The following is a 249,490-nucleotide window of genomic DNA, read 5'->3' as shown; positions in this document are numbered from 1 at the left end:
ATAGATTGTGGACCGTGGAAGAGCTCTGCCCCTACTGGTAGCTACTTTTAGAGCTCATGAAAATTCTCTATTATAACAATCTCTTGGTTTAGAGCTATAAAGGTGCTTCTAGAGAGGCTAGGAATGTGGAGGGTTTTGGTCTGACCTTGGGAGCATGAACTCTACATCGAGACCCCAGCTAAAGGAAAGGTTTTGCACTTGATGCCGAGGGCAGTTTGACCACTAATATCCTCAATTTTGAATGCGTTCCTCGTTTTGAGGACACATTGGATGAAATTGTCTCTCCCTTGGCCCGGAAGCTGTTTTTCCAGTTCCATTACAAAACACTACCCCTTAAAACGTTTTGTAAAAAATGGAGGAAGGATATAGAGAACGATGATCAATGTCCCACCTGTAATGCAAGTGCTGAGTCCATCATCCACCTCCTATTTTTTTGTCCGATGTATAAATCTCTGAGGGACAAGTGGATCTTTCCACTTTGCAAAATTGTTGGGACCGGACATTACTTGGAGGTGCTTAGATCTCTGAGCACGGACATGAGCAGAGTTGTGGTTTTTGGTTTGTCTAGATATTGGTATGCGCTGTAGTTGAAAAGGTCCAAATGTTTGCCCTGATGGATTCTGTAAAGTGATGGACAAAATCGATATGGACTTTAGATTAAATCCTATTGAAGCAACATATGATCATTCTATCCGTACTATATGACGGCCCACTCGTTTTTCTTATTCTTATTTTATCTTTGTATTTTATCTGTATTTTTTTACCTTTACTTCATATCGATCACTTTTAACTGTATTTCCTACCATGCTATGTGTACTTTTATGATCCTTTGGTCGAAATAAAGTAAATGATGATGATGATGGCATATGGTACATGCATTAGCATTAAGGATTAGGATGATGATTTTGTAAGGGCCAAACGGAAGTACGAGTTTAATGTTAGATAGGTTTTTGGTACACACATCGATTTTGTTGTTTATGCTTTTTAATTTGGTGTGATTTGTTTAATTATTCAGATCAGACTGTGAGATTCCAATACCTGGGAAATCCTTATGAACAGACTATATTGGGTGTCTATTTTTGGTAAAGGTTTTATTTGTGAATAATAACAGAAAACTATAGGTATTAATTCGGACTTATGTTTAGCACTAACTATTCAAATTATAGCTATCTCGGTATAGAATGGGATTCAAGGCCAACCTGGCGTGGTGGATATTAAATATATTTTTTTCTGGAGAACTAATATTAACATTTATCTTTTTTTCTTTTTGTATTTTTGCATTTGCTTCTCAAGGTTGGCACATCAATGTTCTTTATGACTATCTTGCAGACATTCCTTGCTGGTAGGATGACTGCCTAGTTATTGACTTCATTAAATATAAAGCAAGGGCTTGTTGAGTGATTGGGACTGCTTGCAACCAGTATTTAAACGGAGTTGACGACATGCTCCGCTTATCTCGGTCTGTGGGAGATGCCGGAATTCCACGAAGGTTTGTGCACTGGTATGGAAGACTTAGGTCTTATCTTTAGATCTTGGAGTATGATTTCCCATCAGATCTTTACTGTTGTCAGGTATACAAGTGCAGCACTGTTGGACTTTCAGCATTTTACAGACTCCACCCTCTTTTGCCAACAAAACATCTAAAACAAGACTGTTCTGTATCACCATAGTGCTTATCGACACCATCACTCCATCTACAAGCATCAACGATTGAGCTGTGTTTGCTGACAATTTGTCCACAATGGTTGACAACTTTCTAATCCTGATATCATTCAACACCACTCCTAAACTTGGTATCAATGCTCCAAAAACATCTCCTGCAATTTCTTCTGCACTTGCACCTTGCTTTCCTCAAGGATGTGATCCATCTTCCAAATGGTTCAAATCCTCCACATAATAAACCTTGGGAAACACTACTGCCACATAGCATGTACCATACCAATTCAATGGCAATTGCACATAGGCATTTTTCCCACACACAAAATTCAGGTTTGGCACCACTTGTACTGCATCTTGTAAAAACTTCTTCGCTGTAGCCTCAATGGTGAAAGTATGATCACACGCACTCTCTCCCACAAAGACCTTATCCTAATATGTTTGAACTTGTCTCACACACAACTTCCCTCCCTGCTGGAAATCCATAGCTATTGGACCACTACTTCCTTTTGGTTTATGCGCTAACTCTTCTTTGGTCCACTCAACTTTGCCTTCCTTGTTGTAACGATTTCCTGTTAATTGTCTATGCCTATCTTCTACTTGATCTATAAACTTCTTCTCTACATCTGTTAATGAGCATGTTAGGTTGTGACGATGTGCATAAAACCGCCTTGGATGTTCCGTGAAAGCAGGGAGGCCGATTTTATCCGATAAGGTCGTTAAGAAACGTAAGAAGAAAGAAAACGTCTCCAGATTCAATATTCCGGCGTCCTTTTAAAGATTTGAAGATTGAAGCTAAAGACAAGGACCCTAATCTACTAATATTGTGAGAATCAAACTCCCAATGATTCTAAGTGGCCTTTATTCTCCTGTGATAAAGAACATAAATACGGTGGCTTTTGCGGAACAAAGACAAAAACCTGATTATCATTAAGGCAATATAACTAGTGGGCAGAATTTTTTTTACTCGGGAAGGTCATCCTCCTATCAAAACTCTCTCAATTGAAAAGATGAGATTTGAAAAAAACGATTTTTAGTCCTGAAGAAGGTGGAAATATTACTAATAACACCGAAACGCTGCGTCGACTTTTAATCTTTGTGTTTTTTAATGAACTGGATCATTCCCTTATATAACGGCTATAGAGTGTAACCCATTAGGGGAGGTATATAGATATATGGTTTTAATGTGTTTTGCTATGATTTTTTATGATTTGCAATAAATGATTATGTTTTAAGTAATATGTTTCATAAAGAGCCTTTCTAAGTGCAGATATTACACAGTGTTCTTAGTAGATCTTGACAGTGTGGAGAACAACAGTCCTCTTTGTATACTCTTGAGCTATTTTCGATAAGTTTTTAAATAGGGATACTTTGTGTATTTTTCTATCACACGCACTCTCTCCCACAAAGACCTTATCCTAATATGTTTGAACTTGTCTCACACACAACTTCCCTCCCTGCTGGAAATCCATAGCAATTGGACCACTACTCCCTTTTGCTTTATGTGCTAACTCTTCTTTGGTCCACTCAACTTTGCCTTCCTTGTTGTAACGATTTCCTGTTAATTGTCTATGCCTATCTTCTACTTGATCTATAAACTTCTTCTCTACATCTGTTAATGAGCATGTTAGGTTGTGACGATGTGCATAAGCTGTATCTAAAGTTACAGTAGGTATGAAATACTTTCCTACTCTATCTTCCTGCTTGTGATAATCATACTTATTCAAATGCTTATAAGCTGGAACTTCTGAAAGCACTACATCATAGTTTGAAAAAAAAATACTCATAATGACCATTATCATAAAACATACTAAGCAATACCATAAGTCAAAGGGAGATGATGGTGACGAATACCTTCCTCCACAGACGCAGGCAATTGCATACACACATAACAGTCTCTCACGTCCATTGTATTCACATATTCATATAGCAGCTTTGCATATGCATTAAGCGTATAATCACTCCTAGACAAATCTACATGCAACATACGACTAGTTTGATCTAGCATAGCTTTTTCTGATCCTACAATACCCTATTTTGTGCTAGAAGTAGTAGGTGTGGATGTCCATTGTACTCCCACCTCCTCAACTTCTGCACCGAGTGAAATGTTTACAAATACGATAATAACTACTTCTATTACAACTTTCACTCCTACAATGAGTGTACCTATCACACACTTAGACCTACGGTTCGAATTTCCATACTCCATCTTTAGCTTGTTGTTTTAGTTCAGCAAGAGGATACACTAAAAGTCTCTTTCTTCACCTCAAATTGCTGTTCAAACAGTTCAAACACAGTTCGTTGAAGAACTGGAAATTCCTTAACAGTTCGTTTCTTCTGATTTTATTTAACACAGTTCAAAGAGACTTCCCTAGCCCTCTTTCTTCTTCTACGGAAAAACCTACATTTATTTTTCTTCCACTCGGACCTAAGTTATCTTCCTTGTAACATTTATTTACAGTTCACAGTTCACTCACAGTCTCTTATAAGCTCAGAACCAATTTCAATTAGTACATGCTGCAAAATCTCAAGACGAACAGCTGCGATCTCCTGAGCTGGTGGCTGATATCCAAAAGTCGGAAAGGACAATTCCTGAAGGATCAGAGCCCGCACTCTGCTCAATATCGGAGGTCTCAAAACAGTTATTGTCAGCACTCCTTCTATTTCCAGTCCAGGAACTATCAATCCCACATCGATTTTCAGCTTAGGCTCTCTGATGATCACCTTTGAAGACCTCAGAATCCCGGTTACCACTACTCCCGGCATCAGTGACCATATAACTCCACTCTGGGGCAGCATATCTTTGGCAAGGCACTCTTACGTTCCTCGACCTTCTTGGGCCTTCTTGAGCTTGCTTAACTTCACTTAGTTCTGATTCAGATGTCTCCGACACAGGAGCAGGATCCCTCTCAGGAGATAGTCTCAGATCTAGCCTTCTATGTCTCCCAAGCAACGATTCTTCTGCAATATCAGCTTTTCTCCTCTGTCCCCGACCACTTTGCACACCAGTTCCTTCAGCTGAGTCTGACTCCATACCATTCGCAACGTTACCTTCTCCCTCAGAGTCAATACCTGGGTCTTGCGTAACGTGACCCCCCTCAGCTTGTTCTGGTGGACCAACAGCTTCGTCAGCAACCCCCACAGCTTGGCTTGTCCACTCGAGTGGCCTTGCTGCCACAGCTGGACTTTCTTCTATGAGAGGAGCTGTTTTTTCCAGGGGGTCTGCAACTCTACGAGAATGGGAGGCATGAATCCAGTTTGGCAAACCTTCGCACTTCACCGCTGTATTTGTCACCAAAATCCCTTGGTAAGGGCCTCTCCAACGGGCATCAAGGCAACTCTTCCTCATGTGCTTGCGAACTAGCACCCAGTCACCTGGACACAGGTCATGGCAGAGGTCCCTCGAGGTCGGGGCAGTTGCAGCTTCCACCTGGTGAGACACAGAACGGACCATGTCAGCCAGTCCCTTGCAATAGTCAAGGATAAAATCATCTGTGATGTATATCAAGGCTGTGGATGGCACTGCTGGTAACCGCATAGCCCTCTCCATTAGGATTTCATGTGGTGAAAGGCCAGTTCTACTATCGGGGTACTACGAACACTCATCAACACCAGTGGCAATGCATCCCACCATTTCAAAGATGTAGACGAACACACTTTTGCCATCCTCATCTTCAGAGTCCCATTAATCTGTTCCACGATACCAGATGCCTCTGGTCGATAGCTACAATGCAGTCTTTGATCAACCATTGCACTCAATTGCTCCAGACCCCCGCAGACCCTGCCCAACTGGACCACCCTCACCTCTGACGACACCCTCAGGATTTTGAAGAGCATCCACTACTTTTTAGTCCAGTTGATGTAGCCCACGTTTACATTTTAGTTTTCGGTGGTGTAAGTTAGGGCAAGGGAGACAGTTCATTATATTCCTCCTCAGGCATAATATGTATTGATGCACCACTATCAATAAAGAACGGTATTGAACAACCGTTGATTTTTAGTGTGATTTTTGGACAATGTTTAAATAATTCTGCTGTATCGACTTTCCTTGGACCGGTATTTTTTCGCACAGATGGGCAGTTCAACATGCGCATGTTTCTCTGAAGTAAACATCGACATGGCACAACCATCTTCTTAACTTTCACTTGTTGCTGATACTGATAAACTATTGGACGAAGATTTAGATGACGATCAACTTCATTTGGTGTCAATTTGCCTCGTTGATGTGGTCGCTTGGCCTTATGGGCGTACGTCGAATGTCACTTCTGGAACGTTCAGCCAGGCATTTTGTCTTCGCGCCATGGCGCACTTTCTTTTTCCTTCGACTTGCGAACCATTACAAAAAGGTTCTCCTTTCTAAAGCCTTTGCAGATTTGCCCAATTGCTGGACATTTACCTTTGTGTGGAAACAAAAATCCACACCTCAAGCACAACTTCTTTTTCTGTGGAGAAATCACTCTGTATCCCTCTGCCTTGGGCTTTGGTTTACTTTTCACATTCATGACTGACTCGCTCTGGGCACCTCCAGCCTCTATGTCAGCAGCTTGTTGATCAGCAATCCCTGCAGCTCTGGCAGCCATGAAAACTCGCTCGAGGCTATGAGTTTCTCTTAGCATTCCTTGTCTGAACGAGTCTGACATGCATCCGTCAATCACTCTGTGACGTATAGTTTCCTCATCAATAAATTCATTGAACTTATAGTGTTTGATGAGTGTATCCAGTCTCTCAACAGATTTCTTGATGGTCTCACCAGCTTTCTGTCATTTTTTACTGAAGATGTACCTTTCGTCATCTACATTCAGCATTGGATTGAACTTGAGATTCAAAGCTGCTTTGATTTGACTGTATGTCATTTTGTCACCTCGCTGCATTTTCGTTTTGACTTGTATTACACCTTCACCAGCAAGATTCTTAAGGCACTTGATAATCTTATCATTTGCTTCTTCTATCACATGAATGAAATCATCAAATTTCTATATCCAAGAAGTCCACTTGCCCAGGGACATCTTAAGGATTTTGGGGGCCCTGGGCAAACAGATTTTAGGGGACCCTGCACAGAACAGCTTTGAATTTATTATGATCCATTGTCAGCTCTTTCATGGCCTCTTCGGCCAGGTCAATGACAGTGCACGGGGACACTCATCAACATTCTAAATGCATCTAATATTAAGGGATAGTGACGTGTGTTTTCAATATTGTAACACAGCAGCGGCTCACTAATATTACTGCAAATAATCTATGTGACACTCTCCTATTTCTCATATGCGAGGGCCTGTTTTGATCTAATTCTAAAATAAAAATGTTTTATGGCTGTTGCATGAAAAAGAAACACAACTTTTCTCTGCAAAATGTCTGTTATAGACTCTCACACATCACCCACATTAAAAATAAATTAAAGGAAAACGGATATTAAAACAATCTGTTTAAGAATCGTTCCAGGTCATCAGGGCAAGACTCTCTGCAGAACACTGCTGGCTCTACCAGGGTGCCCCTGAAAGGCTGGGGCCCTGGGCCAGAGCCCACTTTGCCCTTGCCTTAAAACGCCCCTGCACTTGCCACCAATATTTAGCTTTTTATCAGTATCAAATGGCAGATGGTGTTTCAAGAAGGTGTAACCATTTACAAGATTGGCTGACACTGAGAGTTGAGTTCTCTCCTACACCATCTGCTGTTCGCTAGGACCTACATCACCCATACCATCTCTAAGGCCCTGTACTGTACTGGCCTCTGGGTCATTTTGGAAAGTCTGTGAAACCTTGACCTCCTGTTTAATCTCCATGGGAGCCCTTTGCTTTCAGGAGACCTTTGGAATTGTTCTGAGACACCACCCGTCAGCTTTGGTGGTGGGCCACTTCGGGTATGGACAACTCTGCAAGCACAACCCTGGTGTTTCCTCTGGGGTGCAGTTTCCCCAGTGCTGTGGCACAATGACTCTCTTTGCTCAGTTCTGGTAAGCAGATGACTTTTCTTGTATTTAAATTGTGTTGCTTGTAAGCATCTCTTTGTACTGCCTGACGCCTGATTGTTCTCTGCATCACAGTGCTTCTGCTCGCAGTGTTATCACTCCATATGATGCATGGCTTTATGTTGCGTAGTAGCGCAGTACCTTTCTTTGTGGCCTTCCCAGCAGGATCTTGACCAAAAATGTGTAAACTGCTCAGTGAAGCTTTCATTATCTTCAAATGCTTTACCCAGACAGGGCTACACTTTGACTGCACATATGCTAAACGTCGGCTCTGAACTTCGACTGAAGCACACGTGGCACGCATGAGCAGTTTGCTGGACCACGTCAAGCTCGCTGGGAGTGCACTGTCTATCTTTGGATTAGTTATCCCCTATCTCGTCACTAGTTGTAGCGTCCTCCCAAGCCCAGGTACGCGCCAATGACAACGCTACACATGGAGCTTAGTATAACACGTCTTCTGCTTATAACTGTGAACTCAGCATTCTAAACCTGCATTCACTTCACTACGCTCTAATGCTTATGCCACAGTTCTATGGAGTCCATCAGGAACCAAAAGGGTTCCATCTTTTACAAACTCACACGACACTGCAAGATGCACCTCGTTTACTATTGCTTAGATCTTCCAGTATAACGGATAGCTGCCATGCCACACTAAATGCCAGAAATCGGGTCACTGGTAACCAAGAAACATCTGGCATTTATTCCTTGCTTAATTACACAACCAACTGTGGGCAAATGGCCCAATCCAGAATCGCCATCATTGCGACATGCTCTTCTTTGTTTGAGCAGCTGGGAACTCATGGAATGTTCATTGTAGTCAACTGCACCAAAGAGACAACAGCACACAGAAAAGGAGCCACGTGTTGGTAGTTTTCCCTTTTTCACCAAAGTATAATGTCCAACAAATATAAGTTCCTCACAATCTGCTGAAAAACTACTCGTGCTTGTGGCGGCATCCACCTTGCGGGAGCGAGCAGCGGCATGGCCACGTTAATTACAAACATATGGCTGCTGCTCGCTCCCGCAAGGTGGATGCCGCCACAAGCACGAGTGCTTGAAAAGTGAAGACCGCCGATCGCGATGCTGCTTGCATGGGGCATCACTGGCCTGAATGCTGATGTAAGCCTCTGCCTGCACTCCCAGGCTAATCTCTTCGGCATCTCCGCAATGAGGAAGCACCCGCCGTTGCTCCCCAGGCGTTACTAATAGTTTTTGCCGTGGTGATTGAATCGTCAAGTGTGCGCTTTGCATGTTGGTAGTGAACTACAATTACCAACATGCATAGCGCACACCATACTGCCTGGAAAACAGCAGGGCCCCATTATTTTACCCTGAAATTGGCGAATCATGGTTTACGCCTTCAAATATTTCTTTTAAGGACTCTCGCGTGTTGCTATTCTTTTCAATTAGCCATGAGTTGTGCGTGATTGCAATGCGCCGCTTGTTGCTGACGCAGACTTTGTTCTCTGCAGGTCGTAACTACAAAAACAAGCATTGGCATAGCCAATAGGTCGTGCCTTTGGGACCTTGTAAGTAAAAAAAACCTGAAGTGTAAGTCTTCACATTTACATTTACTGCATCCTAAATAAGAAGTCAATGTAAACGTGAAGTCTTATACTTCAGTTTTTTTTTTTACATACAAGGTCCCAAAGGCGAGACCTATTGGCTATGCCAATGCTGGTTTCTTCTTTCTATGTGTGCTGCATTCTGCAGCACTCATGGGGAAAAATGCCTCAGGGGATTGTATTTGTGGAGGAAAGTCTGCCTTCCTGCACAAAAATAATCCTGCTTACAATGCAGGCACCCTTGCACCATGGTGCAAGGGTACCTGCATTGGCGCTGGGCAACACATTATGCGCAACGCATGGTAACTGACAGAAATGCAACGTGTAATGTTAAGTACGGCAAATTCCTGCCCTTTCCCAATCACGCAGCGCAGCAAGGTGGCTTGCTGCGCTGTGTGATTTTCTTATAGATATGCCCCAGAATGTGAATATTAGTTTATTAACCACATGCCACAACAGGATTCATTTACAAGCTCTGAAAATGATGGCAGTGGGGCTGGAAGCAGGGGTTCAGGGGATCTGCAGCACCCCCATGTATCTTTGATGCAGTTTAAATTAACAATGAAGAGGCCTTTATTTGTTAGTTCTAAAGTATTCCCTGTGTGTTGAAGTATAAAGTGTCTCATGACATGGTGCTGCTAATAGGGTTTTTTTAAGAACATACTTTATTGTTTTTTGCCAACATCCTGCTCCAAGAGCGATACTATACATGTACATGCGGAGATAAAGCATTGGCATGAATAAACAATGTAGTATTTTGTCACTTAACCATAAACATGCTGCGATGGAAAGACGAATGTCGCGGAGAGTTGACCGTGTCCCTGCATCGCTTCCCTGGTGATCAATCCCTGTCATCAACTTGTTGCAATGAACATACTCTGTGTGTTAGCGTGGAGCAGCACCTCTGAATCTGAGGATGTGGCTGTGATGTAGGTGGAGCCAGGACAGTACCTCTGTAGTCTGCCCAGTGCTGTCTACTGCGTGCATGCTTTTGAGGGCAACCCCGAGCCTTAAGCAGTGCTGCGATTAGTTTTAAGATGGAGAGCTAGAGCAGAGGCCGCCACGGAAGGGGGCCTAAAGGGCCGGCGCCATAACCGACGCTGAGCCGCAGCCCTCCCCCCCCCCCCCCCCCCTCGGACGAAACCAGTTTTTCGTGCTACAGAGCAGGGAGTTCCGGCGCCCCCCTACCACCACATAGTTGCCAGACCCCCCGGCCAATGGGGGCTGAGGCATTATACAAACCCCCCCCAGTGGGGGGGGGCCAAGCAAAGGTGGTCCAGCACCTGGGGGGGGATATAAGCACTGCTCCCCCAGGGATGCTCCTATCTGTTGGGGAGCGGGGGAGCAGCACTGAAAATCGTTGTCCCACCCACCCACACCGAAGAGACAGCTATGTCGCAGTCAGGAGGGACAAGCAGGACGATGGTGAGAAAACTACAGGGATAATGGTTGGTACGGAGGCACACCGAAGGGCGGTGCGCCGGAATAGGGCCACTTACCTTGGGATGCCTTACGGCTGGGTGAGTTGGCCTATGGCCGGTGGCAAGGACCACTCACTCTGGGATGCCTTACGGCTGGGTGAGTTGGCCTACCACAAGGGGGTACCTATTGGAGACGGCGCTCGCTGCCCAGCCCCCGCCGGATGGCAGGGCACAACAAGAATCGGCAAGGTAGCAGGTTGTGGCCTAACTCCGGGACAAAAGCTACACCCCTGGAAGGGCAAAGCCAACCGAACGAAGCAACGACCCTGTATGGCCAAGAGACAATACAAGCCTGCAAATGACCTGTGTAACGAACTGTCAGTCTAATATGCAATGTGTCCAATGTACATATGATTTTTGCAAACACAATGTATAACGAGATGCAAACAAAGCAAGACACAAGATGACAGCTCAGCAATAATGATTTATGGCAGGATGTACAACAGTTGGGATATGTATATGCGGGTATGCATAATAAACTGCGGCCAACAATGACCACCACAAGAGCAAGTCTACGTTGGCTTATTTATGATAAGGAATACAAGTATGGAAAACCGGGAGTGGGGCAAATGCAGGGGTCATGTTTACTACTGCTGCGTCAGATTACATACATGCGGTATTTTGTCATGTTGACTAATGAGCGGTGCCCTTGCTTGGGTACAAGCGAAATTAAAAGACCACTTTATTCCAAAGCCTTTCTCACACATATACAAATAAATACATGTACTTGTTTTACAAAGCAAAATGCACTTGTCTCAAAACATATATCAGCAGCATGGAAGGTACAATCAAGGCACTTAGGCCAGGTGATGTGTGTGGCCTGCACCTCCCTCTAAACATTGTTTAAGCAGTACTTAGTTTGTGGGATGTACATGGCAGTTTCAGGAACAAAACATAAGTAACAACATTGTTTTTAAGGCCCAGAGTTCACAGCTTATTGTACTACCACAATTTGCATATCTGCCCGATACTGAGGAGCCTCCATTCACAAAAGAGGAAACAAACTACAAGGGGAGAAAAGATGCAAAGAGGATGCTCTCACACAAATCGTCGGAGGTGAGCCAATTTTTGCATACAAATGCAAGAGAAATATTAAAGAAATAGTAATAAAGACTGAAAACATCCCAGAAGTTGCTAAAACTAAAATGAAGGGAATGTTTGCATCTTGTTTAAGCAAACATTCTATAAATATTAAAGGTCTTACGTTGGCTACCAACACACAAGTGCGCATGCGCTCTCCTGCCTGCCCACTGTTGTAGTTTAAGAGTGACCACCACACTTAGAGATTTTTACAGTGGCTGCCATCAGTGGCGGCTGCTATGGCATATAAGTGGTGAGGCAGCATGGGGAGGTCAGAGGAGGTGGGGTTGGGTTGGGCAGCGGGGCAGAGGAGGGCAGCGGCGTGGAGGTGGGCAGCACAGGGGGAAATGAATTTAAAAGAATAATGCTTACCTGAATTCTGTAGCATCGATGCTCTTCTGGCCTCTGCTCCTCGACTCCTGGCATGCCACAGGGTCCCCTACACCAATCCAGACACCGCTCCTATGCTGGTATTACCCAGCATGAGAGCAGCACTGTGATTGGTGTGAGCACCCTAGTTATGCGCTCACTAAGGGACTATGACCCTCTGTTTTTTCTCCACCCGGCTGTAAAGCACAGCTCGGGTGGAGAGATCTAAGTGCGCATGACAGTTTGGCCGGCCTTAGACGGCCGGCAAAAACTGTCATGCACACTTGAAGCAGTGCCACCGCTCCTCCTTCTTCCTGCGGCTGTGTCGATGTGCCGGAAAGGACGGCCCGCCCTTGGCTCAGCTGCAGGAATTAAGGGAGGAAAAATAAAATCATATTAACCTTTGTTACTATCATTGTATTCAATTTTCAATGCTCAAAAGCAGTGGGGCGACGCTCCTCCGCCTTAGAGGCGAGCCGCTGCTGGTTGCCATGTTTAATGCGCCCGCTCGGCGAAAAACATTGTAGTGTCTCAGGCTCTACATAGAGCGGAGGAAACGCAAATTTAGCGGATGGAACATCTGCCACGTTTGTGATGGAGTATCTCATCTGCCCTACTCTAAATGAAGGCCTTAGTGTGTGTGCGTTGATGCGCTGTGCTTCTAGTACCCTGGCGTTAATGCCTGTATGTCTGCTGGACTTGGTGGAAATGGGCATCGGTATGTGTGCATGGATGTTGCGACCCTCTGTGCAGGGGCGGAGCTTGGTCAGTAAAATTGAGGGGGTTAGGGGGTGGAGCTTCAGCTTTACCAACAATTATGCTTACACACCTTATTAAAATACATTGTCGGAGAAGCAGGGCATCGTGGAGGTGGGGGCTCAGGGGCAGGGTAAAGGGAGTGGAGTGCGGATTGTTAGGAGTACCTAAAACACAATATTTTTCATACTAACAAGAGTGTGTGTGTGTTTTTGTCTGTGTGTGTGAAATCCAAGAGACCCCTAACCACACCTGACTAAAAGCACCTGTACCCAACTATTCATTACAGAATACATTTTTTAACGGGGGGGGTAACACCACAAGCACCCCCTGCCCGAAGCTACGCCTGTGCCTCTGTGTCTTGCATCCTACAAGCGCCAAGCCTGTTGAATTGCCAGTGCTTGTTGTGCAAAGACAGCCCCTCTGCAGTGCCTCTGCCGCCTTTCAAGCATCCCATCCAGGACCTTGCAGGATGGAACCAGGATGCCAGGGCAGGGCCCCTGCCATGCTGTCCTGTTACATACAGAGGCTGGGCCTGGCACTGCTTCCTGCTCTTTTTAATAACCACAATCTGGCCCCGACGCAGAGAACTGGACCGTGAGGACACAACATACCTGGGAGGACACCACTCACCGCACAGAGACGCCTTTGTTGTGCAGTTCTGCTTGGACTCACAGCTGCTTCCATACACCTAGAGTAAGCAATAATAACCCCGCTGGCACAGCACAGTCTGGGACCGCCAGCTCAGGCGATGCGAAAGCAAACACCATGGATGGAAACTACTGGTTTATTCATTTTAATCTTCGTCTTCAGTTTCAGAAGATACAGAGGCCAGGGTCTATTTTTACATCAATGGCTTTCATTGATCCTCGGGACCGATAGTGATTATTAGGTTTTGTGGCACTGTTTTTAAACTTTCGATTCCTGAAACTGTGTGTTTACAAATCAGACGTGCACACACAGATCACCAGATTTACGATTACTAAACCGTGTTTCCAATCCAGGAAAGTTCATTTTGTACTAGTAAATGGCGGGTTTCTGTATGAGTAAATCCAGTGGCGGCTACTGCAGAACAGGAGTGGTGATCGGTTACTATGTGCACATATGGTGCAAATATTTCTTCCTCCCCCTGATTTGACAGCCCAGCCCCACCCTAACCTGGCTGCGAGTCCACTCTGAAAAATAAAAGGAGAACAACATCGTGATCGAATGAGGAGATGGCGAGATGCTAGTATGTCAGAGGGATTATATCCTATGAGAACAGTTGACGAGAAGGAAGAAAGGAAGGGTACGGAAAGGGTTCCTGAGGCAGAAGTGAAAAGATATGGAGTTAATGATTATGAGGATGAGGTCTTGAATGACATGATTTACAAGAGACCACCTCCATATAGACCAGAACCAGAAGAGAGCACACCAGTTGTTTCTCCGATAAGAGATACATTGCGTATCATTGAGACAGAAATTGTGACACCTGAGTTAAGAAGTGATAATCCTTTCAGGGAAAAAGAGAGAGAGAATCGATGTGGTGACGAGAATACGAGAGAATTAGCCAGAACTACATCGGAGCTGACTGAAAAGATTAGAGAGCTGACAAAGAATATAGAAGCTGTTACGGTGCCTGTAACCATAGGTCCGGTTATGCCTATTTTTGATAAGCAGAGGACGAGTGAAAATGGTTTGGTGGTTCCATATGTTGGGAATAAGATAACAAGTTTGGCTGGTCCCTCAGGAGACTCAGGAAAAAGGACAGAAAGTAGGGATTTGAGACAATCCAGACATGACACATGTAGTGAAGGATTAGAAGTGCAGTCTAATTCGAGATTGGATGCTAGTGATGCTAGTTGTTCAGGGATGCCAATTTTAGAACCACAGAAGAAAGTGGTTCCAGTGAAAAGAACTACTGAAATAACAGCTGAAGATTTGAATGATTGGATGAGAGTCCTTCAAAGGAGGGATAAAGATTCACAGGCAATTGATGTGTCCAGGTTACGCATAGAATTAGAGGAGCTTGTTGCAGGGACAATTCCTACAGACATTCTAAAAAACCATCATGATGGAGAACTATTATTTATGTGCAAAAACATTACCTGGAGAGCTAAAAATACACATGACAGGTTAAGAGCAATAGCAAATGAGCAAGGAGTTGACATTGATAAGGTGAAAGCCTTGCAGAAGTCTTACAGGATGGATTTCACGGACAAAGATATTGAAAATCTGAATAGTGCTGGTAGAACAGGACAGATTAAGGAAATGATTGCATTGTTGCGGAAATGGGGTGATGTAGAAAAGTGGAAGGATAGGTGGTATAAGAAAAGGGAAGAATCAGTGGACAGGACTTATTCAGCATTTCCTGTGAGAGAAAAAGAGAAAACAGTGGATGCTTATCCTATGAGAGAAATACCTGGAGGAGGATATGTACATGTTCCATGGACCAGACAGGATATTTTATCATTTACGAATGATTTCCCTCGACTGAGAGAAAAGCCTGTCGAGTGGTATAGGCAGGTAGACAGGTTTGTGAAATTGTCAAAAGTGCTGTGGATTGACCTGAATAGTCTGTTTGATATAATTGTTCCAGCAGACTTGTGGGCTGAGTGTAAAATAGTTGTAAGTTGGCCTACTGAGGAATATCCAAGAGATCAGAGAACAGGAGCACCAGATCCAGAGGTAATGAGGAAGTATGATCAGGTGATTGTATACCTGAAAAGTAAAGTACCTCCAAAAGAGACAGACTGGGTTAAAATAGATCGAACACATCAGGAAGCAAAAGAATCAGTTCATGCTTTTTATGAGAGGCTGATACTGGCTTTTAAACAATTCAGTGGGGATGAGCACCTGGGTGACAAAGATTTGAGTCATTTTGTATACAGATTTGTGTATGGCCTGAGACCTGAGATTAGTGAGAGAATTCGTGAGCATACAGTGGACTGGCAGAGTAAGAAAATAGATGAGATTCTGAGACATGCAAAGTACTTCAGTGATGAAATTGAAGCAAAACAGAGAAAGCTGAAAGAAAAGGCAATGTGGGCACAAGTGAAGGTTGCGGAAAGACAAGAAGCACAGTTGGTGGAACAGGCAAATAATCCAGGGAATAGGCCCAGATATGCAGGGAAAGGAAAGGGGAATCTTGATGAAGCTAAGAAGAAGTTCCCATGTCACAACTGTGGCCAACTGGGACATTGGAGATCTGAATGTACCAATCCACCATTAGCGAATAATGAGAGTAAAACCTTAAATCAACAGGTCCAGAACGAGGGGAATAATCAACAGCAGCAACAACAGAAGGTTGTGAGACAGCAGAGCCAAGAGCCAAAACCGCCCTTGCCGCAGAATAGAGGGTCACAAAAGTACAATCAGGATTCAGGATTCTACAGCGATGAGCAGGTAAACAAACCAAGACGTTCCAACCAGGTACAACAGTATTTGTTAAAGAATGAAGGGAGTGAGTCTGAAGGTGATTATTGACGGTGCCGAGGAGAGGAGGAAGAGTGCATACTTGGTGCAACTCTAGAAATAGACCAGGCAGGACCATTTGTAGATGGGAAAATAAATGAAGAAAGTGTTACTTTTTTAGGAGACACAGGTGCGACAAGATCAACTGTCAGGTCAGCAGATGTTAGAAATCTTCCTCTCTCGGATGAAGCAATCCAAGTAGTTGGTGTAGCCAATACACAAATCAAGACACGTCTTACTGAGCCAGTAAGGGTAAGAATAGGGAAATTTTCAGACATGCACAGATTCGTGGTCTGTGACACTAGTCCAGTGAACTTGTTAGGCAGGGACCTGCTATGCAAGATGAATTGTACAATTTTTTGTACGCCGGATGGAATAGCTTTTGAAACACCAGATGAGGATGTTTTGTACCGAATGACTCTAGATAATAGAGAAAGTGAGATGGTTGGTACATATGCTGTGTTTGATCCGGAGGATTTGCCTCAAGAGCTGAGAGACACAGTGAAAAGGACAGTTTGGGATTTTACTGGAGAGGATGTGGGATTGATGAATAATGTAGATCCTGTGAAAATTTCAGTGAAAGAGGGAATTACTTATCCTAACATTCCTCAGTACAAAATGACACCAGAAATAATTGAAGGAATAACTCCTATTATTGAGAAAATGATTCAGCAAGGAGTTTTGAGAGAACTACTGAGTAGCCCGTGTAACTCACCGATAATGGGGCTGAAGAAGCCTAATGGGAAGTTCAGAATTGTACAAGATTTGAGAAAAATTAACAAAATTGTGGTGGCATGTTGTCCCATTGTGCCAAATCCGTCAGTGATTTTGTATCAGATTCCACATGATGCTGAGTGGTACACAGTGATTGATTTGTGTCATGCTTTCTTTTCAATTCCATTGCATCATGACAGCCAGCCGATTTTTGCATTTAGGTTTGGCCAGCGTATTTTAGCATGGTGTCGTATCCCACAGGGGTATACAGAGAGTCCTTCGATATTCAATCAGTTATTGAAAAAATCATTGGAGAGTTTGATCATGCCTGAAAACTCAGTACTAGTGCAGTATATTGATGACCTACTTGTGGCATCAAAGACACGTGAAGCTTGTGAAGTAGATACTATAGCTTTACTGAATCATCTGGCAGATGGAGGGTTAAAAGTATCTCCAGCCAAGTTGCAATTTTGCAAGAAAGAGGTGCATTATCTTGGACACAATATTGAAAAGGGTCTGAGAAAGGTGACTGATGACAGGATCAAAATTATCAGGGGAATGAAGGCCCCAAGGACCCAGAGGGAAGTGAGGATGTTTCTGGGGATGGTGGGTTATTGTCGTCAGTGGATTAGTAACTTCTCTCTGATAGCAAGACCACTGATTAAGCTGACAAAGAGTGAGGTAAAAGACCCATTGGAACTAGATGGAGAACAGATGGCAGCATTTGAGGAGCTGAAGAGCAGAATGTGTGAAGCCCCTGCTTTGGGTATGCCAGACTATGAAAAAGAGTTTGAGTTGTACTGCAGTGAGAGAAATGGATGTGCACTTTCAGTGTTAATCCAGAAGCATGGACAACTGAGGAGGCCTATTGCGTACTTCTCATCGACACTTGACCCTGTAGCTGTAGGTTTACCAGGTTGTCTGAAATCTGTAGCTGCGACATGCAGAAGTCTGGAACAGAGTGAGGGAATCATAATGGGATATCCTGTAAGGGTATTCGTACCTCATAATGTGGCAATTCTTTTGACAAGAAGCAGAACTCACTACATGTCACATAGTCGGCTGACTAAATATGAGAAAGTCATTCTGGGAGCATCAAATGTGACTCTTGAGAGATGTGTGAATGTGAATCCAGCGACATTGTTGCCGGATATTGAAAATGTGGCTGTGAAGACAGAAGATGATCACAATTGTTTGGATGTGCTTGACTACTGTACAAAACCGAGACCAGACATAAGAGATCTTCCATTGCTTGAATGTGATCATGTGCTGTTTGTGGATGGATCATGTCTGAGGAATGATGAGGGTGTGCTGAGTGCAGCATATGCAGTGTGCAAGGTTTCAGAAGTTATGGAAGCATCACCATTGAAAGGAGTGAAATCTGCACAAGTTGCTGAATTGGTGGCATTGACAAAAGCTTGCAAAATTGGAGAGAATCTGAGAGTGACTGTGATGACTGATAGTCAGTATGGATTTGGAGTTGTGCATGATTTTGGCCAGCTTTGGCTACAGAGAGGTTTCTTGACGTCGAGTGGGACTCCAATAAAGAATGCTGAAGTGATTGGGAAATTACTTGAGGCGATACAGCTGCCTAAAGAGCTAGCAGTTGTAAAATGTGCTGCTCATGGACAAGGAGATGATTTTGTAACACTTGGAAACCGCTTTGCGAACGACATTGCACAGTATTGTGCGAAAGATAATCACTCGATTAATAGGGAACGAGAAGGGGAAATGTCTTTTTGTTCTGTGATGTTTACTAATGTCCTAGAGACGTGGGATGAAGTGAAACAGTTGCAGGATGAGACAGGAAAAGAAGAAAAGAAAGACTGGATCAAGGCAGGTTGTGCCCCAAGAGAAACAGATCATGTTTGGGTTTATAGAGATGGTAGACCAGTCATGCCTAACTCTATGTTGTCAACAATGGCAAGGATGTATCATGGCCAGGGACATTTGGAAAGGGATGCGATGATCAGGTCTTTTAAACAGACTTGGTACAATGCAAAGTTCAGGACGATTGCAAAGAGCATCTGTCAAAGATGTTTGATTTGCCAGCAATTTAACACTGGGAAAAAGACAGTGGTGAGTCTGGGAACGATAGGCAGAGAAGGTGGTCCTTTTACGAGAATGCAAATTGATTTCATTGAAATGCCACAGGTGAACAGATTGAGGTATGTTCTAGTGGTAGTCTGTTTGTTCTCGAGATGGGTGGAGGCCTATCCGACTAGGAGAAATGATGGAATAACAGTGGCAAAGTTACTGTTAAGAGAGTTGATTCCTAGGTACGGGTTTCCAGTAACGATTGAGTCTGATAGAGGTGGACACTTCTATAATGAGCTCATGAGTTTGATTTGTGAAGCATTGAGCATACAGCAGAAGCTACATTGTGCATACAGGCCAGAGGCTTCTGGCGTTGTGGAGCAGATGAACGGCACAATCAAGAACAGGATTGGTAAGATGTGTTTAGCCACTGGAATGAAATGGCCTGATGTCTTGCCTCTAGTGCTAATGACTATTAGATCTACTCCAGATAGAACCACCGGTTTAAGTCCACATGAGATTTTGATGGGACGTGCAATGAGTCATGCATTTGTGCCTGTCAATAAGTTGATGACAATAACTGATGACATGATTTTGGATTACTGTAAAGGCCTGGCTGACGCAGTTCATTCTGTGTTTCACCAGGTTGGAGAAGACGCTACCACACTTGAGAAGAAGCAAGCTCATGATCTGAGTCCAGGGGACTGGGTGAGGATTAAAGTGCACAGAAGAAGAAATTGCTTGGTTCCAAGGTGGGGAAGGCCAAGACAAGTCATTCTGACTACGACAACTGCAGTGAAGTGTGCTGGTGTGAAAAACTGGGTACATGCAAGTCATACTCTGAGAGTTCCAAACCCAAAAGATGGGACTGGTAAGGAGTATTTTGAAGAGTCAGATTCCAGTGATGATGAAGAAACAGAACCAGTGAGAAGAAATCGAAATTCTGAAAGAGAATCAGAGGAGGCTTCAAGAGAACCATTGAGAGTCTCAGAAGGGAGATCAGATTCTGTAATAGAGCCTGAAGTTTCAAAAAGCAGTGGGAAAAAAAGAAGAGAAAAGAGCAGTTCCACAGAGACTACTCCAGAATCAGAAAAGGAGACTGAAAAACCACTTGAGATTATACCTGAAGAAGCAGGGTCAGAAGAAGATAGAGAGGGACAGATTGCGGAAGATCCCCGAGGAGGTGTAGGGAACATTCTTGATAAGCTAGGTGAAGGGACAAGTAGGCAGCAAGCAGATTGCGTGTCGGAGAACCGAGGAGGGACAGAAATAGGGAAGTCTCAGACAGTGGTGGAAAAGACTGTGGAGCGAAAGAAAACTGCTGAAGAACAAGAGGCATTTGAAACAGAATCAGATGAGAGTGAGAATGAGAAATCAGAGGGTCAAGTTCTGAGAAAGAGAACTTGGATTGGAGAAAGAAATAATAAAGAAACAAGACCAAAAAAAGTTGTGAGAGGAGATCTTTGGCCTAACAACAGAGTAAAGAGGCTGAGATACAGACTGACACGAGCAAATACCTCGAAAGCTGAACAAGTGAATGAGGTGTCGAGTCAGAATTCAGCAAAAGGTGAAAAAAGAAAAGAGTTGAAAGAACCAGAGGACATCAAAAGGATAAGAAAACCTAACCAGAAGTATAGGTCGCCGGAATGGACGTATGTGGCACTGTCTGAAGGTGAAGAGGCAGAAAGTCAAGGACATCCAGAGGAGACCGTACGAGAAGTGGTTGAGGAAGATACAGGTGAAATCCTGAAAGTAATTTTGACTGACATTGGAGAAAAGTCGGATACTGAGGATGATGTTGGAGATCTAATACAATTTGATGTCGACGAAGTTGAAGTAAAGAGTGATGAGTATCCAAATTGAGTGAACAGAAGAAATCACTTGGAGGAAAGTGAAAAGGAGAAAGACTGAAAATTAGTTATTTGAAGTAATCCGGAGTTCTAGAAATTCCAGTAGTGGAGTAGTAGAGGCTAAGTCAAAAGACACGGTCAAAGTAGTAAAATGGCTAACATAGAGAATAACCAAAGTAGATGTGCCTTCTTAAAAAGATGGTGTAGAATGTGCTGCTGCTGTACTGGATTATTAATGCTGCTATGGGGTGTATTAGCTTTATTAGTTACTTTTAGAGTTACAATAGGTACATTTGAGATACATACTGAGAATGTGACTAATGCAGAAAAGAGTTCACAAAAAGTAGTTCCAACTAGAATTAGTAACACTTACATACATAAAGATAGGTCAATTAATGATTTTTCTAGTAATGTTTTTTCGAAATTGTTGTATGAATACGTGAAGACAATGGAAGTTAGGGATTGCTACGTATGTATGCAGTTACCTGCATCCGTTTCAGAGGGTGTTACTTATCACCATTTACCAGCTACGTATGGAATATCTTGTAGTGTGTTGAGTAGTGTTTTTTATTTGTTAGGGAAAATAGATTATAAAATGTCTAACAAAGATAACATTTTTGGGCAATTGCCTATGAACAAAGAGCTGAATACAGCTAAAGAAGCTAACATTTTTGGTGAGATTTTTATTGAAAAAGAAGAATTAACATTAGATTACATTTTTAAGAATAATTTAACTTGCAGTTTGAAAGAAGAGGAGAAAGCTTTCCTAAACATGGTGGAGGAAAGGAGAGTGAGCATGCATGAAAAGGCAGGGAAATATAAAATGAGTGAAACAATTTGGGACATTGAGATGGGGAAAGAATTGAGAAATGGGGCTAGTCCAACTTTAGCTTTAGATGCACCACAGAAGGGTAAGCTATGCATTACAAGAAAGAGATCTCAATATGATACATATTTTGTTGGGACTAGTGAGTGTCATGATACATACTTTGTTGCAACAGGATGGGGTTTCAAGGGAGGAGAGGATCCAGTTTTCCCAGGAGTGTATTATGTTTGTGGGAACAAGGCTTATTACAGGTTGCCTGACCATTGGTATGGCACGTGTTATGTGGGCCTGGTCTTTCCAAAGATCTTTCATATAGATAGAATAGAAGATGTAGAATATATTAATTTACTAACGCGTTTTAAGAGAGAAACGTGGTCTGAAATTGTAGGTGATATTTTTGGAGCTTTAATTCCAGCAGTGGGAATTTCTTTGAATGCATATGGGATTAGGAAACTGTCAACAGTGGTGGATCGCTTATCGACAAATACCGCTGGAGGGTTTCTTTTGGTGAATACGGAGATGATTGCCGTACGTGCCATGTCTATGCAAAATCGACTTGCCCTTGATATTCTATTGGCCAAAGAGGGTGGAGTCTGTGGAATGCTGAAAGTTCAACATTGTTGCACTTACATTCCTGATGAAAGCAAAGACCTGAAGGTCTATATCAAAAATATTACTGATTTGCATGAAGAATTAGTACCACTGGAAGCTGAGAGTATCTGGACTAAAATAGCTAATAAAATAGTTGCTGTTAAGAGTTTTATTACAAAAATAGGTAGTACTATTATAGGTAAGATATTGTTTCCTTTGACTTGTATAATTGTTGCTTTATTGATACTAAGATTGGTGTGTTTGTGTTGTAAAAACAGGGGAGGGAAAAAGAAATTAATCAAAAGAAATATTGAAAAGAGGAATAAGAGGTCAAAAAGAGAACCACAAGAAATAGAATTAGAAGAATTGAGGGAGAGTGTTTACTTGGAAACGAAGAGGGATGATGAAAGGGAGTCTGGTGTGTAGTGTTGTGAAATGATAAAAAAGACATTTTCAATTTCTCCTAAAATGGGCAAAAATTTTTTTTTTTTGGGGGGTTTATTTGGTGATAATATCACCAAAGGGGGGATTGCTGGAGCAGAGTTTTCTGTTGAAAATTTATTGGGTTTTGAAGCTCCAGTTTTGTCTATATGTTGAAAATTAAAAATACTAATTATAATCAGTAATTATTTGTTTCTGTGTGAAAATTCTGACTAATCAACACGAATTAACAAGAGAAATTACACGTGGGAATGCATATATGTTGCTTAATAATAATGTGCATGTTTCATTAAATGAATGTTGCTAAGTGCTGTTTATTTAAAGCACAAAACGCTTTTGAAATAACGTGTACTAATGCTTAAATATGTTGCAGATGGCTAGTTAATTACATAGCCATAAGGGTATTAGTGGGGTTAACACTGTTTAATCATTGCGATGATGTGGTAACGTTGTTTGTGTTTTTTTCAATTAAGATGGTACGTTTTGGCCTAAGAGAAAATGGCTGCTGTTTAAAGCCTGTGCTCGAGTGATCGTATTTTGATGAGAGGGCCTTGCTGAACATGGTCGAGAGTCACCTGACCACAGCCTTCGCCTGGTTTAAAAGTTTTCCGTGAGGACAGCAGCTCTGGGCGTGAGTCCAAGTAACCTTGGAGGACAAGGGAGCCACAATGAACTTTGTGATTACAGTGGTGGTTCCGAGGAAATGTGTACGTGAAAGAAACATTTGCAAAACTCGAGTTTCCTTCTTCCGTCTTTTTATTTTTGTGATTTTTCTGAGCGGAGATTTTTCTAAATGTAGCAATGCTACATCCTTTCCTGCTCGCTCTGCTCAACGGTTCAGCGGATATTCAGAACATTTTATGTTACTTTAATTTGTAAGATTTCCTATAAGTATTGTTAGACTAGAGAGGGTCTAAGGCCACTTCTTCCCAAACCTGCGTTGGTGAGGATCGATGCTGTGAGGACGGCGACTCGGGAGACTTCTACTGAGAGACCTGTCCTGACCCATTTATGACATTTAGCTAGAATAGGTAATTATGAGAATAATGATTTTGCTATTGATTGATTTTTCTTGAACTAATTTTAGATAAAGTATCATTATTTTAAATACAGTGTTGGTGGTTATTTCTTGTTGTTTATTGAGTACTCTATTTTGATTATTGTTGTTTATATCATGACTCAGGACAGAATCAAACTGATCCTATTGACCTCACTGTTGTAGATACAGGGTGTTTAGGAGTTTTCTCTCCGCAGGTTCAGTGCTGATAGAGTAATCGAGCGTATGTTAGTGAAATGGGCCCAAGTGTATGATGAGTGCATGTGCGTGTATCTGTGAAATTACTCTATCCGTGGAAGTAGGGAGAATTTGTATGCCCTGATCTGCACCACTGGTACACTCCTTAGTTTAAGAATGCGGCCTACTTAATCCACTTTTAGCTCCTGCCTACTGACAGCTTTGGCAGTCTGTTGTTGATGACTTGTTGCCACCAATACATTATAATATATACATATATGCATATAGGGGACTTTGAATCAACCCCATGCTCTTAATTGAATGACTGTCTTGCCTAGCTCATTTCCCTGCTTCTTACTCAATGGCTTTCCTCCCTAGTCTTTCTTTTACTGGTCTCAAGGGCATTTCTTCTTTACTGTGTTCAGATTGTTATTTTATGTTATGTTAAGCGTATTTCTATAGCGCACGACTCACCCTGGGGCATCTCGGCGCTTGCTTAGAAATCGTCCCTGAGAACTGGGAATCGGGTCAGCAGCATGAATTAGAACAGAAAGGCTTTTAATTGTTTCCTAAAGGTGCTGTATATGGAGATTTAACGCAAGGCCTTGGGAAGTTTGTTCCAGTATCTTGGAGCAAGGTACGAGAAAGCTTTACCCCATGTGCCGGTACCTGTAGAAGGCCTAGTGTGCTAGATCTAAGATTTCATGACTCATGATTTCATGAGGATTGGATGACTTTGCCCTTCCACTGATTGTATTCACTGAACTTCTTTTTTTCTTTTTCTTCTGGCAGCGAGCATTGATAAGCTTTTTGCTCACTCCCTCTTGTGCTACATTACCTCTTGAATCACTCTCTTGGTGTTGTTTCTCTCCTCCACCTCCCAGCTATCGCATTGCTTCCCAAGTCAAGTGGGCTTTTTTTTAACGTTTTAACCCCCATGCTCCTTTGCTTATATTCCGCCCATACCCTTCACTAATGCCGCCACTCCCATGTTGTTCTCTCGCCCTTCTCTGTTGCATTCTTTTTACATTTTTGGGAGGGGTTTTGGAGTGCTTAGTCGCTGCAATTTTCTGCTGGGCCTTTTCTTCCTTAACAAGCACTTTTGTGCTCATTTTTATTTTTTGGGTAAATGCCTCTAAAAACAGAAAGACACCATCTGACCCTTGGTTCTCAGAGGAACTAAGACTAGAAAAGCAGAATTGCAGAAATTCAGAACGTCATTGGCGCCGAAATTACGACAATACTATGAAAACACGTTATAAAGAAGCACTATCTAAATATAAAAACCTCCTAATCACAGAAAAAAAGTAAATTCTACCTGAATCAAATTGAAACATCTAAGGACTCTATGAAACAACTATTTAAAGTCGTTACTAAACTTTCAGGACCCGATACTAGCCCCTCTATAACCCCTACACAAACTTTCTGTGATGCTCTCAGATTCTTTCAAGATAAAGTCATCCACATTTACTCCAACTTCTCAGCCCTCACCGAAACAAATAAACAATTTATTAAAACCAACATAGATTCTTCTTCAAGCGATCTTTCAACATCACACGCCACTAACCACAACCCCTCCCCCTCCTTCTCAGAATTTAATCAGATCACGACAGAATACATTATCGACCTTATATCCACTTCCAAATCTGGATCCCCGAATGACCCCTGCCCACCTAGCATAATAAAACTTATACCGGAAACCATAGGTCCAGAATTGGCTAACATCTGTAACTCAATGTTTTCAACAGGAATATATCCTTCTATCTGGAAAGAAACCGTTGTCAAACCTTTGCTCAAAAAACACAACCTCAATCCCACAGATACCAAGAACTACAGACCAATTGCAGGTCTTCCTCTCTCCACAAAGATTATCGAAAAAGTGATGAACACTCAGCTAGCCAACTATATAGAGAACAACAATTTCCTGGACGACACCCAATTTGGTTTTGGGAAAGGCCACGGGACAGAAGCAGCTCTCATCAAAACAGCTGACTAAATATGGAGAACTATGGACAAGGGAGGCGCCGCGGTCTTGGTGCTGCTGGATCTTTCAGCAGCATTTGACACGGTCGACCATTCAATTTTAATCGATCGTGTCTCAGCCATAGGTATCAAAGATAAAGCTAAGGCCCTACTAACATCCTTCCTGTCCAACCGTACCCAACATGTAAAACTTGGTAACTACAACTCCCCTTCTTTTTCCCTGCCATGCGGAGTCCCTCAGGGATCCTCATTAAGCCCTACCCTGTTCAACCTATATGTATCAGACCTTGCTAAAATTATCAAGGCACACAATCTGCGGCTCACGTCCTATGCTGGCGATACTCAGATTGTGTTGGAGATCCATGATAATGGCAAGTTAATCGCGGAAAATTTTGAGAAGGGAATGTCTACCATCAGTACCTGGATGGCAAATAATTGTTTAAAGCTGAATTCCAAGAAAACGGAAGTGATGATTTTCAGAAACCTCTCCCCAAGCTGGTCCCCCTCCTGGTGGCCAGAATAACTAGGTCTCCCCCCGGTTCCTGTGACCAAGGTCAGAAACTTAGGAATCTTGTTTGATGACAAACTATCTTTCATCCATCATGTCAATTCGGTCGTCTCATCATCTTTCTTCACTATTAAGATGGTAAAGAAACTTCTACCCTTTCTTCATTCCAACGCAGGCAAAACTCTCATCAGCACTCTCGTTATGTCAAAAATAGATTACTGTAACGGCCTACTTATTAATGCCCAAGAAAGAGTCCTACATAAACTGCAGATGGTACAAAACGCAGCAGCTAGAATTCTCTCGGGCACTCCTAAGTTTAAACCCATTTCAGGAGTAATTCGACAGATACACTGGCTACCCATCAAAAGTAGAACAAAATTCAAGGCCTTGTGCATCGCTTACAAGGCAATGCACAACTCAGGTCCAGAATTTCTCTAAAAAAATATATTCCTTTACAGACCAAACAGAACCTTACGTTCTTCATCAGATTATTTGCTAACTGTCCCCAGAACAAAAAAAGCCACTTGAGGAGACAGAAGATTCACTGTAGCCACTGCCAAGCTCTGGAACACACTCCCTTTACACATCAAAACCACCCCCACCTTGTTGTCCTTCGGCAAACAATTAAAAACATGGCTATTCAGTAAATAACCCTCCTCTCCCTTCTTTTCTCAACTAAGCTGTCCACAGCGCCGAGACACCTTAGGGTATTTGTGCGCTCAATAAATTGCTTAAATAAATAAAATAAATAAATAAATGCACCACTCCAAGATAGGCGTCAACCATTTTGGAGGGGTAAATAAAAAATAAAAAAATGCTGCAGCATCATGCCACATGCAAGCTCAGGCATGGTGATGCCGACACTCATATACCTCATCATGCTGGGCTGCCGCAGTGTCATTTTATATAAGCGCATGCGTGTGATGACTCGTGACCCGTGGACATAACTTTTTTTTACAGATGCTGTTCATTGTCAGTAATCAAGCATTTTTTTTTTTTTTTTTGGCGGATGCGTTACAAAATTGTCAAAAAGCATTAGCAAAGCCAATTGGTCTGGTTTTAAAAGGCAATGCAGATTAGCTTTGCAAATGCTTGTTAATTATTAGACAAGAAAAACAATTAATGATGTCAGGGCGACTGACTCCGGAATCTGGGGATCACAGTTCGATTCCCAGCGCCGGCGGCAGATTAGACCAGCACCATGTGACTCTGGGCAATAGCTTGCTTATTCTTCCTGACGGCCCCCAGCGCCTAGAGACCCTTACGGGTGATTGTTTGCGCTTTAAAAATGTGGATTATTATTATTATTATTACTCAGGTGTGTGAGAGAGCACCTGCATTTTAAACTAAAGGAGACAATACCTGGGCCTATACAGTGTTGAACATGGACAGTATACACCAAAACAAACATGGAGATGTACATTTCTCATGCTTTATGTGCCATGGGTCTCTAGCTTAAGGGCTTATCTACAATGGAGAACGGAGGGCCTTGAGAGGGTATGTGCTTTGGGCTCCCAGGAGTTCGGAGAAAAATGGCAGTGCTTCTAGGAAGTGCATTACAAGTAGGTAAATCTTAAATAAACATGCACTGAATAGGCCAAACTTTGGCTTTTGTGTAGTATAAAGCATGTGCCAAGTTTCGGTAACACATGCACATCAGCAGTTTAAGCTCCCCCAAAACAAATAACAGGTGTGGGGCACTAGGCAGCAGGAGCAGTGCATGCTGCTCTCAAAAGACTGCAAGCACAACACGGGGCAACAGTGCACACACAGGTGGAGCATGTTCAGAATCAAGGCAAGCTTGAGAGAGAGAGAGAGTGTGTGTGTGTATATACAGAGGCGTAGCTAGAGCTTGTGGCTATCCCTCAGGTTGCCGCCCCTGGGGGGGGTGGAGGGGTGCTGAGGAAAAAGGACGGCGAGCACTTGAAAGAGGTCCGAGAGACATGTAGTATCGCCGCTAATAGTTACCTTGATCATGCAAGTTACATGCACATACATGACACGGTCCAAGGCTACACAGTTGAATACACCGGTGACCGGCAGTACAAAGGAGAATACACAGACTGCATGCTCTTTCTGGGGACTCAGACATCCATCAGAGAGCTGCGTGAACGATTACCTGGTAATACCCTCAGCACAATACAAACATGCACATACATGACACTGTTCGGGGATCCATCATCTACAGCTGACATTAAATGACCAAACATCATGGTCCCCCCATTAAAGCAGTGTGGACGTGAACAAACGTGATGTGCTCTGACTTGAGGTACAATAATGCAATGACGAACTCAGAACAGCATGAACTACTGAGGGGAGGTGGGGGCGAGGTGGTACACATATAGCCTGGCCTTAGAACAGAGTCACACCAGTCTCAACAGTCAGACCCACACCATTGCAGCCAGAGAGTTTCTGCCAAACTCCTAGTGCCTACTGCTTGGTGCTGATCTAAGTTGGAGTGTATGCAACAGCTAAGTTCAATTCAAGTCAAGGGAGATTTCTATGATCTGACTATCTTGTCACCAACCTAGCACCAGCCTGCATTAATTGAGAGTCGCACTGGTGGCCCACCACAGCAGCAAGCACTATAGCAACAACAAAGTACGACCCTGCAGGGTTACGGCATCACCATCCACCAAAGCATCCTGGCCTATCAACAGTGCCAGCTTCTTAACTTATGTGTTCTCATTCCTAGAGAATCCCAGGCCCGCCAACTTGACTTACCAGCACCGCCTCATTGCTACGGGACCTCAGCAGTATGGCCTTACACAGAAGGGCCTTATCAGTGTTGAGGTACGCATGATCTTCCTCCACTAATGCCTCATCAGTGCTTTCAGATTCCAGGTAGTATTAGCTTTCCCCAACAATGCATTATCAATGCCACAATAAATGCTTTGCTACTAAAATCTCCACACTGTTGCTTCCCCAACATTTTCAGATTTTACACTCATGACAGTGACATGTCTTCTAAAGAAAGGGATGTTTGTGGGATTACCGATCCATATCATGGTAAATCTCGAAAATGCCTTTATGGTAAAGAAAACCAGAAAATAGCATACTGGGACCCATGTTCATGGATGCTTGTATCCTTTCAGGCGCCAACCATCACGTGTGGTATTGAGGGGTAAAACTGCCACTTGCATAATTTTCAACACGCTTGCCGGGTGGACTTACCTGTCGGCTCCTCTCCTTTCTTTCCTGTCTTCAGACGTTCCAAACAAACTGTGGAGATACCTGTGATGCACTGTAGAAGTTCCTCTCGGGTTGGCTCTGGTCCTCCACTGGGCCCTGGGATGGACCCACAAGCAACCACAACAAACGCGGTACGTCAGGGCGGCAACAATCACAGAGAAATTCAAAGCCTGCTGTCCCAATATAGACCTTTGCGCGCCTCCGTTCGATTGCATGCACCCTGCGAAGGGGAGGGCTCGTTGGCTGGATCTCTGAGCTGAGAGAGCTCATTGGCTGATTGGAGTCTTTCCCCTCTGACCTCGGTCCGGTCGCGCACCACACCACCACCACTACGCCCGATGGTGATGCGTACACTGCAGGAAGCAGTTGCAAACAGGGGCACTTGCACTTCAAACGGGGCCGCGCACGCGGCACTGGTGGCCCATTGCGGCAGCCTTTATAATTTATTTGGGGACACTGACACTACTGTAATGACTGACAGTAGTGTCAGTGAGTATCCCCAAATAAATTATAAAGACCGCTGCAACGGGCCACCAGTGCCGTGCGGCCGCTGCCCCCAAAATAGTGCCGCCGGGGCGGACCGACCCCCCTAGCTACGCCAATGGTAGCATCAGCACAAGCTTTTCCCATCACAGGACAGTACAAATAAAGCAACTGCAGTGCAAGCTTCACTGCCTCACACAACAGGGAAAGGATGGCAGTTGCAAAGCAAGCTTCCCTCTTTCACAGAAGGCAGAAAGTGCAGTCTTCCATTTCCTGCAGAACAGATCGAGCAGCGCAGAGTTGTACAAGCTTTCATCGCCCACAGAACATGTGCACCTAAGGTGTGAGTGGTATGTAGCTTAAAGACAGATCTCTAGAACGAGTGACATACCTGCCAACTCACACAGTGCCACCGTTTAACACACGATATTGGCTAGCATCACACTGTCTCCTGGTGAGGAGCCGATATCACACGTTGGCTGGGAAAACTAGCTGAAAACCACTGTAAATAATGGTTTTCAGCTCGTTTTTGGAGGCTTTGAACTGCCAACATCAATTTAGGAGTGTGAAAAAACCTTTTTTTGGGGTGGGGTGGGGGCTTGGGTGGGTTAAAAATTGCCTTGTAGGTATTTCTCGGCAGGAGCCCCCTTCAAGGCCCTGGCCCCTATTCACACAGTGAGATTGGTTTGCAAGATGGCAGGTATGGAGTGCTTAACTCACTCAGAGGAGTATAGGAGGATGAGTGAGTGAATGTGCGAGTTCTCACGCCATTCTCATTTAGGTGCTCCACGTCAGCATTCTGAAAATCCTGCTGCCATCACTCAGAGACCCAGTGTTTGTTTTAATTCCTTTGTTTTCCATGTATTGAGAAATTGCAGTAACCTGGCAGGGCAGCGTTATTTGCAGCAGCCTCACCACGACGACACAGCCTAAGTATGACGGACACTCAGGTGCCGACCTCTTCAAAAAGGTTTTGAATTGTGCACATCAGGCTCTGTGTAGTCCCATCCTCGGCGCTGCACCTGTACAAAGTGATGAGGCCGGCTAGTGGTCATATGTGTAATAATGACGTATGGCTCTCGTTGTCGCTGTGCCAAGGATGCTTCCCAGTGTGCCTCAGGAGGAGGTGGGAGTGGGGAGTGCAGGATTTCCCTTGAGAAAGAAAGGGCTGAATCAGCCTCGTAGTCAGTGTCATGGGGCCAGGGGCAAGAAAGGGAATGACCCCCTTCCCAAGATGTTTGAATGAAAAAATCCAGGAATAACCATGATGTAGAGGGCTCCTCGGCTCCTCGGGTCTCTGGGCCTCAGGCACTACCTAAAGCTATGCCCCTCGGCTCAATGAGCACGAAAAGGGCATTTTCGAAGACAGCCAATCTGGCGCGATGGATTTAGAGGTGTCCAAAATGTGTCCAGGATGGTTGGATCCATGGCCGTTTTTCTCGAAGTTCCCATAAGACAAGTTTAGCCACAAGTAATCTAAAATAAAATATTTGCATAGCCAGTGGTCATCTGACATGCATCCTGCTCTCCTGGGTCTATGTTGGACACCCTGATAGAGTAAGAAGGGACAAAACGTGGGAGGACCTGCAACTATCTGCTAGCATCGTGTGCATGTCGTGCGGTGCCCCAACCCACCCCACCCATCAGGATGCAGAGCCGCAGCGGAAAGGCACCTGAAATAAAACACAGAAATAGAAAATAAAGCGGTGTATACCAAATATGAACACGCCCCCGTGTTTACATGACACGATGCGGGCAGAGCACATCTCCCTTAACACCCTTGACACCAATCCATGCCGTGTCAGCAGGAGAGCACATCTCCCAGACCCCGCCCTTCACTATAGGGGGTGTCAGAACACATCCATCTTGCTCTCCCTACACCCAGGGCATGCAGCAGTACGGAACACATCTCCCTTGTCCCACCTAAGCCGCATTGCCTGGCGTGTCCACCTCACCCTACTGTACAGCAGTGCCACAACACGCCCCCCCTACATTTCCCTTCACTCTAGTGCCTGCAGTTCCAATCCACACATCCTTCCTTGCTCCCCCTTGACGCCAAATCACGCAGTGCCAAATATGTCCGATCCCCTTTATGACAGCGCGTGCAGTGCCAGGACAGACCGCTGCCTTTCTGCCTTCACCCCCAAGAGACGACGTGAAAAAGAAAACACAGTGCCTTGTCTCCATCCCCCGACACCTGCACTGCAGAATAGCTCTTGTTCTCACTTCCCACAGTGCAGGCAGAGCAAGATCTCACCTCTTATTTTCCCTCTACTGGGGTGGAAGCAGTGCAAGATCACAGGCCCCTGATTCCTGCTTTCCCTTCGGCTGATGTATCCGGTTCTCTGTTTCCTCCCTTGCCCGCCTTCACTCTGGTGCCGTGTGAGGCCTATCACCCTTAGTCACACTTCTCGCGCGCAACGCGCCAGGACGCACTTCTTTTTACTCCCGCGGCCGCCATCGAAGAGACCAATACAAATACTACTACAGCAGCGCGGCCGCGGCCACCCCCAAAAATAGTGCCGCCTGGGGAGGACCGCCCCCCCCTAGCTACGCCACTGTATATATATGTATATATATATATATATAGAGAGAGAGAGAGAGCAAAATGGCACCAGCAGCAGCATTGCAAGTGTGTGTGTATGTGTGTGAGCGTGCATGCATGTTAGTGTGTAGAGCAGTATGGCACTGGCAGCAGCACTGCAAGTGTGTGTGTGTATGTGTGTGAGCGTGCATGCATGTTAGTGTGTAGAGCAGTATGGCACTGGCAGCAGCACTGCAAGTGTGTGTGTGTATGTGTGTGAGCGTGCATGCATGTTAGTGTGTAGAGCAGAATGGCTCCGGCAGCAGCACTGCAAGTGTATGTGTGTGTGTGTTATTGTTAGGTTTAGGATTAGATTATGGGTTAGCACCAGAGTTAGCTTGAGGGTGAATGGTAGGCTTGGGTTTAGGGGTATACTTAATAAATTAATTAATAAATGTTAATGAGGGTCTAATGATGCCGCTATGGTATTATGTGCTAACTGGGCTGTCTGAGACCCTTGATCTACACTTAGGTGTATTTCTGGTGGCTGGCTGTGGTGAGACTCAGTCCCCCAATATTCGGCACGGCGCGGCATGCCGGGCCATTCCTCCTGCTGCCGTAAAGGCGCCTCAGTCGTCCCGCAGCATTGGCAGTGCAAACCGGGCCGTCCGAGACTCAAACCGCAACTATTGCTATACACATTATGTCATGGTGAAATCTATAGAGAAAATGGAATCTTATTTAACATTGGATGTGCCGGTTGTTCACAGAGATTTTTAACATATTTTTGTTTGAACATGGTCCCTCAATTGCTAGCAGGCTGGCATAAGCATCAGATCCTCCATGCACATGTGATGCATTCTCTGCACTAGACACTTAACATATTGTCTTAATTTGCCCTATATGGGCCAATCTGTGGCATAAATATATTCGCCCGTTTCTTGTGCCTCTGAATTTTAATCAAACAGGACCATCTCTTTTATATCTTCAATTTTTAGATAATTTCACTGTTTGCTGGTATTTATCCCAATTTTTATCAGGAATGTATTTTGCTTATGAAGGACACTGAATTTTTTATTGGATTTTATGCTATGGACTGATACTTGTTGTTTTTTATTGTACTTTTTTGATTGCCGATGCTAATAAAAATAAAGTAAACATTGATTGATTGATTGCTATTTTATAAAATTAAGATTTAGTTCAATAGTCAAGTTTAAGGTGAGATTTAGGATGTGTTGGGTATAGGATAACATTTATGGGTTAGCACCAGAGTTAGCTTGAGGGTGAATGGTAGGCTTGGGTTTAGGGGTATACTTAATAAATTAATTAATAAATGTTAATGAGGGTCTAATGATGCCGCTATGGTATTATGTGCTAACTGGGCTGTCTGAGACCCTTGATCTACACTTAGGTGTATTTCTGGTGGCTGGCTGTGGTGAGACTCAGTCCCCCAATATTCGGCACGGCGCGGCATGCCGGGCCATTCCTCCTGCTGCCGTAAAGGCGCCTCAGTCGTCCCGCAGCATTGGCAGTGCAAACCGGGCCGTCCGAGACTCAAACCGCAACTATTGCTATACACATTATGTCATGGTGAAATCTATAGAGAAAATGGAATCTTATTTAACATTGGATGTGCCGGTTGTTCACAGAGATTTTTAACATATTTTTGTTTGAACATGGTCCCTCAATTGCTAGCAGGCTGGCATAAGCATCAGATCCTCCATGCACATGTGATGCATTCTCTGCACTAGACACTTAACATATTGTCTTAATTTGCCCTATATGGGCCAATCTGTGGCATAAATATATTCGCCCGTTTCTTGTGCCTCTGAATTTTAATCAAACAGGACCATCTCTTTTATATCTTCAATTTTTAGATAATTTCACTGTTTGCTGGTATTTATCCCAATTTTTATCAGGAATGTATTTTGCTTATGAAGGACACTGAATTTTTTATTGGATTTTATGCTATGGACTGATACTTGTTGTTTTTTATTGTACTTTTTTGATTGCCGATGCTAATAAAAATAAAGTAAACATTGATTGATTGATTGCTATTTTATAAAATTAAGATTTAGTTCAATAGTCAAGTTTAAGGTGAGATTTAGGATGTGTTGGGTATAGGATAACATTTTAGGGTACCATTTTAGGGTGTAAGATAAAGGTAGTTACTGTATGGGTTAACATAAGTGCTAAACTTAGTGTTAGTGGCTGAGTGAGGGTTTGGACTACATTAACAGTGAAAACTATTTACATTAATTACATATCTTGATGATGTAATGCTAGTTTGACGCAATTGTTTCTATGAATATGGGAAGAACAAGAAAGCCAGGTCACAGTACTCAGGCATTACTGAGCTGTTAGGGTCCCCCATGAAACTGGCAACAAAAGGAATCATGAAAAAGATAGTTTGCAGTGTTAAAACCCTTGCATAGGCTGGTAAGGACAAAACAGGAGTCAAAGGTGGAAGAAAGAGAGTTCCCAAGAAGACCCAGGGTGTCTGCATTCTTGATATATACAAATGTGTACAGTAAATTCTATCCTTAGCGTGTGCCACACTTATTAAATGTATGGATCTCTGTGCACCAAAATGCCAGTGCGAGAGGAAGTGACATAATTACGCCCTTTGACCTTAATAACATCACAAGTAGTGACATCATATGCCCTTTGACCTTGGCTTCTCCCAATAGATCATGCCACATGACCTTAACCCTGCTGACATCGCAATAAGTGACATCACTGAAGTTCCATAATAACTGCATGATAAATATAAACACACTTTACAGACATATCTATTTTAGATATCACATTTTTTAGGGTGATGACATAATCTTTTAACGTTGTGGTGTGTAATGCTAACTTTGAATTGTACCAAGTGAGTGAAGCAAGTGAGCAGGACCTTTTCAAAGAGGGTTTGGGGGTACTGGCCTGGAGAAAGTTTTTTAAAAATGGGGTCGAATAGTGCTTTTTAAAGCAAAACTTTCACATAAAGTTGTTAAAAAGTCATAGGCTCTGAAAAGACACTTCTTGAATATTCAAGTCCTTTCATGGTTTGTCAAGCCAATTAAACTTGACAATTCCCAGAAGGTGACCCCATTTCTACAAAACGTGCTATTGGTGCCCCCCCATGTAAAAAAAAAAGACCTCTATTGTGCCAGGGCCAACATTGTACCATAGATGCCCACTTCTGCCAAATAATTAAATTCAATATACCAGAGCCAGAATATTTCCATTAATGCCATCCATAATTCCATACACCATGGTTGACCCTCATGTCAAATATTACATCGGTGTGTCGGGGCTACCATTTTGTCATTGTTGCCCCCCCCCCCCTCTAATATCCATCCCTCATGACATTAATTGCCTCCAAAGTGCTAGTGTCAGCATTTTGTCACGGGTGTCCCTATGCCAAGAACTTCCTCAGATATGCCAGCTCCAGTATTTGTCCACGGCTGCCATACATGCCAAAGATTACCTCTTGTATGCCAGTAGCGGTACACCAAGAACAGCACCAGTACTAATTACTTCGATGCCAGAACCAGTGTTTCCCTTTATGCCAAGATTGGCCTCCAGTCTGCCAGCATTTTGTCGCAGGTGGGTGCTAAGGATTTGTGAATGAGGAGCTAGTGGTGTGCTGGTTGGGCTCGCATAATAGAACATGCTCTAGAGTAGTGAGCAGTTTTCATCAAAGTGGGGGTCCACGGATGGGGTAAGGGGATCAGGGAGTGGTAGAGGGAAATATTTCGCCACCGGTGAGATTAGACAGGATGAGAGGGTGGCAGGAACATTAACCATACAAGGACAGGGCAAGATTGATGGGAGAGAATTTGCAGTTTTGTTTTCATTTGAATTATTAGAGGCATGATCGAAGCATTGGGTGAAAGAATTGAAGTCAGTTAGAGAAATGCTGGATATCGTTAAGAAGAAGCTAGGAAAGGAGGCGTGGGGAGGCGGGAGGTGGACTCCATGCCAATTGATATTTAAATCCTTTGATAATCTCACCCCTGTGGGTGGTGCCTAAATTACAAAATGATTACAAAGTGATCCATCATCTGATGAGGACAGAAGGTCTGGTAGCAAAAAAGGAACACTGCCCAAAAATAATGTGTGGTCATTTATGTGAACAAAGCAAACACAAGGACATGATGGACGGAGCGCCGAAACTTTTCAAACACTCACACCCAGTCAACAGATCTGGGTTTGATCCATCACCGTTCTTTAGCCCACTCCGCCACCCCAGTTCAGACATGGCCATATGCAAATCAATCTGACCCTGTGCCTCATGGGCCTGACTGATGACGGCTGATTAGCCAGAAACCGGTCCCAGGATGCTTGTTTCCGGTCCAGGGAAGACATGTCTTGGCAGTTCGGGCTGGACTATTCCCATGAGGCACGGGGTCAGACTGATTTGCATATGGCCATGTCTGTCCAAGTGGGGTGGCGGAGTTAGCTAAAGAATGATGATGGATTAAACCCAGATCAGTTGACTGGGGGTGAGTGCTTGCAATGTTCAACACTCCGTCCATCATCCCCTTTGTTTTTGCTTTGGTCATTTATGTGAACATGGACAATGTTGTGGCTCTGGTGAGGCTTTATCGGGAGGAGACAGAGATAGACAAATGCAACAAAGCCAGCTTTTCGACTGCTCCTGTTGCTGTGCTTCCTGAGTATTGACCCCAGAATATAGATGGGACACACTATCGAGGACAAAACATCAAAAAAACATATAAACCGGTAGGTAAGTCTGAATTTTCTATACCTAACTCCACATATATGCATGGACGCGGTACATATATCTTCAAGTTACGCAGATGTGGTATTAGAAAAAGTAAATCTAAACCTCCTTTTATGCACTTACCTTTGATGTTCTGTCCCTCGATCTTCTGTATGTGATATTCTTGTACCACGATATTCTGGGGTAGATATACAGTAGTGCAATTACTCCTGGCACACCCGACAGACTTTCCATTGCTGGGGAAGCAATCGAGGTTTATCTATTGCTGAGAGAAGCGTTATTTAGGGATGTTTGGTGTTGTGTGAACTCTGCGTGGTCAAACACATATGTGCAGTGGGGATTCACAATGTCTTCCAGCACTACCAGGTAATCTACTTAGTGTATTATAATTTTTTTTGCCTGGAAGCATAAGAGAAAAGACAAGTGTGCTAGATTACTATGGGCTCTTGAGTAAGTGATGCACAGGAGGTGACAGAAAGCCAGAGGGGAGCAATCTCTTTCATTACATTTTCAGGACAACAGATGCACCTGGTGTGGACAGCTGCATCACTGATGTCTTGTCTCTGTGCAGTGGCAGAGGTACAGAGTCAAACTGGAATAGGAGAGTGAGGACATAGCAGCTCTGTGCAGTGGTCATTCTAGTGAGCTTTGAGATATTTATATTGGGTTAGAGCCAGTTCCATGGGGGAAGGGGGGCCGAGGGGCATTAGGAGGATCGACTGGGTCAAAAAGGGGAGGACATGGAAGGGAATATGTTGGCATTATGTGTTGAGGTTATAGCCCTGGCAACTATAGCATGGAAACTACTGGTTGGGATACTTTTTTTTTGCCAGAGACCATAGAGGTATGAACAGATAGCTTGGAAATGAGATTTGAAATGTGTGTAGGAAATAACACAAAAGACCCGGTGCAGCACAAGTACTGATAAAACTAGGGAGAAAGTTACAATTTGCTCTTCAGATTGGATGAGGAGTGGGCCAATATATAGTGACACAGGGCACGAGATGTCCTTTTTGAAAAACATCTGATTTCAGTTGAGGAGAAACACTGGTGGAGTGAGATGGCAAAAAGGTATCATGTGGACAACTGATACCAATCCTAAAAAATTGCAGCTGGAGAGGGGGCATCATGATGTGGGATTAGTTTACCTGCAGAGAGTGACTTGGTACAGGATCTGGGGCTCAAAGGGTGTTTGAGGGAAATCATGGCATCTCTGCAAGAGACACAGGCAGCTTGGGCAGAGTTGCTACCCAGGGGAGTGTGGAAGAGTGCCCTCAAAACAGGAGCTATTGGCAGAGCCAGAAAGAAAATGATTAGGATAAATGGATTGTTCTGCAGCAAGGAACCTACTGTGAGAAAACTGCACAGGGACATGAAGCACATACATTTAATAACCTGGGTGTGAGGCAGCTGATGGGTAGTTTACTGTTAGGCAGAAGAGCCAACTTCCTTATTTCCTGGGGGGGGGGGGGGGCTGGGCTCTAGGGCATGACCTTGGACCCATGTACCAGCTGAGCAGTAGTGAAGATGATGCCAGTGGGCTGAAAGAGGAGCATGCCATTGTATCACTATCTAATGCCATGGATGCTTACAATATGTCAAGAATGATGACCTTTGTGCCATTGGCAAGATATCAGAGGTGGACACCAACATTTCATGGATTCCACAGTATGCCAAGATTTAACACCAAAATGCGGTGGCCTGTGTTTATCCAAAGGGCAGACATCTTCACACAGTGGATGGTTCGAACAGGAAAAGATGCATTGATTGTCTGGGTCAGAGTTCCTTCTAGTGTGTGTGTACACCATCATGCTATGGATTGCCCCACTTAGCCAAAAATGACTGCCAATATTCTAGGGCACATGTTTTCCCAATGGGTGGACACTAAAATGCTCTAGGTGCCTCTAAAATGCCAAGAAATGCCACACGTATCCCAGGCCCAGGGTTTTGGCAAAGGCTGCAACAAACAACACAGTAATGGAAGGAATACTTAAATTAGTGGCATTTAGGCAGAATATTGGATACACAAATATTGTGGGACAAAACATCGTATGAAGAAAATCAAGGGCAAAAGTATTGTGAAGGTAAGTTTCTATAGGTAAGCAAAGTACTACTCTATATAATTCCACATCTATGTACCTTGACGATATATATCTTCAAAGTGAATATGTCTCTTTACATCAAGGATTTTACTCCGCGATGCATTCACAACGTGGTCGTTACAACGACCGCATTGTCGCAACGCACTGCCATTACAACGCAAGTCGTTACAACGACTTGCGCTAGATGGCGTGCTGGACTTAGGAATAGTATGATTTACTTTTCCAACTCCAGTGTGTGCAACACTAGGGAAAGTGTTGGAATTTAAGTCATACTATTCCTTATCCTAGAGCGCCATCTAGCGCAAGTCGTTGTAACGACTTGCGTAGTAATGGCTCTGCGTTGTAACAACGTGGTCGTTGTAACGACCGCGTTGTGTTTGCACGCGGTGTAAAACCCGCGATGTAAACGTTGTCTCCCCTTCAAAGTACATGGAAGTGGAATTAAGAATAGTAAATCTAAACGCATCTATTTGCGCTTACCTTCTTGATATTTTGGCTTTTGATATTTTTGGCACGATATTCTGTTCACACAATATTTTCTTTCCGATATTCTGTTAATGATCCTAAATTAGTCTCACCGTCTTCTGGTTGCTACTGCTGCATCCCAGTTCACCCACTATGGAATGGTACACAGATTTCAGTCATATGCAAAATAGTCTGGGTCCTGCTCCCATAAGAACAGTCCAGTTTGCAATACCAGGACAGATCCTATCCAGACAAGAACTCAAGCAAATCCAGACTCGCCCAGTGTTTGGGCAAAGGGTGGGCACAAAAAGGCCATGGAGGTCCCTAGTATGCCAATAAGTAACACCAATATGCTAAGCCCAGCATTTTGCTAAGGAAGCACTCAAATGCCTCTATTGTTCGTAGGGATACCCTTGATATACCAGTACACGCATATTCCCAAAGGGTAGGCACCCAAAATACCAAGTGTACCCATAATATTCTAAGAAGTACCACCAATGTGTCAGGCCTATCATTTTACCAAGGTGCCGGCATGATCATGCATTGAAGCTTCCAGATATAACCGAGAATTGCCATCAATATGCATTGAAGTATACAAAAAAGTGATGGATGGAATGCTTTATTTAATTTCAGCCATTGGTAATTACTCGGGCCGGACCCCAGTCCATCGTTATTTTTGTACACCATGCCACCTCAGTTTTGACACAACCATATGCAAATCATACTTGACTCTGCTCCAATAGAAATAGCCCAGCCCAAAGTGCCAAGGCAGGCCCTCCCTGACCCAGAATACAAGCAGCCCAGGACCCGTTTTCCCCTAGTTAGGACTCATCAGTCAGCTTTAACTTGGTTCCAGTGACACAGTGTGCAAAGGTCCCATTTCTGAGCATACCTGTCCCACTTAGGGAGACACATTAAAGTATACAAAAAAGTGATGGATGGAATGCTCGAATTAATCTCTGCTCCTGGTAATTACTCAGGGCCACATGCCAGTTCCTCTCATTATTTTGCACACCATGCCATCTCAGGTTGGACCCAACCATATGCAAATCATTCTTGACCCTGCTCCAATGGGAATAGTCCAGCCTGAACTGTCAGGTCAGTTCCTTCCTGAACCGGAGTACAAGACACCCGAGACCGGTTTCACCTGGCAATTCAGGGTGTACTGTTCCCAATCAGGGCAAAACCAGTCCTGGGTTGCTTGTGTTCTGGTTCAGAAAGGACGTGGTCTGGCAGTTCGAGGTGGACTGTTTCCAATGGAGCATGGTTAAGACTGATTTGCATATGGCTGGCTCCAAACTAATGTGGCACGGTGGGCGATAAATGATGGACTGGGATGCGTCCCTGAGTGACTGCTAGTGGGTGGGATTAGTTCAAGCATTCCCTCCATCACGTTGTTGCTGTTGCACTTGAAGCCCTAAGTGCGATGAGTATGCCCAGACGTGGCTCCTGTGCTCACTTTGCCAACCCAAGCTACACCTGGCTGATGTGCCCTGATCCTGGGTTTCTTGTGTTCCAGTTCAGGACGGAACTGGCCTGGCAGTTCGGTCTGGACTGTTCCCAATGGAGCAGCTTCAAGACTGATTTGCATATGACTGAGTCCAAACTGAAGTGGTGTGGGGGGAAAATGATGGATTTGGATTGTCAGTGGCTGAGATTAATTCAAGCATTCCATCCATCACCTTCTTGTTGTTGCAGTTGATGCCCTACGTTTGACAGGTATGCCCAGACGTGGCTCCGCTGCTCGCTGTGCACCCGAAAGCAAGCTAAAGCTGGCTGAAATCCCATAATAAGAGTGACACCAGTCCTGTGTTCCTTGTGCTCTTGTTCAGGAGTGACCTGGCCTGGCAGTTCGGGTTGGACTGTTCCCATTGAAGCAGGAAGAAGCTTGATTTGCATAGGGCTAGCTCCAAATTGAGGTGGCATGGTGGGTGAAAAACAATCAATTGGGATCCGGCCGAGCAAACGCCAGTGGTGGAGATTAATTCAAGCATTCCATCAATCGCTTTGCTTTTTGATGCCGTAAGTGTGATGGGTATGCCCAGACATAGGAACCGCGCTCACTGACACTGGAATCAAGCTCTACTTGGCTGAGGAGCCTATACTACGGGCAAAATTGATCCTGGGCTGCATGTGTTCTGGTTCAGAGAGGACCTGGCCTGACTGTTCCCATGAGGAGCAGGGTCAAGACTGATGTGCATATGGCTGGGTCCAAACTGAGGTCGCAAGGTGGGCAAAAAACGACAGACTGGGATGCAGCGAGTGATTGTCAGTGGCACATCAAGCAGTCTTTTAACAGCGCATGGTGTCCATCTTCATTCCACCTTTTCGCCCACTTTTCTGTTGAACAGAAGGGTACAGGCAGAGCTTCAGGTTGTCCAGAAAAAACATGGATTTAACATGTTTGCAGAACATAGCAGCATCTTTTGTTATTTTTAGTAGCAGATCTAAAAAGAGCCTTTCAGATCTCGATTCTGTAAGGGATCTGATAGCAGAACCAGACAATAAAAATAAGTTTCTTGCCCACCAGTCTACTTTTGACTGTGCGACTCCTACTGCAACAAGCATTGGCAAAGCCAATAAATCTGGTGTTGGCTGCCACCTTTTTGGCTTTATCAGTGCTTGTACTTGTTTGTTGCACTTATTGAAAAACTTTATTGTAGTGAGAGTTGCCCTATCCGGTAGCAATTATACTTCATATTCTAGGATAATATAGTCCTGAAATATGCAGCTTTAGAAGGTTGCATAGGTTCTACTCATGTCCCCATGTGCTGTTTAAGTTGTTACCTTGCTCACTTGGCGCTATGCACAGCAGGGCCACTGCCCCTGCCTTAAATGGTTGCACACGATTCTGCCGATGCCACCATCTGGATCACTGGGCGTGCCTTCCTGTGATGACGCTCTTGTGATGTAACAAACATAGCACCACAGTGTCCTCTGTCTTGGTTTGTACTTTGTAGATTAATCCACTAGAACAAACCAAAAACACCTACCACCCTGACCCACTTATATGGTACAAGTGGCCGGGGCGGGGATCGGGTGGAGGAGGGCGAGACATGTTGGGTAGAACTATGACCGGATAGGGAGTGGGGTTACTTTCGTCCCCGAGATCTGTTAATGGGGGGGGCGATGGGCACTCTGCAAGTGTGGGGTGGCGGGCGGTTTTGGGTCCGCGATGCAGGGAAGCAGGGAGGGGGGTTTGTTCTTAAGGTCACGAATTCAGATGTGTTCAATTGGGAGGGAGGGAGGGTGGGGAGTTGCCAGTTGGCATTATGTTGCATTAGTGCAGACCGAGGCGGACTGTTGGGGCGTCATGTTCAGGTGACAGCAGACAAGATTGGGTGTTTCAAAGCTACCATAAAGTATCCTGTAAGTAAGCAACCCTCTACACTGGGGGGGCCTGGGTGTCGTGGGCCTCGGCCGCAAGCCAACCATTTACGATCAGAACCCCATGGCAATGAGGAAAGGGCTTAAGCTAGTCACGTGGAATGTCAACGAGTTGGGAGACAAGATCAAGCGGGGAGTGGTGTCGCAATACATTCATCGCCAGGGTCTGGATGTGGTGCTCCTACAGGAGACCCATCTGCGGGGAAACTCATGTAAGGCCCTGGATCGCAAAGGGTACCGAATGTTAGCACACTCTGGGTTCACATCGGGGTCTAGGGGGGTAGGGATACTCCTACGGAAGAATTGCCCATATGTGCTGCATAAGACCTGGACGGACCAGTTGGGACGATACGTTGCTTGCACAGGTATGTGGGAGGGAATGGTACTTAACGTGGTCTCGGTCTACGCACCTCCTGGCCTTCAACGGGGGACGCCGTCTGACGTAGCCACTTTGCTTTTAAATCTCCCTATGGGCACACTAGTGATGGGGGTGATTTTAATTGGACGATGGATGGACTGATGGACAGATCCCCCCTAGACCGGACTCAGGGGGACGGTCCCCTCTGCGTGACTTTGTGGGAGTCCTGGGCTTAATGGATGTCTGGCGTTGGGCGCATCTTAGTGACACACACTTTACGTTTCAGTCTGGGGTTCATGGGAGTCAATCTAGAATAGATTATTTGTTTACACACGCACAACATATTCATGAGTTTTCAGACGCCCGTTGCCTGGCGCGAGGAATTTCAGACCATTCCCCCGTATTTGCAACCCTGGGTATGGGGCGTCCACCACAATCGGGCACAATAAGGATTCCGCCCTGGACATTGAAGGTCCCTCACATTAGGGACACGTTGAGGATGGACACAAAACACTATTTCGCAGAAAACACTGCTTCAGTCACATCAGCTATAACTCTGTGGGGAGCATTTGGGGCGGTCATCAAGGGCAGAGCACTGTCAGTGATTACGGGATACAGGGCGGAACGAGGTAGAAGAGTAATGGAATTAGAGACTGATATTCTTCGACTCGAGGAGGCGAATTACCGTGATCCGAATGCGGAAACTCAACACTTACTTAACATAAAACGGCACGACTATAAACAGCTGCTGCTGGAGGAGGCAGGAGGTAGAATCCTGGCCAGCCGATATCGCATCTATGAGCAAGGGGAACGCGCTGGAAAATTATTAGCGTGGTTGGAACGGAAAGAGCAGGCATCGCGATGGGTGCGCGCAATCAAGGGGAGAGATGGTACCCTGACGGCCGACCCGCGGGAGATTGCAGAGACGTTCGCTCAGCACTATAAATTAATCTATGAGGCCCCAGCCGCCTCTCAAGCGGCATGGGCGGCAGATCTCTTAGCGACTATTGAGGTGGGGGGGCTGTCCGAGCAAGATGGCTTGGCACTTGAGGCGGAGTTGACGGCTGAGGAAGTACAGAAGGCCATACAGAACGTTCGGTCCGGGAAAGTGGCGGGCCCCAGCGGTCTCCCGATCGAGTTGCTTAAGCCTATGGCCTCTATACTTGCACCTCACCTTCTTAACCTGTACAACGAAAGCCGCGAGCGCGCTATTCTGCTAGATGACATGCGTGAGGCGGCAATAGTAGTTATCCATAAGCCTGGCAAGCCAGCAGGCGAGTGCCAGTCATACAGACCCATCTCTTTGATTGCAATCGAGGCAAAGATATTGGCCAAGTTATTGGCTAATCAACTGCTTCCCTATTTACCGGAATTGATCCACCCGGACCAGTCTGGGTTCATGCCGGGACGTAATACGGCGCTCAACTTGCATAGGGTTAAAGGAGTCATTGGCCGAGTGCAGACCCTAGAGGAGGAGGCGGTGCTACTGGCACTGGACGCACAAATGGCGTTTGACACAGTGGCTTGGGAAGACATGTTTGCTGTCCTAGACCGAATGAACTTCGGCCCTAAATTCCAGGGATGGGTCCGGTTGCTATATTCGCAGCCCAGTGCCCATGTCGTGGTTAATAACTATCAATCTGCCACCTTCCCCCTCGGCCGCGGTACAAGGCAGGGCTGCCCGCTGGCGCCCCTGCAATTCGCCATGGTCCTTGAGCCCCTGGCGGTGTGGATAAGGGGTGACCCAGAGATTAGAGGTCTGAGATGGACGGAACACCACGAAGACCGGATATCGCTGTATGCCGACGATATCTTGCTATATCTAGCTTCTCCGGCCCGCTCATTGCGGCGCGTACTCCATATATTCCATATTTTTGGGGCGCATTCCAGGTATCAAATCAACTGGACTAAATCCCAGATGTATTCTCTGTGGGGTGACCCCCATGTTGCCCCCGAGGCTACGATATTCCGATAGCATCCCAGGGTTTTCTTTACGTGGGGATATTCATCACCACCGATACCACACTCTTTGCTGAAAAGAATCTGCAGGGGGTATTAGGGCGATTTCGAGCAGATGTCGCACATTGGAAATCTCTTCCACTAACATTGTTGGGTCGGGCGTCCTTATATAAAATGCTGGCCCTGCCGCGCTTTCTTTATGCGCTACAGAATACGCCCAACACTGTCCCAAACTCTTATTTCTCTCAGATTGAGATGGTATTGAGAGATTTACTGTGGGACAATAAACCACCCCGCATAGCTACGACAAAGATGACAATGGGGTGGTATGATGGGGGAATTGGATTGCCGGACTTGCGTCTGTACTACCAGGCAACACAATTGGCGGCCATTAACAGCTGGGCGTTTGGGAGGCACGACGATCCGAGTTTCCGAACGGATCACTGGTTGATGGGGACAGGTGGCTATAATAGAGCTCTATATCCCAATCATAAGAAACTGAGACTTACTGGCCCAACTGCGCGCACAGTGGAGGTGTGGCATGAGGTGCAGAAGCGGATGGGTTGGAGGGGCCGCTTGACGGGGGCCACCCCTCTCTGGGAGCCAGAGATTTTGGGAAGACTGAGTACATCGGCGGGATTCGACAAATGGGAACTGATAGGAATCTCCAGGGTAAGCGACCTATGGGCGAAAGGCAAAATGGTAACATTCCAGGAGCTTCAGGCCAGATACAACTTAGCTTCCTCGGAGGGGTTTCGATACCTGCAAATAAGCCACGCCATAGAATCGGCTCGGGCTAAAAATGAGCCCATCCCGGACTCTTCCCCCTTAGAGGACAGGCTCCTGTTAGACCCTATGAACGGAAGGGCCATCTTACTCACATACCGTAAACTAATTAACAATAGGGTGGAACCGATGACGAAACTTAGGAGGGCCTGGGAAAGGGACCTAGAGGACATGGCCGAGGAGGACTGGCAGGAGGCATTATCATCACCAAGGGTGGTGGCTATCCCAATGCGTCTTCGCCTGGTGCAGTTAAAAATCCTACACCGAGTATACTATGACGCAACACTGCTGTTCAAACTGAATAGGCGACCCGACTCACTCTGCCTTCGGCACTGTGCTCAGACAGGTTTGTTCCTGCACATTTTGTGGGAGTGCCCCCATATACAGAGTTATTGGACCAATGTCACTAGGCAAATGGTTAGGGCATGTGGCAAAGCTATACTCCCGACACCCGCGTTGTGCCTTCTTAATGTCTGGGTAGATACGGACCTTACACAAATTGAGCAAGAATGGGTCACATTGGGGTGGTGTCTGGCTAAGAGGAATATCGCCGAAAGGTGGGGAGTTGATAGCCTACCGCAGCTAAAGGATTGGGCCAAGGACATGGATCACGCCATCCTTGTGAAGAAAGCGGTATTCAAAGGTAGGGGATGCCCACGCAAATGGGATCACAAGTGGGGAAAATGGAATCAATATAAGGGTGCTATATGTGTCTCACCGACGATAGAGCTGAGAAGGGAGTGACAGAATGCACAGGTGGGAGGAACACAGAGGCGCACTATGGGGGTAAGTCTAGGGTGGCGCGGGTGATGTGGCGACTCCTGACTCGGTGACACACAGGGGTTTGTAGGCGGGGGCGGCTGGTGACAGATACACCAATGTATTCATAATTGCTGTGTGTTGGAGGTGCATGGAGGGAGGGTGGAAATGGTAGGAACTAACGTAGATACATCGACGATGTAATTGTCTATTGCTGTCTTTGTTTCAAATAAAAAAAAATGTTTAAAAAAAAACACCTACCACCATGAAACGACACAAACACACAGACATTCAACCGCAATTTTTAGACAGAAGCTCCCTCCCACAGCACCGCAACCATGTGCCCTACGGTCAGATAGGAAGTTGCTCGCCAGAGAGCTTGCCACCAGGTACACCACACACAAACATGCAACTGAGCACAGCAGGCATAACGTCTCACACCCCACCCCTGCTCAGGGATGCCCCACAGCCAGGCAGAGAGCATCTCTAAATAACAGAAAAAGTGCACGATTCCCTCCTTCGATATGTGTAAACAATCGATAAACGAAAAGCCTCTGCCACACTAGAGCTACACACCGACAGCCAGGGCCGGCTTTTGGGCGATGCGAGCGGTGCGACTGCACCGGGTGCCAAGGTCAGGGGGGCGCTGGCCGCCACCTACGTCTCTTACTCTTAAAACAGCACTCACTGAGCCTGCCTGCAATGTTAAACGGTTGTCCCCTCTTTCTTTTCTACGATGTATCTTCGTAGAAATGGAAAGAGAGGAAAACCGTGTTACCAAATCAGGAGGCACGCTTTTGTTTTGCCCGCCCATGCGTTGCTCTGCCTGACTGCCTCTAACTAAGTGTTGAACGTTTGATTGGCCTGTAACTGAAACCGTTACCTACATCGCGGGATGCGAGCGGGGGCGGGCCTTGGAAAACTCGCAGATACTCTTCTGGCGGCTAATGTTGCTGGTGGTTGCGCGCGCTCTCCGACAGTCCACGGGATTTTTGGCAGTGGCACAGAGACCGAGCCTCCTCTCTGCAGCAACATAAAGTGAGTTAGGTGACGGTCTACTTTTTTAAAATCAATCAATAATTTAAATGTGCACTGTGCACAAACAATATAGGGTGGTGACCTCCCCTCCTTCTCAGGCCCGGTTTTAGCGACCCAAACATGAGCCTTGGCCCTCGCAGTGAGGGCTTGAAGGCAGGCGCGCAAAGAACACGTCGTGTGTGTCAGCCCAGGCAGAGACAGCTTCCCGGGCGTGCACACACACAACGTTTTAGAGATTATCGCAACTGCACCCGAGTACTTCACAGGTCTTTAAAAGACCATTTTCATGTTAACGAGGATTTGTTTATTTTTTCACCCCTTCATCTCCACATTCCCGGCAATGGCCACAATGTTCTGCTGCGTGGATATTTCTTTTTCTATGCAGCGCAGGAGAAAATAAGTTTGTTTATTCATATTCACCTTTCCTGACTCCTGCAGCTGCTTATCACAGCAGGCTGTGACACAAAGTTTGACTAACGGAGTAGGTAAGAGAATGTGTTACTAAATGTTTTTCTTTTTAAAATATGCGCAGGCCCAGCAGGGCACATACTTCGTGTGTGATGCAGGACAACAAAAAGACAATAAAAGATGCCCAGATAACGCTGGTGATTAATGATCCTGCTGGAGAGCAATCATTTGTCTGTTAGTAGTTTTTAAATGCAGATGAACTGTATTTTATGTGGATGCTCAGTGGGTTACTGCCTTTGTCACAGAGATCCTTTTGTTACTTGCAGTTCAGAAGTTACAATCCAAACATAGGACAGTGACCAATGAACTGTCATCAAAGAGCTGCATACAAACATGAATGGTATAGTTAGAACTTCGCTTTCTTTTTTTGTGACATAGTTAGAACTTCCCCAGTCTTTCATTATTCTAATTTTGCTAAAATGAGTATGTTTGGGCAGATATACATTTTTATCAGTAAAGCTGAACCGACCCCATGGAACACTCTTTAAATCCTAAGGTTGTGTTTCCCCAGACCAAACCCTCTTAAAATATCCGGCCCACCAGCATGGAAGACATGTGATTCATACACCTTATAATCCTCATTTGCTTATGTGGCATTCCCTGTATACTGATTTATATACTTGTATGATTCATTGTCTCTGTATAATGTGTGCGTGGTGTAAAGTACTGACACACACTACACTGATATGAGTAGCGCTATACAACAAATGAAATGCATATGAGAGAGGGGCTACTTAAAGATGAGGGGCTCTGTTGGAGGGTGGCAGTGAGGGAATCCGAGGTAGTAGCTAGTGGAGAGAGAAGTTTTTCTAAGTTAAAGTTAATTAAAACATATTTAAGATCCACAATGAAAGATGAAAGGCTATCATCTTTGGCAATCCTATCCATTGAAAATGATATTGCACAACAACTGGACTTATCCACATCAATATTGGCATTTGCAAAAATGAAAGCCCGTAAAGTTCAATTTTCTTGAAATTTGCAAATTGTTTTTACAAAATTAACAGTTAGAAAATGTTAATAATTACATCAACAAGATGTATACTGTTTTGGGCTATAAAATAAGCTATAGTTGACTGATGGTGTCGTAATATCTGTTCCCCATCTAATCCGTATTTAATTTACATGACATTTGAGCATACATTTTATATATTCTAAAATGTATCCTGTATATATTTAATATGCGGTTGAGAAACCATACAACTCAACACAAATTTTTTTGCTGGGGGGTGCGGGCGCCAACAAAGATTGTCGCACAGGGCGCCACAATCTCTAAAGCCGGCCCTGCCGACAGCTCATTGAACGAGACACTGCCATCCAACCAGAGAAGGGCCACAGCATTACGTGATGGCTCAAAACCCATTCTGCACAGGAAACCCATGAGTCACGCGCTGAGGCACACTCATCCAGCAGCGCCTTGAGACTGGGCGCTATACAAATGCCGCCAACATATTACGTTAAACGACTAGGGAGCGTATAGCAATCGTAATACAAATAAGCACATGCAAGTGCACGCCAACCAGTGCTCTCTGTAATGCACTGATATAAGCTAACAAGCTCCCACAGTCTGGTTTGAACCTCTTTTCTTTGGTGGTAATGTTGACTCTCAAGTCTCGGCCCTGCTGCTGCAGCTGACACATCACCTCTGTGTAGTTTGCTGTTTACATTCCCCGATTCATCCAGGATCTGATGGGAATGTTCAGGTCACCAAGTTAAAGAATAGTTTGGAACTAGGGAGTAATTGACAGTAGAATCGGAATGCTTTGTAAAAGTGTAAATATAGGTCACCGTTTACCTGTTAAGTCAACTAGATTAATTGATTATCCTGAGATTTTGTATCACGGAGTTCATGAGTTCATCGGTGTGTTAATTAACCGAGATGATTGCAGTTAACATAGATAACCGCATGAATTATTTTAAGCAGACCCGTGTCCAAAGAGCACTTACCTGGAGAATGATTCACAAGCAGGTATGAGTGGGAGACGTGAGCCACGGTTGTGGGGGTGCATGAGAAAGGAGAGACAAGCAGAACACACTGCTCAACCGTCATCAGATGCATTATAATCTGGGCCACTGGAATAAAGAAACAGGCGAGGACCAAATTAAATTGTCGGTCCGCAAAATTATGCGGCAAGAAAAGGGGACTGATGCATTGTTACGTGGTACCCATCTGTGGTAGGGATATCTCATTATGATGTCATTCGAAAACAAATTGATGCAAAGGGGCAGGCATGTCAGAAGATTGCGGGGCCCGGGTAAAAGATTTCACGCGAGGCCCCACGCAAACGGAGCACCTGTTTCTAAGGTAAAAAAAAAATACTTAAGGAAAGACAAAGCAGGACAGCTCCCGCATCTGGTGCCATCTGTGGTACAGGGTGAACAACCTTTACAACAAAACTATTACAACGCACTACACTTACTACGAAATTTTTACAACGCAACATCCACTACAACGCATTCCATTACATAGCATGACACTACAACGCATGTTTAAAAACTACCTTTACAACGCATACCATTACAACGCAATCCAACACTTACCCTACTGTTGCACCCCCTGGAGTTAGAATAGTAATTTTTACCCCTATACTATGCGTTGTAATGGTATGCGTTGTAAAGGTAGTATGCGATGTAATGGAATGCGTTGTAAAGGTAGTTTTTAAACATGCGTTGTAGTGTCATGCTATGTAATGGAATGCGTTGTAGTGGATGTTGCGTTGTAAAAAATGCGTTGTAAGTGCATGCGTTGTAAAAGTGTGCGTTGTAACGACATACATCCGTGGTACAGCTGTGTTTGCTGCCTCCTCATCAAGAAACAGGGCAGTTGCAGCATGAGTGTGGAACCCTGAACACAGGGTCTAGGGGCCAATTGCCCGCCCCACCCCCCGGAATCATGCTTCTGCCCCCTGCAGAAGGGATCCCTCTGCCCCTTGTCATCTGTTTTACGGTGTAGATGCAGGCCTCTGGGTGATGCCTACTGCCCCGGTGCAAATAGATGCCACCGACCGCTGAAAACCAGGCCCCATTGTTGTTTATTTACATTTTTAATGAATGGTAATGGGCAGAGTTTTTTTAATGAATGGCAATTTGGCGATCATTAATACGATTCTTACCATAATACTGTCCTCAAGCCGCAGAACATGCCTGTAGTTCCCTCTTGAAACTATGGGGGCAATCAATGAATGAATCAGGATTCATACAGTGCGGCTAATCACCCAATAGGGTATCCAAGTGCTTGCAGCCCCCGGACGTTTATTCGAACAGCCAGGTCTTGCGGGCCATTCGGATGTCCGGAAGTGAGGTGATGCTCCAGAGGTGCATGGGAAGGGCCGTTCCAGGTCTTTGCTGTGATGTGGGAGAAGGAGTGCCCTCCACTTCTGCTTCGGTAGATGCGGGGAGTATGGGCAAGTGAGAGGGAGGCAGATCGTAGGCTTCTCGACGGTTGGTGGAAGTTCAGGCGGTGGTTAATAAATGCGTGTCCTTGGTTGTCCAGAGCCTTTTGTGTGTGGGGCAGCAGCTTGAATTGGCATTTCTTCTGTACGGGGAGCCAGTGGAGTTGCCGGAGTTGAGGTGTGATGTGGGTTTGTCGGGGTACGCTCAGGATGAGTCTGGGTGCAGATCAGAGTGGGGTCTGCACTGTGCCAGTGGTCATCGAGGTCGGTCTCTGGAAGCACCAAATTGGCAATTTAGGGGTCCCTCAAAGAAAGTCAAAACATCAACAATGTATGGAAATTTTTGTGAAGAAAGAAACCAATGGCTGGTTGGGGGTCATCTAACTCGCTTCTTTTTGAGGCTGCAGAAAGGATTAGGAGGCTGGTGAGATGCATTCCTTGGTGCCAAAATGGCAACAGATTCTTTTTGGGGCAATGTTCGCTCATGTCCTAGTTCCCTGGTGCCCTTCCAAGGCATTGAGTTACAGGAGGCTGGAGACTCATCACTGGTGCTATGGAATCCGGTGAACCTATGACGACCAAGGCCGGGGACTGGAGAGGGACTTCATCCATTTAAGCAGGAACTAAAGAGGGAAGGACACTCTACTGTGCTGCATGTAGGAACCTAGGCGCACATGACAGCTGATTTTAATTTACTAATGCCATTATTGTCATGGCAGGGGTGAGGGGGGGGGGGAATAAGTACATGTATAAAAACAATCACTTTTAATAAATTACCCACTCAGTAATCTGATGCACTAGCTTCTTTTGTTTTTCTTAGTCCAGCTTTCAAACATGCCCCCCAGTGGCCGTTAAGTGGTATGTCACAAGGCTGTATGGTTAGCTGGCTTACCCTTAGGATGTGAAAGCTAAGTGCTGGCTTACTCTTAGGATGTGAAAGCTAAATTGCCGGGTCTGGTGGCTCAGTGGTCTAATGCGTCTACAGCAGGGGCCTGTGTTCGACCTCATGGTCACAAGTTCAAATCCCAGTGGGTCCACTCAGCCTTTCATCCATATGAGGTTGATAAAACGAGTAACATTGAGTTGGGTAACAACAAACATCTGTTATTCAGCGCCAAGATACCCGTAGTGGTGAACGTGCGCTTTACACAAATACACGTTATGTTAGTGCTGGCTTACCCGTAGGATGTCATAGCTAAGTGAGGGCTTACCTTTAGGCTGTGATGGCTAATTGCTGGCTTACCCTTATGATGTGAAAGGTAAGTGCTGGCTTACCCTTTGGATGTGAGGGCTAAGTGCTGGCTTACCCTTAGGATGTAAAAGGTAAGTGCTGGCTTACCCTTTGGATGTGAAAGGTAAGTGCTAGCTTACCCTTTAGGCTGTGATGGCTAAGTGCTGGCTTACCCTTAGGATGTAAAAGGTAAGTGCTGGCTTACCCTTTGGATGTGAGGGCTAAGTGCTGGCTTACCCTTTGGATGTGAGGGCTAAGTGCTGGCTTACCCTTAGGATGTAAAAGGTAAGTGCTGGCTTACCCTTTGGATGTGAGGGCTAAGTGAGGGCATACCCAGGTTGTGATGTCTAAGTGCTCAGTTAGACAGTTTGTGTTGCAGTTACACATTCAGATGTCTGGCAGAGCACAAGACCCAAAAGGTATGACCTACTCACAGTGGTGTGGCACAAGCTTCAACACCCAGAGCTTCCCTGACCAACAACCAGGTGATCCCTTGAGGGACATCACTCAGGAGGCCTCCAAGGTACATTTGTTCTGGAAAGAGGCTCAGCACTGGGCGCACATGACAACGTAAGCAGTTGCAGTGTTGGTGGTCTGCAGGGTCCTATTCTCCAGTAATTAAAACCTGGTTCTGCTGCAAAAAGGTTGCTATAGCAACTGCAAAGACACAACGTGTATATAGGAAAAACTCTGTGTGCAAACAAAGAGATGCCCCACTTCCTAAAAAGTGGTGTCTGTACATTTTCCTGTCACTTTGGCAGACAGAATAACAGGAAGTGTGTGGTGAGGCTTGCACGAAACAAAACATGGCAGAGGTGCAGAGAGGTTCCTTGGGTCTCACCTTTTAGGTCTGGCATAATAAATGCTACATGGCAAGATCTCAGGGGAAATAGTAAGAAAAACGCCGCTTATGTGAATTAAGTATGACGTAGCCTGCTGCATTGATGCCTGAAAGCGTATTGGTCTGTGTGTAAGGATGCCTCGATTTCTGTTGGGTTTTATGGCTTTGGTTTCAGTATCTCTAAAGGTTTACCTGTTGCCTGTTCATGGGGCAGCCAATTGGTGGCACGAAAATAATGAAATGCCGCCAGCAATGAAGGATGCGTGACACATGCACCCAAACCGTGTTTGAATGGAGACCGGTGAAGGAAAGGTGATGTCTTTGTGACTAGTGAAATAAATTAGCAATTGCAAATGTGCTATCAACAAATCTTAGCAAAGCCAATTGGTCTGGGCTTAATGTGCATGTGTTAGCACATCAGACAGAGACACACTGGCGGGAGCTTGCAGGAGCAGGCAGGCAGGACTAGTGATTGCATCACTATGTGATGCAAGCACTTGAGTGGAAGGGTACAACCAAACAGCCAATAGCATAAGATGAATGATGAACTCTCTACTGGTCTGAGCCGAGCCATGATTGACTAGTCTCAAGCCAGTGGCTGAAGGGGGCTGTCTTTTGTATGTACATTGTTAGTAACAGAAGTGTTTGAAGCCTGGGCTGTCAAAACCCAGACCTAAAAAGGGCTGGTAATGCACACCTTTCATTTGTAAGGGAGCAGCAAATCCTTGTGTATGACTCATGCAATAGTAGGAACCCTACTGGGACTTCCAAGTGTGCAATTACAGGAGTCACTACATGCCCATTTCAATGCTTTTCAATGTAAAAACTTTAGGCCGACGAGAGACTGGGTTGGTGCTGCTAAGATCTGAACCTAAGACTTCCATATGTGGTACTGTGTCTATTTCTCTATCAAACACACATTAAATGGGTTCGAATTCCTTATTTTTTTCACATTACCTGTGCATTTTCATAGACAACATACTCATTGAATTTCAGTAACTGTCTGGACCTGACTCCAGATTTACATATCCAGACTTTCATTAAAATATTTTTTTAATGTATGCTTTTACTTACTAAAGTCAATAAAATCAATAAAATTGGTTATAAAAAAAAAACATTTTAAAAAACTTGAGGAAAAAGGTTCTTAAGAAGAGTGGTGTCCATGATCATTTTATATACAGGTACGAGTGACCATAAAGAGACAAGAGAACAGTACAGAGGAAATTCCAAATTGCATACATATGTGTATTACTTGTAATACTTGTATAAATCTTCCAAATGCATGCATAGGAATATAAGTGAAATTGAAAAAACATTTTGTTCAGAGGAAGTGGACAGCTAGTCGACTCAGAGGTTATGAAATCAGAGAGAGAGGGAGCAGATGGTTTCTGTGCTGCAGTGTTTAATGATGCCTTTAAAAATATTGTTTGTTTGTGGATTAAACACTTTTTTTAATGTGTACATTTTAACAAGACTTAATATTAGCTGAGTGCACTTAACACTTTATATGTGTGATTGTGTTTGAATAATGGAAAGGCTTTTAATAAAATTGATCAAATAAACTTTTATACACATAATCGAGTACCTGCATAATAATGTTTTATTCATTAAAATGGGTTTGTTGTCAATGATTGATATTCATGGAATTAAGATTAATTTAAAACCCGATGAGTCTGGTCTAAACTTATACCTGTAGTAGATTGTTAGTGTTAGTAGTGCTTGCAGTAGTACTGGAAGTAGTGGTGTTACCATTAGTATAGGAAGTAGCAGTACCAGAGGATGCAGCAGTGGAAGAGGTGTGAGTAATAGACTCTTGTAGAAATGATACTACTACTATTAGTAAGGTTGGCACTTCTTGCCGCAGGACTGTTCCCGTAGTATTCTTGATATTACTAATCACAGGAGTGGAACTGGCCCCCATAGGAGTCATAGGAGTAAACACAGCCATTGTAACAGTTCCAGGGTAAAACTAGCAACAGTATTGTGTGCACTTGTAGTAGCAGTAAGAGTAATGGTACCAGCAGTAGAAATAATGAAAGTAGTTAAGGTCACAATAAAAAATCAAATGCTATTAGGAGTGTTGGAGAGAGTAGCACTAGCAATACCACTTGTTGCTATTAGTAACTTGACCACTTCTTGCAGTAGTAGTGTAGTACAATTACTAGTCATAGGAGATGTAGATATGGCAACAGTAGCAGACATTGGAGTAAAAGTAGTCACTGTAATCCTTCCACTGTGAATCTAGCAATATCGCTTTGTTCACTTGTAGTAGCAGTCAGAGTGATGGTACTTATTTTACTTCATGTTGCCCGAATGCGCTTTGTTTTATTGTCAAGGTTGATGAGATGGGACTTTATGAAACTGACTTGATCCAAAGGTCCTCTAAATGGAATTGTACTTTTTAGACGAGGAGGAGGGAGCCGGTGAAACTGAGTCAACAGGTAGTAGATGAATGTGGAGTCCATGAAGTAACCAATAACTCAAGTGGTTTCCACAGCAGGTGCTTTCCAGCTATTACCAGCCTCAAATCTCAAGGAAAAAACAACAGTATTGTGTTTTGGCCGTAAAACAACAAAGTTCAGCTGGTACCTAGGGACCACTAAACTGGAGACAGTAAAGGAATATAAGTATTTAGGGGTCTGGTTCAAAAAGTCACTAAAATAGGATGTCCATTTGGAATCATCGAGAAGAAGGACTTTCACTTCAGTTAGTGGTCTGACGAAATGTAATAAAGATTATGGGGTGATGTCGGAAAGCCTTTGTAGCCATGATTCCTCCACAATTCTAATACGGAAGTGAACCGCTATATCTAAGCGGTAAAAACAAATGGGATATTGAAGAGGGTAAATGCCTAAAACATTTCCTAGCACTACCTAAATCTTTCATGATCCAGGCACTGAGAATAGAGCCAGAATAGAGCCATTATGTTATGGAACATAATGGCCTGTATGCCACTGATAAGATATTGGAGGCGCCTTAGCTCGGAGGAAGAGCAAAAGATCTCTTTGTGGTGTAAAAAAGGAAATACAGTACAGTGAATTAAAATGGGCCAAGGTGGTTAAGAAAACCTTAGTAAACGTTTGTAGGGAGATGAGAATCAACCTGCGCGTGCAAGACCTACAAATTGAGATTACAAAGAGTGAGCTAAGGACTTTAGGCTGGGAATTATCCCGAGACTACGATAAAAAGTACCTTGAGGAGAAAAAAATCAGTTCACTTCATGTCTGGCCCATGGAAAAAGGAAGTAGGGTACCCATATGTAGACACACTTCCAGATAGCTGCCTGAGAAGAGAAGTGTTAAGGATAAGAATCAGAATTAACCCTGGCTATGCTAATGAAAAGATAAAAACAGCCATGATGGACCATGAGGGGAGTTGTACATGTGGTCTACACACCAAATGCAACAAATTGCATGTGTTGTTGGATTGCCTTAAAGAATTACTGAGAGGAAAAAGTTTTTACGTCCAATATTTCTAAAATATGAGATTAGAAATCAACCCCAAGCTATATCATTTATAACTGAAATGCGGTCTTTAGATATAGCGTGTGGTGCCATAGGGAGGTTTATGTTTGCTGCTAAAAAGATTTACACATGCGTATAGATTTTTCTGTAGAAAAAGAAAGAAGGTATACTTGAGGTATTTTACTGATGTTCATAAACCTTTTATATATTGCATTAATCAATAGATGTTTTTTATTCTTGTATTAACCAATGCAATTTATGGCATTTTCAACTGTTTGTATTACTCACTATAATAATAGTATACATCAATTGGAACATTTTATTTAATGTGGGCATTGTTAGTATTTATTCATCTTTCCTGCACTTTTTTGGTTTTATGAAGACGAAGAAAGTTATTTCTGAATAAGTTAGAGTGACTCACCTGTCCCCCTCACTGCTCACTCTGCAATCTCACTCAAACAAGCCCATCACTAACCATACATTAATTTGTTCAACTCTGCACTTACATCCGATCCGCACCCAAATTCATATGGTCACCTCACTCACCCCTCAGTCAGTCCCCTCACCCTACTCTCACACTGTTGCATCACTCACCGTTCACTCATATGGGCACTCCTGTCACCCACACAGCACAGATGGTTAATGTGCCTGCTACAAAGAACGTGTACCATGCAGATCACAGAAGTGAGTGCGAGTAAACTATGAGTAGCCTTGTAAAAAAATGAAGGGGCGTATTTATAATAACTGACGCATCCCTGCATATCAGCAGGGATGCGCCAGTTATTTTGCGCCCCAGCTCCGCCATCATGGATGCGCCGCATTTATAATGCGGCGCACCATGGGGCAAAAACGGCACAGATGCGTCACGCATCTGTGCCGTAAAAGTGGCGCATTGCTGGAGTTGCGTCGCAAGCGTGACGCAGCTCCAGCAAGGCTCGGGGGTGCCCTATCTGCACAATGCTGCGTCAATCCTTACGCCTGCTTCAAGCAGGCGCAGGGTTTTGACGCAGCATGGGCTCAAAAGTGACTGAGTGAAATCTTGTAGATTTCACTCAGCCACTTTTAGGAGGCGTTCCTGCACCGGAACGCCCCCACCTGCCCTGGAACGCCTACATGTGGCGCAGGGCTTTACAACGTGACGCATCTCCCAGATGCGTCACGTTATAAATACCCCGCACCATGGCGCAGGATTTGCGCCGCTGCTGCGTCACAAAAGTGACGCAACGGCGGCGTAAATGAGGCGCAAGTCAAACATAAATCTGCCCCGAAATATTTATCCGAAAGGGGCTATAGAGAGATGAGGTGCATTGTTGGCGAGTGGTAGTGAGAGAATTCATGAATAAGGAGGAAATGGGGGAGGGGTGCCAAAAAAGACTGCTGCACAGCGCGCGACCATTTTGGGTCTAGTTGCGCACCTGGTAGTAGATGACTGTGAAGTTCATGAAGTAACCAATAGCTCAGGTGGTTTCCGCAGCAGATGCTTTCCAGCTATTACCGGCCTCACATCTCAAGGAAACAAAGAACAATTGCGGCTGTGGGTTGGATGAAACAACCCTCAGCCCTGAAATGAACATGTGGCATCAAACATTCTTATGCCCAATCCCAGCGCCTCCCGCTGCAAAAATAATTTGGTCGCACCCCTCCACCGACATCTCAAAAAAGACATAATGAACCATCCAGCATTGGGGGTACTGCGGACATATTTATGGAACACTGCCAGGTCAGCCGGTACTTTTCACTGAAACGGCTCCCGTCGACTGAGGAGGCAGCTGCTCTACCATTGGGAAAACTGCAATCGCAAAGGTGTAAATATGGCGGCAGAAGAAACAGCTGATGATTGTTGGTGACTGAGGGGAGGTGGGGAGACTGGAGAGCGCTGTGGAGTCAGTGAGACCAAGGATGAATGGGGATGTGGCCAGGGGCGTAGCTACAGGGGGTGCATGGGGTGTCCCCCCCCCCCTAATAAATGTATTTTCCGAACATTTGTTGGGTACATGTGCTTTCAGTCAGGTATGGTGAGGTGAGTGTCGTATTTCACCAGGAATGTTTACACACAGACAAAAACGCTTGCACACTCTCTCTGTTTTGAAAGTCCTCAAAGTATTGGTTATTTTACAAAATATTGTATTGTCTCTCTTAGTGCTCCTACCAATCCGCATTCCTCTCTCCTTCCACTGCTCCATAAGTCCCTCTCATGCACCCTACTTGTGGTATAATGTATTTAAACATTATATGCCAGCCTGATTGTCGGGAAATCTGACGCTCACCCCCCCCCCCCCCCCCCCCCAATCTTACTGACCAAGAGAAGCCCCTGGATGTGGCAGGTGAGAAAGAGAGAGAAATGAACAGGGCAAGCAGCTGAGTGCTGACGCCAAAATTGCACAAAAAAACAGCAAAGAAATATAGTTTTCTGACATCTACAGTGGAAGGATTGCTCAACCAATTAGAAAGCAGGGTGAAATGTTCATTCTCCAGGGGAAGACAAACAGGATAGGCTGGAGAGCCAGTGCATCAGGTGCAGGAAATGGAAAGACACAAGAAAGGTCTTTGATCATGAGCAAGAGGTGACCTGGAACCCACCTATGTATAGGTTAAAATATGAGTTACAATGCTGTCTGTGACAGACAGCTAAAAGAATCCATAGTGAAGACGCAAAAAACTATGCTCGTAGGTGTTTTTATCCTGAAATAAAAGAGACAAGTGAAATTAAAAATATATTTATTTTGAAGTGAGTGCACCAAAATGTCTAGATGACTGGGGGGGAGAGGTAGAGGAAATATATCATCCAATAAATGTTAACAAAAATCGATATTCATGGTGGCCTTTTCTCACTAACCTATAAAACATTTTAAACATGTAAAGGATGTTGATTTTTGCTTCTGATTTCAGAGTCACTTGTGAAGTGGCTGAAGCAACTTGAGTCCTCTGTGCAACCACCTCACATCCTGCCCCACCCTCTCCTCCTTCTGGGCCCCCAGGAAGGGGCGGGGCTCCTTAAAGCTTAAAAGCCACTGCCATTGCTTGACCTGGAAACCTGGAGGGCCAATAAGGAGATATTGTGGCCCCCAAACTCTGGAGTGGCTTTACACTGAACATGAAGCTGTCCTCACCCTCCACCAGCCCAGGAAAGAACTGAGAATGCGTCACTTCCTTCAATCACCGGCGTGTCGCGCCCTCTGCTCGCTCCTGCCCACATGCTATTCATGTATCCAGGCACTCATTCACGCCTGCTCATCCTCTGGCCAACAATACCTCTGCAATTGATTTGATTTTTTACATTTTTTTAAAATACTTTCACATGTTATCTGTATGAATAACAGGGCCTGCAAGCGCCTGGATACCCTATCAGGTGATTAGCTGTGCTTTATAAATCCTGATTGATTGGTTGACTGTTTACACATGCATCGCTGTCATTTTTCAATTGATAAGTACTATACACTGCTGACCCTTTGTGTTATGTTGAGACTTTGCAAATTCTCTTATGTAATATAAAATGCAAACAGTCAGTAAATAAGTTATTGAGCGCTTCAGACTGTGGACAGATCAATCATAGAGAAAAGCCGAGAGAGCAGTGGATGTTACAGCAGTCGGAATAATAACTCTGCCTTTTTATAACATTTCAAACCATTTTAAGCACTGTAAATGACAGGTGTCACTCAATTTAGAGGCATTGACAGCAGGCCTGTAACTTGTAGATCTTTATATCAGCAGCAAGCATTTTACTCACTGAGCCATCCGGTCAGACTGGCGTTAGATGTTTTTTTATGTGGGCGTGTCACGTATGGATTTATATGGTGCACAACTAGATAACAGCAATGGAGTGTTGTACAGAGGTGGGGTTAAAGTGCAGGAGTACAGGGGAGGATCTGAAGAGGGAATATATTTATTTTGGATACATTATCTAAAACAGACAGAAAACAAATGACGTCTCTTCAAGGATTTCACAAATATATATATTTATCGATGCTAACATTTGCAATAGGTCTGGAATTTGAGACCGCTTTAGCTAGACTATTTTTTTTTTAATCTCACAAAATCTACGGACATACTGAAGATTTGAGCCAGAAGTGTTCATCCATTGGTTTGTTGAATTGTCATTCACGTTTTGCTCCGCCCACCACAGCCTACAGCCAGGGATGTGGCTCAGCCCACTTCACCCATTGGCTCTCCTCGCGTGGAGTGATTGCACTGCACTTGTTCACAATGTGCATACAAGCCTTAAAAGTAGTCCCCTTCCCTGAAGAATTTCGCATCACTATATCGAAATGTTGATCCGTGGACGTGGAAGAACATTCTGCAGAGATTTCTGCATCCATCTGATGCATTTTGCAGGGTTAACGGTGTAGGAAGAGAATATAAGATCAGACACTCCAATCTGTATTTTTTATTGCACTGTGTTTGACTGATAATCGTCGTGCCATTGCTGTAAAGCGCTCTGATACCCTCAGGTCTTGCTGGCGCTATACAAAACTCTTAGAATAAAAAGTTAATACATATAATAAAAGACCTCCTCCAGTCCGTTTCAAGGATGCAGCCAGTTCTTTTTCTTCAGTGTGTGCTGGGCATGCACAATGTTCGGTTATTGATGGTTCTTTTGCAGTTGTCGAGATGTAAATTGCCTCTCAGCCTTCTGCATTTTAGAGTGTGAATATCCTCGCCTCTTGCTTCCGCGTCAGAAGTGATGTGATGTGCTGTTCCTGCATGCTGTGGCCATCACACTGGGCAGTACAAGCACTCCCTGCCGTTTCACGCAGCCTGTTCCCTTTCTCAGAAAGATGTCACACCGATGTTGAATGTATTCTGTTTCACACCTGAGAAAACACTCAGCAGAAATGTGAAAATCTGTAGCATGGTTGTCTCTGCAAAACGACCCTATTGGGAGTTATTTTCAAACTCTCGGCATTGATGTGAGAAGCTGGTCTGGTGCTTGATGTGTTTTTGCAGCATGTTTGCCCCACATCCTCGTGACAGGAGTAAGGAGAACAGTTGAAGAGATGACACTTGTGTCTGAGATGTCATGTTGGAAATAAAAAGCTTATTGTTTAATCTTAAATTCCCCACATCTTCTGCCTGTGATTGAGAGCAACCCCGCCATTTAATTTACAGTTTTTGTGTACAACCAGTGCTTAATTTGAGCCAGTGGTTTACGGTGCTCGGCACCAGCACTTAATTGTCAACACCAGTGGTTGTGACAGTCTGCCACAAGGTGGAGCTGTCTGGCTAATTTAGAGATGATCACAACAACAATTAATTATTAATTCAAGATACATAAAAAATTACTATTCCCTGCCGCCCAGCCATTCGTATAGCTTTAGGGGCCTGAAATAGTTCAAATTGTCACACTTGTAGGAGTGTGATGGTTAGTATTGGTGCTGTTACTATCATCAGCAGCATGGCAAGGGCGATGTGTGGTGCAAGCTGCAGTGGCCTCCTGACAAGAGCCCTGGCATTGTTTTTTCAGATTAAGCACTGGCACAACCACACCGAGCCATCCTATGATCCTGGTCATAAAACAGTTATTTATTTTCTTGTTGTACCATATTTTGTTATCTAGCTCAACCTAGTCACTAGGGCAGTAAAGCCACAGACTGATAGTTGCGAGTCTCTGTGCGTGCACGCATGTGAGTGAATGCGTGAATGAGTGTGATCGAGTGTCCAAGTTTGAGACCTGCATGAGGTAACTCCATGCACCAGGCTGCAGTTTCACATCTTTCTTGGAGCTGCATGTTCTGTTTATAATGTACTGGCCACTCTTTGCACCCAAAGCCTGGCTCGATGATTTTCATGTTAGATCTTTTTTGACTAACAGTATTTTTGTGCCATGAGTGATGCCACCCCCATATGCAGCCTGCTTGCTTAGAAGCCACTTTTTTGCTCGCCACGCCATTCCAGTTTGGACCCTGCCATATGCAAATAGTTTTGACCCTGCTCCCCATGTGAAAAGTCCAGCCCAAACTGCTGTTCCCAGGATGCTTGTTTCCGGTCCAGGTAGGACCTGGCCTTGCAGTTCGGGCTGGACTGTTCCCATGGGGCACAGGGTCAAGACTGATTTGCATATGGCTGGGTCCGAGCTGGGGTGGTGTAGTGAGCAAAAAAGCGATGGATTAAACCCAGATCTGTTACTGGGGATGAATGTTTGATTTGTTCAGCATTCCGTCCATCTTTTGTTCTTTCCGCTTTTGTCAGCTTCCAATGAAGCACGTGGTGTCACCCTGTGATGACGTCACCTTCCACTGAGGCATGAAGTATCAGCACCCTGTGATGGCCTTAGCTTCCACTAAGCCGTGGGGGTGGGGGGGGGGGGGGCATCACGCTGTGATGACGTCAGCTTCCACTGAGTCATGGGGTCTCACTCTGTGATGAGGCCAGCTTCCGCTGGCCCAGGGAGCATCAGCTGTGATGACGTCAGCTCCTTCCACCGCGGCATGGCTGCGTTGTTCCCCTCTCTACTGTGATCACAAGCAGTGGTAGAGCCCTTGGGCACTGCCTGCTGCTGGGCTCAGTCAGAGGCGCAGCAGGGACTGGCGAGGCCATGCCGAGGCCGCTAGGCCTGTTTGCTGTGTACACAGAGGCTGGCGCTGGGCCCAGTGAGCAGGATCCGACTGACCGCAGCGGAGCCAGGGCTGAGCAGCGTGGGAGCAGGCTGGCGTTCCGGAAGTGCCTCTCACGCGTCTCATGGCCGAGCCCTGCCTCACCTGTGCTGCTCACATTAAGCAACCTGCGCGATTAATACATTTAAATAAAAACAGAAACAGCATCCTATGTACAAAATAAACATCCTCAAATGTACGCAGTCGACGCACTGTTCTCTTGTAGGTAGGTACTGCACCTGCCGTCTAAATGACACCTCCCACCCTGCCCTCTTGTCCGGATTGGCACCTGATGCACTGATGAGGTCATTCCACGAGGCGAGAACGAATGAATCCGTGCACAAGGAAGAACGCATGCAGAACAGAAGGGATGAAGGAAGGAGTGAGGGCACAGAAGTGCATGAGCAGTGAGCGAGTACAGGAATGAGTGCGTGATTCAAGGGGTGAAAGCGGGAATGCACGAGTGTAAAGAAGTGAATGACTACAGCAGTGAATGAGCGAGTAGAGGACTATCTGAGTGAGTGAGTGTTCATAAGTGCAGCACAGATAGAAGGCACGAGTAAATGACGACAGCAGAGGGAGCCTGCAAAGTGAGGGGGGCTGAAGCAGGCTGTGCTGACAGCAGTGAGTGCGCTAGTGAGCAAGTGTGAAACGAGTTTGTGAAAGTGAACCTTCTGACAGGCTGTTGCCAGATCTATAAATTAAAACTGTATGCAGCAAATCAACCAACAAAGAACTATACATTCAGGGCCGTGTATGACAATGTACAGAGCTCCGCTGCCATTTTGGCTACGTCTGTGCTATAGAAATACCATATACACACATCCAAGGCTAGGGTCAGAGCAGATCAAGTGGAGGAAGGGTCTAGCGGACTCTCTCCGCTAGATCTACAATTACAATATAGGGGCGGGGCATATTCATGCTGAAGGGACCTCTCTATAAGCAGTTCTGAAGCCAGCAGGCTGCACGTGGGAGTTGGTCCCCTATGGCACAAAAACACTCCGAGACAGAAAAGAATCAACACAAAACTCACCCACCCAGGCATTGTGTGGAAAGCGCTGCTATTAGGTCTGGCCTACAGACAACCTTTATAGATCTATTGACAGACTGCCTACAGTGGACAATCCCAATACTTTACCCTGGGCTTCGGGTCAGCTCACTGAATATTATTGGTTGGTTTTCATGTCAACTCCTTTGCTTGCTTCTTAAGAATTGCTTTCCATGCTCTTCATGCTTTGCCCCTCCTCTGGAGCACAGCTTCTTAATCATCCTTTTGATTGGATGACTTGTATCCTCCCACTGCTTGCATTCAGGTAATTCAGCTTTTCTTTTGCTTTTAGCTCTCCATGGGCAGCATGTATTTTCTTGCTCTCTTCCCTTCTCTCCTGTGTGTTGCTTTTACACCACACTCCTATACTCTCCATTTTTCGTTCACATCCCCCAGCTCGTCTGCTGCCTTCCCCTGGTCCATTGCTCATCACCTCACTCCCAGCTGCTCTGTTTCTGCCCCTCCCCTTCTTGCTTGGCACCCCCTGCCATTCCCTTCTTCCCTCCCAGCCACCACTCTCCCATTGCATGCAACCTTAGGAAATTAGTAAAAAAAAAGAATTCAACAGGTGTGGTGTGACACTTGACAAAACACAATTGCTTTGTCACACTACAAAGCACTTGAACGGCAGTGGACGGGGTGTAACATATACTGGGACCTCAGGCACTACACCTTTCCTTCATTTTGGATAGTCTGGCGTCACAGAAGGTGATTTTTTTAATGCACATAAATCCTTTTGTCAGTTGCAGCTTATAAGTTAAAATCCTAATGTAGAACAGTGACCTATTAACTGTCATCAAAAAGCTGCATGTAGACTGCAAGGTATGGGTTAGAAAGTTATGTTTTCTTACCCAGTCTCTGATTATCCTAATGTCGCAAAAAAGGGTCCATTTGGGTGGAAATCAATTCTTATTTATAAAGGCAAACCCCAACCATGGTGTTAAGTTTCAAATTCTGAGTTTGTGCCTCTCCAGATCAAGCACCTTTAAACTATACTGCCTACCGGTATGGATGACATGTGACTCCTACACCTTGTAGTCCTCTGTCTTATGTAACATTTCCTATACACTGATTTACACACGTATGTTTGATTGTCTCTGTGTAATCTGTGCATGATGTAAAGTGCTTTGACACCCTACACTGGCATGAGTGGCGCTATAAAACAAAAGAAATTCATGCGAGAGAGTGGGTATGGAGACTTCAGGGGCACTATTAAAGGGTGGTAGTCCAGGAACCCATAGCAAAGGAGGTCATTGGGGGCGCCAACATACATTGTCGCTCCAGGCACCGCCAGCGCTGAAGCCGGCCCTGACTAGCACACTGACAAATACTCATACACCACAGTGTAGAAAGGAGGTTGAGAGACGGTGCAGAGAGGTACAGCTTTGAAGAAAAGGTTGTTTTATTAAGTTTGTTAACCAGAACTTACTTTCTCCCCTGTTGTAATGGGTTGTAATGCATTTGAGCGAGGCCAGTGCTATATGAAAAGAGCAAAAATAAAAAATTAAATAAAATTAAGTTGTATAACACGTGGCTTAGAAGACCCTCCTAGCACAAGTACCCAAAAGACAGCATTGCTTTATCTGATGCTGCCATCTGGTGGCCATGATTAAATTTACAGCCTAACTTTTACATGAGAACTGAAGAAGAGCATGATGTTTAAAATTGTTCTGCCCGATTAAGCGCATATCAGTTTCAGGTTTTGTGTCAACATTGGCTTGAAAAAGATCCAATTTTTTTGAACGAAAAAATAACTTTCTGTGTTTCTGCCTCTCTCAATTCAGCGACCATAATCAGAATACTGGAATACACACTGGGGCGTGAATTCGTGGATATACTGTTTACGCATACCTGTGATTACACCCTCACTTGGATGGTAAAACACGCTTTCCACTCATACTCACCCAATCCCCTCCCCACCCCCCAACCAACAAAACGCCTTCTTAGACTTTAGCACGGACAGGATCTTCCCAACGTATAACATCCTTCAAAAATGGTTTATTCTCAATTCACTCTAATGGGATCCCCCTATGATGACCAGATTATGAAAACTAAAAAAAACACTTTATTCATAATCAATGGGGAATGGATCACTTGTACCTGTAACCTCGGGTATTCTAACCTTCAGTGCTTAAAAACCCTCATTCACGTAAACAGGTCGTGTGACGGTGTATCTTGATTCTCCGCCTGTATTTATATACAGCATCATCATCGGGTCGCTTTTTGTATGCTTCCTCCACCTGGAGGGAACCACTGGATATTACAGTAGTGATCAGGGATAAGTGCCAAGTGAATTCACTTTGTTTATTCATTGTTTAAATACATGGTTCATAGTACCCCCAGGGGCACCCCGCTTTCCCCCCTCCCCCAAATTAGGTTACCCAATGAAAACACAAGAAACAGTTGTAAGTGGGTAACAAATGCTGCAGGTTTATTACATAATTCCAGTATATGTAATAGGTGGGTTATCTTACGGGCGATCCAAGGGCAGGCGGCCATCTACTTCACCTGCCCGCCTGATGAGCCGGGCAGCACGGGAACGACCCGCAAGTGCTGCCCCCCAAGTGATTCTTTTTTACGATCACGTGCCGTTGAAATTCTACTCACACCCCCCCTCTCGGGGCGGAGCGTCGCATAGCAAGCCCCCGGTTGTTCAGGCCCACAACCGCCCGCAGGCCTAGCGGGGCGCCGACCGGCTTCCGGGACCTCTCTGGAGGCTCCTCGTTTTGGCTCAGGCACCACGTGGTGCCGCGCAGAGGTACCCTTTGTACCGGCCTGCTTCCAGATCGCCCTGTAACTCCGCCTGCAACGAAAAGGAAAACATTACAACGCTCAGAAACCCCCCCCCCCAACCACGCCTACGCCGGGTAAGCGGTAGGAAGGGAAAAGGCGAGGTGGGCGACAAAAGAGGTCGCCAGTGAGGGTGGGGGAAGGCTAAATAGCCTCCCCCTCACACCTGGGCCCGGAAGTGACGCGCATTGCGCGTCACTTCCGGCCCTGACACGGAGGGGGGCACCAGTCTGTGTCCCTGCCCCCCCCCCGAAGGAGGGAGTGGGGAGGGGTGACCGGGGCCCCGGGGCCACTAAGGCGCCGACCGCCGAGTGGCCCCCTGCGGGGGCCGCGGTCAGCGGCATAGTACCCCCAGGGGCACCCCGCTTTCCCCCCTCCCCCAAATTAGGTTACCCAATGAAAACACAAGAAACAGTTGTAAGTGGGTAACAAATGCTGCAGGTTTATTACATAATTCCAGTATATGTAATAGGTGGGTTATCTTACGGGCGATCCAAGGGCAGGCGGCCATCTACTTCACCTGCCCGCCTGATGAGCCGGGCAGCACGGGAACGACCCGCAAGTGCTGCCCCCCAAGTGATTCTTTTTTACGATCACGTGCCGTTGAAATTCTACTCACACCCCCCCTCTCGGGGCGGAGCGTCGCATAGCAAGCCCCCAGTTGTTCAGGCCCACAACCGCCCGCAGGCCTAGCGGGGCGCCGGCCGGCTTCCGGGACCTCTCTGGAGGCTCCTCGTTTTGGCTCAGGCACCACGTGGTGCCGCGCAGAGGTACCCTTTGTACCGGCCTGCTTCCAGATCGCCCTGTAACTCCGCCACAGCCCTGGAGGCGGCTAACCGTCGCAGCCAGGGCCCCCCACCAACCCGCTATAGTCTTACCTGCACCTCTCCTATCTAGGGCTTCCTGCAACTAGCTGGAAGGGAACCATCCCTGCAGACAGAAGAGTTTGACATTCTGCCACCTCATGACAGTTTGACAGTGCTCGCGGGACTCGAACCCTTGTCCTGTGAGACCATTACAACCGTAGGCACAAGACTTATTGAGCTATGGCTCCTGGTTAAAGAAGAGTTTGAAATTTTGCCAACTTATGACACTTTGACAGCGTTTGCGGGACTCGAACCCAAGACTTACCATTGAGCTATAGCTCCTGGTGTTGTAGATGGCCCCATCTAAGCCCCCAAGGCCCGAGACGTTATCCTAATCGGATAGGGTCTGCTGAAATAAAGGACCCATTGGGCCTGGGGAGATGTGCCAAGAACTATTCGCCCCCCAAGCGGGCAGGTTACCCTCTTCACAATTCTGGGCCTGCCCTCTTAGGCTATGAAGGCGAGAAGGGGTTTACTTAACCTTTGGCCAGCCCCTCTGATTGCTAAACCCGGAGCACAGGAGTGCTCCTCGCTGCCAGCGCGTGACCATGGGCAAGGGGCGACTCCTGCCCCTGCCCACCATGCCCTATTCCTTATGGGAATTATGCCCCTACAGATCCCTCAGTGATGTAACCCCCTAGGCATACCAGCTTCGGGAATCTGTCCGGCTTAAACATTGCGTGCTGACAGTAAAGTTCACGCATTGAGGATTGACTAAGTCCTGCTACGCCCTTCCCATCATGCTCCTCAGAAGGAGGGTGGTGGGGGGTGCCCCCCACCACAACCCAGAGCATCCCCAGCGGTGCCAAATTCCTGCTCCGTTGAAGTGGAGATTTAGTGCCCCCTGGGCGTGTCAAATGTACTATTGACATACTGTCCCCTTGCGATTGCCCCGCTGACACCCCAGATACTGGGACAGCAGCACCCATGTTTGCTGGCAGCGCCCCTAGCGCGGTAACGTGTCCGTAAACCCGGATCCCAGTCTCCCGCAGCTGCGGTACGCGACCATTGAATCCGGTGGGGGCTACCCCCAACCGCAATGGTCCTCTAGACATTAAGAAAAGCCCTATTTTACCTGGGCCTATCTCCAAATGATGGTGGTTTCACCCAGCTGTAAGGCCCGCCTATGGAGCCTATTTACTTGTTTTGCTGCTCAGCCCCTTTATGGGTGGCCTCAGAATTAGGACAACGCGCGTGCTCCCAGGGCACGGAGCTCCCAGAAAGCAGATGTCCGATACCCACACGCTGATACTTTCATCTGTTGCTAACTGCCCTACGGCTGGAAGCTTCCCAGGAACCGTAGACTTCGAGGTCCCACCCAAAGTGAACCATCGACTGGCGGGAACCCAGTGGTGGCAGGACCACATGGTACTCCATCCCCGCGTAGCTAACGCTTATTTGTGACGCCGGAGCAGGAGATGCCCCCTTAGTCTCAAGTTCTACCCCTAAAGGGTAACCTCGGGGGCAGACAAGTCTGTGGGAACCAACCGGAAACTTTGGTGCAAATACCGGCCCTATTCTGAATGTTGCGAATGCTGCATGGTCCATAATGCCCTGACGCCATGAGGCTCTACGTAGTGTTCACCAAACTTTTTGAACGACCACACCCTTGCTATATAACAACTATACCACCCACAAGCGCCCTGGCTAAAGCGCGGGTGGAAGGTCCTCACTGAAGCAACCCGAAATCTGTCTTTGGTTGCAGAGGAATGCCCCCCAAAGTACACCTGGACCTATATGGGTCTTTCAGCTACTTCTCCTGCAGGCCTAACTCTTGGTTAAGGTGCCCAGCTCAGTGTGCTGCAGGCTAATCGGCTTAACAATGAACTATCGGTGGGTTTGAGACAGAGGGACACTCCAAGACACCGAAATAACCACGGGTTAAAATCTGCTCGCGAGCGGCGCACCCGCAACCACTTGGTCAATCACGCCGGTAACCTATGTGGTGACCACTTATTCTTTTGCCTCTAAGTCAGTGCGACCCCGTATCCAATGCGATTGGGGCACTGAGCTACACCCATATCTACACCCATCTAGTGGCTCAAACCAGACTTCCTTTAGCATTCGATAATAACTACCATTCTATCTCGGTTGAGTTGCCCTTCGCGACTAGGCACCCACCTGGGTGTCTAGGTTACAGTCATATATGTGTGATCTCCCCAATATCAGTGCCACTATGAGTGACAGTTGAAGGCGGCCCACATAAGCATGTTGGCGGGGCAGAATTGCGGGATTAAGCCTACCTATTTTAGACTGTCGGCAGCAACCCGTGTTTAACTGTTACTAACATGGCAATGACCGTTCTACGTTAGGGTCTATCCCCACTTTGGTGCGCCCTGCCCAAGGACGGATGCACTTGGGAACGCGATGCCGTAAGCAATGGGGGTGGGTGTAAAAACAACAACAACAAACGACCCAAGCCCCCTTTCAGCAAAAGGTTGGAGACGAGGGACACGTGGTCACGTGTGGTCAGGATCGGACAGCGCGACCCTTGCTGTAAATAGCACTTATATCGCCCGAACTCGACCCGAAGGTATGACAGCGCTGTGCATGAGCAACAAATTTACACACCTATTCGGGCACGGGAGTGAGATCATGAGCCGCCATGTCTGTGACCCTCGGGAAACCAGGCATACCAGGTCCAGCAGCTCGCATACATATTCGGGCACGGCGATATTTAATGATTTACCCACCGTCACAACCCCAGCGCGAACTCGCTCCGAGGTATTGGCGCGCAGTTCATGAGCTCCGTATTTACATACATAATCGGGCCCGGGGAGATTAAGTGATCTGCCCGCAGTCACAGCGCGACTCGCCCGACGGTATATGAAGCGCAGTCCATGCGCCCCGTATCTACATACCTATTCGGGCACGGAGTAGGATCATGAGCCGCCAGGATTCGCGACCCTTGGGCGCCCAGGTAGAGCAGGCCCAGCAGCACGCATGCGTATTCGCGACCCTCGGGGGCCCAGGTAGGCCAGGCCCAGCAGCACGGCTGCATATCTGGGCCTGGGGTGATCAGTGATTTGCCCACATCACAACCACAGCGTGAACTCGATCCGAAGGTAATGGCGCGCAGTTCATGGGCACCGCATATACCTACATCCTCGGGCACGAGGATATTAAATTATCAGCCCAGAGTCACAGCGTGACCCGCCCGAAGGTGTATGGAGTGCAGTGCATGAGCCCCGTATTAACATACCTATTCGGGCACGGTGGATTAGTGATTAGCGCAAACCGTAATGGCGCGAAATTATTAGAGCGCCGGACACGAGCACCGGCCAGGTAACCCACTCGGGTGCAGGGGGTGTCGAGATGGCCGGCATCAACTGATGCGCGCGAATGTGTACACGAGCAAATTCTTGTGAATAAAACATGCACTTGCATCATGTGTCTGCATTATAGGAAGCCGGCCAATACATGTTGCATACTTATCTAGCACGTGACCGTACTTACTCCCGAAAACGAAGATGATTGCGTGGAGCGTCCGTTGGCGTTCGGCATCCCGTCAAATAGGCTGCATCCGACCGCAATCCGGCCAGAGCGGAACTGTAAAACAAACCATCGTTAGCAAAGAGTCAACCAAGACCACGAGCGCACGATCCGCCCCACAATTGGCCCCTTTACAAATTGCCACAGTCGCGGGGCGCTTTCGCCGGCTCAGCGTATGGAGCTGAAAGGCCCTTAACGTCAAGCCCCAATTATTCGCGAGGCCAAACAACATGTTCGCGCGAAGCCTTTGTTGATCACGCTGCTGCTGCGCACCCAGCCAACTGAGCCCGGACGCAAGCACCGCACCCCCTGACTCAGTTCATGAGAACGCGCAATTTGGAGCGCTGGACTCAAGCTACCTGCCGCACATGCATGCGCGGGGCACGTCAAAGTTCCTTAAACATTGATGTGCGCCAACGTATTGGAGCGCCGTGTACGAGCGCCGTGCCCCATGACTTGAGGTGGAAGGGGGTGTCGCAATGACCTGGGTCACCTAATGTGCGCGAATATGGGCACGAGCGACATCACGTGAACAATGCATGCACCCGAATCATAAATCCGTCTTATCGGCAGCCCGTGCATATTTACATAATGCCAAACCGACCCGAAGGAATTTGCGTCAGATTCATCCCCGAATCATGCATCTGCCTTACTGCAATCTATGCATCGCTCATCAGCCCGTATGGCATCCCACCAATGCCTATTGCACAATATATAGCGTGAAATCTCCCCACGGTATTGGAACGCCTTACATGAGCATTGTATTCACCTTACACAGAGCACTGGGAGAGCGCTTTACGTGAGCGTCGTATTTACATTACACAAGGCACTGGGGGTTCAATACCGTAATAAACGATCGAATACGAAATTGACCCGAGGTTATCATACAGCTTCAAGCACGCGGTGCCGGGAATGGTTCTACAGTGTTAAGAGCGCTTACTCAGTACGACGTTCAAATTCAAGCATCGGGTGCAGTGTAAAGGAGGGCTGTGTGCCAGTAAATTCTCGCGCGCGAGGGCGCCCCTGCGGTATTATGGAGCGCTGCAGCGTTCACAATACCGCCAAGGCACCAAAGTCCAGCAAGCCTCTTTAAATTTAGGCCCACTGCGACGCGAACGCGCCCCCGAGAAGGTATAGGAGCGAAATCTTGTGAACAATGCAAGCACTGGTATCATGGATCTGCCTACGTAAGCAGCCGGCAATTACACGTTGCATACTTATATAGCGTGAACTCGACCTGAAGGTATTGGAGCGCTTTACATGAGTGCCGTATTTACATTACGCATTCAGGCACGGGGAGATTAAGTGATTTGGCAAGAAACCGAGGAAGTGGACACGACCCCAAATGATCGAACTCTGGTTACCAGCACCAAAATCGGCAGTCCCGCCGAGGCTCATCCCTTCCGCTTTCTACCTGACCTGCTCGTTGAAATCCCATGCTAACTGCACTCCCAAACCAATGAACTCTCCATTGGACGATAGGTGCACCCCTTTGAAAGGCTGCTAAAATTGCTGCAAATTTATATAGCGCGAGCTCGACCCGACGGTATTGGAGCGCTATACACGCGCACCGTATTTACAATAAGCATTTAGCCATGGGGAGCTTAAATGATTTGGCCGGGATCACAGGATGTGGACGCGACCCGAGATGATTGAACCTTGGGTTCCAGCACCAAAATCGGCAGTCTAGCCTAGGCACCCCATCCCTACAACTTCAATTGGTGCGAGTTCACCCGAGGGTAGGAACGCCTTAAACAGCCCCGTAGTTACCTTATCCGTCCAGGCACTGGGAGAATAAGTGATTTGCCTACGAACACAGGGTGTGGACGCGCCTAAGAGGTTCGCAACCTGCAAACCACACCTTTGGCGGCCGCGCGACATCCTCATCGCGGCGTGATAGAGGCGGTATTTGAGCGCTTTACATGAGTGCCCTAATTACATTACCCAACCAGGCACTAGGCGCATAAGTCAACCGATGATATGCCTTTGATCACCGGGCCACGCAGGTGCTCGAATGTCCTAATCACCATCTAAATTTACACATCGGGGCCGTGAATAATTTAAACTCGCGTAAATGCTTGTTTCTTGTTGGGCACGGGGAGATTAAGTGAATTGCCCCGAATCACGGGATGTTTTGCCGACGCCGAGGCTCGAACCTGGTTCCTATTTCCAATGTCGGCAGCTCTGGCCGTTACGCCACAACCTCTTTTTCTCACGCTGATATTGGTGAAAAAGACACCGTTTTAGAGATTAGGGTTTAAAGGATCTACAAAGCAGTGTTCATTATGGTACTTCTTTGTTTGACCTCTCAGATAGCAATGAGTTCATTTACCAGCTGTTGGGCTCGTATTTACATTAACTGGTTAATAGTTGCATCGCTTACTATAAGGAGACCCGTTTTAATCTTTAATTAAAATAATGCTTACAATATGCAATATGAACGTCAGGAGAGCACAAGGTAAAGCCCCCTGTCACTGCGGCCGCCCGGTATCAGAGGACCTGGACAAACAGGCCGAACTAGGCTGGCTCCCTCTCGCATACCTCTGCACGCATACCCGGTAAGCGCTGCCTGCCTCCCGGTTCTGTCGTGCACCACAATCACGCACAGCACGCTCAGCCCCCGTGGACCTCAGGCGAGCAGCCGAATTATGGCCGTGGAGGGAGGGGGGAGCTTGTTTTATGAGGCAGGGTACCCCCAGAACGCCAACCCGTATCCGAGGTTCGAACCCGGTTCCCGAAGCTCCAAGGACGGGCGCAGATCCTCCACCCCCCCCCCCCCGACCAGCCGTGAGCACCAGGTGAGGCAGGGTGTCCGCGCGAAACCGCGCGTTAGCCGACAGCCTCCCAGATCCCACAATGGGCCGTGCAGCCATCCCGTCCACAGCGCATCGTGCGAGGGGTGGGGGGGAGTTACGCGCACGCAACCGGACTTGCCACTCACACCGCATCCCTAACGAGGCCCTGCGCCCTCTTGGCCCAACTTGCGCCCTCCCCGCCCGTGGCCATCCGGGCCACAGGGCCCCGTTAACCTGGTACTGCCCAGGGGCGGGGCCGGGGCGGGAAGGGTAAAGCAAGACTCACCGTAGTGCAAACGCATGATGGCGATGGGGCCCGCGAGGCGATGACGACGGCAACGATCCAGAGACAGCGACCGATCAAAAGGCGAGGTGGGCGACAAAAGAGGTCGCCAGTGAGGGTGGGGGAAGGCTAAATAGCCTCCCCCTCACACCTGGGCCCGGAAGTGACGCGCATTGCGCGTCACTTCCGGCCCTGACACGGAGGAGGGCACCAGTCTGTGTCCCTGCCCCCCCCCGAAGGAGGGAGTGGGGAGGGGTGACCGGGGCCACTAAGGCGCCGACCGCCGAGTGGCCCCCTGCGGGGGCCGCGGTCAGCGGCACATAGTCTGGTAGTCTATCTTCACTATCAACCAACGACTCCGAGACTTAACAGACTGATTGTCATCATTCTCGAACCACCCGGGAACCTGATGGAAGCGCCAGCACAAGTCATGCAGCCGGCTTAATGAGGTTTGGAGAGCCGAAAGAACTCATCGTCATGGCAAGACACGTAATGTATCCGTAACAGACCCTGCTAACCCGCAACCTCTTAATTTTTCAGCGAGGCACGGCGTTACCAGTCTTCACCGAGGAAGTCCTAGTAGGACTTTGTGAGGTAGGCATCCCTTTTCTTAACTTGCGCTACGCTGCTAAATATTTGACTTTACCCACACTTAACGCATGAGCATTGGGAGATTAAGGGGGGAGAGGGGGACAATCCGACACCAAACACTTTATTGTGTGTGAAAAAGGCCGCTTTATTGAAACAGGTGCATATCACAATTTTAACTCCTTGGCCACTGCCTTACAAAACTAACGCCTCGCTATACAATAACCTCCGAACCCCTTGTGTTTTCCCCCCACCCCTACGATCCCCCCATCATTTCCCCCATCCCCCAAAAATACAACATAACATTCCTAACCAACATATAACCCAATCCTACACCATGTAGCCTTTCCCAACTCCCAAACTCCCCTGACCGTAACCCCTACCTGCCTTTAATGCAACTGTAACTATCCAACCTCTAATCTAAACTTATCCAACCTGTCTACCCTTTACCTGTCCCTGGACCCACATTACCAAAACTCTAACAACAAACTCTAGCCAATCCCGGCCAACTGTCAACCACCCCGCTTGCACCTGCTCCAAGCGACAATACATCCAAACGCCCCTATGTACCTGTTCCAACAAATGCTGCCCCAAACCCGCAAAAATGCAACCCCAACACCCCCGGTACCAGGACCCCTAAACCCCCACAAACCATAGGGAGGGAGGGTGGGAAAAACTTTTAAACTAGCGCACCCAGCCACCAGGTCACCAAGTCTAAAACGGCTGGGTTATCGCGCGTTTTACCTATATACCCCTTGGGCTACTGTCCCTGGATTTGGGAACCCTCTTTTGCCCTGACCTCTCTGTGCAGGAGTTTGAGTATCTCCACGTACTCCCCTTTCCAGATCCGTTCCTTCGTTGCCAACATCAAGTGCGCCCCCAAGGGCTTGGTCACTCCCATATATGGTAACCGCTTTATCTTCAATTCCTTACTCTCCAGTTTTGTCTCCTCTGCCTTTGCGTCCCCTGTCCCCTTCTCGCTTGTCCCCTCCTTCTTAGTCTGCCCGCTGTCACCCTGTCCTACGCCGTCTGTGCCCACAGCCACATCTACCACATACGTACCTTTGCACAATCTTTCCCCCACCCCCCCCCCTCCACCCCCGCCCCCCCACACCTCTTGACACCATCCTTGGCCGCCCGAGCAAATGTGCATTACCTGGCGCCAATGTCTCCGTCCGTCGCTCCTCTCGACGTCCAGTCCTGGGGGCCGAGCTGCTTTCCCACCTCGATGTCCGACCCGTGGGCTGCGCCTGGCGTCGTGACACCTGTAAGAAACTAGCCACAACATTACTCGGCCCCCCGTCCCTACCGTCCCCCACCTCACGCAACTCTCCTTCCTCCATACTCTCTTCCTCATAGTCCAATTCCTCCTGTCCTGCACCCCCAGCGCTCCCCGCTGGACATGCCACCTGCTGCTTAGGAAAACAAACAACATTCCTATCGGTGTTCCTCCGTCTCTGCCCCCCGGGGCGCTGTAACCCCGTGGGTGTTGGGGCTGGCGAGCCCGTCTCGGGCCTACTTGTGCCAGCCGCGTCGGGATCCCTTGCAGGTACTGGGCACGCCGCCCGAGGCTCCACCCTCCCTTCTCCTTGGCGTCGCCAGGCCGCTCCCAGCCCTGCCAAGTCCGGTACCCCGCGCTGATCCCGCTGTCGCTCCGCTACCTGCAAGGAAAAGGCATGGTCTGGTGTGCTGGGCCTACCTACTTTCCTCCTGCCATCCCATCCCCGCTTGCCAGCCCCCGGCGCCTCCGCGACCCACGCCTTACCCACCGCGCTCATGTCCGCCACTTCGTCGCCCTCCCCATCGCCGTCGTCCCCGTCGCTCCACTCCCCCTGCCTGCTCCACCCTGCACCTAGTCCGCTCGGTCCCCCCCCGTCCGTGCCACCCCCAACACGCCTCTCCCCCCTCCCTTCCGTCTCCCCCGATCCCAGGCCCCCCCCCCAACCCCTCCGCCCATGACTCAAAAATATCCAGGCCGCCCCAGTCCCTTTCGCTGCCCTCCGACTCGAATAACACTGGGGATGCACCCCCTGCTGTTTCCCCCCCCACGGCCCCCTCTGCCTGCCCCCACCCGTCGTCACCGCGCCCCGCCAAACCCCTGGCCCCTGCTCTCCTTTCCCATGCCCTCGCTTCGCCCCCCCCCCGCCCCTCCCCGGCTCCACCTCGTCCCCCTCGTGGCCTGACGCGAACGCCACCCCAATAAAGGCCGCGCTCCCCTCCTTTACCTGGCTCCCCACCTTCTGACTGGCCTGCCTATCAAAGCCTGCCCTATCCAGGCCCGCGCCGCCCGCCCCCCCCCGCATCTCTCCCCTCCCCCGCTCCGTCGCCTGCAACCACGGGGCTGCGCGCCTCCGCGCTGTGCCGGCCCCAGATATCCCCTCCAACAGTGCTCTCTCCCCGGGGCCTTCCCCAATCCCCTCCCCGACGTCGGATCTCTCTTCCCGCCCCCGCGCGCTCCGCGAGCCTCCCTTCTGTCCTGCCCGGCCCTCCGCCGAGCGTCCCCGCGCTCCCGCCGTCACCGTGGCAACGGCCGCTCCCCGGCTCGAGGAGCGGCCCGCGTACGACCTGGGCCTTGCCTGACAAGCGTCCGGAGCCTTCCCCCGCCGCGCCGCGCGACCCCGCCCCCTCCCCGCCTCCAGCCCCTTCGAGCCCCCCTCCGCTACCCCCGCAGACCCGGAGGCGGCGCTCCTGACATCCACGCCGCCTCGGTCACTCACCGCTCCTCTCCACGGACTCCCGGGTGACTAACAAGCCGCGACGGCGACCGCCACCCCCGCGGACGCGCGCCTCGCCGGGCGCCTCATCCAATTAGCGTCTTGGACCAGCAGGTCCATTCTCCCCGCCTCGCTCAACAAACGAATCGCCTCCAAGACACGAAAGTCCCCTACCGACATGACGTACTTCCACACTTCTCTATCTCTACACCACAAACCGCCAAAAAACTTTTAAACTAGCGCACCCAGCCACCAGGTCACCAAGTCTAAAATGGTGGCTGGGTTATCGCGCGTTTTACCTATATACCCCTTGGGCTACTGTCCCTGGATTTGGGCTACATTTGGGCTATCCCTCAAATGTAGCCCAAAATACTACAAAATGGCCGTTCGGCCACGCCCCCCTCTCCCCCTCCCAACCTGCCCGGGCGGCAGACCTCGCGGTGCTCGGCTGCCCCCCAGGCTCCCATACTGCCACAGCATGATAAATACTCATCGTGGAAGTCCGAGTAGGACACAGTGAGGTAGGCGCTCCCTACTTAACTTACGTTACGCTACTGACTTGACGATATCCACACGTACGTATGAGTATACTGCCACACCTAATACCATACGCATCGTCGAACCACATTAGAACGCGGGCCTCACTCATAATACCAGGACCCCCGCGCACCCGCCCCGCGCCCACCCTCGCTGTGAACATTTGCTAGTGCGATGTAGAACATGACCGGTTCACGCGCGTCTTCCTCTTTTGTTCTAAATACACCCGCCCGTAAAGTGAGCGCTGGGCCCGTCTGTTTGTGCTACTCAACAACTACAGCCAAACAGACCGGAGGACCCACACCAATCGGCAAGATACTTTAGCACACAGGTCATAGCTTATTTAATCCATTGCACACAAGCACCACACGATCGACTTAGAATCTTAGTGCCTCTGCATGTTTATAATTACCATCAAGTGCTTTCCATATCTTTACCATACCTCTCAATCTGTAGGTTTCTACTCTCGCGCTACACAACATAGATATACCATTACGTGCACTAGTTCAGCAATACCACCAGATACTCGGTCCACTTGACAAAAGGTCACATTGTACACCTGTGTGAGAAAAATATGTCACAAATTTAGAACAAAGGTAACTATCTGTAGTGTGTACAGTACTTAAAGAACTGCCATTTTTCTTGTCTGCTTATACCCTTTTAAATGTATGTTCAAGTTGAACAACACAACCATCATCATGAGACTACTTTTAAACTGTTTTTAATTACCATCACTACATTTTTTTGTCTCCATTCTTTTTTCACTGTAGGTACTATTGACCTTACATTCAGAAAATATTCTGATGAAATACCACTAAAGCAGGACATTAAAAATCTCCTACACTTGTTCTAGGTCCTGAAGAAAGCCCCCAGACCCCTTAGGGGCATCCCGTAGGGCTGAAACATGTCGACTACCTCTTTGAGTGCAAAGGACTCATAACAAGGTCCTCCTTGCACTACACTGTTTTTACATTATCCACACACACCGAACTGAATAAAGCTACAGTTTAGGCTGTGTGAGGATCACCCTTTTTAAACCAATTCACATCACGTGAGCACATTCACACTTGGCACTTATCCCTGATCACTACTGTAATATCCAGTGGTTCCCTCCAGGTGGAGGAAGCATACAAAACGAGACCCGATGTTGATGGTGTCACGTATATAAATACAGGCGGAGAATCAAGATAAACCGCCACACGACCGGTTTACATGAATGAGGGGTTTTTAAGCACTGAAGGTTAGAACACTCGAGCCCTGGTTACAGGTACAAGTGATCCCTTGCCCATTGATTATGAATAACTCTAAGGAAGCTGAATGGATCATAGCTCCTTCTACCTCCCCCCACTTGATATAAATAAATAACAAAAGAAACACTCCAGAAATAAAAGTAGGACTAAAGCCTTTAGTCTTACTTCTATATATCTGGCCTGTCCCAGTTTTTGAGTAGCCTTATAAATATATACATACACATACAATAGGATTGTATTCTTATTCTCATTCTCTCTCTCTCACAAAAATAAAGGCTACAGGAATGTTATAGTTAGGAAAGCATTCGTCTTCTGAAGGAATGTAGGGATTTGCACTTGGTCTAGCTCTTTCTAGTTCATAAATATCAGTTCCTTAAATTTTGGCTGTACGGGAGGGCTAGTTAAGATGTTTTAGAATTTTGAGGAAACAGACCCTGTGCATCCTCTTCTGCCTAGGGTGGATCAAATCCCCAAATCTCAATATTCAGAATAAGACGAGGGAGCTCCTCATTTGAAATGTTTTGCCACATATGCACTAGATTTCGCCGGGGAGGAAATACTCGAGGAGCAGAGGACTTGTCCTTATGTTTCCCCAATTTCTTCTTTTGTTTAGTAGCCAATGCAGGAACAAGCAACGGTATGCTCAGACATGGTTCCTGTTCTCACTGTGCCACTGGATTCAAACTAGGCTGGCTGATGAAGGGTGATGCCTTAAAACAGGTCCCAGGATGCTTGTTTCTGGTCCAGGGAGGACTTAGCTTGGCAGTTCGGGCTGTACTGGTCCCATGTGGAGCAGGGTCAAGACTGATTTTCATACGCTGGGTCCAAACTGGGATGTCATGGTGAGCAAAACAAAAGATGGATTTAACCCAGATCTGTGAATGGGGAGTGAATGTTTTAATTGTTCAACATTCTGTCCATCATCTGTTCTTTTTTTCAGAACATTAGGATAGCCAACCATCTCAGAGAGGCAGGCTTCAAGCAGGCCTCAAGCAGCAAGGCAGTCCTCTGGGGGACATGACAGGCCTCAGGCTGCAGTGCAGTCCACAGGTAGCAGCAGGGCAGTCCTTTGGTAGCAGCAGGGCACTCCTCTGGGGAGCAAGGCAGGCCTCAAGCAGTAAACCAGTACTCTGGTGAACAAGCGGTCCATCTTCTGCAGTCGACAGGTCCAGGTGTGTACCTATAAGTCGGTCTGAGGGTCCAATATTTAGAACTGGTGCCAGCCTTTGAAGTGGGGAAACTTCTAGCCTACCCCACAGCTGGTTCTTGAAAGTTCTTTCCTTACTCTGTCAAGGCTCCAAGAAGTCTAGGGTCACAAAAGACTAGTGTTAGGTTTCTTTGTGTGTGCTAGAGGCAGCCCCTATTGAAGTGCAAGTGGGATGGGGAACAGCTCCATCCCACCCAGTCTCTCAGGATGGCCCATTCCTGTCACAGATAAGCCCTTTTGTCTTACTGTATGGGAGAAATACACAAAGCCTATCAGCAGGGTTATGTGATACAGGACACTGGCAGTAGGCACCAAATAGTTAGGTCAAGAAATGCCAACTTTGGCATACCCGTCCTGAGTGGGCCGGGTATGCCCAGACGTGGGTCCCGTGCTCTCCATGCCACTGGAGTCAAACTATCCTGGCTGATGAGAGCAGAAAGCCCAAAACCAGTCCTAGGATGCTTGGTTCCAGTCCAGGAGGACCTGGCCTGGCAGTTCGGGCTGGACTGTTCCCATTGGGCGCAGGGTCAAGGCTGATTTGCAAATGGCTGGGTCCACACTGGAAATGCATAGTGAGCAAAAAAACTATGGATTTAGGCTCAGATCTCTGTACTGGGTTGAATGTATGACATTGTTCTGCATTCTGTCCATTAATTGTTCTTCTCTTTTGATTTTGTAAAAGTGGCATTTTCAGAATTGTGACTTAAAATCTATCTTTACCATTAAAAAAGGTTTAGAATTACAATTTCTTGTGACCAAACATGACTATTCTATCTGATCCCAATTAAACGCTAGCCCTCATTAAATGTAATAAGGTAACTCACTGTTATCCTATGGGAGAGGTAGGCCTTACAGTAGTGACAAATGTATTTAGGAGCTTTTTCACTACCAGGACATATAAAACTTAAAAACACATGTTTACTTTTTAAATACAATGCACCCTGCCTTGTGGGCAGTTTAGGGTCTACCTTAGGGGTGACGTATAGGTATGTTGGAACCAGCACTTTCTGGTTGGCTGAAGGGATTCCTCCACCCAGCCAGAACCTACTGCTCCCATCAAGGGCAGGTGATTAAAACCTGTGCTCACCCTTGAAGCTTGGCACTGAGCAGTTAGTCTTTCCTCAGAGGCAATGTGTAAAGCAAAGTCACAGTAGTCACATGCGATAAATACACTAAGCTTCATAAAAGAGACTTCACACGGGATGTATGTAAATAAAGTATATATTCAACACTATTAGTCAATCATTGTAACATGAACATTATATACTTTTGGAGGACAAAACTCATTTGGGAATATTACTAGCAGTACTAAGCCCACTCATATTGTTATATCAAAAATATGCATAATATAGACAATTCCTAATCTTACATCCCCCCCAATAGAGAGAGAGAGAGCACCCTTATGTGGTGCAACACACTATACTACAGTCCCACGCGGTATTAGAGAACACCCTGGGTCACAACAATGCAAAATATAGATACTACAGTCCCACACGGTATTAGAGAACACCCTGGGTCACAACAATGCAAAATATAGATACTACAGTCCCACACGGTATTAGAGAACACCCTGGGTCACAACAATGCAAAAGATAAGTACGTACATGAAAATAGAACCCTTTTAAGCAGTACCTCGGGCCGGAGCCATACGGGTAAACCTAATGTCAAATATATTGTGTGTGTGGCATGAAATTAACTCATAATGCGGCACCGCCGGCCAGTGTCGTGGAGCAGATCCAGTCACACACACAGGTGCAAGTTCAGCAATGCCACATGAGGTAGAGTGAGGCACTACTATGGGCACACCCCCACCTCGGAGGGTCGCACCCTGTGAATTGGACAAGGCATGCAATCAGCATGCAGTCCACGTGTCGCAGGAGAGAGATGCGGCACGATCAACAAAACAGGCCAAGCTGGTTCCCGCTCACCACCAACTAGACGCTCATGAGTTTCAGGGTCCCTGCAGTACTGGAACCACATGCCTTAGACGCCGGCACAATTTCTGGAACTACCCACTAGACAATCCAGTCTCCAGGCACAAGTCTTAGTTCCACGCTCACCACGCTACCCACTGGGATTCCGTAGCCGATGTGAGCCCTTGAGAGGGCACCACTTTCCAGATGTCACAAGTAGATGGTGTAGGTCCCTCGCAGGAGATCTTGGATGTCCCCGAGATCTCCGGGAGAACAGCAGGCCCACGGATGAGCCTTTGGAGAGCACACTTCACAGCACCACACTTCAGCAGGTCTTCGGCCCAGGCCAGCCACTATTCAGAAAGGACATGCAGTCCCCTTCATGGGCAGTTATCTTCCATGTGCACGACAGAGTCCTCTGTCTATGTGCACCACGCAGTCCGGGTTCTCCAGTGCCACGTTACTGCAAGCATATTTCACCTCTTGCTGGAGTATGGCACCCATAGTTATACTGTTGTGTGTCTCTGAAGTTAGGGGTGGTTCAAGGGGTTTTCGTTTGAACCACAGATGTTTCCCTAAATTGTAGGACTATCTGCCATGGGGCCATGGAATGCAGATCCTAATCTTTAGTGGGGCCATGATTAGGCTCCTATAGGCAAAGTATCCGAACCTCTCTCTCTGGTCTTTCCCATTCAGCCCTCAAATGGAAGAGGTCTGTTCTCTTGGGATGTCCATGGTTTATGGCTGTTGCTCAGAGAATGCACAGATGTGCTCCCCTGGTGTCTACTGGAGCCAAGCACCACAAGACTCTTAGAGCATAGAAATGTCCACATTCAAAACACCCCTTACCACCGGAAAGAGTGTGACATGGCGAATCCATGGTTAGGAATCATCATGAGGCTGCTCCACTGCAGTCTACTATTGCAGCCCGAAGCAATGTCAACCACTGCCCCATGTTAACCTATGGGCAGAGCAAGCCTCACGGGTAGTGAAAACACACAGGTATTCCTCGAGGGACAAAAAATGTTGTGTATGCGATAATTTGTCCCTGTGAAAAAATGTACAATGAAAGAACCAATCCGGAGATTAAACAACAAATTGTGCAACACAAATTTCGTATATAAATGAAAAACGCTTCAGCACCCCCTAGTAAGTCACTTCATCAGACAAGGGCACACAAAAAAAGACTTTAGATGTACGTGCGTAGTGCCATCCAGCCCAATCCTAAAGGAGACGATCCAGAGGCTACGTTGATGAAAAAAAGAAGCATATTTAATTTTAAAATTCAGTACTACCATCCAAGGACTCAATGAAATGTCGGAAGTTAATAAACTAGAACAGCACAAGCCCCTAGGCTAACTATCAGATCCATTAAAAAAATATATGTTCCAGCTCAGTTTCATCACATCAAAACTACAAATACCAGAATGCAATGGGAGGTCTAGATATTGCTTGATTAATCAGTTCTGACAATATTAGCTGAAGAGGACGAGGTGATCCCTTCTTACATTCACCATGGAGCAATGGCGGCCGAGACGAGAACAAGAAATATACGGAACCAAAGTAAGTAGCAGCTGGTTAACATAAAAAAAAAAAAGTGGTACGGGAGCATTTATTATATTCCTGCTCGGACGCTTATAGCGAAAAGCAACGCTATCCCGTCAAAGTTAAACCCGCGGCCCCACATCATTCCGCATCAGAGAAACATGAACTTTTGCCAACAACGGATAAAAGTTACAATGCGTCTGTTTCCAAGATGCGGTCACGGTCTATGAAAGGCGTTTTGTAAAATCCAATCTAATGTCAGTCACAACAGACACTGTCTGTGAGTGTAAAAAGAGATTATGACGGAATGTAGCAAGTTCATTCCAATGCGCTCGATTGAACTGCACTTGACACAACCGTAAGCCTCCCTTGCATCCCATTAGGCTAAATGACAGAATCTTTACATAGGGTACGATACAGTTTCAAACTATCATTTTAAACATGACAAGTTCCAGCATTTCCGTGAATGAATAAATGCATTCTACACAGGGATATGCCTGTAGCCCTTAAATATAAATACCAACTACACATTCAAACAAGCATTGGCATAGCCAATAGGTCTCGCCTTTGGGACCTTATAAGTGTTTAGCCATGAAACACTAGATGATGTTGCACCAAGGATATTGTGCTGGATAACCAAACACTTATAAGGTCCCAAAGGAGAGACCTATTGGCTATGCCAATGCTTGTTATTTTGGTGATACCAACAAACTTTTCGCTTAGGGATATGATGCCCCTCCAAGCTTTCAAAATGATGGCTTGGTTTAGTTTATACACTTGTAATGAGCAAAGCAAATGCTGGAAGGTACACCTTGTTGGCGCAGTGCATTAAAAGTAATCCAGTAATAACCCTTCGGTGATATGCTATATTATAGCTGTGAGCCAGTAACAAGGCCTCGTGTCTTTAAATGAAGTATTGGAACTGCAGTGAGAAGAGTGCAGCCTGGATTGGCGTCTCTCACACACAGTAAACTAGAGTGTTCTACTGATTTCTGAGGAGCTTCCTGCGTGGACCGTATTTTCAGTATATAACACGATTCCGCTTTTACTAACTCACTGAGGTAATGTGACAATTGACAAGTCGTAAATCAGCCAAGGGCCGGGAGCAAATAACATAAATTAAACTCGGTATGAACTACGCTACATGCAGCACACCAAGCCACAGAGGAGGAGCCAGTCTCCGAGGAAACTACACTTAAGGTATGGTGTGAAGTAAACTACGAAGAGTGGGAACAACACACGAGCTAAGTAAGCCCATCGAAGCATTATGAGCAATTCACAGAGCAAAGAAACCCCAACGAGGGGTGGTGAACACGCAATTATGGAAAAACGCTGTGATTGGCTGTTATCAAAGACCAGCATAAAGTAAACTGTGAGAGACTGACTAAACACCGACTGCAAACAATGCAATCACTGTCAGCTCAGCAAAGGGTATGATCGAAGCACAGTGAGGCAAACTCGTGCCCGCTCGAGACGACACCCTGCTGGTAAAGCACAGCTCTGCGTAAACCAGTCAGTATATCAAAGAAAGGGGAACTTCAAAGCGAACCAGAAGAGCCGTGAACAGGCCCGCGTGACGAAAGCTTCGCCTTCGGCTCCCGGCTGAAGGCCACATACAATGAAACCTGGGCTTGCAGCCGAAACCGAGCATTGCATGAGTGCCTGCAGCGGTTGAGTAGGCAAAGTACTGTCTACTCAAGTAACAAGACTGTTGTATACACACAGTGGAACGGCTGTAAACAAATGGGTACGCTTTGTCAATTACCCAGCTGAAGGGCGTGCAGACAGGCTGTTCTTTGCTGAAATTCTAGTTTTTGGGACGGTCCCTTGGCTGGAAAAACATTTGCCCGGATGTGAATTTAAGCTGCCCTGGTATGTACTGTGAATAACAACGCTCTTTGCTAAAAAAAACCCACAAGCGTGCGCGCCTAGCGCGGAAAGTGAAAAAAAAACAAGCGCGCGCAAAAAGCATTGGCTGCACGGGCGCCGAAAGTGAAAGTGCATCGCGATGCACTTAATTACCGAAACTGAAAGTGATCGCGTTCGCGATGCACTTAATTACCAGTGACGGAGAAAAGACAGATGGCGGCTGCACGCGTTACCGCCAGCGTGAGGCCAGCAAAAGCCTCTGGTAGCACTTTGAAAACCCCCTTACTAAAAGTCAAGCAAGCAGCGCATGCGCTGCTCTAGGCGTGACCTAAAAACATTAGTCATTACAAAGGACTTCTCTATTTCACTAATGACACTGGAGCTGCAAGCAAGACACTTTTGCTAAAGATATGTTCAATACCAACAGCTTTCAAGCTCAATACCACAAAATAAAATTATAGAAAACACATACCAGGTAACATGTAATATGGCCCAATATTGCTGACTCGGGGTTCTGGTGATACTTGGAATCCACTTGCCTTTTGACTACATGGTTAATAATGTCACCAGAACCCTTTGCTATAGATGGTGTACTCATTTTGTACCCTATTTCATATACATATAGAGTGAGAGTGAAACAGCGTTCATGCAATATCTTCCTGCATTCTAATTAAAGCCTTTGTACTTAAATCATCTACAATGTAGAGGTACAGTACAATGTGCTGTAAAAGTGATACTGTACATGTTTTGCTATTTAAAGTGTAATAAACGGATTAGATTAATGTGTCTCAGTCCGTGTTGATTCATTTATACCCGAGGAAAACTGCAAATAATCAAATTTTCTTCGGAAAATAGTGGAAGGCTTAGGCAACAAACATTGCAATCTAATGGGTTTTATTACAGCATGAATTCTGTAACAGTACACATAGTGGGTGATGGAACAGGGAGAATAGGTGTTAGGGGTGGAAGGTGAAATAAACATTAATATATTTCAGCCTAACAGTTGCATACATGGAATTCGACGTTCAAATACTGAACCAAGCTTACAGTGTTTTAAACATTTATGAAACTCGGGGCTGTCCAAAGCAGAGTGTCCAGATTGTCAACCTGAAAATGCATGACTAAATCCAGCTAACACTCAATTTATTTTTTAATTAAGCGTTGTTTCCAATTTCAAAATGATACCTTTAGTTTTGTTGTACAAAACGTGTGGTGTCGATTACACCAAGCAAACTCTTGTCAAATGAAGTACACTTTGGCCTGAGTGACACTCACTCAACAGTAGAAGAGCCTGTACACCTTTGTAGACAGAAAGCAAGTTACCAGTAACTATAATTTCCCAATTTGTGACGTATTCAGGTAACCGTTCTTTGAATGTAATAGATTTCCAGAACTGGGACTCCCTGTAATAGTGAACAAATGTTTAACTAATTCATTTATTCAAATACAATATGTCACTAATTATCATCAACAATGCCACTGCTTTCTAACAGCGTATACAGCTTGATTTCCTACTTGAGATTGGTGGCTGATCCGATGTTTGAAAATACCTATTCTCATCCTTAAAACTAGCCAGAAGACAACCAGGTTTAATCTACACTGACCATGGAGGAAAGTAGCAGTGAGGCAGACAGAATAGACTGTACGACTGCTCAACTGTTAATTTTCTTAAACATCTGGCATATTCAGATTACCACTGCTTGAATTCAGTTCCGTAACAGTTAAAACCCTACCACCTGAGGACTTCAATAACTGTGCTGTCACATGTGCCATCAGCCCTCAAATAAATGCCTAGACAGAGGTACACGACAAACAAACTCACACCCACCCAACTAGAAATTGCAATCTGCAATGTCATATGTGCCTAAAAGTACGCTATGTTTGAAGCTTTTTAACAGTTTTGGTCAAAAGTACACATCGATTGTTCACATCTTTAACAGACTGGGTTGAAGATATATAATGCTCTTATGGCACTTTGCGGCCACAGAATACTATCTACAAAACCGGAAGGAGAGTGTTTTACGTAAAGCAAAGAAATCATTTTAAGTAGACTGCGTATTTGTTCACGACCTTGCATTTAAAAAACAAGCGCGCGCGAAAAGCATTGGCCGCGCGGGCGCCTAAAGTAAGAGTGATCGCGATCGCGATGCACTTAATTACCCATGACGGAGAAAAGACAGATGGCGGCTGCTCGCGTTCACGTGCACATGCACGCAAGCTTGAGGCCAGCGCTTTGGTAGCACTTTGAAAAGCCCCTTACTAAAAGTCGAGCAAGCAGCGCATGCGCTGCTCTAGGCTCGACCTAAACAGGTACCGATGAATTTCCACACTCCTTAGACTTGAGGCCAGCACATGAAAGGTGTAAGAACTCAAGGAATCTGTTCGTCACAGAGGATACAAGGTAGACCTCTTGGTGCTAAGTATTATAATGGAGTCTAGTTTAGTGAGGTGTTGGTGGGCAACAGCTAACATAATTCATATAATATTCCTCCACAGAAATTGGCCAGTCAAGTCCTGACAAGACCCCTAAATCCACTGTGGTTCGAAACACGTCGACGATAACTCCTAGGGGATTCTTTAATCAAAATCAGTTCAGACAGTGGGAAAACTCCCTGAATTAAAATCCCACTTTTGTCAAATAACTTTGAAACCCCAAAGCCTTTTCCAAGAGGGTCAGGACATTGAGAACAACTGTGATAGACTCCTCTGGTTGTGAATCTTTGGACTGGTTTCGATTATTTTATTTAAACCTTTGATGATATTGTTTTTTGTATATGGAATCACCACTTAGGTTGAAGTTTATTGTTTTGATCAACAAATTCACAGTTGTTTTTCTTTTTCATGTGGAGTTATATATGGTAAAAGACACACAACTGATGGACGGAATGCAGAACAAATCAAAACATTCACCCCTAGTTGAATTGGGGAGAGGATGTGGTCCGTCGGCTAGACTGCCGACTTTGGTGCTCGAAACCAGGGTTCGAGCCTCGGGGTTGCGTCCACATCCTGTGATTCTGGTCAAATCACTTAATCTCCCCGTGCCTGAATGTGGAATGTAAATACAGTGCTCATGTAAAGCGCTCCAATACCTTCGGGTCGAGTTCGTGCTACATAAATATGCACACAAAAAAATAATAATCTGGGTTAAATCCATCATTCTTTTGCTCACCATGCCACCCCAGTTTAGACCTGGCCATATGCAAACCGGTCTTGACTCTGTGCCTCATGGGAACAGTCTAGCCCGTACTGCCAAGCCAGGTCCTCCCTGGACCGGAAACAAGCATCCTAGGACCGGTTTCGGGGTTTCAACCCTCTTCAGCCAGTATAGCTTGATTCCAGTGGCACAGTGAGTCATATATGGTATCATGATTGAATCTGTGAGAGCTAGTGAGTCAATGACTATCAGTTTGCACTGGGCAGCACTAGGCACGCTGCGTTGTTAACTTGTAACTACATTGTATTACTTGATAGCGGCCTAATCTGGTACTTTGCACATCGCCCCTTTTTATTGTTCGCTGTCCTGTGTGATTTCAAAGATTTTACCATCTTTTGCACGGTTTTACCCACTTATAAATAGAACTTCACCATCAGTGGCATCGTTAGTAGCTTTCTAGTAAGGACTAGTGCCTACCCCCTCCTTTTCTAAGCTTCATCGATTATTCTGCCGCATTCGACAACGTGGACCGGCACAAGCTTTGGCAGAAACTGGATAAATGGGGAATTCCAGGACCACTTTTACAGCATCTGGTAATGCTCCATACCAACACTTGGGTCAGGATCAAACTAGGATCTGGGAGGTTTCTTTCCAGAAAAATTCAGACCAACAAGGGACTGAAACAAGGCTGCGTCTTGGCCCCAATGTTATTTAACCTTTTTCTAGCAGACCTTCCAAGAGAGCTTATAACAATTACATCTCATGCACCACGGCTGGGTGACACACTATTGTCTAACCTCCTTTACGCCGATGATCTGGTCCTCATCAGCCGGTCCCCTATCGGCCTCCAACATCTTTTAGACAAAACAAACAAATTCTCCAAAGTTAATTTATTAACAATCAACCTAAACAAAACCAAAATAATGACAATAAATTACCATAAAAAAAGGAAATGTCTATGGCGTTTGGATAGTCAGAGGCTAGAGCAGGTACTCACCTACAAATACTTAGGCATTATATTAGACTGCAATAGCTCCTTTAAACAGCAATTAGAAGCCATTCGTCGGATGGGCACAACTTTTTTCATGTCGATAAAGCCACTTCAGAAAGCTCTTCCAGACCAGTCCCTGGGTCCTCTTCTGCAGGTAATAAAAGCTCGCTTACAACCTATGCTTACTTATGGCTTCGAATCTATGCAAGGCAAAGACGCAACAATATTGGATAACACCATTAGTCGTGCATATAGGGCAATATTCCATCTTACCACCTATTCGTCACCAGCCCAAATTCGCCTCGGCTTACAAAAACAAACAGTGGAGAGAAGAGGCGCATACATAAAAAGCTGGTAGAAAATCAGAAAAGCTGAACAAGGAACACTAAACGCACATCTCTGGACTGAACTGATAAAACGAGACAAATCCCCAGCAAGGACCTACTTAATGGAATCACTGGTCATCTTGGGTCTAACAGAACTGTGGGAGTCTCCAACTGACACCGGTACCTTTAAAAAAGTGGTAACAAAAGTCACCAAGGCGATCTCGTTAAAAGAGGATAAGGCAACTTTAGCCAAGAGAGAGCATGGATGGGGAGTTTTGAAAGACTACATAACTCTCAAACCACAACAGTACCTAACAACGGGTCTCACACACAAAACAAAAAACAAGTTCCTTAACCTCCGCTTAGGAAATATACCCATAATGCCACATTTAGCACCCTGGAAGAGGGATAAAACAATAAATCTTTGCAGACTATGCCTTTCCGGCAAGGAGGATCTAATACACTATCTGTATTTGTAAAAATCTTTTGGACATAAGGCGTTCCCTGTTCCGGACCCTTTGGAATCAGAGGAGGATAACCAGCTGCAGACAGGCCGTGTTGCTCTGTTTTAACCCCACGGAAACTCAACTAAACTGCAGAACAACAACATTTTTAGATATAGTTGCGGGCAGACTCAAAGAAAAAACGGGACACTAATAGACTCAAACTATGACTTTTAAAACCTTTTAAAGATTTCAAATAAGTTGATATTTCATTTTATTTTGTTCGTTTTAAATCCTAACTTTTAGCAATGAAATTATGCTATTAAATGTTGTGAGTTTTTATTAACTGTGCAATAAACTAAACCTTAAACCCTCCTTTTAGCAGGATGTTAAAACTAAAATGAATTATTACTGTTTTAACTGTGTCTTAACCACAAGAATCCCTGGTTTAATTTCAGTCCACATTCAAGTAGCCTGTACTCAGAGAGATTATGTAATTTTTAACAGGTGTTGATTAGGTTAAACAATTATTATTGTTAAATCTCATATTCCTCTATTACCCGCTATTTATATCTGATGCCATTAATGGAGTAAAGGGCTGTTTCCAGGTTCGGTTTTAAATGAGCATGAGGAAATAATGTAAGCAATGTCACAGAAACTCAGTTAACGTTCTTCTTTATTGTCCCGCATGTGTAAATATTTTAGTAAACGACTGACATACGTTTTTATTGTTGCATGCCCATCATTGTAAAGGTTTTTATTAATCAAACAATAAAGTAATACACCATTTGTATCATGATTGAACTGTCTTGTCCTGTGGAGCACATTTGATCTATGAAAATGTCGAGAAGTGTTCTTTTTCATGAGACGAGAGTTCTACAATATGTTCACTGAAAATATTATTGAGTAAATTGTGAAATGAATGCACGGAGCCAAGAAAATAATATTACATGACCTTGCTTTTCTAAAGAGGAAGCTCAAAGAATCACAGCCATTTTTTCTATTGTGTGGACATATTTTATAAGTGGTATTTCTACGCGAGTTTTGCCAAAACCCCCTTTACCACCGGAAAGGGTTTGGCATGGCGAATCCATTGATGGGAAACATCATGAGGTTGCTCCACTGCGATCTACTATTGCAGCCCAAAGTAATATCTGTCGCGGCACATCGCGGCGGCAGCTGAGGAACACTGCAGAAACTGCCGGCGTTGCCTCAGTAACAGCCGCAGGGAAGAACCACACTTCCCATGAGGCACCGAGCTGAAGACGCGCGTGACATCATCACGCACCCGGAAGCCGATAGATATGAGGGCTTCCAGGGCACCGGACGGTGCCGTTGATTCTTGTGGACTCCCGGAATCGAAGAGCGCCAGGAGGGCTGGTAGGGGTGCCTGGAGCACCAAACATTCTTGCAACTTTCTGAGTTTCTTTGATAACCTCTGCAGCGCTTTGTGCGCTATGTATTCGTTCGTCACAGACCACGCCCCTTTGGACGAGCTGGTATCGGCTCTTGCGGGCGCTTTGTGTGACATCTTGTGATTGTGCTTATTCCTGGCGTGTGCCCTATCATAGCGGTATTCATTGGCAGCAATAACTCATCCTCCAAGACCTGGTCGCTTGATTTTCCAGCGGCTGCTGGGATATACTCCGGTTAAGCCTCATTGCCTCCTTGCATGACATTGTTTCCTGTGTTTGCCGAGAGGATACATCGGCCTCATTGTGGGGGTGGAGAACCATTCACCTTTCCAGTTTGAATACTTACTTTGTTCTTTGACGAAAAGGCATGAGGGCTGGTAGTTTTCTTTCTTTTTATGTGCACAAAACATTATTGCTTAACAAAGTACCTACATAAGGTCCAGGCCATCGTTGGTAAACCATAACTCTGCTAGAGCATATAAGGTGCCCATGTTCTACAAAAGTTGAAGTGTCATTGCTGTGTCTTGTTTTCTTTTGTTTTCACATCAGGGGAAAAGCGTGGCAAGTCCAGTTGGTCGCTCAGCTCCTCCTCCCCTGTTTAACGCCACCTATGAGCATATAGGTTGCTAGTTGCTGCACTCCACTCTTATATTTCGGTTCACGGATATCCGCACTGTTCTGTTCTTTAACAGGTATAGCGCAAGGCGTAGTACATATGTATATATGTATGGCTACGTAGTAGTTTCTATGCGTTTTAGAGTAAGTTGTGTGTATGCATAGTGCTTTACTCTCGGTACAGGTCTCCCTCCCTGCTGTCCCCATCCTTTCCTTCCCTCACTTGATCACTCCAGTGAGTCTGTTAGTTCACTCAGACCTTGGGGCTATCAAGGGGTGGAACCCATTGAGCATCGTACAACTCCAAGGATTCAAGGCCCTGACAGAATCAACGGCCCACGAATTGTTATCCTCCCGGTCGTACTGTGATATGGCCACCTTGGAAGACATAATGGCTGCTTTGGCCCTGGTTCAAGCCGAACTAGCAGCCTCCAGAGCAGAAACAGCAACTTTGCAGGCTCAGGTAGACAGAATTGCTAGAAACCCGTTTGACGCGGGGCTCTCTCATGTTTCTCACCCAGCTCCAGTGGTGGTGGAGGTCCCTACGCCCATACCGTTAGCCACACCTGAAAGGTTTTATGGGGATACTAGTAAGGTTCAGGTGTTCCTCACACAAGTCCAACTACATTTCACGTGCAAAATAAAGGCATTTAACACCAACCATGCTAGAGTAGCCTTTTTGATATCCTACCTGGCAGGGGATGCGGCCCAATGGGTGGTGCCATTGGTGAAGAGGGACGATCCCTTACTGTATGATTAGGATTCTTTTCTCAAAGAATTTGAGAGAACTTTTATTCGTAGGGCAGCCACTCTCTCGGCCGATCGAGACCTATTGAAACTGAAGCAAGGGAACCGGGACCTGATTGCGTACCTCAACGATTTTCGGAGACTGGTGACGGAAACGGAATGGCCAGAGGCCAAATAGGCGGCAGTATTCCACCAGGGGCTTCGTGAGGAAATGAAGGATGTCCTGGTCCAGATCGACCCCCAACCAACCACGTGTGAGGACCTCATAAGCCTGGTTCTAAGGTTGGATCACCGCATTGGTGAGAGAAAGGGAGAACATAAGAGGAAGGAAGGAAAGGTACACCCCTCGCTCTGATCAATCCAGATTATCAGACCGCAGTCAAGATACGAAGCCTGAACCAATGGAGATTGGGATGGTTCGTTCGCCCCTTACCACAGAGGAAAGAGACTACAGTCATTAAAAAGGTTTGTGCATGTATTGTGGGAAGAAGGGTCATTTCATAAGAGAGTGCTCATTGAAACCAAGGTATCCACGGACAGATTTCAAGAAGGTGTCTACGGTTACATCCGAATCCCCGACGGGAAACGATCGAGCTTGAAGATGGAGGAGGGGACCACTTCAAGCCAAGTGCACATCCCTTCACTGAAGGCGAAGCAATGAAAGAAAGACACCATTTCTTTGTAGAAATACACCTGTTGATTCAAGACGAGTGGCGTTTGGTTCAGGCCATGCTGGACTCCGGAGCCACTGGTTGTTTTATGGACCAGGAGCAGGCTCGGTTGTTGGGCCTAGCATTGCACGAGAAGGAAACACCAAAAGCGGTATTTGTTGTGGATGGGAGACGGTTGAATTCAGGACCCATTCGTCTCCAAATGGGAACCCTTACGATGATACAAGGAAGAGACCACAGGGAAGACATGGCTTTTAACATCATCCAAGCTCCCCAACACGGCGTCATACTTGGACTTACTTGGCTCAGAATACACAACCCCCAGGTGGATTGGGAAAAACAGACCCTACTGTTCACATCGGATTACTGCAGGAGTCATTGTATCCCGCCACATACTAATCCAGCGATGGCCTTGGCTTTCACACATCACGTTGCAACAGCCATAGAACACGATGTAACCCTACCAGAGGCATACCACAAATATGTGGAAGTGTTCAACGAGACCAAAGTGGAAGAGCTGCCTCCACACCGTCCCTATGACTGCCAAATAGATTTAGTACCAGGGGCAGTTATACCAGCCGGGAGGGTATACACCCTCACGGAACCGGAGAACGTTCATCTTCGTGCCTACCTTGATAAATACTTAGCACTGGGGTTCATACGTGTCTCCAAATCCCCTGCAGCCTCTCCGTTGTGTTTTATTCCTAAAGCTAATGGAGAGTTGCGCGCCTGTGTGGACTTTATAGCACTAAATGCCATCACCATTAAACCGTTAATCAACGTACTGCTAGAACAAGTTAAGAAGGCTGTAATTTACACAAGACTGGATCTGAAAGGAACCTATCACTTAGTCCATATGCGGAGCGGGGACGAATGGAAGACGGCGTTTAAAACACGTTATGGGTTATATGAGTACCTAGTGATGCCGTACGGCTTGTGCAACGCCCCGACTGCGTTCCAATTCTTCCCTAACGATGTCCTGCGTGAATACATAGACCACTTCATGGTGGTATACATGGACGACATCCTGATCTATTCGTCCAACTTGGAAGAACACGTAAAACATGTATGTACCATTCTACGGACATTGCAGGAACACCATTTGTACTGTAAAATTAGCAAATCTGAGTTCAGCGTGACGTCGGTCGAAATTCTTGGGGGTGAATTTAACTCCCTGGGGACAGGAAATGTCCGGACGAAAGATCAAAGCCGTCACGGAGTGGCCTACACTGAAGAATATCCATGACATCCAGTGTTTTCTTGGCTTTGCCAATTTCTATCGCCGTTTTATCGACCACTTCTCAGACCTTGCAGCCCCCCTCACACGGTTGTTGAGGAAGAAGGTCGTTTTCCAATGGTCGGAGGAGGCTCAAACAGGGTTTGAGGCCTTGAAGCACGCCTTCACGTCAGCCCCCGTTCTGGTGCATGCCGATCCCAAACGGCCTTACATCGTTGAAGCAGACGCTTCGGGTTCAGCGGTGGGGGTGATGCTCTCGCAACGCCATATAGCAACTGGCCAGTTACACCCGGTGGCATATATGTCAAGAAAACTGAACCCTTCGGAAAGGAACTATGCAATAGCCGAAAAAGAGCTGCTCACCATAAAACAAGCGTTTCTGGACTGGAGACATTTTCTGTTGGGGGCCAAGCACCTAGTAACCGTATTCACGGACCATCGAAACCTCCAATTTATGACCGCAGCCAGACATCTAACACCGAGGCAACTGCAATGGATGCTGTTTTTTGCGGAGTTTAACTTCATAGTTCCCTACCGACCAGGAAGCGAGAACAAGAAAGCAGACGCCTCAACCTGCCAGACCTCTCCATTGTGCCCTGAGGAAACACCTCAAAACGCCATATTCAATCCACAAAATATAATCGGTGTCACCTGCACTGACATGTTTCTGCGAAGTATCACACATGCCATCAGCAGCGGAAAGTGGAAGGAGTGGTTAAAGAAGAACAAGGACTGGAAGTTAACCAAGGGACTCCCGGTTCAGGGAAAACAACTCCTGTTACCAATCTGTTCCCTGCGTAAACAAGTCTTTCGAAGGTGTCACATCTTGCCTTGTGCAGGACACAACGGCAAGGAAAAGACTCTGGACAGAGTGCTGCGTCAGTTCTGGTGGCCTACAGTAACTAAAGACGTAACCGATTGGGTTGCCGATTGTACAACATGTAACCAAATGAAATCCTTGCATGGTCGCCAGGTGCGGCTTCTACGACGACTTCCAACTCCGGAACAACCCTGGGAACACATCTCAATCGACTTTGTGGTAGGGATGCCTGATGATAAAGGACATACGATCATTTTAGTTGTTGTGGACTACTTGACCAAGATGGCGCACTTTATTGCTTGTAAACAAAAGCCCTCTGCGAGTATGTTAGCCCAGCTGTTACTAACCCACAAAGTAAGATTACATGGAATACCCAGGGTCATAATTTCAGACAGGGGGGGGTCAGATCACAGCGGAATTCTGGAGGGTGTGGTGTTCGACACTAGGCGTAGCGTCTCATACATCTACTAGCTTCCACCCCCAAACAGACGGCCAGATAGAAAGGGTGAACCAAACCCTTAAACAGTACCTTAGATGTTACACTGACACTTCCACTGAAGTCTGGTTAGAAAAGCTCTGGTTAGCCGAAGTAGCATATAACAGCACGACCCATAGTTCAGCAAAGTTCGCCCCCTTTTATTGCGCCTATGGGTATCATTCAGTCTTCACCCCCTTTTTACACCCTGTACGCACAAAACAGGTGCCTGAGGTGCAGGATAGAATTTAACTTATGCAGAATACCCTGAGGGAGGCACAGAAAAACCTAAAAGCCGCTAAAGCACAGTATAAGGCCTATGCGGATAAAACCAGGCGCCCAGGGCCTGTGTACAGAGTGGGGGATTATGTATGGCTTTCGACCAAAAATATCAGATAAAAAAAATATAGTATATTCAATCCCAGGCACATTGGGACCTATAGAGTTACCAAGCTGATTAATCCTGTGGTGGTTAAGTTGGCTTTGCCCTCCACCCTTAGGATACACCCTGCTTTCCATGTGTCCCTCGTTAAACCCACTCGCAAGCGAAACGGTGGGGGCCCTCCACCGCTTTTGATAAACAATGAAGCAGAGTACGAAGTGAGGGGCATTGTTGACTCTAAAATATACCGGACAAGGCTCTGGTATTTGATGGCCTGGAAGGGGTACGGAAACAAGGAGAACTCCTGGGAGCCGGCCACAGGGGTTCACGCTCCTCAGTACACCAAGCTATTTCATAAAAAATTCCCTCTGAAGCCATGTCCCTGTCAGTGGTCCTCGGGAGAGGAATGTACTGTTGCAGCACATCGCGGCGGCCGCTGAGGCACACTGCAGAAACCGTCGGCATTGCCTCAGTAACCGCCGCAGGGAAGAACCACACTTCCCATGAGGCACCGAGCTGAAGACGCGCGTGACGTCATCACGCACCCGGAAGCCGATATGAGGGTTTCCAGGGCACCGGACGATGCCGTTGATTCTTGTGGACTCCCGGAATCGAAGAGCGCCAGGAGGGCTGTTAGGGGTGCCTGGAGCACCAAACATTCTTGCAACTTTCTGAGTTTCTTTGATAACCTCTGCAGCTCTTAGTGCGCTATGTATTCGTTCGTCACAGACCACGCCCCGTTGGACGGGCTGGTATCGGCTCTTGCGGGGCGCTTTGTGTGACATCTTGCGATTGTGCTTATTCCTGGTGTGTGCCCTATCATAGCGGTATTCATTGGCAGCAATAACTCATCCTCCAAGACCCGGTTGCTTGATTTTCCAGCGGCTGCTGGGATATACTCTGGTTAAGCCTCATTGCCTTCTTGCATGACATTGTTTCCTGTGTTTGCCGAGAGGATACATCGGCCTCATTGTGGGGGTGGAGAACCATTCACCTTTCCAGTTTGAATACTTACTTTGTTCTTTGACGAAAAGGCATGAGGGCTGGTAGTTTTCTTTCTTTTTATGTGCACAAAACATTATTGCTTAACAAAGTACCTACATAAGGTCCAGGCCATCGTTGGTAAACCATAACTCTGCTAGAGCATATAAGGTGCCCATGTTCTACAAAAGGTGAAGTGCAATTGCCGTGGCTTGTTTTCTTTTGTTTTCACATCAGGGGAAAAGCGTGGCAAGTCCAGTTGGTCGCTCCGCTCCTCCTCCCCTGTTTAACGGCACCTATGAGCATATAGGTTGCTAGTTGCTGCACTCCACTCTTATATTTAGGTTCACGGATATCCGCACTGTTCTCTTCCTTTACAGGTATAGCGCAAGGCATAGTACATATGTATACATGTATGGATACGTAGTAGTTTCTATGTGTTTTAGAGTAAGTTGTGTGTATTCATAGTGCTTTATTCCCGTTACAGGTCTCCCTCCCTGCTGTCCCCATCCTTTCCTTCCCTCACTTGATCACTCCAGTGAGTCTGTTAGTTCACTCAGACCTTGGGGCTATCAAGGGGTGGAACCCATTGAGCATCGTACGACTCCGAGATTCAAAGCCCTGACAATATCAAACACTTCCCCATGTTAACCCACGGGTAGGGCAAGCCTCACGGGTAGTGAAAACACACAAGTATTCCTAACTACCTGGGCGCACGTGTGCTAATGCTCACACCGACCTGCTGTGGTAAATTGGATGCATAGTCCCCATAGTGCGCCTGCCCGAGTCTGCAGCAGCAAGACAGGACACGGGTATAACTAATATGTGTCTCAGTGCTTACGCACAAGCCATGCGATGGCAGCCTGCACACTGGCACCACAGGTGGTGGTGCGCACATGTAGCGGCTTGCTCTGGTAGGCAGCTCATGAGTTTTATCACAATGGCTGCTAGTGTGCGCGCACACACCGGTTGGAGAAGGCCGACCAGCCCATGGTTCATAACATCAAGTCAGCGCCACTTCCCAACACGGGTAGGAAGGGTGCACGCACTTTCTCACTGTATTTACAGTGGGAAAGTGCCCAGTGTCCAGAGGGCCCACAAGAAAATCAGAGAGAATCAGCAAAACGAAGGAGGAAAAAGCAAAGAGTTTAGGGAAACTCTAACTGACTGGCATCCAGTCCAACAATATTAAAAAGGAAAGTTTAGGCCTGTCAAAGGTTTATTTTGCCAGGTCGAATTAGCATTTTAAAACTGCACTTCAGGTTCCAATGGCAGGCCTGAGACATGTTCTTAAGTGCTACTTTAGTGGGTCGCACAATGAGTGCTGCAGGCCCACTAGTAGCATTTGATTCTTTGGCACTGGGAACATGTAGTACCACTTTACTAGGGACTTACAAGTAACTGAAACATGTAAATTAGGGGTAAAACCCCTATAATGTTCTAAGAAGAGAGTACAAACCCTTTAGCACTGGTTAGCAGTGATGAAGCGAACAGAGGCCCAGTGCTAACAAAAACGAATTTCAGAATACAGGAGGGGAGAAGGCAAAATGTTTAGGGGAAGACCACACCAAAGATGCCAGGTCTAACGAAAACCTGCACTTTTTTCCCTGTTAATATTTTTTTCGCTGTTTTGTCCTCCATGGAGTGTCGCATCAATATTCTGGGGTCGATATTCAGGGCGCGCACCTCTAAAAACCTACCACCAGTTGTACCCTGTAGAAACCATTCGTAAGTGGTGAAGTAGAATTCCCGCCAGAATGAAATTCTCTCCTGATGTGGTAGCATATGTCATCACATTCATCAAGTTCCCATGTATTTCTTGTTTGTTATCTATCCAGCACTCTGCCCATCACAGGCATCAAACTGCGTGCCAAAGTAGGCCGCAATGGTATTTCTAGTTTAGCAATTATCTGCTACATTGCAGGAACTCGAGTATGTAGCGAAAGAAGAAAACACTGGGCTCTAACCCCAGGTCTAGGATGAAATTGTGTCATAGTCGGACTCCCCAAACGACAAAAGCGCTTCCTTCATAGGTTTATCCTGAGGTTGACAACAAAGCAATGGTTGGTGAATAAAAAGCATTAGACCGAATATACTGTAGGGGTGGGCGGAATTTGCATAGTCGCGCTACGCAAAGCTCTGTGAAATGGTAAAAAATCTCTGTGAGCACGCAGAGTTCCGTGAACACGCGGAATTGCTTGTTCCGCCTGTTCGCGATACTTTTTTCCTGTTCGCGAACGCTGTTTGCATGCTCGGGGGGAAATATCTTGCGAACACGCATTTTGAAAGCGCGAACAAGCAAAAAGTTCAGCGAAGCCGCAGATCGTGGAATTACCCAAATTCTGTGAGCGGAACGGAATTTACCGCCCAGGCCTAATATATTGCTTAAACAGCTTTGTAGAGGTGGAAGTGCGCGATAACTTTGGGAATGGCGTTTTCAAGCTGTTTTTATTTTTAAAGGCAAGTGGTGTACTTGTTCTGGAAAAAACACTTGTTCCTGAATGGCTAACTGGAGCCTGAGGGAAAGAAGGATAGTACCGTCAGGAGGGGTGGGGAGGGATAGCCTCCTTTTGTGATAGACAAGCAGACCAAGCTTGAGTTTGTGATAGATTCTGAATGATGCAGTAACATCAGTCATCACTAGGTGTCGCCACATACCGCTTAGTTAGTGAGCCCCACAAAAAAACACTTCTGATAGACCTGCAGGAAGGGCAACCTCCGGTGCTGTTGGCCGACACCAGGGGACACGGATATCTAAAGAAGCATTGGTAAAACCAATATATCTCGCTTTTTTTAATTTTTATTTCTAAATAAAGAGGCTATTTACTCCTAGATTTCTGTTACTTTATCACTATTCTTTCAATGGTGTTCAAACACTCACTCTGGCAACATTAAAGGGGCTCTGCCCCCTGGAAGAAGGTGCCAGAAATATTAATTAATTGGTGAGCTTGATAAGATGTGAATTTATATGTCCTGTGTTGGGCTCCGTGCAGTGTGAGCTTTGCTCTTTTCTCTATAAAAGGATGCTAACTTAGAGAATGTATGGCTGTCAATAAAGAAAACGTTTAAGCGACAAGGAAAGGTAAATAAATACACTATCAACTCCGGAAAATTATAGTGAGGCAGACATGTCACAAGTGCAGCATGTTTTTCAAGACTGGACATCCTCTGATTTGAACGCTAGTCCTAGGCATCTTAGAAATGGCCAACATTAATGCCTCGCGCCATCTTGGAAGCAAATAACACAGCCATGTGTCCTACTGAGGGCGACATATTTGAAACCCAGTCATCAAACGACAAAATGATGTTTTCTGACGTGTTTTGGCTCTGCTAGCATTCAGTCTTTGAACAATGTGCAATCAAACCTGTTGGGCTGTCGATGTCGAGGCTACAGACGCAGTAAACAGCCCCGCTGGCATTAAGCCAATGACACAAGTAAAGCACACCAAGTTTGTTGAAAGTAGTTTGAGAAAGGAAGTGAGTGCTGTCCATCACAGAGGTGGTCTCCAAATAACTGATGGTTAGGTTGACAAGTTCCACCTGCCTGACCCTTTCTGTACCAGTTTTTAAGCACTTCACTGGTATGTCACCAGGTCTCAGATACAACATACTCTGATAAGATGCTACCCCCTTTTTCCTGGCAGCTCCTGCCACCAGGGGACAGGCCTGGCACTTAGACTGCCCCAGGGAGGTGTCTGTTAATAGTGCCCTTTACACAATGTGTGGGAAACATTGCACTGGACATCGATGCAGAACACTGTCCTGGATAAGTGAACCAGGATGGAGCGCGGCATGGTGCAGTTGTTCTTCTGGGATGCAGCGCACTCTTAAAACCGAAGGGGTGGTGCACTGTATGCTGTGAGGAGCAACCCGTAGAAATGCCACGCAGTGCTGAGGGTTGCTACGTCCACGTTACAGTGCGCAGGGTGGGTTTTCATAGGATGTCACACAGTGTGGCGAGTTACTGCTTTGTTCATTCATGAAATATGAGAAGTTAGTGACCTAAGCAAGAGGCACAGTTGAGCAGATTACTAATCCTGGAAACGCAACCAGTGTAGTGCGTTAGTGTCCCAGGATGCAATGCAGCCTGGTGGGTTAGTGTCACTAGGCAGGTGCGCAATGTAGTTAATTAGTGCCCCTGGGATACAATGCAGCCTGGTGGGATAGTGTCCCTGTGCAGCAGTGAAATGTAGTGCATTTGTGCTCCAAGGATACAATGCAGCCTGGTGGGTTAGTGTCCTTGTGCAGCAAGGCAATGTAGTGCATTAGTGCTGCTGGGATACAATGCAGCCTGGTTGGTTAGTGCCCTTGTGCAACAATGCAATGTAGTGCATTTGTGCTCCTAGGATACAATGCAGCCTGGTGGGATAGCGTCCCTGTGCAGCAGTGCAATATAGTGCATTAGTGCCGCTGCGATACAATGCAGCCTGGTGGGTTAGAGTCCCTGTGCAACAGTGCAATGTAGTGCATTAGTGCTCCTAGGATACAATGCAGCCTGGTGGGATAGTGTCCCTGTGCAGCAGTGCAATATAGTGCATTAGTGCCGCTGGGATGCAATGCAGCCTGGTGGGATAGTGTCCTTGTGCAGCAGTGTAACAGTGTATTAGTGCCGCTGGGATACAATGCAGCCTGGTGGGATAGTGTCCCTGTGCAACAGTGCAATGTAGTGCATTAGTGCCACTGGGATACAATGCGGGCTGGTGGGATAGTGTCCTTGTGCAGCAGTGTAACATAGTGTATTAGTGCCGCTGGGATACAATGCAGCCTGGTGGGATAGTGTCCCTGTGCAACAGTGCAATGTAGTGCATTAGTGCCACTGGGATACAATGCGGGCTGGTGGGATAGTGTCCTTGTGCAGCAGTGTAACATAGTGTATTAGTGCCGCTGGGATACAATGCAGCCTGGTGGGTTAGTGTCCCTGTGCATCAGTGCAACATAGTGCATTGGTGCCGCTGGGATACAATTCAAAGCATGGTGGGTTAGAGTCCCTCTGCAACAGTGCAATGTAGAACATTAGTGTCCCTAGAACACACAATGCAGCCTTGTGGGTTAGTGTCCCTAGGCAGCAGTGCAATATAGTGCATTAGTGCCGCTGGGATGCAATGCAGCCTGGTGGGATAGTGTCCTTGTGCAGCAGTGTAACAGTGTATTAGTGCCGCTGGGATACAATGCAGCCTGGTGGGATAGTGTTCCTGTGCAACAGTGCAATGTAGTGCATTAGTGCCACTGGGATACAATGCGGGCTGGTGGGATAGTGTCCTTGTGCAGCAGTGTAACATAGTGTGTTAGTGCCGCTGGGATACAATGCAGCCTGGTGGGTTAGTGTCCCAGTGCATCAGTGCAACATAGTGCATTGGTGCCGCTGGGATACAATTCAAAGCATGGTGGGTTAGAGTCCCTCTGCAACAGTGCAATGTAGAACATTAGTGTCCCTAGAACACACAATGCAGCCTTGTGGGTTAGTGTCCCTAGGCAGCAGTGCGGTGTACCGATTTAGAGTCCCTAGGATACAATGCAGCCTGGTGGCTTAGTATCCCTTTGCAGCAATGCAAGGCAGTGGTGGATGAAGGTCCCTATGATGCAGTATAGTAGGTAACGGTCTAAAGGACGTAGTGGAGTGGTGTTGGGTAGAGTACAGACTTTCAGCCCTCTTGAGTGTTCTAGAGGCAAAATCTATGGTGACCTCTTTGCCATCCTGTCTGTGTTTCAAAACTGCACCCAGAAGATTCTCACTAGCATCAGTTACTATACAACATGACAGACCAGGGATAAAACTCTTAAAACATTGGCTGAAGCTAATTATGCTTTAATGTCATCGAACTCGATTTGACACATCTCATCCAACACAAAATGCACACCTTTCTTTTTTTTTTTTTTTTTTTTTTTTGAAAAACCTTTATTGATGTTTCAATCATGTACACGTATGGGCCTACAACCCCCCGGGGCCGGCCGCCAAGTAACCAGGATAATAATAGCAAATGTCAACACAGGCGGCACCTCGGAGAGCAAAGTCTTCAATCCAATATAGTCCGGCCAATGAGCCGCGCAGGTAGGACACCAGGAGAGAAAGGGTTTTTCATTTTATGATAAGACAAAACAGTAGGATCAGGTGCCAAACAATTTCCCAACAGCGAGAAGGGGCAAGGATAAGAGACATAAACAATAAGCAGCACTACATTAAATCAATGGCGCAGGCGCGGGAAAGTACGGATGAGGAGAAATATCAAAGATAGTTGCGCCTACAGGTCCCCGTACCTAAAGCCCAGCGAACCCCCCGGAAACTGTGGCACACATGAAGAGCAAACGATTCACAATCAGGGTGGTGTATCGCACTGATCCCAGAAAAAAAAAAGCAAAAAGAAACAGAAAAAAAAAAAAACGGAGGCCATGGAAAAAGAGATAAAGACTAAAGAGTCCCCTCCCCCATCCCCCCACCCTGCACCTCTGCGACTGAGTATGGCCCCACCCCCCAGCAGTGTGCCTGTCGCCCTGGAACTAGACCCGAAATATAGAAGAGACAGGGAAAAAAGAGAGTGAGAAAGAGCCCCCCCAGACGGGGGGGCGGAAAGAATATAATAAACTGGAGGAGGGCCTTAAAAACATACCCCCGGCTTCTCCCTCCCGCACGGTGAAGTCTCCCCCCAGCAAACGATTAGCAGCACCAAGTCGACCATATCAAAAAAGGGGGGGGGAATGGGGAGCATTATACACCAACTATGCGAATAACCACGAGAGCGCGCAACCATGAGTCCGCCTGTCTACTAGGTGACCACCCCCGAAGGATCAGCCTCAGCCTTGACCGCTTTTTGCGATTCTGCCCATGCCTGTCCCTCGACCCAGCACCATGTCCAATGTCCCAAGGTACAGGAGTGTCCAAAAACAGTCGGGAAGCGCCGCACACAGGTGGGGTGGAAGTCTCTGAGCATCCGCACAGACCGCTTCTTGGAGGGGCGTCTTTTCCAGTGCCGCCCCAGGATCTGCACTGCACACAAGGTCCAGACAGGCTGAATCAGCCAAATGAGACACACGTTGCTGGAATTGTCCCTGGGCCGCCGGAGACCGCGCACGGGACAAGGCCACCATTTTCCGCTCAGGTCCGATACCTCCGGAACAGATCAAGTCCACAGTTAGCCGACCACACGGTAGCATATTGTCCGGAGTGTCCGGCTGTACACTAATCGCGGGGGGGGCCGCAACATCTTCCTCTTGTGTGCAGTGTGGAAAGCCACTGTGTACCTGAGGACCAGCATGCCGCCACTGTCCCAACGCTGTTACCACACCATCTAGCTTCCCCTCCAGGACCCCGGCGCCATGAGCCAAGGAGTAATGAAGGGCACCAAGGGCCTCCAGGAGGTCGCCGTATCCCAGAGCAGCTCCCTCCGATCGCTCCGCCACACTCCCGAAAGGCACACACCCCCAGTCTCGTTGCGTCCCAGCGGAGAGGATGGTAGGCTGCATCGCGACAAAATGGCCGCTGGGAAGGGCCGACTCGTAGTGGGGCCAGGACCCCGGGAACAACTCCTCACGGTCCACGTCGCTGAAGACAGGGATCCTGGGGCAGGCACAGATTCAGCCGTTGCGCGGTCACGGGCAACAGTCGTCTCCGCCACGGACCAGCTCCCGCGAAAAGCCGGGAGCAGCCCGCAAGGATCAGGGCGAGCCAGGGACGGCGTCCGGGCAGCTCACCGTCAAAGACAAGGGCAAACGCCACGGAATCCGAGAATTGCACACCCGGGCATGTCCTCAGTCCGCAACGTTCAGCAGGGGGGAGCGGCCGCAGCAAAATGCAGGCCGAGGGGAGCTCCACTTCGGTGGACCGACTCCACCCAGTCACCACAGGCCGCTGTTGTTCAACTGCCACCCGGCCAAGGCGTCCACTCGAGGTCCCGGCTTCGGGACCGCACGGGCCACAAAGTTCAACCGCTGATTTCTCCGGTTGTACGGCAGTCAGAGACCTCGGAGTCACGCGATCGGTTGCCACTTTCGTTTACGAACACGATCTCGTAGCGCAGAATAAGGATCTCATGCAGGATATCCGTGCGGGATGCGGAGGTTCACGGAGCCGGGAATCTACGCTGCCGTCCCGGTCGCCATCTTGGCTCCTCCTGCACTCCTTTCTTAAGGTAGTTCTGAATCTCACACGTACGACTGGAAAAATTAAATCAAACCTACTATAAATTTGAGCCATATCCAAAAAGGCTTTCACATCTTTTTTATTACGATGAGATAAATCAGAAATGATCTTAAGATCATCCTTAGGTTTAACCCCCATAGCAGAAATAACATGCCACAAATAAGTAATTTCTGGTAGACAGAACTTGCACTTGCTAACCTTCAATGTCAATGCCTTCGAATTAAAAATCCTTAAACGTTCTCTGATCTAATTCAAATGAACATCCAAAGTGCTGCTGACAATCAAAAAAAAAATTCCCAAAATATCCGTCATCAGCCTCTGAAAAGCAGATGCCGCAGAGAAAGACCAAAAGGCATTGGGTTAAATCCCCACAAGGGGTTATGAATGTGGTGAGATCCTTCAAGTCATCAGGCAAACCTGATGGTAGGTTGAAGTGAGGTCAAGTGTGGTGAAAAACTTAGCATCCCCTAACACACTCACCATTTCCATTACATTTGGAAGAGGAAATTTATACTCAATCACCTCTTTGTTGAGCTCTCCGAGGTCCACACACAATCTGTTGTCATGTGAGCTTGTAGTCGCCACAACCACAGGAGTCACCCACTCAGAAGCTACAATAGTTTCAATTATCACTTCAGCAAACAAACAATCCAGCTCCATCCTTACCACACCTTGTAGGCTAATGGAAATATTCCTGAGTTTACACGCCACTGGCGTAGCATCCTCTTTTGACCGGATGCGATTTACATATCCCGGATTACAGCCCACAGTATTGGGAAAAAAATATCAGGCAATTCTCGAAGAGAGGTATCAGCAACATTTCACAAAGGCACAGCAATGGTATCAATCATTCTGACCAGAAATTAGGGTTCAAAATTAGAGTCAAGGTAAATCCTGGACATTTTCCAAAGAGGCCAACTCAACATTGTACCACCCTTAACTGGTACATAGATCTTACCCACAGAAACATTCCCACAGAATTCTGTTTGGGCCTCAAAATACCCAGCCAGCTCAATAGATTTCCCTCTATAACTGTAGGGGTTGGAATCAGGATCCATGAAATAGACATTCCCTTGAAAACAACTGGCAAAGTCTGTCTGAAACTTACGAAAGTCTCGCTCTAGAATCCATCATCATGGTGACAACAATACAATTTAGAGACACCTGGTCGGAAGGATGATCACATTGAAAACTAGATACACAATTTACATAATTAATAATTTGCAACACCATTTCTGGTTCATCAGCCACAGCATCAAACACTTTCTCCTTGAGCCCATTTGACTTACAGCACTTCACATAGTGACCCTTTTTACCACATAGTTTAAAGAGGACTTTCAAAGCTGGAAATTCCTTGAAATTGGCAAAGTGATTAGGGTACCCACACCTAAAGCAAACCATTCTAGTTTTGGAGACAGCAGAAAATAGTTTCTTCTGTTTGGAAGAAACAGAATGTATTGTCGACAATGTATCTGTGCGTCTGTAACTCTTGAACACGATAGTGAATGTTCAACCCGCTTAGCAGCAATTAGGACCTTGTTAAGATTAGGATCACTGTTGGATCACAATTACTCACAAACGTTGTTACACTTGCATTCGAATATAAACTGATCACTTATTCTTTCATCAGTACTGTCCTCAAAATTACAAGTAGCAGCCAATTTACACAGAGCTGTGGCAAAATCCTCAACAGATTCATCAACACCCTGTTTTCTCTTGCTAAAGTGTTAATGTTGTAGAATAATAAAAACTTTGTGGAGAAAATGATTATCCAACCTTTTCAAATACTTCTCAAATTCATTAAGAGATTGACAGGTATCCCCCATCACTTTCAGAGTCTACCTCGGGCAAATTTTCAAACATTTCTTGGTGTGCGATCTCTAAATAGTGGAACAAAATAGAAGCTTTTTTTGTCTGGAGACAAATTCAGACCACACACCGTAAAACTATTTAGAAAATACTTTTTCCACTTGGACCATGAAAGAAGAGGTACTCCAGGTAAAGGTAAAAAATGGAGGTGAAGAGATATTTTACATAATGAAAAATGAAAATAAATAAAGAAAAGAAAAGAGGAACAGGAAAAAAACACAGGGAAAAGAGAGTCACTGTCAGACAAATATATGTCTGAAATGCTCCCGCAAAGGAAAAGGTTAACACTAATGCAATTTAAAATGCTAAATAATTAAACCTTTTTTTGAGAACGGGATCCCAAATATCTGTCACATTTTCAATGGTGAAAGTGGGTGGAGCCGGAAACAATCCTCACTGTGTTGCTACATGGAATAATTGCTAAGCAATCATGAGGAGAAGACCATAAGGATGCTCAAGGTAAGCAGGCAGAAGCATTTGCTCAGGGAAAGAAGACCTGTGAAGTCTACAGTAACCACTCTCTGCATACACTGCAGCAAGACAGGCATAGAAACTGTTTTATCGGTACTCCGGTCAGAGCAGGAAAGGTTCAATACAAGCGGGATGAGGAACCTTGAACATGCTCTTCGAATGCCCTCCCTGGTCACTGCTTGTACCCTGAATACAGTGCGTGCTCACTGAAATGGTTTTACCAGGACTCCGGTTACTGCTCGAGGGCATGCGGGTGAGGGAAGGAGCACAGTGATTTCTGGAACATACGCCCCGGAAGACAGCTCCCAAGTGCGGGCAAGGCTCCAACACGCCCCTGGAGACTCCTCACCCAATGCAGGACTACTTAAATAAAAAAAGAACCTTAACATTCCCCAAAAATAAGTCGAAAAATGGCTTTTGGCAGGGAGGGCTTAAGTACAATATATCCATGAGCCCAAGAAAGCCACCTTAGTAGTAGGAGGGCTTGAATAGAAGAGGGGTTATGGAAAGCAGTCAAAGTAAACTCTAAGATTAAGGAGCTGTACTTTGGGATAATAAACAATTAGGAGAAGCGTAGAAGAGCTGTTACTGAAGTGCAAGGAGCATGTGTTGAAGTTTCTCTTAAAAGTGAAGTCTAGAATGAAGGTGAGTTCAACGAATCATCGCCAGTGTGAAACGCAGGTAGAGATGTAGATACATCCAGACGATCAAGGTAGAAGTGTATTCTTTTTTTATTATCAAAAGAAACTCCATCCACAGCTGTGCAGGCCCATGTCTTCACTGCTCCTCTGCAAGCCATAACATCAACATTCCAAGAAGAACAAATAATTCTACAATAGTTAATACATTGGAAGATACCAATTATACTATAGCACACTTAACAATTCTACAATGGTCATGGTTTGAATTTCAAAATGGTAAGTACAGCAAATTATATTTTATATGGAAATTATTCATGCCGCTAGTCAATTATTTATAAATTAAACGTTTTCTTTAACAGGTGCAAGAACATACATTGCCATTGTAGTCCCTGGCAATTAATGTGTGCTCCCTGTGGAAGGGCAGAATGCTGTCACTCGCAGTGAAGTTAGCCAATGGCTGAAGTGAGCTGGACCATTTCCCATGCTGTATGGTATGATGGGCAGGAGAAAAATATGAATGACACGGTAACCGATAGATGAAGAGGGCTGGCTGAAAGCCCTTGTATGGATTATGTTACTGCCTCTGTAAGTATCGGTTTGTGGCATGTAATGCTGTAGATTCACATTCATTACATACTCCAGAGGTTTGCAAGTTGCTTTTCTTTGAAGAAGTCTTTTGAGTCACGAGTTCGAGTGACTCTCCCTCTTGGTGATAATGCGCGTGGGCATCACCATTGTTAAATTGTTTTCTTGCAAGCGGGTGAGAATGGAGTGAAAGTAAGCGCAAGTAACGAGATGTCCATGCATATGAGTAATGGTAAATAAAACAGCAAAGGCCACAGGTGTCTGGGAAGGATGGTGGGCGATACAGGGTAGTTAACAATCAGTTCGAGGCATGTGTAGCTTTAGATATACACACTGCATGGACTGTAAAGCAGTGCCCTCAAAAGCTATGACTAACCAGTGGGTGTTGGAGTTGCTTGAAAGAGTGTACATAGCACTGCCTGCCCTACTGCTGCTTGTTGGCATGCTAGAAATCCACACAATGTTTAGTGAACGTGTGTGGTGTAGACCGTGTAGCTATCTTGCATATGTCAGCTAGTAGGATATTGCCTAGGAAAGCCATAGAAGCCCCTATTTTTTTTAATACAGGGTGCTTTAGGGGGTGTTGGTAAAGTTCACTTCTCTACCGTAACATATTTGAATGCATGTAACTATCCATCTGGAAATGCCAGATTTAGATATAGGCTTTCCTTTATGAGTAAGGGTGGGTGGAGAATTCCGCTCCCCCAGCGGAGTGTGCGGAGATTTGCCTACTCCGCGTTCAACACGGAGTATAGCACAAAACTCCCACTCCACAGCGGAGCGGGCCAGCCCCCGCCTCTACCCCCCAAAAAATATGTACAAATTAATGTAAAGGGGGGCGTGGAGGTGGGTGGCGGAGCGGAGTTCTACGGAGTTTGTTCCCAAATCCTTGGACCTCTGCGTAGTCGTGCTACGCCAGGTCCGCCCACCCTTATTTATAAGGAGGCAGAAAAGCAACAAATAGTTGTTTCGTCTTTCAAAAGGTTTTAGTTCAATTAATGTAGTACAAAAGGGCTCTTTTGACATTAATGTATGGAGAGCCCTTTCTGCAACTGAGTCTGGTTGAGGAAACAATACTGGCAACTCGATTGATGGAGGTGAAAATGGGAGACTACCTTTGGAAGGAATCTGGGGTTGGTGCGAAAGACCACCCTGTCTCTGTGAATTTGGGTGAAGGGTTTTTCCAAGATTAATGCCTGCAGCTCGCTAACATGTCAAAGTGAGGTAATGGCAATAAGAATGCCACCTTCCAAGACAGAAATTGTAGGGGGCAATTATGTAGGTATTCGAATGGAGGACCAATAAGCCTTGTGAGAACAATGTTCAGATTCCATGAGTGCGCAGGTGGAACCCGGGGCGGAATCACTCTTAAGTCCTTCGATGAAGGTTTTAATGACGGGTTCTTTGTATAAAGACAGGTGTTGTCTATTTTGCAGAAAGGCAGCTATAGCGCAAGATGTAACCGTATGGATGTGAATGCGAGCCCAGAGAGCTGTAAATGCAACAGGCAACGAACAATATTTTGAATGGATCAATTTGTTTAGTGGGACAGTAACAAACAAATCTTTTCCATTTGGCTGCGAAGCATGCCCTATTGGTAGGCCTTCAAGCTTCTTTGAGAATGGTCATACATTCAGGTGGGAGATTAAGTTAGCAGAATTCTATGACCTCAGGGAGCCAGATCGCCAGAGTTGAGTGCCTTGCGATCTGGGTGCCTGATAGTAATCAGTCACCCAGATCGCAAGGCACTCAACCTGGCGAACAATGAGGGACCATGGTTCTGAGTGAGAAAGTCCGGCCTGATGGGAAGCTACCGAGAGGTCTAGTAAGGCTGTGAACCAGGGCTGTGAGACCCATGTGGGAGCGACTAGTATGCATGTGAGAGATGTTTGCCTTGAGTTTATGAACCAGAAAAGGAAGGAGAGGGAGAGGCGGAAAAGCGTGGGAAAATATCTCTGACCAATTCATCCAAAGGGCATTGCTCTTGGAAAGTGGGTGTGGGAACCTGGAGGCAAGGTCTGGGGATTTGGAATGGTTTGCGGTTGCGAACAGATCTATTTGAGGAAATCCCCATTTGCGGAAGTAAGGAAGGAGAACTTGGGGATGGAGTTCCGACTCGTGGACTTGCTGCTGCATCTTGCTGAGAATGTCGGCAAAATCATTGTGTCCGGTAGGTTTTCAGCTAACAGATGAATGTTGGGATGTAGGGCCCAGCGCCAGATGGCCTGATATAGGCATGACAAGTGTAGAGAATGTGTCCCCTCCTGTTTTTGTAGCTAGTACATGGCTGTCATATTGTCCATCCAGACTAGGACAACCTTTTCGATCAGGTAAGGTAGGAATGCTTTCAATGCTAGGTGAACAGCTTGATGCTCTAGGTAGGTGATGTGGAGATTCTGGTGCTTGGCATCCCAGACACCCTGGACTGTGAGATCCTGTAAGTGTACACCCCAGCCCGCAAGTGATGCGTCCGTTGTCAGAGTGATGTGGGAAATAGGGTTGAGGAAAGGTTGCCCTTTTAACAGTATCACCACTGTAGAGAGCGATGAGTATGGCTGTTTATCAACACTAGATCTTGAAATCGACTCTGAGACCCCTGTTGCGCTATGCATACTGGTAATGGATCCATGTAGTCATGCATGTGTACTGTGGCAATGCAGTAAGCTATCATGCCTAAGAGCCACATGACTATTCTCACTGTCAGTTATTGATTGGATTGGAAGAGCTGTATGAAGGTATGACAATGTTGGATTCTTGCGATATTGGGATAGGTTCTTCCTAACTGTGTGTTTAGAATGGCACCTAGATACAGTTGAACATGTAGCAATTGCAGGTGAGACCTGGTGATATGGATGGTGAAGCCTAAGTGATGGAGAAGATCTATGGTAGCTTGAGTATGTTGCTGGCATTGATGAGGAGTACTGGCTTTGATAAGCCAGTCGTCCAGATAAGGGAATACATGGACGTTCTGTCTGCGCATATGTGCAGCTACCACTGGTAGGCATTTGGTGAATACCAGAGGTGTAGTATTGACCCTGAAAGGGAAGACTTTGAATTGATTAGGTTTTCTGACTATCACAAATCTTAGCTAATTGAGATGTGCTGGGTGTATTGAAATGAGAAAATAGGCGTCCTTTAGATCTAGTGCTGCCAGAAAGTCGCCTTGTTGGAGAAGTGGGATCACGTCTCGGAGAGCGACCATATGAAAGTGATCTGACAGGATGTAGTGGTTTAGGGGCCTTAGGTCTAGAATGGGCCATAAAGATCAATCCTTTTTGTGGATTAGGAAGTATAGGGAGAATACTCCTGAACCTTGATGTAGGGCGGACGGGTTCTAAAGCTCCTTTGAGAATAAGAGCTTGAGCTTCCTGTTTGAGCAGTGTTTGCTGTTCCAGTGATAACCTGTGGGTGCGAGGTGGAATGTTGGGAGGTGTAGTAATGAACTCCAGACAATAACCATGTTGGATAATGTCCAACACCCACTGGTCTGATGTTATCGATTGCCCTGTGGGTAGAAATTCCTGTAAGCGACCTCAACCAGTGTTATACGGTCTGGAGGAAGAAGGAAGTCATTGTTTGATGGTGGGTGTTCTGCCACGTGGGGAAGCACCCATGCCTCTACCCTTGGTGTTGTTGCCCATGTAGGAGCCTCTAAAGTAACCTCTTGGAGAGGAGTATTGACTTCATTGGTAAGAGGTGGAGGTATCAGATGAGGTGGTTTTGGAACCTGCACAATAGTTGGAGTGGTGAAAGGGGCCATGGGGAGTAGGTGTTTGAAGGATCTCCATTGATTTTGCCGTCTCAGTGTCTTTTTTAATCTTCTTTAAGGCCTGGTCAACTTAGGGACCAAAGAGAAAGGGTACGTTAAGTAGACTTTTCAGTATTTTAAACCCAGAAATGTGAAGCCATGAGTGGCATTGAAGCAAGATGCTGATATCGATGCCTCTAGCTCCAGTATCGGCAGATTCCAGGACAGGGCGTATTGAGGTGTTTGATGTTGGCCTTCCTTCTAAGGCAAGTTTTTCTTCCCTCTTTTTCACTTCCTCTGGGAGACATTGGAGGAGGTCCTCCATTTCATCCATTTGAGCACGGTCCTAACGAGCAAGCAACCCCATTAAGATGACAATACGCCAATGGTTCGGAGATTGCCCGCCGCATCAATGCGATTGCTCTTTTGTCAGGCGGCGGGGCTTCTCAGCTAGCTTGTGAGTTAACAAGCTTGCGAGTAGTGGTAATTACTAGCAAGTCTGGGGGTATTTGTCTCCTAATGTATATGGGACCTGATGGATAGGCCTTATATTTCTTAAAGACCCTGGGTATTATTACAGTAACCCTAACAGAATCTTTAAAAATGCCCTCAGTATGGCGTGACATGCCCTTTAGCATGGGTAAATACTGCGTGGCCCTATGGGTAGAAAAGGGTCTCAAAGAGGAAATCCTCTTCTAAGGGATCCTTATGAATCTGTAAATCATGAAAGGCAGCAGCCCTACCAATTAATTCCTGGTGAGCCAAGAGCCTCCTGGAAAGACAATTGTCTTTTCGATGGTGGAGGAATCCGAGCCGAAGACTTAGTTAGGATATGGCCAGTATGAGACTGGATGTGGATCTGTCCTTGTCAAGTGTCCAGCTTTTTTTTGCAGTTCATGTAGGATAGGTTCTACTGGCTTGCCGGTATCCGGTTTTGGAGCCTGCTTCAGAGCTCCTGATGTGAGCACTGTTTTTGTTTCGGCACCGATGTTTCACTCGGTGTCAGAGAGGTGGACGTCGATGGACGGCTCGGCATGGATGGTCAGCTTGGCACCAATGTGCATGACGCCGAAGGCTTCGGCTTAGGTTTATGTTTCAGCGCCGAGCAAGCAGGCGAGGCGTCCGAACCAGTTGCTCAGTGCCGACCATGGCCAAACAAAAATGGTGGACTTAGGGCCTCTTGATCAAGAGGGGTCGTGTGTCTCTTAAGAGTGTTCAACTCGGTGTTGAGGGGAAGGGGCACGGTACTCATGGTCCTGCATTTCAAAGTCAACTTCGATGTCAGAGCTAAAACTGCCCTAAACGGATGTTTCAGGGTGTTTTTGTTGTTCTTCACTAATGTCTTCATGGCCAAAGATGTAGGGAGTGTCCTCGATGCTTCTCTGCTCTATTTCAAGCAGAAATGCTCGATGTTCTCAGAGGGTTTTATTAAGAGAGGAAGTAGAGACAGGCCTCGCAATCCGCCTCTCTGTGTTCTGGTGACAAACACAGATTATAGACATGATATAAGTTGGACCAGGGATATTTTACATGGCAGCGATGGGCAGTAACTGAAGGGGGCCCGTTACATCTGTCTGGAGAACCTGATGGAGACTGAGTAAGATGGACCCAAAGGGGGGGCCCTGTAGGGGCCACAGTCCAAGCCTTTCGACTCGATAAGCAATGTAGCAATAGATCGTTACACAGAATAGGAGAGCACGATCAAAACAATAATGACTAGGGTGAGAGTTGCACGACCCGAAAAGAGCATCAAAATGGAATTGAACTGGAGCAAAGGCACACACACAAGTCTGATCCCAACAGCAGAAAGAAAATCTAACTATAAAGTCAATTCACATGCGCATTACCACAAGAGAAGGAGTCACGCAAACTTGTGACCCAAAAGACTTCTAAGAAAAACAACTTGTACACATCCGGATCCAACACTAGATTTCAGGAGTATGCAAAGGATGTGTATCTACAGCTACACATGCCTTAAACATAAGTATATTGTACATATATTTTTAGTAAATCGAAATGTCTTGGCTAACGCCAGACTTAAAAGGTGTTGAAAGAATGTTAATGCAGTTTATTCTATTTACAAAACACATAGAAATAGGCCAGAGGCAGAATTGCTGAGTAAAAAAAGCATGGGGGGGGGGGGGGAGGGAGGGGGTTTACACCTAAAACTGAAACGGTTGTTCCAGGACTGGCCCTTCCAGAACCCCAAAACATGCACAAACTACCAGTATTTTTCTCTGAGAACGATGGAACCCTAGAAGGAGGTGCTGCTGGTGCCTTAAGTGGTGGAGCACTGAACGAGATTGAAGGGAGGAGGTTTTGCAGACTGCAGAGATGGGATGCTGCAAAATTCAAGAGCGAAGTATATGAACCAAGAACAAATGAGACCTCCAGAATCCTGGTGGAAGCGTGCACTGCAAGAGTACCGAGTGTGGTGAGCTGTGGTAAGTAAGTGTAGTAACCACGTTCACAGTGGTATGTAGTAGAAGTGTATTTATTCAAAAGTACATCTATACAGCTTCACAGTAACCTCCAGCTTCTCAACTGACTCCAGTCTTCGAACTCTCTACGATGTCACCCCATTACATCATTGAGTTCCATGCATGAGAAAGACATTTCCACAGTAGCCTTGCCAAATTTCCTAGATTCACACGCAACTAGATTCTGACTTTGCACTCTGGGGCTTGTAGTCTTCTATAGCACATTATAAAACTTAAACTATATACAAATTCAGGAACGCAGCATCTGGTCATACATGGCCTGGGAAATCTTGCAGGTATGGATAAGTAATTGCTGAAGGAGCCTGGAGGTAGTAAATGCTGCAGCATCCTAGAGAGGATGTGCTGCAACAGCCTCAAGCAATGGGGGAGTGCTAGTGAATGAAGTATGGAGGGACTGTTGTAGGATGGAGAATGGGAGAACAATAATTGTTAGTAGGAAGGAAGACTGGGCAAGCTTGAAAGAAATCATGAAGAAGTCAGCAGCGAGAGAGCACTGAAAGAGCTAGGAGTGGGGAGACAAGAAGAATGACCCATTCCTGCACCAGTCATGCACTTGTATAATTCCAATCTGAATCTATAGGAATACCCTTCCTCGCCATGTACTTCAAACACTCTCACCCAAAATACAATGCTACACACATCAGCATTATGGGGCCCTCAGGTCATACAAAGTTTGTTCAGTAGGGCTTGGCATTACAAAGTTCGAATACCACCGATCTAGAAGGATGCCTAGATTGCAAATATTTGCAACTGGCTGGGGACAATTGCCCTATAATGAAGGAAACCAAGGGTCATTCCGGCTAGACAGACAATATTTCAGTTTTTGTGGGGTTTAGTTTCGAACAATGTTTAGTCATTCAATCTTGGGTCAAGGTGAGAACCATATGAACGTCTGTTGCTGCGTTGCCAAGTTAGTAGGCAATTTGAGCACAAGATGTGTGCCATCCACATAAAAATATATTTTAATGTCGGACTCTAATGGGCAATACAAAGTAGATAAGGTTAAGATAAGCAAGAAAGGGGAAAGGATGGACCCCTGTGGAACTCCCCAGTGAATGTTTTTTATCCAGTGACAAATTGCTACATCATCTCTGATTGAGTTCTTTCATTTAGCATGTGTGTTCCATTTTAGAACAATGCCTCCTATGGACAATTGTAGTAGAACTCACTAATCAATTATGTCAAAGGCCGCCTAGAGGTTGAGGAGAACCAGGATTCCCTCCCCTCTCTTCCCTCGTCCACCAAGCGAGTTGTCCACTTCTGAGAGGATCCCCAATTCTGTACTTCAATCCGGCTTCAAACCCGCTTGCATGGGCCTTAAGAAGTATTCAGCTTCAATAAAGGACCGACATCCCTTTCCATTGGCTGTGACTGGGTAAGAAAGCGTTTGACCTAAATATGCTGTGCCTATAGGATCTAACGAAGGAGTTGTTTTTGATTTGGGCAGGTTTAAAGCTATCTGGTACTAAACCACTTATTAAGGAGGCATTAACAATATTTTAAAACATAAGGCTCAGTGGCATCTATCATATTTTTCCATTAGTGATTTGGGCGGGAGGAGTGGGGTATGGGGGGCTCTAGAATGGAATTGTTTGCTATAAGGTTATCGGAGTCAGTAGAAGAAAGGAGTTTGAACTCTGAAAGTTGAGTGGAGGGTAATCGTACGGAGTCCTACAGGTTGAGGAAGATAGCTCCTCTCCAATGATCTCTATTTTTTTGGGGAAAGCACCTACCTAGTGTACCTACTGAAGCTTGTGAAAAACAGAGGACAGGCAACGTGATGGGAATTCTTCCAAGTATTTACTACTGAAATAATTATTATGAAATATTTAGAGATTTAAGAATCATTTTGAAAAAAATATTCCCTTTTGGGTTTCCTTTTAAAGACAGAGGGTACCAAAGGAGTTATTACACTGGTAAGTTTTTCAACCTTTTTTTCTCGTGACCTTTCCTGAAAAGTCACATTTAATTTAAATGAGAGTCTTATGTAGTATTGCTGCATCTAATTCTGTTCATCTTAAATAAGTCTCTCCATAAACTTCACGGAGTTTTATATTTAAGAAATATTAGATCATGAATGTATCCTCGCTTCAGATACTCTAGATTCATTCATACACACACCACAGTTAAATGCTGGAGAATGGTGTGCCATAATTCTTTATTTTCAGGTCTTCAGAGCATTTCCCGAAAGGATTCCTGCTTCCAGGGCTTCAAATTCAGGCAAGCAAGCAGGAATATTGTTTTTTTTCTTGTTCCTCAATTACCTAGTAAGGCAAACAAGAGCAGAGAGCAGCCACCTATCTATTCTGAGTAGGGACAATGGTCGCTGACAGTGGGTGCTCTCACACGACTTCAGAACTCCTGTATCTCATGTGAAAATCACCCCTAGGCACTCCGCAGTCTGGCCAACACAATGGCGATTTGCTGGAGATCAAGCCTTCACCACCAATGCCTCTTTGCGTTGTGCCACTGCACGAAAGAAAATGTAACCTTTAGAATGGTCTAGATCTAAAAATGGAAATACACACAACCTTTAAATGCAGTCTGATGCGCTGCCCATATGCTGATGACTGAGAGCAGGGAAGCGCATGAAGGATACAGCAGGGTAGTCACAGCATCGACTTTAGTCTCAAAACTAACTGACGTACAGCGCCTTCTGGAGCTGTCCCAATACATTTATCTATAAAAGCTTCCACTAAACATTTCTAAAGACCAGAAAGACATTTATAATTGCTGAAGGTGAAGGGAAATATGTTTTTCATAGTGGGATTTATCTAGGGGATTAGCCAGATATTGTTATCAATAGCTATCTCGTCATTTCTAATACCCTAATGTAAATTCAAAAAGAATAACTATGTGTTGCTAGGACTGCAGAGGTATCTGGATCCCAAGGATTAAGACTCTACATTAAAACCAGAGGCAAAATCAGTAGAAGGTTAACAGAATTAATTTGACAGCGCCAATTCCACCTTGAGAAGATGAGCACACCATAACAAAAGAGGGGCCAGCACAAGCAAGGTGTTCAACCGCCATGGTCCATTATCTCCATACAGTTGAAGAGTCACTCTCCAACCCTGGACTTGCAGAGGCTGATCCATCCACGAGTGATTATACCAGGAAATGATTCATTGGGAAAAGCTTTTCCAGTGAAAACAGAAAGATGTCTAAGGTTTGCAACAATAAAACTAACAATAAATAAAACAAACATAAGCAAATGCATCGCATCTGGTTTGCATTAAGAGTGCATGCTTCTTAATGCACACAGGTGGGAAAGGATGGCTCCAATACTCCATGCGTATGACATTGTAGAACCGTTTGTGTGATGGGAAAGCCCCAATTTAAAGTGACTGGCACACTGTGTAACCATCCAAAAGATGCCATGCCCTGTACGATGAGGACATCAGCACTCGGCAGGAGACAGCTGAAGCGGATTGCGGCCAGATGCTAAAAATGAAATTGTGTTACAAACTCAAGTACGCGGGCCTGCTGGAAGAAAGGAACTTGCATTAAGACAGGCAGGCACTATCTGGGTCACAAAATATTGAACAATCTGGTGGTGGTGGGGGTCAATGTGTCACTGATTACTAGGTTTTATTATGTAGCAGCAGTCCGCCTAGTTATTCAGTGCTTTTACAGGGCTCAAGAATTCTCAATTAGTTTACAGGAACTAGGTGGACATTACAGTAAATACTTGTACACATGGGTACCAAATAATGAAATAAATTACAATTCCTGTATTGGGTCTCTTGCCTTACTATGCATGTTTGACATGAAGACTAGGAGAAGAAATGTCTTCAAGACCTATTGTTACGAATGCTTTAAAATAACTTGGAGGGCTTTGGCTCAGCCCAGATGAGTAATTCTCACTCAGCTCACGTTACATCTCAAACGTACACTGGATCATCACACATTAAATTATTTATTTCATGGATACACTGTATACTAGTAAAACACTTGGAGTTACCTCAGGCCGTTCGCACTGATTTTTAGTGCTGGATTCTTGTTCTGCGCAGACAGCATCTTGCACAGTGCAAAAGGGAGCGGCTTCTTTCTGCCGCTCGAGTAGAAGTTCTACTCAAGCAGTAGGTTTCTCAACGTGAGCAGTAGCGACCATCCACGACCGCCTGCGTTAAGAAATCTTGCTGGGAAGTGGTCTAGTGTTGGATTTTCCTTGCTTGTGCTCGCCAACTTACCGTTGGCGAGCGCGAGTATGGAACAAACTCCGCTCCGCAAAGTGGAGCAGAGTTTTTCAGAACTACACAAGCTCAGCTGAGCGGGAAAAACTCCACAAACTCTGCAAGCGGAGTTTACTGCCCAGGCTTATTCAGGTCCCCAAGCCATTTCCTTGAGGATGGCAATCACATCTTGACTCAGGTCACAGAACTATATTCTCACCATCCTCTGAATGACTTATTCCATCTTCAAGGGGGGGGGGGGGGGGGATAGAGGAGTAACTATTTTACATCTCAAAAACTATGGCCAATTATCACACATTCAAATATTTACTGAAAAGAGCAATAACTTCTAATACACCTAAAATATTAACATTCCTTTGTCTGTCCTCATGCTTCCATTCTGTGCGCGTTGAAGCTCTGCTTTAGCCGCTGCCTGGCGGCTCATTTCAACTGCACCTGGAATGATGCTCACAAAGGAAGCATGCCTGTTGACTCTACTGCCCTGTCGCTGGGATGTTGCTCACACTGTGGATCTTCTCCTCTGCCGCTGTGCTGCTGCTTCCAATCGAGAACCTGACCTTCGGCATGGCGACACGCTGAATATGTGAATGGCAGACTGAGTCGGGGGAAGGGAATCATCGTTTCTGATGACCAAGACATAGCCTATCGAAACCACAGAATCAGTTAATTGTGAGATAAACCAATTATAACAATTCTACACTTGTGAGAAGTGGCCCTTCCCACAAATGGGGCTTCATATGGATTTAAAACCAAAATGGTGACCTTCTGAGGCATGTATGAATGTATGAAGCTTGTTGTTGAACATCACAAATCAACACAAAACAGCAAGTATGAATGCAATTATTTTTTTATTATGTTATACTTTGAAATGTGCATTGTATCGTTATCCACAATCAAATACACAAAGTTAAGCAGCATGGAATGGGTTGCATTTCACAGGTGGTGCACACAAGCAGACACTAAAGAGAACGCTCAGTTAGTACCCCAATCATAAGAATTAAAAGGCAGAATATGTACAAAGTCATAAACATAAGACTAATGCAGCCATCTTGGAAATATACTCATTTACATTAATATCAGTTGCCAATTTGCTAAACCTTTCACTATTTGCTCAATGGAAGAAGAAATTGTCTGTTACTAGTAACAATGCACAGGTCAGGCAGACTTTCACTGCATCCCTTTCCAGCTCTCCAATCTATACCTCAGGTGTACAGCACTTCTCAGACAGAAATATGGATTGTGTCGATAAGCACGGCCCATATTCTTATCCCTATTGTGTAGTGAAGGAAAAAAAAGGGGCCCAGACAACACTAGACTTCCTAACCGCATAATTGTATTAATGGTACAAATGCTATGGTACAATTAGCAATCCCGCCGAATGACCCTGTTTATCTATAACACCAGGAGTCGGCTTTTAAAGTTGATTCATTTTTAACATCAGTAAACATGTCACACTTACATTACATTGTATTTAAAAAGAGCAGCAAAGGTGACCATAGAAGACATTGGATGCCAGAGAGGTGTAGGTTGCCCCAAATAAACTGGGTTCAAATAATATTGGCTGTGAATCTACACTGGTTGCTCCAGACGTACAAGGATATAAACGCATAGGATTGGCATAGGCAGTGCGCGTGCAATGGATGCTCCACCACCACTACAGTACATACTACGAATAGCCAGTCCAAAACATTCAAAACAACAGTCATTGAGTCACGTTTAAAAAAGGCATGTGCTAAATTTTCCATGTACTCAATTTTACCTGGAATTCTAGCTTATCTGCAGTTTACAAGGATCGCATCAATGCACCTTCACCCAGAACACGGCATCCACATCTGACGGATTTCCCTACTCAGGTGTAACCAATTCTTTAGAGTACTTAAATTCTTTCCCCGTAGACATTTTTATTAAGAAAAAAAGCAACAATACTATACTACTATATAGGAGATGTTTGTGTAGGACACATTTTATATTCCCACAATCTTTTGCAGACACTGCTGTCCTATAAGGAACAATATCATAAGTAAGCAGCAATAAGGTGAAGAAAACTGGAAAACAAAAAACAACTTGAGGGAATGTGGAAAAAAAGACTGTAAACATTAGCAGTATCACAAAACCCAAGACAGAGAGTAAAGCACGCAATGTTCCATGTCACAAAAGGCTGTCTGTCAATATAGGAAGTTTAAATATACTTGCAATAGACCGAGCTAAACTGTGATCTTAAGTTATATCAAAGCCAGTTGGCATAAAATATTTCAAATCACCTCTTTCAGGATGGTTCAGTCCATAAACCCATCACGAGACATGACAGAAATAAAATGGTGGCTTGCCGTATAGCGAATTTTCAGCTTTCATCTAAAATTATGGTGTATGTAAAACACATTTACTGGTGAAAAATCTGGCAACAAATACCTTTAATGAAAGACAACTATACCAAAAACCTACTTTTTAGAACAAACATTCTCCCATAATAGGTTTTTTGAAGTAAAACCTTCAAAAAAAGAATCACTCACACCCCTGGAAAGGTGAACAGGCAACATTTTAAGAAGCTGACGAGCTCTGCGGTCTACAATCACAAAACTTTGATGGGGACATTAGCAATCACACTATCCGAAGCATGTTGGTTAAAGTAGAATTCTAGAATTCACATAGAAAAATACTTTTAGGAGGAGCAAAATATTTGTGCGTGCTTATGTTCATTTTGACCTTCTTTAAATGGAGGGGGAAATACAGGAGGACGTTGACCAGGTTCTGCTACTCTTCTTTTTTTTTTTTTTTTTACTAATTTCAAAACACTTTAAAAACTGTCAGTTTCTGTGGCACAGCAAGCAGACACAGAATGGGAGAAATCTGAAGTTTGCTGCCATTACTAATTGGAGTGCAGATACTTGTAAATAGGATCGGAGCGGAATGGCTGTTTCATGACTTACTCATAACGCGGACCTAAGTTCCAACGTCTGTTAAATGCCAGTGATCTATTGTGCGGTAGCCCACACTCACCGGTGTCTAATTAGTAAAAACAACAGTTCCGTTACCTTTCTTACATGATTTAGCAAAAGCTTTAAGACAACCTATGAAATATAAACTACACAGCTGGTTAAATTGCACTTATTGCTTAATTGTTGACATATCCAAACAATGGCATTATTTTATTGAAAAAACACAATGCAGAACTGAACCCCAACTCCCCAAAAAACTAAATAACCAAAAAATAAATTCCATTTTAAAACATTGTTGTGCACAACTCTAAACCAGCTGGAAATCCCTTAAGAGTGTTGTTTTTACTTATGTTTTTGTTTTGTAATTATCTTTCCAGCTAGAAAGGTTTTAGAAAACTTTGTGAAAGAAGTTGTCAACCCCAATGCCGCACCCTTCTTCCTGCATGGGTTTCACTGGCACAGCCCCTGGGATGTTTAAAAATTGAATCCATGTAGGACGAGGTGGGATAAGGTCATCACGAAAAGAGAAACATTCAGATAAAGCAAAGTGTCTTCAATCCATACAATAATAAAGCTCTTTCAGCAAGGGGAATAATGGGGCACGTGAAAGTCAAAATGTTTGAAGATGAATGAGAAATCTCCTTCAACATCTCACCATTCTGAAAAATGTATAAGATTAGAGAACTCAGTAAAATGTGCAAAGTATTAAAATATACACCACACTTTCAAAGTTAACTTGACCCATTGTGATGCCAGATTAATGCTGGATAAATTATCTATCACATTCAAAACCCAATAAAATGATGTTTGTAATGAAAGGTTAGAAAATGTAAAAAGGGTCCCTAGAAAATGGACTTTGTGCATTATTTTAGGGTTGAGAATCTAAAAAAGGGGAGACTGGATCAGTAAGCATGCAAGGCAAATCTTGTTACATATAGGGAGTGGTGATGGATAGATTCGCTCAGGTATATACTTCTAACAGGGGTATATGTTTTCAAGTAGGTTAATAGCAGGATATCTGTTTAATGCCACAACTGTCCTGGGGCCCATAGATTCCATACAGTCGTCTTGCTGGTATGGCTGGATTGACTCATCTGCTGAAAACCTCTAATATCACCGCCTGCTTGTTCTTCGGAGTGGCAGATTTTCCATAGGTATTGGCCAGAGTGTTTAAATGTGCTCCGGGTGGCTCTGCAGGCAGGAGATCACTTCCTTTACAGGTTTTCCTTCGTAGCAGATCTGGTAGACTGCTGTGAAGAGCGGGAACCTATAAGTAAAAGAAATGAACAACGAGTTGATTCCTGGATCAGAGAAAGATTGGTCAGCTGATGTATGGTGTAATCTCCAACAAGATCCTCAGAGATTAGGGGAACAGGGATTAGCAATAACTCCTAATGGGTACTGGGAATGTCTTCTACAGTGCACAAGGATGCTGTCAGTATCTGCTGCTGGGCACATCAAAATTAGCAATACCCGCTGAAAAGGGCAAAGTAAAAATTGTAAAGATGTGGTAAACTGGGTAAGTAAAGATAAAGGACCACTTATTCACTCCTGCAAAGTAGTTCTTTAAATGTTACTACGCTTCAGGCTGTAAGTCATGTTATTGAATGCACATTTGCAATTCATTGGTCGTTAAGGGTGTAAATTGCTACTGCGTCGCTGCTGTTGTTCATCTCTTTATATACAGACTGTAGCCCTGGTTACTTAACACATCTGACAAGTTATTACTGCTCCCGATGCAATGATTAATCACATGCTACAGCCTCAAAATGTAAAGTATCATCACATCAAAAAGTTCCAACAATGGCCAGTTATTATGCTAAAGGTGCATAAGTTTCTTCCTGAGAGTTCACAGGGTTTAACCGGAATTTGAAGCCACTACCCCAGTGACTAGAATGAAAGGACTAGAATAGCCGTTCATGTCTCCATATCAACAAGTCATTATTTTCCACTTGACCGCTTTCAGAGATCTGTACCAACATATCAAGTTTTTCATATCGACCTGCACTTATATCGATTCAACAATAATCAACTACCAACATATTGTTAAGTAGATATGGAGACATGATCAGTAAACATACACTTCAATTTAATTTGGGTAAATGTGACACTCAGGAGACGACTCAATCAATCTCTTCCATCAATTATCCACTACGGAGAAGTCGGTACACAAGAATTTCACAATGGAAGCTAACTAGTTGCCATAAAAACTCCCAAAACTGAAATTTCTCAGTAATGACATTCCTTATTCTGATTGGACAGGAAACTATTTACCAGTGGGTCACAATAGTCTAGGGTGGCTCCTACGCAATTTGCAATAAAATCATCTTCATGCCAAAGGAAGTTTCTATGGCGCAATGCCACCATAATGGATCTATATACATTCTCACAGTGTCTCACAGGAAATACTCCCAATTAATACGTTTCCTCAAAGATCGAGATATCCTGAGGTAGCAGCAAATTTGCAGAGGACTTGCCCCAGACAGTGACACCAATCAAAGGAATTGCATTGACACAATCTTCTCTTGACTCCCTCAGCCACCATCACCGTGACCACCAATGATCTGCTGAATATTCTCGTTAACTTTATCAACACCTCCTGCAAACTAGATTTATGTCCAAATAGCAAGCTCCCTTTTTTAAATCGCTACAAACCAGTCTTTAGAAACAGGGCTTCTTCCAATACTGCTTAGTCCTGAACGAAGCAGTGCTCAGGAGGCCCACAACAGATTCAGACGCATAAGGAACCTTCCATTCTGCTGCACGTCAGCACTGCCAGTCACAGCTATTAAAGATCCAATTGATCTGGGTGATCTAGAGGGAGCAGTTCTAGGTAGGATCCATCCCTCCGCAATGAAACTCTCTCGATGAGCTGAATTGATGGAAAGCTTCTAAAGGAACATTTGCATCTCACCAGCCCATTTGGATTCAGTTTTCTTCACTCCCACAGCACATCAGAGCCTCCGCCTCCTTTCTCGAATTTTTCAAGAAGCTGAAGGCCTGGCTCTTTGTGCAAGTCCTGCCAAGGCCAACCTCACACTACTGCTACAGCACCGGGATACCCGTACGGGTGATAATGCACTATAAAAATACAGGTAACATAAAATTCAATAAACGGTCTCGCATGAGCAAGCATCATGCTGATAGAACCCCTTATAGGGGCAGCTACAAGACAGAGTTTTATATTGTTGGTCCCAGTTTCATGGCACAGCCAAAAACCAATAGAATAACAAAGACTAATTACCAGTAGTCAAAAATGACATCTTCAAAAGTCACAATATTTTTCTCAACAAGGTATGAGTATAAGCATTGGTTAAACAGCCGAATGTAGAGACTCGTTTCTTCAGCTGCAATATCTTTGTCATGGAAACATGAGGAAAACGCAAAAGAATATCTGCGTCAGAAGAAAAGAAATCAAAAAGGAGGCTAAAAAGTTAATTTAGCAGCAAAAGGAAATACCCCTAAAGTCTAAAAAATGAACGAAATGGCTTTGTTTTCCAAAAACAAATTACAAACACAAGGTTTTCAAATTATACTAGTAAAAAAAAAAAAGTTTGCAGTTTTGTCAACATTTTGGGCCACTTAAAATGACTTCCTTGTTAAATTCCCCTCACTACTGTACTGGATTAAATTAAGAACTATTTACACAGCATACATCGGAAAGCATGTACTCTCTTGGTACTGACTTACAGGTGTAATCGGTACCCAACAGTGTGGATTTAGGAGACTTGAAAGTGGTGTAGAGGGGCCTTTCGCCCATTATGATCTTGAGCATGGGAAGAGAGACAAACCTTGCATACATCATTGTTGCTTGAGTTGACCTGATTTTGGAATGAGATGCAGGTCAGTTGATTCAGTATTTGTTGCTGGTGCAAGGCCCACAAGAGACTGAATCCTTGGCAGAGACACTGGAGGGAGCACAAGAACCTGCAAGAACTCAATGAAAATTTCGAAACATTGAGAAGTGGGACTGTGCCCCAATACAAGTGAAGGCTGGGATTTCCCTTTTTCGATTTCCCTGTATGATATCGAATTTAAACTTTCTATCTAAAGGACACTAATTCTGACAAAAACGAACATCTGGTACAGGTTGCGTGCTCCTCATGTTAAAAGAGCTCAACTTAGTTCAATCTGTCGACGCATTGGTATGACCTGCTCTTTTGTTAGAGTTAACTTTAACAAATCACATGATTTTTCACATTGGACCCAGAACCTTCCAATCAATCATGACACGTGTAAGGACACTCACATTGTGCTGGTATTCTATGGCTAGAATACCACAATTCCCTTTTAAATCGGAATTACGGTTCGGTGTCTCTTTTTTCAGAGTGGTAGTTAAAGTCACCTGTTTATTAAAACTTTCTATTGCATCGAAGGCTTAATAGTCGAAGAGTGAAAAATAAAACTTGGCAGATGTATTTACGGTGGTGGCAGCGAGATGAGGGCATTTATAGGTTTCCAAAATGATGGTCACCTTATGCTGCACTAACATACTCCGTCCCACACATCACCCTGAGGATAAACAATTTTGCAGACCGCCGGGAGAGAAATTGAAGAAGTAAGGATAACAATCACCATAGCGAGCTTTACCATTTCAAGTTCCCAATTCGATCTTAGCCAAGCAAAGTGAATGCTTTCATCCTGAACTGGGCACCAAATCATACTGCATTTTCAAAGCACCCAAACTTCTGAAAGGAGGAGTCTAAAGCAGAATGAGAAACAGATACTAGTTCTGGGCTGTTGTGAGAACCATAGCAGGAGGGACTTTAAGAGGAGAAAGTTTAAGATGCATTAACATACTGAAGCCGTGGAACTCTTGCTACCCACCCAACAGCACATGAGATGCCTTCAAACCCCAATGACCGACAAAAATGACACCAGTCAACCAGCCTGATCAATCCACCTAGACTTGGGGGAAGCGGAATCAGGTTTGTGATCAGTAATACGCTGATGCAATGAGGTGAAGTGAGGTGGCTAAAAGCACTGCAGCAGCATGCATGGAGGAAGAACGTCCATGGAGTCCACTGACCGAGCACAGAGACAGCTGCCCTTTCGAGGGCTTGAATGCTTCTCTGAAATATGAAGGCAGCAACCCCTCACAGACAGCTCACAGACCCCAGACGCTGATAATGAAGTTGAGAAATTAAACAGACCAACACAAACATTGTGCCTGCCATGAAAGATCACCACTATCGCACCATGCTGCATACGGAGGCAAAAAATAAAGGGAGGAAGGAAAGAACATTTCTTCAACTCGGAAAGGCTCTGCTGGGTGTCATAGGTGTTCCTGCTACAACAAAGATAGAGTTGCAGAGGGTCTCAAGCAGAATGCTTTTTTACAACATCAATAAATGGGCTTCATGGCAACCACACAACATAAGAGTGGAAGTAACCTCTCCAGAGGGGCAGCTGCAGAAATACAAAGCAGACTGGAGAGTTTGGAATGGGGATTATGCAACCCTCCAGAAGTGGGGAAATCGAAACTGGGACTTTGCCCTGTAGGAGTGTAAAGAGTGTGCAGTACATTCATTTCGACAATTAAGGTGAAAATGGATTGCCTGGTGAACCAGGCTCATCCTGCCTATCTACAGATGTTGTGTCTCCCTGCTATAAAGGATGGTGATAATATAGCTGAATTGATAAAGAAATGTTTGCATTCTGAAGTGCTTTCCTGATAGACAGATTTTACAACACTATGGAGGATATTCCGGTTACGACTCCAAGCAATATGGCACCTCCAAAAGGCAAGGGCCGAATATTGCAGACTCCGTATGGGCGGGGAGACGTAAAGGGTCATTAAGAATAAGGTTTATAAAAAATCTTTATTTAGGGGAGCAGAAGTCTCAGTTTTCCAGATCTCAGCAGAGAGAAGAATTACAACAGAGGAAGGGACTTTGTGCAATTGATCCTGGAAGTGATGATGTGGTATCCCTACAAGTCTCAACGCATATTCATCTGCTTTTAAGAGTAAATGCTGCCTGGAACTTTTTGGACAGTGTTAAGGCAGTGGTAGGGAAGGGGCAGATCTTAAAAATGGAGTGTCTTTGTTTGAGGACTGTGATGTTGCAGTTTTTTTCTACTCCCTTGCGGAGAGGAGCATGTGCTGGATGGCTGAACGGGAAGATGGGATGGAGTGGCAAGTCTACATGCGTTGCTAACTTTGAGATGTTTAGGTAATGTTTGTGGGGCCGTAGAGACATACGTTTTGTATTTACATCCTCCCTCCTACCCAAATGACTAAATCTTACTTGATCAATTGGGGAGTAAATATATGTATTCTTATTGTAGTCATTATTGCTGCATGCTCTCCACTCTCTTCTTTTGAGGGGACATGTGTTGGGCATTTATCTTTTGGTTACGTTTCGATTACTCCCAGTTGTCCCATTGCCCAATCTTTCCATGTCACACAAATACCACTCAATGATTCACAGGGCTGTGGAGCCAACGAAGCAGAAGTTAAAGGGTATCTCTGCCCATGGTTCTTGCACCAGTTTTGATGGTTGTGAAGGTGAAGACAAGCTTCGTAAGAGAACTGGAAGTTTTGCTCAAGACAAATTTACATTAAAGATTCTGCAAATGTGCATCAACATGAGCGAAGGAGACATTTTGTAACAGATATCAATGTACTAAAAGGCACTGCACTTACTTCTCCACCAGGCCCTTCTGTTGAAGGATGCGGTAAACTTCTGCCGATGTCTGTGGCCCTTGCAGCTTTTGACCATTGAGCATCTCCTGCTCCAGTTCTTCAATGCTCTTGGGGAAAAAAATGCAAATTAATTAGACTGTCGGGTGTTCAGTTTTTTGGTCAATTTCAGTGGTGTTTTCTCAGTGTTTAAAAACTTTTACAATCATGCTCATCAATGTTTATTCAGCTGCCTAGCCCCCAAAATAGATAAACTTTGTTTTTCCAGTGTTTACAAAACATTGTTTTTGTTGCAACGATTGTCAGAAATCACATATCTAATTTAAAGGAGAAATAATGCAGGGTATTTAGTGTCTTCCCATTGACAATGCGTCCAATGGACTTATGCTAAACTATTTTAAGCATAGAATGTGTATACTGCACTCTCACTCACACCTTATTACTTTCTCTCACTACTCACTAGCTCTCACACTCCCTGTAAGGACGGACTGCTTAACAGGCCTATTCATCGATTAAGAAAGTAAGGGTGCTAAATTAAAATGTTTTATTAAACACATTTTTGGACATAGTTTGGGGGGTTATTCACTCCTTACTGAATAATATGACATTGTAAGGGTGGCACACCCTGCCAAAAGTAAAGTACTTTGTGAAATTATTAAAATGTTTAATTACACTTGATTAATTGGTAGCCATGTATTCTAAGACACATTAAACGTGATGCATTAAGAATGCTTGCCACTGTTTTTCTGCACTCTTTGCCTGGCTACAATATGGTGATGTTGCTGTTGCGTGGACATTTATAGCTATCAAGTTTCCCCGTGGCAAATGTCTCACTTTAAGTCAATCCTGACCTGAGGAACGTTTGCTGTTAACATTGTAACTATGGGATTAAAAGACCATCAGGTTTGGAAACAAGCCAGGATTAGCCAAATATATCCCTCAAAACAAACAGACACCTTGCAACTATGATTTTTCATAACATGTGGAAGTGTGCTATGTGTTTGCCACTATCCCCTGTGAATGGTGGCAGCACCCTTCTCACAGGTACCGGTCACTACATCTTACATTGAATGTTTAAAGCCTGAAGTGTTCGGCAGCTGATCTGCTATCAATATTGACTTGTTAGGAAAGGGGCCTAGTGTATCAAATGTTTTTACCCATTCTGTATTTCTGGGAAAATTTGATACTACCTATTGGCCAAGATTCTTATGAGTCAGCCATTTCAGAAATCAGTGAAAGAATTGAATACTACCAAAAGATCAAATGATAATATTTACAGATCGATTCTGTGCGATGTATAAAATAATTCGATCAGACCTAAAACCTGCTTCTAAACTTTGCACCTTTAATAGATGCAACAAAACTGAAAGAAAGAAAAGGAAGAAACAACAATATTTTAGTTACATCTTTAAACAAAAAACTAAAGCAGAATAATCTTAGCTGCTACCATGTAGAACAATGTTCCATTGTGTTGACCCCTTCAGGAAGAAATACAAATGACTCCTCCTCCCTCACTTTCCTTTCTTGGAATGGCCTTTTAGTTTATGGTTGTGCAGGTATTTATCAGTTTTTTATATGTTCACACTGATGAGGGCTGTTTGCCTTTCTGAGGGGTTTTATCAATTATTGTAGATTAACACCTAAAACAGCATTACTAAAAATATTCAAACATTTGCAAATGCAGCCTTTAAAATACAATGTTCATTACTCTCTTAAGGCAACACGCTGTAGGATAGTTTCCTTGTGCGGTTCTGTACACCTTAATTAAAGTCCATGAGAATCTTATACGGAATACAATGTTTCAGGAGAATTTGTGGGCACCTTGCATCGCTAGGAGAAACCCAGAAGGTAGGGGGCTGAAAGCAGCCTCATGATCTGCACTAACACAGGTTTGTGGTACAGTTTGTATACTGTACTCTTTACTACAATCCTACATAAAGATGTAATAAATTGCAGAGGGAAATCCCCGACTTCGGATTATCAATTCTCAAGAATCCTGCAATCTCAAAATAATTTTGTTACAGTCTTTATTATGAACTGGTCGCAATCCTCAATGACATTCTGGTTCAGATTATCACACTCTTCATCAGTCCTCATCCCTCCAGTAGGATCACGGCTTATTTTCCTGAGACTATGGTGGCACTTTTACCTCGTCCTCTTCTCTCATTTTTGGGTTAGGCACACAGGTGCTGCCTCCTTAACGTTCGCTATTCCCTCTAAATGTAAACATCCACACAAGAGCTTGACACAATCCCTGCACAGCTGGACTGGAATCAAAAATTGGACAATGGGACATTACTGCCGCCCATCCAACTATGAAAGCGGACTTTAGCATGCAGCCTACCAGGAAAATGCCACAGTGGGAGAATGGCCAGTCCAGCCTGCTCTCCTTACTGACCCCCTACCAGTCCAGATATGTTGTTCATCCACACCCTTCATACACACTACAAACACAATGGAGCAGTACTACTAAAACCGCACATCAATAAATGTGTCAATGCTGACCAAAAACAGGTTTGACTTGAACTGTACAGGGACTGCACACACTATTGAAAGCACCCATTCTGTGAGGCACCCCCCATCCCAAACCAAGAGAAGACCAATTAGGGGAGGCTGGAATGATTATTCATCCAACAGAAATGGACAAAGTTCATAAAGTCTGTACCTTCTCAGCTTTGTGAAGTGTAGAAAGCATAACAAGCCACTGCCAACGTCCTCCACCACCTCTCCCCCAGAATTTGTTTTGCAGAAATATTCCCTTGTGAATTTTACTTTCACTCATTTTACTGAATGCGGAGTCAGCAAATGGTAACTTGGTCACTTCGTCTCCTGAAAGATCTATTTTTGTGTACTCATCTGTTTCTTTTTAAAATCCATAAACTTGAGGATTGTACAGCAGGTCTTTACACCCCAGTGCCTGTGGCAGTCTTCATGAATAAACTGTGAGGATCTGTCTCAAGCACAATAAAAGGTACCGCATAACCACAAAACAGACCGCACTAATGGAGGCTTTCATAGAAAGGTATTGTGTGTGCAGAATGGCACATCTTTTATTTTCATTTCAATGCATGTATAAATGTAAGAAAAGCACTAGAATGGTTTTTAACAAACTGATTCATCTTTAAAAGGGCAGAACCACCAAACAGTATAATAAATAAATAAATAAATAAACACAACCTTCTCTTTATCCAGCCTTAAGTCATTAACAAGAATGTTGGCAATACGTATTCTAGAACGTTCATTTGTTTGATGAAGTCGGCTTGGGTTTTGAGGTGTACCACGACAACACTGAATAGGTTAACCCTTTGATTCTAAACCAAGGTTAAAAAATGTAAAAAATATTTTACAGAGATACTCTATAAAATATGATAAAGGAGGTAAGCTCCAGTGCAGTTTGTATTCGATGGCACAAAAACAACTGCATTTTAAAATTCAAATACCTTTCCAGTTTTCACAAATGCTTCCGACACCTTGCGGTTGCGTCCGCCGTAGCAGGTGGTGACGAGATCGGCCACGCCACAGCTCTCCAGGAAGGTTGCGGTAGACACTGTGCCCTTGCAGAAGATCTTGGCGAAAGCGATCATCTCCATGAGGCCGAGGCGGATCACCGCTGCCTTGGTGTTGTCTCCGCAGCTCAAGCCATCGCAGAACCCAGCTGCCACTGCCACGATGTTCTGAGGACGAGTCGCAAAGACAAAACTCTGAGCAAGTAGAAGTACACAGCACAACACATCATCTTAGGTAGGACAATGGTAATAGTGAGTGGGAGAGTGAATATGAAGGGGTGCAGCTCAAAAGAGGGGTCTCCACTGCTGCTGAAGAGAGCTGGATTTTAGTGTCAATAGGACCTAGATGTGCTGCTTCAGACCCTGAAGGAGAGCAGGCAGGCCATGAGCAGCAGGGCCGAACCTCAAGGTTCACCAGATACAAGGGCGATGCCTTTGGACACAGAGTTTATACTGTAGAGTTTATCAAGAACACCAATTGCAAATTGCAATTCGTTAAAAAAAAAAAAAACACACAATTTAAAAACTTTAAAAAAATTGTTTTTTTTTACAAATGGCTTGAGGGTGACCATAACTCATTAGTTCTGCATCTCTCGGGTTGATATTAATTTTCAGTACAGCATGCATGAGCTAGGACCTTAAATGCAATAGATATTTTGAAGACGGTACAGTTGCATGGGTGTTATAAGTAAATAATAATCTATTCCTGCTCTATATACATTGAAAGTTATTGTCATTCTATTAAAGCTCATACACCGACCACAAGAAAGAATCTGCAAACCGGCCATTGATCAGACCAAACTACAAGGGACCAAAAATCCTTACAGTGAGCTCCTGCATATCAATGTTAATGAGTACCCGCTTTACGTGACAATGCAATGAATCACATAACAAACCCCCAAAAAAACACAGTTTCATTAAATTAGCAAAATCACACATGTCCAATTATAATATTCATGTGACAATCAGACAATTCATCCAAATTTACTCTCAAAATTGTTCAGTGACAAATCAATTGCATAAGGCCATTGTCCAATCACCGGAACACTCTCCAGTAGTGACGTACTTCACAGTATCGGAAGCAAAACACAAAATAATGACACAGTCACCTACATCAAGATCAATCAATGCTCTCGGTTTATGGTTTCACTGTTCTACAAACCAGCTGTTTTTTTGTAATAACTAAAGTGCAAAGGTTTGGTAAATTTACAGACCAAATCACTTCCTTTCTTTTCTGGATTCCACACCTGGGGCTACATAGTGTATACCACCTTTGTAGTCCCCCCTCCTTTCATTTCATTTCTTCCCTTTCACTTTTTATTTTCATTTTTCAGAACACACTACTGTTACTCAGACAACGTAAACAGGTTGCTTGCTTGCCGCTCATTTCGAACAAAGTGTGCCTCAAGTCGGGCACCCACTGCTTCCCAACCACACCACTATAATGGAATGGTTTTGCCCACAGTGTATTACTATTTTACTATTACAAGATGGCCAACACATGTAGCAGTCAAGCTGGAACTTTAAAGCAATGAAAACTATGTTCCGTACCTCTGGAACACAGACACTCGCTATTGTGGTTAACTTTGTTATTGCAAGCATAGGCCTGCTATGTTTAGGTGGCAGCATGTTTTCTATTTTATTCTCTTAATTTATCCTGTACATGTTAATGTTGTATTGGGGTTGTGTAAATGAGTGAATGCAAGGATGAGTAAGTCGGTAGATGCATGAGTGCAAGGATGAGGAACCAAGTGCATGTGGTGTGATGACTAATGAGTGACTGCACCCATCAGTGGCTGAAAAGGACTTTCCTTTATAAGCCAGGCCCTGCCCTTCCCAAAGCATGTTTATCTTCTCTTTGCAACTGAATGGAAAAGAGGAAGCTACCTCATATGGATTGCTTGGGACCAGAGTTACATAGTGAAGCAGAACACACCCCTTGAACTGAATGACTGTGGGGCATCAACACATGGGGTGAAGGAATCCCGAAGTAAATATTTTCAAGGGGATAGCTTGCCTACCTAACACCTTGAGAACTGGGTTCCAATCCCAGCTTTGCCCCCTGCTCAAAATGTGCCACTATGGTAAATCACGTTTTCCTTCGAGTGTGCGTCATATGCAAATAATTTAATGTGACATCTATTTTCCTCACTTTGGGGCCCATTCACAAAGGCATTTAAGAGTATGTGGAATGGTATAGCATAAGAAATACTTAATGTACCCTTAGGTGCTTTGTGAATTGGCCCCCGTTTGCCCTCCCCCACCTCGCCCATCATATTCTAGATTCTATAATCTGCCTCAACCACCACAATGCTGGAGGTGCACAATGGCGGTGTCTCTTCTGCAATAAAACTTTTCTGTAAAGAACCACCCTGCTTCTTGGAACTAGGTCAGTGCTACGCCATACATTTGAAACACAAATATGAGCTAATACAGAGTGATATCAAGTGGGGTGTAGGACTCCTATTACAAAAATGATGCCCAGTGACATTGAGCACTACTAACGGGGGTGACAGAATCCGACTTCACTCACAGTCTCTGAAGACGGGTTGCTACAGAGTGGAGGAATCGGACAGTAAAAAGCCCAGATGTGAGCATGCACCAGCTCAAAGAGGGGAGGTAGAATCCAAGCAGTCCTTGGATATTCTAGTGTTGGGTGGCTAATGTAAGCCCTATATGGATGGATCCATTATATATTTCAGGATAACCACCAACTAAATAAATGCAGATCTATTTAGGATGATGATCGTCCCAAAATTACTTATGTAGATATTCTATACATCTTTAGGGGGTGGGGGGGGGGGGGGGGGGAGGAGAGATAGAGAGATAGAAAGCGAGAAAGAAAGAAAGAAAGAGCGAGAGAGAGAGAGCGCGAGAGAGAGCGCAAGAGAGAGCGCGAGAGAGAGAGAGAGAGAGAGAGAGCGAGAGAGCGAGAGAGCGAGAGAGCGAGAGAGAAAGCGAGAGAGAAAGCGAGAGAGAAAGCGAGAGAGAAAGCGAGAGAGAGAGAGAGAGAGAGAGAGAGAGAGAGAAAGAGAGAAAGAAAGAGAGAAAGAAAGAAAGAAAGAGAAAGAAAGAAAGAGAGAGAAAGAGAAAAAGAGAGAGAGAGAGGGAGAGGGAGACAGACATGCATGAAGTGGGACCAAGTGGGATGGAGGGGTCAGCGGGCTGCAGCAGCAGCAAACAATGGCAGAAGATCACACACATACAAGAAAACCACTTCACACGGAGGGGTACATTTAAGATATTTCGTGGTAGGCATTTAATGAACCATACCTATAGATAACAAGATTGGGGAGTGTAGAGGTAAAGCCCTCCACGGGCATAGAAGGTGGATACGTCCTCCACGCAGAATCAGTTACAAAACATAAGGATTCACCTCTAGGGGAAGGAAGGGGGGGGGGGGGAGAGAGAAAAGAACCTGGGTTCAGATATCTAGGGTGGTGGAGGGTGTGTATCCCACTGTGGTTGGACACACACTGTGTTTGTTTAAATACCCCTCACACGCCAGAATTGCCCTTCGTGTCATGCTTCATCATAGCGCGTTGCCCTTCGTGTCATGCTTCATCATAGGGCGTGCTACGACCTGCGACTTCGCGGGAGCACTGATAATGTAGTGCTATGTGTGATGCAAAAGGGAGGGTCTGAAGTGGATGTAGGTAAGTGTATTAAAAAGGACCTGACCTCTTTAGACGTAAAAACTTTATTAGGTCAAGGGAGGCTGGTACTGTTAAAAAGGTGGTGCGGAGATGTCCTGCGTAATGTGCGGATACTCCTAGTATGTCAACATGTTTCGATGCAGCACGGCATCTTCGTCAGGACAAGAACAAGATCCCTCCTGTATAGATAACGTGTACTTATTTTAATGACTATAGAAAATAAGTGAAAATGCAATTAATAAAGCATTAATATACAATACCTAATGGTATTCTTGTATGTCTGAAAAAAAGAAGAAGAAAAAGAAAAATGGTAGCTGAGTGTCCCAGGAAACATAATACGTGGTACCTGCAAAAATAAGCGGTGCGCCACAAAGTGACATTACGTGAAGTCTAACCATAGATCTTACTATGCAAAAAAGAGGTGTGGTGACCTGTAAGGAAAAGGAACAATACGAGACACTACATACAAAAAACAGAAACCCACACTCTATGGATTGGTGAGCAATTCTATGTTGAGAGATAAGGAAAAAGTGGCGTAAGTCTGATACATACTCATGTATATGGAAGGACAATGCCTCATGAACCTTTTGAACGGGTGGATAGGTCAACGTAACTCAATGCTAGCAGGGGAAAAGCGAGAAAAAAAAAAAAAAAAAAAAAAAAAAAAAAAAAAAAGAGTCTGTTACCTTCTACAAACAGGTCGTAATGAATACGAAGAGTCCGCTCCCCGAGACGGCTGTGCCGTACTTGCGTGCCCTTTGAAATCCCTGGCTCGATGGGAGTCCATCCCGCGGTTCCGCTGTAATGGGGGGGGGGGGGGGGAAGTGCTGAAGGCACTCTATTTATGCGGGCTTTAATTAATTGGAAGTGAAGAAGTGGTATCACCTGGATAGTAGTGATACTTCCGGGTGTACGTCACACCAAAAACTAGAGCGCTAACTACACTTAGTTGCAGGTTCAGCGGAAGTGTGTTATTCAAAGGCATGTGGTCGTCGAAAAATGAGTAATCGCCAAATCATCGTGCTCTCCTAGAATAAATGCCGGTGGGCTTAATGTGAAAGTCAGTAAGACATGAGAATATTAGCAAATATCTGAATATAAGGAAAGCACGATGCAAAATAGATGGGGCACGGCCATGGTATAAAATAACTAGTGATCTGAGGATGTAGTCGTCCTTGTGACTGACGCGCTGGTCTATATGCGCCTCTTTAAATGTTGTTAAAAAATTATTGTGAGGGAGTTGCATAAAATGGTCAGCTGGACCCGGATCTACAGTTGCTAGCAAAACGTGAGAAAGGGGAGGGGGGGTTGGGTTGCCAGGGTACAGATGACTATTTTGAGAAAAGTGGCTCTAAGCACCTAGCCTGTCGGTGCTTCTTTTGAAGCATCCAAGTATCCGAATACAAGGAAAAGGTAAATAAGCCGAATGCATGCAAAATAGACGGGAAGGCCATACTACGAATTTAATATTGAGTGTTCCGAGCATGTAGTCGTCATAGTGACTGATGCGCTGGTCTGTGGGCGCTTCTTATGATGCTAAAAACTCATTAATGGGGAGCTATACAAAAACCTTTTAATAAAAAGTCCGCTGAACCCTGATCTACCATTGCTTACAAAACGTAAGAAGAGGGGCGGGGCTTCGCCAAAATACAGATTACTATTCTGAGAAAAGTGGCTCTATGCAACTAGTCGGTCGGTGCTACTTAAGATGATGATTGAGCAACACAGACCCGCTTCTAAACAGCTCGGATTGGGATGAATTATCCAACCTAAGGAGAACGCAGATAAAAACAGCCTTGCATGGTCTACTAATGACGGAGTATTTGAGGGCCAATACAGCACCGAGGGGCCTGATGGTCTGCAATGAGCCTTTCATCTTCCAGCACGATATCGTGATATTGTGGCACTGTACAAGGGACTGGCTAGTCCTCATTATCAAGACAGCTACCCGCCTGACACAGGAATTGAAAATTGATATACAGAAGATCGAGGTCCAATTGAAGAGCTACCAATCAACTACTGTCCTTAAAAAGAGGCTTGAGGAACTCAATCAAGAAATGAGTGAGTATGAGATCTCACTGAAACAAAGCAAATATAAGAAACTGAAAAAAGACACCGCAGCCTTCAGCCACGAACGGGTCTACCCCTACATACGGGACGATTACGTCCATCGCAAAACTGGCAGTGACCAAGAGACAGACAGTGATCTCTCCGATACGGCATCCAATGACTCCTATTCGAGCAGAGGGAGCAACCCGAGGAACCAAAGGGGTAGAGCTCAACAACAGAGACCCTACAGACAAAGAGGAAGAGGTTGGGGCGGCTACCAAGGACCACCAATCTACACCCAGTACCCTTTTGGCCCACCACCAATGGGAGTACCGTTCCAACATTGGAACCCCGCTCCACAGGATTACAACTATTATGGACCACCTCCTGTTTTAGGGATGCGCCAAGGACAACCACGAGGAAGGAAAAAGAGGGGCAATAAGGTCCATTGGAACAACGATCAAGAGGAGTTGGCGAGGATATCCACGCGGAGCATGACAGCAGCATCGAATCAACCATCCACCAGCAGAAAGGACAACTAGCCGTCAATCTTACAGGTGTGACACTCACCAAACCCCAAAGGGAAGCTTTGCAAAAGGGCCTGGGTTTCGTTCCAACTAACAGAGTGGATAAATTCAAACTCTGTATAGAAATCAAAGAATTCATACGTGAGCTCAAGCTATGAACTTTCTTTTCTGACAAAGTCACTGTCAACAACCAGATATCTGACACTGGACTACGACCTAAATCCACTTTCACTCCATTGGATTCCACAATACCCATCGAATTACTAGCTTTTGAGAAAGCAGTAATGGAAGATCTAAACACTCAAAAAAGACAACAAAACCTTCCAAAATATCACGCGATCAGAGAAGGAAGCTCTGCAGCAACTGGCCAACAATACCGACATCACCATCAAGCCAGCCGACAAAGGTGGAGCAACGGTAATCCAAACGTCTGACAGTTATGACACTGAGTGCAGGAGACTGTTGGGTGACCAAAGAAATTACGAAATCCTCCTCGAGGATCCTACCGAGGCTATCCGGATACGCATTATGGGGATGGTAGAAGAAGCCACTGCCCACGATTGGATATCCAAAAAAGAGGCGGACTTTCTCATCCAGAAGTCGCCTAGAACACCCTATTTTTACACCATCCCCAAAATTCATAAAAATCTGGAGCATCCACCTGGATACCCAATCGTATCAGGGATTGGCTCAATACTTGATCCTCTTTCAAAATTTGCGGACGCTTTTCTCCGGCCACTAGTTCAGAATACCGACACCTATCTAAAGGATACCAAGGCAGTCCTACAACTCCTTGAGAACCTCACTTTTGATCCTGAACAACATCTGCTACTTGGATTAGATGTTGAAAGCCTGTATACTAGTTTACCACATGATGAGACCCTGGATATCATAGAAGAGGTCCTTTTCTCATCCACCTGGAACTATCACACTCCCAGGAATATGGTCATGGAACGTATCACGCTGGCCCTAAAGAAAAACTTCTTCATGTACCAGGATGTACATTATTTACAGAAACACGGTACCAGCATGGGGAGCACCTTTGCGCCGAGTCTAGCGGGTCTGTATGTTCACCACCTTGAATCACAGAAAATACTTCATCAGCATAACCCATTCTATAATAACATTATGTTATCGAAGCGTTACATTGATGACGTTCTAGTCATTTGGAAGGGTGACTCTGAATCAGTCACAACATTTATGACTTGGCTGAACGAACAGAACACCTTCCTTAAGTTCACTCACACGTCATCCAACAGTAACCTGGTGTTTCTCGACCTCAACATCTACTCAGATGAAGGGAGATTAAAAACAAGCACGCACTTTAAACCTACGGCGAAGAACTGTTTATTGCTATATGATAGCTTCCACCCCAGACACCTTCGGGATAATCTCCCATATGGCCAGTTCCTTCATTTACGGAGGAATTGCTCTGAATTAACAGATTTCAAAATACAAGCTAAGGATCTGGAGAAGAAACTGCTAGAACGTAACTACCCAGAACCTATTGTAAAGAGAGGATTTAAACGAGCTAGAAACAACAACAGAGACTCCCTTTTAGAAGATCACACACCACACGAGCAAGTGAACATACCCATCTGTGCGACAACTTTCAACACTCATTCCAACCAAGTGTCTAAGATTATAAATAAAAACTGGAAGATTCTTAATTGCGGGGGTCTAAATTTACCTAAACCCATGTTCTCCCACAAAAGAGGCAGAAATCTGAGGGACATCCTGGTCCACACTAGACCACGCTCACTACCAGCAAGACACCACCATTATTACTTTACCACCTATCAAAGGGCACCATCCATGTGGCATGTGTAGTACGTGCATGCTAACTAAAAAAAAAAGTACCCACATCACTTTCCTCAATGGCACGACTTTGGAGCAAAGGAAATTCACCAACTGCAACAGCAGAAACGTGGTTGATCTGATCACGTGCCCTTGCAAAATGGAATACGTTGGAATGACCACAAGACAGGTTAAGATACGCATTGGTGAACATAAAAGCAATAGTCGCTGCAAAAAGAGCACAACAAAGATGGCAAACCACTTCTTAACCACGAACCACAGTGTAGAGGACCTCAAATGGACGGTCATAGAACAACTCAACTCCGAGTTTGGTCTCTTTAAAAAAGAGCAACAATGGGTGTTCCGTTTAGGTACACATTTGACGGGCCTCAACGATGAAATACCTTGGTCACAGCTGACTTAGTACCATTATTATCCACCATTGATGACACTTGGCTGTGATGCTTAACGATGCTTATCATCATCTTAAGTAGCACCGACAGACTAGTTGCATAGAGCCACTTTTCTCAGAATAGTAATCTGTATTTTGGCGAAGCCCCGCCCCTCTTCTTACGTTTTGTAAGCAATGGTAGATCGGGGTTTAGCGGACTTTTTATTAAAAGGTTTTTGTATAGCTCCCCATTAATGAGTTTTTAGCATCATGAGAAGCGCCCACAGACCAGCGCATCAGTCACTATGACGACTACATGCTCGGACCACTCAATATTAAATTCGTAGCATGGCCTTCCAGTCTATTTTTCACGCATTCGGCTTATTTGCCTTTTCCTTGTATTCGGATACTTGGATGCTTAATGAGACTTATCTACATCAAAAGAAGCACCGACAGGCTAGGTGCTTAGAGCCACTTTTCTCAAAATAGTCATCTGTACCCTGAAAACCCAACCCCCCCTCCCCTTTCTCACGTTTTGCTAGCAACAGTAGATCAGGGACCAGCTGACCGTTTTATGCAACTCCCTCACAATAATTTTTTAACAACATTTAAAGAGGCGCATATAGACCAGCGCGTCAGTCACAAGGACGGCTACATCCTCAGATCACTAGTTATTTTATACCATGGCCGTGCTCCATCTATTTTGCATCGTGCTTTCCTTATATTCAGATATTTGCTAATATTCTCATGTCTTACTGACTTTCACATTAAGCCCACCGGCATTTATTCTAGGAGAGCACGATGATTTGGCGATAACTCATTTATCGACGACCACATGCCTTTGAATAACACACTTCCGCTGAACCTGCAACTAAGTGTAGTTAGCGCTCTAGTTTTTGGTGTGACGTACACCCGGAAGAATCACTACTATCCAGGTGATACCACTTCTTCACTTCCAATTAATTAAAGCCCGCATAAATAGAGTGCCTTCAGCACTTCCCCGCATTACAGCGGAACCGCGGGATGGACTCACATCGAGCCAGGGTTTTCAAAGGGCACACAAGTACGGCACAGCCGTCTCGGGGAGCGGACTCTTCGTATTCATTACGACCTGTTTGTAGAAGGTAACAGACTTTTTTTCTCGCTTTTCCCCTGCTAGCATTGAGTTAATTTGACCTATCCACCCGTTCAAAAGGTTCATGAGGCATTGTCCTTCCATATACATAAGTATGTATCAGACTTACGCCACTTTTTCCTTATCTCTCAACATAGAATTGCTCACCAATCCATAGAGTGTGGGTTTCTGTTTTTTGTATGTAGTGTCTCGTATTGTTCCTTTTCCTTACAGGTCACCACACCTCTTTTTTGCATAGTAAGATCTATGGTTAGACTTCACGTAATGTCACTTTGTGGCGCACCGCTTATTTTTGCAGGTACCACGTATTATGTTTCCTGGGACACTCAGCTACCCTTTTTCTTTTTCTTCTTCTTTTTTTCAGACATACAAGCATACCATTAGGTATTGTATATTAATGCTTTATTAATTGCATTTTCACTTATTTTCTATAGTCATTAAAATAAGTACACGTTATCTATACAGGAGGGATCTTGTTCTTGTCCTAACGAAGATGCCTTGCTGCATCGAAACATGTTGATATACTAGGAGTATCCGCACATTACGCAGGACATCTCCACACCACCTTTTTAACAGTACCAGCCTCCCTTGACCTAATAAAGTTTTTACGTCTAAAGAGGCCAGGTCCTTTTTAATACACTTACCTACATCCACTTCAGACCCTCCCTTTTGCATCACACATAGCACTACATTATCAGTGCTCCCGCGTAGTCGCAGGTCGTAGCACGCCCCGTCCCGCAGCGGGGCGGGAAGACCCCTATGATGAAGCATGACACGAAGGGCAATTCTGGTGTGTGAGGGGTATTTAAACAAACACAGTGTGTGTCCAACCACAGTGGGATACACACCCTCCACCACCCTAGATATCTGAACCCAGGTCCTTTTCTTCCCCCCCTCCTTCCCCTAAAGGCATTTAATGAAACCTAGTGTGTTTGGGGCGAAGATGATGTACGGGACAGCGGCTTCCTGGAAAACAAGCACTGTGGTTAAAGGTGAACACGTGAACAGTACTGCATTAAAATCACGATGGGAACACATTTATGGAGGATCAAACTGTTGTACACCCGCCACACGGGGACTCAGACAGCAGACCCAAATGTGACTAGTCCGGTCCCCCACACCAACAATGGTAACAACCAAGGTATGTCACTTTCATTTTTGGTCCACCACATTTTGCGATCACTCTAAGGCGAATGTGCACCGAGTTCATGTCAGCCTTCGTTACTTTTTGCAGCTGACCGCGTGAGCGCGACTTCATCACCCCAGTTGAGAACTTGGTAATCTATCCACAAGCCACTTTCTAGCAAGGTAAAATTCAAGCTGTTGCCTACTCTATCGTTAACTAGAGGTTGGCCACACAAGTGTAGTCCGTTTTACCAAAAGGTCTTTTATTTGTTTTCATAGTGATACTGGCATACAATTTGCAAATTGGTTTTAATGAGTTGAGGCGCATGAAGTGTCGGCAAGAAGAGTTCAGAAGGTATTTTTGATCTTCCTTCATTTAAAAGATTGGAGGTGTATTGGAGTGTATGGAAGGATGCGAAGTCGATAACACATGCACTTCTCTTTCACTTCAGTTATTTATTATTTTTATTATTATTTTTTCAGCTCATCTTTCCAGGTCCTGAGGAAAACCCCCCAAAAAAGTATTATGGGTTTGAAACGTGTAGACCATCTGTATTTGTCCGAACAAGTATTCCTACTAACTATTGTATATCAGGTCTCTCTTGAATAAGAGAAAGAAAGCAATGAACTTTACCACCTGAATATAGAACTGTTTGGCCATTACCCTCCCTGGGATTGTGTTGCATCTTAGTGTTGGACTGTGGTGTATCCTCTATAACCTTTCCCTTGGGCACTTTTCTTTCTTCTTTTCTTTTTCTTCTAATTTTGAGGGAACTTGAGCTTCTTTGAAGTTCGACAACGTTTTAAATGCGACATGTAATGCAATGTTTTGTTCACAAGTGTAAAGTATTGCTTTATAGTTGTATTGTGGTTTGTGTGCGAAAAATATTTGTAACGTTTATGTAAGTAATAAACTAAGGATTGCTCTTAAAGACTAAAAAAAATAAAAAGATTGTATCATTAATTTATGTTTTTCTAATCACTATGAGTGTCACGTGTGATTGACAGGAATTAAATGTTGAATAATTATCAGTATTGGCAAGAGTCGTGTTGTATTGATTATACATTGGTCCAGCCTTACTGATTAAGGACCAGAACCCTTTATTGCTCTACAGTAAAATCTCCCAAGGCATCCATGCACTCACACCTGTGCCCCCTGATCCTCAACAGGGCAACCACAGAGATTTGCAAGCTTTGGGAAGACAAGTGTAGGAGCTGAAATAATCAGTGAGATTGGCAAGCACATACAACTACAGAAGAATGAAACGGGCATACTTACGTTCTTGTCCTGTCCAACCTCTCACCTTGAGTACACATGCACACTGTGACTTCCAATAATTTAGTTTTAACAGAAAGTACTGTGAACAGCCATTGGCCGCTCTGGGAAACATTTCCAAAAAGTGTTTTTCATGCACCTCCGTTTATCCCCGCCTTCTTAAGTGTGCCACTTTATCAAGTTCAGGTTTGACTGCCTCCAAATGTTGTTAAATCACCGCGGGCTCAGTGCGTCCACCCCACTGGGCCATCGTCCATCTTCACCTGACAATGTGAATCAGCCCAGCTGATTCATGCGGTCTGTAGCAATTTTCCAGCAACACCTTCTATATAAGTGATGGATTACACTGCACCCTGCCTAGCAGGTGAGAATGAGATTCCAGTAAGTGGTCAGTTTGCAAGAGCCCAGCGACAAGTATATACAACTCGGAGGAGACAAACCGGTTTTAAATCTTGGATATTAAAGGGCAAGATTTGCTCTGCATACTGATGATATGGAAGACATGGCTTGGCAGTTCGGGCTGGACTGTTCCCATGAGGCACAGGGTCAGACTGATTTGCATATGGCCATGACTGAACTGGGGTGGCGGAGTGAGCTAAAGAAAGAGGATGGATTAAACCCAGATCAGTTGACTGGGGGTGAGTGCTTGCAATTTTCAACACTCTCTCCATCATCCCCTTTGGTTTTGCACGGATGTTATAGATACATGACTAAAAGCACATTGTGTTTCTGTGCAGCGAATATGGACAACAGCCCTGCAGTAGTGACTTACGCTGGGCTTGGACAGCACTCTGGAAACAACCGGCACTGTGATGCGTGCACAGATCTCCAACACCTCTCAGGATGTAAGATTAGTTGTACTAACTTTGTAGCTCTACTTTGACTGTTACAACATCGTAGACCACGCCTAGAATCAGGGAGACCCTTATGTTGAACAGCAGCTCACTCTGCAATCACTCCGATGGAAGCTGCTATGGAGACCGTGGCCCCTTTTCAGACCAGGGGTGTCGACAGTTTCAACCTCTGCATCATTACTATTGCTCATCTCCTCTTAGGAGATGGGACAACTTCTCTCCAACTATCCCCAAACTTTTTTCCCACAGAACTGAACACTACCCACTCCCACCTCCTGATTTTCTTAGACTTAACTGTGAAAACATCCACTACATGGAAACTGGCAAAAGACCCCTTTCACCCCTCAATGCACTAGTACGCTAAGCTGCCCGGATCATCCGTTTAGTAATGTAATGCGGGTGCCAAGGTTTCGAAAGTTATCTAGAACTGTCTTCTAGGTGAAAGTTAAGGTCTTTGACAAAGATAAAAGTGCTGGCATCGATGAGAGGTGAAAGGAAGTCCGTCATGGCGAAATTGGTGCCGGTCAAGGGGGTCTGTATACAAGGGCTTCATCCAGGGAGAGGTTGGCTGTGAGGAGGCTCATGAATCGGAGGTGGTCCAAGAGGCTGGTGGGGGTGTACCAGTAGGTGGTGCAGCAGATGGTATCTTTGAATAGGATGGGGACTCCACCTCCGGGCTTGCCTGATGATCTTATAGCCAGTGGGGTGGCTGTAGCGATGTCCGGTACAGAGGTTGAGTTTAGCTTCCGTGAGGAAGAGCAAGTCCAGAGCGTGGTTGTGCAGTAGGTTTCATACCTCCTTGGTGTGTTTGGTGAGCGAGCGGGTATTGAGGAGCATGCATGAGAGTGTGGTGTGTGGGTGGTGTTTGGCATGCGAGGGTGTGAGCAGGTAGCTGGTTTGTGTGAGTGTGAGCAGGTGAGGTGCTGTTGAAGGAGAGGGTGAGTGCCTGAGAACTTGCAGGAGGCGGGTGTGAACACTCCTTCTGTGATGTGTGGTGAGGCAGCCGTGCGGTGAGCAGCGGCTGCGGGTTGAGAGCATGGCGAAGCACAGCAGGGTAGTCGTGGGTAGGTGGAGAACCAGAGTACCTGCACTGGGCACAGTCCAGGTGAGGAAGGGCTTAGATGAGCTTGCCTTCGGTGCACCATTGGCTCACCCACCGAGCGTGTCCTGTTGCCGCCATTAAGACAGACCTGGGAGGTGTGAGGACCACAGAGTGACATGGGCGAAAAAACAGTGATGTCACTTCCTGTGCAGATGGATGTTGAGAAGTGAAGACTTCTTGGTCGGCTTCTTTAAAGGACGGTTTTCCCCTTTAAGAAAGCATCACATAGGATACCCTAAGAATCACCATTAAGCCAGTGCACTTGGGCGCCTTAGAACACTTAAACAATAAAATAAATATATCTGGAGGGAGTGAGCCCCCAGAGGCACATCAGTATGTGGGTTGAGGACCATTTTAGGGAGGCCGCCTCTCAAATGCTCCTTTTCAGGGAACGCCCCCAGGAGTCTGAGCTCGCTGTGAAAGCACATGCACCTTGAGGCAATGCTAAGAGAATTCAAAAGGAGACTCGAGAACCACTTCTAGACGAATAATCAGGGACATGAAAATAACATAAGACTTGTCTTGCGAGGCACGACTAGAAACTTCTTTGAAGACCAACCTCTCCGCGGCGCGCCAGAAACACAAACAAACCTATAAAAAGATTCAGACCGAAAATCTGCATCCCAGAGATCACTGCATGCGTCCTAGTATAGAAGCCAACATCCTTTTATAAACATTGTTGTATAAATGCTTAAATTATATGTAAACGAAATACATTGCAGTTCATGGTTACTGATTTGTACCTCATCTCTTGCATCCCAACGGTAAAGCGCTCTGACATTCTGGCAGCTAGATAGCGCTATATAAACACAAATATAGAAATAGACCAGCCTTTTTCATGTGGCAAAAAAATGAAAAGCGCAGCTTCCCAAATGGGGCCAATGGCTTCCATTCTCTCGGAGTCCGGATGGGCGCAGCTGTGTCTTTGTGCTTCCCACGGGCCGGGAGTCGGACCCGGATGAGGCATTCATCCGATGTGCGGCTGCCGCGGGCTTCTCTTCCTCGGACCCGGATCCGGAATCATTTCTGCTCCACAAGTGAAACCAGACAATTCACGGTACGTGTTCATCTGCTGTGCGGGCTGATTGCGGCGCTGCTTCCACGGCTGATAAGTGCAAGTAAGCGCACTTGTGTGCACCCTGTGGGTGCAGTTAAATCACAGCTGCGAGCTTAGAATAGCACAGCCCCTGGCTGCCGCCCGCAGGGCGCCTTCCCTTCAAGGAGCTAGTATTTGGTTTGCTTTTATATTACATTTATAATTACCCAAATTGCATATACTCGTGCCTTTCTTCGTTTGGTATTATCAGAAATGTTTACATTTTCATTGACAGGAACATTTTTAGATTTGACAGAATATATCCGGAAAAATCACCCAGCCTGTAAAAGGCAAGTTCTCCTTTACTGCCAATATAATAAAAAATAAAAAAAAAAGAAGAACAGGTCTACGTTGAGAAGCAGATTTTAAAATAGAGTCTGTGGTGGATTAATGGTAAAGAAATTTCAAATATGCGACAATCTGTTTTTTCATTTCGGGAGAGAAAAACGTGGAAAAAGAGAACTCTCCAAAGCCTGTTGATGGTTCTACACGTCATGCAAAGGCTAATGAAACCAGCTGAACGTTAATCAGGTCGATTGACATACGCAGGGTCTCGGTTCGATTGTTCACCCCTTGGGCATGCATGGGTGCACCTCCGCTTAGTCCAGGGTCCCCTTCACATCCCACCTCAAACTCCTGATGCCAATGTCTCTGTCCCGACAACACCCATCAGTCCATCATGGTACCCCGGATCCATGTTCTCACGGTGGTGGTGGCGGGAGAGCGGTGGTGCTGGAAGAACCCGGATACGATCTGTGGGCTCCAATGTCTTAACTATAATAAATAGATACAAGCTCACCCGACTGGCCAGGGATCACAGGAGAGTCTACCTGTGGCACGTTTGAAGAGCAAAGCTGAAACATACCTGGCCTTCGCGTGTCGGTGATCCTAAAACCACAAGGGGTGGGTTCCATTCAGGCCTGCATGGAAGGAGAGCCTCTCCAGTGAGTGAGTGAATGACTGAGGCTGGACAACATATGTGCAAAGACTGACTACTGCTAAGCATGTGGCCTGTGGCGAGATTACATTACACGTGACCTCGGTGTTAGTGTTGCCAGCTTACTGTTGTTCCTTTATGCACGGCAGCTCTTGATGGTCTGTTCTGTTCATGCAAATGTAAGTGGTTTTATCCTTCCAGGCCGCCGTAGCCTTGGACATGGCCCTGGAGTATGTTTGGGTTTAGAATTGATTTGCTAAATTCAAATGTTTATATGACTAAATGAGGGCGCTTAATGGTCTCCAAGCTTCAGGAAGTGAAGTGGCTCGTGCAACCCACACACCTGTGATGGCTTCAGCCGGCGCCATCATGTCCTGGAATCCATGGAGGACTCATTGGAGCAGCTGAGCCTGCTAGCTCTAGTCCACAGCACAAGATTCGGCACAGACTGCATTGAAACATTTACAGATGCAGGGAGAGGGGAACATCCATTGGCAAAGAAACTGGCAGAACATTGCTATTTCAGACCAGCTTGGAGGATCAGACTGTAATTCCATCAGGTGCTCACCAAGACGTCAACCCAAGCATTTTAGAGTCATCCTTATTAACCACTGTGCAACGCGCACTGTAGACGCTTCTGTTCTAAAGAAGACAGACTACAAAGAGACAACAGTGCCGGAGCCATACGAGTGTGTAAACCTTTCTAAAACAATGGTTTAGCCAATGGCATCAGGAGTCGAGGGAGATGGGGATGGTGACCACACGGACAAATCTGAAAGGTGTTAAAGCAGTGGTTCTGAAACCTATGGTACAGGGACCCCTGTAAGGAACGCAAAGACTGCTCTGGGAGTCCGCAACTGCTTAGAAAATTAAATATCAACAGATTAATAAAATGTATAAAAAAAGAAGAAAAATGTAAATTTGAAAAAGGTAAATTGGAAGCTAAAACGTATTATCTGCATACTGATTCGTGGGAGCAGTGTACATGCATCAAACAGAATTCAGCATAGACAGTGAGTGGCCTCAATTCAATTTAGAAGAGCTCCGTCCCATTAAAATTTACAATTTAGATTTTTGTTGAAATTTTAGTTTGTGAATAAATAAAATATTTCAGCATTTGTGTATTTATTTGATGAAGGCTTATTTCTATATATTTTTAAAAAAATTGTTTTACAATTCAAATTAATCGCAAATGTTTAGGCTGGGGTCCCCGACTTCCAGTAAGTATTCAGTGGGGTTACCCGGATTCTAATAATCCACAGAAGTCAAAAGGTTAAGAAGCACAGTTTTAGAGAAACGATGAAGGCAGTGATCCACAGCAATACAAGTTTTTCGGGTCATAATCATATGAATATGAGGAAGAGACAAGGGTTGCTCATGCAAAATAATACCGGAACAGATAAAGGTAGCCGGGGAGGTGGGTGGGCGTGTGTGAATCTGCAGCTCTACATGCCAAGAACAGATGCATACTGATAAGTAGCATTTTCTGTTCGAGGCATATGAGCTGCAGATCACACACGGTGCATAGATTGCATAGCAGTACCCCTCCTTAGCGGCGGCCACCAGTATCTGTTGCAGTAGTTTGAAATAGCGTTTTGAGAACAGCCTGGCCCACACTAGCTTGCTGTTTTGCCTGCACATCTACACAATAGTGTTTTGTGAATGTGTGCGGTGTAGACCATGTAGCTGTTTTGCAGATGTCATCTAAGGGAATGCTCCCTAAAAATGCCATTGAAGACCCTTTCTTTCGGGTAGAGTGGGCTTTAGGGGGAATAGATAGTGTACGTTTTGCTTTGTTATAGCAAATTTGTATACATTTGACAATCCACCTTGCAATCCCAGACTTTGATATGGGGTTGCCTTTATGTGTTGGTGCGAAGGATATAAAAAGTTGTTTTGTTTTACGAAAAGGTTTTGTTCTGTCAATATAATAAAGGAGTGCTCTTTTTACGTCTAGAGTATGAAGAGCCCTTTCTGCTACTGTTTGTGGTTGCGAGAACACTGGCAACTTAACAGACTGGTTGAGATGGAAGGGAGAGATTACTTTGGGAGGGAATTTGGGATTTGTCCCGAGAATCACTTTGTTATGATGGAGTTGTAAAAATGGTTCTTAAATAGTTAGTGCCTGTAGCTCACTGACTCTTCTAAGAGATGTAATGGCCACAAGGAAAGCGACTTTCCATGTAAGAAATTGTAGCTCGCATTTATGCAGAGGTTCGAATGGAGGACCCATTAATCGTTTGAGGATAATATTTAAGTTCCACACTGGTGAGGGTGGTACCCTGGGAGGAATTATTCTTTTGAGGCCTTCCATAAATGCTTTAATGGCAGGTATCCTGAACAATGACAGATGTTGTCTATTTTGTAGGTAAGCTGCTATGGCAGCAAGATGTAGTCTAATTGACATGTATGCGAGATTACATCTTTGAAGATGCAGCAGGAAACATATGATGTGTTGAGTGGAGGCATCTAGAGGATTGACGTTGTTGTTGTTACAGTATATAACAAATCTTTTCCATTTGGCTACATAGCAGGCTCTAGTGGTGGGGCGCCTAGCTTCTTTAACAACGTTCATACAATCAGGTGGAAGATTGAGGTAACCAAATTCTAGGACTTCAGGAGTCAGATCACCAGGTTGAGCTGTGTGGCATCTGGATGTCTGATCTCTCTATGGTTCGGTGTTAAGAGCTGTGGGGAGAGCTGTAGTTTTTGGTGCGGGACTACTGATAGTTCCAGCAACGTTGTGTACCATGGTTGTCTGGCCCATGTTGGAGCAACTAGGATGAGTGTTAGTGATTGTCGTTGCAGCTTGCGTACCACTAATGGAATGAGTGGGAGAGGCTGAAAAGCGTACGCAAATCCCCCTGACCAATTCATCCATATCGCATTGCCTTTGGGCAATGGGTGTGGATATCTGGCGGCGAAGCTTGGGCATTTTTTGTTGTAATGTGTGGCGAAGAGATCCATGTCTGGTTGCCCCCACATTTGGAAAAATGGTTGAAGAACTTGTGGATGAAGTTTCCACTCGTGAATCTGTTGTGTCTGACGACTTAACAGATCTGCCATGTGGTTTTGAATTCCTGGAAGATGTTAGGCTAGAAGGAATATGTTCTGAGGAATAGCCCACCTCCATATGCTCTGTGCAAGTTGAGAGAGCTGCAGAGTGTGCGTCCCCCCCTGTTTTTGTAAATAGTACATTGCTGTCATATTGTCCGTGAGGACTAAGACAGCTTTGCCTGATATTCGTTTCTGGAATGATTTTAATGCCAGAAAGATTGCTAGTAACTCCAAATGATTGATGTGGAGTAGCTTTTGTTGAGGTGACCATGTGCCTTGTATGGTGTGGTGAAGTAGATGAGCTCCCTGGTAAGTGAGTGAGGAGTCTGCTGTTCGCACGATCTGTGGAACCGGCTCTAGGAACGGTTGCCCATTGGAAAGGTTTTGGGTGTTCCACCACTGCAGAGAGCGATGTGTGCGGCCGTCCACCAACACCAGATCTGTTAGCTGACCTTGAGACTGGTTCCACTGACGTGCCAAGCATTCCTATAAGGAGCACATCTGGAGTCTTGCATGAGGTACTATGAATATACAAGAGGCCATCATCCCTATTAGTTGCATGAACACTCGAGCTGGAAGTGAGTGTTGCGGCTGGAATTTTGTTATAAGGACTTGTATGCTCGTTATCCTGGCTGGACTGGGATATGTAAGGCTTTTTGAGGTGTTTATTGTGGCACCTAGATATTGTTGGATGTGGGACGGTTGGAGGTGAGACTTTGTGAGGTTTATGGTATACCCGAAGTCGTGAAGTAGTTGGATTGTGGCGTGTGTGAGATTTACACACTGGGTATGGGACTTGGCTTTTATGAGCCAGTCGTCCAAGTATGGGAAGACGTGAATTTGTTGTCTTCTTTAGTGGGCTGCTACCACTGCCAGACATTTTGTGAAGACTCTGGGTGCTGTGGTGACTCTGAATGGAAGAACCTTGAACTGGTAATGTTGACCGTCCACTACAAACCGAAGATATTTCCTGTGAGCGGGGTGAATGGGAATGTGGAAGTAGGCGTCCTTGAGATGTAAGGTGGCAAGGAAATCGCCTTGTTTGAGTAGAGGAAGGACCTGTCAAAGAGTGACCATATGAAAATGGTCTGATTGTATGTAGAGGTTTAATGGTCTGAGGTCTAAGATGGGTCTGAGTGTTCCGTCCTCCTTTGGAATGAGAAAATACAGGGAGTAAATCCCTGTGTTTTGGTGGTGCAGGGGAACTGGTTCTATTGCATGTTTTTGTAGGAGGGAAAGCATCTCTTGTTTTAGAAGCGTTAAGTGCTCTGTTGACATTCAACGCTGTTTGGGTGGTATTGTTTGGGGGAGTTGACGTGAGTTTTAAGCAATAACCGGATTGGATGATTTGTCTCACCCACCTGTCCGTGGTAATGGTGTTCCAGACAGGTAGGAAGTTTAGTAATCTTCCCCCGACCGGAGTAGAGTGGTCCGGGGGGAGTGGAGGGAAGTCATTGTTTGGGGGTGGAGGCAGTGCGAGTATTGGTAGTTTTGCCTCTACCCTTGTTGTTGGCCCTGTAGCCTACTCTGTAATAGCCTCTGTTAGAGGCGGTCTGGGTGGAACTCTTGTAAGAAGTGGAGGGGTTATCGGTGGTAAAACCTCTAGAGGTGCCCCTATAAGAGGAGCGACGAAAGGAACTTCTGGGAGCTTGCGATTGCAAAGCTCCCATTGATTTGGCAGTGTCAGTATCTTTTTTCATCTTTTCCAAAGATGAATCTACACTGGGTCCAAATAAGTGTTCTTGGTCAAACGGTTGGTTTAATATGGTAGTTTGAACCTCGGGTTTGAAGCCTGAAATGCGTAACCACGCAGGTCTGCGTAAAAGCACACTGGTATTAATCGCTCGGGATGCTTTGTCTGCAGCATCTAGACCACAACGAATGGAGGTATTAGCTATGAGTTTGCCTTCCTGGATGAGATTATTGGCTCTTGTCTTATATTGATCTGGAAGGAGTTTTAGTAGCGTCTCTAGCTCGTCATAGTGTGCCCTATCATACCTAGCCAGCAAAGCCTGTGTGTTGGCAATTCTCCATATGTTGGCTGCTTGGGACGCTGTTCTTTTACCAGATGCATCCAACAGTGTTGACTCCTCATCAGGAGGTGGAGCATCGCCTGTGGTTTGGGAGTTAGCCCTTTTCCTGGCGGAGACTATTAAGGAATCCATGGGTATCTGCTTTTTAATATAATCAGGGTCAGCTGGGGCAGAACTGTACTTTTTTTCTATCCTGGGGTTAATGACTCTGGCCCTTACAGGATCCTTAAACACTTCAGGAGCGTGTTTTATTACCCCTTTTAACATTGGGAGAATGGAAGTGGACCTTTGAGATCGTTCAAGAGTGTCCATGAGGAAATCTTCCTCTACGGGGTCTGTGTGCAGGTTCACACCGTGGTATTCTGCTGCTCTGTGTATGAGCTGAATGAACCCTATAGTGTCTTCTGGGGGAGGGGGGGGGTCTGGATGGATAGACATCATCTTCTGGAGTGTCAGGAACATCTGGTGTGCCATAATCGTCCCAAGGGACTTCTGGGGTATTAGGAGGGCTAGGATCCCCTGAAGGTTCATCATCCCCTTCCTTCCCAGAGGTGTCATCATCCTGAGGTGGAGGAGATGGTGAGGGTACTGGAGATGGGATAGGTGAGGTGTGGGGTGGAGGTGGAGAAGGGATCCTTAAAGGAGAAGTGGTAATGTCTCTTCTTTACAGGAAGTGGAGCTGGTAAAGGTTTGTCCATTTTCTTTTTCTTTGAAGGACTAATTATAAGATGCCCTGTCTTTGGGTCTATTTCCAGAGTGTTTTGGGTTGTATCAGGTCGAAAAAGCTCCTCCTGTGGAATGGGTTGTTTCGGTGCCGATTTTTTCAGGTCCGATTGTTTCTGTGGCACAAGTGGTTTTATGCTCCTTAGGCTTGGAATCTGGAGTTTTCCTGTGTTCCGTTGGGGTCTTCGGAACCGGTTGTTTTTTTAGTTCCGATGACTTTTTCGGTGCTGAAGGTTCAGCACCAGTAGTCTTCAGAACCGGTTGTTTACATGGTTCCGATGATTTTTTCGGAGCTGAGACGTCGGTACTAGTGGATTTCGGTACCGAATGCGCCGATGTGGGAACAGGCATCGGTGCGGATGAAGACCGTGTTTTTTTCTTTGGTGCCGGGGAAGGAGTTTCGGCACCAATGGGAGGCTGACTCGATCCAGAGTGGCCTGAAGGCTTTTGTATCAACTTCTTTGCCGGGCCCGAAGGCGGGGCGTGGGAAGTTTTCTCCCGGTGTACACCTAGGCCTGAAGGTGAAGGTGTGACCGAAGCCTTTTTGGGAATACAACCTGCTGCCCTGGAGTGATGTCTTCGATGTCGGATTCGTCTGCTTCGGAGGCGCTGATGATGCCCTCTTCGATGCGCTCCTGCATTGATGCCTTCTTCGAAGATATCATCCGGTATAGATGTTGATGATCGAGCCATGGTTCTTCCAGCTCGATGATCCAGAATTGTTTTCTTGGAGCGGAAAGAGGCACAAGCTGGACAGTCTTTGGCCTCATGCTCGGGCGAAAGGCAGAGATTACACACCTCGTGAAGATCGGCGTGTGGAAACTTGGATCCACATTTTGAAAGGGGACCTTTCCATGAGCCAAAGGCCTAATGGCGCAGATAGGCCTGCGTCGACGACCGGAATCGAAGAATTCAAGTTTGGAGAGATGCGAGTCGAATGGGAAACACGATCAAGACAATACCGAAGAAAGGGTGAAGAATTGCGCGTCGAAAGGTAGATCAGTAACAACACCGAACTGGAGCACGATGAACACATCCGAGCACGATGGTGTAAAAAAACAATCTGAAGATGGAGTCGATGCCCATGCGCACTATTATCCAAAGGAGGAGTCACCTATCTCGTGACTTCCAAAGCCTTCTTCCAATACAACAAGTGCAAACATCCGGGCCCAACACCAGATGGCGATCTATGCACAGTCTGATCTGCAGCTCATATGCCTCGAACACATGTTTTTGCAGATTTAAACGAATCAGTGTTGCAATCGCCATGTTGATTAAGCCGCTGCCATGTTGCCTGTCCGTGTTGTATTAACTGGCTTGAGTTCTCTCACCTCGATGTGCACAGGCCTCGTTCTCCATCCAGCGAGCTCAACGTCTGAGATCTTTTCTCAAAGCCCTTATTCGCAAGGCTCATAAACAAACCGGGCACCTGTAAGTAACGTTATCTGAAGTTTCACAAGTATGCTGCTTCAAGTGCCGTGACTATGAGAAGAAAATGTACAATTGTTGTAGGAATTTGAGGAAGAGTCAGCATTGGATGTTCAACTGCTCATGAAGCTAAGCTCGGTCTCTCTGGGCTGCGATGTGACTATTTTTACTTATTGTTTGCATAGTAAATAGGTTTTATATTTTAAGTGTCCTCAGAGTTACTTTGATTTCTTTCGCCGCCTCCAAGGCATGGAAGGAAAGCTTCAGAGTTGGCTTTAATACTGGCAATCATTGTACACAGTCCCAATATGAGTAAAGATAAGAGGATAAAACATATTAAGTCCCTTGTCACCTAGTTTGCTGCTTAGTCCCTTCTCGCCTTTCTTAATGGCTCCGATTAGACGGTCTTTACAGGAGATGAAAGTGGTCAAATTGTCCAGAGAGCGCCTCATCAATCATGGCACAGCTGCAAGGCGCTGTGGATGGTAACACAGAAAAGGTGATGGGCGAGACGCTTGCAAATGGACTAAACCACTGGCAGTTGCTGTGGGTAGCATTCCAACCATTGCCCCCCCTCCCTAACTGTGCCACTGTAGACAGACTCTGCAAATGCTTCTCATGGGAACTGTCCACCCCAACTGGCGGGCAAGGTCCCCAAGACCAGGAGACTCAGTGAATTCCTGACAAGAGGCAATGGTCCTGGGTTGCACTAAATAAACACAAATTATTAGTTTGGGTTAAAAAAACGGGATGTTAAGTGGACCTGAAAGAAGGCGTGAGCTTCATTGCACATGTCAGGTCAACACGGCTCACCACTGGTACGGAAAGGATTGGCTCCCTGCAAAGCTATGCGAGGCGTACTTCCCAGTGCCATCTAGGTCGCTCAGACTAGAATACAGAGCGCGATACGGACCATGATACCAAACCCTAAGGAGACGTTTGTCTTGGGAGTGAGAAGGTACGTTACACTGAAATTATCAGCAGAATGCTTTTGTGAGCATCGCGGTCACAAAGCCAATTTAACCACAAAGAGAAGTTGTCTGGACAACAAAATCCCCTACATAGGTCCGAAGAGCAGTGCACTGCCTTGGACATACCCTATCACACCACAGGCTGACTGCGTGCATGCAGTGAGCTTATTGACGTGCAGTGCAAGTGAGCAAATCCGCACCAACCAATGCAAGGAAACCTACCCAGAGGCCAGGAAGATCCAAGAAGAATTGAAGAGCTAAAGCTGACAGCAGACCTGAACTCACTCCGCCGGACTTGGATATCATTGAGAGAAAGGCTCTTTTACAGACATCCATTGCAGGAGGAGTAGAAGAGAGCAGATATGTGCTCACAACATAACTGGTGATTTTCTGCGGTTTCATGCGTTTGCGTCATAACATAACTCATTCAAATATAACTGTTTTTAACAGTGTTTTTTTCAGTGAACAGTATACATCTTTTTATTAAAAACAAAAGAACTTGGCTAGCACCAGACCCAAAGGCATGCTTTCTACACAAGAGAATACTCTTGTATAAAGAAGGAGCCAAGATCATATCAGCAGACGGTATTTGTTATTTGACATCATTAACTAATTTTAAACCATAAACTGCGCGCCTCACTTGCTCTCTCCCTCGTTAACCCACTACACGATAACCGCTCCTCAGTGGTCATCCTGCACAACTTGGAAACATTTCCCAGATAGGATCAAAACTAAGACAACCCACTTCCTACCACACACCCAACAAGGTGTAGCGTGCTACGCATGTAGGTTATCGCTTCAATGCCCCACATCACTGAGGTAAGCGCTGCATACATGTTAAGATGCAATCAAACTGATTCCAGTAATTAGCACAAGACTTCACTTACTGACTGAGAACATACCAGTTTTAGGGAACATTCCTCTATTTTGCCACATATTATCAAGTTTATGCCAGACACGTCTAACCTTTACAAGGTATGTAATTGATGTATTTAAATACCTGTATGGGTAGTAATACAATCTCTATCATTTTTAGAGGCCTTTAGCATTAACTGTAAAACCACTACAATGATCAAATCTGTGCAGAAAAATAACTTAATCAAAATAATTTTATAGTTTATGAAAAGGGCAGTACCTTTATCTCACCTCTGGAAGACCAGTGGCGAAATTAACTGCCTCTCCTCAAATTCCCTTTTGTGGGTTTAGGGATTCTGCTAAAAGCATCCTCAAGCAGCTAATCCAACTTTCCCGCATCTACTTAAATGAGCGGTCATCTGTGCTGCATGTGAAAACAGACTGCAAAAACATTAAATGTAAATAAAAACGACCAAAATAGCAAACTTAAATAAATGCTATCGAACTCAAATTTGTACTGGCACTTAAAACAAGAATTGAAATCTTTGCCTCGTAATAATATAGCGGTGCAGTCAGAATTGTAAATTAACCCAGTCCCGGGGAAGGTGGAATAAACTTTATCCAGATTAAGGAAATAAAAATACAGGACTGACATTTTTGCAGTAAGTTATTTATACAAGGTGGAGATTTTGGTAGCCGTGTTATTTATTGAGTCTATGTTTCTGGTGTTTGGAGGGTTGGGATCTAAAAAGAAAAACATCTTAAGCCTCCATAAGGAAAGCAGGTTATTAATATTAATGAAGGTAAATGGTAATTAATCCTGGCAATAAACTAACACCCATTAGAAAATGGGAAGTCGCTACAGACAGTAAACTAAGTTACTGTCTGTAATTTCTGTTACAGACTAAAATATTGCCTTGAAAATGGTAGAAATTGTTTCCCATAATAGGATCTTAAAAGTGATAGGGGAAAAAACACATCCAGTGGCAGGGACTATGATGCTGGACCATTTTTGTCTTCTGGGGGAACACTCATGCTAGACAGTATTAAAAAGCCCCTGAAAAGAGCACGCCCCTACTGCTTATATGTGGAGGAAAACTCCCCATACCTGCTTTTACAGAAACTACTGCAAATCCGGAAGAACGATAAAAAAAGCTTGCTGCCTGATATGTTTCAGAGGGCCAACCCTTCAAGATTGCTCCGGAGTTCCCAATAGTCTAAGCAACAACATGGAAGCATGGGCACGCTACGCATTACTTGTACTGATCTAACAGACTTCCTCTGCAGCCTCTACACCACCTCTGGCTTCTTGGTGACCTCTTGAAGCCTCAGCTCGCTGAAGATCACAATATCAAGGTACTGCGTCTGCTTCTTCTCTGGTGACACGGTACAGGCCTAGGTAGATGAAAGGAGCCGGGGTTGTGCCATAGGCTGTGGTTATTGAGGATTCAATTTTGATCAACAGAAAATGGCGGCCCAGCAACAGGAGAGTATAGGACGCAATGGGGATAAATGAGACCAACGTGGACTGAAACATGGAGGACAATTGGGATTTCCTAACTTTATCCTAACATAGGCATAAAGATTGCTTTGTCACAACCAGACCACATAAAGTGCTCAAGCAGGTTCAACAACAGGAGCAGACACCATAAACCAGACCCCTGAAAAAGCTACAGGCTTATCATGACATATGTGCACCAAAAACTCATGTTCATCTGGGATTCCTGGACCTGAAGAGTGCTCTTGACAAACTAGGTAGCTCTTCTTTCAGGAGACTATTACCTTCGGCGACCACCTGAACTTGTGGAAATAGACCTCCAAGTAGCAACCAATGCTAGGGTAGGTCTGGATGGAGCTCTGACAGATGAAATGAGGATTAGAAAAAAAAAATTGCAAAAATTCATGCAGGGTTAAAACAAAACAAAAAAAAACACTACTTGATAGGACAAAACAAAAAAAACACTACTTGATAGGACTGCGAGTCCTGATCTCCGTCTCGTGATGAAAACAAAGAAATAGGCTTTGTCTCAATATAATTAGATTAATTCAGTACTTTCAATTATCTGTGGTAGCTCATTGCGGGGCTCGTAGCACATGACAATCTAAAGTCTAAACTCACAGTAGCCTCTTCATGAATTTCAAAAGTAAATTTGTGAAATGTGCAGTTCTACCTACTATTGAAGTGCGCTCCGCATAATTCGCTGCTGGTGCCCTACATTGTGAAGTATTGTGGGGGTTTTGAAAGTCTACCAGGTTTGAAGCTCAAGAAGGAGAAATATATCATACAGTTGCTTCTGTTCCTTAAGTCAGCAAGAAATATTCTTACACACAGGGATTGGGTTTCAAGGTACAAATACTCTTGCAAAGTTGGTCCCGCTCCTGAACTGCATTTGAGTATGGATATCTGAGGAGGGGCCAATGTTTTGCCTTTAATGATTCTATGAAGGTGCATCCAGCACAGATTACACCCTCAAGGAAAGTTGTGTAAAGAGAATAGTGTATACAACAGACCTACTATTGGATTCTGTCAGGATATGTCTTTCGCCACACTTCCTTCATGCTCCTTACTCAAGTGTGGCCCCCACAGTGACCATACCTGCAGGCATACCTCGCAATGCCTTGTAGCTGCTTTTACACCAACTCACTGTTCATCATCAAATCGCGCCTACTTGGGAGTGGGGGCTGGGGTCAGTCAAGGTGTGGTTTGTAGCATTTATTTGGGTGGGGGAATATGGCCGTGTAGGAATTGCACCACATGTTACCAGATGGACGTGCGATCTTGTGGGAGTACACGCTTGTTGCAGAATCTCTGAGCCACTGTGGGTATTAAAATAGCCCCAATGTGTGGCGATTGCTTTTTCCAAGCACCCACGACAGGAAGACATTGAGAATTTTGCTCCTAAGAAACTCTGCTTTCCTTTTGAAACAGGATGTGATGCAGAGGTTGCAGCTAGAAATCTGTTGGTGTCTGAAACAATGGTGAAGATAGGAGCTTTAAAAAAAATAGAGAGCATGGTTGTGACAAACTGAAAGAGGGGAAGTATTAGTTGCATTGAAAGAGATAAACTTGTCATAATTTTGTGCAAGGAAAAAAAGAGAGAAGTGCAGTTATTGTATCGATAGCCATGGAGCAATTATGTTTGCAGAATTTGTTTGAAAGATTGCTCGTGAAACTTGGGATTAGTGCGGAACTGCAACTGAGAACCTACAGAGCGGACTCCCAAGGAGCCATTTGGAAAATTGGAATTTAAAGGCACGGTTGCAATCTTCAAAGTATCGGAAGCCGCAAGCGAGACTTTAGAGAAAGGACTCTCCTCACCCTGCCACATCCTGCTTGTGGAGGTGCCTGTTAAAGGGACACTGCAAGTAATAGTTTAAACTCAGAGGCAGATTGAGGAGAGGATACATGTTGTACAATAAATATTTGTAAAGTCTCTACAGGAAGCACAACACCCTCATGTGATACTGCATTTCCTACATTCCCCCCAAGGAACACAGTGGATGATTACTCTTTCCCTCAAGGAATGCCTAGAAAGAAGTCCTAAGCACATAGGAGCGCGGTCACCCACTACTATCGCGGACTGCACAATTTTTAGACTAGAAAGATCATCTTCAATGACCGGCTTTATCTTCTGACCCTCCCGTGGTAACCCCTTCCCTCCCCCTCTTGGTACATACACTTGCCACTGTGAATCAACTAACAGTGGCATCAAGGTTCGGCCAGTGAGGGAAACACTGATCCTCCATAAGTATTCTGGGTCTTGACTGTTCGGAATAGATTTGGTAAAAAAGTGGACCAGCAATAAATATCAAAATTGGTCTGTAATTACAAACTTGAAAAGAAGCTTCTCTCCTAGAATCACTCCGAGATAGAATCTGTATGAACGGTCCATGGGATGAGCCAAAACATAAATAGAAAGTACCCCCTTATTGTCAAGGCTTGGTATTTGGCATTTGGAGGGTATGTGGTTAAAAGCGAAGGAGCCGGCTTACTGGATAGATGTAATTGCAATATGGGCATACTTAAAATTTGAAAACTTCCTGTTCTCTTCATATGATGGCAAGGAAGACCTGGCTAATGTAATTTTTCAAAAATGTTCATTTTATGACTACAGCAGAGGTTACAGGTTTATGATGTCAGACTCATTCACAAGTGGTGGTATTTCCCATCTCAAACCTTTTGACATCAGCACAGAGATCACAGACACATGTTGTTTGGATGACGGCTTGTCTGAAGGTATGACTGTTGTGATGTATGACTATTTTATGATATTATGGAACTGCATGGTTATTAAACCCTAGGAACAAGGTTTTTAGTGTTTGAATAAACATTTATTGAATAATTTGTCACAATAAATAGGTCTCTTTATTCATGTATTCGTGTTTGCTTGGCCTTCATGTCTCCATTGTGAGTTTTCAATTTAACAAGTTGCCAAGGGGCTTCCTAGTGCAATAGTATTTTTCCTCTGCACCAGTGCCATAGACTTGCATAGTCTCACAGGTCCAGGTTCATTCCTCTGCTGACATTTTCATTCCACCCCACCCCTGGCTGGCCAAGTCCCCCCCCCTCCCAATGATCTCTCCCTGCCAGACCTACCTTAACAGGACCCTGACTAGTCACCTGCCGGGTGGGTGATCCATTGGGGACATGATTGTGAACAGGGACCATACCAACCATCTGACTTGCTGTGATGGGGGGTGGGGGGGGATCATGTTCGAGGGTCTGATGGGGGGGCGTGGCCGGCCGGATAAGATGGCGGACGCGACTTGGTGAGGCTCCGGACCCTGGGGGGATAAATCCTGTTGAAACACCGTGTTGCAGTATACAACAGCTACCTGGAGGGTCCCGACATCTACCCTGTCCTGCGGGGGCGTCCAGCTTTGATCAGACAAAGCGGTTACGGAAGGACTGCTGCTGGCGCCGAGCTGCAGGTGCGGGGTGTACAGCCTGCTCGTGGAGCCTGGCGGGAGCTGCGTAACGAGCTGCTGCACTTGCTGTCTCCAACCAATTGCAGTCCGGAGGCCAGAACAACAGCTGACGACTGCCCCGAACTGGCTGAGTGCGGAGGAAGGCTGGAACGGGAAACTGGGATCGCCAACGGGTCGGAACAGGACGTGCGGGGAGTAGGTGGGGCCCCCCCCCTTTTCTTTTTCCTGTGGCTATCGGCTGATCTCCTGCGGGGCTCCGTGACGGGAGAAGTGAGTGTGGAGACTGCCCTGAACTGAGGCCAAAGTATAATGGCGGCTTCTCTGCAGCAGCGCCCAGCTGGGCGGTGAGCTTCCCCGCCCATTCAGAGACGTGGAGCGAGGTCCATCTATTCCTGGCTGAGTTGTGGCAAAGCTAAACGCAACAAGGTTGGGGGACACGGGGGCGCCGACAACTGACAACTTAGCGCATAGCGGTGTGGAAGGCGGCCTCCCTGGCGATCGGCCCTTTCGTACTGCTGTGGGGACTAGAGCGATAACGGTGGGCGGTGGAGGGGTGGAAGTGGACGGTGCCGTCAGCAGGCCTAGGGATTCTGTGGACCGTTACACATTGAGAGGAGAGGACCTTAAGCTTGGTCTTCAGCAGGCGAAGACATTATCCACCGTAGGCGGTTGCGACGACTGTACCCGAGCTTGCGATTGACTGGGTTATGAGATGGGCAGGCTTAAGGGCAAAATGCTGGATACTGGCCTGGCAGCGGGGGGCCCCCTATTTCTAACGCTTGAGACCCGTCGCCAAGCACCTCAACTACTGGCACGGCTGAGTCTCAATCAGAAAAACTAGACTTAATACTGAAGGAAATCCGAGACTCTAAGAAGATAATGGAACAACAGATTGGGGCCCTCATGACTACCCTTACTCTCCTGAGAGCGGATCATGGGAAGCTCGCAGACACAGTGCGCGACCATGAGAAGGCATTGACAAGCATTGACCCACAACTTACGGAACATGCTACGCAAATAAAATAACTGCAACACCAAGTTACTGGCCTTCAAGACAGGATTGAAGACGCAGGTCGCAATCGTCGAAATAACATCTGCGTTATTGGGCTGACGGAGCGACGTGAAGGTACGAAACCTGCGGATTTTATGGAGGCATGGTTCCGAGAGCATGTCACCCCTGACGGTCTGTCCCCATATTTTCGTGTGGAGAGGGCACACCGGATTCCAACTGGTGCATCAAAGGTGGGAGCACCACCCCGTCCTCGGATTGTCAAAATCGTGAACTACAGAGACAGAGACATGTTGCTGCAAAAAGCAAGGGAAAAGGCAAACATCCAATTTGAGAATCAGCAGATCTCCCTGTACCCGGACTACACTATCATGGTACAGCTTCAACGAACCTCCTTCCAAGCGGTGAAGAAAAAACTTCGGGCAGCCCAACTTAAATATGCTCTATTTTTCCAGCCAGGCTCAAAGGTATGCATGACAGGAAATCTTATTTCTTTGACAGCCCCAATGAGGTCGAAGAATGGCTGGAGGTAATGGACCTTGAACACAGTCAGGAGAGATCGTCTGGTTCAGTAAGGCATAGCCCTGTACAGGCACAACAACAGCTACCCAGAGGCCGGGGAGGAGGCCTGAAGAACTCTACAAGACGCGGTCCGACTCCGGATCAGAAGATGGCGGACAGGGCGGAGGCATTGGCAGTCGCGGGATCCTTTCACGAGGACAATACAAAGATTGTGACGGACTCTGAGGACAGTACCATACAATCGGACTCGGAACATAGCATTACTGTTTTTCCCTCAGCGACGCCCAAGACGGGGGATGGCCTACTAGACGATTGAAGGATGGAAATGAAATCTTTGCGCACTAGGATCGCAGGGAATTGGCCGCTTGAGCCACGGACATGATATAAACTGCTGGACAGTATCCTTTTTTCTTGTATTGGTTTGATTGTGCACATAATATATATATATATAATGCATGTATTGTGGTCTGCACTGCTTTGTTTTTTCTTCCAATTGTACATAGGTCAATAATCGAACCTAGACACATCCACTAAAGTCTGTTTGAGGTGCCGGGCACTCCAGGTTAGGAAATTATAGTGGACCACCCCAGGTCTCGCATATGGACACCCTCCTAATACAGTGCAGAGATAAGTAGATCATGAGACGAACCTCCCCCCCCCCCCCCCCCCGGGCCCAGTAGAGCCACCGGAGCTCTGCACCTGCACAAGCAATAGTATGGCTGCCGGTGCGTGCCCCCTACAAAGCACATGCACCGTTCTTTGGTTCTCATATGTTTTAGTTATTGGTTTGGCTCAGCATTGTTTATTGGCTGCGCCGTATAGGTTTAGTTTATGAGGGATGAGGAATTCCTGGTCTGTGTACATTCATGGGCTCCATGCCGCACGGAGAACAACACATGTAGCAAATCTATGTCTCGTAATCAAGCCACCTTAGGCTCATACAACTTGCTGACCTGGAATGTACGTGGACTAAGGGCTGTACACAAGCGCCACAGAGTGCATGCATACCTCATTAGGAGGAAGGCGCAGATAGTGTTCCTCCAGGAGTCCCACCTGATGGAGGCGGAGGCATTGAAAACCCGGAAAAAGTGGAGAGGCCGGATATTTACCACTAATTATTCGGCCTTTGCTAGAGGGGCGACCATCTGGATTCGCCATGGAGTCCCATTTGCAGAGGTGGACCGGCGTACGGATGACAAGGGACGGTATATACTTATAAGGGGCACTCTAGACGGCCTACCCGTAGTCTTGGGTAGTAAATGTGCACCGAATTTCGATCAAGACAAATGTTTCTATGACCTGGGCAGGGCCCTGACGGGGTGAGATGCCATTCCCTGGATCCTGGGGGAAGACTGCAATGCGATCCTAGACATAGAGTTGGATAGATCCCAACCTCCATTGCATGGGGCCGGAACTCACAAACAGGCTGAACTTTTGAACACTTGGATGCAGGGTTGGAGACTCACGGACGCATGGCACATGCTACATCCTACACACAGGGAATACTCTTTTTACTCCCCAGTCCACCATCTCTATACCAGGCTGGATAGATTCCTCTGTTCCCAAACAACAGCCACTCACATACACCACTCAACATATCTAGTCAAAACCTTCTCCGATTATAACCCCTGGAACTTACTCTAAAGTGGGGCAGAGTCCCAACCCCAGTACCGTCCTGGAAACTAGGGCCCCAACTCCTAGAGGATGCCCCCTTTCGGACCACATTGCTAGACACCATTAGCAACTACTTTGTAGACAATTGGAATACAGCCTCCTTCAACCTCAGACTGGTACGCGTTTAAAGTGGTGGTGCGGGGTCCGCAATTAGTACTATTGTAGGGCGCGGCAAGAAGCTCATAAAAGACTTATGGATATGGAGGCGCGGATGACGGAACTAGAACCAGCTGCAGTAACTGACGTAGGTAAGCGGGCATCTCTTCAAGAGGCTCGTATTAGGCATGCAGAAACCCTAGAATCTATTAGGCTAATGGACTACCGAGCGTACACACAACTGAAACACACGGACAAATCAGGAACACTGCTACCTCAGTTACTGAGGGATAACCCGGAAACGCCACTAGTCACCTGTATACGCTCACCACTGAAGGGTCTGATACATTCGCAAATGGAGATTAATGACGCATTCTGCACCTATCTTAGCACTCTGTATGCGGCACCAGCGCATATGGATGATGGCCTGGTAGATGTCTTCTTAAATGACTTACAGTTCCCCACGATAACGGAGGCTGCACATAAAGACCTCTTGGGACCCAACACGAAATAAGAACCACAATTAAAGGCCTTAACTGTAATAAAACCCCGGGCATAAATGGCCTGCCGGTTGAATTTTACGTGACATACTCGGATGTTTTAGTACCTAAGTTAGAGGAACTGTATAAGACGGCCCTGGGAAACCGATAAACTACCACAATCCACGATGCAAGCTTTGGTGGTATCGCTCCCCAAGCCAGGGCGGGACAGCACTGAGTTGTACAACTACAGGCCGCTGTCTTTACTGGCCACCGAATATAAAATCCTCAGCAAAGCCCTTGCCAATCGTCTGGTACCGGTCCTCCCCAAACTTATACACCGTGACCAATGCGGGTTTCTTCCTGCACGTAGCACCCCACTTAATACTAGGAGACTTCATCACATAATGAGGGCCACTCCCAGAGTATATATTAGAGCAGGATGTCTGGCATTGGATTTACGTCAAGCATTTGACTCTCTAACATGGGAGTACATGGTTGCAGCCCGACTGCGTTTTGGCCTCACCTTGGACTTTCTGCAATGGATACGCCTGCTCTATGCTGAACCCACTGCAAGGGCGCTTACTGGAGGATACATCTCCCCAGAATATGCTATACACAGAGGTACTAGACATTTACGTGCCAAAGCCCGAAACCTACCACAGCACACCATTGAGTAGGCTAACCGAAAAAATGTAACCTATATTGAAGCCTGGGATCTTACATCAAAGCTCTTCTTAGATTTTCTTTTTTTTCTTTTTAAAATCGGTCAATAGGGTCTTCCCCAGCAGCGATTAAAAAACACAGGATATAGTTCCCCTTCGACAACTAAAAAAAGAACTAAATAGGAACATGAGAAAAGCAAGCAAAAAGAAGTGTAATGGAGTCAAAAAAGCAAAATGGACAAGGAAAATTTATAAAGATAAAAAAGCAATAAGGAGTGCAAAAATATAACATAGCAAAACAATGGAAGGCTGTTCACCAGGCAGTGATATCTAATTCATCAAAAATTCTGGAATTTAGCTGGAGCCGCTCACTATACACAGATCCAACTTACATTGCAACTGATCCAGCAGAACCAAGCCAGGCTCCACCCCCTGAACTGTGCTATATTAAGGACAATACCGGAACCAGCAAGCAAGTAAAACTGAAGGAACTTATTAACATGATCAAGACAAGCAGAAATGATTGCACTCCGGGCCCTAACGGTCTGCCGCCAGCAAATTTCAGGCACAACCAGAATTGGGCTGAGGCACTGGGGAATGATTCGAGAGTTGCAGCATGTTCTAGCATCCTGGAAGGACTTAATCTTTTATCCAGTCCACAAAAATGGCCCAAAAGAGGACCTAGACAACCACAAACTAAATGCGGTCAAGGAGGTGGATGCCAAATACTATTCAACAAATGCACAAAGAACAGATGATGGATGGAATGCTGAACAAATCAAATACTCACCTCCAGTCACAGATCTGGGTTAAATCCATCATTTTCTTTGTTCACCACGCTTGGGCTCAGCCATATGCGAATCAGTCTTGACCCCGCTTCCTACCAGAACAGTCCAGCCCGAACTGCCAGGCCAGGTCCTCCCTGGACCAGAAACAAGCATCCACAGATTTGTTTCAGGGCATCACCCCATGTCAGCCAGGCTAGCTTGAATCTGGTGGCGTAGCAAGCATGGGACCCATGTCTAGGCATACCCTTACCCCTTAGGACGACAAATGCAATAAGAACAGATGATGAACGGAATGCTGAACAAATAAAACATTCACACCCAGTCACATATCAGATCCATCTTTTTATTGCCTGCCACGCCATTCCAGTTTGGACCCAGCCATATGCAAATCAGTCTTGACCCTCCTCCCTATGGGCACAGTCCAGCCCGAACTCCCAACGATGGATGAAACCCAGACTGGGGGTGAATGTTTGCATTGTTCAGCAATCCGTTCATGATTTGTTCTTTTTGCCTAAATACTATTCAGCAACACTGACGTCCAGTTTTCACCAGGCAATGAAACATTTTCAGCATTAATCCAACAAGGCTTCAGAATGAATCAATCTTTTTTTTGCATGTTTCATCGACTACAGCAAGGCTTTCGGTTCGATCAGCAGACTTCTCCTATGGCAAAAGCTCGAACAAATGGGCATTCCAAACCAATTACTCAGAGCCATACAATCATAATACACAGACAAATGGATTCAAATTAAATCGACGGACCAAGGCATCTATTTCTGACAGGGTTCGCATAAACAAAGGCTGGAAGCAAGGGCCCATTCTCGCTTCTCTGCTTTTTAATCTGTATCTAGCCGACATAGGAAAAGCCCTTGAGACACAGCGGGCATGTCCACCAAAGTTAAATAATAATCCTCTTCAGGTGATGCAATTTTCTGATATGACAGTAATGCTTAACCAAACACAAATGGGTCCCCAACATTCAAACCAAATACAGTTATACTACTTGAAAAAATGATTGTATATTAATAACACTACGACAAAAACACATTGCTTGTCTCCTCAGCTAAAAATAAATTCACCCTGAGACTAAATGCAGTCAAACTTGAAGAGGGTATCTTTTCCCAGCATTTAGGAGTGAACATTCAACAAAGAGGCAATCCTAAAGCCAACCGTGAATCTATGGCGTCTACAAATCCTCCTGTATTATAAGCTTTCAACTGACTAGCTTCCAACCTTTCGGATCCACCACTTTTCCCTCTCTTGGAAACAACAAGAGCAAAGTTTCTGCAAACCCTTTCAAATGGGTCTGAAATGTTTCCACTAAAGTTAGGCCACTGGCTCAACATTGTGTTAGGTAAATTTCACAGGAGACTGTTTCACTTGCCATTGCCGACTACTCAACATCAAATTAGACTGGAATTCCGTCTCCAAGACCAACTGTTAGCTAAGAAGGCAGCACTCTTACGCTATTTGCTTCAGGTAAGTGCGGCTGAACCAAGATCCTTAAACTTCCATCTAAATAAGGAACTGTGTTTGTGAAATCTACCCTCACAATGGAGCTCTGCTTCAGTGATCGCTACACAAGAATTACATCCATGCATGACCGAGGCACAGAGCCAGGCATATTCAATTTTGAAAAATATCTTATTAAATAAACTGCTAGATTCTTTTCAAAGCTAAGGACTTAGAAATATTAAATAGAAGACCATTTGGCTGCACTGTTGTCCCTACTTACTCCACCAGCCAAGTGGTATCACATTTAAAACTCATAATTTCTTGGGGGGTAAAGATGAAATACCAGAGGCTGCAATTTGGGTGGTTTGACATAGGTGAATTTTAACTAAGCTGGAAACACAAAAGAGAGCACACCGCCTACCGCTTTTGTAATTATGAAACAGAAACACTGGCACATGTGCTCTGCCGTGCTTAAAATGAACTTGTGATTTCCAGTGCTCAGCACCGGCACTTAATCAGCAACACTGGCACTTTTCATGAACACCAGTTAAGGACACATTCATTATGGTAGGCAAATGGAGATCAAGTGATTTGCCCAGAATCACAGGATGTTGAGCTGACGCAGAGACTCAAACAGGATTCCCTAGCTGTGAAGTCTGCAGCTCTGACCATTACACCATATCCTCTCCCCACTTTCAAGGTTTGTAGTTGGTTCTGCTTTAGGCGGCGCTAACAGAAGAAATAGGCTGGTGCAGCTGCCTCCTGCCAAGAGCCACAACACTACTTTTTTTTTTTTTTTTTACAAAATAACCACTGCACTGGAGAAGACTATCAATTCACACCTGCGAAAAAGCAACAGAGCTTGCTTACACAGCACCAAAGGGCAACTGGTGACTGGTTTCATGAGGATGATGGATTTATTCACAGATAAACCCACAACTGTAAATGATTCAAGAGAACTGTAACCTTACACTCATAACTTTATAAATCACTGCACATTTTAGGATTCTTTTACTCAGAACGTGTAATATTGAATGGTTTTAAATTGACAAACAATAAAAAAAATGTAATTCCATTTCCGCCTGAAAGGAATCCGGTCTAGCATCCCCTATTTATGTAGCAGTGCCACATTCTTTATTGGAACCTATGCCCAGCTCCTCCACCTCTCTTTTTTCTGTAATCCAATTTTATTCCTCCCACAGGTTTATCAATTAAAGCCCATCAGTCTTATTTCCACAATTTTCCAACGCCAATAGATTATGCAGACGTCATTGTATAGGTGGCCCCCACTGACTCTTTCCAGAGGGGTTTGTGGATCCTCTGTTTGTGCCTCCCCTGCTACTGGTTGGCCCACATAGTCCCTTAAACTGTTGAACACTATATTTTGCTCACTTGGCTCACACCCGCATCGCAATGAAACACACCCACCATTTTACCACTGTTCAATCTGGTATGTCACAGAAGTGCTGAAGGAAACGCCTTGATCATCTCACAAACCTCTATAAACACTGGCAAGAATATTGCAGCATTAGGTTCAGTGCAACAGGAGTAGACCACATGCCAGCCCGTATCAGTGGCACCTCCAAATCTTCCCATGTAAGACATAATACAAACACACACCCCTCCAACTAAACCCAGAGGACCACAGGTTACCCGTCAGGACAGTGAGAGTACCAGGATGCTACCCTAGAGGCAGCGGTGTAGAATGCAAATACCAGATAACAGAACCATGCACCAGAAGACAATTCAATCTCTCCTCTTCTTCTACAGAAAAAGATGGCGAAACCTTCTGGAAAGGGTGGCAGTGTTTAGTCTACACATTAGGACTACCTTAATAACATAACCATGCACAAGAAGACAATTCAATCTCTCCTCTTCTTCTACAGAAAAAGATGGCGAAACCTTCTGGAAAGGGTGGCAGTGTTTAGTCTACACATTAGGACTACCTTAAGAGCACCACAGAGCTCTACAGTATCTGCATCGTCCACCACAGTGATTCGGAAATTCGGTGTCTGCAGGAGCTCCTTGAACAGCAGGCCATGTTCTAGGTTCTTACTGCCTGTGGGGAACAAAGGCGACGCATTACATGCATGAATTCAATCTCCTACAATTGTTCACATTTACACTACTCGGAGCGAATGTGGAATTTAACCAAACAGGTTCTTACACTGATGCAATCACTGAGAATTGGAGAAGTATCATTCAACAGAGTCAATACATTAACTAAGTTATCAGGAATAAGAAGGGAAATCCTGCAACTAAAGAGCAGAAAAGGGGAGGTCATTTTTGTCTCAGAGTCACAGAGTTAAATAATGCTCAAAGGTTTTTACATGGTGAGACTTAGAAATGAATGAACACAGAGAGGTCTGTGAGCTTTAAAGACTTTAAAAACTCCATAAACATGTAGTCCCCGTCTATATGCCACTACCTGTCCCTCCTCCACTTCTTTGCTGCTCAGCCGGTAAGTTACATACGGTTGAGCAGTCCTCAGTCTACATTCACACGCTGTGCTTCCTTCTTCCTTACAGTGCGTGGGCTTGTAAAAGCACCTTGTTTGTCTAAAAGAAGTTATTGGGTGTCGACGAGGGGTGCAATCAGTGGGATGATCTGGACCCCAAAGCCCACAATGCTCCAGACTAGACACCCACAATCTAAATGTGCTTTTCACTGACAGTGCAAGATCTGTAAGGTGTAAATTTAAACCACGTCTGGTAACACTCCTCTTGGATTAAGTTTTCAATTTAAATTTAATTTATTTTACAGTATCATGATTATAGAGTGCACCCTACAATGTGAAAAAGATGGGAGTCCCATTAAAAAAATTTCAGGACAAAGCTCTCATGAAACATCTCATGAAGAAGAAAAGGTAGACGGGGGGGGGGGGGGAGGGTAGGTGCATACAACAGGAAGTTGAGGGATTAAAGGTTCAGAGACTGGCAAAGTAAAAGATTTAAACTGAGGGTGCACAAGGCAGGCAAGGAAGTTGATCCAATCAAATGTGGGAAATGAAGCAAAAAGACCAGGAAGGCAGACAGAAATAGATGAGAATAAGAATAAGAGGGGGTGAAATCCACGAGTACATTTTAGAAACATGAATTAAGATACCAAGAGCAAGCACATGTGGCAAACTAATCTACTATAGCAAGTTAAATTACAGAAACTATAACTGTGAATTGTGTGTATAGATACACAAGTAAGGTTAAAGGGCAGATACTTAATATTAAATCAGAAACCAGGTCATTGGTTTATGTACGATTTGAATTTTATATCACAGCGTTAAATTTTCAACCTAGAACAAATATACTGAAAGTGGATCTAGGGAACTAAATGAAGGATGGGTTAACAAAAAGGGGAGCAGTATATTCTGATAAGCAGTGGCGTAGCTGGGGGGAGGTCCGCCCCAGGCGGCACTATTTTGGGGGCGGATAAAGGCATTCAGATAAGGCTCGGCTTGCTTTCGTGGACGGGCAGAGAAGGAATAGGACTCGGGCAATGTCCTCTTCTTTTTTGTGCTGGCAGCTGTCCCCCCCTCTCTTCCTATTATTCCCTCTCTTTCTGTCTTGCTCCTCACTTACTGAAAACCGTAACTTGAAGAAACGGTTCACAACCTCTTTCCTTCTTTCGTTTTGTTGCTTCCCTGTGAAATGGATCCAAAAAAGAAAAACACACTTGCGGGAAATTCCATTTTTCTGAAATTTTTCTATTCCAAAGTGCAGCGGGATGGAGCGAAATAGAAGGTTTAAATTAGAGAAAAATAAATACATAACTAAATAAAGCAAGACAGAGTGGTTGCAAAGTGGCCAGATTGGTTTTATTCACATTCAAACATCAGCCTCACTTTACAGACTTTGCAGTGAAGCACTACTTTTGTTTTCTCGTCTTTCTTTGAACAGCATTGTTGTCCCCAGGTGGGAAAGTGTACCATTCCTGGAGGTACTGCAATACCTGGTTGATGGGTGGATTGGAAAACAAAATGTGTACAATGGCTCTGTTTATGGATGTGGTCTTTTTAAACCATACTGCTTACGTTTTGTAAGGATATAAGCAATGGACATTGAAACGGTTCCCTTCAGGGCCCTGTAGTCATGTCCTTAACTTTTCAGGTAAAACCACTCGCTGATTTCTGAATAGTGAGTGCGAGATCGTTATGGTAACCATGTTGTTTTTGATTACATTTCACATGCTTTACTTAATCTTGCATTCCCTATGAGTGGTTGCTTTTACTTTTTTTTTAGGCAGCATATTACTCTTATCAAGTGCATAATTTGAATTGAGCCACATCCAAGTGTTTATAGCGGGCGCAATTAGGTTGTAGCTTAAGGCAGTGCGAGTTTCTCTCAGTGGGGCAGTATGGTGTTCAGTGGGGGAAGAGGATGTGGCACTATGGCCAGAGCTGTCGAATTTGGAACTGGGTTCAGCCTTCATGACCAGTCCATCAGACCACTCTACTGAGGGAGCATATTCCCATGTTAGACCTTACAAGGCCCCACTAGACCTTAGAAGGCTTGATGTCTTAGCACAAGCAGGTGTACCCTAGTGGTGTCAATTGTGAGTTAACCTTGAAGGCCTGTCCACCACAATCCATACTGAAGTTCATCTCCAGTCTTGCGGGCAGGCCTACGAAGCAGCACACCCTAGAGCAACAGTGATCCCAGTCACTGTGACTCTGTCACTGAGGTCATATGAACCTTGAGCAGGTTAGGGCGCTGCGAACGGTGTGACCGCACTGGGTACCTATTTCGGGTGGGTGCGTAGTGTTTGCAAGTATATTATGGTTTAAAAAAAACTTGCTGCCTCCTTCCTGGCCTCCAGCAATTTTCAGAAACAATAAAAATTTCATGATAACTTCAGTGATTAATGTTCTTCCTAGAGAGAGATCAGAGTTTGGTCTAGTGGAAGGGTTGACTCCTGGAAAGGTAGCACAGAGGGTTAATGTGCCTGCTGCAAAGAACATGTACCATGCAGATCACAAAGTGCACTGCTTTAATGGGGGGACCATGATGAATGGTCATTTAATGTCAGCTGTAGATGATGGATCCCTGAACAGTGTCATGTATGTGCATGTTTGCATTGTGCTGAGGAGATTACCAGGTAATAGTTCACGCAGCTCTCTGATGGATGTCACATGCGGTTTTTCTGAGTCCCCAGATAGATCATGCAGTCTGTGTGTTCTCTTTTGTACTGCCAGTCACCGGTGCATTCAACTGTGTAGCCTTGGACCGTGTCATGTATGTGCATGTAACTTGCATGATCGAGGTAACTATTAGCGGTGATACTATGTGTCTCTCGGTCCTCTTTCAGGTGTGTGCCGTCCTTTTTCCCCAGCAACCCCTTCCCCCCCAGGGACGGCAATCTGAGGGATAGCCCCGGGCGCCACAAGCTCTAGCTACGCCTCTGCTGATAAGATGAAGGATACATAATTATTGGAGCCAATCATTGGGAATCCTCTCCATGTTAGTCACACTGAGCATAAGTGAATTATGATGAATTTGTATGAACAGAAGGAGCCTCAAAAGTATTTTGGAAACTCGTATTGACTATAAAATATCAAGTTTGGAAATACGAAGAAAATCTATCTAATAATATGGAAACAAATTAAAACTATGGAAATGAAATAAAAAGAAAGCAATGAAAACCATGGTGAATTTCACGGTTTGGGATGTGCTCCCCAATTTAAGCATGTATTATTGTAACGATACACCACTGAAAGGCTGGATGCGAGGAGTGGGAAATTTTAGGCACCGGGCTGAAGGATTCCTTGACAAACCCCCCAACTTGTGAAGAATGCATAAGCACACCTGGGATAGATGTTCTCCTTCGTTGTGTGGGCGTGGCTTAGCAGTTCAGGTGTGACTGTCCCTTTTGGGGCGGGACCAAGGCTGCTCGTTGTTCCGTCTTTAGTGGCACGGTGAACAAAAACACTATTATTTGAATACGACCCGGAAAATTTAATAGAGGCGGAAATTAATCCAGACATTCCACCCATCGCATTGTTTGCTTCTGCGCTGTATTCAAGATTTAAAGCTGGCGAGGGTGTGTATTACAGCATATACATACTGTTTCTTCCAAATAAATCATCCATTACCGCCATGTGTAATAACCGAATACCTTTAGTTTTAACATAGACCAATACAGCCGGCACAAACCCTAATGGAGGGGTGCACTGAAGGACTATCTACTGAATGAAAATGCTCAAGTATGTCTGGTACTGAAGAAGTAAAAAGAAGATGCTTGAAAACACCATGAGAAGGAATAGATAACTTATCCTGCAAGCATCTGTTTCTTGCTCACGTAGTGCTGTAGATTCACGTGCTGTGCATACTCCTGCCATGCTGCAAGTTGTTTTATTAAAAAAAGTATTTCGAGTCGCGAGGTCTCAGTAACTCCTCTTCTCAGTGTAGATGCACACGGTCACTGACTCCATTGTTAAATTGTTTTTCGCCCAAAAGGCGAGCATAAGTAAGGAGTAGTGTGTACAGAACAGAACAGTGACTATTTAGTCAAATGAATATATCACAGGGCAAACACATCTGTATCAGCCACTGGCTCTCAGGTAGGGGAGTGGGCACATGTGAATTTACAGTGCTACGTGCAGTGAACAGATGCTTACACGGCAAGTAACATTCCATTTGTAGCATGTGCGGCTGTGGATACACGTACTGAGCATAGACTGAAAACAGTTCTTCCATAAGCTGTGGTTTGCCAGTGGATGAGGCAGAGGGATGAAACAAAGTTCTAAGAGCACCTTGACCAACTCTGGCTTGTTCCTTTGATAACACATCCATACAATAATGTTTTGTAAAAGTGTGCAAGGCGGACCAATTGGCAGCTTAACAAATGTCTGCTATACGAATGTTTCTTCTTAGGTAGCACCCTGCTTGTGGGCATAATTTGGTCGGGCGGGAGGGTAGGATTCTTTTATCTTTAATATAAAAGGTCTGGATGCACTTGATGATCCACCTAGCTATTATCGCCTTCGAAACTGCATGTCCTTTATGAGGTTTAGAGAAGGCTACAAACTGTTGGGTCTCACAAAAACATTTGGTTCTATCAATGTAATACATAAGCACAAGTTTAACATCTAAAGTAGCGAAGGGATGTTTCAGCTATGTCATGAGAGGAAGACCGGGAGCTCAACAGATTCATTAAAGTGGAAGGCAGAGACCACCTTTGGTAAGGTTCTTGAAGTGTGAGAGCTTGTAATTTACTGATGTGCCTTAGAGCGGTAATTGCGATTAGGAAGGCAACTTTCCATGATAGAAATTGAAGCGGGTATATGCGTGCATGGGCTTGAAGGGTTGAACAATCAGCCTGGTAAAGGACAAAGTTCAGGTCCCAAGAGGTGGCGGGGAGTATCCAGCATGGAATAACCTGCTTAAGACCTTTTATAAAAGGCCTTGATAACTGGGATGTTGGAGAGAAGAATGTTTTCTGTTTTGCACGTATGCTTTTACAGTAGCTAGATATAACCTGCTGGAGGTATAGACTAAGCCTGACTTTTGTAAATAAAGGAGGTAAGCAATGATGTAATGCACATTAAGGATGAGTGTATTGATGTGGTTTTGGGTACAGTAATACACAAAACACTTCCACCTAGCAGCATAGCAGGTGCATGTCGTAGGCCTGCATGCTTCTTTAGGTATAGCCATTCACTCTTGCGGCAAACCAATCTACCCAAATTCTATGACCTCGGGAGCTCAATTGCTAAGTTAAGCTGCCTGGGGTCAAGGTGTCCGACACTGCCACTGTCTTGGGTGAGAAGGTCCGGTCTGTTGGGGAGCTTCTCATGTGGGACAACTGGCATTTCCAGTAGGTCAGAGAACCATGGTTTTCTGGCCCATGTTGGCACCACCAGGATGAAGGCGAGGGAAGTTTTCTTGGGCTTCCGGACCACAAACAGAATTAATGGGAAAGGTGGAAAAGTGTAGGCAAAGACCCCCGACAATTTGATCCACAAAGCACTGCCCAGGGATTGGGCGTGTAGAAAACTGGCAATGAAGTTTTGGCATTTTGCGTTTCTTGATGTGGCAAACAGATCTATTTCTGGTGTGCCCCAACTGCTAAAGTAAGGGAGCAGGACTTGCAGGTGGAGTTCCCACTCGTGGGCTAGTTGATGCGTCTTGCTGAGTAGGTCTACAGAGTCGTCGTCCACAACTGGCAGATATTCTGCTAGGAGATGAACTTGGTGATGGATGGCCCAACCCCAGATCTGTTGAGGTATGGTTGATAGAGGTGGGGAGTGAGTGCCTCTGTGCTTCTGAAGATGGAACATGGCAGTCATGTTGTCAGTATGTACCAATACTGTTTTGCTTTGCATCTGCAGCAGAAATGCTTTCAAAGCTAGCTAATGGCGAACAGCTCCAAGTGATTGATGTGAAGACCCCTTAGATGAGGTGGCCACAGAACTTGTAAGAGTGCAAGCTGGGATGCGACTGAGTTGCTAAAAAAACAGAGAGCAACTGTTCAAAAGCTTGTACCCTTTTAGAACAGGGTAAGGCTTTTGCCTCTATTGAGTTGAGGACTGACCCTAGGAAGGGTTGGATTTGAAGTAGCTCCAAGTGAGATTTTGTGGCATTTATTGTGAACCCTAGAGTCTGAAGGAGGGAGACTGTGTGGACCAGGCATTCTTGTCTGCTTGCAATCTTTATCAGCCAGTTATTGAGGTATGGGAAATGGATTCCTGCCCTCCTTAGATGAGCAGCTACCACTGCTAGACATTTTGTGAAAACCCTTGGAGCCTTCTGAAGGCTAGAACTTTGAACTGATAGTTATGACCACTTATCACTAATCGGAGGTAGCTGTGATTAGTAGTGTGGCTCGGGATGCCAAAGTAGGCGTCCTTCAGGTCGAGGGAGGACATGAAGTCAACTTGCTGCAGTAGAGGGATGACATCCTGTATAATAACCGCTCTGACATAATGTACCTGTTGAAAGGATGGAGGTGGAGGATTGGCCTGAGGGAGCCATCCTTCAAGGGGATTAGTAAGTATAGGGAACGGACGCCCTTGCTCCAGTGTTGCGAGTGTATGGGCTCTATGGCCCTTTGGAGAGAAGAGCCTGAACTTCCTCTTGTAGGCATACGAGATGTTTGGGGTGGAGGGTACGGGAGGATGTTTAGAAGGGGGGAGGGGGTCGCTATGAGCTCTAGACAGTAACCATACTATATAATAGAAGGAACCCACTGGTCCGTGGTGATCTCTTCCCAGGAGTGAGAAATCCCTGAAGACTTCCCCGACAGGTGTTGTGTGATGGGGGGGGGTCACACTACATGAAGATCTGTCAGGCATATTCAGAATGACACTGGGGGCATCTCCTAAAAGGTGTCCGCTCCATCACGTCAAGGAGTTTGGCATCCTCCGAAGGGAGGCCAGAGTATGCGGTGGCCCAAATGGCTTCAAGGCCTGGAGGCTCGCCATCGAACAAACTGATGGTTGGTACTGATTTACAAATAGACAGTTATGTGTTAAAGATTGTACTTGTGATGGGGTGGAAGTCTGCGTGTGGAAATATACCTTTTTAGGGTACACTGGTGCAGGGTCACCCTTTTGTCTACGGGTTCAAAAACCAACAAAGTAGAGATCAGCACTGAAGTAGGAATAAATAAGTTTATTAATCACTCATGAGTCGGACCAAGTCCACACAGCACTCTCATGTGCTGGAGGAGGTAGTACACTGAAGTCACAGAACACAGCTTTTATACAGTTTTTCTGCAGTGTAAGCACATGAACAGAAATAGGAAGAGAACGTTTTGGAAATAGTTAAACAAGGGCAGATAAAAACTACATGGTCAGCAAAGTGGGAGGGGGAGCAGAAATGCTTATGGCAGCAACAAATGATTGACAGTCAACAGATGTACTGGCAGCTACAAACTCTCAGCATATACATACTTTTAGCTGAGTCAGGAAGTCAACTAAAATAGATCGCACAGGCAGGAAAAGACAAGCAGCAGAGGACGGGAGAATTACGAAGGAAAGGAAATTAACACCTAAACCACAATGGCTGCTGCTTATGCCAAATAAAATATTACATATTTTCCACATGCGTACTCAAGACCATGACAGGAACTGACAAACTGTTGAGACTGGTAGCACAGTGGATCATGTCCGAACCCGATGGCAAAGAAAAAACAATCTAACAATGGAGTCTGTGACCATGAGCATCTACACTTATTGGAACAAATTCAAAGTTTTTTTTTCTCCAAAACACATCTTGTGAAAAAATGAAAAGTGTATCCCGGCGTGGACCAAAAGAGCGAATGAGAGACCAAAGAAAATCATTACTCTTTTCAAAATATAGGGGTGGCCACTAGGTAAGGTCACAATGGGCGTTACTTTTTACTTTCATTAATTTCTTTTACTGTACAAATTGGTAATGTATTTATGCCTGCTGCTTGTAACACTACTGCTGTCATACTGCTGGTGAAAGCCTCACAAGTGTAGCACTGCACAAATCCAACACTTTCTGTACTCCTGGTGAAGCAGCAGTCAGTGTGGCAGAGTTATTTTGGGGGTTTGCTGGGAGCAAGACCATGTAGGTGCTGAAGGCAAATGAGAAGGTTGGACGTGATTAGGACTTTAAAAAAAAACACAATAGAATTTTGGGTGCATTGACAAATAAAAGTCTGCAAAAGTGGGGCAATAAGATGGAGTCCAAGAGTAAAATACGACTAAAAGGCCACATATACACATTAATGAAGAAGTCAAATATATTTAGTAACCAATATCATCTAATTATCAGCATATGGCTTATACTTTATTGGATACCAGGCACACATTTACAAAAATAAAAAATCTGTGCACGGTTTCTAGGATCTTTGATCGTAAATGGAAAGTAAAAATTGCAAAACTAGGCAGCACAAGCCAAATTATGCAAACTATTCAGTCCAACAACGTTCCCAACATTCATTGGTGCAATAAAAGAAATACATTTACAACGTCTCAAGCACTGCATTTCTGCCTGGTGCAGTGCACTCTGATGCAAAACGCAAACGCAAACAGCAGCAACATGTCAACCTTCCATTTCCATGGAACATGTATTTTGAAAATGATCAAATGAAAAAAACAAACAAAACACAGCATAGCCACTTGAGAGGACTTCAGTAGCGGCACAGGTTTTCTTCCAGGGGTCCCCAGCAGATGCACGCTCGCTGGCGCATGAGTTTCTCCAGTAGATGTTGTCTAGGGGTTAATGTCTTGAGACTGGGCCGGCAACCTCCTTGACAAAGATGACTGCCTGGTGAATACGGATGTCCTCAAGTTTGGTGCAGCGTCAAAAGCTCACATTAGGACAAACTCAAGTTTGACTGTGGTATGAATCGCCATTGCCCTGAAAACACCAGGAGAAACAGCACCACAAATGGACACTCTGGCACGGATGTGCTTGTTGACAATTTAATAGACTTTCCCAGCCTGCATTTCTACAGTTAATTAAGCAGTACATTACCTATGGTGGTTTCACAGAACTTCTCCGCTGCCACCTCATTGGCGATGTTTGCACCCATCAAGACACTGATGTCTATTCCCATTTTCTCGCGGATGATGTCAGAAATCAGCTTGAGACCCTCTGGGCCTTCGTCTATTCCCTGCAGCAAGCATGTAAGAGAAATGAGGAGAAACAATGATTTACTGCCATTAACAACTTCTTGTTGCAAGTCTCTTAATGGGGACAAAACAAACAAACAAAACAAATAACAAAAAAAGACACGAGAATCCAGTTTAACTGCACATCAGATTTCCATTCAGAGAGGAAAGATCCATATGGCAATACCTTTCAAGACTGTGTCCCTGAAAAAACTACTAAAAAGCAGAAATCACCAGAAACAAGGTATTGGTATCAGTCATTCTGTGCCGCGGGCAATTTGATGTGAAGTCAACAAACTGGCCAAAAAGACACGCAGGGAGAAAACAATTCTCTGAGAGAAACCCCTGGCTGCTCGCCTGGAGTGAACTACTTATTAAAAATACTGTGTCCCGAACACAGCAACACTGTCAGACAACCGAAAAGCAATTTCAAAGTGGAAAAGAAATCTGCTTTTTGAGGGGGGATTTAAAAAAATATAATGCACAAAATGACTCGCCGCTGATACAGATGGAAGTAGCGAAATCCAGTTCTCTCTGGTGGCAAGGTTAAAAGTACCCATCTGAATGCCACAGGGTTGTTGCCTTCCCTTGCAGAGAATCTGGCATTTCTGGTTCTGCTCAGCAAGCCAGGCTTTCATCTGCACAGAGGGCCACCTACCTACCTGTACGTCACGTCACTGCAAAAGTGAGGATAGTCGCTTGCTGCCCCTTCCTGCGCACAGGGAGAAGTGGAACCGGGCACGGTGTGCAGTAGGGTGTCAACACCCTTTTTCCCTTAGAAGATCTCAAGGCCTTCTGAGTACCAAGGAAGCCTTGCATTTTCAGAGGGAGGGCTCATAAGGTCATTTTGGTTTCCTACTTTGTAAAGGTACAAGTGCACACTCATAACCATAGAGTGGAAACTTTTTCTTTTTAATGGGAGTTAGCTGCCGCTTGATTTAAGGCGTGTCCACAGAGCCCTCGAAGGAAAGGTCTACGCTAGCAATAAATTTCAAATTCTTTATTCGACCTATTTAGATCATAAAAGAATCCACAGAATAAATACATTATATAAAAAAAATAAAAGCATTACGATACAAATCTGACTCAGTGGGATACAATCTCTAAGATACCATTAGGATCTAATACAATAAAACCATGCTAATATAAAGACCTCATAAAACCTAAAACGACAGTGGTAAATACAACATCCGACTGAGAATATGATTTTCCTCTGCCTGTAGAGAGGAAGTATTATTAAAACTCCCAGCAATATTACAGCACACCAGGCAGGATGGTGAAGGGTTAATAAAGTTAAGAGAAGACTTCCTGGCACAGAAAGGTGACTTCCTGTTTTATAAGGAGTGACGTTACAGCACAGTCCTGCACACATCCATCTGGTCCTATGCATAACTTCATTGCCAGTTGAGGCATGCGCCCAGGAAACAGGGGGTTCTCCTACATACACATTGCTACAATAGACACATTAATCAGATACACTGTTTATACTTTTAATAAACTAAGAGAAACCAGGTAGACCTCTAGAAGAAATTATCTGGTATTTTTCCGAAACTAAGCAGTGTTTTCTCTAGTAAAAAACACTACCAAGGAAAGCTTTGTTCATAATAAAAACAAACACTGATAAAGCCAATAGGTCGCACCTGTGAAAGCTATTGGCTGTAACAATGTTTGCCCTCTTCCACAACCTCCAAGTCCCCTAAAACGCCCAGTGTTTCCACACACAAGGCTGGAGGCCATATTAATATATTTTATTAATATCCTTTATTCCTAATTTAGTGTTCCAAGATGGCAGGAGCCATCTTGGAAAGAAATTGAAAAATAAAATATGCTTAGTAGGATGTGCAAATAGGGAGAAGCTAGTGACATTGTAACAATGTACAATTGCTGGGCCCTCGCAAAAATAAATAAAAAATTAACAAAAAACTAAGAGGTGGGAGTAAATCACCTAAAGTGAGAGGCCTGGTGACAGTGTTCAGATGCTGGTTCGTGCAAAAAGAAAATGCTTAAAAAGTTACTAAATATGAATTAAAGCAGGGTCGGGTGGAGATAGGACAGAGAGGCAAGAAGACAGAGCAGGAGACCGTAGAGAAGAAAGTTAAGAATAAGGGGCTTAGCTAAAGCCCACTATATTGTTTATTATATTGTAGACAAAAGACCTTTGACCACAACAGCTAAAACTGCCTGTAGGCAAGACCTAAAAAGGGGACTCTGAGCCAATTACTTGGCTCTACCGTAGATGTCCATTTCAGCATATACAGAAGAAACGACGACAGTGCAGAGCTCGGGTGTTTGTATTCCTCAGTGAACAATGAAATCCATGTTTGAGAAGACAACACATGAAAACTCAGTTTTAAGTAACAATTACAACAATGATCCACTAAAACAGTTCCTTGTAAATGGACAAGATGTGGACTAACAGCACACCTGTGACCTTTCTCATGGCAGAAAGTGCTTTTAACCAGAGACGTTTTAAGGCATGGGCAAAGTGGGCTCTTGCCCAGGGCTCCAGGCTTTTAGGGGCGCCCGGATAGAGCTAGCCCTGTTCTACTGAGTGTTTCCCGGATGACCTTGTATAATTCTTAAACAGAGGGTTTTAAATACCGCTTTCCTTTAATTTATTTTTAATGTGGGTGATGTGTGAGAGTCTATTACAGACATTTTGCAGAGAAATGTTGTATTTATGTTTTAAGTTACATCCATAAAAAAAGCTTCTATCAAAACAGGACCTCGCATATGAGAAATGGGAGGGTGTCCCATGGGTTATTTGCAGTAATAATAGTGAGCGGCTGCTGTGGTGCAATATTGAAAACACTCTGAATATTCGATGCAAGCATATTTAGAATGTGGATCAGTGTGCTTGTGCACTGTCAGTGAGCTGGCCAAAGAGGGCATGACAGAGCAGAAACTGGATCATTAGGTCAAAGCTGTTCCAAACAGGGGACCCCAAAATACCTTTGGCCCAGGGCTCCAAAAATCCTTAAAATGTCCCTGCTTTTAACTAAAAAGATCCAGTAGACAACACATTAATCCTAGCGTTATTCTCCTTCTGTAACTAGCATGATGCGAAAAGAACACCGCAAAGTCACCAGCAGAGCATTGGAAGGAAGAAGGAACACATTTAAACATTACCAAGTGACTAAGAACGCAAATTGCTGTACATTTTAAGGTGGACTTTGTGTTTTCAGAAGAAATAATCTGGTAGTGCATAGTTGAAACTCTTAGCCCAGTCCACAAAAGAGGGATGCAATGCAAAGGGCAGGCTGATGGTGTAGAAACCTCACCTGTCACAATATGAACTGTCATAATAGAAGGTACCAACTGCACAAAGATGGCTTCCACTAGCTCAAAAGACTGAACTTTAACAAAAGGGAACTATGCTCCCTGGGGTCTCAAAAATGTATGCCATGTGGGAGAGAAGAGTGATAAGGTAGGTAGCTGAAAGATATTATGCTGTTCTTCGCCATTGGAAGGGGTGGTGAAAACCAAAATCTACACGCCTTCAAGCCCTTCTGCTCTATAATACAAGCTGAGTGATCTAAGCAGGATTCTGCTTCAAAATGCTCTTACACCATGTGTTATATCATGGGCACTTGCAAACATTTTCCAGGGGGGCCCAAAAAGTTTGCCTGTAGTGTGATCGAGGGCCGCATTGATGGAAGGGTGGAGGGGGGTGTAAGGTGGGCATAGAGAAAGCAAAGCATGTACAGATAGATGCTATTACACATTATGAAGCAAGAAAACCTAGGAACAATCCTGGCTTCTCCACTTGACCAAATTGTCTGATCCTAGAGAAATGTTTTATTTCACTTTACCTTCTTTTTTTTTCATCATCACATATAAGAGGACCTCCAAATACAAGACTTCAGGATGCGCACTGTATGAAACCTTCTCAAGCATGTTATTTGCTAAACTATAATGTCATCCATGTATAGTAGGAACCCTGGCCGCTCGGATGGTAAACATCAAAACCGACTTGCCTTTTCGTTCCCTATTTGCGGTGTTGCCGGGGTGAAGGGGAAGCATGAATGTTTCTAAATTCATCTTTGCAAACTATCACTTTAAAGAAAAAAAAGTGTCAATTCACTGATATAATCTAACGTACTAAGACCACTTCTGCATGTCAATGAAATACACTTTTTGAATTTTGAAGAGACTGACATATTTTTAAAGTTGGAACAGGTCTTTAGAAATGAAGAGGTTCCTAAATTTAAATGGTGAACACCACCTTAATTACTTCCTTTAGCTTCAGTTAAGCTGTAAATAAATGTATATCAATTTATGTAACATATTTCTCAACGTTTGTGCAGAGTCTAGAACCAGCAGCCCAGTGCTGCTATTGACCAGGGGGCCGCATGTAAAGGTCAGGAGGGCCACATTCGGTCCCCGGGCCGTACTTGGAGTATCACGGCGTTATATTTATGTACAAAGTGACAAAGGCAATAGAAACAATTTAAGGTGCTCATGTAAACACCTACAACAAGGTTGTTCAATGTTGGTTGATGAAGGCTGGATCCAAGCCAAATTTTCAGGCTATAAGGGAGAAAACTGCATGACAATTCATCTAAATTGTAATAATTTACATAGCCCGAGGTTACCATGTATGGCTGGCATGGACCCGGCCCTCATGAACCAACTCCGCATATTCCAGTTTGAAATCCTATTCTGGCAAAGTGAAGGATGCCTCACGCAAGTATGGGATTTTTGGTGAACATTTAGAAAGCAATACCCCCAAAAGGCCATAGAGTTTTAAACTGAAACATCAGTGAACCCCCTGAAGATTTAAGCAATGAGTCAGCTAGACAGCATTGGGTGTGCCAGCTACAGAGCACGGAGCTAGTCAATTAATTGTAGGATAAACCATAGGCACTTTCTTCCCCCTCCCTGGCTGAAAATAATACCCCTTCCCTTGTACCTTGATCAGTGTGATCCCAAGAGCCTTCGGGGCCACCTTCCCTCGGATCTCATCACAGATCTTATGAATGAACTGGTGGGGGATGACGAAGACCAGGAGGTCGGCTCCTTGCACCGCATCCGAGAGGTTTGGAACAGCGACCTGCACAATTAGAGAAGACAAATGGTTTAATTGTTACCTCTGGAACTAGGGAGACCTCAAATGAGACAAAAGAATCACATACCAAGGGGTATGCAGGCTAAGAACAATGTGCACATTTTAAATGTACGGAAACAAACCCTGTACGTATCCGGTGCGCAAAAGCCTACTTTTGCATCGCACATTTTCCAATGCACACAACTGATGAAATATAAAAGTCCTGCAAAGCAGTGGGGGTGACTTTTTTTCACTGCCTTATCTGTTCTCAAGAGACAGAAATCAGAAATAGATAGATCTAATTCTTTATTCGATTAATTAATAAACATAAAAGTTAAAGTTAAAATCACGGTCAATACATCACTCATAAAACAGGAAGGCTATAAATAAATATACATTAAAAAGATTATATAAAACAGTCTTTAAAACTAGGAAAAAAAGTAATCATGATTTAGTGTATATAATGGAGTGTTTACATATAATTCGCAGCATTCAAATATAAAGCACTTTTTCTGAAGGACAGAACAGCTGCCATCACAGTTGGATCTGCCAACATCTGTAAATGTAAAAAAGCAGGCCTATACTGATAAAAAACCCATTACCTTAAAATGGGGAGCAAGTAACTTTTACGCGGGTAGTGATACGTCAGGAAGAATGATACCAAATGGTCCAAGGTTTGTGGGGTCATTCCATCACAATGGACAGGTTAAAATGGAATTACATTCATATTGTCCAGGAGGCAAACATAGGCTGTACTGTACTGAACCCAATCAAAACCGTTTAAGCAAAGATCTCTCCCATGGGTCTTTAACCAAGGTAAGATATGGCTCAAGCCCTGGATTCGATTATATTATCTTGCAGGCGCTCATAATCGGTCCCTCCAGGTCCCTAGATTCCCTCATTTCCATAGTTAAACTGAAAAACTTCTATTTCATTATTTTCCCATCAGCTTTAACAATAGACTAGGGAATATAGTACAATTAGGGGCACTCCAGTTTAATTGCCAAGTTCTTAATATAGACCAACTATTGTATCTTATGCCCCAGATCACAGTCAAGACAATCCGGGATTACAGTACTATTAAAAGCTATGTGGTCCCCACACCAAACGGGAACCCATTAAAAAAATGGGGCTAATTTTACAAAGTCTTCTACAAACCCCAAGCCCAGTTCGCCATGGATGAAAGTATTTGGGCTGGTAGGACCAACCCAAGCATTTGACAGAACTGGTTCTCTTCCCTCTGTATTTTTGTACAATTTTGATAGCCCCAAATAGCTGCACCGTATGGAAGTACTATGGAAGTACTGGTAGGCATTTCATCCTGTGAATTTGAAGCAGAGGAACTATGGGTTAATTTCCTATTGTCGCAGAAAACTTAGAGGGCACCACAAGCTTGGTTAAACTGTTGGCCTCTAGCAGCCATGCAAGGGCTCCATTTTCGATGTTGATCAAAAGTAACCCCCATATATAGGAAGGAGTTGATCCTTGACAATACTCTCCCCTTAATAGTTAAAGGCCTGACTTTGGAAGTTATCTTACCACAAATCACTAGATGGGTTTTAGAGATGTTGGTGTCCAGGTCAATGTCATTCATAAAATTTACAAACAAATCCACCAATCCACAAAGACCATTAGCTGTGTGGGATAACAAAACTGTCATCTGCATAAAGCAGAGACGGACAAAGGCAGACTCAACCCTGGGCATATCCTTTCCGTTGGCAATTAAAAACGTATTAAATCCATTAATATCCAATTAAAGAGAAGCCAAAACACACCCCTGCCCAACACCTCTCTGGAGATTATGGGGGATCTGTACACTCCCCATCCTGGCAAACCTGACAGTAGCAGCTACCTCAGAGTACATAGCACGTAAAAAATCCAGCAAGGTTTTAGGCAATCCCATAGCCGGCCATAAACACTACATATTTGACCTATTTACTCGGTCAAAGGTGCTGCTTAGGTCCATAAACTCTTAGTGGATGGTGCTTTTCTTTGCCACAACATATTTCCTGATCAGCAGCACTAGGTTAAGGCATTGTTCCATTGTTCCCTTGCCCTCCCGAAAACCATACAGAACAGGACGTAGAAAATTATTGGTTTAGGTCCATTCCTCTATTCTCTCAAAAATAACTCTTCTGGCCACCTTTAAAATTGAACTGAACAAGGAACAGGCCTATAGCAGCTGGCGTTCTGGCGGTTCAGTTTTATAAGGACAAGTACAATAGTGCCAGACTTCCACTCCTTGGGGATGCCTCTGACTGCGGCTGTATTGAGGGTATTAGTCAATAGCGGGGTCCAAAATGAGATATTGGATTTATACAAGTCCATTGGGTTCGCATCAGGGCCAGAAGCCTTATTGGCAGGACTGATCCAGACAGCTTCCCATACTTCCTCCAATTCACATATTATGGCTATGGGGTGAACGCATTTAGATCCTGGTCCTTTTCATCATACCTGATTGGGTCCTCTGAATAGACATCAGAAAAGTGACTTACCTATTGTTCTGGTGAGATGTTTATCCCTATGTCATCATGGACATCTAGCATCGAATCCTTACCCTTGACGGTCTTCCAAAAGCCCCTGGAGTCTCCCTTAGCGCAGGCATTCATTAACCTGTCCCATGTTCCTTCCTTTAGTGTTGCTTTCTATGCTTTTTGCCAACCTTTCAGCTTGCTCTAGCCTGGATAACATCTGCTTTATTTTTAGGCCTAGTATTAAGAGTCTCTCTAAGCCGCTTATTTGCTGATCTGCAGTCGTGGTCCAACCACCCAGTTTTCTTCTGCTTCCCTGGGACATAAAGACTCTTCATGATCTCGTTAGCTGGTTGATTAAGGGACCCAAAAGCTGGCAGCTCCTCCTCGGGAGAGGGATCGCTCATGAGCAGGGAGTCCATTAACAGATCCAGGTTGGCGCGGACTAGGGACGTAAATAACTCAGAAAATTTGTATGTTTCGCCACCTAATTCTGCACCCCTTATCTGTGGTGTTCAGGCCAATCAAACCTGGGTCGCTAGCCATTACTTCTCCCGGAGGTAGTGATAGTTCAAACACTATAGGCACTATATATGGTATGTAGAACGTTGCCTGATTTGACCCACTCTCCCATTACCTTGAGACAAATATAAAAATCAATAGTTTTTCCCTCACCCCCACCCTATAAAAGTTTGTTTATAACTAAAACTTTGCCCTACTAAGGAACCTAGATCTATGCGATCTATCTGGCCTAGGGCTCTTAACCGCCGTCCTTTTTCCATCAACCCTAGATGAATAAATACAATGCACTTCCCTCCCAAAGGTGTTCTCGTCAAGGCAAGGTTGGCCTATCTTCGCATTGAAATCGCCCCCAAATACTATATTAAAAGCCTGCAACCTCTGATGGGCCCTGATTTCTAGACTGGATACAACCTTAAATAATACTGAAATTTGACAGCTCATATTGACCACCGAGTTATAAAAGTTAATCAAAAAGAAATTTACTTTTCAAGATGCCACCACCCATAGCACCTGAATTTCACAGGAACAACTAATTTTAAACCGGTTTGTTACACTGATCAAACGAGCTATCCAACTTGGGCTCTCTGTCCATTGCCACCAAATTCGGAAACGTGGAAACACTCGTACCCATCCACAAAAAACGGTTCACTTGCCCAGGCTTCCTGAAGTAATATTACATCATCTGGATTAATCAGGTTTAACCATACTGGAGCCGTCACCTTGGATGAAACTACTGCAACATTCCAACAAACAAACCTGAGGGCTGAATGCCTGATTGCCAATGATTGCATAACTTTTATTACTTCCTAATAGGATTGGTGACATTGGCAGGTTGCCCTTATTACCTTCATTTGAGTGGTGAATGTTTCTTGTAGTCAGTCGTTGCTTTCATGACTAGCTATTGCAAGAAACCTGTTAAAAACAGCAAGAGGTGGATTGTGCTTGGTGCTACACGGATGGTTCTGGTTATAACTACTTTTAGGTCTCAGATGTCTGCAAAAGAAAACACCCAACCAATTATTCAAGGCCGATGCCCTCAACTGTCGGCCGCCGGAAATGATAACTATATATCAGTTGCTTCGTCAGCAAAGGATCTCTGCAGTTGACCACAATGCAATCCCCCGTTCCGCGGTTTTTTTCGGGCCCCACCCACCCGACCCTTCTGGCAAAGAGGATATCCCAGTGCTCCATTGCACTAAATTGAGCGTTTTTACAGAGGTGACAAACTTTGTTACAAAGCTGCAAGGTAGATTCCTTATAGTTTAAGGGTACTTCAGGGACCCCATTCATTACCACTACGTATGGGGCACATTCAGGGGGTTTGTTTAGTGCGAGCAGGGTTGCCTTCTTCTGTACACAATTGTCTGTACCTTCCCTATATCCCCCTCCAATTGCTTGTTTCATCTCCGAAACCCCTTTCTGCTGGCACTGGATCACAACCTGTCTTGGGGGCAGGAATGAGAGCTGGCTCATAAGTGTTATTTATTCCTAAATTCTGCTCAAAAGGTTTAGATTTTATGTTTAAGCAAGGGCATGCCTCGGCACTTAGAGCCCTTGAATAGGTAGCCTCTGGTCCCCTCGGGGATTTACTGACATTTCGAAAGCCAGGTATTTGATCTATGTTTGAGGATAAAACATTCAACATTGATTCTAGGCTGTGCATGTTCTCATATAAAGGAGCAATACATTTTTAGGTCTCACCTGGCGTTGGAGTGCGCATGCGCTCCTCGCCTGCGAGAGCTATAGTAAGAAATCAGTTTCAAGAAGGGGACTCTAAGCCCCGCCCCTCCTTTTCATTGGGTAGCGTCAGCATTTATGTTAAACGCTGGCTTCCCATTGAAAAGGAGGGTTTTCGATTGCCTCCCTTTGGCTTTTTGGTGGACTGCCTCACCTGATTCGCGGCTGTTGTGAAGACTTTTCTTATCTGCTTGTTTATCTAACAAGCAGATAAGAAAAGTCTTCACAACAGCTGTGAAGCATGCACGGAGCTCAGAGGCGCACGGGGAGGACAAGGGATTCCGGCACATGGCACGTGTTTATTTTTGCATCTCGCTTTCACTTTAAAGTGAAAAAGCAATGCAAAAATAAACAGCATCTAACAGGAGAGCACTTGTTTTTGACGCACAGCAGAGGCAACGTTCCTGTATGACAAGCTGATGTCTCTTTCTCTAGCCCAAGCTGATGTCTCTTACCCTAGCCGACGTGCGGCTTTCTTTAATCATTGTGTATTTTGTCTCTGCCTGAAATGTAAATACATTTTAAGAAACCTCGCAGATTCTTCAAGCTAAGACAAGTACCCTTGGCTCGCCAATACGCGTGTTTTCTACAATAAAAATTAAATTGGCTTTGTTCGTTTCTTAAAAGATATTTTGTACGGTTTCACAAACACATGCCTCGCCCCGGCGAGGACTGCTTTCCATTGCTGTTTTCTCCTCCCTTCAAGATGTTATTAGCATTTAATAGAGGTCTTCGCAATAACCACAAACGCCTATGTAGGATGCGGTGTGTGTTATTTACCATCCCCGTGCCTGTCCGCCTTATCGTTTTCACAAAATCAACAAATGGGTGATGAACTTAAAATAATGCAAAAACCAAAGGAAATGATGGACGGAGTGTTGAACATTGCAAGCACTCACCCCCAGTCAACAGATCTGGGTTAAATCCATCACCGTTCTTTAGCCCACTCTGCCACCCCAGTTCAGACATGGCCATATGCAAATCAGTCTGACCCTGTGCCTCATGGGAACAGTCCAGCCCGAACTGCCAAGCCATGTCTTCCCTGGACCGGAAACAAGCTTCCTAGGACCGGTTACTGGCATTTCAGCCGTCTTCAGCCAGGCATTAAAATAATGTAATGTGTACATTAAATTCCATTTAGTTCAATTACTGGAGGACATTTATGGGAAGCGCGCAAAAACCTGGAAATACACACCGACCAACAAATCCACCAAAAATAAAACTGCACAAAATGCTCTTTTTAAAACACAGTTGTGCTTGCATTTTATTAGGGTGAGACGGCACACAAGCAGTGCGTTGGTTTTCCATCTATCTGCAGCACATATGTTTGTCCGCTGTCTAAAAATAGGTTTCGGTTTGATTTGCTAATGCCTAAACTTGGTGCTTACATTGTCAATGTCTTGTGTATTTGGGTCGGAGTGTGGTGGGCCAGGCATAAATATATTAATTGACAATGATGCCTATGACGCTGTACTGGCCATTGTTGGCATTCCCACCAAAAGGGTTCTCCTTTTATTCACTTCAAAAAGATGAAATGCCAAGCCATTACCGCCTTAAATCAATCCGGAGACCTGGAGCTATCACGCACTCATCACTCACACAATGCCACACGCGACTGCAGCAGATGCATGCCCTACTGAGCTATACGAGGAACGGGGTCATTTAAAGGAGGCACTTCGTGCGGTTCTGGCAAAACAAAGAATATTCGAGCTGTCTGCACTGCTCTGGGTGAGGTGAGTGGACGGAAGGAAAAACAGAGAGGAGGGGAGGTCAATAGGAGATCAGTGGCACATAGAAGTATACAAAACTAGGCATGCGTGCCGCAGAAAGAGGAAAGTGGTTAGATGCTAAAGGTGGTGGTGGTATGGGGGGTGATAAAAAAGCAGAAAACTGGGCAGAATTTTGAGGAAAAGAGAGGACTTAAGGGAAAAGAAGTGGGAGAAAGGTGCAAATAAAGGAAATACAAGACGCCAGACCAAAAACAAGAAAGCGTTATACGTGGTTGGAGGGAGATCAGCAACCCCTAAAATAGAGAAAGAAAGATGAAAATGGCAATAAAGAGACAAAAGAGATAAACATGTAGGAAATTGAAATTGAAGCAATAGTAATAAAATTAACAGGAGCAAGGAAGCTGCATACAGATAGAAAACATTTGATTGCCTCTCTGTATTTGTAAAAACAGGACAAAACAGCAACTTGCGTTGGCAAAGTCAATGGGTCGGGCGATGGCTGCCAGCCTTTTTGCTTTGTCATGATTTTTGGAGGAGCTGCTGGGCCCTGGTTAAAATATAAAAAAAACATTGGCTAAAAGCAAATATATTTTTTTGGTCTCAAAAGTATAGAGATTGCCACAGTAATACCTTGCAAAGAACTGAATTATTTTGTGTAGGAATGTGTTCCCTATGAAAGCACAGAATGCCATCATTCACATTGTAGTTAGCCAATTGCTGAATTGGGCTAACTTATTGCCCCAAGCTGTATGGCACTATTGGCAGAGAGAAAAATGACACAACAACAGACTATAGACAAAGAGGGCTGGAAGAAAGCATCTATAAGTATGTATATCAAATATATAAATTGAGCAGTATCAGAAGGTCTTGGCTAACACCAGGCCTAAAAACCGAAAATAAGCATGCACTTTAACAGTGGCAGTTTTCCCATTAAGGACAGTGACACACAGTCTACAATGCAACCCACTAAAATGAGTGTACAATTACCAGCTGCCAGTTCATTTTTTCATGTAGCAAAATTAAATATATACTAATAAAGGAACAAAAATGAAATACGGGTAGGATTGTCAATAAGTACATAGAACCTTAACTATGGTCATAAACATTTAGATTTTCTAAAGAACTGGAGTTAATAAGGAAAAAGAACATATAGGTTTGGAGCAGTATGCATATACGATGTACTTCTTTTCTAAGGACTTTTGTCCGCTTGAAGCACAACATGGAAAATCCCACCACATTAAAAACATTTAGGGGAGAAATGTGGGCTCGAGAGGATCACCTGTAAAACAAGCATTGAAAATGCAATAGGTCTCGCCTTTTGATAAGTTAAAGCAATTTGCTTTGCTATAGAATACCATTAGCAAAGCAAATGGCTTTAACTTAATCAAAGGCGAGACCTTTTGTATTTTCAATGCTTGTTCTATTAGTTGTTCAAGTTTTTACTCTTTTAGTTCCCAGCTACTGGGGGCCAAACCACTAACAGACTCTGTACCAGTACCTTTTTTCCCAGCATTCCGTGTGCTTGGTTTCGCTGTTAGTTTATTTTTACGTTTCCTTTTGGACACGGGTGCACATTAACTGTCATTTAGGCGTTCTTACCCGTTAATTGCCGATAGGCCCGGGCCACGAACGCTGAGGGGTGTAGTTTCCCTTCCCCCTCCCCCCAGCAAGCGACCAAGGTTTAGGGCTGCAACAGGCAGCAAACAAAATCCCAGGAGGAATTGGAAATAACTTGACAAAGAGTAGTGTCACTCTTTTACCATTAGTCCCTTGCTTCTCACCCACTACAAGCAATTTCCCCTCCACTCATCTAGCCTCCTTCCAGCACCAACAAATAGTCATGTTATGGTCCAACTCAACCTCTGAAGTGACGACTTGGGTTATGCGTGGGATGGGGCATGCAGAAATGATCAACTGCGCACTTCGTTTTCATCAGTTTTAAGAAATCTGGACACAGGTTTCCGACATTTATTTATTTATAACGTTTTATATAGCGTAAACCTGACTCTAGAGGGTATCAGAGTGCTTTACAAATGGTTAGGTAAGAACAAACAACAAACATACATGCTAACGGTACACGGTGTAAATCAGGAAAAGGCATAGTTTCATCTCCTCATTGTTTACAATTACAATCCACTGAGCCTCTGGTTTGACCAGTTTTTTAAAATGGGAAACTACAAGCAGTGTGCCTTTATCTGAGTTTTATATATAATCTTTTTATTACTGGGTATATCAGGTCCATTTCACGCTCGTAGAGGCAGAAAAGTTTAAATTCCTGAAAACGCAACATTAATTTGCTCCTCTTCTGTACTGAGTTATGGGGACCAGTATTTCTCTTTGAATAGCTGAGCACTCGAAAAAGACAATCTCAGGGTGGGCCAATACCCTGGGCAGCTTATAGCTGCTGAAGTGCTTGCAATATGTGCGAACCAAGGTAATTTGAATGACTTACTACTTTACCAAAGTTCACGCGCAAGTTTCAAATAGCTCGCTAACTCTGGTTTTGTCCGGTGTGAATGCTAAAAATGCTTCTACAGTGACCATGGCCCATTCCATCCAGGGGTAGCCATGGGAATCCCAAGGCCTAAATGTATCAGGAGATGTTCGGGGCTGAGGGTGTGGGAGAATGTTTAGTGGGGGGAGGGGTGGGGGGGTCGCTAAAAATAAGAACATTCCATTTCTTAACATCACTTCAATTCTGCTCCTGCCTCCATCGTAGCTTTTAAACTTTACCAAAATGAGGCTAGGTCTAAGAGATAATCAAGGTTCCTCTACTACATAAACTTGTTTAATTGAAAAATATATATATATATATATATATATTATATATATATATTATATATCACACAACAAAGGTTACCCTTAAGAGGACGTCCTCCCAGAAAGTTGAACTCCAACAAACGAGGACCACAGCCAAATCAAGTTTGACACTTTTAATCCAAATGGAAGGGCTCAACGCGCTTCGAACTAAACGTTCTTGATCACGAGCCACAGGACAAATGCAATCGTTGTAGAAACACTTGCTTAATTAATAATTATTGTCCCAGCCCCAGTGGGCGTGTCTTGGCCTCAATAGGCATGCCGTTTGGCTACGTGCCGCTTGGCTTTCTGGTCACAGCAGTTTCTACAAAAAAAATAAAAATTCCCAAGTGGGTTAAAACACAGTCCTGAAATATCAACAAGTACAATCCCAGTGGAGTGATCAAAAGTTCAAAACAACTGATTATGCGGTCATTCGATGTCACCCAAAGTTGGACTTTCTGTTCCAACACGGCACCTCTGTGTCAAGTGCCTCAGATCCGCTACTCAGCGGCGGGCAGTCCTGCACAACTTATGCAGTGTGTCAAATTTGTCCCAATTTGCAAACATAAGCCACCTTTTTAGCTTTCTAATTCACTAATTCACAGTGACCGACTGAACTATTTCCTCATAGTAAGTTGCGAAAGTCTCTGGAATTGCCTTACTGGACCTGCCTATAGAGTCATTAGGCTTCTGTATTTCTAGAAACCCAATTCCTGTCTCTGTCCCTCCTCTCCAACCACGCTATCAATTTGTCTCTGAATGGCTATTGCGTGGGACCTGCCAGAGTTTCTCAAATTATTTAAGCTCGCATTGCCGGAGCCGCAGCTTGTGGCCTAGGGTGGGGTCTGGTGTCCCTATTCGTCCTATTTGAGATACAACTTCATGCTCTAGCTTGTCATATCTAGCACGGCGTTCTTTTCTCTTGCCAACGTCAAGACATGGCCCCTAGACCATCTTAAATGTTTCCCACAGGGTGCAGTGAGAGGGACCAATACCCTCTTTTCTTAAAAGTGTGGTTACATTCTTTCCTTGAATTTGTGCCCGAACTCCTGGTCTTTAAATTGCCAGGGTTGTATACGTGCTGTGAGAGTATAATCCCAGATGGGCCCCCGGAGCTTAACTTCTACTGGGGAATAATCAGATATGCCCTTGGCTCTGTGAAGTGCGTCTCTGAACAGTCCTGCATACATACATTGTGTAAATATATAATTGAGGCGGGACCCACTGCAATGCATCGCCGAAATGTGTGTGTATTCTCTGACATACGGCTTGTGTGTCCTCCATAGGTCTGTTAGCCCCATTGCCTCCGCAAATGCATGCAATGGTTCTGGCCCAGCGGCTCTATCCGGAATCGTACCTCTGTCCACTTCCGGGGCCATCGTAGCATTCACATCTCCGCCCAACATTAAGATTCCTTGAGGCATATCGAGCAATATTTTGTTGAGCTCCGGAAGAGTCTAGGCATGCAGTTTCGGTGGTACATAGGTAGAGCATATATTCAGAGTTTGACCCTCCCATGTCCCGTTTAGTGCCACGTACCCAGGGCCGGACTGGGAACTGAAAGCAGCCCTGGCAAGTTTTGCCAGACCAGCCCCCGTCCAGCGCGTAGCGAGCGAGCGTAGCAAGCGAGCCGACCGCTACTATGGGGGTTTGGGGGGGTCCCCACGAAAATTTTGGAAAACGACAGACCAAAATGGTGAATTTTGCAGCACATTTTTCATTACATAATCAAATTGTATCAACTTTCAAAGCACAGTAGTCCGCCCGCAAGCTCTGGTAAAGTGCGCACAGTGCGTCTGTCTCAGTCGTCACTCCACTCGTGATGCTGCAGGCAGTCACGCGCACTTTTAATTGCGCGAGGCCCAAAGCGCATGCGACATGATGACATCAGCCGCACCCTAAGAGAGGCGCGCAGACGCGGCAGAGGAGGAGACAGTGCATCATTCTGTGCTCTGCGCACAGGCACCGCCTTCTCCTCCTGAAATTGGGTTGCACCGCACCCCAGCCACCACCTCGTCCTCGCTTCTGACCCTGCTCACATTCGCACAAGTGACACAACAACAAACAAAAGCTGCTGCGGAACCGGGCCGGGGCCTAGGCCCTTGTCCCTTCCTTAGGCCCCTTTTGCTTTTGATTCTGGCCCTGGCCCGGTTGCGACCCGGCTGCTAGCATTTCCCGAGGATGGAAAAGAAGTAAGTCGGCTGATTCCACAAATATACAAATGCATCGATTGAAAACCCGTATTGATTATTTATTTGACACTCATTCTTCACTTAATATCTCAATAAGACGTAAATAATAGGAGGCTTGTTGACCTCAGGAGAAAAGTCAAGCCTGCATATGAGTTCCACAGAGAGGTGTTTGCAGCAAGCGCTCAACCCAAATGAACTAGTCTATTTTACCAGCTGAGCTTAGAAGCTATGCATTAGGGTGGATCAAAAGGAAGTCAGTCCAAGGCTGCAGTAATATACTGTCACAGAATTTCCGAGAATGCTCTTATTGAACTGGGGAAGAGGGGTAATCGGAACAAGGCCTTCTAGATGAATTTTCATAGTCTTTCCTTGCTGCTCCCGCTTCCAAATGCCCGCGGTGCAGGGGATAAATAGCCAAATCTCCTGTCGCAGCAGCATAGAAATTAGTATTTGCCAATTTTTCATCGCGGTTGAACAAAATTAAGGAAGCTGTCGTGCAAACCACAAAACTGAGAGACACCTGTGAGAATATGATCATTTGCAGTGAAGCCATTTTTGGAAGAAACCGACGCTCTTTCTATTTTTTTTATTGACCATTTTTGGAGTTGCTGGAACTTTATCCCGCAAAAGACTTTCTATAAGAGTTTTGCCTGGGGTATATTTTTAGCATCAGTCCCCAGTTTCTTATAAAATAACAGAAGAATGTTGGCGCCTAGACAAGAGTCAGAGATCGTTCTGCACAGAGTTGTTGGAGCAGAATTGGAGTAGAAAGTGGCTTGTGGTTCTATGCTATGAAAAAAGTGTACTTTAACACTTTTATTGGATTTCGAATTTTAAAAATATCCTCTAATCACAAATAATTTCTGCTGTCTGGCAAACTTTCCTGACCATGACGATTTCTTAGGATTATATTTAATGTAATCAGTAAAATCCAAGGCATACGTGAACTACATAATTTTGATACTCTAGTTCCTGGGTTAGGAACACAGTGCGCCCTTTCAGTTTCCCCCAATGGATTTCAAGGGTACCAAGTTATTTCCAGGTATGTGGTGCTTATAAAAACAAACACTACCTGCTTATATGAGCTACCTTCACGCAGACTAGTAGTTATGGATAACGGGGTGCAATAAGGAGCAGTAGTCCACCCCCACCCCAAAAATGTCTAGGACCAAATGTGCCTATATCTGGATACCTCACTGAAACTGCTTAATCATCTTACATTTTTTGAATTATCCATTGCTTTCGCTATCAATTTACAACATTTTCTCATTTTAATTCTGGGTCAGAGTACCTGAAAGCTCAAGTGAAAATGGCTAGAGTACCTATTTTACAAAGTAGATTAATGCACGAGTTATTAAAAACAGTTATTATGTACTCTTGAACAAGAATACCTTTTTGACTCGTGGATTAAGTGGATATATATTCATTTATTTACATTAGTAGTGCCCAGACAGCCTTGTTAGGTAACAGTTTCACGCCTTGTAAATCGTGTATTCATTCATTTATTCTGTGCTGATTCAACAAAAAGTTGTCCCTGTTATTAGATTGTCCTCAGCAGGTTTATATGTGTGAATTGAAGCTTTGTCTTAACTCTAGTAAATGTGTCATACAACTCACACACGAGTGAGCAAGATGTGCTGGTTTGTCTATTCTGGTATTCACACACTCCCATATTTGAGGCCTGACTATCACACATGAACCACATGCACAAAGGATCCCTGGGTTGTGTGCCCTGCTGAGGTTGCACATTGGTATTACAGATGGAACGCAAGGTCCATTCTAAAATACCAAATGCACACCCCTTCTTGGCGCAGGTGGGCATTAAAATGTGATTGCTCCCTCATTTGCATAGGTGCATGGCCCCTTACTTAAACAAGTTCCTCTACCAAAGAGAATGCTCTAGATAGCGGAGGTGTGCATCCTGGCAAAAATGCCATTGGTTCAAACTGGGTTTCTGCCACCCAGGGTGTTAATATTTAATGTGTACATCCGGAATGCATGATGGGTAAAGAGTCTCGCAAAGACAATTGCCCAAAGAAGGATGGGGTGTGTACACACTCAGACTCCGAGAGTGCAGTAGGAGCTTTGTGGTGTAAGAAAGAAGTATGGGTGGGTGGGATCAATTGTAGGCACCCTTTGTACCCGGCAACTTGCCATTTGGCTGACCGGGTACAGTCTCCTAAGAAAAACAATGGACTCTGGCATCCACACTCCCCGTCAAATTTAAAAGGCCGAAGTGATTGGCCGCCCCTTGCATTGCAGTCAAAAATAGCCCCAATGAGCCTAAGACACGCGTCCATCTCCTTTACTAATACATCTTAAAGAGCTAATCCACATCATGATGCTACCATTTTGGGTATTCAAACCTCAGGCCCAATATTGCCAGATTTAGGGAGTCTGTTTCAGAAAATCCAAAGTCATCATGAGTGTTTCCACACGTTTTCAAATTTGCATCTTATAGGATTCTATGTGAGAACTAGCTCCCCGAGTCTTGGTGCCACGTGACGTCACACATTATAGTAAGGCCCCAGCCCATTTAAAGCACAGCTTTAGACCTTCGGTTCATGTGCTGCTTCGGGTTAGCTGGTCTAGGTCTCCCATACCCGAGACTGACGCCCCCCGGCCCCAGGCCCAGACAGTGCACTAATAAATCAGATCTGGCCACAGGCCACGGCAAACAAAGAGCACTCACCTCCTGCGGGCGGCAGACAGGGAAAATTAAATTACGGGGTGCCGCACTGCCGCTCTCTTTCCTGGCTGTCCCTGGACCCTGGCTGTCTCCCTCTGGCCTCTGAATGCCTGCCTCGACCTCCCCTCAGACTGAGTCACGCGCACTTTGTCCACTCCCAATGCGCATGAGCACCAGGCAGCCAGGCCAGCAGACCACCCCACAATAAAAAATAGAGGCGCGCAGACGCGGAGGCAGTGACATCTGCGCGCCGCGTGTCTACAACACAACGACATCATCGTGGTCAGGTGACAGGTCAGGTGGTGCATTTAGGGGTGTGTAATAAATGCAGGGCGGAGGCCTGCCGCCTGATCTCATAATAGTAGCTAGCCTCTGCCTGCCTTAAATAATGAAATAATTCTGATTTGAAATCGGCGCGTCGGAGCACCACTGCCACCATGAGAATGATGAATCGTGCTCACAGACAGGCGGCCTGATTGTGCTTAATGTAAGCACTGCGTTCTGTTGTTGGGGCCGATTTGGACCGACCGTGACTCACGGTCGGCCCAAATCAGCCCCAACAACAGAACCGGCCCCCTGTCACAAAACCGGCCCCCACCCCCATCCAGCCTACCGGGGGATTGCCCGGTGCCCGGAATGACCAGTCCGGCCCTGCACGTACCTGCCCAGAGGGTCCCGCTAAGCGCAGCCTGGCATGATGGGGGAGGGGTCATATTTTTTGCTATATCGACACTCCTCTGGAGCACGATGTGAATCCCGCATGGGCCAGTAGAGTGTAGCCAAATTGATGAGTGCTAGATAGTGGTTACCTCGTAGGTGCGTCTCCTGAAGTAACATTAAGTCAGGGGACTCTCGACACAAGTACTGTAAGACCATGGTACGCTTGATTTTATTGCCTAACATCCATATTGACATGGAATGTCAATGGCTCTCTCAAGATGCAATTCCCAATCCATGTGAAACTGTAACGCCTCCCCCCTAACACCCCCCCCCCCCCCCGGTGTCTCGGAGTCTGGAAATTATGCATCTGGCATTGTGGCGTCACCAAAACCAACTCGAACATATCAAGAGTATTACATAACAAACAAGTGCAAAAACAGATCCCATTTACTAATACCCCACCACCCTGCCACCCAGCATTGTAGGTCTGAAACTACCCACTGCTCCAATTTGCAGAGTACATGTCGCCCAGACTGAACCATTGCTATTTATCGCTGGCGGCCGGCACCGCCTCCTCTTGTTCAGATGGTGGTCCTCCCATTCCCTCAACTTCTTTGGTATTAATGAATGTCCCACCTTGTGTCCCTTTGAGATCATCACTTACATGGTTCATAGATGGAAAGGAGACCGGAGCCTAGTTCGTACTTTGTTACACTGCAGGGTCCTTCGGGCCTGATCACCAATGTAAATTCAAGTCGTCCATGTATTGACTAACTGTAGGATTAAAGACCTCCAGCCCCTCACTCAACAAGTGGACGAGGGTCAAGAGAGCACCCTCCTTCTGTTCTCCATACCAGGCTCTTGCAGTTCCTAGGAGAGCCGTTGCCCAAGTCTCTGTTCTGTCGCTTGTCGCGATCCTGGCGCCTCTGTGGCCCGGCCGCTCGTCCTCCCACAAGGCAGTCCCATACTTCTTCCGGCGATGTGAAGTACCTCGAATTGTCACAGTCCATTACTCTGAATTTAGCCGGGTACATCATCATGAAATTAAGACTCTTATCGCACTCTTAACCTAGTCGATGGTACGTCCTTGGCGCTGCACTAACAGGGTAAAATCAAGAAAGAACCTTATTGTTGCATAATCATGGAGCAGGTCCCCCGTGTGTGGGCAGCTTGTAGTATTGCATCGCGGTCATGATAATTAAGTATCCTGGCTACGATGGTTCTGGGTGGGGACCCTGGCTTTGGCGAGGGCACTGGTGCCCTGTGGGCCCACTCAATGGAGAAGAAATTACCCGATTCCGATCGTGTTCTCCGGAGCACTGATCTCGGCCTACGGGATCCGCCCACTGCAGTACGACCCTCATCGGCGCAGGCCTCGGTGTCGTCAGTCGTCGAGGATCGCTGTCTGTGGATTGACTCCACTTCTACGACTCGTTCTCCGTTGCTGGGACACCCCGGCATGCTCAAATCTTCCGGGCCGGGCGGATTAATAATGGATGGTAGAAAGATCTGAAAGGGCTGCTGCGGGGCACACAGATTATGTGGCCATCTTGGTGGATGACAAGCCACGCCCCCCCAGTTGATTTTTTCAAGCCCTGAGTGTTAATCATTTACTTTTGGTACAAGAAAGCATTGCAGCACAATTGCAAAGAGGAAAATAACAATGCACCTTATTCCCACAAAAAGACCACCACCTCCAGGCTTCAAGGAGGTGGCGCTGTAGATCATTCCTATGTAAATTAAACAGACGTGGGGTCTTCACGCAACCCCGTCTCCCTCTCCACAGTACAGGAAATGTATTTAACGGTTCTTCTGCCCCAGAATGCTTGTTGCCTCGAATATTTTGAGTAGTTGCGTTTAGAATATCCACTAGAGCAGGTTCAATGCCTTCAACAAGGATAGAATTGCACAGAAATCGTAGGCTTTCAGAACAAACTATAAAGGCACTCTTTCTTTAGGATCACATTTTCAGTGATGGCCGGATTTACAGTACAACACTGCCTGATCATTTATCAGACTTTCAAGAAAGCAACTTGTCAAGGTGAGAGGATTTTATTGTAAGTTCTGGAATGGATTCTTTGTCATGGGAGCCTGGCGCAGTCATCTCCAGTATTTTGGGAAGCCTCCATCACACACACTGCATACGCTTAAACCATGCACCAAGAGCTGCACAAAAGGCTCCCGCCACATACTGATCATTTTTAATGTGTGCGCAGACACGGAAACTTTAAGCTGGGCTCCTTTCTTAAATATACAATGAGGCGCACACGCTCTGGGGAATTAAGGTCATGGTATGGGAAAAATGTACACTTTTATATAGGGGGGTTATCGGACTTCCTTTTCCAAAACATGGACAGACAGAAGGCTGTTCCTCAAGCATTAACCATGGTTGCAACCAATTACCAGTTACCCATAGACCGAATGTGGATGGGACCAGCTTCCTCCTACTATACAGGATGACACCTTGGGTATCCCCCAAATGAAGAGCGTAGAACTCTGCTGGTGTGCAAAGCAAGAGCTAGTCACCGGCGGCCTCGTGGACTCATTGCCACTGATGAAACCGGTGCAAGGAAAGCAAAGGAGGAAATTATTCATTTAAAGTGCAAGATCGTAGAGCGGGCAGTAAAATGTGAGGAATATTATCCAAAGTGCAATTTCAATACCACAGAAAGTTTGGCTCTTGAGTTATTGGGGTGCACCAAATGCACACATGTACTCAGATAGCTGCTGAGAAGGAAAAATCAAGTTATGAGTGCTTTGGAGAAGACGCACTTATTTCTCACACCAGTTTCTTTGCATGGAATCTTTTAACCATCATTCTGCCAACATTTCAGCAGCTGTATGAGTTTTCAGCTGTATTTTACTCTTGCTCCCACTTTCATAGCTCTAGTGGTGAAGTGCATAATAGGGTGCCTCTGAGTTGGTGGAGGACTGTTGTTTACCATCAGCCCACTCCTCCTTTAGAAGGAAGGGCATTAACAAGAACAAAAGCAGCTGCCCCAACATCTACATAGACATCAGAGTAGGAGTGCCGGGGGATGCTGAAACTATGCATACTCCCGTTTCATCTGGTTTATCCAGACACATTTATTTATTCTCAGTATGTAGAAAACAAATCGAGTTCAAACCATCTCCCTTTAAACAAAGAGTAGGATTTGTTAGATTTCCCTAGGATTGGCGTCTTAGCATAGCCTGTTCATTAGTGTGCCAAGACAGCCAGGGTCGGATGCTGGTAGTTTTTGAATCTTTGAGAATAGCTAGGCCATATAAGCGCACTAGTCTCAGCCTGCAATGCTGTCTGCCCTAGGGCTGCCAGTGAACATTATTCCTTTAAAATTCATCACAATTCGACACATATGTAAATCTCAATTGTATTGTACATTATACAATCTTTATGCTTTTCTTCATCTTCTTTAGATGTTGTGAAATGTTGCTTCACATCAGTTGAGAACAAACCAGGAATTCTTATTCACAAAAGCTATATACATGTGTTGCTATGACCCAATACATTTCTGGTCCCGAGACCCTTCATCAGGGGTAACAACTAACAATCTAACCAAGTCACAATAAAGAAAAGGACCTTATTTCCAATGCCAATTTTCAGGATTGGAACCTCATAAGAGCTAAAACAAATTGTTACTTCAAAGTACAAGCTGCAAGATTTTCTTTCTCGTGAAATAAATCCTGGTGTTTGGAACTGCTGTGAATATCGTGCGTATGGGATGTCCTTACATTGCCACTGATTCCGCTTCCAAAAGCTTTTAAACATGCATATGCTGTCCTCTTTGCTCTATGCCATCCAGTCATTGGACTAGTACACTTCGGTGGCCTAGCTATTCTCACAGATGGTTTGTGGGTTTGGATGGGACCCGCTCTGACCTTGCACGCTTCGATTTTGAATTTGAAATTGTTTGGTTACAAGTTTAAAGAATTTTGAATATTGCGAGTGCATCACAACCACTGTTTTGCAGCTTTCGAATCTTGCCACACTGTTCTTTTGTGGTTTATCTTTTTAATTTAAAATAAAGACAACACTCTCTCTGCCACTGATTGGTGATTAAAAATTCACACCCTTTTCATCTACTAAAAATGCTTAACCACAGTTCAATAGGATGAGCTGGTTAGGGATGGCCCTTCATCACATGGAACTGGCCCTCTAAAACATACATTTATGACTGGTCATGATCTTATTCTGCAGAGAAAAGTGAAGGGCTCAGCAATAACAGGGATATTTTCCATGCAGGGGTTCATAGGATGACAGGTGACAGTATAGCATGGGTTTTCCCCGACACACCTGAAATAGGAGGTGGGCCAGCAATTTAAAGGGGATGGAGAGAGTTCAAGGAATCGTATAGAACAATGAATTTACTGCTTTCATCCTTCATCTCCAATTAAAATGCCCAATGCCACTATACGCGAGGAGAAAGTCCAAAACGTGGCTTGGTCTTACAGACAGTGTGCACGAGCAAGCACAGTGGAATCCAATACTATCTTTGGGTGTTAAAGACCTTGTAGAGGAGGCGACTAGAGGACTGGGGAAGGTAAGGAAGGGAAGCACATGGTAGAACAGCAAAGAAATGCAAAGTTGTTCTCCAGCGAGATGACAGAATACTGCATATGGCCCAAGGTAGCAAAGAGATGGGCTTTAATTGATTAATTTACAAATTCAACAACAGTCTCTTGGATGCATTCAACTATCTAGGCGTTGGCCATTTTGGGACAGGGGAGGGGGTGGAAGAGGCCAATGGTCTGCCAAGTTTTCATTACTCCAATAAAGGTTTGTGGCATTCCCAATTATTGGACTTTGCCTACTTTACAGTTTCCTGATTTTCCTTTGCATTTACCTGCACAGCTTTCCTCTCACATATTTATTTTCTCATGGGAGTACTCTAACTCGGTTGAGACAGTAGGTCACAAGGGCTTTAAACGAGAACATGCATACAAACGTATTGTGAAAATCCAGAATTTCACACGAAAACCTAAGTCACAAAGGACTGTATACGTTTCATACTTTTTGAGTGAAACATGCTAAATTTGCAAGAGAAGTGCATGTGCAAAGGTACAACCATACCGCTTTATATTAAAACCAAGACATGGACAGAAAATTACCTAAATTTAAGAAGCACTATTAATCTTCTGAACCTTCATCAGATATGGGGAAAGGTGACAGAATAGGCCCTGCAGGAGATGGCTAAAGTGTGACCAACCGAAAGCCTTTTCTAATATCATAAGCTCTCCTTTTGTATCCCTATCGCTTCAGAAGATTACCGGTTGCATTGCCTTTTCCTTCTGTTGCCGTTATCTAGACTTGTGCATTCTTTCCCTCAGGGTGTCCTGCTCATATCCACGGCATTACCTTAGCATTCTGAGGTCATGCTCGTATCTGCTGCATACTCTGTCCTTACTGATGTCGCTAGCTTATCTGCTGCATTAGCTCAACAGTCTAAATTCATCATCCTATCTGCTGCATTATGTAGCCATTACGAATGCATATTATTCGATCATTACCCCCCAACCTTCTGACGTCATTATCGAAGCAGCTGCATAATCTGACCATACAGACGGTTGGATCTTATCTACTCGTTTCTCTACGCTTTGCAGGTCATCATCCTATCTGCACTCTCCGACCGATCAGTACATCAACTAATGTTTTTTTTTAATCTTCTAGTGTTATTTTCAAAAGTTTTATTTTCAGATCCTTGTAATGTTGTTATAATATTTAAAACTAGTGCTGCTTGTATATTGAAGGGAATCTTTAAATAGGCAGATTTGACTTTAAGGCAGTCGCAAATGCTTCCACAAGGTCTTACCACATTTTCAGGCAGCTTATGTCCAGGGAGGTACTTCACGTTCTCGTGGTCGCTGTTAATGACTTCTGTAAGTTTCCTACCATTAACCTGTTCCTCGAAGACCCACATATTCACCGTAGAGGCAAACTTTTTCAGGGATTTCACATTGTTGCCTATTATTTTGGCAACAGCAGAGCCCCTAAGAAAATGGGAAAAGAATGAGACAAATTAGGGCACACCAGTGGTGAGGCACTCTACAAAGAGGTATATCCCACATGGATCTTTTAGAGACACTACACAAAACATCCATGCAGACAGGTTAAAGGTGCCAGACAGGATACTTGGTCCCACTACAGTAATGAGGTTGCTCTGGATACTTTACTTGACATGTGCAAGAATATTTATAAAAAAAAGTGTAGACCAGACTACACTTTATATAAAATAAAAACATTAGCAGAGTCTCCAACCAACAACAAAAAAAAAAAAGGTTTAAACTGGGCATGGGTTGTAAATTCAATGGCGTAATCAACTGCCAAAAAAATCTTGCTAAGGAACTGACACCACCATTGGGATCTATCTCTAAAGAAAAAGGGGTAATTTTCTAAACCAAATACTTTAATTGCACATCCCCATCAGTCTCCCACACATGGATGTTATGAACTGCCAATGAAAACATCAGCTTCTTCTGAGGTCATTTCTGTCAGTAAAGCTCAACACCGCTGAATGGAAAGACATGAATATGCGGCTGAATAAAAGTTTGATTGGTTTCGCGCATTTGCACAAACACTGCTCCAATTTTAAAACTACTGATTAAAAGAGGTGGCTCTTCCAGGACAGGGCCCTGGAGGGAGTACCTCTTTGGAAGATCCCCTTTTTAAAGAAAACTCCGCGTCCACCGAGCCTAATGCGATCTCCGCGTCCACCGAGCCTAATGCGATCTCCTATCACCAAATCAGTGATGTCTGTATGGGACGGGGTTGACAGTCTCCAGAAAGCTCACTACATTCCCCTCTCCCCTGATTCCACTATTCGGGAACAGCGATTTCACGCATGGCTGGTCAGACAAAACGTGCGTGGCGTGACACTTCATGTCGCTCAGTGGGACATCTCTTTGACATACCCGGGATCATCTCCTTCACCCAGTTGAAACAGGAATACGGGATTCCTGAAACGGAGAGATTCCGCTACCTGCAGATACGACATTGGGTACTCCAGCCAGGAACGAGGGAGGAGGGGGGGTCGCCGACTAAGTTCGAAAGATGGCTGATCACCAAGACCACTGACAAGGAACTGATCTCCAACATATACGAAATGCTCAGACACAACACACACCCACGGGACACGCCGAGCAGAAGACGGTGGGAGAGGGAGCGAACTTACGCAGAAAGACTGGGACGGGATCTACTACAGGGCGAAGCACACAGCCCGAAATGTAGCCAGCATAGAATCTGCCATGAAAATCGCTACCTATTGGTACCTTACTCCAGTGCGCCTTCACAGGGGCAACCCCCTGCGGAGTTCTGCTTGTTGGAGGGGCTGTGGTGGCGAAGGAACGCTACTGCACATCTTGTGGGATTGCCCGCTGCTCTCCTCCTACTGGACCAAGATCCTTGACACTGTAGACAAGCTCTTCGGTACACAGATCCCGAGGCTCCCGGTGTACGTTGTCCTGGGGCTCCCAAATCCCATTACATACCCACTTAAGCGCATGAGGGGGTAGACAAATGGGGATGGCTTTAGGGGCAGCGCTGCAAACTATATTGACCCACTGGGGCACCCCCACCTTGCTCAATCACACAGGGTGGCTTCACAGACTCTGCTTCATCCTCGTCATGGAGCGCATTTCTGCTACTCTGACTAACTACTAATTCTTTCCAGAAAGTTTGGGCTCCCTTTCTGAAATTGCTTTTGTCTGAATTCAATGAGATCACTCATCCCAAATATCTACGAGTGTTACGACTCTCCGATCTGTGGAGTCCTATCCAGCCCTCTCAGGCAACCTAATCAACGAAACAGCAGCACCTACCACACGTCGGGCTTTTCAGGGCGCAGAAACTACCGGAAGGGGTGGGAGTTATTGTTTTTTGGTTCTCTACAGAGTATGCCTTTTGGGGGATGCTGTTTCCATACGGGGGGGTGGGTAACAGCGCATTGTCTTCTATGCATTATACTTCCGACAGACTCTCCCCAGTCACGGTTACATCCGCAGGCTATCCAGATTCTCACGATGTCTATTCTCACGCTAACTCTGTATGTTGTGATTTTCTTGAAAATTTCAATAAATAAATTTAGACATAAAACTACTGATTGCTTTTAAGATATATCATAAAAGTAAACATGTAATTCTTAGGGTAAAATGATTTTCTGCACTTTTTCTTAGGATTTATTGTGTGATGTTATAAAATTGTAATATTTTATAGTTTTAAGCCGCAACATTGTTATGGTTTTAATTAACTGAAACAATAAACTGGATACTTGGTGGGGAAAACATAGCCAACATTAAGTGCCGTGAATTACAGGGGCAAGAAACAACTTGCTCCTTTATCTTTGATGTAGGTGCCTACACCGAACATACTCTAAATGGTGGGGAACAGAATCATTATTGAGTTGTGTTTTTTCGGTTTTGATCCATTCAGTAATGGGCACCATCAGTGGTGAATTGCAAATCTTGTCAGATGTATTCAAACTCCTCTCTCCCAGACAGCCCCAGCAGTATCAGTGAGGAGGCGGATCCCAGGATCAGCAGACCACCTCGTAAACAATATGCAGGTTTAAACTGTTACAGCCATCTTACAATAGTTCAGGACCTTATCACTTGGAGGAAAGTCCCACATCTGGAGGTTGGCTCTCACAAACAGAGGACAGCATGTTGCACAAGGTTATAAGGACTAGAACCTTAATTGTATATGTGGCGGTGTGCACAGCAGATCCCCATAGCAGTGATTCCCACCACAGGGGAAAGCGGGGATGGGAACGATCACTTTAGACATACAGTGCTACTCTGATACTTTTGTAAGCTATGTCTGCACTTCAGTGAGGTTTGGATGGCTTTCTATGAATTAGTTTTAATCATTCGACTAATGTTACCACCTGTGGTTTCAAAGGTTGAGTGACCTCATGTCCTGTGATCTCATCAATCATGCTAATACCTGCCTTGCCCTTATATGCTGTGTTTGACACACTGTGAGCAATATGAAGCCTGGGTCCCTTCCTATGAACTTGACCTGCACCAGTCACCCAAGGCCATTCATGAAACAACTCCCTGTGCACCGGTCCTCCATGTGCTGTGGGAGAGGATTGGAGCAGAGTTTGATTTCAGTCCATGGAGTGGTTCACACACCCAAAAAACTCAGGGTATTCATTTGAGTTAGGGCCATTTCCACCCATTGATTTCAGAAGCAACTTATCTTGGAAAGCCAGAACTATTTTTTCTGATGGGAATACACTAGTTGATGACTGCTTTGAAGAAGCATTCAACATTTTTGTAATTTACTAGAATATTCATCTTGCCCGCAAATACAGAATTCACTGCTTTTAAAAGGCAAATGTAAAGGCTACGCATGGGGCAGATGCAGGATGTCTATTCAGGTATTCTGAATGAGTGAGTCTATTGGCCTCTGCACAAAAATAGAAGTTTTATAAAACCATGTTAACATCCTAATAACACAGCATTGATTTCATGACAAGACCAGAGGCTAGCATTATGCATATTACTTTTATTGCCAGCTCTTTGCAGCACTTCAAAGTATTACATCAATAACATCAAAATTCTGGAACTTTAGAATGTACATTAGCATATATAAACCCGGTCACAAAAGCCATCTTCCTATCAGCTGCTCCTTGCAAGATAAGTATGCTGTTCAGAGAGAATAATTATAGAATTTGTATTTAGTTATTGTGGATTTGAGTGATATGAGGTGTTATGTGTTTACTTTGTATGATAACCAAAGAAACGTATTGATGTGAAAAGATTGAAAGGTTCTTGTTTGTCTTTTAAGATTGTAATTTGTGCTTAAATTAAGGTTTTAGTATACCTAATTTATGGTTTATGGGTAAATTAGTTGTCAGGTATGTGCAAGTTTTTTTATTTAGCTTAGTTCTTAAAAAAATAAAAGGAGTTTAATTACCGTTGCGCCGCAAGCGAGCGTTTTGGCATCAGCTTGCGGCGTAGTGGAGACGTTCTAAGATGAAGAGAAAGCTGCCTTCTTTCTTGGGCAGCTCTTTGTTGTGTGCCTTGAGAGGCACCATATAGTATAGAGCGGTGTCACGCTTGCGTGCATGACAATGCATAGCAGCCATTTTGAGTAGGAGACTAGAGCGTTAACTGATGGCCTGAAGTAACGCACGGCCATGGAGGAGAAGTGCGCTCAAGCGTTCTCTTCCAACTGCCAAATTAGCGGTTTCAATCAGCCAGCAGAGTGAGAGGAGGACCGCTCAGGTTGCTGAAGTATTAAATTAAAAGAAGCAGATTTTAGCTGTGGATGATTTTAATTGGAATAGTTTGATTAGAGAAGGTAGATTTGAAATAATATGGTTTGTAGACAATTGGGAAAAATTAACAAAGGACATTTGGGTTATTCACACAGAGAAAGGTTATGTGTTTGAGTTCAAAGAAACGCCAAAACAATTGAAAGAGCCAGGTCAGTTGGTTTCTCAAAAAGAACTTCAAGAGGTGGTAGGAATAGAAGTTATGGAAATGTTGCAGAAAGGGACAATAGAGAAAGTTTCAGAAAGATCGGGGGTTCGTAAGCACCTATTTTTTGATAAAAAAAGAAAGAGAAAGGTTGGAGACCCATGATAAATTTAAGGAGGTTGAATCAGTATGTGGTTTACAGGCACTTCAGAATGGCGGGCATCCTTCTTTTGAGGGATATCCTGCAGGAGAGCGATTGGTTGGTGAAGTTGGATCTAAAAGATGCATATTTCACTATTCCAATAGCGGAAGAGAGTCGCAGGTTTCTTCAGTCCAGGTGGATGGGTCAGCTGTTTGTTTTCGTCCCTTCTATTCGGCACCATGGTGTTTTACAAAGGTGTTGAGACCAGTAGAGAAGTATCTCAGGGAGAGAGGAGTCCGAATGATAATGTCAAGAGGAATTGAAGAAGCAGTTACCTCTGACTATTCATCTTTTAGAAGTATTGAGTTTCTTAGTAAACAGAGAAATCGGTTTTAGATCCCCGTCAATGTTTGGAGTTTTTAGGTTTTGTGGTGACCACAGTGAAGAAGACTAAGTTTACCAAAGAATAAGGTGGTGAAGTGAAAGGGTTGTTGAGAAAGGAGCAAGTCACTCGAAGATCTTTAGCAAGGGTGATTGGATTGTTTTCCTCATCTATTCAGGCTGTTTTTCCAGGGCCGCTTCATTACAGGGCTTTGCAGAGATTGAAAGGAGAGGCGCTGAGGAAGGGTTTCTGGTATGGAGATCAGGTTTTTCTCTCAACTGAGGCTCGGGAGGAACTAGTTTGGTGATTGGAGAATCTGGAGGCTTGGAATGGCCGGGCAATTTTTGGAATATGTCCAGATTATGTGTTAGCGACAGTCACAAGCCTCTTTGGCTGGGGAGAAAGTTTGGAGGATCAGGAGGCATGTGGGAGATGGTCCTTGGAAGAGAGGTTGGAGCACATAAATGGTTTGGAGATGAGAGCAGGTCTTTACGCATTGAGAAGTGTTGGGAGGAAATTATGAAATTTCAATGTTTTGTTGAAAATAGACAACGTTTCAGTGGTTCGATACATAAACCGCTTTGGTGGAAGCAGATCAAGGAATCTGACTCAGTTAGCCAAGAGGATTTGGAGTTTTTGTCCAGAGCAGAAAATTGGGTTGCAGGCAGAATACTTACCGGGTCAGAACAATGTTGTTGCAGACTGGAATTCGAGGTATCTCAGAGACTACAGCGATTGGAAGCTGAATGTTCTATACTTCAAAAGGATTGTATAGGTTTGGAGGTCAGCTGGAGGTGGATTTATTTGCGTCATGGTTGACAGTCCATTTGGAACGTTATTACAGTTGGAGACTGGATCCGTTGGCAGAGGAAGTAGATGCATTCCAGCAGGATTTGTTTGAGGAGGATTAGAGTTACAGAACTATTCATTGGTATAGCCATGCGGCACAGGGTCAGACTGATTTGCATCTGGCCATGTCTGAACTGGGGTGGCAGAGTGGGCTAAAGAACGGTGATGGATTAAACCCAGATCAGTTGACTGGGGGCGAGTGCTTGCAATGTTCAACACTCTGTCCATCATCCCCTTTGGTTTTGCTTTGTTCGCCCTAAGTTGGCAGCGTATGCCCAGACGTGGGTCCCTTGCTCACTTTGCCACTGGATTCAAGCTAGCCTGGCTGATTAACCAGAAACCGGTCCCAGGATGCTGGTCTCCGGTCCAGGGAAGACATGGCTTGGCAGTTTGGGCTTGACTGTTCCCATGAGGCACAGGGTCAGACTGATTTGCATATGGCCATGTCTGAACTGGGTTGACGGAGTGAGCTAAAGAATGATGATGGATTAAACCCAGATCAGTTGGGGATGAGTTCTTGCAATGTTCAACACTCCGTCCATCATCCCCTTTGGTTTTGCTTTAAAAGAGGAAGATGGCTGCTGTGACAGGGTTTATATAGGTTGTTGGACATTCTCAAGTTCCAGAATTTTGATGTTAGTGATGTAATAATTTGAAGAACTGCAAGGAGCTGGAAATAAAATTAATATGCATAATGCTAGCCTCCGTGTCTTTAACGAAATCCAGAATCTCTCTACACAAACATGGAGAATCTACATTCTCTTTAAAGACACCACAGCTTCCCTCCTTCATACCGAGGTCAAGCATTTACAATTTTCTCGATAGCTTTAGTAGTCAAATAAACACATGTTCAAGTGACAAAAAAGTGCTTACAATAATTGCAACGCACACTCATAAGTGCATCTGTTTTGCATATGTTTTAGTATGGTGCCCTATTAATAGTTAGGGCATCGGTAGCGGTGTTCTCTGGGCGCCTGCTCTAGTAGTTCGCATTCTACTTTGGAGTGCAACTTTCAGAGAGAAGTTGAGAGGATTGAGCGAGTGAAGCTTGTGCATTTCTGTGCTCCTCTTTATCAGTGCTTCAACCTGGCAATAAAGCATCTTTTACAAATCATTCTGTGTGCTGCACTTTACAGTATTCTTTCCCAAGTTTTCAGGTACTAGAGTGCTTCATTATCCCTGCGTCATCAGAGTTGATGTAAAGTTTGTGGCATTTTAACAATTCAGACACTCTTATGCAGGCATTACCAATATCAATGCATTAAGGGGAATTGTTAAGATTTAGACGCGTTGTGTCATGAAATGCGCTACATAGCACTGCTATCACAGCAAATTAAGAGTTATCTATAAAGAGGAGTATACAGAGAGAACTTTTGGGAACGGATAAGTGAAAACTGTCTCAAGTGAGCATGTTCAGATCGCATTAACCTCCGAACGCACTGCACTGACTGAAACAAAGCACAGAAAACAGCTCTTAAAAACTTCCAAAGATTATAAGGGATACTTACTTTTAAAATGCGAAGTAAGTAGCAGTGGCAGCTGGGATGTAAGGAGGATGGCAAGGGGGGTGGTCCCAAGGGTCCCTTTTGTGATGCAGCGCACCCAAACAGACCCAGCTGGCAGATACATGGTGCCTGAGGGGCTCCTGGATGGCCAACCATTGTCCTTTATTGCAGTCTACACCCTGAATGTGCAGCAAATGGAGTGGTTTGACCCCCTGTCCCCCATGTTGCTTCATGATACGCACATCCCCCCAGCTCTGGAGGGGGATAGACTTCTATTGTGTAAATACATTATTGTTAAATCGCTCCACTCCTCTGCGGCCCGAAACGGTCATACACTCCGGTTCAAGGACTGGCTGCCATTGCCAGCATCTATGTGATGCCTGGAGAAATGGTCACCCCATAGACAGGAAAACTTCCTATTCCTCCCGGATGCACCAAACTGCACTTCAGGCCCGGCTACTGGCTATGCTCTGGGGACTTCTACTCGAAAGTGTTAGAAACGGAATATCTTGGACGCACCATATAGGACCACAACCCTCTAAAGTTGGGCTTATCTTGGGTGAGGACATCAAGCAAGGGGTCCGACTTGGAGACTTATACCAGAGGTGCTAGAGGATGCGCCCTAACGTGAATAAATACATACACACAACACAATACTTTGCTGACGTGAAGGGATGGCCACAAATGCAACTACAAAATGGGGTGCATTCAAAGTGGTCATTAGAGGCCATTGCATAAAAGCTACATGGGGAGTGCAACCAGTGCTGCGCAGGAAGATATTTGACTTAGAGGGGTCAATTAGAAGGGGGAGCAGCAAATAGCAACCCTGGAATTTGGAGTAGAGCTGGCTAAATTGCGAAGCTGACAAGCAGACTTGTGCACCCGATAATGCCACTTATCCTATACTGCCCAACACTGGGCAGTGTCCCTCTTGTAGCACATCGGTAATGGGCGACGAAGTCACTGACGATCCAAAAGTTAATTCACCAGGTAAATCAAGAATGCTTTGAGCAAGAATATCCATTGTTCCCTTGGAAATACCAAATCAATTGCTGAATAACTTCCAAACAGTTTTTAGAAGAAACCAAAGGAAAATCCCCAATGCATTTCGGGTAAATGACCCTTCGTCATTTTTCTAGTTTCCATCAGTCTTCTCTTAAACATCATCTTCCATTTTCTCAAATTCTTAGAATCAAGCGCATCATTTCCGAACCCGAACAATTTCAAGAACAAGTTTCCATCATGGAACGCTGTTTCTCTAACAGAGGTTATCCTCCACACATTCTCACCAAAGCGATTGACAAGTCTTCCAAAACACAAAGAACACACCTATTGGGTCAACAACGGACAGTCACCAAGTCCTCTTCAAGAGCTGTTATAGTCACAAAATACTCCACAGAAAGCAACAACATCAAAAAAGCTGTTCTTAAACATAGGCCTTTGTTACAAGTCGAATCAGACTTCAATCAGATTTTCTCAGAAAAACCATTATTCGCATATGAAAGGAGTAAAAACCTCATGGAGTTATTGAAACCCATTAATTCACTTCAAACCATCTTGACACCAAAGGGCACGATGCCCTGTCCCAATTGCGGCAATTGCAATAGTATCAAGGGCAATGTCGTTCAGCATCCAACTAAGGGCTTTAAGATCAAATTATACGTATCAGCCACTTGTGATTCCAAAAACTTGGTTTATATGCTGAAATGTCCGTGTGGCTTACCATACATTGGTAAAACTGAAAGAAAAATTAAAATACGCTTGAATGAACACAAGAGTAACATTCGGAACAACAACTTAAAATCCACTGTCGCCACACATTTCAATGAATATAAACATAATGTCAGTCAGCTACGGTTCATGGTGTGTGAAACTGTCCCTCTCAAAGAAGGTCGTGATAACCGCAAGTTTCTGATTCAACGCGAAACATCATGGATTTATAGAATGAACTCCCTGGTACCTCATGGACTCAACGATCGGATTGAACTCAGTTTGTTTGTTTAATGTGCTATGTAATAAGTTGCCTGTTTCCAAGCATAAGTTTCTCTTCACATGTATTTTCATCATTTTTAATTTTCTTGTAATTTTCTTAATTTTCTTGTACTTTTGTGGTTATCTTGCACTAGTTTTTCATGTTCTTTATATCAGTTTAACTCCCCACTAGTTGACTTGTTTAGCTGTTCCTTCCTACTATTTAGTCTAATTGTTTCCGCATGTTTTCTCTCGTTTTCTCTCATTGTATATGTTTCATGTAATCTCATATATTACTCCACATGCTTTTCTCAATAACCTTCTCCCATTAACCTCCTTTTTTCTTTTCTTGTTTCTTTTTTCCTTCTTTCTCATTGAACTTTATTGATTGTGTTCAAGCCACGTTATTATTTATCATTCCACTACTGGTTGCACCATGATTATTTTCCTAAGCAAATCACATTAGACTCGACATGAGCAGGTTATCTTACCGCATTTCTACAGCGGCGTCACATTTTGTCAACTATTGATTTGCCTTCTTCAAGATGGCCGCCGTTTAGGTGTCCGTTTTTTTATGTTTAGTTTGTATAAGACACAAACACGGTGGTAGCTCACAACAGAGTTCACGCGAACACTCGTTTGATGTCCGTTCTTGAACAAACCGAGGTAACTTCACATCGTAAGCGTTTGTTTAAGCTTTTGTTTTTTGATGATTTGCGCACCTTTCAGTTTGGGATTTTACGTTTATTGCCTGCATCGCACATTCTTAAACGCTGTTACACGTCACTTCACGCCGCGATATTTCCGCTAGTTTTCACTTTTACAGCGGGTGTTTCAGGTGTTTGCTTTCCTCTTGCTTCTCTTTCAATTGGCATTTTCTTGCCGTTAGTTTCCGTGTCACCGTATCTTTTTACCTGTTGCACATAAAATACGTCTTCTCGAGTTTTCACCATCGGGGTTGGTTCTTTAAGTTTGATTCTTTTAGTATCTGCTCTCTTTCGTGCCATTTGGTTCGTGCACCATGTCATATTATTTCGTTTTTTTCAGTGCCACGATTAACTTATACCTATGCATGCTCATACATATTTAGTCCAGTGGGGGCTGTGATATTTACTCCTACCTTTTCATTGTTTAGGATTCCTCCTGACGAAGGGTCATTTACCCGAAATGCATCGGGGATTTTCCTTTTGTTTCTTCTAAAAACTGTTGGGAAGTTATTCAGCAATTGATTTGTTATTTCCAAGGGAACAATGGATATTCTTGCTCAATAAAGCATTCTTGATTTACCTGGTGAATTAACTTTTGGATCTTCAGCGACTTCGTCGCCCATTACCGCTGTGCTACAAGAGGGACACTGCCCAGTGTTGGGCAGTGCATCTATTGACTGCATTTTTCGCCTTGGTTTAGAGGACGCCTCCTCTTTAGCATGCCATTATCTTTCTTAAATTGTATATTCTAGCACAAAAGGTGTGCGTGGTATTTCAACTCGTTTACTTATCCTATACTGCCTTCTTGGCCACAGCATGCAAATGGAGATAGGGCAGGTAAAGTTCTGACACGGTTACTAAGGTAGGCCTCAGACAGAGGAAATAACTGTTACTTGCTAATGGTGAATACACAAAAAGAATTATGTAATACTTTTTGCGACTATTATTGCAAGCTCTACACAACATGGGACTGCCTGCCATTGGACTGGCTGTGCCAAAACGTGTTCGCTGCACCTACTTCTGTGCTGGATCCCCTCCAGCAGCAGGAGTTGGATGAGCTGCTTCTCATAGATGAGGTATGCACAAGTCTACTTCAGAAGACACGTACCAAGCTACCAGGTAATGGAGTTTTACGCCACATCTAGGACCCCGTTAGCTGACAAGCTGATATCGGACAATAAAACGTCTTTTGACGTGCGAGAACGCCCCACGTCAATGAGAAAATAGACGCCCTGAACGTGACACTCCATAAAAAGGAGGTTCACTGAATGTCCACTCCTACCGTCCTCATCTCTTATTAATCAAGACTACAAAATATTGCGTCACGTGCTAGCCAATCGGTTACTGCTACTACAAATGACGCTCATCCACACAGACTAGAATGGGTTCATCCCAACATGCAGCACGCTCTTAAAAGTGCGCACATTATTCACTATTATAGACATGGTGGGATCCCCGGGCGAGTTTAAAGTTGCAGTGCTCTTGGACATTGAGAAAGCCTTTAATACTCTCAGTTGTCCCTAACTGGGTCTGGACTGCCTGGCATTGGCCTGGTGTTCCCAAGATAGGTGAGATTGCTATATGCGAGACACCTGGCTATAATGCACATTGGACAGATTATATTGAATGAATTTCCTATAGCGCTTGGCACTCAACAGGAATGTCCCTTGTCCCCAATATTATGCTCCCTGGCCATAGAGCTGCTGGCATGCATATAGCAGCAAACAGCACCAGAGTGAAGTATTCTCTAAGGTAGCAACCACCATCTGATCTCACTATATGCAGATGACGCGCTGGTGTACCTGCGCAAGTCTGGGGATGCACTGCCGGGACTAATGGTGACCCTGGATGACTTTGGGTAACAATCGGGACTAAGTCCTGCATTTTTTCCTCTTAGGAAAAAGTAATCGAGTGATTGAATCGTACCCCATGACACTAGACTGTTGTGGGCACCCGATACGTTTAAATATCTCAGGGCCAAGTGCATCACAATAATGATGACATAGTGGAGTTCAATCTAGGCAGTATCCTGACAACTTCTAAACACTTCTTTCCACTCTGGTGTGTGTTACCTTTGTCACCAGCGGGCCGTATACCGATCACCAAAATGCTCATCCTACTGCGGTTACTGTATAAGCTCTCTGCTGTCTTGCTTCTACTGTTGTGCACCTGTTGTGTCTCAATAAAACTGACACTTTGTCTAAAATGTTACCTGGTAAAAGGTAGTCACCTTATCACTTGTAGATGAGAGATGAAAGGCAACAATATCAGCTCGCAACAAAGGGAAGGATCATGAGACGGGCCATACAGCAAAGGACTTGGTAGCAGGCGACTCAACTCCACAAGTTTGAAGTAGATGAGAGGCTACCTCGAGGTAGATTAATTCTTGCGTACAACATAGGTGCTTACAACTTACCTGTGACAACATATATTGAGAAGGCCTAAGCACGCTTCTCAAGTGCTGATGACACCGTATGAAGATTGGTGGCGAGGTCTCTATCTCAGAGCAGGAAGGCTAAAGAGCGGAGCTAGAATAAGTCACAGAAACGGAATCTAATGGAGATGTTATAATTGATGACTGAACTAGAATGAGTAATAAAGCACAATAGTCAAGCAACGATCTACACGGGGTGTAGAGGGAGAACAAACTAGAGGATAACAGCATAGAGACCTTCAGATTGCCTCATCATATCAAAATCTGGATAGGAGATAGCCCAGTCTCACCCACCCCTATATTCACCTTTTTTGAAAGAATACCTTAGAAAACGAAATACTGGTCTTTGAAGTTTTCACAAAAAAAAGGAGAACGAGAACCTTGCCAGATCCGATTCAGGTGGGGTGGGGAGTTAGGGGGGAGCAAGGGACAGGAAGGGACTACTGGGCCTCAAAACCGTGGGGGTTGACGTAGTTTGCCACTGATGTTCTGGGGCCCGTCCTACTATGGTCTACTATGGTTCTGCAAACTGGACCAGGTACACCCCTTGCACACTTGACTAACATCATGAATCAGAAGGTTTTAGATGTCCACAGCTCAAATGTATTCGGTCTTCTCCTTGGGTTAGAAGATATACTTTCAAGTACTCTAGGTAGCCATCCGGCACACTCAGCAACAGCCACAGGGAGCCTTCAAGTCTTTCAGTGTGCTATGTAACCAAGCACGGGATGTGATTGGCAGCACACCCACCCAGTCCTTATGGCCCAGCTCTGTGCCCTCTGCTATGAGCAGGTGTGGACACGGGCCCCAGCCGAAGCGGTTGGATGGTTGTGGCACCAGGTGGACTGAAGGTAGGTGTAACCCCAGGCAGGCCACCAGTAAACATGCAGTTGCATCCCCTGTGACGACCTACAGCACTCAGGAAGATTCAGTCTAAGTCTGGGCTGACAGAAGTCTCCTGACTTCTGTAGACAGCCGTTGTATTGATTCACAGCAATCTGGCAGATGTAGCCAATATACAGGCACTCAGGTAGATGCACAACCACAGGGCCAAGGAGGAACACAGTGTTGCAGTTCCAGACAGAACGTGCTATGAATGACTTGGGGCTGGTGGGGTGCACAGGCTCTAGGGTACTCTCTAGATCACCCTAAAGCAGTCAGCTTTTTCCCAGATGTCCCACTGTCACAGGGAATTGACTGGACCTCGCTCCTCCTGGAGTGTTTCTCTTCCTGGACAGCCTTCAAGGCGATTCAGGACAGGTCCACAAATACTCCAGTAGAAAGTCCAGGCTTCAGATGGTGTTCCCTCAGCTCAGGGACACAGGCTATTAGGCAAACATCAACCTTGGTGGCACATCAGTTTTTTCAGCATTCTGCGGACCACTGCCTTCCTTGGAAAGAAAGCACCTGGATCAAGAACAATGTGGAGTAGCTTGGGCCCCACTTTTTTTTTTTTTGCACAAACAGTGTCTTAAACTGTATAGCTGGTATGAGGTGGTGCTTTTTTCAAGTGTACTCTCCAGACTGTTCTTCAAACATAGCCTTTATGCGATACAGGTACGACTGGAGCGGTCCCCATCCTGTAACAAGCATAGCCAAGGCATATGAAGGTGTGAGGTTTCTGTACCTGGCTAGCATCGGCCCAACTGAATGAGTAATTGTGGTCAGGCAAAAGGGGAGGACTTACATAGCAAACTCCTCGCCTGTCACACAAGAGTCTTTAGTCCCACTCTCACCCCTACTATTCACCAATTGGCAGTGATCAGGAAGACTAATCAGCAGCTCCCTGAAACCAAAAGGTTCACACAATTTCTGAAAGGAGCTATTTCTCCATTCCTTCGCTTGTGTTTGGGGCCCCTCCCACTAGCTATCGGAATGCAAGCAAAATACTTCCATTGTCTTGGAGCAATGTTCTTACCCTATGTCTTGTGCTAGGCCTAGCCAGGGGAATGCAAAATGGATCCCGCTGGCCTTCCATACTCTGGCTCACTCACACACCATGCATGTGCTACATTCGCTACACAAATAGACGGACCGGGGATGTCAGTACAAGAGCCTGGGAACTCACATAGTAGTGAAAGTTTACACAGGTGGGCCATTAGGCCTCAACCAGAGTAACCCAATGAAAGAGGTCTGGCCAAACTACTGATCTCACTGCAGTGGCAGTGTTATGCTGCCACTACCACTCTATGCACTATTCACCATGACAGAAACAGTAGTCCACTGAGTACTCAGGGCACACTTGGTGCACCCATCCAGGTCAACAATGGTCAAGGACAGGCTTCTGCATAAACATTTAAGAAGGCGTGATGGTAAGGCCAAAATAAAAATTCTGGATACCAGATTAAAAAAACAGCTGAGAACACACGGCAGAGGAACATGCCCGTACACTATGCAGGGACCAATACTGCTCAAACAAACAGCATGGCGTCTGCAGATGCTTTATGTCGGGGGGGGGGGGGGGGGGGGGAGACTATTACACTAGGTTTGTGACATCACAAAGCTCATGACAGCCAAAACATGATGATATTAACACAGGGTAGACACAAAGGAAAACCTAAGGCACCAAACACACCAAGGAGAAAGGTGTAGCCAAAGCAACATCAAAATATGTGCAGCGAGCGCTAGGTGGCGCCTGCCTGTCATGGACGCCTTCCCGTGAGGCTCCCGACGCCGGTCCCCGCAAATCCGCCTAATCCCCTCCTGGACTGCCCTGGCCGGCCACGACCTGGGCGCTGGGGTGTGTGAGGCTGCCCTGCTGCCCCACGCCGGCTCTTGAGCCGCTGTGACCACCGGGGGCCTGCCTGGACGACGTGCAGCCCGGCCGGCGTCGGACGCAGACGACTGTGGAACCGCGATCCGGCCAGGCAGCAAATCCAGCCCGCGGCGCCCACGAGGGGCGCAGGCCTGATCCGGCCTGAGACGAGGACGCGGCGGCCGCGCGGCTGCCGCGGAGGCTGAAGACACTGGCTGGGTGCTGTCCTGCCTCGTGGATGCAGCCCGAGGCCCCCTGACATGCTATGCTGGGACCCCCCCCGAGCGGAGCCTGAGAGCAGGAACAGGCGGTGAGTGCGGCGGCGGAGGATCGCTTTACCGGGGCGGCTGCGGGGGTCGGGGGCGGAGGGGAGACCCCCCCATCGGGCCGTGCGTCGGCGGCCGGGGAGACCCGTACCCCTGCTCCCCCCCTCCCTGTCTACAACCTCTCCTCCTGGCTGCGGCGCTGCCCCGGCCCCGTGGCTCAGAGACTGGCCTCCGGTCCCGGGGGTGGAGGGGTCCTCACTGCTTCGGGCCGCACATCGGCGGTCGGGGGTGTCGCTGCTGTTTTCCCCCCCCCCCCCCTCTCCATCGTTTGGGGCCCCGGATCACGCAAGTCGACAGGCGACACCGTGCCCCCCCCCTGGGGGTGGCGGAGGGACCGCTCGGGCGAGGTGTCCCCCCTGGAGAGGTGGGCTATGCTCCGGAGGGCTGGCCCTGGCGATTCCCGACGGCGGTGCCCTTGAGGAACGACCCGCTGCCCGGAGACTGTGGGCTGCGCTGCTGGACCTTGCTTCGCTGGGAGAGGCCCGCGGCCACAACTGAGGCGGGGGATCGGACTCGCTGCCCCGCTGGGGAGCCCGCCGGAGACTGACCGCTGGGGCTGGCCGCCTCGGGCCCTTTCCGGCCGCGGGTTCCCCCCGCCGCCCCCCTGCTCGGCTCATGTCCGCTCGAGCACCCCCTGACGCTCTGCGGGTGTGACGTTCGCTCGTTGCCCCGATTCACGGACGGCCACCGCAGATATGGGTAAAGACAAAGCCAACAAGCCAGCGTCCGGGTCCACCCAAACCAGGATGGACAAATTTACGACTTCCGACAAGGGGCCCGGCTCCGCGGCCGCGCCGGCCTCGGCCCCCGCCACGGACCTTGCGGCCATCAACTCCTCCCGCGCCTCCCTCGAGGGCATGGTGGGAGAGGTCAAAGTGGACGTTGCTCTTCTCCGCCAGGATCTGCGGAATGCCACCGCCCGTATTTCCGAGGCCGAGTCCCGGATCTCCACCGCCGAGGACGACATCCGCCACCTACAGGACCAGGTTCGGGAGTTGACCACCCACTCTAAGGAACTACACCGCCGGGTCGAAGATACAGAAAATCGCGCCCGGCGCAACAACCTGCGCTTAGTGGGATTTCCGGAGGGAGTTGAATCGGGCCGAACGGACGACTTCATGGAGCGATGGTTCCGGTCCTGGATGCCGGCGGACAGCCTATCTCCCTCGTTCGTGGTGGAGAGAGCCCACCGCTCCCTGGCCCCCAGGCCCCCAGGTGCGCCCCCCCGGCCGTTCATCCTCAAACTTTTGAACTTCCGCGACCGGGACGCCATCCTCCGCGAGGCCCGCTGCGAAGGCGCCCTCCATTACCAGAACCACAAAATCATGGTATTTCCGGACTACACCCGCGAAGTCCAAGAGCAACGCCGCTCCTACACGGAGGTGAAACAAAAGATGCGCTCTCTGGGACTCCAATATCAGCTCCAGTTCCCGGCCCGCCTCCGGGTCGTCTTCCAGCACAAGACTCTGTTCTTCGATACCCCGCGGGCGGCCTGGGCCTGGTTGACGGAGGAGCACCCCCTGCAGTGCTCTGGACGCGGCTCGCCTACGGGTATGCGGGGGGGGACGAGGAAGGCCCCGGACATCGAAGAGCCGTCGGCGGCATCGCACGTTACCCCGGGAGCGCACAGCGGAGGAGGTGATCAACACGCGCTCTGGGAGAAGGTCACGCCGAGGGTCGAGAGCCTCCTCTGCCTCCTCGGCCGCACACGCCAGTCCCGGGGCAGACGGACGGCGGATCGTGCCGCCCCGGCCCACGGGCCCTGCAGCTCAGCCGGTCGAATTGGTGGACTCTTCGGACCTCTCTCGCAGCCCTAACATTTGACTTTCTTTGCTTCTCTTGGGGGAGGGGGGCTGGGGATGCCTGGACGGGGGCGGGATGCTCCGTTATCAGTGTTGCTCTTGGCCAGGGCAGGTAACTCAGGTTTGAATTTATCGGTATCAGGGGTCCACTAGCGCTCAAGCCCAAGCGTTTTAGCTTGGTGGTTCTTTCATTTGGTTCGGGCGACAGATGCTTCCGTTTTCGAAGTGTAGGGTGGGGGGGGGGGGGGTAGGGGGGGGGGGTTTGGGGTTGGTTTGGGGTTGTTTCTTCCCCGTTGGGAAGACTTTGTTGGTGAGGAATGACTCCCTCTTAATTGTTGTACTAAGGCATCATGTGCTGTTTGGCTTGCTCTCCTGCCCGATGTCCCGTTGTCCTTCCTCTCTGGGGACCTGCTCAGCCGCGCCCCTACTGGCCCCCTCTCCTGTCCTAGACCATGGCTGACCCGCCTGTCCCTAGGGCCGCCATGCGCATACTATCCTGGAACGTCAATGGTCTTCTGGACCGTTTTAAACGTATGGCGGTCCTCAAATACGCGCAACGCGCTGAGATCGATGTACTCCTCCTCCAGGAGACTCACCTGTTGGGTAACAACTGCCCCTTCCTTGGCCGCTACGGTTATGACAGGGTATGGCATTCCGGTTTTGCACGGGGATCCCGAGGGGTGGCCATTTTGCTCCGCAAGTCCTTCCCCTTTGTCCTGTCCCGGGTGCATTTGGACCCCCAAGGTATGGTAGTGGTGGTTTCTGGCAGTCTGGAGGGGCGACCCCTTACCCTGATGTCCCTTTATGCGGCGCCATCCCTCTTGCAGTCGGCCCTCTCCCACGCAGCGGGTCTCCTTCCGACACTCCCGGCGGGCTCCCTCATTCTCGGCGGAGATTTCAATGCCGTCTACTCGCCTCACCTGGACTCGACGGGCCCGATCTCCCTGTCCCGCGTCGCCCGCGCAAAACAGCTCTCATCCTGGGCTGAATCGCAGGGCCTCTGCGATGTCTGGCGGATCTGGCACCCGCAGGCACACCAATACACCCACACATCGGCGGCCCATCACTCCCATGCCCGGATCGACCTCATCTTCGTACCATCCACCGACTGCGGGGGGGTGCGAGATGTACGCATTCTTCCGAGGGGCCTTTCGGACCACTCGCCTGTGCTCCTCGCTCTTGGTCCCCCACCCCTCTCTGCCCGTCCGATGTGGCGCCTGAACGCCTGGTTCCTCCACGACAAGGCTTTCCGGAAGGCGGTCGGGGGCGAAATCGCCGACTACTACTCCCATAACGAGGGCTCTGTCATCTCCCCTGCCGTCTTGTGGGAGCCCGGCAAGGCGACTGTCAGGGGCGCCGCTAAGGGGCATCTGCAGCGCCAACGGCGGGCCCAATCCCAGAAGCTCGCGGAATGTGAAGCCCAAGCCTTGGAATTAGAGCGCGGTCTGGGGGAATTGGACGATGCCGTCCGATCTCGTCGATTGGCCTTCCTGCGGGAAGAGATTAGTCTCCATTCCCTGGAGGCGGCGAAGATTCTATGGCGCTCCTCGGTGGCCCGGGTCTACGGATGGGGAGACAAAAACGGCACTCTTCTCCACCGACTGGCGACCTATCCCCGGGCGGGAAGGATCATTCCGGGCGGGAAGGATCATTCCGGCCATCGCGGACCCAGCGGGTGGTACTCACACAGCCTCGGTGGCGATAGCCCAGGCGTTCGCTGACTATTACTCCCAGCTATACCGCCACAGGCCGTCCACGCTTTCCCTTGAAGAATTGCTGGGGACGACCGCGGTGACACTTACGCGATTGCAGCCTGAGGTTTCCGAGACCCTTGATTCGCCGATCGTGCTGCAGGAGATCGAGGAGGCCATTGGCCGCTTGGCGCCTGGGAAGACCCCGGGTCCCGACGGGTTCCCCCAGGAGTATTACGCTCACTATCGTGCGATGCTGGCCCCCAGGCTTCGGGACCTCTTTGCAGCCGTGGTGGACGCGGGCTCGTTCCGGCCCGAGACGGACACGGCAACCATAGTTGCCCTCCCCAAGACTCAGCCTCCCTCGCGGTCCTGCTCCGACTATCGGCCGATATCCCTTATCAACACCGAACTCAAAATCTATGCTACGGTCCTGGCACAGCGGTTGCGCCCGTCGCTTGCCTCCTTGGTCCACCCGGATCAATGCGGCTTTATGCCGGAGCGGGGGACCAGACACTGCCTGCGGCGCCTGCATCTTGCGATGGCGCACCGCGGCCGCCTTTCCCCCTATCTGGCCCTCCTCCTGGTTGACTTTGAAAAGGCCTTCGACTCCGTGGGATGGGCGTACTTGGCCGACGTCCTGGAGCGCATGGGTTTCGGCCCCCAGTTCCGTGCCATGGTAGCGGTCCTGTACGCGCACCCGCGGGCCCGGGTGTTGGTCACCGGGGCTCTCTCTCGCCCGTTTCCCATAGGTCGGGGGACGCGCCAGGGTTGTCCGCTCTCGCCCCTCCTTTTTGCGTTGGCCATGGAACCCCTGGCGATGCTGATTCGCGCGGATCCCGTTCTTCGCGGATGGGAATGGCCAGCTGTGGCCCCCGATAAGATTGCCCTCTACGCGGACGATGTCCTCCTCTATCTTTCCGACCCAGCGACCTCGGGGCCCCGGGTCCGCCGGATCCTCCATCGGTTTGGCCAGGCGTCGGGTCTCCATCTGAACCCCAAAAAATCTGTTCTAGTTCCGCTACACCCGTCGCGGGAATGTTTCGACTGGCAATCAGATATTCCCCTCCGGAGACTCTCCTTTAAGTACCTGGGGATCTGGGTCACCCTCCTCCCGGAACTCTGCTGGGCACTCAATGTGGCTCCAGTAGTAAACAAAGCCAGATCAGATATGCTCCGGTGGCAGGCCCTCCCATTGAATCCGCTAGGAAGAGTCGCCTTATATAAGATGATGATCCTCCCCAAGTTTCTTTACATGCTGCAAAACACTCCATGCCCCTTTCCGCGCCCGTGGTTCCGGGACCTGGATAAGATGGTGACCAAATTCCTTTGGGGCGGTGGTCGACCTCGGCTGGCCTTGGACCGCTGCAGGGTCCCCTCCTACGACGGCGGCCTAAGCATGACCAACCTCTACCTCTACTATCTGGCCACCCAGCTACTGGTGGTCCACGATTGGTTCTCAGGGGGCTGGGGCGACCCGGCTTATCGACTCGAGGTGAACTGCCTCGGGTTCTCCTCCATCCAAAACATGCTCTATGGCACAACGATCCCCCTGTCGCTCCCCGGCGTCGTGCGGGCTCCCTTTCTCGCGTGGCGTGCGGCCTTGCGACACACCAGATGGTCGGGGACGTCCACGCAACTCACTCCGCTTTGGCACGGGACGTGGCTGCGGGAGGTGGTGGGACTAACGGGCTTTCGGCAGTTGGATCTTCTCGGTATCTCCTGTCTGGGCGATATATGGCGTGGAAGCCGCATGTGTTCCTTCCAGGAGCTTCGGACCCGCTTCTCGCTGCAACCTTCTCAATTCTACCGCTACCTTCAATTGCGCCACGCGGTTCGGGCTCACGTCCCTCTAGATTCCAGACTGCCTTCCCATAGTCCGCCTGAGGCCCAGGTGATGTTGGGGTATCTTGGGAGGGGGGGCATATCCCGCATTTATAAATCCCTAATTAACAATACACCGGTGGATTGGAGCGGGCTAAAGCAGCGATGGGAGGCTTGGGTGGGACCCCTGGATGAGGCGGACTGGAGGGACGCCCTTATGGGCCCTCGGTCGCTTACCACCTCCGCGAGGCTGCGGCTTATCCAACTTTATTACCTCCACACTGCCTATTTGACCCCGGACCGCCTGTACCGTGCGGGCCTCCGCGTGGACGCCTCTTGCACTCGCTGTGGGGAGGTTCCGGCAGATTTTTTCCACATGGTGTGGTCTTGCCCTCGTCTGGGGGACTACTGGGCAGCGATCGAGGCCGATCTAGTGGAGGTTCTGGGTTGGGAGGTCCCCCACGAGCCTAGAATGGCCCTGCTGGGCATCATGGACGGGATGGACGGGTCCCGTAATGAAAAGTACTTCCTCACCACTGCCCTTATGGTGGCCAAGAGAGATATAGCGGCAGCGTGGTCACAGCCAGACCCGCCCAGAGTGGCTACCTGGAGTAAAGGGGTGGATTGGTGTGCGGCTCAGGAGCGGTCGCTATACGCTGCACGGGGCTGCCCAAAAAAATTTCGCAAGATATGGGGGAAATGGTTGGGGGGCCTGTTTTGAAGGGTGGGTGCACAGGGGGGGGGGGGACGGAGGATGGGAGGGGGCGGGGGGGTTTTTGCACTTGCCTGTTGATGCTTTCCTGATTGCAGATACTGATGCCTTGTTCACTGCACTGATGTATATTATTCCTGATATTGTTCTTTATGCCGCAAAACACAATAAAAAGAAGTTTATCAAAAAATATGTGCAGCATGCTTCTAACAATAAAAAATCCAAGCAAGGACTGCACTGCCAAAGGCGAGCAACCAACAGCACCAATGCAGGCCAGAATCAAACAACTAGATGATCAAAGAATGAACTCCTGCATGTGCTCATCCTTGAAGGAGAATAAACACTGGAATGGATGAAACAATGTCCAATTAGCCAACTTCCATCACCAGAAAATGTTTAAGTGCTCAAATGCACAAACATAAACGTATGCAAATAAGCCAGGGAATACACCGGTCCACAGATGACAGCACCTTGCCTTATCCCAGCACTCAATCTACATTGACCCTGATTACATGTTACTTATAAATGTCCAACTTGGGCAGAAATGTGAGTTTCCAACTGAACAGGGAACACAAGTTTAGCAGATTTACTGCACCGTTCAGAGACGCTCCCCCCGACCCCATTTCACCAAGAAAATCCTAGAAAAGTGCTGGCATTGAGATACAACCAGTGACTCAAAGGTATATGCCTCATTCTGGATTTAAGAACTCACCAAAGGTGGGTATTACCAACCACAGTAAATACCGAAACCCTTTCCCCAGACATTACAACAAAACTTGTAATGAATCCCACAGAGGGTAACTGGAGGGTCACTGGTAAGGCAACACAGATAGGTAGGCAGTCCAAAAATTTTAACTCTAATGGACCAACTCTCGAGAGGTCCCATCCTCAAGACCTGAAATCAGAGTTATGAAACAGCAAAGACGCCATAAAAGTAGGCAAGAAGGAGACCTTGCTCAGCAGGCCTCTTCTACCACCTAAGAGTTTTGTTATAGGGGCCATTACCCTATGGCCACCACACCCACTGTGCATCTGAAAAAAACAACTGTTGAAACAGGAAATGGCTAAAATGTACATAGTGGTTTGGTAGCCAAACGAATTGGGGAGCCGTGTTTACCACGAGTGGGGAGACTGCCAGACCCACTATCCATCAGGGCAAAAGAGCCCTGCAACAAGCCATACCTGCCGGCCTGACAGCGCTATTAAAGCGCACCTTCTGTTCCGTGGGACGTGCCCTGGCCAAGAGCCGGCCCGTCTTGCGCCCGTCTATTGCCCGAGGAGACTGGGCCACCCCTCGGACATCTGCAGAACAAACAGGTAAATTCAACTTGAGTGATCCACTTGAAACTGTGCTTATTTTTCTTTCAACAGTGCCTTCTGTTAAATGTGGGTTTGGGAGTGAGGGAATGCAGCCCACAAAATGGGCAAGAGCAAGACCCCAACTAAAGCGGCTAAGCCTGCTGTCAACCCTACTCGATGGGTTCCTACAGCATGCATTGGTTGCGATAAACAATGAAATCTAAACAGTTGAGAGGCGCTTATCTCGGCTTTCAACCTTCCTGTGCACTCTCTCTTGGCCCTTCCAACACAAGCCCTGGCATGAATGCTGTCACACCAAGTATACCATTGGATTCTAATCCCACTAGCCCCCGACCGGCTATCCCAACCTTGATAGCCCATGTACCCTTGGAGCCGCAAATTGAAATCGTCCCCCAGAACTGTAACGCCCCAAGAGGGAAAACAACAAAAACAGCAGTGTGCGCAAAAAGTCTAAACGTCCAAGGACAATGGCTAAAAGCTTGCAACAGGATCTAGAGGATCGAACAGAGGACAAAGTTGAGCACATGCTGGAGTACTTTCTTGAGAGATCTGGAGGTAAACTAGAAGCCAAACTAAGGCATATAAATCAACGCTTAACTGCAATAGAAGTCGTACTTGATCTTAGCAATAGGTTGCCTAGGTTTACCACTCTGACCTCCACTATCCCTTTGCTTCCCTCAAGGACTGATTCAACAGCCTTGGCAGGCTGTTCGGATGTGCTCCCCTCCCCCCCCCCCACCAGCAATCATGACCCCTAACTGCCCGATGAGCGACCCTCTACACGGGATCAATGTACAACACCCTCCACACTGCGAACCTGAAACACAGGAGGTCCTTCAGCCAAGTCCAGGGAAGGAGAGGAAGGGGACTGAGAAGGGGGTGGGAATAAAGACGATGGGAGAGCTACCCACAAAATCATTGTCCTTGATCTCCCCCTGAGGCGTGCCCTTATGTTGCAGTGTTATCTAATGTGCCTTGTATTCCAACAAACGCCACCGAGTCACTCACCCAGTTAAAGAACAAGGTACTCCACCGGTTAAACCTGTATGCTAACCTATTGTTCCTAAAGGCGCCCAGAATACTAATGGTGTGCAGGGTGGGTTGGCTGGGTGCCTTGCCCAAGCGCTTCCCAGGTGGCTGTGGGATTGTTAATTTCAATTCTACTCTTATTGTCCAACAATTGTTTCTTAGTTATAATGCAAGCGGCAAGATACACCCTAGCATGTGCCTCTATCAACTAAACTCTTTCTATCCACCCTGGAGCTATTTATCCAAGCGAGGAGGAGGGCATACCGTAGGAATGATACTAGAATGAACTACAGGTGGTACTTCCCCCCACAGAGTGAGGACCACTCTCCTCTGGCTGAGACTGATTGACTCAGTAAAAATGGACCCCAGACCCTCATGACCTCACTGACCCACGGACAGCCTGCCAGACAACTGAGCCCAATACCAATTCTACTCCTTCTAGAAGCCGCCCAGATGCCCGATTGTTAGACTGGCTCCCTCACCATTAGCATATTTAGCTGTGACTCTTTGGTAGGAGAAAAGAAAACACTGGGAAACTGCATTCAAGAGGAAATGAGAGATCTATTATTGGTCCCACCCGTCAAAAAGCAGCAATATGAGGCCACCTCCCTCACACCCACCACAGTTAGCTTCTTAACTTGGAATATTGCAGGAATTAGCTCGATGGTGGATAATCCATCATGGGGCACTTTATTGATAAACACCAAATATGCCTCTTTCGAGAGACCTGGGCTCAAGATCCAACTGACAGGTGTGGCTACAAGGGCTTTCGGGTCCCATCTAGCAGATCGACAGCAGGTCGGCCATTGGGCGGCTTCCTCGCATGGATACATGTATCACTCTCCAGCCCCATCACTCAATTCCAGTTGGGTTGCAGGGACATCCAAGGGCTAGTCTTCTCCCCAGATAAGGTTGCTCCCATCACTGTAATTAACATATACAATTGAGGCGTAGGGAAATGCTCTGAATCTGCAATCCTGAATGCAATGAACAAAATCCTAGAGGGTTTCCTAGGCTCCCACTACATGATTAATATGGGGGACTTAAATCTCACCTTTGAGCGCAATGCTGTAGCACAGGATGTATCCTCTAAAGAGCATCAATTCTGGGTCATCCCAGAACTGAAAACTCCATGTAGGAAATCACTATCAAGAGCTGCCCTTCAGGCGTTGGATATTAACTTGGCCTACGAGTTGCGGGCCTCCAACCGTCACTCGCATTCTGTTGCCACTCCTGTACCAACATTTAGGCGTCGGTCTTGTGCAAGCCAGATTGATTATGTTTTATTGGATGTTAGATTATGGAAACATATGGCTGATGTGCTGACTGTACGGGACGAAAGCAATCACGAACCTCTAGTACTCCACGTCCACAGCTTTTTAGCATTTGCGCCCCCCCGCAATCCACTGGAAGATAGGAGCAGCAGTTGGAGGTTACTAGCAATTTGAGAAATGGGGCGCTATAAAACTGTTCCCCGGATGTACTGTCCGAACTGTATTCGATCCTAGCGGCACATATGGAGGCCATGTATGAAAACTAGGGGGACTGTGGAATGGTTATTGAGGAACACGCTAAACTTTTTAATAGACTCAAGGACATTTTTGTATTTAAATCTAACAGCACAGGAAGCAAGCACAAAGCCACTGGATGGTTTAATGAACCCTGTAGGAAAGCTAAGATAATTTACTCAAAGCTATTAAAAATTGTAACTGCCAAGATATCAAGGCACTAAGAGCCATATATAGGCGGGAAATACAAGTTGCAAAACGCAGCCTGGGAAAGCAAGCTCTGGGCTGAGCTACTTGAAGCTTCGCAAAGTAACGATCAGAATGGTTTTTGGCGATTAGTAAGCTGTGCTAGCTGGAACTCCCACACTCCAGTAGGGCCTCCATACTCACAGAAGGCTATTCCAGCATGTCTGATACAGAACAGCCATTAGCAGCATCTGTCCCCCTCTCCTTTAGAGATATGCCCTGTGCTTCCCTGGAGTTTCTTCTTAACGGAACTGCTTTAGCAGCTAACGCTTTTAAATTTGGGAAGGCACCAAGCTTAGACAAAATCCCAGGTTACCTATATAAATCCAACAACGGCATCTGGGTTCCATATTTAAATACTATTACTAATATAATTGCTGCTGGTGCCTTGACTCCATCTACATGGAGGGGGAGGAGATTGTCCCAATCGTCAGACAGGGAAATCCGGGTGATCCATCTAACACCCCATCAGCCTCTTGGACAACCTCCAGAAGGTTTTTTGTAAACATATTCTAGATCGACTAGAGGACTGAATGGATGACAATCATATCATTTCCAATCTCCAAGCAGGATTTACACTTTTGACCAGTTCAATAGATCAAGTCTTCCGCTTTCTGTAAACTAAGTTGAAAACTGTTGACATGGGGCGGTTATCTTTTTGTGGCCTTTGTGGACCTCCGAGCCGCTTTTGACTTAGTCCCAAGAGACAAGTTATGGACCAATCTCCAGGGTATGGGGGCCCTGTGTAATCTACTAAGAATTATAGTCTGCCTCCATGAAGGGAACTACGCTAGGATCTGCAGTTAGTAGGGTGTTCGCCAAGGGATGTGTTCTGGACCCTACCCTCTTCCTTTTAAAAATTAATTAATTCTGTAGGCTATCTAACTAGCTGGGCAAATGACTCTCCCTCTCTTGATGGGCAAAAAAAAAAAAAATCACAGGCTCTTTATTATGCACTTTTTATGATGAGCTCATGTACTGTGATTTACAATGTTGGTTTTTAATGTTCTTGACAATGAAACTTGTTTTCGATCTGTCAAACTTTGAAACTGAACTGATGACTGGAGGCAGGCAGATTTATCTAAAGATGTTTACATCGGATAGCAGACACAGTGGTAAGTTGCATAACACATGTGCCCCACCAGGAGCAAGTGTTATCAACTCAGTCCCCAGTTACTGTTTGTCAGATCCCTGTAGACCTTCATAGGACGACAGAGGCAGCTCTCAAGACGCACAGTGACGAAACAACAGCCATGCCAAATCACAACACTATTGAACTGCTATGGTCATCGAGTCTACGCATCAAAAGCAGGGTCCAAGTCGAATTTTACTTCTAAAAAGAACATGCCCAAAAGTCTTGCGAAGCAAGAGTTACTTTTCAAAATCCAGAATTCAGGTGCCAAAATCCTGATATGCAAGGTTGATAACCAAGAAGGTCAGGGAAAAAAAAGAAAAATAAGGAAGAACAGAGCAAACAAAGGCTGCAAAATTAATCCTTTATAGTTTTTGCCTTTTACTTTAGGAGCTAGAAAAGGAGGACACTGTTAATCTTAGTTCAATAATAGAGGAACATGTACATCATGTGGAATCACCATCCTTATCGCATATGCAACCATGAAAGTAAGTCTCAGCGAAGCTCAGCTTCAGATCACTAAATAGCTTTCACCTAAGCTTGTACATGGCTCTCCAAACTCTTAATCCGACTAGAGCACTTCATATCCTATTCATGTTTCCACTAAGGCCACGAAGGCAACATCAATACTTCGAGGATATAGATTTCTCTGAAAGGCTCGTCTGCCACCGACATGAAACAATTCAAGACATGACTCGTCTTTACACAAATAATGCTTGCACTTGTGGATGGAAGAAAAATGACCTTCTTGCTGAACAATACATTTGCTTAGACGACAAATGGCCTAATGGCAACCAGTCATGTTCGTTCAAGACAACTATGGCTTTTGAAATCCAGAAAAACATCCAGCAATATTCTGTAACGTTAACCATAATGCCAGAAGAGGTAGATCCTGGCTTACTTATCCTGAAATCCTAAAAAGAAAGCATCTGGAGAAGGAACAGGAAAAACACCCACATCATAAAAGGGAAACATTTCAGAAAGAGGCACTCCATAGACAATCAACAGAGCAAGACTGATGATTAAACACAGGGCGTGAAAAACCAGTGAGCTGCTTCTAGACCCATTGGTTGGGCAACACAGTCACTAGAACCACAATTTCTCTACTCAACACTGCTTTCTAAATGGAGGTGTAAAATATATTTGACATCCAGGATTTTAAATTTGTCACCATTAAAACAAACATTTACGGGAACTGGAACTTGCTCCTTCATACATGCCTCAGTGTACTCAAACATCAGTACAATGTAATGTGTAGTAGATTCAAAAAGGTGTTGGAATCCAGTGCTTAATTTGAGCCGGTGCTTTCCGGTGTTCAGCACCGGCACTTAATTGCTAGCACCGGGGCTACTGACAGGCTGCCACATTTTTTTTTTTTTACCATATTTTAATTTACTGTTCCAGCAATGCCATGCATCATTGTCGTTTTTTCGTACTGGATTCAATCTTACTGAAAGCTGTGCAGATGTTGCTAAGCTGAGTTTTTCCACGACAGTCTTTCATTTTACTTCTAGCTTGATTCTATTTTAAGAGAGGCAGTGCATCCTGCACTCTGCTCCTGGGGCAGTCTCGGAGTCTGCAGCTGTGGCTGCTAAGTGTTAATGTAACATTTATACTGGGATTCGGCAGCGGCAGGGCATATTTGCTACATTCATAACTTCCGTGACTCAGAGTCAGGAGGACAAGACGAGTTTTGTAGCACACACGTCCTGATGCCGCCAGCGGCCAGAGTTAAATTTACAGGCACGGCAGGCTCGCACTGCAGTTAATTTAAATTAATACAAATGTTGCTCCAGCACCGGAGGGAGCCGACCCACCGCCCCGGGACGCTGGTGGTTGAGTGAACAGCCCGGGGCAGGCCTTGCGCTGGAGTTGTTCAGCACATAAGGCGCACCAGTCTCTCCACGGAGCTGCTCAACATCAGAAGTGAGTTGTTGAGGCCACGGCAAGGGCAAAGTAAGTGCAGCCTGAGTGTGAACTCTCTCTTACTCTGATTATAATTATGCTTTCATTATATAGCATTTGCCGCACCCTGTCTTCCTCCTTGGCTTCAACTAATCCGGGTTTTGCTGATCCATGTCTTCCTCCTTCACCCCCTGTTGAACCCCCGGTCCACGCACCTCACACATGTTTCTGACAATCCTAAAATGTCTGCTAAATTGTATGAGGGGTTACTGCGCTGGCCTCAGCCTGTGAGGTATTGCAAAATGGTGTTTGACAGCCTGTCTTATGCTAGTCAACTGAGACTGGGTGACTCTTAGACAGCTCAGATGCCTCCGTGTGTAACTTGTTCATGTTGGCCCATCGCATATCTTTCCTGTTGGGCCGGGTCCCACGTGGACAGAGACCATTTCTGGTGCTTTGCAGAAGTTTTAAAATCTTCATGGAGTTTCTTGTTGCTCAAATGCGTGTACATTCTGATATTTATATGTTTCTGTCGTCAGCATTGCTTGAATTTGTTTGCAAGACAGTGTCACTCATAGTCGTTGAAATGTGACTCATAATTGCACTTTAATTATTTAAATGTCACACATAGTTATCTGAAACCTTGGCAGCTATGTTTCTGGATCATGGACGGCAGAACCACTCACAGTAAAGAGAGAGAGAGATGCAGTCAAGGCTGCAAATGGTTTCTCTGCCTTAGGACAGAACTGAAAAGCAGACTGAAATACGTGGGTCACGAATACTAGAAGCATCATGTGTGGCACAGCTAGACAGTGTTCCGTTTTTTGGGTATGGGCTCATAATAGCAGGTTCCTCTGACAGCGAAGAATGCAGCCTGCAGGGGCCAGCAGCCAGCCTGGCCTGTCACCGGCCTGCGCAGCTTTTGTATATGATCTTATGTTTCTGGGGACCCTGCGAGTGCAGGGCTGGGCCTCTGAGAACGAGGCTGCCCGCTCTCCAAGGTCCAGGCGTAGGTGTCCGGTGTGGAGGAGAAATGAGGAGCATGGAGGAGGCTCCGGATTTGCACCACCTGCAGGAGAAACCTTTGGGGATAGGCGAGGCGCAAGGGGTGAACATGCAGGATGAGCCACAGACCCCAAATGATCAGGCAAGGGCAGTCCATCTTTTGCAAGGGGAAGCCCATAGGCCAGTCAATGTACAACAGAAGGGTGGGTCCACCATGGCTACTAAAAACAACCTGAAAATGCCCATGGCCAAGCAGGGCCTGCAGTGCCTGCACCATCTGTATGTAACACATCCAGGGGAAGGGACAACAGCAGCTGTGTGATGATGGCTCTGAGGCCCTCTTTACCACCCTACAGGACCATATCCCTAAAGACTCGCTAGCTGTTGGAGCCATGTTTCTGGCCGCCCCAGACGGTGTGATGACCTGCAATCAGTTAATGGGGGCAAGCTGTGAAGAGCCACGTTGCTGTGTGGAGGTAATGGAGCTGTCCACTGCGTCAAAACACCAGCATGCTCACGCCCTGAGCTGCCACCTCTTCAATTGCATGTACCGGGGCCACAGTGTATGCACCTTCTCATTACACTGTGGCTACAACAGCTTTACCAGCTCCTGGGTAAATGAGAGTGCCACCTGCCAAAGGGAGCCCGCCAGCAACGTCCTGCAGAGGCTGGCACTGTTCGCAGAGCAGGAGGTAAGAGCAACCAGCTGCTGAAAGGGCAAATTGGCACATATAGCACATGTGCACTGTTTGAGGTTACATGTTGAGAAAATGGACAAAATATCTCCGTATGCTAATGAGCAATTTCCATGGGGGGGGGGGGGGTCATAGTAAAACATGTTATCTATGATTGAGGTGAAGACAATGACTCACATTCTATTTGAAGCACTCACACATTTTGTCCATACATCACAGATAGCATCAGGTTATTACAACCCAGCAATTTTTAAGATTATACTGTTCCTGCTGTAGTCTCAGTCAACTTTACCCGTTTTTAGGCCTGGCTTGACAGCAGAACTGTCGCCAGACATTATGTGATCAGTTAAGAAAAGGGCTTTAAGCACCACTACCGGGTGGGGGGATTTGGCTCAGCCCATATGTTGGAAGCCGGCGTACATGTTTTGACTGTGCAGAATTTGTGTAAGTAAATCCACAAAGAATGCTTGCCCTCCAAGCAGCTGTGATCATTGTGTTTCTACATCCAGCTGGTCTTAAGATACGTGATAATTTACAGGTTTTTATTTTTTCTCTGGCAGCACCACAGATGGGAGGGAGGCAATATTTAACTTAAGACTTCAGAGTGCAGTTTTGTGTTTAAGAGCCCATGGATACACTAGTCCACATGGACTTTTTGTCTGCCTTCACAGTTTAAAGGGTGCTTGACCTTATGTCATCAACAAAAAAAGAGCTTTCAGAGTCATACTGAGACAGGGGTTTAGGCTCCATCCACATATTGATACCTCTGCAGACCTAAAAAAAAAAAATCATAACTTCCAGGTACCAGGTATGGTAACTTGAAGAATCCATTTGACCTAAATGTTATATACATGACGCATAAACTGGTCTCATTATATGGAAATATTACATTTTTCAAAGCCACTTTTTTCTTCTTTATCACATATGAGAGCACATTCCAATTTGTGAGTTCAGCATTCCTGCTGCACAAAAATAAATCCATTTGCTTTGATTGAATCGACTACCCGTATGCTCCTTGTATAATAAGAATCTAGGAGGGGCTGAGCCAGTAGATTGGAAGGGGTTAGTGACCCCATTCCAATGGTGGCTGGAAGGCTGCTTTCAGGAAGGGTCTGCCTTTCCAGCCCTGAAATCAACTCAGTCAGCCCTCCCTCACTCACGGCACACTGCGCCTCAGTCAAAGCAGGCATCCCTCTATCCCCTTTGCTCGAGGGTGCCTATCACAACCACTTAAGAGGAACCCTATTATAAAATCAGTGGTGCACATGCACCACTATCACACCTTCAGCTCTGAGGTGAACACCACCTACCACTGTACACTACCTACGGTTGCAGAATAGATTATTTTGCAGCCTTGTGCATTATGGAGCTGTGTTGGAAATTTAAGGCAGTGTCAGAGCTCATGTGGCTGCAATTGGATTATACATGGTGGTTGCTTGTCAACATTTGGACTATGCTTGGACACTAGGGGCAGTGCGTGGGTGGTGAATTTGAAGACATTATAGTGCATATTATGACTATGCAAGCCTAATGCACTTGGATATTTGATGGATATGACCCACTATATATCATGGAATCACGGGGTATTACATCTGGCTTTCAGAAGTGCCAGTTGAGGATGTGGGTAGAGCCAAAAGAGTAAGTGGGTGGAGCCTGTGGAAGACGTGGGTGGAGCTGGGAAAGTGGGTGTGGCCTCCTAAAAACTTGAACACCTGCACTTAATATTTTACAAATTACGCACTGGGAATCACTGTTGTATGTAGGTAGGTCACTTAGAATGTTTAAGCAAGTGGAAAATTACCATATCTACGTGTTCCTGATGAAATAATGTATTTCTGCAAAGACTGAAGTCACAGCTATCCAAACAGTGCGAAGACTCTAACCTCCTATGGCACGCATTGCAGCAAACCTCCTTGATGGCAACAAGTTTTACAAATGGCACCAAAGGTGTGTAGGGGGTTTTATTTTTCTGTTTGACCCCTAGGACTCTCATGCATGATTGCTTAAATCTGTGAGCTCAGAGATTTCGCTATTTCACTCGATATTTTATTAAGGCCCTTTGGAGATACATCACCGAAGAAGTCTGTGCGTAAGTGAGTTTTACTTAAGGAGTGCAAAACTTGCTTATTTCGCTATAGCGTAATTAAAGGAAATGCATCTCGCACTCAAGAAATGACATGAACAGTCCATTAGGGTAAAAATTCAACTCTAAAATTTCAAGCCAATTTCCAGTCGTTAGTGTTCAGATTTGTAGTTTTGCGGTCAAAAATTACCTGAAAGATGCGCTTGGGTAAAAAGAAATCTACTTGAAATGTTGCTGGAATCCCCGTGTTAAAGGAACTGATGCTCAAAACACTGCCGCTCGCATCTGGATTTGTAGGTTCACACTAAAAAATTACCCAAACGATCTGCTTACGTAAACAAAAAATCTACCTGAAATGCCACTCATGTTCAAAAATTACTCCAACGGTGCAGTTTAAGATAAAATTTAAATCAGAAATTATGCAATATTTTTGTAAATGGCATTTACATAGCGCTTCCCACCCCTGACGAAGAGTTGAAGCGCTTTGCAGCAAGTAGCAAACAACGCCAGAAGTGGTATAATTTTGGCATTTTAGAAAAAATTCCAATACGTGAAATTCACAAATTAACGCCAATTATGCAGGGGATTAGAATTCGTCAAGGCCTAGTTTATCTATTAAAAATGTAAAAAGTTAAAAAAAAAAAAAAAAAAAAAAGCTATAAACAAACTCAAATGCTAAAAGTCTTGGACAGCCAGTCTCTGGCGTTTATTTAAGAAAATGAGATCATTTTGAATTGTTGAAGACTGCATCAGACGTAAGGGGGGATTGGCAATTATGTTTAATGCTCCGAAGGCTGTCATCAGGGCTCCATTTACTTATATTGCACCCAGTGTTGAGGCTAGTTTGCTCCACCATCACTCACCAATTTCCTGAGCCCACGATGCAGACCTTCAAAGGAGCAGACATGATCTGGAGTGTGCGATGCAGAGCAGCAGCGAGTATCTAGTGAAGGTCAGTCCCAGCTCTGCTGTTTCAAACGGCGAGCGCCTAATAGAGACTTGCTGGGCTGCAATAACACACCCAATGTAACCCACGCTGTACCGTCATCATAACGACGCGACACTGTTTCAGGTATCAGGCCTGCTGGGCATTGTAGTTTCTACTAAAATTACTTCCGGGCTACTTTCCAAGAGTCTGGAGCGCTAATGTACAGGGAAAGCGCGATGAAAAATTACCAGCCATCTTGGTAGGGTTATTTTTCACGACTCGCTATAATTTTGCATTTAGCCACAGTAGATGTTTAACTTTGGGAGAGACTAGACGAGGGAACGGAGCACGCAGTGCTATGTGTTCACAGAACGTACGGCTAAAGCTATGATTAAAGGTCCTGGTGCTAATGTGTTGCCTAGAGAGCCCGGCTCAATGGGAAAACAAACATTGGCAAAGTCAATATGTCTCACCTGTGGAATGAGATCTATTAACTTTGTCAATGTTTATTTTACCCATGTTGTACCATGGCACGGCTCCTGTGCAAGGCCAGGCCGAAAACAATGCTGGTGAAAAGATCATGCTGTGTAAATATGTAATATATATTTGTCCAAGCCTATTCGCTTCAACTTTTCTTAAAATGTAACCTTTAGTGAATTTGCAACTTGTATATATGTACCTCTAACCACTAGTGTCTGTAGTAGACTTATGTACTTACTACCATTCTTATGTGAATTTAGAGTTTATTTGTGTGTATCTTTCATGTAATTAATGTATTCTGAAGTCATTATGTAATGTAACTGTAATGTAAATTGGGGAGAGGATGTGGTCTGTTGGCTGCGCTGCCGCCTATGGTGCAGGAAACCAGGGTTTGAGCCTCGAGGTCGCGTCCACATCCTGTGATTCTGGGCAAATCACTTAATCTCCCCATGCCTGAATGTGTAATGTAAATACGGTGCTATGTAAAGCGCTCCAATACCTTCGGGTCAAGTTTGCGCTATATAAATATGCAAAAAAACCAAAAAACTGGTTCTATTGTAAAATGCTCTGAAACCTTTGGGTAAAGATCACGCTATATAAAAGAGCCTAAATATATAAGTTGTATAATATGCTATGATATGGCCTGTCATTATATGGCATGCATACATGCCAACATTTTCAAAGAGGAAAGTAGGAAATGTAAAAAATTTTATCAGGAGAATGTATTTCCCCCATTCACTTCTATTGAAACAGAGGCAATTTCAGGCAGGAGGCAGCCAAAACTAATTTTAGGCTTAAAATATTGTGAGACTCCCGCAGGGCACAAGTCCTAAAAAAAGAAGCAGGGGCTAACCAGGTTAGGGAGTATGCATCTGACATCATGGCACGAGATGTCTTTGTGCGTGACGCTCGGCATCACAACAAGTGACATCACAGGAAGTGGCATCACAACCCATGACATCACAGCAATTGACATCAGAAGAAGATGTGATATCAGATCTTAACACCTCACACATATGCTTAACAGGTCTATCATGAGTACATTTGGTTGAATTACAAGCTTTAACAAATTAGATTTTGTGTCGTGGTTGTGCCAAAAAAGTGACGCAACCCAGACCCAAATTCTGGGCTGCAATTTATGATTTTTGTGTTTTTTAAACATCGCCACAAAGAAATTGGCAATAAGGAAAAATATGGCTGTAAATCTTTTCTGCATAACTGGTTGCAAAGTCTGCATTTTAAAATATCTTACAGGGTTAAGGCACCTGCTGTGCATACACATCTCTCATACCTAGGGTCTGAACAAAGTCAAAACTATGTCTCTCTTAAGTACTTGTGAAGTAATAACAAGCTGTATGCCTTTGTTTCCCTCCACTGCATTTGCACATAGGTGTGAAATAGCTCCCTGCCAGGATACTTAAACAAAAGGACGCCACTTAACTTCAGCCTTTGTTTTGGGCCCAGCTGCAATTTAAAATAACAAAGTCCCCACCTTGCCTGCAGGTTGCTGCTATGAAGGAAAGTGAACAACGTGCAGGTGCTGCTGAATGTGTCCCGGTGTCGAAAAATTACATGGGACGAGTTCAGCATATTTCAGTGAGGCTCATCTCTCTATGAAGGGTGGACAGCTTCCAACCTGTGAAAATAGTGGGTGGACGCCATCTACCCGGGCGTACTCCCGACTTGTGCCATGGTTTCCAGCCTGAATCAGGTCTACTGGCATTAACGGGCAGACCCGATTCTGGCGGGACACTCCAGATTTTTCAATCCCAAAATATTTTTATTTTAGTAGTTGCCCGCTTAAAATTGATTCTGCTTCAATGTTAGTCAATGGGAAATTAGATTCCCCTGATTTATTTTTATCTGTCTCCCTCTTTCCTGTGTTGAAATGTTGGCATGTATGTGTCACAGTATGGTATGGTATAGTACAGTATGCTATGGTATGGATTGTGCTTCTCTCTCCTGCCCGCACTTGTGTTGTCTTTTCTCGCCCATCTGTTTTTCCCCCTCACGCTCCACATTACTGTCTTTCACTGTGTTATCTCCCTTGTGTTGCTTCTCCCCCGCCTTGTTGCTTCACCCCAGCTTGCTATGTTGCTTCACCCAATGCCCGTCTCTTGCTTCACACCCTTCCCGCCTCTGTTGCTCCACCTCTACCCTATCGCACTCCCTGCTAATTACTAGTGACTCTGGGCAATAGCTCACTTAATCTTCCCGAGGGCCCCCAGCGCCAGGACACCTCTCTGGAGGTAGCTGTGCGCTTTACAAAAGCTGGTAGTTCATTTCATTTCATACTTACATTTTTGTAGAGGGCTTTCACGTAATATTTTAAAATAGCGCTTCATGCTACTTTTTTGTGCTACTTTTTTATTAGCTGATCCATCTGTCCATGTTTAAAGCATTTATTTTAGCCATGATGCACAGCAGCTACAATGCTGTACAGCAAGGCTAAAACATTTGTGAAGCCAATAGGTCCTGTAGGCAAGACCTCCTGCAAGTGATTTTTTGACAGAGGTTCGAGTGAGTGTGCACATTGATCACAGTGCTGTGCAGGGTCACATTTCCACCACCCTCTCATCACATCAATGGCAGTTTGCTTGTTTTAATTGACTCCTGGTGTGTTCATCTCATTCAAGCAGCCCAGCATGATTTATTGAGGGTGAGGGGGTGAATCAGCCTCTGTAGAGCCCATCGCCCAAGGCTGGGATCCCAAGCAGAGGTTTATATATATATATTCAATTTTCAGACCATCAAAATGGCTACCTGAGTATACATACAGGATCAGTAAATGTCATGTAATATAATCAGAGACTAACCTTCGTTCTGAATAAGGGTGTTAGGTTGCTTGTGTTCCGGATTGGAGGGGGCCTGGCTTGGCAGTTCGGGTAGACGGTTCCTATTGAAGCAAGACCAACTCTGATTTACATATGGGTGGGTCTATTCTGAGGTTGCTTGGTGAACAAAAAACAGAAGGAGTGGAATGTGGCTCAGAGTAATTACCCATGTTAATTCAAGCATTCCACCCATCACTTTTCTTTTACTTCAGTACGATGCTGTAAGTGCAATGGGTATGCCCAGGCATGGGTCCCATGCTCACGGTGCCACTGGAACCAAGCTGCACACAACAGAAGACCCCCAACTAGGGTGACACCAGTTCTTGGTTTGCTTGTGTTCAGGTTCGGATAGGACCTGGTTTGGCAGTTCTTGCTGGACTGTCTTATAGGAGCAGGACCCAGGCTGATTTGCATGTGGGTAGGTCTAATCTGAAGTGGCATGGTGGGCAAAAAGTCAACAGAAGAGGATGTGCCCAAGTAATTACCAGTGGCTGAAATTAATTCAAGCATTCCACCCATCAATATTTTGGTTACTCCTGAATGAAGGTCTAGCAGCTTGTCACTAGGTGGTTGCCAACTGAATCCGTATATGGATCTAGTAGGGCTTTGCTAATCAGAGCTCCTGATTCGCTTTAGAAGTCTAACAGTCCAGCTGCACTGATGAGATTTATCCTGAGAGGTGCCAGCTGTAGGCCTCCCAGAGCTGATGTCTGATGCCCATGTCACACACTAGCAGTTTTCCACCCTATCCCATGAGTCACTGGCTGCTGTTGGCTGAGCAAACGTCACTGGCATCCCATTCTGTGCTGAGTGGGAAAGTGTGGGTTTAAGGAGAAGTCATTGTTTATGTCTGATCCTGAGTCCCCAAAGGTCCTTCTACTTGGAGAGGAGAGAGGAGGAAAAGACCAACCAACATGTGAATTATGTTATGTGACAAAATAAATCCAAACAGAGTAAAACCACACTCCAAACAAGTCAATTGAGCGACAGAAAATAATGCACAAAGGAACTACTTTGCAATGATGGGGGAGTTGGCTCAGATGATAATAGCTTGAGTAATCAATCAGAGCAATACATTTTATAAAAACAAGTACACTGTATTAGGATTATTACAGATCGGGTCTTGCTATTAGTACATATGACTCATAGAGCAGTGTGCGTGCATTCTTTAAAACTGAGGAACAGAGACATGTTTTTCCAAATGAATTTCTCAACAAAGAGGCAATGCACAGCTTAAACTATGTATGGAGGGTGCTGTACCATCAGTGGTAGAAGTGGGGGTCTCTACTTGGCAGTACCTTGCACCCTGTCCAAGTAGGGACACTTCCTTCTAGTCATTGCAAGGGAGTTACACACACAGACAACTCCTGCTCACCCCCTTAGTAGCTTGGCATGAGCAGTCAGACTTATCTCAGAGGCAATGTGTAAAGTATTTGTAACACACACACAGTAACCAATGTTCCCTCTAATTGTTTTCCTTTATGTGCGGCGATAAAGGTGCTTTGTGCACTACAGTTAAAGCTGTGTGCAGTGAAGACAAACAACAACTTAGTATGCAAGTATGTGCCGCGTTCAAGCTACCAAAATCAGTGGCATAGTAAGGGCACCATAGTCCCTAATCGAAGCCAGAAAAAAATTGACCTCCCCTCACCTTTGGGTTGGTATTAAAAGATACCCATTCCAAGGGGGCAGTGGAATCCGTACACCTCTGAACCCCGGTGACACTGAATCTTATTCCCTAATCATTCTACGCATCATTCCTCTCTCTTTGCTATCATCATAAATCTCCTATCTCCTCCTCACACCTTTTCTTATCCCTATCCACTTCCACTCTCTCGCTTGTCCTTATCTCGTGCCTCCCTTTTTAAACGTTTTTGTCTTGTCTCCTTACGCCTCTTTATCTTCCCCACTTTTCTTTCTCAGTTTCGGCTCTCTTCTACTTCCCCCTCATCCTGCCTCCTCTCTTCCATCTATATTCTACCATTCTCTTTTCCCCAAACTCTCTCTAATCTCCCTGTCTTCTCTCTCTCTCTCATTCCACCCTTTCTCTATCAAATCGATATCTTGACTACACTTCTCTCCTACTCATCTCGTTCATTATCTCTGACTTCTGTGGTTGTCACCTTTCTCCACCTATCCACCTTTTTTAAAAATTTGTTTTATTCAAGTTTTCAGTTTGTTGCATGTGAAGAACACAACTAAAAACAACACCACCTCACTCGGTTGACAGATCTTACCCAACAATCATGTGCAAAGTCACTTAACTACTGTACTAATACATTTAATTCCTTAGATTAACCCATTGACCTAGTGTGTCTGGTTTTGCCCTGACAGTATTCTATTTGTCCCTTTCAATCCTTTTCCCTCCCCTCTTGTCACCTATCGCCTTTAGTTTGTTTTTATCATCCTTCCTTCCTTTTTTCGTTCCTTTCTATGTTTCACGCCACTTTCTTTTCTTCTTTTCCTCAGCATTTCTTGCTTATTCACATCTTCCTTTTTACTGTCTCACTCTCTTACTTCATCCTCTCCATTCATACCCCCTTTCTCTCCATCTTTCTTTTATTTTTTCCATCCTGCACCTTTTTTTTCTTTCCAGTCCCCGTTCTTATCTTGTCTCCTTTTCTCTACTCTCCCATCTTTACTTTCATTCTGTCTTTCCTACATCCTTTGTCTATTTTTTAAGGCTGTGACTCGCCTGCCTTTATTCTCTCTCTATTTCATATCCCATTCTCACCTACATATGTCCCTCCTTCATTTCCCTCCTCTATATCACTTCTCCTTAGTTGTCCACTCTTGCTCCCATCCTCTTTCTATCCAGCTCCATTACCCTCCAAACTTCTGATTTTCTTGATTTTCGTTGCCTTTTCACCTCATCTATCAACTTCCACAATGTCTCATTGTCCTTTTTTCTTTTCTTCCTCATGACAAGCTTCTACACAAACCCAGTGAGTGAACATTTCTGATAAGCTTCCCAGTCTGAGTAGCCGCTCCAACGTGGCATGGTCCAGACTCTTGCAACTCCTGACCCCAAGTCATCTGCTTCCAACCATTGTAGGTATATGGGGCCTAGGTTGCAAACCAGCTCCCGTTGGCCACAATGCATTTGCGGGCACCCTCAGCATGTGCCAAGCCTTGGAAGGTACCGCTACCCGAGCAAGCATCACTAGGGCATATGCATACCCTGCATTTCAAGAGATGGAATATGTGAAAGGCAGTGTGTAGGAGTGGAAATCAGCCTTCAGGACCCATGTGCTGAGTGTTCCCTCTTCACAGAGATGTAACTCCATCCAACTGTGCTGATGCTCCCCCTCAGTACTGACGTGCTTCTTCTCTGTGATCCCTGCAAACCAATCTATAAGTCCTTCATACCACTGCCCCTGCCCCTGGGCTGACATGCATCTCACTGAGCCTCAGCCTTCTAAACTCTACCTCCAGTGCAGACACCCGCCCACTAGTGAGAGCAGACCGATTCTCAGAACTCTATTTCACATGGGTATGTCTGCCTATTCAGTCGCTTGATACAAACAAAAGCGAACAGCTAAGAGTTACACCTTGAGTAACTGTTACCCAACTCATTGGTGCTCATTCTATCGACCTCAGAAGGTTGAAAGGCTTACCTTACAACCCCAGCCCAAAATTCTCCTTAATTCGGCTCGCTATTCCAAGAATAGAGCTCTCCTCAATCTGCCCTCTGCAGGTCTTGTGCTGCCACAAGACACTAAAACTCTGCCCAAGACCGCACACATGCGTCCTCTCCCTACACCCTCTAAGGTGCCTTTTAGTATGATGGACTCTGAGGAGTGGAGGAAAAGTAAGTGCATGAGCGAGATGCTGCTGGAAGTGGGAGAAAGGGGTAACAGAGTGAGGCGGGGGTGGGGGGGTGCTGAGCCAAGGGCTCCCTCAGGAGAGAGGCTGGGAACGGAGCCTCTGCAGTGGATTAGACATATATGGGGTGCTCTAAGCTGTGCCTGTCATATCAGACCTACGCAGCCATTGCCCTGCTGCCGTAAATACTGCTTTTCTGTCTTTATTCGCTTTTCTGTGATATCAGCTAAAAGCAGGACTAGGGCAGGAATCTG

At 45.5% G+C, this 249,490-nt stretch overlaps 1 protein-coding gene across 1 annotated transcript; it reads right to left on the bottom strand.

The window, feature by feature from the left end:
• Positions 1-122,411: 122,411 nt before the first annotated feature.
• GPD1L (glycerol-3-phosphate dehydrogenase 1 like) lies at positions 122,412-242,234 on the bottom strand. The gene is made up of 8 exons (XM_085630576.1): positions 242,033-242,234; positions 208,535-208,712; positions 187,787-187,927; positions 182,738-182,876; positions 173,243-173,355; positions 134,602-134,835; positions 131,165-131,271; positions 122,412-125,785 (listed from the first exon to the last, which is right to left on the bottom strand). The coding sequence occupies exons 1-8, from the start codon at positions 242,074-242,076 to the stop codon at positions 125,689-125,691; spliced, it is 1,053 nt and encodes a 350-aa protein (XP_085486702.1). The 5' UTR covers positions 242,077-242,234; the 3' UTR covers positions 122,412-125,688.
• Between the last annotated feature and the right edge of the window lie 7,256 nt (positions 242,235-249,490).

The sequence above is a fragment of the Triturus cristatus genome, chromosome 10 (assembly GCF_964204655.1).
Source record: "Triturus cristatus chromosome 10, aTriCri1.1, whole genome shotgun sequence".
Classification (NCBI taxonomy): domain Eukaryota; kingdom Metazoa; phylum Chordata; class Amphibia; order Caudata; family Salamandridae; genus Triturus; species Triturus cristatus.
This window is presented reverse-complemented; position numbering and strand designations above follow the sequence as displayed.

Excerpts from the sequence above, each read along its gene's own strand:
- GPD1L (XM_085630576.1), bottom strand. The coding sequence starts at position 242,076 with ATGTCTGCTCCTTTGAAGGTCTGCATCGTGGGCTCAGGAAATTG. Across the intron at positions 187,928-208,534 it reads ATAAGCTGCCTGAAAATGTG|GTCGCTGTTCCAAACCTCTC; the intron begins GTAAGACCTTGT and ends CTAATTGTGCAG. Across the intron at positions 125,786-131,164 it reads CAGAAGGGCCTGGTGGAGAA|GTTCCCGCTCTTCACAGCAG; the intron begins GTAAGTGCAGTG and ends TTTTACTTATAG.